Genomic DNA, 288,358 nt, shown 5'->3' with positions numbered 1-288,358 from the left:
AGAAGAGCCAATTGAAGATGTTATCTCAGATGAAGGAAGAGAATTAAAGGAAAAACATTCTTGCCTCTTGGAGCGACTGAGCACAGCCCATCAATAACATCAGAGTCCTCGGGTCCAATGTGGCACCTTCTATTTTTCCTCCAAATGTTCAGCACCATTTATCTTCCCTTCCCACGGAGCGTACATTTAATGGTTGTCACATTGCTCGGGAAACTTGATTCCAACACTGTCATTTCATGGGCATCAGTTAGAAGGTTTATACCAAAGTCCTTGTAGAAGACAGTTTTCAGATAAGATATGCACTTGTCATATCTGCAGTGAGCATCTGTCAGCCTCATCATAGGCTGCAAATAGAGAATTAGTTTCTAATCCTTAACACTCTAGCTTCCCCATGCTGCTTTTCCTGAGTGGATTGAGACATGCAAATTAAGCTTAGTTTATTTGATTCGCATTTGAGTAATCACCCCACTGTCCATAAAGTGACAGGTAAAACAAAACATATTTTCCAAATTGACCAGCCTGCCTAAAACCATTGAGAACAAGAGAAATAGTCAAGCTATAAAATATCTTTCCCCAATAAGGGGAGCCACGTTCATAAGACGTGTTGATTTCTTTCCCACTACAGAGCTATGTGCAATATAACCTGTAAAAAATAGATCAGAGATTCCTGTGATTTTCAAGGCACTGGTCCAGAAACCAACAAGCGAAACCTCAGCAAGATATCTTAAATCCTCTTTACCAGCTGAGGTGAGGCAGTTGGCTATAAAGGAAAAATTGAAGAGACAGGATCTTCAAGGTCACTGAAGAGGCAGCTCCACCCCTTACTCCCAGGGTTGTCAATAGAATATAGTGGTCTTAAGAGTATGGACTGGATTATTTAACTGCCAGGGTTTAAATCCCAGGCCTGCCATTTATTAGCTCTGTTGACCTTGAGCAAGTTATGTCAGCTGTCAGAACTTCAGTCTTACAAGATGGAGATAATCACAATACTTAGCTCATAGAGAGGACTAAATGGGTCAATGTCTTTAAGATACAAGACATTGTATCTCTGACACATAGCAAGTGTGTAATAGCTGGTATGCTTATAATTATTTCAATTTCTTTCCAACCATATGGAAAGTCATCAGTTTCATGGGCCGTAGCAGGCAACTCTAATTCTAATGCTTATAATTATTAAGAACTTCTATTTGTACCCAAACCCATTCATTTATACCTTTGTACTAAATGTAGCAGATGCTATCATGCCCATACGTCTTCACTCTTACCACTTCAGACCATGCTACCCCAACTTCCTACTGCCAGCATTTGCATTTCTTTTCTTGAGGACTTTCTCTGGATGCCAAAGCTTGTTTGGCCAAACTGTGTGGCAGATTGCACATGCCAAGGTCTTTCATGGCCCTAAACCAGACTAACAGGAGTTAGTGTCACCTCACCCCTCAGATGGGATAATCCTGACGCAAATAACTTACACTGCTTGTCAGACTTTCTCCTGAAGGCTTAGGCACCAGTCACTCTCCATGGTAGCTAGTCTAATAATGTTGCCTTTAATGCATGCTTTCTTCCCTCCCTTATTTTACTACCCCATTCTACCAGGCATTTCCTTCAACTTTCAGACAAACTACTTATACTTGAATCCTTGTCTTAGTTTGGGAAGCCCAAACAAAGATCTTCTCACAAACCTGTGAGATAGGTAAAGGTACACATTACGATTTTATAGTAATTAGAGTTATGGGTCATGTGAGTATTTAATGGAAGAGCTAGGCCCATAACCCAAGTCTCTTGACCACCTATATTCCTTTTCTGTTACCAAAGTATATATCATAGCTTTTTCCAGCTGTACACAAACCGATCAATAACATCAGTGATCCCCCATTATCCCCCTTCTCACTGTATCTCCCGGGCGTATGTCTGAACAAGGCAGGGAAGAGTCAACACTCCAATTGACTCATATCATTGAACTTTTCCATGTGTGACATCCATATTTATCATGCATATTGTTCTTTAAGTGTATAAACTTAACTAGTCATCTACCTAATGAAAACTAAATTATCTGTCAGAGTCTAGAAATGGGTTGTTCTAGTTCATCAAAGAGTCTAGCTAATAGAGAAGTTCTGAATTAGCTAAAACAAATTTTAAGTGACATTTAGAATGGTGATTACACTGAATACAAATTAAGGTTCTGTTAGTAATTTGGAAGGAAATTGGGGGCCCAGAGGGCCTCAGGGTCAAGTGTGTACATTATCAATTCTCATTACCTTGGGAGACATAAAAGAAAAAGCTGGGTGCTGATGGTTACCCACTAATGCACTACTGCATAATAAGGATTTATGTAGGTGATGCACCATCTTTTCTGGGATGTCTCTATATTCTGTATCTCCTTCCAAAAGGAAACTGCCCCATAACCCTGAGTACTATAACTAAAGCTAGTTAGACTGAGCATCTGTTAGATGTAGAGTACAAGAAGGTTCTGTACATTGGGGTCTCTTATTTGAAGAGCCTCCTTAATTAATGGCCATCTGGTTCCCCATGAAGGACTGTAATTAGAGAATCAGTGTATGAACAGATACATCAGTGAAAAACTTGCCTGTGTACAAACAGATATATCAGTGAAAAACTCGCCTGTGCTTGCCTTCCCTCTAAGACGTTCAGTACTCAGGTGAACGCCAAGGTCACATTGCGCTATTTTTATTTTTCATAAAAAATGATTTGGGCCTAGAGGTTGGGATAAAATAAATCATTGATTGAATTAAGTGACAAACACAGGACTTACTAACATCTGAATGCTCCTCACTGCACCTGATTCAGCACAGATCTGCTGTTTTCATTGTCTCCTTCTTTTCCAGTTGATTTTAGGCTCTGCATGACAGTAATAGAGGCTCCCTGCAGCTTCAGGATACATAAAAGAACCAAACAAGACACTTAGCTTTGTCAAAAGGATCTGCAAATGTCTTTTTCAGTACAAACATGAGTGAAAAACTCCTATCATGGTTATTCCTTAAGAGAATAATCAAAGAAGCCTTCTTCATTTAAGCCTCCAAAGAACATTTGCCCAGTTGTAAATTATCTCTGCTGTCATATGCAAACCGAGGAATGTGATCAAACCAGAAGCTTCTATTTTCATGCAGAAATAAAAAGGGGCTTCACCCTGACCCTTGCTATCTACCTATCTCCTCCATCTATAGGACCTATAGGCGAAACCCTTCAGAGCCTGAGCATTAGGTATAAGATGCTCATGGGGTCAGAAACTAAGGTTTCAGGAAAGAGGTGCAACCTACTGGTATACTTAAATGATGGCCCTCAGCTATGGCTTAATATATTTCTCTGAATGGTAAAGCAATAAAGGTGTCATTTTAGAACAGTGGAGTGCAACATGAAGCACACTGCCAACTACCTTCTGGATTTACAGTAACTTGAATGTTACTGTAAAAAAGTGACCCTTGGGGTGCCTGGGTGGCTCAGTCGGTTGGGCTTCCGACTTCAGCTCAGGTCATGATCTCACGGTCTGAGTTCAAGCCCCGCATCGGGCTCTGTGCTGACAGCTCAGAGCCTGGAACCTGCTTCAGATTCTATGTCTCCCTCTCTCCCTCTGCCCCTCCCCTGCTCCTGCTCTGTCTCTCTGTCTCTCTGTCTCTCAAAATGGATAAATGTTAAAAAAAACTTTTTTTTACAGTGACCCTCCATCTTTCCCACTGTCACTTTTTAAGCCCAGCATTATCACTTAACTATAATGTAGCTAAGAACCAAGAACAAAGCAAAGAGTGTACCTGAGCACCACACCCATGCATTTTAACACAGGTGCTTCCCTCAAGGTGAGCCCTGATAGGACTTGATTCAGGATACCTACACTTATATTTTATGCACAATTATAACCAAGTTTAGCTACTTTATTTTCAACCCTACCAAAGATTAGGAAGGAACATCATGACAGCGGATGTTAAAACAAAGATAAGAGAACACTTACAGCAAGGGGAGAGAGGGAAAAAAAAAACTAGGAAAAAGCTGACAAAATAACTCTCTGCAGTCTGGGAACATTTAGTGTTGGAACAAACATTCTTATAGCCTGTAATAGGCCCTGAGGGTATCACTGGATACAGCACACTGAAAAGCTAAAAATCACAGCATGGACCCTGAGTCATCAAGAAAAGATGAAATATGTTCAATATATTCTACTTAAGGAGGCAAGGAAGTGTGCAATACATGCTAGAAAATGTTCTAGCCAAAATGATTAAATTAAAAATCGTTGAAATGCAAAGAGGTAAATTTGAACTCCAGAAAACTCTGCTATCCAGAAAGATTCCTTTTTCAAGAGCTCCATGTGTTGTGGTTTCATTCTACATCATTCTGACTTCATATTGTACAGCCTTGGTCACCTCTTAGTGAAAGAAGATGATGATTTTGCATTTGATACTCTTTTTTTTGCAATGGAAAAATACATGTACCTGGTTTTGCCAAGTTTTTCAACTCTTGGAAGAAGGGGGGATCTTTATTTCTAATTGCGTGTTTTGAATGCCTCTAAGGGGTCACAAAATGTCCTGAATCTTATATTAGCAGTGAATTTCCAGTTAAAATCTAGTGCAAATATAGACAGCCCCCCAAAGTAGAAGAAAATTACCTACAATGCATCTTTGCAGTAGAATGTTGGTCCAATTAGGTTACAAGGCAATTAGTGTGATTTCTCATCTGTACACTCAGCATTTAGTTTCCATTTCACCTATAGCAACTGCAGCTTTGACAATTTGTCTGACAGGATCATAACCTACATTTTCTGAAAATGCCAAAGAAATGGAAGTATCTATGTTTGTAAGGTACAATTCAGAGATTTTGGAAAAGGGTAAGGATAAATGGACCCAGAGCAGAGAGAGTTCTAAGAGCTACTACAAAAGCTTAAAAAGTACCTATCATGGAGGGCAATGCTGCAGAAAAGATTTAGGGGGAGAAAAGATAACGTCAAGATGGCAAAAGAAAATTGGAATGAATTTCCCAATAAGTAAAATTGTTACATTCCAGAGGAGGCAGTGTAATCCAGATAGGGCAAATCTGATTATGTTTTTTTTTTTTTTTATGCCTGCCCTTTGGTGGCAGTGGTAGGAGGGGAATGAAAGAGAAATCAGGAGCAGCCTTTGAGTGGGTCTGAGCCTTCAATGTTAAGGATTCCAGGCCAGGAATGGTAGGTGAACTGTAAAAAGTGATAAATATGGGCTGAGAGAAGAGGACTAATCAGGTAAACCTGGATGCCAGAGAAATTACCTAGCATGGTGGGATGTAATAATATTTCAGAGCTGTGTTTAGCAAGCAAATGTGTCTTCACCGAACAAAGGATATTTACAATTGATGGAGAAAGGAGAAGTAACAAAGAACAACCCAAGGGGCAACTAAATGCATCAGTGAAAGCCATTTGTAGGGACGTATTTTGAGGGAAGACTGGAATCTGGTCACCTGGCTGAAATGTTATTTGACTTCTCTTCCCATTGCCTTAATAGTTAACAGAATCTTTTCCCATCATTCACCAACATTCATATGTCTGTGGGTATACTCTAAGCCTAATTCTAAGCATGCAGTCCTATGTGGGGAAGGCATGTGGAGAGCAGGGTTCCTTTTAAGGAACTGGAGAGAACTGTCTGTGGTGGGCAAAAGTATAGCTTTCTCAAGCCCAGCCTTCCAGGACAAGCCTTGGACTCAATCAATGGCCCAGTTAAAGCTTTGTTGGTGTGAGTGCTATCAGGAAAATGTCAGGGTAGGCAGATCCAAACTCCCATCCCTCCCTAGAAACATGGAAAAACAGCAGAAACTGGCAGAATCAATTTTGTCAGAACTCTGGAAAACAGTCAAAGATTTATAGAAACCAAGAAAATGTTGAATCAAGAAGAAAAACAACTTCCACACGGTAGGAAAGCTTTATAGCATTTTGGCCTTCCCCTTTACCTATCCTATCCCCAGCTCAGCAGCAGTCTTGAAGACAACAAATTCTATTGTTGAACCCTGGTTCCCAGTTCTAGAGGGAGCAGAGCAGATCTTATCTGATAATTAATTATGTTTATCTCTTCTAAACTGTTTGGGAACTCCCTGAAGAGCTCTGTTTCACTTAACTTAGAAATCACTCAGGGCAGAAAAATAGTGGACTTTGCTCAAAAACACTGTAAGGCAAATTAAAAACCTGCAGCCGCCTGGGGCAAAAGATTATGGTTGAGACAGATAATAGACTGCTTAAAGCCTGAAAGGATAGCTGGGAAGAGAGTTTTGGGGGAAAGTTGGGCATTCAAAAGCACCCATGTAGACTGGGGAATTTTAGAAAGCCACGCACATTCCCAGGACAGGAGACATGTTCAGAAAAGACCTAAGAAGATCCTAAGTTTTCACCTCTGGCTGATCTCTGGGCTCTGGAAATAGGCAGTGGAGCCTATGCTAGAGTTGTAAACAGTCTAGCTAAGTGTTGAAAGAGTGTGCCAGCACAGAACCAATCTGCAAAGACTGGGAGAAATAGGCCTTTTGGTTTTGTATTTTGATGTTGAAGGGTGTGTGTGTGTGTGTGTGTGTGTGTGTATTCTGGAGTTCACAGAAATCTCTGTCAAAATACTAGTTAAATCAGTCAGTCAGAGAAAGACAAATACCATATGATTTCACTCATATGTGGGATTTAAGAAACAAAACAAACAAGCATAGGGAAAAAAAGAGAGACAAACTAAGAAACAGACTCTTAACTCTAGAGAACAAACTGATGGTTACCAGAGGGGAGGTGGGGGGTGGGGGGGTGAAATAGGTGATGGGGATTAAGGAGTGCACTTGTCGTGATGAGCACTGGGTGTTGTATCTAAGTGTTGAATCACTAAATTGTACAACTGAAACTAGTATGACACTGTATGTTAACTAACTAGAATTCAAATAAAAACTTAAATAATAATAAAACCATAAAAGCAATAACAACAAAGAAACTACACTGGATTAAAAAAAATACTAGTTAAATACAGCTAAAGAAAAAGAGACTCCACTGAGTATACATGACAAAGAGTTCAGTCTGTAGAAAAATAGTCTGAATTTTATAGACTTTTACAATCAAAAATAGCAAATTCTGTACTGTAATTAAAATAAAATTTCAGAAAAGGAAAAAAAATAGCAAACTCTGGAGAACTTTGATTTCCAGAGCTACATAACATTATATTATTCAGTGCCCAGTTTTCAACAAAAGATCATAAGGCGTACAAAGAAACAGAAAAGCATGGCCCATTCACAGGAAAAAAAGAAAAGAAACAGACAGCAATTACCCCTGAGCAAGTCCATTGTTAAGAAGGAGGTTTATAGTTGTAAACTCCTACATTAAAAAAAGAAAAATATCAAATCAATAACATAACTTCACACCTTAAAAAACTAGAAATGAAGGAGCAAAGTAAATACAAAACTAGCAGAGAAAAGGAAATAATGATCAGCGTAGAGATGAACAAAATAGAGAATAGAAAACTAATACAGAGAATAAAAGAAACCAAAGGTTGGTTCTTTGAAAAGATGGACAATATTGGCAAACCTTTAGGTAGACTGACAAACAAAAAATGAGAGAAGATGCAAATAACTAAAATCAGAAATGAAAATGGGGACATGATTACCAACCTTATAGAAATAATAAGAATCATAAGAGAATACTATAAATAATTCTGTGACAGCAAATTAGATGACCTAGATAAAATGGGCAAATTCCTAAACACTTACCGATTACCAAAACTGACTGAAGAAGAAATAGAAATTCTGAGAGATTAAGTTAATAAAAAACAAACAAAACAAAACATAAAACCTTCTCAACAATGAAAAGTTCACTGGTGAATTCTACCATACATTTGAAGAATAATTAACACCAGTCCTTCTCAAATTCTTTAAAAACATAGGAGAGAAAACTTCCTATCTCATTGTATGAGACCAGCATAACCAGATAAAGACATCACAAGCAAATTACAGAAAGATATACCTTATGAATACAGAAGCCAAAATCCTCAACAAAATACTAGCACATTGAATGCAATACCATGTTAAAAAGATTATATACCATGACCAGATGGGATTTATCCCAGAAGTGCAAGGTGGTTCAACATAAGAAAATCCATCAATGTAAAACATTACATTAAAAGAAATAAGTAGAAAAACCACATCGTCATCTTAATTGATGCAGAAAAAAGCTAGTAAACAAATGCAGCAAAATTTAAGGATACAAAATCAACATACAAAAATCAGTTGTGTTTCTATACACCAGCAATGAATAAATCCAAAAGGGAAATTATAAAAATAGTTCCATTTACCATGGTAGTCAAAAGAATCAAATATCTAGGAATAAACTTATCCAAAGAGGTTAAAGATGCACACTGAAAAAAAAAATGCTGAAAGCAATTAAAGAAAACCGCAATAAATAGAAAGACATTTTATGTTCATAGACTGCAAGACCTATTAAGATGTCAGTACTGCCTAAAGGGCTATACAGATTCAATGCAATCCCTATCAAAATTCTAACAGCCATTTTTCAGAAATGGAAAAGCCAATCCCCGAATTCATATGGATTTTCAAGAGACCCCAAGTACCTAAACAATTCTGAAAAAGAACAAAGCTAGAGGAATCCTACTTCCTGATTTGAAAACTTACTACAAAGCTACAGTAATCAAAACGAGATGGTACTGGCATAAGGATCAACATATAAATCAATGGAAGAGAATTGAGAGTCCCAAATAAACCCATATGTCTATGGTCAATTGATTTTTGACAACATGCCAGTACCATTCAATGGGGAAATGGTCTCTTCAACAAATGTTGCTGGGACAATAAGATATCCACATGCAAAAGAATGAAGCTGGACCCTTATTTCATACCATATATAAAAATTAATTCAACACAGATAATGAAATAAGAGCTTAAACCATAACAACTGCAACAAAAAATAATAAGGGTAACCTTCATGACCCTGGCTTTCACAGTGGATTTTTATATATGACACCAAAAGTATAAGCAACAAAAGAAAAATAGATAAATTGGACTTTATCAAAATTAAAGACATATGCATCAAAGGACATTATCAAGAAATTGAAAAGATAAACTACAGAATCATAGGAAGTTTTTATAAATCAGATATATAATAAGGGCCTGGTATCCAGTATATATAAAGAACTTTTGCAGCTCAACCACAAAAAAGTAAAAGCTCAATTAAAAATGAGCAAAAGACTTAAATGTACACTTCTCCAAAGAAGATATACAAGTGGTCAACAAGCACATAAAAAGATCCCTAATATCATCAGTCATCAGGGAAATAAAAATCAAAACCACAATGAAGGACTTCACAGCCACTAGGATGGTTTATAATTAAAAGAAGAAGGACAACATCAAGCACTGACCAAGATGTGGAGAAATTGGAACTTTTGTATCTTGCTGATGAGAACGTAAAATGGTTCAGCCATTTTGAAAAGCAGTTTGGAGACTCCTCAAAAAGTTAAAGACTGGACTTGTAATATGCATGTGCATTCTACTCTTTGGTATATACCCCAAATGATTAAAAACAGGTTCTCAAGCAAGTATATGTACACACATGTTCATAACAGCACTATTCACCAGAGCCAAAAGTGGAAAGGGTCCAAATGTCCTTCAGTGGATTTATGGATAAAGAAATTGTGGTATATACATAGAATGGAATATTACTCAGCCATAAAAGCAATGAAGTCCCAATAAATGCTACAATGTGCGTGAACTTTGAAAACATTACACTAAGTGCAAGAAGCCAGACGAAATGTCATATATTATATGATTACATTTATATGAAATAACCAGAATAGGTAAATGCAGAGAGACAGAATGCAGATTGGTGGTTGCCAGGGGCTGGGATAGAGTTGGCAGTGGAGGTGCAAATGAGGAGAAACTGCCTCATGGGTTAGAGATATTAGTCATGATGGAAATGTTTTGGAACTAGATAGAGGTCATAGTTGCCCAACATTGTGAATCCATTGGTTGCCACTGAATTGTTCACTTTCAAATGGTCAGTTTTATGTTATGTGAATTTTACCTAAATAAATTACTGTTTTTAAGAAACTTTGTTGGTGTTCGGTACATGTTTTAAATGTTAATATTTTAAATAGTTTGCCCCTATTAACATAATTAAGAATACATAAGCTTCAGCAAAGTGAAAACAAAATTAGCCAATTAGCAGGTGCAGGAATTGGAAACAGGAGGTTGGAAGAAATTTGCAGTTAAAATGACAATAAAAACACTATCTGACTTTCATAGCCAAGAAGCCATTCCCAGATGCCTGTCTTTGGTTTGACTAGAGGCAGGAGAGGTACACTGAGACCCTTCATCCAGGCCGAGACAGGAGAAAACAGGAAATAAACTTTTAATTCCATGTCTCAAGGGGCTGTGCTTTCTGCCCTTTTTATTTCTGCGGAAGATGGTAGAATGTGTTCATTCTACTCTAATGGAACCCTCCAGAGGGAGGGAGGGCCCGAGTTTAAGGACAGTTAAGCAAGACTGAGATTTCTTGGCTTATCTAGACTCTTATAGAAAGCAGTAACCATGTTTTAAATGAAGGCTTAGTGGTACAGTGGAATAGACCTTGCATTTAAATTTTTTTTATTTTAACGTTTATTTATTTTTGAGACAGAGACACAGCATGAGCAGGGAGGCGCAGAGAGAGAGGGAGATACAGAATCTGAAACAGGCTCCAGGCTCTGAGCTGTCAGCGCAGAGCCGGACGCGGGGCTCAAACTCACGGACCGCGAGATCATGCCCTGAGCCGGAGTCAGACGCTTAACCGACTGAGCCACCCAGGCGCCCCAAATAGACCTTGCACTGTAGAGTAAAAATGACCTAGGTTAGAATCCTAACTCTGCCTTTTGAACTGACACTATTTACCTAGCCTTCTCAGACCTCAGTTTTTTTCTTCTCTTAAATGTAGATATATATATAACTCTAAAAGATTGTTGTGAGGATTGAGATAGATACAATATGCCCATCACAACACCTGTCACATAGTAAATACTAGGTGCTAGTTATTTTTCTTCCATCAAATTACAAATGCCTTCTCCCTCCCACTTCACCTCCCCTGCAGAAAAAGTTAGGATTCTAACCTAGGTCATTTTTACTCTAAAATGCAAGATCTATTCCACTATACTACTAAGCCTTCATTTAAAACATGGTTACTGCTTTCTATAAGAGTCTAGATAAGCAGATTCCTCCAGGAGAGAAAGATGAGGCTGATGGGCAATTTAATCCCAGAATCCTTATCTTTTCTCATGACCCTATAAGAAACCAAGGTATCCACATCCCATAAACCAAGAGAAATTCAGCTAATTAATGAATCACAATGAAATCATTCCCTCCCTCACATAAATTTCTACCCTATTTTATAGAAAGGGACTTTTTAAAGACCAGGCTGTCACGAAAATGAATCTTCTACACCTTTCTTTTCGTTCAAATGATCACTTAAGGGTCCTGAAATTAGGCTATATACATCCCTACTTGCTCAATTTAGTTGAGAGACAAGGGGCGCCTGGATGGCTCAGTCAGTTAAGCGTCCGATGTCGGCTCAGGTCATGATCTCGCGGTTCGTGAGTTCAAGCCCCGGGTCGGGCTCTGTGCTGACAGCTCAGAGCCTGGAGCCTGTTTCAGATTCTGTGTCTCCCTCTCTCTCTCTGACCCTCCCCCATTCATGCTCTGTCTCTCTCTGTCTCAAAAAGTAAATAAACATTAAAAAAGAAATTTAAAAGTTGAGAGACAAGAAGCTTTTGTCAGTAGGAAATACAACACACTACTGAGTGTAGTCCTAGCCTTTCTACTAACTAGGACACCATGTTTCTGGGCCTATGTTTACGTACAGTGAATGAGGAGCTTGGTCTCAAGTATCCCTTTTAGTTTTAAACTTACTTGAAACTGATCACTAAAGCTGACAGTGAAGTTTAAGTCACAACCTGCTAGCAAGAAGAAAAGAGTAATGGACCTATGGATGTTTGAGAGTTCTCAGGATGTCAACTAGTTTATTCAATGTAAGCGCAGCACCTAGGATGGAGATGACAAATACTTCCTTGTTGGTTTTTTCTAAGTTTTATTCTCTCTGAAAGTAAGCCTCTGTAATTTATATGCATAGAATAAAGAATATGCAAATAACATGGGAATATCATAGTCACTGTGTTAATATAGTGAATCAACCTATTTTCAGAGACATGATGATGAGTTCTTTGGTTTGAAATGGCTTTGTGAAAATCATAAAAGGGGACTTAGAGAAGAGAATTTTGTTATTTGGTCTAAAATATCAACATAGCCTACTTTCAGATCTGAGGGCATTTTCTCCTATTATCAAACTCACTTAGTTAAGCTTTGACGTCTGTACTTTGAAAGAAAAAACATAATAGTACTTACAAAACTTCACAAATGTGCACACACATGAGCATGCGCATGCGCACACACACATGTTCCTCTCCTCCGAAGAGATCAGGTCTATCTCTCAAATTATCCTAATTAGATGGAAGTCCAACGAGACTTAAATAATCTTCACCCAGCAAGTCAAGCAATCTCCCAATGCTACCAACAGTCGAGCTCCTAAGAAGCCAAAACTAAGGAAAGGTTACTAAAGGGCAAATTCAAAGTCTCAAGGTCAAGGTCAGAATGTGGTAACTGTTGCCTCCATCTCCTTAATCCAGGAAAGAAGCAAAAACTTCTTCAGACTATTGAACAGAAGACTAAATTTTATTCCAAGGGCGCTCACCCCTTTCCTTGTCCCACATACCTTAAGGTAGCACCTTCTCTCCACAGGCAATACTATCATCTAGTAATCCAATGTCATATACAATCACTGCCCTTCAGAAGCTTGCAATCCAGCGAAAACTCCAAACGTGCACACAAAAGTATAGATTATAGAGACTAGAAAGGGTCTTTAGAGATCACCTAGCTTGGTGGCTTTCACACTCTCTCATAGAGCTCTTAGGATTCCACAGAAGGACCTCAAACCAACATTAAGAAGGTTTTTTTTTATTGGTTTGGTTTTGTACCCAGAAGACTCTCAGTCCATAGCCTTGTTTTTTAAAAGAAACCCCCTTACTTGTCTCTGTATTGTATATTGGAGTTCTACAGATTTTGTTGCAGGAAGGGTTCCATGACCAAACAAAAATTGAAAACCATAGCTCTGATCCAAATTCTTCATTTCAAAGATGAAGAAATGGAGGTCCAGAAAAGTCCAGCAATCTGTCCAAGATTTCGCTGCAGGTGTTTGGCCAAGCCATGAAGTGTTGGAGAGGAGAATACATATTGCCTTGTGGTATCTCTCCTACTGCTAAGTGCCAGTAAGTGTTGGACACAAATCATGTCGATAGACAGAATGACAGGGGGGCTTTGGTGGACAGAGACTGCTTCCTAGGGGAGACTGGATTTAAACTGGGCTATAGCCTGTGAGAAGGGTTTCAAGAATTGGAAGGAGAGGGTATCCTGGAAGAGGTATAGTCTGAGTAGAGGTACAGGGGAACTGATGCATCCAGAATGGCCGTCTAGCCATTCTTTGTGGAAAAGGTGCCAGTTACCTATGTCTCCTGTTCACAAAACTCCTTTATTCCTATTTAGACAAAATATGTTTCTACTGATCCTTTTAGAATGGTGTCAGTAATCGAGGATTCTGTAAAATCAGCTTTAGTAGGAAACCTAATAAGTTGTAGTTTTGACAATTAGTATGTTCACCCACTTCTTGTTTTTACCTCAAACAACAAGCTTGGAAATAAAATATAAAATATTATCCCATATACTGAAATACCATAATTTACAGGGCTTTTTAACAATATGTGACTAGACTTTTTTCATAATATCTGGGTGCTGATTTCCTACAAATAATTTTGTTGAATTGTCACAACCACACACATGCAAAATTCTTGCTGGAAGACATTATATCTCTATTTCTATTTAAAAACACAAAAGAAAGCAAGGGATTCATGTTGCCCTTAGTATCAACAGCATCTGGGAAAATTATAACAAATTGTTCTTGGTTGAAAGGGAAAAAAAGATTGGGAATTGGTACTATTGCTCATTAACAATGATTGAGTTGCTTGAGTTTTTATAGCATACTTACAGCATAGGTATACGATGTACATTCATTAAAGTAGCTTCTCTCACTATAAAATGGAAGTAGTACAGGGGAGATGACTTATCAAATATCATGCCAAACACAAATAAATCGGGTCAGGATTACAATTTTGGTCTTTTGATTCTTAAAAGCATCCTTCCTCCAAATTCACCCCAATTTGAAATATTTCCTCAAGTATAATAAGACTGCTTGAAACTTTCCTCTATTTTTTCTCTTGCTCTTCATGGAGTAGCCAATGTGGAAGGGCAGGTATATTAGTAAGGGTTCTTCAGAGAAACAAAAGCGATAGCATAAGAGAGACAGACAGAGAGAGAAAGATTATAAGAAATTGGTTCATATGCCGTGGAGGCTGTCAAGTCCCAAGATCTGCAGGATAAGTCAGTGAGTTGGGAACCCAGGAGAGCCAATGATATAGTTCCAGCCCAAGTCCAAAGGCCTGAGAACCAGGAAGGCCAATAATATAAGTTCCGAGCCCAAACCTGGCAGGCTTGATACACAAGAAGAACTAATGTTTCAGTTTAAGTATGAAAACAAGAAAAGACAAATGTCTCCAGGCCAAGCACTTGGGCAGGAGGAGTTCCTTCTTACTCAGGGATCAGCCTTTTTATTCTATTAGGCCTTCAACTGGTTGAATGAGGGCCGCTGGCACTAGGGAGGAAAATCTGCTTTACTTAGTCTACTAATTCACATATTAATCTCATCAAAAATACCCTCACAGACAAGCTCAGAATAATGTTTAACCAGATATCTGGGCACAAATGGCCCAGTCAAGTTGACACATAAAATTAACCATCACAGCAGGGATGGAGGAAACTTTTATCTCCTTGTCAGAGGAAATAGGGCTTGGGTAATCATTACTCCTCTCCATTTCTGCGCGGAGATGGACCAGCATCTCTAAGAAGGTAGAGTTCATTTTTCAGACGACCTAGATTGAATGAAGCTTCCAAGGCCAGAATTGCTATGGAAAAGATTTCTAGCGATTGAGGACACAATGTCCCTACCTATATAAATAGGAGATGGGTGTAAAATCACTAGTTGAAACTGCCCTCACTCCTTTTGCAAATTTTCTTTGATTTGGACTGACCCCACCTTGCATTTCCCCTCTGTTGGGACTTAGGCAATGTTTGGAGCATCAGGAATATGAGGATATCAGGCAAAGGCACCATGAGCTACAGAAAAACATCGAGTTATAGCTGTAGATAAACGTAGATTGTAGAACCAGAATGTAGAAACACGTCAAGAAAATAGTCCAGTTCCAGGGAGTTCATGAAAATTGCAGGTCAGAATAAAATGACAGGTCAGAGTCAGACAAGTAATCAATAGAAGACTCCAGAATCTAGATGGCTAGGCAAATCGAAGGAAATCGTCACAATAGTAGAGGGTGACACAAGGATCCAGAGACAAGAAGCCTTGGAAACCAGATAACTCTGTCTCTGACAGGAAGCCTTTTAGATGTTTTCACAGGAGCCTAGGACCTGCTTGCCAGGTTCTGGCCAATCCAGGACCAACATGTCCACAAGTCACAGAATCAGGGTCTTTGTCAAAAGGATCTTCCAAGGACTTCGAGAAACTCGCCAGAGGTTGGAAGTTGGGAACAGATTTCAGTGGCAGGTGGGAAAATTGCCAAGAGAAAGCCAAGAAGGAAGAAGACAATAAAGAATTTTTAAGTAACTAAGCCCTATTTGTAACAAATTTTCCCCAATCCCTAAGGATGGGTTTAATAGAGGGCTTCACTGTGTTGGAATTGGACTACATAAATGCTAAACAATAACAAGGTAGAAAATGCTAGTCGTGCTGTCAGTAACTTCATAGCAGTTAATCTTGCTCCAGTAAAAATATATTTCCAGTAAATCCCATGACAATTAACATATTTTTTTCTCTTTCCCTAGACTTAAGCCAAAGTGGAAGGCCTTAACAACCCAATATTCTTTTTGTGATTGTAATTTTGGAACTACCATAAAATTCTTTCTCTCACAGCCATGCCTTTTCTACATTCCATACTCTCATTCCATGACAGTTATACTAAAAAGGAATATGTAGATATTGGTGACAAGGTTCTACCTGGAATGATGAATGAGCACTCATTCATCCATTCAACACATGTATTGTACCAGGCATTTTTCTAGTCACTAGAGATACAGCAGTAAAACACACACACACACACACACACACACACACACACACCCTCTCTCATAAAGTTTGTGTTCTTGTGAATTCCTAATATGCTGTTGTGGGGAGGGCTAGTAACTAGGAATTTTGACCTATCCTGAGACACACATGAAGAGTCCGTTTTTCACTGTAACCAGAGGCTCTTTCCTCCCTGCCTGTACTTTAAATTTTTTTTAACGTTTTTATTTATTTTTGAGACAGAGAGAGACAGAGCATGAACAGGGGAGGGTCAGAGAGAGGGAGACACAGAATCTGAAACAGGCTCCAGGCTCTGAGCTGTCAGCACAGAGCCCGACGCGGGGCTCGAACTCACGGACCGCGAGATCGTGACCTGAGCCGAAGTCGGCCGCTTAACGGACTGAGCCACCCAGGCGCTCCTCCCTACCTGTACTTTAAATGGTTTAAAGTCCTAGAAAAGAACTGAGTTCTAGAAAAGCATACCTATTTCCTATCAAATATGATGGAGGATTGGGATAAATGGAAATCTGAGAGTGGCTTAGAATATCCAATTCTTACAGTATAAAGACAGTAGTATCTCCCCCCACTAATTCCTTATTTACTTACCTACTCCAAAATGTACACCCGAGCTCTACTTATTGAGCTCCTTGGCCTCTTGAAGCCAGACCCCTTAGAGTCATCATTCAGAATCTACAAATATTTACTAAATACCCATTAAGTGCCAGGTGTTTTGCTAGACATGCTCACATAATTATTCCATTTATTCCTCACAACAACCTCGTGGGAGATGCAGAATAGGTATTCTTAAGCTTCCTAAACTTTGTGTTTCCCAGCAAGATGTATCAATAACTTACCCAAGATCAATAAGCTAGTAAGTAGTCCATTTGGAATATGAAAATCTTTCTTTTGACTCCATGGCCCTTGCTCCCTGGTGTCCTTAAGGGGAGACTCTATCGCTCCCCCTATGTGCATGAAACGTGGCCACAAACACAGACACACAATAGCCTTAGTCCTTGGAGCAAGTATATTCGATCATCTTGACTGTTTAGTAGCTATTGTTCTGTTTAGATTCTACATTTGCATGGGGACACCAAGAAGGGACAGGGAGATAGTGGTGGTAATGAAAGACTCATTCACTAGCATGTGACTGAGAGTCTGTACTTCTATTTCTATTCAGTTTGGGATTGGAAAATCAGAGGTCGGGGCAGTTTCACAATAGAGATTAATACAAAAACAGAAGAGAAGCCTCAGATATCTGTATAAATGGTGAAATTTATGGATATCCTCCTTCACCATTGGTGGGTGGAGAAAAACCTTCAGTTTGCTTTGACTTGGCTACAAGGAATTAATTAGATAGCTGCATCTATACTGATCACCTAGAGGCTTTTCTCTGTTGTTTTTGTTTGTTTGTTTGTGTTCTTCTTGGTTTTTTTTTTTACCTGTCTATCACATTTACTGTGTGGGTTGGCAAAGTGGACATCACTTAATATTGCAAACCCAGGGGGTTTCCTGAACCACTAAGTCCATCCTCAAATATATGTAAGGATGGGGCAGACCGGAAAACAAGAGAAAGGGATAGGTGACAGATAACTCCCCACAGCCCAGTAGAATCAATAGTGAGTTTCTACCCCAACTCCTTCCAGACCTTTCCTGAAAGCTTCAAACAAGAAAGTGAACTGATTTTTTCCAGTTCCTTCTATCCTCTTGTGACCCTGTGGTAGAGGTGGTAATAAGGAGAGTAAAAACCCCAAAGGCCAGAAGCAAATTGAAGTCATCAAGCAGGTTAGCCTGAAGCATCAGGCAACTAGATAAACATCCCCAGAAGAGTTAAGAATTGACTGCCGTTGTGAGTGGGAAAAGTCAGCTGCAGTCAGGCTATTGATTATTTTGCAGTAGAAAAATTATTCTCAGTGCCTGAACCCCGGGAAACGTGAACAATGAGAAGAAAACATTTTCAATGAATGATCTAAGTTGATCTGACAGGGATCTGAAAGAGGCCCCAGCCCAAATCCAAAGGTAAGGACACAGGAGGCAGCTGTCATTAAATTCAGTCATGCCAGGCAGGCCCCCGAGATGCCATTTTTTTTTCTGCCTCTGCAAAAATAATACTTGCTCATCTCGTCACATGGATAACGTACTGTCAGCACTGGAGGAACAAACTCTATGTGTACATTTTTAAAATTTGGGCCTCAGAATGTCACTCTGGTTAATGTTCTTTTGAGACCCCAAGGTGTTACATTCCCTTCTGAGTTCCTCATCAGATCCCTTCTGAGGAGTCAGGATAAGAGGACTTTGAGATGCAAAGGTTACTTCCATCCCAAAGTATCAAGACCCCTGACCCACACTTGCCAGGTCTTCTAAGTCCCTGCCCGTAAAAGCCTGTTCTCAAATAATTCCATCACTGCACTTTGTCCTGACTGAGAAATGGAGCCGCTTCTTTCTCCAAGTTCCCCATCTCTTGAACAATTGGTTGAAAGACAAATATGCTTCTGAAAAATGGGAAATTCAGCACAACTCATGATTTAACCTTCAGTACATTCAGGGTTAGACCTGAAGGATAGAATGTATTCAATGTTACCTGCAAAGTACATTTGTTTTCTGCAACTCAAAGAATAAACAGGTCTTTAGGCTGTAAATTGTTTCAAAATACAGGAGGTCATGGAAAGCGAGAAAGTTAGTTTGGATGAGAGATTTTAATCTCACCAGATTTCAAATTCTCCATCTGCCAATTCTTTCCAAAGGTCATTAGATTCTATAGAAGGAACATGAGGGGACTACAAGGAGCACTCCCAGAAGGCTTCCACTCCCTGGCCTCCATTTCCACATATGTAAAATGTGCATTAACATGCCTTCCAATGTTCACATTACCTTATTTCAGAGTTCCCTCCATGGGTCCTTTGGCCACTTCCAAAACAGGCTTTCTTGGGCTTGGAAAAAATTGGCTCCCCATGTAGACTCAAAGTTTCCACTCATAATTTCATTCTCACTGAAACAACTGAAGACTTTGTCCGAGGTCCTGTAGTAGGCAGAATTCTAAGATGCGCCCCCAAGATTCCCAGTCCCTGGTGTATACACAGATTCTCCCAGTTATTCAATAAAACATTAATCCAGGTACTGCTGTGAAGGTATGCAGATGTAATGAAGGTCCCAAATCAGGTGACTTTAGGTGATTATCTGGGCGGAACTGACCCAATGGCATGAGCCCTTTAAAAATCAGGGAGATTTCAAAAACAAAACAAAAACAAAAACAAAATAACTAAGGGGCACCTGGGTGACTCAGTCGGTTAAGCGGCTGACTTCAGCTCAGGTCATGATCTCGAGGTCTGTGAGTTTGAGCCCCAACTTGGGCTCTGTGTTGACAGCTCAGAGCCTGGAGCCTGGTTAGGATTCTGTGTCTCCCTCTCTCTCTGCCCCTACCCTGCTCATTCTCTCTCTCTCTCTCTCTCTCTCTCTCTCTCAAAAAATGTAAATAAATATTTTTTAAAAAGCAGGGAGATTTTGGGGTGCCTGAGTGTATTCAGTCAGTTGAGCCTCCAACTTCAGCTCAGGTCTTGATCTCACAGCTTGTGAGTTTGAGCCCCATGTCAGGCTCTGTGCTGACAGCTCAGAGCCTGGAGCCTGTGTCGAATTCTGTGGCTCCCTCTCTCTCAGCCTCTCCCCTCCTCGTGCTCTGTTTTTCTCTCAACAATAAATAAAACATTAAAAAAAAAAAGCCGGGAGATTTCTCTGGCTGATGAGGAAGAGGAAATCAGAGAGACAGACTCTAGCTGGCTTGAAAGAAAGTGAACATCCATCTTTGTGAGCTGCCTTTGCGGGCCACATGGCAAGGAACTGTGGGCAGCCTCCAGGAACTGAGAGGAGTCTCCAGCCAACAACAACTAGAAGAGAATCAAATTCTTCCAACAACCTTAGTAAAATTAGAAGATGCCCTAAGCCCCTGTGAGAAATGTAGCCCTGGCCAAACTCCTTGATTTCTGTTCAGTGAGACCCCGAGCTGAGAATTCAGGAATGCTGTGCCCAGACTTCTGACCCACAGAGACCGTGAAAGAATACATTTATGTTCTTTTAAGCCATTATGTTTGTAGTAATTTTTTACATAGCAATAGAACATTTTTACAGTCCCTTTTAGCCACAACATCCTGGCTCCTGTTGCCATCTCCCCTTTTTTCAGATTTTTTTTTAATTAAGTTTTTTTTTTTAATTTTAAGTCCAGTATAGTTAACATACAGTGTTATATTAGTTTCAGGTGTACAATATAGTGCTTCAACAGTTCTATATATTCCTCAGTGCTCATCCTGGTAAGGTTTTACATTAAATTTCCCTCATTTGGGGAATTCTTTCCTCTTCTTTACATCAATTCTCTGAACACACATGAGAAGGATTTACAGATTCTAAATCTGTAAGTGAAGCGGTGTAACATCACTTAGCCACAGCTACAACTTCCTGTAATTAGTGAAATTTAAAGACATGAAATCCACTCATATGAATTAAGTACATTGTCACCCAGAGGATGGAAAAATAAATCTAGGATGATCCCATGTACTTTCTACACAAAGTTCCAGGATTCGATGCAAGCCAAGATGTAAGATTAATTCCTTCATTTGGTTATTCAGAAATATTTAGGGAGTGGTACTCTCCCACAGGCAGCGGGGACACCATGGTAAACAAAGCAGGCAAGGTGTCTGCCTCATGGAGGCATTATTTCACCATGTAATCAATATGAAGAATCATTAATAAGGTATTTCACATTCTTTCTTTTTTTCATACTCAGTTTTCCAATTCTGGCGTGTATTTTACGTTCACAGCGTATCGTATTTCAGACAGCAAGGTGTACGTGATATTACAATGCACTGTGATAACTTGTTATGCCATGAGAATTACTGGGGCCTATGGGGACATTAAAGCAAGGCATGAAACTCGGTCCTGAGGAAAGGGGTGGGGGGAAGGAAGGCGTAATAAGTGCCAACCAGGTAAACGGTGAGTAAAAAAGTGTTCCAGGGTGAGCAAAGAACTGGCAATGTGAAAAAGGTGAGTCTACTCAAAAGCCATAGGAAGGAAAGCAGAGTATCCCCAGAGAGACTCAGGTATTTCAGACACAGCCAGAGTGTGGACGGAAAGGAAGAAGAAAGTTCCGAGACCCATCCCCCTCCCCTACCCACCGTGAATTTAGCCTCACTGACTGCTGATCCACTCTGTCAGCTCTGCCCCTTCCTACTTAGGGTTCTTTGTAAGCAAATCCCACCCAGTCCTTTCTCTGCTTGGAAACATTACTCCCTAAACCCCTCCTACCGAGAGTCTGTTAACTAGCTTAATTTGGCCATGATGTTAATGGCAATCACCCAAGGAAAAGGGTATCCCAAGGGCCCCAAATAGTGGTTTTACGATGACCCCAGTATTTAGGTTAATGTTGCCACTACTATCGGCTTCCCTGCCTTCTTCGGAAACTTCTCTCTTCCACCATGAAAGTAATGATAACAACAGCTCACATGTGTTAAGTCTTTACAATGTGCTAAGCTGAGTGCTTTACATGGATTATCTCTTTAACTCTGACAACCACTCTCTATATTAGGCTCTTTGGTTATCTCTTGTTTATTTCTTTTAATTCTTTTAATGTTTTTATTTATTTTAGAGAGAGAGAGAGAGACAGAGTGCAAGCAGGGGAGGGGAAGAGAGAGAGGGAGACACAGAATCTGAAGCAGCCTCCAGACTCTGAGCTGTCAGCACAGAGCCTGACACGGGACTCGAACTCACGAACCGTGAGATCACAACCTCAGCCAAAATCAGACGTTTAGCCAACTGAACCACCCAGGTGCCCCAATTTTTTTTTAATTTTTTTATGTTTATTTATTTTGAGAGAGAGAAAGAGAGAGTGAGAGAGTGGGGGAGGAGCAGAGAGAGAGGGAGAGAAAGAGAGCATTCCAAGCAGGCTCTGCACTGTCAGCATGAAGCCTGACATGGGCTCGAAATCACGAACCATGAGATCGTGACCTGAGCAGAAAACAGGAGTTGGACACTAAACCGACTGAGCCACCCGGGCGACCCTGGTGATCCCTTGTTGAAAGACAATAAAGGAGGCTTAGAATGGTGAAGTAATTCATTCAAGGTAATGCAGCTAATAGGTGGTACTGTTGGGATTAGACCCAAGGAGTCTGATTTTGCATAGTTAACATTGAGCTATAGTACATCTTCACCTCCTTCCACTCACATATGTACACACATGCACACACGCGTGCATGCACTTGAACACATAGCAAAAGCTTAGTCCTGAGAAATACGTGGTTAGGTTGGACCACACTCTCAAGACGGTGAGCTGGTGGTCATTCTGAGGGAAGGGACCCAAGAGGATGGAGAGCATCCCATTCCTCACGGTCTTAAGGTACTAGGATGTGAGGCCAGGAAGAAAAAAGGTATCAAGACTGACCTACCAATTCTGCTTTCTGAGTACCTCTAGCTAGGCCAGCATTTATGCCAGCTCATCCGTACAAAATTTAGTCAGAAAGACTCAATATCTAATAAAATAGGTGTTATTCACACACACACGCACACACACACACGCACACACACACACGCACACGCACACATGCATTCACTGTTATCTCCCAGAGGTGCTTCTTTTTAAGGTGTAACGTAATTCGTGCCTTGGGGCTGCTGGACACACTTACCATCTCTGTTCTTGTCTCTGATCAAGTAGAGCAGGGGGAATGGACAGCAAATGCACGAGCTACATTGTTAGTCATTCTGAGCCAATGGAAGGACTAACCAATCCCTTCCCAAACTCATCATCCCTGCCTAGCCACCCTTCCCACCACCACCATCTTTGGGGAGAATAATTAACCTTGAAAGCACTGGGCACCATTGGCTAAAGCATTCTTCCTTCTGCTCTGCTGCTCTGGATTAGGAATGGCTTTGATTTGTTTTGTCCTTTCTTGGTGCCTGCGATGTCTAATTTGCCCTTGCATTTCAACAATAAACCCGCTCCTTTTTAAATGGCAGGAGAAAGCTCTACCCATGGCAGGTGGAGACGGAGCCCAAGCCCTACAGAGACTGAATCAAGATAAACAACCTAATGATTTAACTCTTTCCTCAGTCTCTGGCTGCCTTCCATTACCCAGGAGAACGTTTGCTTCGTGCCCCTAATGCAGTCCATTTGTTTTTCACTTGTCTTTGCAAATGGACAGTTGGTAACTTTGAGACTGCCCTCCCCAACACAGCTGTGTAAACGTACACACTCTTACGGTGCTCAAAAATCGTCTTGGATTTTGAGAGCAAAAAAAAAGTCACTCATCACAACTGTCTCTTAAAGGGGTACTAGATGAAGAGAATTGTGTCCCTTTCCTTAACAATGGTAGTTTGCAAAGGGTGGTCCCTGAACCAGCAGCATCCACATACCACGTGGGAACTTGGTAGAAATCCAGATTCTTGGGCCCCACCCCAGTGCTACTAAATCAGAAACTCGGAGGGTGAAGTGAGACTTTCTGATGCGGGTGATTCTGATGCAGGCTAACATTTCAGAGCCACTGCTATACCAAATCCCTTCTAAAGTAACGCCCACAGTTAGAGAAACTCTGCTTAAAAAGGCAAGAAGACAGAGCAAAGGAAAAAGTGGCTTTGGTTTTGACAGTAGTTCTCAACCTTGGATGAGCATTAGAAACATCTGGAGAGCTCTAAAAACACTGATGCCTGGGCCCTCAGAGGTTCGGACTCAGATGATCTAATATGGGGCCTAGGCATTAGAATTTTTTATTTTTTTAATGTTTATTCATTTTTGAGAGAGAGAGAGAGAGACAGAGCGTGAGCGGGACAGGGGCAGAGAGCCAGAGAGGGAGACCCCCCATAAGAGAGCCTGACGCAGGACTCAAACCCATGAACCGTGAGAACATGACCTGAGCCAAAGTCAGTCCCTTAACCGTCTGAGCCACCCAGGCACCCCGTAGGCATTAGAACTTTCTAAAAGCTAACCTGGTGGCTCTAATGTGCAACCAAGTTTGAGAACCACCATTTTTAGAAATATAGGGTAGGGTGTCATCTGGAGGGCTTTCCCCTTCCAGTTATCATGTGGTAAATGAAGCAAGGGAATGCCAGTGTCTTATGTGTGACAGGGAGCTATTACCAGTTCGAGAAGGGGAAGGCAAGGGAGTTAATGCACATTGAGTGGGTGGGCAACTAGATTCTCTGGGAGCAATCACTGTGGAGCATCCAAGGGGAAGTATTAGGATAAGGATGATTAGTTCACAGGACTGAACAGGGAAGATGCTCATCATAATCATTCAAGGCATAAATAAACAAAAAAAGTGGAAGGAGCAACGCATATATTTGGAATGGGTTAGGTACACCCCAGCTTAGATGCAGAAAGCCAGATGAAATGACCTAATAATTCTTCCAAATTTCTTCTAGAATGCTATGGAAAAGCATAAGGACAGATATGATTTGGAAGCTGTTTCAGCACATTCAAAATGGAGAAAAGTGAGGTACTATGTCCAAAACCATTCTCATCTAAAAGTTTGAGATGACTCAGGCAACCTTGGGGGGCGGGGGAATGAGGCCAAATATCATGATACCCGTTTTGTAGACCAGAACAGCAGTTCTCAGTGTGTGGTCCCTGGAACTTGGTAGAAACGTACATTTTCAGGCCCCACCCCAGTGCTACTCAATAGGAAATTCTGGGGATGGGCCCCTGCCATCCGAGTTTTAAGGAGTCCTCCAGGTAACCCCGATGCGTACTGAATTTTAAGAACCACACCTCTAGTGAGTTCATTCAACAGATTCTCTAAGGAGTCTTTGATTTTTCCTTTTTTCACATTAGTGAGTATTCACCAAGGAGCCTGCCAGTGTAGCCCCCTGATCATAACTTCCTCAGAAGCGCTGGAAAACGCTGACAGAGGGACCATGTGAACCAAGGATAATAGTGCCGAGGGAGGCAGGGTATAGTGAAGGGAGCAGGAGTGATATTTATCTCAGTGTGGGCACTGGCTCTGCCTTTAAACCCTTTGTTTTTGACCTGGAGCCAGGCACCTCCTACATCAGCCTCAGTTTTCATAGCTATCAAATGGAAGAGAGATATGCTGATTATAAGACCTCCAAGCATTCTGTTGACTTCTAAATTGCTCTGTTTCAAGATCTGTGCCGTGATATGGCCAGAGTTTAGTGACCCAGACAGTTTTTCTAGAAATAGGGCCACATAAACACAAAATCTTCTTACGGCCTCAGAATATGTTCTACATACATGATCAATCTCCAGCACCCGGCAAATGACTATTCCTACTACTATAGGTGATGGTTTAATCATTAATGGGCGGCAAGCAACCACTTGCAACTACCTGATTAAACACTGCCCCAACCCATTTGATAATTAGAGTTTTCCATTGTCTGAGTAGCACACAGGAGTCCCTCTTCTTGGTAGAAAGCTGTTTGGAGTAACTGCGAAACATTTTGTACAAATGACGGCAAGCTGATATGCTCGTTAGGATTGTAGGATTGAGTGAACTCCTCAGTTGCCCTTAAACATTAGAACCTGCCCCACAGTGGCCGTGTGTGAACTTAGACTTGTCATATAACGGTCATAGGTATTTTCAGCTAAACACCTTTGCTGTAGGCATCTTTGCTGCAAGTATTTCACTGCAAATATTTGTGCCACATAACTAATCGGCCATAAGGCAATTTTGCCGTAAAAGATAAAGTAAACCGGTTATTCAGTTTGGTTTCATCTCTCCGTTGACAAAGTCCCAATCTTTATATCATATAAATCTTAGCTAGCCCTCATAATGGTCTATGTAAATCTTAGCTAATCCTATGCAGGAATGAGTAGACATGTTAGTCTTAATTTTTTAAGTTTATTTATTTATTTTGAGAGAGAGAGTACGCGTGCACACACGAGCGGGGGAGGGGCAGAGAGAGAGGGAGAGAGAGAGAATCCCAAGCAGGCTCCGCACTGTTGGCACAGAGCCCAACGCGGGGCTGGAACTCATGGACTGGGAGATCATAACCTGAGCCGAAATCAAGAGTCAGACGCTTAACCAGCTGAGCCACCCAGGAGCCCCCATGTTAGTCTTAAAACAGTGGATAACAACTATGTACACTGACTTGATAAAAAAAAATACGGTGATAAAACTTACTGGAAGTGTGAAATACGAGTGTAAAGTCAGATTACATACTGTACCATCCTAGAAAATGGTAACATACCAGTGACAATGATAAAGTTCAGTCACAAATGTATTACAGAACTAGAATTTCCTCTGCATTTTCCATAGAACCTTGGAATGGCAATCAGTGGACACGTGACAATCTGCCACGAGCAAACAGTGCAGAAGGCTTTCACAATACAGTACAAAGCTCAGGTACAAATATGCAGCCTACTATTTGGAAACCGATACCTCTCTTAATGAAGGAAGAGACTTGAGCAAAAAAATTCCAAGTGTGACGCCAAACAAGGAAATGATGAATCAGCAAGGAAAAGTATTGTACTATGAACAAAAGACTTTGAAGACAAGTGCTTCGGTACAATCCACAAAATAAAATCAGTTGTTTGCACAGTATTGGCATAAATGTACACACATTTTTAAAGTATTCAAATATTTGGTATTTTTCAATGATGTCTTTTAAATGTTGTTCCTTTTAGTGTTTCATTATATCCTTTATAATGAATGTCCCTCTTCAAGTTTTTGTGATTTTATCTTTTTACAGCAAAATTGCCTTCTGGCCAATTAGCTATGCAGTGAAAATGTTCGCAACAAAATGCTTGCAGCAAAAATGTCTACAGCAAAGATCCATATGGCAAAAATACCGGGCACAGCATTTACCATCTCTGAGCCACAGACTTATCTGTGGAAAGGAGATAATTACACCTGCTTCATAAGGTTTTTCTCAGGATTAAATAGGACAATGGACTCTGTAAAGGGCCCAGTATAGAACCCAGCAAAATCTTGAGTGCTCAATCAGTGAGAGAGGATGTTATTATCCTGAATTACCTTTGCATTTGAAAGCAAAGGAATTGTGAGATCCTGGTTGCCTGCAATTTAATCAAACAAAAATAGGTTCGACAAGTACCTGCTACATACTGAGCTCTGCTGTAAGGGGCTGAGAGGCAGAGCCAAGAAATTGGCAGGCATTATCACACAAGATTGCCACATTTGGCCGTTTTCCTGACAAACTCACCAGTGTTACGTGGTTTGACCTAATATATGAGTCTGTGCCTCATTTCACATAAAGTCTGATATAATGGAGAAATGATTGATGTGCAGGAAAACAAGATCGATCTTCAAATGTTTCACCAAGGGCTGAATTGGATACAGTGCAAAAATGTGCAGTGCATGTAAGCAGACTTAGTGGGTCTGGAGGCAGCCAATGAGCTCTCTTTTTGGGCTGAGTAACCTACTGATCCCCACACTTGCTGAATTTTTTTTTTTTTTCAAAATACCTTCCTCCCGGCCAGCCATCTAGCCCCACTCCCTTTCTTCCCATTGGCTCACTCAGCCTCCTCTGGCATGCCACAGGCTGGTTCGAGGAGCTTCCCCCACCTGTTCCATCCAGGCAAAGGAGCTCAGCACACCCAAAGTGAGTCTGAGATGGGAAACAGGCTTTGCTCCTTGAGAGTCTGCAAGCTTCCGGCCTCTACTAAGAAGAGGCAGCAGAAGCAATGACTCTTTCTAAGTCACCGTCATGATGATGCCTGTAACTTTTTCATTATAAAAATATATGCGTATCCCGCAGAGCCCTGCCGTTTCCACTTTCCTTGAGTGGCCGCTGGGTTTCACACCCACCAGATTAGGTACATTCTGACTTGTTCAGGCACTGCCAGTTTAGATCCCTTGGTCCTGGAAGCAATAAAAGCGGCCAAGGGGGTTGAGGCCCGCTAAATCTAAGGAGAGGTTTCTCAAAGGCAGCTGCGTCTCTCAGCTGATGATGGAATCAGACTCCTCCTTTTCCCCACACTGCTTCATTAGGCTTAGCCTGTCTTACTTTTGTCAAACTGGGGAGAGCCGCGCTTGCCTTGTGTAGAGGTCTAAGACCACTCTGTTTCCAGCCTGGACATTCCTCATGCCCTCTCCTGGGGGAGGGAGGGGCTGTGTGGATGGCTCTCCCCCGGGCAGGAAGTTTGGCCTGCTCCACATGTATTCCACATCTCTGGCTCCACATGTATTTCACAAACATTTATGTAACCCTTACCATGTGCCAGGCGCTGTTCTGGGCACTCTACGCGTGGTAACTCATCGATTATTCCCATGCCAACCCTGTGCAGTATGTACAGTTATGAAGCCCATTTCACAGATGAGGAGCCTGAGGCACAGAAAGATGAAGTCATCTGGCCAAGGTCACAGAGCTGAGAAGTGGGAGAGCTGGGATTTGATCAGGCAGTGTGGCTCCAGAGCCTACTCTCTGAACGACGAGAATGTCCCACTTCTTGAAGTAAAGCCTTTCTAAGGGATGAATGGGCCAGAGGAAAGGCCAGAGCTCTTACTCAGAGGTACATCCACTTGTACCACGGTTTGAACTGGAGGGCACTAAAGACATCTGCTCTAACGTGTCTCCTCCTTGCCGTGCTGAGTCAGAGTTCATACTCTGCTCCCTCTTCTGAGGCATCCAAGGCCCCTCCCTAATTGTGAATAAAATTTGGCAGGGGTGATACAGTCATCATGGGTCATTAACACTCAGGTCCAAAGCACGTTATCATATTCAAAGCCAAGCAGAATCCTGAGCGTTGGGGCCCCAAACAGGCAAATTGTAGACACAAGGAAGGGAGTTTAGGGAAGGTGTGTGACTGGAAGAGTTGCCTGGGAGAGAGAGGCCTGACAATGACCACAATGACCATTCCTGAGTAGTCAGGGATTTCGTGTGAAAATACCGGGTACCTGGGGCACAAGGCCCCATCAGGAGAAGACTACGCTGAAGACACTTGTCACCTCCTTCCTGGTTTGGCCCCCTGGTCTGGCTTCTCAAACTAGCCCCAAGTCAAACCTACAGGAGGAGAAGCTCCCAGATTAAAGAATGAGGCCCCTGGTGGTAGGTGGATGTCCGAACTCAAAGTTGCCCTCATCATGGCTGTGACACTCCCCAGTGAAGTCTGCTCCCAGCTCATCCACGCTGTGGCAGCATTTGAGAGAACAAGGTGACAGCAAAACATCCAGATCAGAAGGCACAAGGAAGCCCTGTAGTGGTCTGAAAAAGCCAGGGTTATTGACTGTGGCAGTGACACGCAGATCCCCTAGGACATCTTGCAACCTAGACTTCCAGCTTGTGGCGGCTGCACAGCCCACATGTCCAAACCACTCAGCTCCTATCATTATGATGAATCTTCCCTTTATCAAACATCTGATATTTGCCAGACACTGTCGTGTTTTACATGCATTAACTCATTTAATTTCACAGTAACTTTATTAAGTAGTTGCTGTTATGAAGAAGAAAACTGAGGCTCGCAGAAGTAATTGACAAAAGGTCACACAGCTAGTAAGTAGCAAATTGGGACTTTCTGTTTGTCCCCAAATCCAGCTTCTCTGTTTCTAAAATACAGTAGAGTCCATGCAAAAGAAGGTGACTTCTGCATGAGAGTCTATCAATCTTCTATTTCTCACATGGAAATACGAAGGATTCCGTGGCAGGCCAAGGACCCAGTAGGCTGGGGATCAGGGAAGAGGTGGGCTAATGCCACTCAAATCATCCACCAAGGCACCCATCTCCTCACTTGTATTCAAGCCAGGCCCTCCTCACCGGGATAACTAACATATGGGCATGTGTTTGGTGGTTTTCAACTTGGATGGAGGGCCTGCTTTCTTTGTAGGGTACCTTTGGAGTACAACTGGACACTTTATGAGACAGGAGATTAGCAGGGAATAAATCAGACACAGAGCTGCTCTTCGATGAAATTCCTCTCCCCATTTGTACCCCTACCACCCAAATGGTTAGGCCATGTTAAGGGGACTCCTTCACTTTGGTTCTTTGCTATGGCCTGCCCAAGCACTGGTTGACAAGCAGACCTTCCCTGCTGCACTTGGACTGAAACCACTCTGATTCCTGTAGCTCCAGACTATTCATTTGTCAGAGTGACCCAGTTGGAGAACCATAGAGCCATTCAAAGGCTTTCATCTCCGACCAGGATCACCCAGAGTGCCTCTGTGTCCTAATAAGCAGCTTAGGAGGAACAGGGCCAAGGACATGCTGAGAATATAGGGGAGGCTGTAAGTCAAGATAATGAATCTGTTACATACTTGACCAATTTGTACTTAGAAAGACCTTCAGGATCTGAAGATTCTTGGGCATGGAAGGAGGGAGGTGATTGCTGTGTACTCTCTAGCTCCAACTCGCGTAGGTACTCCATTTCTAGTCTAAAGTAGATTGGAGGAGAGTTTACTTTTCCCACCTCTATGCCCGGAAACAAACTTTAAGTAAATCTCTCTCAGGAAGGAAACAAAACATAGCTTCATGGCTAAGCCAGAGACCAAATCACATACGAGACAGCATCTGATATGAATTAATAGCATTCACAGTCATTTAAACACCAAGCACGCAGGTGAAACCGTGTAGGTTTCCAAGGCAAATTTGTCAATTTCTCTCTCAAATTAGCTCCACTTCCTGAGCCTTCCATTCTGTCATCTAGACTTGATCTCAGAGTTGTCACTGAATACGGGAGGTGAAAGAGACAGGAATGTTCATGAAATCTTGTGGAGTCTAATTTCCCACTGAGGCTGTCATCCATCCTTTTCTTTCTAGCCCTGGCCACCAACACCACCCCAGTCCTTAACTTTGTCCACACCCTGCCCCCTTCTGCCACTTAATGACTTCCAGGTTGTCTTCCTGTCTCCAGAGCTGGCTTCATGGGCATGCCCTCTCATGGGACTCACGCTTGGTTTAAGACTCTGCTCTCACTGGGGTGCCTGGGTGGCGCAGTCGGTTAAGCGTCCGACTTCAGCCAGGTCACGATCTCACGGTCCGTGAGTTCGAGCCCCACGTCAGGCTCTGGGCTGATGGCTCAGAGCCTGGAGCCTGTTTCTGATTCTGTGTCTCCCTCTCTCTCTGTCCCTCCCCCGTTCATGCTCTGTCTCTCTCTGTCCCAAAAATCAATAAACGTTGAAAAAAAAAAAATTAAAAAAAAAAAAAAAAGACTCTGCTCTCACTGTCTTGAAAGTTTTAACATTTTTTTAACAAAGGATCCTTCATTTTCATTTTGCAATGGGCCTCGCAAATTACGTAACCAGTCCTGCCTGTCTCACCCCATCTGGATCCATCGTACACATATTTGTTGCAAGAGTATTTTGCTAATGCCAATAATGATGACAGTAATGTCTCTAATAGTTCTCCAGTGCCCCTAGAATCAAACCCAAATTCCTCAGCCTGGCCTCTGTCTAATCTTCCATACATCCCCTATAAACTCCAGCTGGGCCAGAATGTGGGATGGTTCTATCATGAACTAACTGCAGCAGAAATGGTTAACAGCTCACATTTTGGAGTCAAGCCTGGCTTAGGGGCCTGGTAGTATACTTACTGCCTGTGTGACTTTGGGCCAATGCCTTAACGTCTCTGAACCTCAATTTCCTCATCTATAAGAAAGGGCTACCACCAGTGCCTATCTAGTAAGGTCAGTATAGGAATTAAATGAGATGATAGAAATAAATCTCTAAGCCCAGTGTCTGGCTCCTAGTAACTCTCAGTGAATACTAGCTACTAACACTGTTGTTTGTTCGTATAAGTGTTACAGAGCTGAGTGGTTCTACCGGTCACCATGCCTTTGCTCCCGTCTAATCAGCCGCATTCCTGGCTGGATTTCAGGTATCTCATGGTGACCTGCCATGTCCCTCTACTTCCCTCTCCTGTATACCCCACTACCCTCCTCTGGTTTTAGATCATCATAATTTGCATGCTGTTGAGCACTCTTCCTCCTTCTGCTAGTGTGAAATCAACCTGATGGGTCAGCATTTGCCAGTGAGGGCTTGTGAGGGAAGCAGCTTTGGGAACCAACGTTCAGGCTTCGAGCACCACTTTTTCTCCCGGTCAAGGCCTATCCATTTCCCTGGCCAATCCCATGGTGGACCCTTGGGGGATACATAGAGATTCTGGGTGAGCTTTGTCCAGGCATCTGTATGAAATGGCTCTGGGAAAGTCCCCTCAATCAGATCAACTCCGGTTTTGCAGCACAGATTTATCCGGAGCTCCTGAAGTCATTCGCAAAGTAGGGAAGTGGCTCGGCCCATATGAAGAGTTAGAGCCCGGCTTGGGCCTTATGCACGGGTCCTTATGCATGTGATGTGGTGAGCTGTGGTGAGCACGGTCTCCAGCAAGGTTACTCCCTGTTCCTTCCCATCCACTTACAGATGTGCTTTAACCTTCTCTTGGAACAGGGGTCCTCAACCCTGGCAGACTTGAGAATGATCTGCAGAACTTCTAAAACATACCAACGTTCGGCCACCCTCAAGACCAATTAAATCTGAAGGTCTGGGAGAGGGGCCGTGCTGTTGGTGATGTTGACACGCTTTCCATGTGAGTCTAATGTGTCACCAAGGCAAAGAACCACTGGACTAGACAAGATTAGCAGCGTCATTTTTTTTAAGTAAACTCCACCCCCAACGTGGGGCTCCAACTCACAACCCTGAGATCAAGAGTCACATACTTTACTGATGGAGCCAGCCAGGCCCTGCTCCGCCTCCCCCCTCCCCCCACCCCGTCCCTAGATTAACAGCCTGTCCATCAATCTCCTGGTTTCCATGTTTTTCTCCTCCTTGAACACCTCTATGTCACCTACTGCTTAAAATATAAAGTCTAAGATCCCCCCAATATGACCCTGCTTGCTTTCCTGTGACCTCTACCCATGGACTCTACCCTGTAGCCACGTCTGGTTCTTTACACTTCACAGAGACACCCCCTGGATTAATCCCATTAAAATTTTGTTCACATTGTTTCCTTGACTTAGAATGCCTCTCCTTCTTTGCTTAAAACAGTGGTTCTCAAAAATGAGGATTTGTTACAACACAGATTGCTGGGCTCCACCCAGGAATTTCTGATTCTGTTAGGTCCAAGGGGGACCTGAGATTTGAATCGCTAACAAATTCCCAAGTGACACTGATGCTACTGGTCAAAAGGCTACATTCTGAGAACCACTGATCTAAAAAAAAAAAATTACCCTTTAGGCCAGGCCGGCTCAAATGCTGCCTTCACTACAAAAACTTCTTTTACCACCCCCACCCCCACTTCCCAGGTGAAAGTAAGCATTTCTGCTCCGTCCTCCCATGGGATTTCATCTGTGCCTCCGTTGATTATATGTGGTTATATTTGTCTCCTCCGTTAGACCATGACGCCATTGAAGGTGGGTTTATGCGGTAGGCACGTTTGCTTCCCCTATAATGCTTAATGATGCATTCATTCTGAAAGAGCCCTGGAAATACGTCTTGAATGAAACCATACACTTTAACCTGTAGAGGAAGCCTGGGTGTATGGGCAGCCACTGCAAACCGAACTCAAGTCACATAGGATAACACCATTCTTCTCTGAATGCATGGTGTAAGCCCAAAAGGCTTCAGCTTTCCCTTATAACTCAGTCAAAACTTCTCTCCCCTTCCATAACTTCCAGAAGGCCCCTTTCAAATTGACATTGCAGTACCAGGGAAGACATGACTCTAGCAGGACTTGCCCTTGGCAAATGTTAGAGGAACAAATTTGTGTTCAGCATCTTTCCAACTCTCTGTAGTGTCTTCTTATCCCCACCCTTGTATCCCAAGCACCCAGGGTATTCATGCTGGTCACCAGCTCTTCTAAGTGCTCCATAGCAAAAGTTCTTGTGCTCCACGCAGACTTCAGCCCGGTTCACAGGCCCTTTGGTCTCTGTACTCTGCTACGACACTCTGTTGATAATACAACATCTAGATATAGCACTGTGGCTAAGAGCATGGGCTCTGGGGTCAAACAGTCCTTATGGACGCCTGGATCTACCACTTACCTGCTAACGCTGGGAAAGTCACTAAAGTCCAATGCTACATTTTCTCATCTGTAACATAGGGATATCATTAATACTTTGCACTGTTATCATAAGAACAAAATAAAATAATGTGTGCAGAGCACATACCACATACGTGGCATATATTAAGTACTCAATAGGCAGTTGCTATTGCAAATGCAGTAAAATGCTACCATTCATGTCTGGTGAGAGTTCGTCCAGTTATCCCCTCCACCACCCCTCTGATCCTCAGGCAGCCTTTGCATGCTAGCAACAACCTAATCAGAGAGGGTCTTTGGGGAAACCCTCCAGTTTTTACACTACAGGCAGAGTAATCTTTCTTTTAAGGGACTTTCTCCTCTTTAATTCCAGGAGGATATCTGAATCAGATCTTCATCCCCTACCTTCAGTATTTCCACAGTGATCCTGCTGGCATTCCTTTGCTTTTTATAAGACATTGACTTCGTTTTTTAGAGTGGTTTTAGGTTCACAGCAAAATTGAGTGGAAGGTACAGAGATTTCCCATTTATCCCCACTCATGCACAGCCTCCCCCATTATCAACATCCCTCACCAAAACGGTACATTTGTTATCATTGACAAACCTGCACGGACGCATCATAACAACCCAAAGTCCATAGTTTACATTAGGGTTCACTCTCAGTATTGTACGTTGTATAGGTTTGGACAAATATATAATGACACCTATCCACTATTACATTATCATACAGAGTAGTTTCGCTGCCCCCCCCCCAAATCCCCTGTGCTCCATCAGTTCATTCCTCCCTCCCTACTAACGTCTGGCAACCACTGATCTATTTATTGTCTCCGTAGCTTTGCCTTTCCCAGAGTGTCGTATAGTTGGAATTAAACAGTATGTAGCCTTTTCAGACTGGCTTCTTTCACTTAGTAATATACATTGACAAAATGATCTTTCCAGAATACAAATCGGGTCACGGTCTTCTTCTGCTTAAACTGTTCCTATTGTTTCCCCCTTGCTTGTAGGACAAGGCTTTACATCCAGTAGTTCTTAACTGGGGGCTGTTTAGAAATTTAGGGACTTCTTGGTTGTCATAAATACCAGGGGGATAATTTGACAGTTAGTGGGCAGAGACCAGAGAGGCTAAACTTCCTGGAACTTCGCAAATACGAACTAGCACTCCCCGCCCCCATGTACAATTGTGTTCCAAAGCCAGTGGTACACCCATCGAAAAACATCCCCACTGAATTCTCCAGCTTCGTCTCCCACAGCTCCCCTGCTGGGTAGACTTGCCGCCCTGACCTTGTTTCTAGTCCTCCACAGCACCTTGGACCTCCATTCTTCCTAATTGGAATACATTTTTTTTTTTGATCAGTCACTTAACTCCTGCTAACCCTTCAAATCTCAGTTTAAGCACTATTTCCTTGTGGAAGCCTTCATTAATTCCCTGCTATATTGTACACTTCCTTAGAACTGTTTCTTATTTCAGAATATTCATCTGAGTTTATAATGATATACTCATTCGTGTAATTATGTGGTTAATGTCTATCTCACCCATGAGATCAGAAGCTCCAAGAAAGCAGGCATCACATCTGTTTTTGCTCACCGTTGTATACCCAACACCTAGCCCAATGCTTGGCTGGTAGTAGGCACTCACTCTCTCTGAAATGAATGCCCACATAATTACGGCAGTCTTACTCAAGCCCTAAGAGAGAGGGGTGGCTACCTACATGCTGTGCTTTCAAGGGTCTTAGACCAGCTCACTCGCACTGAACTCTTTGAGTGGGAGGAGGAACTGGAAAGAGTAGAAAGAGTCTTCTCTTTAGTTATTCTGCTTGCATTCAAGCTTATTAGAATGGAGTCACGATGGTTATGTTTCCAATTTCTTCCTGATTCCAAAATGCTACACATAGACATTCTGATTGATTGCCTACTCCTAAACCTAATTATATTAAAACAAATGAAGGAGTGTTTAAAGCATGTTTGTTTATTCGCTCGTTTGATACTTTCAAGATGTGCAGGGTATCCCTCTCCAATTTTTGGAAAGTTTGTAAAACACTCCGTCAAGGGTCTAACGGCCTTGGAACACAGTACTATAAGTGGTGGAAACATTTAACACCTCCATTTAACACCCGTGAGCTCTGCATTGAAAATCAAGACAAGAGATTGCTTCAGCTCTACGTGGTTTGGAGTTGGAGGTGGTTTGTCTTTTCAATGTGATAGTCTAGGTAATCAGAAAGAAAAAGGGCAAGAGATATGTACAAGTGTGTGATGGGAGAGGGGCTGCTGAGAAGAGCAAAAACATACTCATAGGCACCGGAGCCAAGGAATGGTGGTGCTGGTCAGAGGAGAATGTGGTGTCATAGAGCACAGAAGGTCTCACCTTGACAGTCTTACTGGATGCAGGGGAGGCTTCGTCTGCATTATGATGTCCTTACTGGGTTGTCTGCTACTTGAGGACCTCTCCTGGACCTCTAAGAAGTAGTATGCAGCTGAGGTCAGGGTTAGAAAAGTCAGCTCCCACGTGCTGTCCCCATGCTTACCCCCAAGCCTGAGTTTTGGATGACGGCCATGTCCCTCCTTCCTAGTTCTTAGGTTACAATTTGGGCTAGAACCAAAGAAGCTGGAGGTTCTGTCCTGAATCATTCACTTGGACACCTTAGGGCTGCTTCCTGTCAGCCAGTGTGTGGAAAACATACAAAGTGGCTCAGAGAGTTCTGGTGGACATGTGCTTTGTAAAAGCAGAGAGCTTCCCCCCACCCACCCCCGCCCCAAGCTCATTGTGACTCATCTGATTATATGGATTTAACACAGATGGGAAAACCAGAGACTTCCTAATTTTTAAATCCCCTCCACTTCAGAGCATAAATTCACAGCCCCAAGCAAAGAACTGTGAATTAAACATCTTATACAGGGCTGCAAGTTCATAAACTTAAATACTCCAAAGCTTCGATAACCTTGTCTAGAGCTTTTATATTTTTTTTAATTTTCCTATACTTGCCTACTATAAAGGTTTTTTTTTTTAAGTTACAATGTTATCAATTTTTTAAAATAGGAAGAATTGTCATTGATTGATATTTTCCAAGGTTTTTCTCCCAAAAGAAAAAAAAATCAGAATAGAGAAGATATTTTTATTTTAAAAAGATTATTCTTGCTCCATGTTAAAAACTTAATAATACAGAAGTACATAAAAATAAAAGTCTACTTTTCCCTTCCCTTGTTCCCCCAGAAAAAAATAATAATAACACATTTCCCAGAAGACACTGTGAATAGTTTGAGTCTTTGGAAAGATGTTATTTTATGGAAATAAAAGAACAGACTTTTCAGGATGATTTTTAAATGCAGCCAGACGGAGACTGGTAACACTTTGACCAGACCCATAGAATGGAGGAGTGATATTACAATGTAATATCCAAATTTCCATCCCCAATGGCTTTTGTAAATATTTTCCCCCATGAGCCCAATGTTTTCCTATATGTTGCTTACCAAACTGATTTTGTGAAGGAAAAACTCATTTTCCTCACTCCAACGATCAAAGCTAAATGGAGCTGGCCCTCGAAGGAGGTTATCGTAGACTATAAGCTGCTCCTTAGAGTAAGAAGATGATAACAAGGGACATTATTTTTTAAAGACCATCTATTCATTCATTCATCAAATACTTACTGAGGAATCAAAATATTCCAGGTACTATTCTAGGCACTGGGGATACAACAGGGAACAATGAGGATACAGCAGCGAACAAAATCACCAAAGTCCCCTCCCTGGTGGAGATGACATTTTGGAGAGATGAGACAGACCATAAGTAACAAACAAATAAAGGATATGTCAGGTGGTGAAAAATGCTATGGAGAAAACTAAAGCGGAGTGAAGTGGTCAGGGAACAGTAGAGGTGGGGATGGTGTTTTACATAGGATGATTGGGAACAGCCTCTCTAATGGCCATATTTAGGTAGAGATCTGAAGAAAGCGAGAAAGTAAATTAAAAGTGCTCCTGGGAGGGGCGCTTGGGTGGCTCAGTTGGTTAGGCATCCAACTTCGGCTCAGGTCATGATCTCATGGTTCGTGGGTTCGAGCCCCGCGTCGGGCTCTGTGCTGACAGCTCAGAGCCTGGAGCCTGCTTCACATTCTGTGTCTCCCTCTCTCTTTGCCCTTCCCCGGCTCATACTCTGTTTCTTGCTGTCTCTCAAAAATAAATAAAGGAGGGGTGCCTGGGTGGCTCAGTCGGTTAGGCGGCCGGGTTAGGCGGCCGGCTTCGGCTCAGGTCATGATCTCGCGGTCTGTGAGTTCGAGCCCCGCGTCGGGCTCTGTGCTGACAGCTCAGAGCCTGGAGCCTGTTTCAGATTCTGTGTCTCCCTCTCTCTGACCCTCCCCGTTCATGCTCTGTCTCTCTCTGTCTCAGAAATAAATAAACATTAAAAAAAAAAAAAATTTAAAAAAATAAAATAAAAAAAATAAAATAAAATAAATAAAGGAGCACTGAGTGTTGTATGGAAGCCAATTTGACAAATAAATCGTATTAAATGAATAAATAAATAAATAAACATTAAATTTTTTTTAAATGAGTGCTCCTGGGAGAAGGTACAGGAAGTGCAAGGATCCTGAGGCAGGAGTGTGTACATGGTATATTAAAGAAATACTGTTCTACTCCAGTGTGACTGACATACAACAAGCAAAGGGGAAAGTAATACAAGATGAGATCAAAGAGGTAACTAAGAGCAGATCAGATAAAAATTTCGCCCTTTCCTGTGAATGAGCAGGGGGTCACGGGAGGATTTGAGCAGAGGAGCAGTGTGATATAAGGCTTAAAAAGGATCAGTCATTTGTATGGAAGTGTTAAATCACTATATTATACACGTGATACAAATATTACACTGTATGTGAACTAACGGGAACTTAAATAAAAACCTTTTTTAAAAAAGGATCAAGAAAAAAAGGATCAATCGCTTTGAGTGTGATTTGAAGAAATGATTCTGGGCAAGGAGAGGGAGGCAGGTTTGGAGCTGGGGAGGGCAGTGGTAGTAAAGGAATGAAAGACCAAGGTTAGTTAGGATGAAGTTGTAATCATTTCGCTGAAAGGAGATAGAGGCTATTGGCCACATGGCAGCAGAGAAAATAAGCAAAAGTGGTCAATTCTAGATATATTTTGAAAGTAGAACTGATGGATTGAATATGATGTGTGAAAGAGAGGAACTAAGGATTCATTCATTTCTTCAACAAATATTTACTGAGCATCTTCTATATGTACCAGGTACTGTTCTGGCCGCTTGAGACAGGCAAACAAAAATCCCTACCCTCATGGAGCTTGTTTTTTTAATGAATAATAATAGCTAACATTTATTAAGCACCTCCTATGTTCTAAACTCTTTGCTTTCTTAACTCGTTTAAACTTTACCACAACCCAGTTAGGGTATGTGTGTATATATGCATGGTATCTTCTCCACGAGGTAGACGATTGGCCTCACAGAGAGAGTGATTAAGGTTTTTGCAGTCTCACAGCTGGTAAGGAGTAAAGCTTTGTTTAGAAATCAGGAAGTTCTGCTCAAGAGTCCGAGTTCAAACTACTACATCCCACTGCCTCTTTACCAGGCTGGTATACCCACACCAAGAGTCAAAGCTGGACCACCTGGGTGCAAACCAGGACCCTGACTGCTAGATGACTCCAAGTTTTGGGGGCCCAAAAAATGCAAGAGTGCACTTGCCATTTACTTAATTATGAACAGAAATTAGTAGTCTATGGAATGAATTTTGTGCCCCCCCCAAATTCATATATTGGAACTCTAACCCCCAATGTGATGGTATTTGAAGATGGGGCCTTTGGAAGGTAATTAGGGTTGGATGAGCTTGTGATAGTGGAGGCTTCATGATGGGAATAGTGCCCTTATAAGAATAGACATCAGAGCACACTCTTTTTCCCTCCCTCTCACCTCTCACTCACTCCTCCTCCCCTTCTCCCTTTCCCTCCCCGCCTCTCTCTATCTCACTCATACTCTCACTCTTCCACTCTGTGTGTGTGTGTGTGTGTGTGTGTGTGTGTGTGTGTCTTTCTGTGTCTCTGTGTCTCTCTCCCCGCCCCCCACCCCACCATGTGAAGACACAGTAAGAAGGAGGATGTGGGCAAACCAGGAATGGAATCAGCAAGCAACTAGACTTCTAGTCTCCCTTAATATGAGAGATAAATCCCTGTTGTCTGTGGTATTTTTTATGGCAGTCTAAGCTGACGAATAATATACCTAGGCACAGAAAGATTTGGGGCTGTGTGTCCTCTTCCTAAAATGTCCCATATTGTTTGACACAAAATGTTGTGTCATAGGACCATGTAAGTGTTAGCTCTAATTATCCGCTGGAATGGCTAAGTGGAATTCAGAAGGGCAGAAGTCATCAGGCCTGCCGAGAACCTTACCTACTGCCAGGCAAATAGGAGGTTTTGGTCAGTGAAACTGCCCTGGGATTCCTCTGTGGAAATCTCCCATCAAAATAGTAGAAGGAAAGATGTGGGAACAAAAAAGTGGAAAAGAACCCTCAAGTTTGGAGATACAATTCTAGAAATTGTTCTCGTTTTTGTTGAATGCTTGCTGTGCTGTAGGCTCAGTGCTGGTGCTCAAACATGCCTCATCTAATCTTCACAAAAACCTTAGAAGGAAGATATGAGTATCTCTATGTACGAAACTAAGGTTCAGAAAGTCTCCGGGACTTACCCAGGCTCTCCCAGCTAATAAATGGTGGAGGGGGGACTCAAACCGTCATCTGTTTAACTATCAACCACCACTGTTCCCCAGTGAGCCCTGCCAGATCGTCCACTCACTATTGCTTGTATTGCTTCCCCTACTTAAATCAGGACTTCTCTGTATATTTCCATACATGCTTTGGTACAGTCTCCCTCATACATGTGTCCCATCTCTCCCATTCATTCAATCAGCTCACTGGGGTCAGGGGCTCTGATTTGCATATCTTTTTACTTTCCAGCAGTTTCCGTTATGGGGATCTATCCACAGGTGAGTATCTCATAAAGGTAGCTGATTGACTGCAATCAATAAACTGCTTTAGGAATCTGCTGGGGATTCTGCATGCATTCAGCCAAGACAAGGTTAATATCACATTTACAGGTCCAATAATAGCTTCCATTTCTTTAAGGCTTAATTAGTGCTCTGTACTGTGCTACGAACTTTCCGTACCTTCTCTCATTTAACCCTGAACGTGTGAACTAGTTGCTCTCATTACAATCTCTATTTTTCAGATGGGAAACTGAGACTCAGAGAGGTTAAATAAAAAAAAAAAAAAACCTCCCAAATTCACTAAGCTAGTAAATGACAGAGCCAACTCCAAAACACATTTTCTTAACCACTGGGGCTAAGGTGAAAATTATGAGCTTCAAGAATTTGTCTCAGGGAAGGAGTGTAAAACTTGAAAATGGATATCTTTAAATTATTTTTAAAAGCCTTATTGAGGTATAATTGAAATACAATAAGGTCCGCATATTTAAAGTGCACAACTTGATTAGTTTTGACATATGTGTACACATATGAAACCATCCCCACAATCAAGATAACGAACATACCCATCAACCCAAAAGTTTTCATGCTTTTTTGAAAACCCTCATTCCACCCCTCATTTCCCCCTCACGCTGTCTCCAAGCACAAATTATTTTTTGAATATGCAAGGCAGGAACTTGGCAGAGATTCTGCTTGCCAATGATCATATCAGCTTTGTCCCTAATAACTGGGCTCATTTGATTAGTGTCATAGTTTACTTAGAATTGTCAATGCTGAACTTCAGCTTTAGGCTGACATCCAAACTAACTACAGGAAGAAGAATGATGATAAATTCTCTCTGAGTTAGAAAGCTAATGTAAGAAGTTAGCCGAGCGGATTGATTTCTTCTTTTTAGAAACAAAAGATGCATATTATTTATCAGATAGACCGAAACCCTAGGGATCATTTTGGGCTTCTGTATATTAGGAAAAATGAGTTTGGCTTTTGAAAAAATCCCTAGTTTACCCAGTAGACAGTTTCTCAGGCTATGACAAAGGTAGCAGAGCCAGTCAGCAGCAAAATTCATTTTTTAATAAAACCTACTCAACCTATTTATTTGATGAATGGACCTAGAGGTGATAGATTGCTGCCTAGTTATTAGAAAATAATGCATAGGAGCCCTAAAGGCCTTTTCTTTATCAAATTGATGTATCTATCAACATCGCTCATTTGCTCAGGTGTATTCTCCACCCGCACATTAACCTACCATTTTCACTCTAAATGGGGAGAAATAAAAACCTGGGAATGAGAAAAAGGATCAAATGAACATTGGGGCCCTAAGAGACCACTGCCCTTGGCCACTGTCATCCTTCCATCCAATGCCCAGGCTTTATGAAATGGGATGACAGGGAAAGAAGACATCGTTTAAATGGTGAGAGAATTCAAAGCAGTATATTATACGGATTCATCTATATGGTACGGCTGATATGTCATAGGAGTACAGAGAAGAGAGGTCACTGTGCAATGAGGTGGTCAGGGAAGGCTTTGTGAATGGGAGCTGGACATAGGTCCAGAGGAGAAGGGGGAAGTATTCCAAATGCATCTAACCACTGTGATGACTACTGCATTAGAGGCAGGAATAAGTGTAGCAAATGCAGTGAGTATAGAGGGAAAGAAAGAACCCCCAAATGTTCAGGGCCGAAGGTATCTAACAGGCCTGCATTACTGTCCTAGAAGGGATAGAAACACAAGAAAGGAAAGCGGAAAGAGACAGACAACCGGTGGGGGTGAGAGAGTTGCCAATTAGTTCTTCCGTCTTTTTACCACAATAAGTAGCAATCAGATGTCTGGGTTTTTTAATTTCAGACAAGCCCTTGTCTACTCATCAAAGATAAAGCAATTGCTGCTTAGAGCAGCTTCTATTAGCAGCAGCAGTTAACGTAAAAGAAAAAGCAAGCAAGGGAAGGAAATTCTGTAGGGAAAACATTTTCCCTTGACATTCCGGACAAAGGATAGAAGTATTCCATGGTGGCAAATGTCCAAGATAATTCTACCTTTCTTTAGTAAGCCTTGTGGTAGCCAAGTCCTTCTGACCCTCAACTCCTACGCTGAAGTCAGGACATAGTTCGTGCAAGAGCCCAGAAAGGAATGAATCATATAAGGGAGCTGAGTCCATCTTCACTTGTTTTCATAGACACTCAGTGCTGGAACAGATCTTAAAGGTAGTCTGCTCTGATCTCCCAGGGGAGAATTTAGCCAAAGTGAGCTAAGTGAGACTGTTGCAACCTTCCACTACTGAAGTCTTCCTTTCCTTTTAGAGCTCTAGAATATTACAGCTCAAAGGGACCTGAGGGATTACCTAATCTGACACTTTCCATTTTTTAAAATGGAATATTTAGAAATTTATTTTAAACATATTTTAGAAATGTTATTTTGGAATATTTTAGAAATTTATTTTAAAATAGAGAAAGTTAGAAAAAGTTACTTTTAGTTTAGGACAGAACATTAAAGATAAAGCTGATGACCTCCTCCCAATCTAGGACACCTCCTTGTGCCCTTCCATTCCCCTCAGGTGCAAGAACTATTATTAGTTTCCTGCTTTTCTTTTCAGACCATATTTGATACTTCTACGTACATATAAAAGTGTAGTATTGTTTTTGTGTTTTGTTTAAAAGTTATCATACAATATGTATCTGGTTTACTTCGCTCAGCATTGCTTTGAGATCTAGACCATTCCTTTTAACTGCAGTTCAATATTCCATTGTATGAAAGCACCACATTTTCTTTATCCTCTTCTGCCTTGATGGAACTTTACAAATCTTCTTTGTGGAGAGAGAATTGAGTCTCAGAGAAGTTACAGGATTGGCCCAAGGTACGCTTTAGCATAGCTGGAACTAGAATCTACATCTTAGATAAGAGGTAGATGAGTCTCTCAAAAGTTGGCTGTCTAGGCTCATTTATGGAAGTCTTCGTTGGTCTAATATGGGGTTGGAGTATTGAATTGAAGAGTATGAAAAGTCTGAGCATTCATACTTCCCAGAGCTGGTAAGCTCAAGACCCCCAAACCACAGCCTTGCATGCTAAAGAGCTTCAGAGCTCTACCTTTGCTCATAGTGGTCTGAAACACCTTCCTTTCAGACTTTACAGCTTTAGATCTTGAAGGGTTTTCCGTCCATAAAAGTTCCCTGAACCCACCCTGAGAGTTAAATTAGGGTAATGTTGGCCAACAACAGACAGTTGGTAATTTGGTTTTTCAGTTCACGTATTAGAACAAGGTCATTAAGGAAAATGGATTCAGGACAAGCATCCAGGTAGGTGGTCAGGATGAAGCAAAGAGAAGGAGAAAGGGCAAAACATGGACATTTATTGATTGTCTGCTGTGTGCCAAGCAATGTGCTAAATACTTTACATATATATTATCACAATAATATTATTAGTGCTACTTTCCATATTAGGAACCAAGACCTCAGAAAGATTAATAACCTTCCCAAAGCCCATTTGTGTATTCATTCATTCATCCACTCAACAAAATTTTGCCAAGCTACTATTGCTATGTCACAGATGCTATGCTAGGTGATAGAATATGGAATAAGGGGAAACAGGTAAAAAAATGACAGAGTATCAACTACCACCACCATGAAACTGCAGTGCTATGTAAAATGCTTGAATCAACAAAACTAGAGACAACAAACCAGTTTTTGTCACCAACTAACTGACAGGGTTAGGGTTAGGGTATGGGTATGGGTACGGGTACGGGTTAGGGGTTAGAGTTTAGGGTTAGGGTTAAGGTTTATTTATACAAAGATTATCAAGTTCTTATTCTCTGGCTAGAAGCAAAATGGCAAAGGAGTTTCCACTACGTCTGGGTGTGGGCTCGTTTTGTTTTTCTAAGATCCACAGCAGAGAAGTATCTGTCTTAGAGGTAGACATTCCGCCATATAAAAAAGTTACAATAGTATACCCCCATTTTTTCCAATCCCAGAATTTCTGCTATTGCTGCCAAAGGCTTGACTTTTATTTTTTATCAGCTCCACAATACATTGCCTAAAATTATTGCTAAAATAGTCTGTTATAATCAAGAAGACTTAAGTAAGAAAAAGTAGCTTGTATATTTACCCATGAAGCTTCCAATTTTAGTGCTTATCATTCCTTTGTAGAGATCTATATTTCTATCTTACATTATTTTCTTTTTGTCTGAATATGCCTTTAATATGTCTCATGGTGTGGGTCTGCTTGTAGTGAATTATTTCCGGTTTTTTGGTCTGAAAAAACTGTTTATTTCATTTTTCTTGTCTTAAGATTTTTTCTGGGTGTAGGATTTGGTTTTTTTTTTCCTTCACCATTTTGAATTCCTTTTCCCTCTTCCCTCTAGCTTGTGATGTTTTGGAGGAGAAATCACTGTTATTCTTTTCTTTGTTCCTCCGAACTTAAAGTGTTTGTATCCACTGAGAACTTTTTTTTTTTTAATTTTTTTTTAACGTTCATTTATTTTTGAGACAGAGAGAGACAGAGCATGAACAGGGGAGGGTCAGAGAGAGGGAGACACAGAATCTGAAACAGGCTCCAGGCTCTGAGCTGTCAGCACAGAGCCCGACGCGGGGCTTGAACTCACAAACCGTGAGATCATGACCTGAGCCGAAGTCGGCCGCTTAACCGACTGAGCCACCCAGGCGCCCCCACTGAGAACTTTTAAGATTTTTCTTTTATCAATAATTTTGAGCAATTTGATTAAGAAGATTCTTGGAATAGTTCCCTTCATGTTTCTTGTACTTGACGTTCATGGATCTATAAGTATGTATATTTCATCAAATTTGAAAAATACTTTACACTGAGATACCACCTCACGACAGTCAGAGTGGCTAAAATGAACAAATCAGGAGACTATAGATACTGGCAAGGATATGGAGAAATGGGAACCCTCTTGCATTGTTGGTGGGAATGCAAACTGGTGCAGCCACTCTGGAAAACAGTGTGGAGGTTCCTCAAAAAATTAAAAATAGATCTACCCTATGACCCAGCAATAGCATACTAGGAATTTACCCAAGGAATCCAAGAGTGCTGATGTACAGGGACACATGTACCCCAATGTTTATAGCAGCACTCTCAACAATAGCCAAATTATGGAAAGAGCCTAAATGTCCATCAAATGATGAATGAATAAAGAAGATGTGGTTTATATATACAATGGAGTACTACTTGGCAATGAGAAAGAATGAAATTTGGGCATTTGCAGCAACATGGATGGAACTGGCGGGTATTATGCTAAGTGAAATAAGTCCGTCAGAGAAAGACAGATACCATGTTTTCACTCATATGTGGATTTTGAGAAACTTAACAGAAGACCATGGGGGAGGGAAAGGGGGAAAAAGTTACAGAGAGGGAGGGAGGCAAACCATAAGAGACTCTTAAATACTGAGGACAAACTGAGGGTTGATGGGGGCTGGAGGAGAGAGGAAAGTGGATGATGGGCATGGAGGACGGCACTTGTGAGGATGAGAACTGGCTGTTGTATGGGAACCAATTTGACAATAAGTTATATTTTTAAAGAATAACATAGAGGCTGGAAGAAGAATGAAATCTTACCATTTGCAACGATGTGGATGGAGCTAGAGAGTATTACGCTAAATGAAATAAGTCAATCAGGAAAGACAAATACCATTGGATTTCACTCATATGTGGATTTTGAGAAACTTAACAGAAGACCATGGGGGAGGGAAAGGGGGAAAAAGTTACAGAGAGGGAGGGAGGCAAACCATAAGAGACTCAATGGTAGAGAACAAACTGAGGGTTGTTGGAGGGGAGGTGGGTGGGGGGATGGGCTAAATGGGTGATGGATATTAAGGAGGGCACTTATCGTATTGAGCACTGGGTGTCATATGTGAGTGACGAATCACTAAATTCTACTCCTAAAATGAATATTACACTGTATGTTAACTAGCTAGAATTTAAATAAAAATTTGGGGGAAAAAAAGTGGTTTGTCCTAATGGAGTATTCCTCATTGTAGTCTGGGAATCTACTGGTTTCCCGGTTATAGTCACATTTCAAATGTCAAAATACCCAGATTTTTTACTCTGGCATCAAATTATACGTAGTATGATATTAAATTTTAAAAATATGTTCTCTAAAATTTTTTTGAAAAATATTTTGGTTATTATGTTTCAAATACTTTATTTGCCAACTCCTTTCTCTTCTCCTGTGGAACTCCAATTACACATATGAAGTTGTCCTGTAGCTCACCAATACCCTGTTTTGTTTTCTTTTATGTCTCTGTGCCTCACTTTACGTGGTTTTATTGCTGTGTATTAAAGTTAGCTAATGTTTTCTTCCTCATCATCTAATCTCTTTTTCTTTACCATCAATCCCATGCAATGTTCTTACCTCGGATATTGTACTTCTCAAATCTAGAAGTTCAGATATTGTACTTTTCAAATCTAGAAGTTCAATTTGTTTTTTATATCTTCAATGTCTCTGTTTAATTTATATCTTAAAACAGCGTTATTGATTGATAATTCATATATGGTGTGCATATAAATAACCCACTTAACGTATACAATTCAAAAAAAGCATCATCATTGTTTTTTAGTATATTCACGCATATGTGCAACCATCACTATAGTAAATTTTAGAACATTTTCTTCACCTTAAAAAGCATTCACAAACCCTTTTGCCAAGTTCCCCATCTCTCAGCAACCACTAATTTACTTTCTGGCTCTATAGATTTGCCTATTCTCCACATTTCATAAAAATGGAATCATATATTATGAGGCCTTTTTTGACTGAGTTCTTTCAATTAGCATGATGTTTTCAAGGTTCATCAATGTTGCTGCCTGGATCAGACTTCATTCATTTTATGGCTGAATATTTTATAGTATGGATATAACCATATTTTGTTTATCCACTCATCAGTTGATGGACATGTAGGTGGTTTCCACCTTTTATCTATGACGAATAATGTTGCTATAAACATTTATGCATAAGTTTTGTGAGAACATATGTTTTCATTTCTCTTGGATATATACCTAGAAGTGGAATTGCTGGATCATATGGTAACTCCATATTCCCAGCAGCAGTGCATGAAGGTTCTGATTTTTCCACATCCTCATCAACACTTGTTATTATCTGACTTTTTTTATTACAGTCATCATAGTGAATGCGAAGTGATATCTCATTGTTTGGATTTACATTTTCCTGACAACTAATAATGAGCATCTATTCATATGCTTATTGGCCATTTGTATATTTTCTTTGTAGAAATGCCTATTTCAGTCCTTTACATATCTTTAATTGGGTTAGTTGTCTTTTTATTATTGAGTTACAAGAGTTCTACATCTGCTAGATATAAACCCCTTATCAGATATGATTTGCAAAAATTTTCTCCCATTCTGTAGGTTATCTTTTCCTTTTCCTAGTAGCATCTTTTGAAGCATAGAAAAATTTTCAACTTTGACAAGGTCTAATCTATCTACTTCTCCTGCTGTTGCCTGCACAACAATCTTTTGCCAAATCCAAGACTTGTGAGACTGTATGAACCATCTACAGCACACTACTGCCTCTGTCTCTGGAGATTAGAATCACTGTAGAAGCATCACTATAATCTGTATGCAAGGAGCAGAATTCTTCTACCTAGGGACACGTGTGTGTGCTCCCTGCTCACTAAGGGTGTTAGGCCACCCGAACAAATACATAATGTAAGCATTTGACCACCTTTTTCTCCCCAGAACAAAAATAGCTATTTTCAAAATTATACCATTAAAAATTCATTACTATGGATCTTGAAGTCTTTTTCATTTCTAAGAATTTTAAATGGCAAGGTATTTCCTGTAAGCAGTAATACTTTAAATCTTTTAATCACCTAACACCTATGTGGATATTAGACAGCTAAGTGAGAAAAAGGCCCCGTGTCATTGCCCCGTAGGCTCTGTGCTTGTGTAGGCAGTAGAAATAGATGTTGAAAGGAAATGAAAAGGAAAAATAGAAATATGCCCAGGAAATTGCCTTTTCTATAGTCTTTCAGAAGGTCAGCTCTATTGTACTCACATATGGGACTGAGTTTTTAAATTTTAAGAGAATTGTTGGTGTCCTTCTTCTATCTTGACCTTGCTATCCACTAACAGGGAAAGCTGCTGGCTGTTCTGTTCTGTCTTACCCATCCCCTCAAGAACATTCTTACACTGGGGAAATGGACAGAAGACAGGAATAGATACTTTTCCAAAGAAGATATCCAGATAGCCAATAGTCACGTGACAAGATGCTCAACATCGCTCATCATCAGAGAAATACAAATCAAAACAACATTGAAATACCACCTCACACCGGTCATAGTGGCAAAGGTTAACAACTCAGGAAACAACAGATGTTGGCAAGCACGTGGAGAAATGGGAACCCTCTTGTACTGTTGGTGGGAATGCAAACTGGTGCAGCCACTCTGGAAAACAGTGTGGAGGTTCCTCAAAAACTTAAAAATAGAACTACCTTATGACACAGCAATAGCACTACTAGGAATTTACCCAAAGGATATAAGAGTGCTGATTCATAGGAGCACATGTGCCCCAATGTTTATAGCAGTGCTGTCAACAATAGCCAAATTATGGAAAGAGCCTAAATGTCTATCAACAGATGAATAAAAAAGATGTAAAGATGTGGTATATATATATATATATATATATATATATATATATATATATATATATGATACTGTATACACACACACACACACACACACACACACAATGGAATACTACTTAGCAATGAGAAAGAATGAAATCTTGCCATTTACAACAACATGAATGGAACTGGAGGGTATTATGCCAAGTGAAATAAGTCAGAGAAAGACAGATATCGTATGTTTTCACTCATATGTGGGATTTGAGAAACTTAACAGAAAACCATGGGGGAAGGGAAGTGTAAAAAAATAGTTTCAAACAGAGAGGGAGGCAAACCACAAGAGACTCTTAAATACAGAGAACAAACTGAGGGTTGATGGGGGCACAGGGGAGAGGGGAAAAATGGGTGATGGGCATTGAGGAGGGCACTTGTTGGGATGAGCTCTGGGTGTTGTATGTAAGTGATGAATCATGGGAATCTACTCCTGAAGCCAAGAGCACACTGTATACACTGTATGTTAGCTAACTTGACAATAAATTATATTAAAAATATATAAATAAATATTAAAAAAAGAAAAAGGGCAAAAAATATAAAGAAACATTTCCCAGAAGAGGATCTATGGATAGCAAATGAGCACATGAAAAAATTTTCTACATCACTAGCCATCAGGGAAATGCAATATGAGATATGACTACAATGGTAGATACAACCCATCAAAACAACTAAAATAAAAAATAGTGACAATACCAAATGCTGGCAAGGATTCTGAGAAACTGAGTTTCCCCTATATGGCTTGTGGGGATGTAAAATGGAAAATAGGAAGTTTCTTTAAAACAAAAACAAAAACAAAAATGAAACATGCACATATAACACAGCAATCTTACCCCGGAAATTTATCCCAGACAAATGAAAGCATAAAACCCATCTATGATTGTTCATCCCAACTTTACTTGCAATAGCCAAAAACCAGAATATCCAAAATGTCCTTCAATGGGTGAATGGTTAAAACAAACAGGGACACAGCCGTACCATGGGATAGAAAGAGGAACCAAGTACATGCACTGAATTTAAAAAGTGAACCTCAAAAGGTCACTTCTTGCACGATTCTATTTGAATAACATTCTTAAAATGATAAAATTATGCCATGGAGAACAAATTAGTGGGTGTAGATGTTAGGGATGGTTAGGGGAAGGTGGAGAGGTGCGGAAGGAGGATGAGCATAATGGGGTAAAACACAGAAGACCTTTGTGGTGTGAGAATAGTTCTCTGTCTTGATTGCAGTGGTGGTTACACCCATCTGCACATCTGATAAAATGGTTTGGAATGAAAGACACGGAATTTACGAATGTCAGTTTCCTGGTTTTGATACTGTACTCTGGTTATGTAAGAAGTAGCCATTGGAGGTAATTGAGTAAAGGGTGCAGAGGACCCCTCTGTACTATCTGTGCAAATTCTTTGGAATCTGTAATTATTTCAAAATAAAAACTTTTGTGAAAATAAAAAAAAAGAACATTCTTACACTGGGGAAAAGAAAGAAAGAAGAAAAAAAACCAAGACTATCCATATACTTCAAAGGTTTAAAACACCCTTACAAAATAAAATAAAATACATTTACAACAATAGCCATGCCAAAATAGAAAACATCTAGGAATTTTCAGCAGTTCATGTAAGTAGAGAAAAGGAATACAGTAATGAGCAACCAGAGAAAAATGAGGAAAGAGAAGTTGCTATGTAAAACAACATTTGTGATGAAATTGTTATTTTTGACTTAAGTTCAAAATAATACTTTTGCTCAGGATTAAAAACCAAAATTACAGGGCGCCTGGGTGGCTCAGTCGGTTAAGTTGCCGACTTCAGCTCAGGTCGTGATCTCGTTGTTTGTGGATTCAAGCCCCACATTGGGCTCTGTGCTGACAGCTCAGAGCCTGGAGCCTGCTTCGGATTCTGTGTCTCCCTCTCTCTCTGTCCATCCCCCATTCTGTCTCTCTCTCTCTCTCTCTCTCTCTTTCTCTCTCTCTCCCTCTCTCTCTCAAAAATGAAAGTTTTAAATTAAAAAAAATTAAAAAAAAAAAACTAAAATTACAGGGGCATCTGGGTGGCTCAGTCAGTTGAGTGTCTGACTTCAGCTCAGGTCATGATCTCATGGTTCATGGGTTGGAGCCTGGAGCCTGCTTGGGATTGTGTCTCCTTCTGTCTCTGCCCCTCCCCCACTCGTGCATTGTCTCACTCTGTCTCTCAAAAATAAATAAATGTAAAAAAACACCAAAATTACAAATGGGTGATGTATAATAATATATAATAAATACATAGAATGTATATAACATTTTTAACACCTTTGAATAAAAAGCGTATTAAAAGCCAGATCAAGATGCCTGGGTGGCCCAGTGAGTTAAGCGTCTGATTCTTGGTGTCGGCTCAGGTCAGGATCTCATGGTCCATGGGATAAAGCCCTGTATCAGGCTCTGCACTGACAGTGTGGAGCCTGCTTGGGACTCTCTCCCTCTCTGTCTCTGCCCCTCCCCCACTCCCATGCACATGCACGCTCTCGCTCTCTCTCTCTCTCAAAAATAAATAAATAAACATTAAAAATTTTGCAATTCGTATACTAAGCTGTAGGCCAACCCACCAAGCAGTCAGTGCAAATTACTGGTCCCCTAAACTGAGTTTCAAGAGTTTAAGTAGAATGCTACTGACTCCCTCCCCTAGTAAAAAAAAAGGAAAAAGAAAAGAAAAGAAAGTTACTACCCCACACCAAGTCATTTAATAAAGCCACTCAATTCCTTCTGACTCCAAATCCAGGGCAACCTCTCAATGCCTACTATGAGTGGATTCTATTAATTTAAATGTATCACCTCAGAAAGAAATAATTATAATCGACCTGTCCCATGTATGCAACTGTTGGACTGTCAAATCCAAAAAGTCCAAAAGACTTTTTAATTTTTTCCAAGGTAAGAAGAAACCTAAATTGGATGTCTTAGTCTGTGCAGGCTGCCATAACATCTACAGACTCGGTGGCTTTAAACAACAGAAATGTATGTCTCAAAGATCCGGAGGCTGGGAAGTCCAAGATCAAGGTTCTGGCTGATTTGGTTTCTTCTTGGTTGTAGGCAGTATGTCTTGACATGGTGCAGAGAATGACTGAGCTCCTTGATGTCTCTTCTTATATGGGCACTAATCCTATCAGGGCCCCACCCTCCTGACCTCATTTAACCTGAATTACTTTCCTACTCTAAATACAATCCAAACTGGAAGTTAGGGCTTCAGTGTGTGAATTTGGGGGAATATAATTTAGTCCATATCGGTGAAGAAGGTTGCTGACACTTAAAAGGATTATAAGCATAGTTCAACTTGGTAAAGTGTCCAAGGGCAGAATCCTCTCCGGAGCTCAGCTGAAACGTGGTGACTCTGTCTCCCAATACAATGTGCAGTGCAGCTCTGGGATCACTTTAATCACTGTATTTCAGAGTATTCCTCACTTTTCCATTTTACACTGAATGGACCAGGTGGAAAAAGCCCAGAACATGGAATTAGAAGACTTGGGTTATAATTCTGACTCTGCCACTTACTAGTCCCTGGATGGTATAGCAAACTCTTCAGTTCTGTGATGCTGAAAATATTCATCTATAGTTGACTCTTGAACAACGTGGGCTTCAACTGCACGGGTCCATTTATATGTGGCTTTTTTTTCCAATATTGTACCGTACTGTAAATATATTTTCTCTTCCTTAGGATTTTCATAGCATTTTCTTTTTCCTTTTTTATTAAAAAGTGAGTTTATTATTATAATAAAGATTAATTTTTGATTTACAAAATATGTCATGTGATAGCGAATCAAATCCTAGAAAGATAACCTGATAAGGAGAACTGTCCACGTTTGTAAACAATCTCAATCATATTAAAACAATTTTAGAACAAAACAGTTTTTTTAATTTACTCTTACTTTTTAATTTTTATTTTGTTTCAAATTTTTATTTAAATTCAAGTTAGTTAACATATAGTGTAATATTGGTTTCAGGAGTAGAATTTAGTGATTCATCACTTACATACAACACCCAGGGCTCATCCCAGCAAGTGCCCTCCTTTTCTTTTTTTTTTTTTTTTTTTTTTTTTTTTTTGGGACAGAGAGAGACAGAGCATGAACAGGGGAGGGGCAGAGAGAGAGGGAGACACAGAATCGGAAACAGGCTCCAGGCTCCGAGCCATCAGCCCAGAGCCTGACGCGGGGCTCGAACTCACGGACCGCGAGATCGTGACCTGGCTGAAGTCGGACGCTTAACCGACTGCGCCACCCAGGCGCCCCTCCTTTTCTTTTTAATAATAATTGTTTAATGTTTATTTATTTGTGAGAGAGAGAGAGAGTGACAGAGAGAGACAGAGTGCAAGGGGCAGTGGGCAGAGAGAGAGAGGGAGACACAGAATCCGAAGCAGGTTCCAGTTTCCGAGCTGTCAGCATAGAGCCCGATGCGGGGCTCGAACTCAAGAACTGTGAGATCATGACCTGAGCGGAAGTTGGACACTTAACCGACTGAGCCACTCAGGCGCCCCACCAACAAGTGCCCATCACCCATTTAGCCCATCCCCCCACCTCCTCTCCATCAACCTTCAGTTTGTTCTCTATAGTTAAGAGTCTCTTCTGGCTTACTTCCCTCTCTTCTCTTTTCTCTTCCCCTATGTTCATCTGTTTTGTTTCTTTGAGTGAAATCACATGGTAGTTGTCTTTCTCTGACTAACTTATTTCACTTAGCATAATTACATTCTAGCTGCGTCCACATCATTGCAAATGGCAAGATTTCATTCTTTTTGATGGCTGAGTAATATTCCATTTACACACACACATGCACACACACACACACACACACACACACACACACACCAACTCTCTTTATCCATTCGTTAGTCGAGGGACATTTGGGCTCTTTCCATAATTTGGCTGTTGTTGAAAATGATGCTGTAAACATCAGGGTGCATGTGCCCCTTGAATCAGTATTTTGTATCCTTTGGGTAAATACCTAGTAGTGCAATTGCTGAATCATAGGGCAGTTGTACTTTTCACTTTTTGAGAAACCTCCATACTGTTTTCCAGTGTGGCCTGATAGTGTTTTCCTAAGCTGACTTTATTGTGAGAACACAGTATATAATACATATAACATACAAAATATGTGTTAATTGACTGTTTATGTTATTGGTAAGGTTTCTGGTCAACAGTAGGCTAATAGTAGTTAAGTTCTGGGAGAGCCAAAAATTATACATGGATTTTTGAATGCACAGGGGGTCAGCACCCCTAACCCTTGCATTCTTCCAGGGTTAACTTATATTTTAAGAAGTAAATGATAGCAACTCAGTGAGGTAGGCAAGGATAAGTAAAATAATTTAATGAGATGATGTATCTAAAAAAGACTCTGTAATCAAATAAATATTAGGGACCACTAAACCATAGAGAGAGCTTAAAAGCCTCCTGACTCAAGGCATATTTCATCTGGGAGAGACAATGGCCAAGAGGAACATTTTTAATAAGCTACTAGTATCCTAAGATGCTAGTATTTGAGGAAATTTGAGGATAAACAAAAGTCCCACATTGTACAGTAAGTTAACATAACCTACAGAACTGCTTACTGTAAGTAGTAGTACAGGATGACTAATTATATTAAATAACACTTAAGATGTTCTGTTCAATGGTATTCATCAAATTACAGTTCCACACATCACTGGTGTTCTTCAGGTTGAATCAAGGGATTCTGCCACCAAAAGCAATCCGTGGCAGGCATTTCTTAATTTGCAAACACAATTTTAGTTCATGGGGAAAATTTTCTCCATTTCAGGTTTTCACTCCCAGATTCCTCTTAAATCATTTAGTGACTGCAGCAGACAGCAAAACAAATGAACCTGTGGCCAAAGAACACCTAGGACAAGCACATCAGGTGTCACCAATGGCTGGCTTTTATTCATCTGTGGTCACGTACTTGGGTCTGTATTTTAAACTGCTAGTAAAAATACCCTGTAGTCATACGATGGTCTGAAACATACTGTCTCAATCCCGCTTGTAAGAATCAGTTGCCCACAAAAGAAAGTAGTGGGGATGCAGGACAAGGCAATTGCAACTTGAGGCAGTCTTGGAGGCAGGAAAATATGAACAGAAGCCAAAGTTTGAAGCCAAGAAGAACACAGTTCACGTCAGCATTTAATCCAGAGAGCAAGGTGTGGATAGGATAGGTAGCAAGGAGAATAGACCACATGAGAGAACAGGGTTGGATTGAGTTGAGAGATGAAAAATTGGCTGAACAGAGCTTTTGTATGTGTTAGTATGCCCCTCTATTTACATGGTGCCCAGTGCATATTGAGTAATAGATGCAAAAGCTTAAAGAAGTCGGAATATACTTATAGGAATATTTTATAGGATCCACAGAGAGCATTCTGACTTCCAGGTGATCTGCTATCCAGATTTCAGAAGCACCAATGTTAACTGGTGAATAACAGATTCATAGGGGATCATTAGCAGGCAATAGAGATACTCTGGCAATAGTCTTAAGTCTTAGACGGGGCACGATGAAGTAAGAGCCTCTTTTCTAACAACCTACTCCTTGGAATCTCTATAAGAGGAAAGATCTTGGGCTGGTCTCCTCCCTTATGATAAAATTACTAGGATTCTTTAAGATGGCTCTGTGCAGTATGACTGCTATTTCTGGGAATCAGCACTCCAGAGGCTGTAGACAGGCCTCAGAAAATCAGAGCAATCCCCTCTTTGTGTCCTGTTCTATTCTACCTTAGGAGAACAGGCATATAATGTTGGACTGATTCCAATGTGAAAGGGAATGGTGATCCAGTCTGAATGATATAGTTTATTTTATGCATAAAAACGATCCAAACCAGTAACTGAGTCTCAAACTTCATTTCTCTCAACCTGAATCATCCTGTTTTGCTTGTCTTTAGGGAGTAAACACATTGGCTAACCAATAAATGTGGCCCTCACTTGGTGCTCTATCTAACCCCATGGTCTCTGAGTATCATGAATGTTACTAGTACTGTGCAAACTTTGTTTTAATAAATAGCCAGTTTTAGGGCGGGCGTTGATCTTACAATCATCATTTCTATCTTTCTCATTTCACAGAAAAGGAAACAGACATGGAGAAGAGCTAAATGTGACTAGTTCAAGTTCATACTTCAATTAGCAGAAGAGCTGACACTAGAATCCAAGTCTCCTAATTCCCAGGACACTATTCTTCAACCTGCACCATTTTACACATACAGGTATGTACCATTGTTTCCAGGTAAGTCCCCAGACAAATTTTTAACTTTTGTTCTGGAAGTGTACAATTGTAACATTGCAAGTCCTAATCTTGTGTGTTATTGAGTAAGGAAGGGAGGTGAACTAACCAACTTTGCAGGAAATATATCCTTGTTACAAAAGTACCAATAGTACCAACAAAGGTGACCTGGTTTTGAGGATCCCAATTTGCAAAATGAGAAAGTTACAAAACAGTCACATTGAAGGAGATTGCATTATAAGGGAATACTCAGCAGAACTTCTTGAGTTCATTTAAGCATTTACGATTATTACTTGGCAGAATCCTCTGGGACAGAGAAAGAAAGTTAAAATGTTAAGAGCCACTGCCAGATGAAGACCAAGAAGAAGGCAAAATAAGCATCTTTGAAGTAAAACTGAAGTGATGAAGAAATAGAATCTGTTGGACAGAAACTCAGTTTCCCCTGAAAGTATCAGGGCCCCAGTAGCCAGCCTAGTGAAGAGTCTTTCTCAATTACATGGATAGCACCATTACCTGTGTTTTAGTCACTCAGGCTTAAACTTGAATATCATCTTGAGGTTCTTTCTCTACCTCATCCCCTATAATGTATAGATTACCAAGCCCTGTATTTCTCTTTCTTTGAAATAACTCTAACATTCTTCCCTTCTCCCATCTGGCGGCATTCCAGATGGGACTCCAATATCTGATGGGAAAAGTCCTATTCTCTTCTACTCTAATTCACCACTGGCACAGCCATAGAAGTCATCTTATAAATTGCAGATTTCTTGATCACATCCTGTTTAAGAACCTAGAGTGATTCCCCAGTGCCTCCAAGATCAAGATGTAGCTAGTTTCTCAACCGAATGTTCTATATCCTCCAACAAATGGGCCCAGCTTAGCTACGTCTACATACTTCCCTCTCTTCCCAAATACTGCCATACCCAGGGCATTGCCAAGTCCCACCTTTAGCTTCCATCTCCACCCCACGTATAACAGAGGTGCTTTCACAACTCTCCCCTCTGCCTATCTAAATACCACCCAGTTTTTCAGATCCAGCCCGGGTTTACCCCTCTACATTCCTTTCCTAACCACCTCCCTAAAACTCCAGCTAATCTTGATCTTTACTATTTTAATTAGTGCCAGCTATGCTCAAGGCACTGATCTTCTTCCTCCTTTAGAAATGAGAAAAACTAACAGGTAAAATTTGGGTCCCATTTTTATAAAGTCCTGTTCTGAAGCAGAGGATTGGAACAATGTGCATGTTAGCCCTTAGTGTCTGTTACTATAGAGAGTTCCAGGGCATCAGTTGAAGGATTCCCCAATCTTTCTCCCTCCCAAGATGAAGGTAAGATCTGTTGGAACATCCAAAATGTACTTCATTCATGACACATTACCCATTTGTTGCAGAATCACAGAATCTTAGAATACATAAGAGAAAGGGGGCTTTGGATCATTAACTATACATTATACATGAGAAAACTGGGGTCCATTTCTGTTCTGTCCATTTCTGGGAATTGTGATGTTTTCTTTTACTTTAAAAAGCTACTACTGGGAAATAGCACCATTTTAAAAGAAATTCAGCAGTACATATCTTTAAAAATGCTCCTGGTTTTTGACCCAGTAATTTGACTCCTAGAAACTACACTGAGAAAATTATCTTGAATATTTTTTAAAAATTATGTACAAAAATATCACAGCTTCATTTTTAACAATGGAGATAAATTGAAGACACCCTAAATATCCCCAAATTGGAGACCAGTTAAGTACATTGGTATACCTGATCTGATCTAATAAAATATTATATAGCCATTTAACATGATATTTTAACATAAGATGGCAGAAACCATACACCCTCAATCTCACCTAGCAGAGTCATTTCTACATAAGGGAAATTGGTGGCAGAAAAGGCAGAAGATTTAAAGAGTGTGTGGGATAATAATAACGTGTGGGAAATTCTTTTTAAAAAATATTAAGCGAAGAAAACTGGATAGAAAATGTATATGTAGGATGAACTCATTTAAAATGCATGGGGGGAAGACTGGAAAATTTTATTTTAAGCCAATTGTTTGATTTTTTAATGAAAATTTATGATTTGCTGGTTTAAGTAACTTTTTATTTTAAAATAATTTCAGACACATAAAAAGGTACAAGAACAGTACAAAGAACTTCTGTGTACCCCTCACTCATATTCCCTAAATATTAGCATAAATAAACTTTCATTTATTTATTTCCTTATTATAGTTTTGAGGTCTTTTGTTTATTTTAACATTTATTTATTTTTGAGAGAGAGAGACAGAGCACGAGCAGGGGAGGGACAGAGAGAGAGGGAGACACAGAATCCAAAGCAGGCTCCAGGCTCTGAACTGTCAGCACAGAGCCCGACGGGGGACTCGAACTCACAAACCACGAGATCATGACCTGAGCTGAAGTCGGACGCCTTACCGACTGAGCCACCCAGGCGCCCCAGTCTTTTATTTTTTTACACTTATCATGCCATGAATTCATAGGGAATGGGTTCCAGCAGCTCAGGCCATTTCCATTGGTTCTCACAAAATGTGCTTCTCTGGGTGGGGCAGGCTGGCACTTCAGTTGAATCCAAGTACCTTTCTCTTTGGCTTTCTTTTTTCCTGATCCCTTCACATGCTTCAGAAAACTCTCTCGGCTCTTTGAGTCCTTAATATGCTCAATACGTACATTAATTCTCGAGCAAGAATCTTGCCCTTAACTTGTTTGTTTACAACAATGCCAACGGTATGCTGGGTAACGTTGTAGACTCTCCAGTTTGGTCATGGTAACATTTGTGGGGCATTCCGTTTTGAAAAGCACCCTTTCCTCTGATGTCAACAACCTCACCTTTCTTGTAGATTTGCATGTATGGGGCCAAAGGAACAACTCTATGTTTTCTAAAAGGCATAGAGAACAAATAGTGGGTACCTCTCCTCTTTCCCTTTGTGGTAGTCATTTTGGTGAATTCCTGGAAGATGGCAGTTCTGGCCAAAAGGGATAAATAAACTTAAAGAAATCCTTCTGCCCCATTTAAGGATTGTTTGGCCAGTAAGCTCCTATGTGAACAATGTCATGTTAGATTCCAAAGTGAACAGGTAACAGTAAGGAGACAGACACTCATTTCTGACGGCCTGTGGGATCTAGGATGAAAGCCAGTCCCAAGACTAATAATCAGATGCAACACTTTTAACCAATTACACTGCCTATTATTTGCTGTAGTCAGTGCCATCCATTCTGCCTTTCCCTTGACTACTTCAAGGAATATCATGCAGACAAAGTGATAATGAGTGTTGAGCAACAGAGTTAAACTTCCCGATTCAGCTGAGTGACTTGAGGGAGACAAATATATATTTTCTGTTCATGTCTTCACTTCAGTGAAAGTGAAAAGCATCGATTTAATTCAGCTGCCAGCAGTTCCACATAACTCTGCTGGACATCAAAGAGAAGTTTAATAAAGATTTGGAGACCTTACAAAAATAAAAACGCCACATGGCCATAGCCATGAAAATGATTATGCAAACTAGAGTACCTACATTTTAGCATAGATACTATGTTGTTCTACCCTGAATTTGAAAAAGTCCTCTGTATTGTAGACATTGTGGAGGTAGAAGAGGCATTTGGGTGATCCAGCACTGTCCAAGAGAACTTTCGGTAATGATGAAAGTGTTCTGTATCTGTGCTGTTCAGCGTGGTAGTCATGAGTCACCTGGGACTAGTGTAACTGCAGCACTGAATTTTTTTATTTCATTTCTTTTTAATTCATTTAAATTTACATAACTGCATGTGGCTAGCGGCTACTACACTGGACAGTGGATATCTACACCTTTCTCCACACTAAGTAGAAATTTCCTCTCCAGTCCCCCTGATCTCTGCACTCTCACTGAAAATCATATCCATTCCCAACAGTTCCAGTTACCTTATAATGATGGTACTCAATCTTGGCCGCATATTACATTCACCCAGGGAGTTGTCCTTAAGTGTCAGTGTTGGGGATGGGGGTACTATGACCCAAGCATGGATATTTTCTAAAAGCTTATCAGCTCATTCTAAGGTACAGCGAGATTTGAGAACCTTTGATCAATATTCTGATGACTCCCAATTCTACATCACCAGATTTCAATGCCGTGCTCCACATGCTGACTGGATCTTTCCTTCCTGATTCCTCTCCACCTCAGCCCCCCCAAAACCCTCAAACACCAGTGTAGCCAAATGGAACATCATTATCTTGCATTGCTTCCACCTAAACCCTTCAAACTATAATTACTGGACTTACTTCTGCCATTTTGCTATTTGTTTCTTTATGTCTTATATAGTTTTATTTATCAATTCCTTCATTTCAGCCTTGTGTTTGATTTACTTCTCATTTCCTATTCTATATATATATATTTTAAGTAAACTCTACCACCCAATGTGGGGCTCGAATTCATGACTCCAAGATCAAAGCCTCATGCTCTACTGACTGAGCCAATGAGGCACCCCAAGAGGGGTCTATTCTATATATGTTTTTAATTATTTCCTTGGTGGTTACCCTGGGGATTAAAATCAACATCTTCAATGTATAGGAAGCTAGTTGCAGTTAATAGTAACTTAGCTTCAGGGTGCCTGGATAGCTCAGTCGGTTAAGTGTCTGACTTCGGCTCAGGTCATGGTCTTGCTGTTCATGAGTTCGAGTCCCACGTCAGGCTCTGTGCTGACTTCTCAGACCCTGGAGCCTACTTCAGATCCTCTCTCTCTCTTTCTCTCTCTCTCTCTCTCTCTCTCTCTCTCTCTCTCTCTCTCTTTGTGTGCCCCTCCCCCACTCATTTCCTCTCTCTCAAAACTAAATAAAAACACTTTAAAAAATAATAACTTAGCTTCAATAGTATAAACACTCTCTTCCTATGCAGCTCCATTCCTCCCCTTCTATGTTGTTTTTGTCACAACTTACATCTTTATTTAGTATGTCAGTTAACATAGATTTCTAATTTTTGTTCTATGCATTTGTCTTTTAAGTCATGTATACAAAAAAGAAGACTTATAAACCAAAACTAGGATACTGGCTTTTATATTTAGCTATGTACTTCTCTTCACCAGTGTTTCTTTATTTCTTCATATGGTTTTGAATTGTTGTCTAGCCTGAAGGACTCCCTTTAGCATTTCTTATAGGGCAGGTTTACTGGCAATCAACTCCTTCAGCTTTTGTTTTTCTGGGAATGTCTTGATTTCAACTTTATTTTTGAAAGATAGTTTTTCAGGATATAGAATTTAGGTTGAGAAGGTCTTTTTTCTTTCAACATTTTAAACATATTACCCACTGCCTTCTGGCTTCTATGGTTTCTGAAGAGAAATTGGCTATTAATTTTATTGAAGATTGTTTGTCTACGACAAGTCATTTCTCTTGCTACGTTCAAGATTCCTTCTTTGTCTTTGTCTTTTGATAGTTTGATTTTAATGTGTCCCACTGTGGAATTCCTTGGAGTTTAGCCTTCTTAGAGTTTATTAACCTTCTTGGATATATAGATTCATGTGCATCATCAAATTTTGGATCTTTTTGGCCATTATTTACTCAAATATACTTTCTGCCACTTTTTCTCTCTCTTCTCCTTCTAGAGCTCCCGTTATGCATCTGTTGGTACACTTGGTAGTGTCTCACATACATCCAAGGTGCTCTTCATTTCTTTTTACTTTCTGTCCCACAGACTGGATAATGTTAATTGAGATATTTTCAGTTTCACTGATTCTTCTACTTGCTCAAACCTGCTGTTCAGCATTTGGCAAATACTATTGGGGAGGGTGCTCTAACTCAGAAAATTCCAAGGGGGGAGGGCGTGTAAAAACAGGCAATCTTCTCAGCTGATCCCTTTTTTTCATGCAGCAATTCAGTACCTATGTATTAACCAGTCAAAATATAAGACCACAATTCTTTGAGAACAAAATCCATATTGGCCTGCCTGACACCAGCAAGCCACAACTAGGAATGGGAGCCACTGTCTCCATAGCTTTATCCAAGCTGAGGAGCAGGAGATGGTAGGCAGTTCATTAGAAATGCTACAAAATTCTCTCGCCAAAATTTAGTAGCTTCTTTCTTCATTAAGCACTAATCTTATTGTTTTAAGTTTTTTATTCAATACCAGAGTTCAGAAAAGTTGATTCTGATGGTCTTTGTTATGATGGTTAATTACTGCATTAGTGGAGACATGGGTTTTTAGAGTTCCCTACTTTGCCGTTTTATACAATGTCCTTTTTCCTTAATAAAAAATTTTGTGGAAACATTACACATTTATCCCTTTATTTAAACTTTAATTTTTTTGTCCAGCTCCATATAAAACCTGAATGACATACTTTTTGTAATTTATATCTTAATTTAATTAAGAAATTATATTTTTCTTAGTCTGAGTCTTTCTGTTCAGCAACATAATGTGCTTCCCTATTCTCTTTGGTCCTGTTTTATCCCCTTTAATAACTTCTTTTACATAGACCCTGTTCCCTGCTAAATAAATTAATTCCTGGATATCTTAAGATGTCACTATTGTGCCCTGGGTTTCTTCCATTTTAATTTCTGAGTGATGGTGATGATTATGGCTACATTTTTTTAAGCTATTGATATTTGTACATTTTTCTTACATTCTGTCACCTTACCAAATCCCTTGTTAGCTCTAACAGATTTTTGTAAAGTTTCTTGGGTATTTTATTACAAAATTACATTATGTAAATGTAAAGGTAATGATTATGGTTAAATTTTTTAAGGCTATTGATATTTATATATTTTTCTTATATTCTCTCACCTTACCAAAGTACTCTGTTAGTTCTAACAGATTTTTGTAAAGTTTCTTGGGCGCTTTATTATACAATTACATTATGTAAATATAAAGGTAATTTTGTCTCCTCTGTTAAATATTTATCATATTTTCATGTCTTCTTACTACAAAAGTCAGAACCTTAAAATTGAATAATAGTGCTAATAGTGGCAAACCTACCTTGTTCTTTTTTTTTTAATTTATTGTGAAATTGGTTTCCATACAACACCCAGTGCTCATCCCAAAAGGTGCCCTCCTCAATACCCATCACCCACCCTCCCCTCCCTCCCACCCCCATCAGCCCCCAGTTTGTTCTCAGTTTTTAAGAGTCTCTTATGCTTTGGCTCTCTCCCACTCTAACCTCCTTTTTTTTCCCTTCCCCTCCCCCATGGGTTTCTGTTAAGTTTCTCAGGATCCACATAAGAGTGAAAACATATGGTATCTGTCTTTCTCTGTATGGCTTATTTCACTTAGCATCACACTCTCCAGTTCCATCCACGTTGCTACAAAGGGCCATATTTCATTCTTTCTCATTGCCACGTAGTACTCCATTGTGTATATAAGCCACAATTTCTTTATCCGTTCATCAGTTGATGGACATTTAGGCTCTTTCCATAATTTGGCTATTGTTGAAAGTGCTGCTATAAACATTGGGGTACAAGTGCCCCTATGCATCAGTACTCCTGTATCCCTTGGGTAAATTCCTAGCAGTGCTACTGCTGGGTCATAGGGTAAAACCTACCTTGTTCTTGATTTTAATGACAATGGTTCCAGTATTTCACAATTTATTATATTTACTCTTGTTGTAAGGTAAATAGTCTCTTTTTTGGATAAGTAGTTTATTTCTGTTCCAATGTTACTTTAGTTTTTTTAAAAAATAGGTGCTGAGTTAAAGCAAATTATTTTTTTCATGTATTGATATAATCATGTTTTAAGTTATTGACTTATTTACCAAATTGTATTGACAATTTCCTCCTATTGACCCATGCTTGCATTCTTAGGATAAATTCCTTTTGGTCATAAGGTATTATTCTCCAAATTCGCTACTGTGTTATAATTTGCTAATATTTTATTTAGAATTTTCAGTATTATTTTCATGATTAAAATAGTCTATAGTTTTCAACTTAGGTTATCTTGATTAAATTTTGACCTTAACATTATGCTAGCTCTGTATAATTAATTCTTTTTCCATAATCCAAACTATTTTTAATAACAAGATGATCATCTGTATGTTTTTTTTTTTAACGTTTATTTATTTTTGAGACAGAGAGAGACAGAGCATGAACAGGGGAGGGTCAGAGAGGGAGACACAGAATCTGAAAGAGGCTCCAGGCTCTGAGCTGTCAGCACAGAGCCCGACGCGGGGCTCGAACTCACGGACCGCGAGATCATGACCTGAGCCGAAGTTGGCCGCTTAACCGACTGAGCCACCCAGGCGCCCCTCATCTGTATGTTTTTAAAGCTCTATATATGCAGCTGTGAAACCACTTGAGTAGAAAGACTTTTAATTGGTAGATATCTCAAACTATTTTAATTTCTTCTATAATTATTAATCTGTTCAGTTTTTCCATTTATTTATGGTTTAATTTTGGTAATTTTTCAGAAAATGCAGTCACTTAGGATGTCTTCACCTTCTTATAACAGAAAAGCATGCTTAAAAGTGGGTTAATAAAAAGGGAGTTTTTATCTCATACAACTAAAAGACTAGAGATTGAGCAACTCCCAGATTGGTTAATTAAATGGCTCAAAGACCTCATAAAGGAAGCAATTTATGCCATCCTCAGCATGTAGGCTGAATCTTTTAGGTTGACTGTCCTCATAGTTCCAAGGTGGCTACCAAAGTCCTTGGTGTCACAAGCAAATGACAACATTCAGAGGCAAAAAGGGAAATACTTCTCTTTTTACATCTCTTTTGCAGAACAAAGAAACCTTTCTCAGAAGTCCCCTAGGACATCGCATTGGCCAGAGTTGCAACAAATACTCAAACCTAGATCAATCACTTGCCAAAGAAATATTGGAATTACCAATATTGACTTAGTCTTAGACCAGTTAAGACTCTTTCCTTGAGGTGAAGGAGGGGCTTCTTGCCTGAGCACATGGCTGTATGGAGGAGAGGAAGTTAAACATACAAACAAAAGCAGAGCTCTAGTGACAGAACATTACCCCATCTCTATCCTCATCATTATTTCATGTAATAACTCAATACAAATTTATTGAGAGCCTACTATGTGCCAGGCTCTGTGTATAGAGTAGTAAATATTATAGGTAAGGCTCTTGCTATTATGAAGTTTATATTTTGGTTGGGAGAGCTAGTTGTTAAAATAATAAATATAGATATGATCATTTCAAATAGTGATAAGTTCTTGAAGAAAAACAAGTCAGGGTAATGAGATGGAGAGGAACATGTGAGAGGTTCCATTAGAAAAAGTGGTCTAGGAAGGCTTATTGAGGAGATGACATTTGATCTGAAACCTACATGTTAAGAAAGAAATTATGGGATTATGGGGTTGCCTGGGTGACTCAGTCAGTTAAGCGTCCAGCTCTTGATTTCAGCTCAGGTCATGATCTCACAGTTCATGGGATGGAGACCCACGTTGGGCTGCATGCTGACAGCATGGAGCCTGCTTGAGGTTCCCTCTCTCCCTCTCTCTCTGCCCCTCCCCTGTGCTCTCTCTCCCTTTCCCTCTCTCTCTCAAAATAAATAAGTAAACTTTAAAAAGAAAGAAAGAAAGAAAGAAAGAAAGAAAGAAAGAAAGAAAGAAAGAAGGAAGGAAGGAAGGAAGGAAGGAAGGAAGAAAGAAAGAAAGAAAGAAAGAAAGAAAGAAAGAAAGAAAGAAAGAAATTGTGAAGATGTAGTGGAAGAGGGTTATAGGCAGTGAACCACATGTGCAAAGGTCCCCAGGTGGCACATGCTTGAGAGGTATGAAGAATAGAAAGTTAACATTCTCTTAAAATACCGTTGTGCTTAATACATCTATATCTGAGCACGTGCTGTGTCTATTGCCTCGGATGACCATCCCGACATTGCTATGTAGTGAACTCCTATCCACTTTACAAGACATGGCTCAAATGTTACTTTCTCTTCAATCACCTCCCCAGGTAGAGTTGAACGCTTCATCCTTTGTGCCCCTACTATATGTTAGAATCCTTATCATACCATAGTACATTTGACTTATTTTCATTTGTTTCTCCCTCTGGATTTGGCGGTTGCTTAAAAACAAGGTCTATATAATTTATATGTATAGAACATTATATATATATACATATATATATATACACACACATATATATACATATATATACACACATATATACACACATATGTATATACATATATATGTATATATATATATTTGTATTCCCCACTACCAAGTACTCTGGGTCTGACAAATAGTAGGTGCATAACAAGTATTTGTTGAACTGAAACAATGAATATCTACTGTTCCTGGTACTATTATAGGGATTATGGAGCATATAAAAGAGTCTACCTTCACTGAAGTAGTTAAAAATGTAGACTCTGGAGTCAGAAGCTTGGCTCTAATCCCAAACCACCACTTACTAGCTGTGTGAACTAAAACAATTTACTTAACCTCTCTGTGTCTCAGGTTCCCTATCTGTGAGATGGGAGATTATAATAGGAACTGTCTAAAAGTGAGGAATAATGAAATAATGTAAGTGAAGCATTTAGGGCCGTAGTATCTGGCATCTGATAAGTGCTTAATGTTAATTTATTATTATGTATAAATTAATAAAATTCTTGAATTGATAAATTTTATACACATGAGAAGCAATACTGCAATACACCACTATGCAGGCTGATTTAAAAAAAAAATTTTTTTAACGTTTATTTATTTTTGAGACAGAGAGAGACAAAGCATGAACAGGGGAGGGGCAGAGAGAGAGGGAGACACAGAATCCCAAGCAGGCTCCAGGCTCTGAGCCGTCAGCACAGAGCCCGACGCAGGGCTCGAACTCACGGACGGCGAGATCACGACCTGAGCCGAAGTCGGCCGCTTAACCGACCGAGCCACCCAGGCGCCCCTGCAGGCTGGTTTAAAGTGCCTCCTGGAACAAGATGCTATGGTACCTTGACCTCAACTAAGCACTGCTGAATGTATGAATGAAGAAAAAAATAGGTGCACTGTAATCTGTGCCAGCCTGACCATTCTAGAGCACTCCGTGCATTTCTGAGAACGATATTTCAAGAGAAACAAAATATAGTGTAACTAGAAGCAGACCACTAAAATGATCATAACTCCTGAGAAGGGGAGACTCAGTGCAGAGAGAGACACGAGAGCTGAAATTAAACATTTGAAGGGTTTTGCTGCTCTAGACAAAACAACTAGGGCAATGAGATAGGAGTCACAGGCAGAGGATTTCAGGTGAACATAGAAAAGCATTTCCTGAAAGTCCGTGTCCACCACACAGGTAAGAAAGTGCTGAGTTTCCCATCAGTGAAAGGGCTCATTAACTGAATAGTCACTTAACAAGGATATCGTCAAGGGAACCTTTTCATTGGGCAGGAGAGTATTCTAGATGACCTTTGAGGTCCCCTGCAGGAGGTTCACGATCTGGTTCACCTTTCTGGGAAAGATTAGAATTACTACATTAAAATTAGGACGTTCTCAAAGTGGTATTCTGAAAGGAGCCAAAATGCTCTCAAAATCAACACTCCACCAAACACACGGGTGCACACACACACACACACACACACACACACAGTCTTCCTCTCACCAGCCCACTCCTGTGCCTTTGTACGTAAAATTTCCATTTTAGTCACTTTTTGGATTGGGCATTAAAGATTCCTTTTTAAATGTAATTTTTTCCTGGAAGACGTATGGCCTTAAGCCCCTCGGCCATTACCATCATCTTCTACCACAGTGCCTGGTACATATTCACTAAATGTGCTTATTATCCACCATTTATACTTGAGATTGTACAAGTTTATCAGATTAAATCTACCTGTCTTAAAGGGCTCTGAGGAGATGCAGAAATGGATAGATAGGCTTGGATAAGGGTGAGAGGTCACAAGGGTTTTGCTATTCAAGCTCAATCCTCACGGCACAGAGTGAAAACCACACACAGATACCACGTCCCTCTAAAGGCATAATTTTTTTTTAGTTGGGTGGGAAGCCATGCTCTCCTCCTCACAAACAAAGTCCTGAGTTGGGCAGTGATCTGGGCTGGGATTTGTGCCCTGGCCTTCTGCCCAGCCCATTGATTGAGCTCCTTAAATCACATCATTTAAGCCTACAAATGTCACAGATCCCATTAGACAATCTCCTCTGGCTAGCAGCACAGAAAAGAGAGAACATGAGAAGCCCTCAGGGGCAGCCTGTTAGACCATTCCTAATGTTCCATACTTGGGGGACTACACTGGGAGTGAGGTTCACTTGCAGAATGGCATAAAGTGCTGGCTGGTTTTGTTTCGTTCAGTTCAGCATATACCTCAAGGCCAGTGCGTAATGATGGGAAAGCCAACCTCATCTCTTGGCTTAGGTTAATGGCAAATGAGTACAACCTGCCAAGTATAAAGGTGACGGGAAGGAACCTTCCCAATAATACATCCTCAAGAGATGCCAGAAACTCTATCATTAGCTATTTGTTCCCAGAATAATGGCAGAGTAGGACTAACAGCAAGCATATGAAGAAAGGATTGGTCCCAGAGCCTGGAGCAAAGCTGAAGCTAAAGCTGTAAGCAAGGGTAAAATGGCACCGGCTAAAGGGTTGGAAGAGAGCAGGGCACTAGGCAAGTCATTAGATGTTTACGTAGCCTACGTATAGTCAGACAATGCAGGGAACCCATTTTACAGCATTGTCAATGTGTAGTATAGAAGTGGGCATGAAAGAGATTTCCAAGGGTGGATACCAGGCCTCTCTTTTCCCCTTCATCACACCTTTCCTGCCCTAGACACATGTCTCTGTACTTCGAAGGCCACAGCAACTTCCCTAATCAAAGAATACACATTAAGGTGTTAATAGCTGTTGGGGCGCCTGGGTGGCTCAGTCGGCTAAGCATCCGACTTCGGCTCAGGTCATGATCTCACGGTTTGTGAGTTTGAGCGCCGCGTCGGGCTCTGTGCTGACAGCTCGGAGCCTGGAGCCTGCTTCGGATCCTGTCTCCTTCTCACTCTGCCCTCCCCACTTGTGCTCTGTCTCTCAAAAATAAATAAATGTAAAAATAAGTTTTAAAGGTGTTAATAGCTGTTAGCCACGTGATCTTTTATTCCTTCTGGGAGTAGTTTTAGAGATGCAGTGCCTTAATGCAAAAGAGTGACTCTCTAATAGTCTGGAGGAGAGATTTTTCTCTAAGGGGAATACCGTGAGGCTTCTCATAGCCCACTGGAAATGCAATAGACCAGATCCGTTTCAAATGCAAGAGATGAAAAGTAAATCTAGACTCTGAATTGACTATATATAATCCAATTATCCTTACTTCAAGTCTCAAATTACCATGATTTTACTGCCCCCCCCCATTCACTCCTATAACCCACACATCTGGCACACAGTGAAAGTTCAATGAATGGCCCTGCGCGGTGCCTCCATTATTATTACTATTAGCACCGGAAGCAGTAGTAGCAATAGTTCTGCCCTGGCACAGTGCCTGGGGCATATTAAGTATTCAAAGCTATACTAATTATTTTGTTGCACCAGCTCCTGGCATAGTGCCTGGCACATAATAGGGCACCGATTTAGTTAGCTCCCTTCCTTCTCATCTTGCCGTAGGATACGTTTGTCTTCAGTTTACCCCACAGCTTTGCCTTACTCAAGTGGGCACAGATCTTCCTTCGGCAACAGTGCTTAGCACAGCATCACTCGTGATCCCATCTGAAAATACATCTAGCCTTTTCTCCCATGGTTACCTCTTAAGTGGCAAGTGGGCAGCGAGCATTTAAGATCATTTTGCAGATGGGACAACTGAGGTTGTGAGCGCTTGCCTTTTAGCTCACCTCCCATCTTTGTATCTTATCATAGCCTGAAAACTGTGCTCCTATCAATTTCTCCCAACTAGGCCATGATCCATCTCACTACTACTGTTCTTATGTTCTGTAGGGCCTGGACCACCCTCACATTTTCACATTGCCTTTTTTTTTTATTTTTTAAGATTTTATTTTTAAGCAATCTCTATGCCCAACATGGCACTCAAACTCAACCCCAAGATCAAGAGTCACAGGCTCTACCCACTGAGCCAGCTAGGTGCCCCCACATTTGTACTTTTAATTCATCCTTCAAGAACTCACTAAAGAGCTACATCCTCCATGAAACATTCTCTGAGTTCTCCAGCCTTCACTGAGCCCTTCCTGAAATCCCAAAGTATCAAATCACTACCACATAATTTAACCCTTCATTCCATGACCATGCCAACCTTTCTCAGCTAGATTGTATTTGTTCATTAAACATTCATCTGTTGAGCACCCATCATGTTCTAGACCCCATTGCAAGTGCTGGGAAGACAGGAATCAAGGTACTCAAACCCTAGTGGCATAAAGACAAACATGCTATTAGGTGACATTGGAGAAATGTCATCCAAGTACCAGTGGAGAACTCAGAGAGAGATTGGCTAACCTTCTGAAGGTGTTGGGAGTGGGGTGGGGGAACTTCACAGAGGAGGAGAACTATGAGCAAGGTGCTGAAGCCGAGAAGGAATTTGTTAAGTGGAGAGAGTAGGATGAAGCTATGTGCAAAGACATGGTCATTAAAGGGCCACTCAGAGAGCATGGCTCAGTATGGCTAGAACTTAGGTTGGGATGGAGAAAGATGAGAGAATATCATGGAAGGTTTACTCATTCATTCATCAAATATATATCAAGTATCCAGGGTGTGCCAGGAACTTGGCTAGGTGCAGGTGCTATAAAAACAGGACAGATGCAGTCCCTGAACCTGAGATTTAAAGCAAATTGGACAGAAGAGATGATTATCCAGTAAGACAAAGAAATATGTCACTACAGGAGCACCTGGGTGGCATCCGACTTTGGCTCGGGTCATGATTTCATGGTTTGTGGGTTCGAGTTCCGCATCGGGCTCTGTGCTGACAGCTCAGAGCCTGGAGACTGCTTCCAATTCTGTGTCTCATTCTCTCTCTGCCCCTCCCCCACTTGTGCTCTCTCAAAAATAAACAAATGTAAAAATGTAAAAACAATTCAAAAAAGAAATATGTCACTACAAATTGTGATAAGCATTAAGAAGGAAAAGAATACAAAGGAGAGAAGACCATGAAGGCACCACTTTAGAAAGAGTGGTGAGTGAGGGCTGCTCTGAGGAGGTGACATTTGGTTGAGACCTGAAGGATTAAAAGAGCTGGAGAAGAGTGTTCCCGGAGGTAATCAAAGGTCTTGAGGTGGCCAAAAGCTTGGCATGTGGGGGGACTCAAAGGCAGCTCCACAAGGCTAAAGAATAGTGGATGAGGGTGAGAAGTTGGAGAGGTAAACACATGAACCAAAACCAAGTAGACCTCAGAAAGGAATGTTGAGTTCATCACAACTAATCAAGGAAGAGCGAAATGGAACCAGATTTGTGTTTTACGGGGTAACTTGGCGATGGTGCGGGAGACTCCGTGGAGGGGGAAAGAATGGAGTCAGGATGATCAATTGTAAGGTTGTGGAATGGTTTAGGCGAGAGACGAAGGCACGCACCTATTCTTTCATACCCTCCCCAAGTGACTAGCACAGCACTAGGCCTACTGATGGCTTCCGGCGTGTTCATATAATGTAAATAAATACACAGATATATATAAATAAATAAATACAGATAAATAAAATAAATATAAATAAATATAAACTGAATCCAGTTGTTGAGTCTCTCTTCAGGAGATCACACTGTCTCTTCTTCCTCCCCTCTTTTTGTTTATAATGGAGATGGGGAGGCGGGGAGGCAGTCTACAATTAGGATTATTAAAGTCATTAGCTGTTTAGTGACAAATGCTTACTCTAAGTGCCACTTTCCTCAGCCACTGCTGAGTTACTTGAAAGTAGCACAGAATATCAGTGCGTATCAAGACAGCCAAACAGAGATGTGGATGCAGAGAGAAATTTGTCCTTTGGGCCTGTTCAGGGTATGAGGTGACACTCACCTTCAAATACTAACTTCCCAGACGACCACAGGCACATGAATTGCAAATGCCACTTGGTATAATATATGCTTCTCCCTTTGCCAAAGCAGGGATGTAATCACCTGGAAGACTGAGGCATATGTCATGTCTTCATCTTCTCTTCCACCCAGCAGATGACACAAGTGGCCCTTTATCACATTTCCATTTCCTTTTGCTGGCAAAATACTTCGGTAATGAGACACTTCAGTGGGTCCAGCCAAACTCAGCCTCCAGAGGGTCCTGGAAGTCCCCGGGGTGGGAGGGAAAGGGGAGCCAATCACCTTATGGATCTGAGCCTCATCTTCTCCCCTGGGGAGAATAAGCATTCCTATCTCACAAGGCTAGTAGGAGGAGGTCAGTGAGGAATGTGCATGAATTTGATCTGAAACAGTATAGAGGCAAGAACTCTATACTGCCGTTCATTCTATGCAACTGAAGGCCAAGACTGTCTTTTTTTCTTGGTTTCCCGGAGAAAGTTAAACACATGGTAGGAATTCAGTAATAGGTTTTACTTTAAAATCACTTCCATTGAAATCGGGCTTTAGATGTGGTGCATGTAAAACAGACCATTCACTTCTCAGAACCAAATAGAACAGATTATTGGATCCATAAGCTCCTTGGTTTCGAGCGGTAGAGGAAAAATCATGAATCGGCCGAGGGGGTATGTGACTTTGGCCTATCAGAGCCAATACCCATTCCCCACTGAGAAGCAGCAAAAAGCAGGGCTTCAGGTAGCATGAAAACTGGATTTTAATACAGGGTCTACATCTTGGGAAGCTGCAATGTGACACTGAAAATTAGCACCGGCCCATAGGCCCAGGGTCTAAAGAAAATTGGCCAATGGTCGCTCTGACAATCAGCAGTATTATCATGAGTATCTTCAGACAGCAGAAGGGAAGGGAGGAATTAATTTGCGCCATGTCTTGGGAGGTTTACACACTGCCAGTTGCTCTGATAGTATATTATCTCATTTGACTCTCACAATAGCTTTATGAGGAAGGAATTCTTTAGCACAGAGCCTGGTTCACAGTGAGCTGTAACTAAATGATAACTGCCACTAATGCTATTAATATATTGATAACATTAATAATAATAGACCGAAGCACAATGGGCTTGAGCAACTTATCCAAGGTCACAGTGCTGGAAAAGGCAGGATTTGAACCCAGGATTTGAACCCAAATGTCTGGGCTTCTTTTGCTATACCACTTTGCAAGAAGAGAAAGATTGTGGGGGGAAAACAGTTGAGGATTTTCCAACCGCTTAGCCATGCTGCCTCCATAAACTGACCAGTTGAAATCTTCAGGCACCTAAGAATCTCTTTGGTCTCCCTCTCTCTCACTCAGGTTGCTAAGTTGCTATGAACCATGGCCCAACTGTACTACAAAAAAGTCAACTACTCACCTTACAGAGACCGTATCCCCCTGCAAATCGTGAGGGCTGAGACAGAGCTCTCTGCAGAAGAGAAGGCGTTCCTCAATGCTGTGGAGAAGGGGGACTATGCCACCGTGAAGCAGGCCCTACAGGAGGCTGAGATCTACTACAACGTCAACATCAACTGCATGGATCCTCTGGGCCGGAGCGCCCTGCTCATTGCCATTGAGAATGAGAATTTGGAGATCATGGAGCTACTGCTGAACCACAGCGTGTATGTAGGCGATGCATTGCTCTACGCCATCCGCAAGGAGGTGGTGGGCGCTGTAGAGCTTCTGCTCAGCTACAGGCGGCCCAGTGGAGAGAAGCAGGTAAGAGAAATCCCTACAGGCTGGGAAATAGCCGGGAACAATAAGGCCCCGGGATCAGAAGCCTTGAAAATAGGGAAGGTTAGGTAGGCTGGCATTAAGTAGCCCTAGCATGGCAACCCTCTGCTCTCAGAAATCGCATCAGTGATCTCAGGTGGCATCCTAGAGTGACCCTGCGTGGCCCACACTAGGTTTTCCTCATTTGCCTTTTCTTTGTGAGCATTTGCCCGTATACATTCAATACGTGGCAACCCAGAAGTGTGCTCTCCATTTCCAGAACATCCAAGCTCCTTCTACCCTCCCTGGCCTCTGCTCTCTAGCCTCATTTTCTTTCCTCTACTCAAAGGTTACAATGTAGAAAAGAAGAGGCCAACCACAGACCTGGGAGTTTTCCTTCTCACCGGTCTCTCTCCCGGACAATGACAGACCTTTAAATGTGAATACCGTGGTGCACGTGCAAATGGATATAGGGGTTCATGTATTTTCCCAGTACCTGTGATATGACTACATTCCACCCCTAAATGTTTGGGGGTTGCCTCTGTGACTCTCCTATCCTCCAAAGCACTTAGGTTTAATACTCTGGAGTCATCTTTGAGTTCTTCCCCTTCCCTGCCTCTATGTCCAATCCCCAAGCCCTGTGGTTTCTTTCGCTCCAATCTCTTACATACTTTCTTTCCTCCCACCACTCTCCCTGTGTTCCTCATCATCTCCCTCCTAGCTGAGGGATTCTCAAAGTGTGGTTCTTGGACCAGCAGCATTAGCATCACCAGGGGAACTTGTTAGAAATGCAAATGCAAATTCTGAATCAGAATCTCTGGGGGTGAGGCCTACCAAGCTGTGTGTTGACCACCCCTCCAGGGGATCCTGATGCACACTCAGCTTTCAGAACGACTGCCCCAGACTGACATGAAAATCTTCTAACTGGATTCTCTGCCGATAGCCCCTTTCTTTCTCACAAGCCTTCCTGGACAACGATGCCGGTTTATTCTTCACAGCACAGCATAACAATCCTGCCATTGTTACCCACCCTTTCAGTGACTACAAGCTCTCATTAGAAGAGAAACCAGTGCATGAAGCCTAGTGCTCAATACCCTTCCGTAATGGTCTTTTCATGTCCTGTCTCTTGCAGGTTTCTCCTAAACCCCTCAAGTCAGACAGGTCTCTCTACTCTCTTCCTTTGGAGCATAGTAGGGACGAAGTAGGGAGAAAGATATAGTAGGGACAAAGAAAATACAGTACCATCAAACATGGAATACGACAATGCATTAAAAAGCAAAAACGAAAAACAAAACAAACAAAAAAAAAAACAAATAGTGGTGCCTGGGTGGCTCAGTTGGCCGAACGTCCGATTTCGGCTCAGGTCATGATCTCACGGCTCGTGAGCTCGAGCCCCGCGTCGGGCTCTGTGCTGACAGCTCAGAGCCTGGAGCCTGCTTCGGATTCTGGGTCTTCCTCTTTCTCTGTGCCCCTCCCCCGTTCAGGCTATCTCTCTCTGTCTCTCAAAAATAAATAAACATTTTTAAAAATTTTAATAATTAAAAAAGCAATAAAATAGTAAAAATCAAGCCCCAAACTGCAAAGTGCTCAGATAATGAAAACACTTCAGATCAAACCTTATGGGTCATGGCCAAAGCTCGGCTTAAAGGGAAGTGGAGCTTTACTGTTTGCCTGCCTGGTTAAACAAAAAGAATGAAAGTACTTAAGTGATAACTCTCAGACTAAGAATTGGAATGGATAGAACAGAAAGAAAGACAGTAGATGAAAAGTTCCTTGAATAAAGGGCCTGAATGCCTCCGTTCTCCACCAGCATTTACTTTTTTTTTTATTTAAAAAAAAAATTTTTTTTAACGTTTATTTATTTTTGAGACAGAGAGAGACAGAGCATGAACGGGGGAGGGTCAGAGAGAGGGAGACACAGAATCTGAAACAGGCTCCAGGCTCTGAGCTGTCAGCACAGAGCCCGACGCGGGGCTCGAACCCACGAACCGTGAGATCGTGACCTGAGCTGAAGTCGGACGCTTAGCCGACTGAGCCACCCAGGCGCCCCTCCACCAGCATTTAATACAGCACAGCTGTAACCCCACACTACGAAAGTGCCTGCAATATCACGGGCATTCAATAAACACTTATTTCATGAACAAATAGTATGCAGCCAGCACCATGCTAAGTAACTTACACCACTTGGCTCATTTAATCCCCCCAGCACCTCGGTTAGGTAGACACTATTATTACTGCCCCCATTCTACCCATGAGAAGAATTGAGTCACAGTTAAATCAGTTGTCCAAGATCACAGTTAAGTGTCAGAGCCAGGATTCAAACCCAGGCCACCTAACCCCTAAACCTACCCTCTTCACCACTTGGCTATACTGCTTCTGTGGCAATCGAAGTCTTGGGATTCGCAGAACAGAGTTCTGAGACAGGGTAGACCCGTGAAGGATCAAGAGCTCTCTGGAAAGGACAGGCCAGAATTTGGATGAAGAGCAAAGCAGAGAGGTATGAATATGTTCCCTACTCAGTCCACATCACCATTCCTATCAAAACTGATTTGTTCTCTGCCCCATTTCACCACAGCCCTGCTAAGGGTCGGAGTGATTTAACTGCGTTACTCTGGGGGCGCCTGGGGGGCTCAGTCGGTTAAGCATCCAGTTTCGGCTCAGGTCATGACCTCACAGTTTGTGGGTTCAAACCCCACATCGGGCTCTGTGCTCACAGCTCGGAGCCTGGCGCCTGCTTCCGATTCTGTCTCCATCTCTCCCTGCCCCTCCCCCGCTCGTGCACTGTCATTCTCTCTCTCTCTCTCAAATATAAACATTAAAAAAATGTTTTAAAAACTGCATTCCTCTGAATTAAGGCTTACCCAGACACCCTACCCTGTGATGATCTTGCCCACCCCTGAGATTACGCAGTCATTAGCTCTATCCTTCCATTGACACCACTCACACCCAACTGTGTACTATTGGTCAGCCTCACTTGTGTAAATGTCTGGTCTCTGTAACTAGATTGTTTCTTAAATGTCAGGCATAATCTAATGCCCAACTGCTTCCATGTTTCCCCCAGTAGTACCTAACCCAATGCCTAGTATATAATGGGTGATAGATAAATATTTGCTGATGAATAAGGAAGAGCTATGTGTATCTCTCAGACATCCTGCACGTTCAGCTTCATAACTGTTGCGAAAGAGAGCAGAGCACAGGGGAGTTTCCAAAGAGGGGATTAGCAATACTTTCGGAGTTTTGAAAACAGGCCATGTCTTTATTTGATGACCCCCATTTCTCCCATCTTTCCCCAGTGCCCTGGCAAACTCTGGGGAAGAAAGGCACCAGGAAAACTCACTCCAGGGTACAATCTAAGGCGTGACCTCCCCTGGAGAAAGGCAGAGCTTAACTCACACGAATGAACCACTAATGGTGAAATGTCAGGCGTATGGAACAGGAGTGAAGCTGTTTGGGACAGGCTGTCTTTTCCCAAGATCCTTTCAGACACCGCCAGTGTAAGACCTCCTTTGTCCATACTTGAATATCATACCATATGTACAAAGGAACACAGCCATCGGCCCCAGCTCCAAGTCTTTTCGGCAGATTTCCCTTCCTCCTCTCTCTCTCCCAACCCCCACCACCAGCCTCTGCTAAATTTTATTTTCTCCCATTGCTCTGACAATCACTGTGGCAAGTCATATGTCAGTAACTATAACAACAGGCCACCACCATGCTGAAGTTCTGCCTTTCTGGGAAATAGAATCAGGATTTGTTTACCTGGGAGCAAATCAGGGATGTGAGCAAACACAGGCCTCCTGAAGGACCGCAGGTCCCGCTGGGTAGGCCACTCCCAGGAAGGTGCCCCTCCCACACCCAGAAGCCAAACACCTGGCCTTTTTCACTGGCCCTCCCCCATGTCGCCAAGAGATTGGGCACAGCTGACCTCCATCAATCTTGGATGGATAAACTGGGGCCCTCTTTGGCTTTACTTGGCAAAGGGCTTGGCCTCAGGCTGGCAACGAGACCCCCCTCTGCTCAGCCCATCCTGCTCTTCTCCCTCTTCTAGCCTATCAAAAGTGCTCTCAGGTAAAGATCAAAGGCCAGGCATAAATGTCTGACACTGGCTTCAAGTATCAGCACTCACATGGAAAACTGCATTTTTAATAGGGACCAAATCTTAAAGTCAAGATGGTGATGCTTTATCAGAATTCTCTGCACCAGACAAGTATAAGACGGCGTGTGTGCGTGTGCATGTGCGTGTGTGTGTATGTGTGTGTGTGTGTTGTTCGGGGGTCTTCTGGCTGCTCCAAAAGTCTGACTCTCTTGGCAGATTTTGTGACTCCTTAGGGCAAACACTCTTAAATAATTCTCAGAATTCAAAATTTTTGCACTACAGAAGGCTTAATACCAGCCTATTTCTTGTACATCAAGCCTTTTTCCTTTGGCGCACTGACTCTGGGAGCAGAGTCTTGTACCTGTGTATGGTCAAGACCAGCTCAAAGATTAATCATTGTGCATATGGCGAACTTGTCAAAATACAGACTCTTGAGCCCCTACAGGTTCAGAGCCTTGGGGTTGGAGCCCGGAACCAGCATTTTAATAAGCCCGCCCTCACCCATTTCTAGGTAAAAGGTCTATGGACTTCTCTGTATCTGTTTCCTAGGCTGCCATAACAAATTCCCACTAACTGGAAAGCTTAAAATAAAAGAAATGCATTCTCTCATGGTTCAGGAAGCCAGAAGTCTGAAATAAAGGTATTGACAGGGCTGGTTCCTCCTGGAGGCCCTAAAAGAGAATCTGTTCCATGCCTTCGCTTGTAACCGCATCACTCCAATCTCTGCCTCCATCGTCGCACAGAGTTCTCCGTGTCTTTTCCTTGTGTCTCTGGGTCCTGATCCCCCTCTCCTTTCTAAGACACCAGTCATTGATTTAGGGCCCACCCTAATGCACGATGACCTCATTTTAACTTGACATCTGCAAAGACCCTTTTTCTAAATAGGGTCACATTCATAGGTACTGGGGGTTAAGAGGTGAGTATATCTTTTGAGGGGACTCCATTCAACCCACTAAACTCTCCATGAGAAATACTACTAGGCAAGTGGTTTTCAGACATTTTCAGAAGCAGAGCCTTTCATTAAATGAAATCCTTCCCAGAAGTAAAATAGGCAAACAGACCCAAGCAGAGCTGGCCTAGTTTAAGTGCAGATCAGGGCCCAAAGCCCCACTTGTTCACACACACACACACACACACACACACACACTCCTATCCCTCCGTGGTCCCTGAGGAGCAAGCATAGCTGGACAGCCACTCGTCTAGAAGACAGGATGACATAGTCTAATTCAGAGTTTGAGGTGCTAACCAGCTTGCAGCTAACAGGATGACCTTGGGCAAGACCCAAGGTGTTTTACACCTGTCCAGTTACAGAATCACTCTACGACTAAATTTCCTCATGTATAAAATGAAGGGAACAATACCTAATCTAGGGGCTTGTCATTAGGATGAAATAAGGTACATTAAAGTCTTTCGAAAATAAATTTAAATGCTAGACAGAGGTCAATGACTATTATTTTCAGCCTCACTCTATCAATTGGACTTAGCCGGTCATATTGTGTGGAGAGACCAGCTGGCAAGTGGCACTCATCACAAGGAACGACTAATACAATGAGAGAGAGGCTGGTGAGCGGGCTGGCTCAGTTCGCAGATTACCTCCTTCTGCCTGGCCTTAATGACAATGGTCTCCCTTCTGCTGTTAGGCAAGCTGTATGACCTCAAAGTCATCCCTCCTTGTTCAGTGGCGTCTAAGGATTTAAGCAACAGGGAAGTAGAACTGCTGGCCTTTGCATCAACAGCCCACCCAAAGAATTTTCTTTCTTGGTCACTTGCGTCAGTGCAGGCAGGCGGAAAGAGGCTAAGCCAACCTTCTCCCCAAGGCCCACCCCTCTGGGCTCTGCCATAATTACTCATTTGTCTGTGGCAGATGGCTCCAAATTAAAATTGGTCTCACAGATGAGCTAGTGAGATTAAGTTTCAACAACACTGATAAGTGTTTGTGTTAAGATTGTAGAAAATCAGCAATGAGACACTACATTTACTCCCTTCTCCTGCCTGCCTCTTGGTCTCAGGGAGAGATTGCACAGTGTGGAGGGGCACCCTGAGGGCCTGGGCAAAGGTGACTGAGGCACAGAGAGAGGACCTAAAGAGTCTAACCTCTACATCTCAAACACTCAATATGAGAGCAGAAAGTAAAGGAGAGAATTGCCGTTTATGGGATAGGTTTCCTTAATCTCTCCAGACCTCAGTTTTTTCGTCTGTAAAGGAGAACAATAATGGAGTCCACTTCGTAGAGTGATAGCTGGAATTAAGTGGACTAATGCACATATATTACTTAGAACAGTGCCTGACACAGAGTAAACACTCGATGAGTAAGTAGCTAATACTGCTCCTACTTCTACTAGCTGAAGCCATGCTGATATCACATGCTAGCTAATCTTATTTACTCTTATTTATGCTTTACTCTTATGCTAGCTAATCTTATTGTTTTTTAAATGTATTAAGCACCCCCTAACACATCATAGCTGAGAGTTCAGACTGAGTGACCTTGAAAAAGTTGTCCACTGTGACTCAGCATCAGTTTTCTTACCTGTATAACGGGGATAATGATATTGCCCGTGTCACAGATTGTTGCAAGATTTACGTGAGAACTATTTTTGAACATTTGGCATAATTTGTGATCCATAGCATTTGCTATATAATACCCATATCATTAGCATTAATACAGAATAGTAGTAACGTTATTAAGTCTTTGTTACCTGACTTGCCCAACAGTAGGTATCTACCTTTATAGTAATCTGAGTAACAGCTTTCATTCTCTGATTTTCATTCCAAAGTCAAAGTTCTAGATCAAAAACATGGGGTGTGTCAATCAACTCAAGAAAATAAATCAGCCAAGGCATCTGGGTGGCTCAGTTGGTTGAATGTCCAACTCCTGATTTCAGCTCGGGTCATGATCTCACAGTTCATGAGTTCGAGCCCCACTTCGGGCTCTGCGCTGACAGCTTGGAGCCTGCTTGGGACTCTCTCTCTCTCCCTCTTTCTCTCTCTCTAAATATATGAATAAACTTTAAAAAAAAGAAATCAACGACTTCTTTGGAAGAAAATTTCAAAATGACTGCATCACATCATAGTGGCCAAGCTGACAAACTGAGTTACTTCCTCTCGTGTATCTTTGTTGATTTTCAGTAGACAAGGCCTACTGCACTCACAGAGCAGAACTATAGAGAGTTTGAAAATCATGTGGTCTGAAATTAACATGTCCAAGGTCACTTAGCTGAGTCCAAACTGGCACAAATGCTTCCTGTCTCCCAAGCCACTCTTTCTACCACTCCGCTCTGCCTCTGAGGGATCATCAGAAGTGGTGACAATTACAACAAAGCTGAAAATAAACAAAGCAGCTCCGAGTCGTGTCTCTCTGGAACAACTCATTGATGACAGAGTTTCAGCAAATGATTAACTCTCTTCAGTTCAATTCAATTGTCTAAGTATTTTTGACTGCTAATTATATGCCTCACAGTAAAACTGAAAGATACAGTTAGTGCCCTCAAGAAATTTATAGATTCGTGTGGAGAACAGACGTGCACATGGTGTCCAACCAGCCCCTGCCCCTCTTAGTGAGCATGGCCTTCTGTGTTCCAAGGGACACAAAAGATATGATAGTGATAGTCACCTCTCAGAAAGAAAAAAAACAACATAATTACTTAAACCTGGCTGCATAACAGCTCACAAAGAAGAATCCCTAAAGCAGTGTAAAAAGTAAATCACTAAATAAAAACACATGCGACTTTTTAGCCATGCTCCCTCCCTCCCTCCCTACAGGGTTACCACCAACTCAGGGCTTCCTTTCTACAGCTTTACGCTCATGGTCGACATACGTATGTCCAGTTAGGAAGTTTCTTATTCTCTTCTGTCCTAGGGCAGGTATATCTCATCTGCGTGTGATATTCTCCCCCCCTCCTTCACCTAATATGTTCAGTTGTCTAAAAGGCAGCCAATGTTTGTCTCCTTTTCACCCCAGGCTCCTCTCCTCACTGCTATTGGTTTTTCCAGCTTATACCTCTTGTTGCAAATTAGTTCAAGTGTGAAATATCGGTGCAAAACTCAGAGCTCTCCTTCCATCTCCCTTCCCAGCTGTCCTATCCCAGTGCACCAAACACTACCTTGTTACTGTGCCTTTCCATATGCCAACAAAAGCCACGGGACAGAAACAGAGCAGTGCAAGCAAATGTATGCTACATCATCTAAAATGTGTGATGTGGACAATACAGGAAGACACTCCAGACACAAGTAGACACAGAGGTTTTAAGGGAGGAACATTTTTAAGAAATAGGCTTTGAGCTGGAAAGGAAGAAAGGGATGGCACGCTTGTCAGGGGGAAGTGAATGAGTAATGTCGGGGGAGTTGGAATGATGGTGGCCTGTTCACAGTGGCTGCTGGAGTGAAGGGTTGGTGATGAAAGCAGTGCTTGGGACGCCATTACCCTCATGATGGAAGGTGCCAAATACCTCACTCAGAGTCAGGGCACTGGGCCAGGTATGCCCTGAGTCTTATCATAAACAGCAGTTGTTGGGTTCCTGTGCTCATGTATCTGCCCTCCTTCTTTTTTTCTCTGATCCTAGTTGGAGTAGAGGGGAATTAGTCTGTGGTCACTGGTTGAACCACTCCTTAGTTGGGACCTTAGTGAATAGTCACCATCATCCCAGCTCATTGTCACTGGTCCTCTGACTGGAAGCTGGGGCAGAGGGGACTGAAATGGGATGAAGCCAGAGGGGTGCCTGGGTGGCTCAGTCAGTTAAGTGTCCAACTCTTGATTTTGGCTTAGGTCATGATCTCACAGTTCATGAGATGGAGTCCCCCGTCAGGCTCTGCACTGAGTGTGGAGCCTGCTTGGATTCTCTCTCCTTCTCTCTCTGCCCCTCCCCACTCATACTCTGTCTCTCGAAATCAATAAGTAAGTAAACAAACAAACAACAAAAGAAGCTGAACCCACCGATAACCCAGGGGACTGGTTGAACAGTGCTACCCCTCAGCAAATATTTGTGAGGAGCTGGCCATACGGATCTTTGACTCTTTCCCCTTTCATCTATCTACTTCCCCAAATGACATTCTCTCCCTCCTCTCTTCCAGTCCCTCTCCATACACACAGTTCCAATGTTGGTGTCCCACTTTAATCTCATTGGCTGACGACTTTCGTAGATTCCATGATATCATGCCTACATGGTTCCTCCTCCTTCTCTGCCCACTGCCTTTTAGTCTCTTTTTCAGAATCCCTATTTTTTTCTTCCTTCAATACTGGTGCTGCCTGGAGTTCTATCACTTCTCCCTTTGTAGCTCAGTATCTATCATGTGATCTATAATTTATTTCCCAAGTTTCAGCTAGACATGCCTGCCTAGATGTACCCCAAACATTTAAAATTCACTATGTCTAGGGGCACCTGGGTGGCTCAGCCGGTTAAGCATCTGACTCTTGGTTTCAGCTCAGGTCATGGTCTTGTGGTTTGGGGGTTCGAGCCCCACATCGGGCTCCGTGCCGATGGTGTGGATCCAGCTTGGGTTCTCTCTCTCCCTCTCTCTTTCCCCCACTCACTCTCTCTGTCTCTCAAAAATAATCTTTTTAAAATTTTTTTTAAAAATATAAAATAAAATTCACTACGTCTAATAATAAAAATAGTAAGCACCAATTTGCACTTACTGTGTGCCAGGCACCATTCTAAGTACATAAGCTACATTAACTTGTCTGATACTCACAGCCATCCTGCGAGATTATTCTATTACTCATTTTTACAAATGGGTGCATTAAGGCACAAAGAGGCTAAATAGCTTTCCCAAGCTTATGCAACTAGTAAGTAGACCGACTGGGATTCAAACTGAGGCAGCATGGCTGCAGATTCTGTGTTCTTAATGCCAGCGCTAGCCTCACTTTGCCCTCTAGGTCCTCCTCGGCATCCAGTGTATCCTCTCTCAGGTGATGGCACCCATATCCCTCCCGTCATCCTTCCAGTGTTCTAGATTCAAAACTGTGCCGTTGTCTTCATCTTAACCCTCTTTCAGCCACCACACCAAGTTGAGTACTAAGTCCCTTTCAATAACTTAATTGAAGAGAGGAGGCAAACCTATCGACAATTAGTCAAAATATAAGTGCTGTTAGAGGTAAGAAAGTACTGTATGTACCCAAGCATTAGTATCTGATCATGTCACTCAAATGGTCAACGTTCCTCCTTATTTCCTATAGAATAAAGTTCAAAATGTGGGTGCAGGGTTGAAGGTTTGAGGAAAGAGGGTTGGCAATTCATGCTGAATTGTCACTGATAAATCCAGCCCTAAGCTTGGAGGCAGAATGAGTCCAACAGACAAGACATGTTAATGAAAGTGGTTTCTTCTACCAGAAGAAACTCTCCAGAGTCAGAAGGACAGCCACTTTAGTGAGGGCCTGGATTTCAGGCACCTGCTGGTAAACGTACACTTGGTTGCCATTGGCAGGATTAAATGACCCTAATCTGGCAGCTATTCTCTATTTTAAAAAAGTATGTCAGCCCTCTGAAGTCCTCCCTACAGGGAAGGTAATCAGGATCACGAATAAAGGAAAGCTTGTTTCACCATACTATCAGTGGATTATTATTGCCAGTCCGTTCGTTTAAAAAAAAAAAAGTGGGGGCGCGAGGGATGGTGCTGTGAGCCAGGTAAGAAAAAGGCACTGAAAGAACTGTCCAGAGAAATACAAGTCAGAGAAGGGAGAGGAACATGGTACCATTGACAAATCTCCTGTGAGTCTACCTCCTTTAACTCTCCTCCAGAAAAGGGGGGGTGATAACCCAGAGTAAACACTTCTGCAGCTGGAGAGTGGAATTTGTGAATCCTCCTCTGCTCTTCTGCTCTTCAAGGGCAACCAGGAGTGATTTGATGTTGGGCAACATCAGCTCCATTATCTATATGAGAATTGTGGATAGAACTGTGGAGCTAAAAATGGCCTGGAGATCCTCCAATCCATCCCCTTGTCATCGAACAGCCTGATAGTCTCTTCTCACCTGCCAATGGGCCTAAATGGGGAAGGCGTCAAGCCCTACTAGGCAGCCAGAATTTAGAGCAGTTTGGGCTCCGTCTACCCAAGCAAAATGAATATGTGCCCTATTTACTCAAGCAGTTTTCTCCCTTTCCCCCTCCATTATTTCTCAACTCTCAAACTGAGGTTATTCAAGCATCCGGGCCCCAGACCACCACCACCCTTCTCCACAGCCATGTTCATTTTAAAGTTTTTGTTGTAAAAATAATACATGTTGTTACTCTCAAAACTCACTCCCTAGAAGTCATCGTTATGAACAATATAGGTGTGTCCTCCTAGGTATTCTCTATGCATATTCAAACAGAAACATATACACAAGCACACACACACACACACACAGACTTCTTTTCACGAATGCTCTGCAACTTGCTTCTTTTTCTTTAACGACACACGGTGGACATCTTTCCCTCTGAAGGTATTTATCTTTACCATAATCTTTTTAATGGCGATATTGCATTATATCATACAAATGTGCCATATTTCTTTAACCGGTCCTCTATTAATGAACTCTTAAATTGTTCAAGGATATTTAGGTTTTTGATTTTTGATTTAGGTTTTTGAATTTTGCTTTTTTCTAAACACTACTGTGATGAATACCCGTGTGTGTGTATGTGTGTGCATGCATGTGTGTCTTTGAACACTTGTGTGATTATATCTGTAAGGGAAATTTTTGGTAATGAAGATTATGGAATCATAGAGTATGCGCATTATTTAATTTTTATTTCTATTGCCAAATTGCTCCCCTACCAACAGTGTGTGAGAATGCCTGTTTCTCACATCCTTGGAATCAGAGACTGCAAAAAAGTCAAAGATTTGGGGAAATCTTTGTCAATCGGACACTTAAATATGCTACCTCATTATTGTTTTACGTTTGAATTTTTATTATAAGTGGGATTTCACATGCTCTCATATTGTAAGCAATGTGTTCTATTCTGTGAATCAGCTGTTCATTTTTGAACCCATTTTCCTACTAGTGTCTTCATCTTTTTCTTACTGATTTGTCTAAACTCTGCATATTAAGGTCATTAGCACTTTATTCATCCTTTAAAATTAACACCGATGTATTAGAGAATAGTGGTTTACTCAGTTTTACAGCAAGTCTGAAGCAAAGGGCAAAGCTAATTGTATTCTAGATCTTTTAACTTTTTTGCATAAAAGTATACAATTGTTTAAGTGATGCTTAAAATGTCTTAATGTTTCTCTGGTATAAGAAAGCCTGAATGAAAGAGTATTTATGCTTAATCATTCCTTTATTTTTAAGTGTCCAGTTTAGTGCTTAAGTACCTTTGTTCAAAGGGAAGAAACTCTTTATGGCTCTTATAGCTAGGATTCACCAAGTTGTAGGCATAAAAGGGACCAGACAGGCTTATACCTCAAGCACAAAGGTAGAAATGAAACAGAAACAGGAAGAAGGGTTGGTCTTTAGCAGAGGAATGAGTTCTTATACCCAAGCAATGACAAAAATCCATTTAATCCATTCTTTGCCCTGACTCATTGGCAGCATAATAGCTACTTCAGAAAAAAAGGGAAGTATCAAATTATACGGGAAAACATTTTCCCGAATTTCCTTAGTAGGGAGGAAACATATGAGAGAGGAAATGTAACATGACAAGCCTATACTATTTCTGGTCTAAACTCTTCAAATTGTCTACATTGATTAGACAAATAGGATAGTTTCCAAATTCTTTACTCGATGCCATGCTGACGCAATCATCTAGATTAAGAATGTTTTGGGGACACTGAGAGAGTACACAGTACCTGTGTCAAAATAAGATGGTCAGACAACCCTGACGGATAATGCCAGCAGAGATTCTTGATAATGTAGAAGCTTTTAGTGTCATCTTGCCCTGCAGTCAATAAAATGGCATTTAGCCCTAGAATAGAACAACCTTACCAAGTTCAAAGAGGAGAAGCCCTCACTAGACTGATGGTACCAACGACCTCCATTGTTACTCAGAATATTTTTTTTTCCACTTTGATTTCAGAAGAGCTAGGAATTTGGGGAATTCGCAAAGGGGATAAACAAAAATTTCTTGTGACTGAAGTACGTAAACTGCAATTATGGACTCATAATATCTGGAAGGGGCTCAAAGAAAGAATAGAGGAAATCATGAGATTTCCACGACAAGAGCTTTTAAACCTTGAATCACTCCAGACCACCCTAGAATCTGACCATTTCTCATGACCCCTACCTCCTCACCCTAGTCCAAGCAACCATTACCTCTTACTTGGATGATTATCATAGCTCCCTAACTGGTCTCCCTGCTTTCCCTCTCAGCCCCACACAATCTAGTCTTTTCCCAGTGGCAGTCACCTTTTGAAAATCTAAGTCAGACCATGTCATTCTGGTCAAACCCTCCAAAGCCCTTCCCAATGCCTCCAAGGCCCTGCATTATCTGACCCCTGCTCTTTTCTCTCATCTCCTACCACTCTCCCTCACTCGATCTGCTTCAGCGATAGTCGCCTCTCATAGGAATGGTCTAGCATTAGTGCCTTTGCCTGAAATGTTCCGTATTACCCAAGTAGCTACATGGCTGGCTCCCTTCTTTCCTTTAGATATTTGCTGCAATGCTACCTTATCAGGCAGACCTTCCTTGATCTCTCTACGTAAAAATAACACCTTCCCCATTGCTCCCTACCCCCTTTCCCTGCTTCAAGATTATTAGTAGCACTTATCACCAGCTAACAGATATGTTTGTTGCCTGTATCAGCCTCTCTAGAGAAGTGGCTTTTTGTATTTTGTTCATTTTTGAATCCCCAGGGCCTAGAATAGCTTTTGGAACATGTCATGTACTCCATAAATGTTTTTTTATTGAGATATAATTGACATAAAACAGCACATTAGTTTCAGGTATACAACATAATGATTTTATGTTTGTATATGTTGCAAAACGATCATCAACAAAAATAAGTCTAGTTAACATCCATCACCACACATAGTTCGCACTTTTTTCCTGTGATAAAAACTTGTAAGCTCTACTCTCTTAGCAACTTTTAAATATACAATCCAGTATTAAATTATATTAATCCAATATGATTAACTATAGTCACCACGCTGTGCATTATATCCCTAGGACTGATTTATTTTATAACTGGAAGTTTGTACCTTTTGACCAACCTCATCCATTTCCCCTACCTCCTACCCTCTGCCTCTGGCAACCGTCAATCTATTCTCTGTGTTGACGAGTTTGCTGGGTTTTTTTTCTAAGTTTCCACACATAAGTGAGATTATACAGTATTTGTCTTTCTCTGTCTGAGGTATTTCACTTGGTATAATGCTTCAAGTCAATTCATATTGTCACAATAAGTGGTTTTACGAATGAGCGAGATGAACAGAATGTCCGACCTGGAAAGATTGTCTAGTCCACCTCCTCCCCATTTTATAGATGGGGACAGTGAGATTCACAGAGGGAAGTGATTTATCCAGGCTCAACAGACTGACTTATATAGCAGAACCAAGATGCATAACTAGACTTTCAATCGAGCGTTGTTTTCACTACATTAAAATTACTCTGTCTTTAGGGGCACTTGGGTGGCTCAGTCAATTGACTATCTGACTCTTGATTTTGGCTCAGGTCATGATCCCAGGGTCGTGGGATCAAGCCCTGCATCAGGCTCTGTGCTGAGCATGAGTCTGCTTGGGATTATGTCTCTCTCCCACTGCCTGCCTCTCTGTCTCTCTGTCTCTCTGTCTCTCTCCCTCTTTCTCTCTCTCAAATAAAATTAAAAAAATCATTCTGTCTTTAAAGCCACCCAGAGTAAATTTTATGGCATTCTATAGTCACACATTCTGGAGTCTGTCTTCCTTGCATCTAACCTAAATCCTTCATCTTATAGGCTAAACAAATTTCAGCTCTTGGTGAAGAGGAAAGACATTCCAAAGATATACAAACCTTCTTGAAATCAAATATTTGTTATTTTAAGGAGCTGGTATTTGCTGTGAACAAAATTCAAGGCAAGGTTTCCAATCTCCATGGTGCCCCCAAAAGACTTACACCAATCCCATGAAGCAAACCTCTCTTGTTAGATGACAGGATCTACAGACCCAAGGAAATAAGGCCACAAAAATGTCGCAGTGACAATATCTTTGACTCCAGGTTAGTACATTTAGTGCAGGAGAGCATTAAAATATATTCTCTAAAACTTAAATACATTTGTGTCTAAAAACCAAGCCTAACAACCCCTAATACTGAATCTGAAATATTCATCCATTATATAGATGTAGTCATAATTCAGAGCTTTTAGCAACCAAATAACCTTCCCTTGGACTACTAAGGGGGTACACAGTGGTGAGCCCTGGCTTGTCTTTTGTGCAGTTATTTTTCTGCCTTCCCTCCTGAGAGCTTGATTTCTTTCTGCCAGTGTTAGAATCTCCATCATTTTAATCAGAGACTGCCATGGTTTCTAAATTAGCTGGTTCCCATTTGTAAACCGGAAACAGAACAAGATGAACTCATATATTCTGCCGTCAGTGCTAAGCTTCTATGGGCAATAGCTTGTCTGATCAGAATGGAAACTGTTCTCTGGATCCTAGGACTGACTTCGGAGAAAATGCTATAGATCTCATTTAGGGGAAGTAGCTCAAATAAGCTAGGCTGTCTTTACCTGAAAATCATTCTTTGGCGATTCCCACTACTTTGTTTCATTTAAAGCACCGAGGAAGAATCCTGAATTTATAATTTTAACTAAATGATTCAACTGGTAGCATCAATTCCATCCTTCTTGGTCTTCAGGACTGGAGAACACAACCCAGTAGGCAGACAGAACAGTGTGGCCTAATAAAAATACCAAGTTGGCATTCTCAATCCTGAGCTCCTTCTTTGGGAACTGGGCTGAAATATTTCCTTGGGCCAGCATCCATAAATTGATCCGATGAGCGAGAAGCCACCTTGAACCAAAAGGGAATGAAATAGAAGATAGGAAAGGATGCTTTTTTTTTTTTTTAAGCAAGGCAGACTGAACCAAATGGCCTCATTCACAGAAATCAGTATCACAAAGCACTTCAGAGTTAATACTGGTGAGGGCGCCTGGGTGGCTCAGTTGGTTGAGCGTCTGACTTTGGCTCAGGTCATGACCTCATGGTTTGTGGATTCGAGCTTCACATGGGGGCTCTGTGCTGACAGCACGTAGCCTGCTTGTGATTCTCTCTCTCTCCCTCTCTCTCTTTCCCTCCCTGACTTGTGCTTTCTTTCTCTCAAAGTAAATTTAAAAACTTACAAAACAAGAGTTAACATTGGTGAACTTCTTCCCAATGGTGGGTATAACATGGATGAAGCAACACTGCTACATCCATTGCTGATACAGCCCATTATCATCTCCTCCTCTCATTACTTTTCCTTTTCCTCCTTTTTGGTTACTCTGGGAGTCTGGCTTCTCACTTTCTCAGCACAGGCCAGGGTACCATGGACTTCACCTCCACGCATGTGGTCAGCCACTTCTGGAGGTCCTGGCCTCTACCCCACACTGACCAAGGGTAGCCTCCTCCTCCAGAGGTATGCCTGCAAGAAGTACCACTTGATCTTCCAGAGTGATGCCCTCCAGTGGGGCTCCATAAGCCTTGATCTGGTCAACTGTCTCCTAGCCAGTCACCTTGAGGATGGTAGCTCTTCAGTATTGACAAAGAACTACAGGTCAGCTACTGAACCAACCACAGCCATAGCTGCCACTCCCTTGAAGATGAAGTCAGGAAATAGGAAGGAGTACATCCTCACTGCCTGCTGCATGTTGTGTCACTACTCAAGAAAACATTCTTAATAAACATCCATACTAGAATGGGCAGCCCATGGGTGCTGAGTCGCGTTTGATGGGGAGGAAGGAAATGTTGCCACCCAATTTCAAAACCATAATATCAGTAGTGGAGAGAAATGAAATGGCATATCACCCCAGGACATATGTGAGCAGAGGCAGAATGGCCGTTGGGCAGGAGTGTTAGCAAAAGGATTAAACATCTATTACGAGGCTGGGCTATGTCATCTCCAGCATGTCTTCCAACCCTGCAATTCTGCAATGTGTATACAGGCTGTGGCACATGATATGTTGAACAAAATCTTAGAGTGGAGTTCACATGACGATTCCATTCCTCAACTATTTATGTAGCCTTAGGCAAATTACTTAACCTTTTTATACTTTAACCTCTTACCACTGTAAAGCAAAGGGATAATACTAAATAATATCACAGGGATGCTGTGAGGAAATGAACAATATTTTGAAACTATTCTAAAACTACTTTATAAAGCCACATTAAATAGGTACTGTACCTGACATACAATTGGTATAGTACATAGGCAATAATACACAGTCCCAATAGATATGTAAACCATAGGGGAGTTCACTAATAACTCTACAGGCAGTGATGTCATTGATACATTTCTAGAATAAAACTTTTGAAGTTCTGGTGGATATCTGTTTGGGTGGAGTGCACTTAATCATAGAATCATCAAGATTAAATGAAACATAGTAGCAATCTAGACCATTTCTCTGTCACTGCAATCGATCCAAGGTGCAGTAACCTCTAGCCTCAGAAAGAGTTAAGCACCCCAATGTTAATTTGATGGAGCAGAACCTTTGGCAGGGTATGAAAGAAACACCAAGGCAATTCCGTGCAAGTGTCAATTGCCCCAGACTCTTCAAATGTATGTCGGGGGCCCCCAGGGAGTCTGAAATTTATGAATGAATGATATTTATGAGACCACAGATGAAGAAGAGTTTCCTGGGGGCTAAACCTCCTCCTATCATACCTGATCACCTTTGCTGCTTTTATCTGACAATACGCAAATCCCCCATATCTATGGAGCTGAGAGCTGGGTCTTATCTCCTCTCCAATTACACATTGGGGAGTAGAACAATCAAACATCTGGGAGGCTCAATCACTGCCTCTTGCAACATTTCAGCACTCTTTGGGATTCTTGTCCCCTATTAACTGAATATGAAGGAGAAATTTAAGCAGTAGTGAATTTAATCGAGAGCCCCAGTGCCTTGTAAGTTCCTTTCATTAGCCCTGGCCTGCATTCCTGAAAAGGTGCCGCAGAATGAAAGACTTCATTGAAGCTCTAAGATATCTGGTTACATGGATCTTTCAGAGAGAGGGGAATGCTTTGCAAGAGACTGAAAGGTCATCCTTACATTTGAAATGTCTGTGCCTTTCCACATTTCAGATTTCAGGCATGTTTGACTTCAGGGAAAGAAGGACAAGGCAGTTGATGTCCTCCTAATTCAGTAGTGATCAGCACCAACTTAGCTGTCTCTAGAGATACCACAACTTACACCTTTAGCCTAGGAGTGTACTGGGAGAAAGACAGACAAGAGACAGAAGAGACAGTAGCCATGTGGCAAAAGCCCAAAGTAGCTCTCCCTTCTCCCATCTCCAACCAGAGGCAGCCAAGCTCCTGCCCCTTTCCTTTAACATTTGGTCTGTTCTGACAAGAATAAAAGGCATTCTGCCTGAGAATGCACTATTGGAAATGCAGCTGCAAGCTCAAAGCAATAAAATTAAAAGTAATGTCAGAGAGAGGAAGAAATTATGGTGGGGGGGGTGACATTTTTCTTGAGTTTTTCCTCTCAAAATTCAACAAAGGGAAAATATATGAGTAAATGCAGTACATTACATGGATATTAGTAAACCTCCGCTTGTCAAAGACTGTGTTTGGAAAGAACTTGCTTGCGATTGATGGTGTCAGCATGATGGGCATAGGTTCAATCATACAATGATTTAAAGCTGCTTTTCCTATCAACCAAAAGTTACATCTTTTTTTAAACATGACCCATTTCTTATTATGACCCCATAATTTAATCTTGGCCATTGCATACTGCATAATCACCCATTCCTCGTGATGCATGCTGCCACAGCCACCCCAGACTTTTGAATCCTGTGTTTCTGCTAAAGAAAAAAAAGAAATATTCTTGAAATGAGTTTTGCCGAGATGCCTGTCGTAGGTGGACCCAAGCTTCTTGCCATTATGCGGGCTCAAGCTTCTTTTCTCAAAGGCTTCCCAACTTTAGCCAAGTCCTGCTACAGAGGGAGGGGCTCCTTGTTGCACGGGTGCTTCTGAGAGAAGCCACTTGGAAATCCCAGGTGGGGAGTTCAAGAAACAGGGGCCTAAATACAAAATTCCCCAGGGTGCCTCCAGCAACACCAACCATAAAACATGTTTCCTGCCATGAACGGCAGTCATTGTAGGTTTGTCTCATGTTTGCCTGGCACATCCATAACTCATGGACTTTCCATTTGGATGATAACCAAAGGCCCTGACGGTGCTGATGCCATGAGATGCGTGTGCTAAAGATAATAGAATAATAGTGTCGTGCCGTGGGAAGGTGATCTCCATAATGAGCTGCCTAGTTCCCTGCCACCGTAGCCCTTCAGTACCACCACCCCTAAAGATACTTCATTCCCATGGGGAGACTCTTCTAGTACAGGCTCTGGGACTCATCCTGTTCCTATTCATGGAGACTCTTAGACCTGGGGTCCAACAGCTCTGCAGCTCATTGTCCGGTCAGCCAAGCTGCTGGTCCCCTCTGAATCTTGTATTTTGGTAGCTATACCGAAGCCCTTGCCTTACTGTCGTGTAACCAAGACTATGCTTTTACACTCTACTTTTCTAAACTTTAGGCAGTTTTGTGCCTTGGTGGATATTTGGCAAGGTCTAGAGATGTTTTTGGCTGTCGCACTTGGGGAGGAGTTGCTACTGGCATCAAAGGGGTAGAGGCCAGGAATGCAACTAAACATCCTACGATGAACAGGATAACCCCCACAACAACAACAACAACAACAACAACAACAACAACAACAACAAAAATCATCTGAGCCAAAATGTCAAGAGTGCCAAGATTGAGATATGTTGGATGAATTCCAGGAAGTGAGTCCCAGTACCCTCTTATATATATACATATCCTATATATCTTATATCCTGCCCAGTACCCCCATTCATGTTTCCAAACCTGTACAATACCAGCCACCTGCCTCCTAGGCCTCTGTGTCCATCCACACCCTCCAGATACACTGTTCCACCCACATATTAAGAAAACTCTCTTGTCCACAACTAGCATGTCTTGGCTGCTTCTGATGCCAGACAGCGGTCATTCTACCACCTTGAGTCCATATCGCGCGCTTGTTAGCAACCCAAGCTCTGGATTGAAACCACTTGGATTAAGGTCCTGGCTCCTCCATTTGATAGCTGTATAGCCTTAGACAAGTCGCTTCACCTTTCTGAGCCTCAGTTGTCTTCTCGATAAAATACAAATAATGGCAGTGCTTACCTCATAAGCGAGATAATACACGTCAAGGGCTTAGCAAAGTTTCTAGCACGTTTTTAAGAATTTAAGTATTTTTAAGAATCGGGTGATTATCAACCTCCTAGAGCAGTGCTGTCCAATAGAACTTTCTACCATGATAGAAATGGTTGTTTGTTTTTGTATCTACTCTGTACCAAAGGGTGGCCAACGTATGGCTATCGAGTAGTTGAAATGCAGATAGCGTGACTGAGGAACTAAATTTTTAAAATATTACTTGAAAAATAAAATATTATTTAATTTTAATTAATTTAAGTAGCCAAACGTGGCTAGTGTTCATCATAATGCACAACACGCCTCTAGAGTTTTTCAAACTTAATATTCTCCTGAAAATAAAATTCTAGTAACCTCTCCTGGGGAAAGGAGTGGCATTCTCACTCCCTGTCCTTCCAGGCATTGAGGGTTCTTGCCCCCGTGAGCTAGTGTACCGATGGGAGTGTGTTGCAATCCTCAGGTGGATTGGGATAAAAGAGCCTAAGACTGGTGTGGCGAATTCTAGCTAGTTCTGCCTCTCCCTGTTCCAGTCAGCCCACTGCCAAAGAAGCCTCGTAGCCTAGAGCAGTGATTCTTAACCAGGGTGATTTTGCCTCCCAGAGGACACTTGGCAATGCCGAGAGATATTTCTGGTTGTGAAATCTAGGGGAAGGGAGAGCTGATACTGGCGTCTAAGGGGTAGAGACCAGGGACTCTGCTAAATATCCTACAATGCACAGGACAGCCCCCGCAACAAAGAATTGTCTGGCCCCAAATGTTGAGAAACTCTGCTCTGGGGGCATTCTGAAACAATCTCAGACAGGGAAGCATCTATTCTGCTCTTGAGGGTCTTCTGCAATGTTTACACTAACTCTACTGCCTCCGAATTACCTGGAAGGAAATTGTTCCTTTCCATGGTAGGGACAGAATTTCAAAAACAATTTTTTAATTTTAATTTTTTTAATGTTTATTTATATTTGAAAGAGAGAGAGAGAGAGAGAGCCTGTGTGCAAGCGGGGGAGGGGCAGAGAGAGAGGGAGGCACAGAATCCAAAGCAGGCTCCGGGCTCTGAGCTGTCAGCACAGAGCCCGACGCGGGGCTCGAACTCGCAAACCGTGAGAGCATGACTTGAGCCGAAGTCAGACGCTTAACCAAATGAGACACCCAGGCGCCCCCATGCAGTAAGTCTTAAGCGTCCGACTTCGGCTCAGGTCATGCTCTCACGGTTTGCGAGTTCGAGCCCCGCGTCGGGCTCTGTGCTGACAGCTCGGAGCCTGGAGCCTGCTATGGATTCTGTGCCTCCCTCTCTCTCTGCCCCTCCCCCACTTGTGTTCTGTCTCTCTCTCTCAAAAATAAATAAATGTAAAAACAATTTTAAAAAAACAATTTTTCCATCTGAATTGCAAAGAACAGAAATCTCTAAGTGATCGAGGCTATAGAGAAGGAAAACTGGGAACCAAGTCCAGTTCACTAATTAATAGGATATTGGAAGGAAGAGAGCCTTTGAACCTGCCAAAGTTTTCAGATGAATGACAGATTGTGATTTCAACAGTATGTAATAAAATGACCACATTAACCCAAAAGACGATACAGTATAAAAGGGTAAAGACATTCTCAAAAGGCCTTGGATTGAGCTATGTTTACAGCTTCTAAAATCATAAGGGACTATTTGGAGGAGCCTGTAATATCAGGGCCACCCTTCTTTGAAATTGAGAGCATGCAAGGAATTCATGCTCTCCTCCCACACCTCTTGTGCCTCCAAGACTGAAATCTTGGCTATAAGGCCCATGGGCCTGAGACAGTCATTGGACTAGATCTTATATGTCAGGACTTCTGAATTTCTCCATGCTGCAGTTTACATACATTTTCTCATATGATGTCTTCAGGGAAAAGTTGAAAAGCTTCTATGTTCATTCTAGAAAACGAAACTAGATAATTCAGATTTTAAACCCATTTTTCTTCTGCTAACTCTGAATTTGGGGAAACTCGAAACTATACTACATAATGGCGGCCCTTCACTCTTCTCTGCACTTTGTCTAACTATACACTAAATGCCTCTAGGTAACAGCAAGCCGCAGGGCCAGATATGCAAAATTCAACCCTGCAGATGTTTTACCACTAGACAAAAGGGAGTTGATGACCTTATAATGTTTGCTTTGCTGAAAAGATCGAAGATAGTCATGTAAAGGAAAACTTCCCCACCTCTTCAGGGACTATGCCGGCATTTAAAGTAGCTGTTGTGGGGTACCTGGGTGGCTCAGGCAGTTAAGCATCCTGCTCTTGGTTTTGGCTCAGGTCATGATCTCACAGTTTGTGGGTTCGAGCCCCATGTTGGGCTCCGCGCTGACAGTGCAGCGCCTGCTTAGGATTTTTTCTTCCTCTCTCTCTCTCTGCCCTTCCTCTGCTCCTTCTCTCTCTCTCTCTCTCTCTCTCCCTCTCTCTCTCAAAATAAATAAATAAATAAACTTAAAATAAAGTAGCTGTTGAGCGGTAGTATTCTACCTCTGGAGGCTAGGGCTAGCTACCTGGCTTGCCTCAGGTGTGGATAACTAAGAGAAGCAGGAAAGTGGGGTCAATAATTGCTTCATGAATGTGACAACATCTCTCTCAAGCCTTGTCCTTCAATTATATAACCCTTCAGTCCAATGCCTGAGCATGAACTGAGCAACCTTAAAACAAAACATCATTGGGGCCCCTGAGTGACTCGGTCGGTTGAGCATCTGACTTCGGCTCAGGTCACGATCTCACGGTTTGTGGGTTAGAACCCCACGTCGGGCTCTGTGCTGACAACTCAGAGCCTGGAGCCTGCTTCGGATTCTGTGTCTCCCTCTCTCTCTGCCCCTCCCCTGCTTGCACTCTCTCAAAAATAAATAAACGTTAAAAAAACTAAAACAAATTACATTCAAAAAAATGAACCAAGAACAACGGCGTTCCTAAAGAGATATTTGCATCAAGCTCCAACATAGGGCTCTCTGAAAAGCTAACTACACTCACATTGGCAGATCCAGGCTCCATTTCTCTGTGCCATCATAGAGACCCAACGACCACCCTTCACTTCTGACATGTTTTCCATCTCCATAATAACGGACATCTTCTGATTTACTTATTTTTGACTCACTGCATCATTTTCACTATTTTCCTGAGAAATGTCATATCTCAACGGTACATAGAATGCCTTCACAGAGGGCTGGCTTCTCAAAAGCCACCCACAGTGTATGCACTTACCATCTTGGCTTCTTTTACCTCCTCCTTCATTTGTAATATCTATCCAAAGGTGCACCGTTTGGAGTCAATGGCTCCCATCATTCATTACAGCTCAAATTTTGCAAAGAAAAGTGTATGAAATGATTCATTTACACTTTGCGACAATCTAGATTTGAGAAAAACCTTTCTAGGTTTCCTCTAACTAGAAAACTAAAATCCCAAACACTCACAACCTATGGAATTAGCTATATATATTTTCTCACAGACTTAGCTCTTATCTTTTCGAAAAATTAAGAGCCCCCATCTGATGAGAAGTCAAGAATGATTTTGTAGGCTTCCAAACATTGAGCGGTGCTACATAATGTTTATCTATCTGGGTTTAGAGTAGAATACTACTAGTCGATTAAGTTAATTAATGCCCAATAAAACCCATAATATATACTTACGCTATATCTGAATATTCAGCGTTAGGATTGTAGATTTGTTTATTGATGTAATAAAATCAAACAGTTGGCATTTTGCTTGCTGGGGGTGAAGTGGTATATTGGTTAATGGTACAGACTTCGGAGCCAAACTGCCTGGGTTCAAGTTCTGGCCACTCTACTTCCTAGCTTTATGACCTTGGACGAGGCACTTATCTTCTCTAAGACTGAGTTTCCTCAGGTGTGAATGGGGATAATTACTATGTGTATAGCATAGAACCATGGTGAGGACCAAATGAGATATTCCAGCATGGTGCCTGGTATATGGGAAGTGTTTGATAACCGGTAACCATTAGTATCATATTTATCCCTGCTAATCAGGCTAATGCTGGCCATGGTTATATATATTATTTATTTTTACATATTAATATTAACTTTTTAAAAATACCACCTGAGGTCTGTAACATTGTCCCCAAATAAGGTTTTTTTTTTTCATTTTAGCCTTCCAATCTAGATTATATATAGTTTAGCCTTGAAATCAGCTGAGATGATCCAGCAAATCTTAATTCTTACGGTTCTGCTTTTATCAGCCTCTGGGAAACAGATTATTTCCCATCTGATGCCAATGGCTGCTGCAAAGTAGCTCGCATATCACCACTACTAGCTAACTGACCTCACAGGTAAGGCAGAGTCATGTTGGGGGCAGGGAAGAGGGGATCCAGCAGGTGGAAAAAGAAGTATTGCAGTTTCACCAAATCCAGGCATAAGATGGGAGGTTCATTTCCAACATGATGCTATCAGGCCAGCTGCATGAGGAAGTGCCAATTATGGAGAGGTTTGGCCTATGACCAGACGGCATTGTGGGTATGAATGAGGTGGCTCCTGATAAGGGGTCTGCCCATTAATTACAAATGAGGGGTTTAATTTCAGAAGCTTGTGATAAACTCCAGCAAGGGCGCCTGCCTTAGGCTGGTAACAATAGGGTTCAGAAAAATTCCAATTAGCAGATTGTGTCCAGTGATGAGGTTAATGGAAATGAATGTATCATTTGTGCCCCTTCAGTATAATAACCTTGTAAAAGCTCTGGCCAGTCCTGAGAGTGGGCTAGGTGGAGCATTTTCTATCCCTCTGTATCCTCTGGCAATGGAATTTAGGTGAAAATAAGAAAGAAGCTGACTTTAGCTCACTCTGTTCACTGTACTGCATTTTATGTGATGAGGGCTGAGCCTAGCACAGCTCTGTTCTGAGCTCATTAATCCAAAAGGATCCTCGAATACAATGCTAGCTTTTCGACAGGGAGACCTCGGGCAGATCCAGGAGCAAACTCATTAGGGCCTGAATGCAAAGCCCCAGGGAAAGGCAGGCAAGGTAGCTTCTTTAGGGGCCATGGCCTGAGCCCACATCATTGCAAATTTTAAAACTCAAGTCGGTTCATGCACCAGGTTTCCTTAGAAATACAGTTGTAGGTAATATAAACAAAATCTAATTTCTTCGTGTGTTGATTTCCTTCCCCTCCTTCCCTTTTCCTTTTAAAAATAATAATTTTTAATGGGAAGCCCAAGATCAATCAGTATAATTTTGGAGTTCAAAGAGAAGGCAAAACTTGATAAGAAAAGAATAAAATTGAATTTGCTACCTGACCTCAATCTGAACACAAAATGGCTGTTAAAGGATTACTTAAAAAAAAAAAAAAAAAAAAGTTAAATCATGATCCTTATACAGATTTAAACACGTGTCAAAGATTTTATTTAATTCATTAATTAGTGAGGGATCCAGGACGCCAGGGATCTTCATTCTCTGGCCTGCAAGCCAAATTCAGCCTGTCACCTGTCTTTGTAAAGAAAATGTTAAGAGTACAGCCACACCCGTTCATTTCACATCGCCTATGGCTGTTTTCCTGCTCCAAAGGCAGAGTTGCATGGCCCATAAAGTCTAACCTATTTACCGGCTGGCCTTTTACGGAAAATGTTTGCTGACCCCTGATATAGTCTATCAGAAATGCTGAAAAAAATTACAAATAGATGCAGAGAAATTTACAAATAGATGCTGCATAAGGCACTGATCAATTCCATTTCATTAAACAAGAAATATTTGTATTACAATTTACAGACTTGTATAGCTCAAAGACGAAGCATGGATAATCCAGAAAATACACTAGATCTGGACTATTAGGCCAGTTACATGAACAGAAACTCAGATTATGATCCAGGTAGAAATCTTGTTGAACAATGGAGGGCACATGTGGGGAAGAGGCTGGGATTTAGAAACTAACAGAACAAAGAGCGTCCTAATGCAGGGCCCCAGTGATTGCAATTTGGAATGGAGGAGACAGAGACTGGCCACTTGAGCACATCCTACCTCAAGCTTCACTTGCTCTGGAAACGGGCTGGGCCCAGTCCTTGGAGTAGATCAGCAGACAGAGCTGTGCAGGAGCTGGGGCAAGCTGAGGCTGATCCTACTTATTCCCTTGGTTTCAACTACTTTTTTTTTCATTTTATTTGTTTTTGGTAGACAGAGAGAGACAGAGCACAAGTGGGGGAGGGGCAGAGAGAGAAGGAGACACAGAATCTGAAGCAGGCTCCGGGCTCCGGGCTGTCAGCACAGAGCCCGACACAGGGCTCGAACTCACAAACCGCGAGATCATGACCCGGGCCGAAGTCGGACGGTCAACCGACTGAGCCACTCAGGTGCCCCAATGACATCTTTCAACTAGTCTCATCTTTCTGATACTCATCCAGTGATATGCTGGAGCTGGCTTACACAGGCTGGTAAGAGCTGGTTGTACGCATCTCATACCAACTCTGTGCTCTCTGGTTGTATTGGTAGCGTGAAATTGGCTGCAATGGGAGTACTCACTCACACCACAGAAACAGGCAAACACTACAAATCAAGATTTTTTCATGGAAAGCTGCTTATTAAACATTTACCAGCACATTTAATACTGCTCATTCCCCCTACTTGTAACACTGCTCATTCCCCATACTTGGGCCATACTGACCTTTGTAAGACACCTGTTCAACTATGCCACTCTCCTTGATTAAAACTCTTCAGTAGCTCCCCATCGCCAACAGACAACATTAAGTTCCTTAACATAACATATGAGGCCTTTCATCATCTGGCCCCTGACTAAATGTCCAGCTTCCTCTCCTGCCCCTCCATCTCACAATTTCTACGTTAGCTCGAAGGTCACAAACTGATTTACTCCAGCCTAGATCGCCTCATATATGTATTTTGTTTGGACTGCACACTATCTGTAGCTTTTTTGAGCCAACATTTACAACTTTAAGAAATTCTACCCTGAAGGGGATTAAGAGGTATAGACTTCCAGTTAGAAAATAAGTCATAGTGGGGCGCCTGGGTGGCTCAGTCGGTTAAGCATCCAACTTCAGCTCAAGTCATGATCTCGCCGTTTGTGAGTTCGAGCCCTGCGTTGCGCTCTGTGCTGACAGCTCAGAGCCTGGAGCCTGCTTCAGATTCTGTGTCTCCCCCTCTCTCTGCCCCTCCCCTGCTCATGCTCTGTCTCTATCTCTCAATTATGAATAAACATTAAAAAAAATTTTTTAAAGAATGTACAAAAAAAAAGAAAGCATAGGAATGTAATGTATAGCATCAGGAATATAGTCAATAATATTGTAAGTTTTTTAAAATGTTTATTTATGTTGAGAGAGAGCCCGCGCAGGAGGGGCAGAGAGAGAGAGGGGCGGGGAGACAAAGAATCCCAAGCAGGCTCTGCACTGTGAGCACAGAGTTCAACGCAGGGCTCAATATCATGACCTGGACCAAAATCAAGAGTTGGACACTTCACCAACCGACTGAGCCACACCCAGGTGCCCCCGTAATAACTTTCATTGGTGACAGATGGTAACTAGACTTATTGTGGGGGTCATTTTTTAACACTTCAAAATATCAAATCACTATGATGTACACCAGAAACTAATAGGATTTGTATGCCAATTATACTTCAATTTTTTTAAAAAAAGAAGTTAGCCAACAACAAAATAAGAAATTCTACTACAAAATCCATACTTCTGACTTCTCTTGAGAACCCACAACATCGGGCCTTTATGCGTACTTATAACAACAATTTTATAACAACAAGGAATGGAGCAGCAGATACTCCCTTTGAGAGGATATGTGGTCTACAGTTCACTAGTTTCTATCATTCATTCATCCAAATTATGCATATGGACCCACACATAGCCATCATTTCTATTACCTATTACCTGTTTGGCCCCTGTTGTAGACCATATCACAAAGTCTTGAGTATTATCAGAAATCTCTGACCTTCATTATTGAATCTCTCTTTCCTTACCATGGCTATCCTGATGTTTAGCCCATAGTCCCTACAGCTGGGGAAGGGAAAAGCAGCAGGATGAGAAAAGAAGAAGCAGAGAGGGGAAGAGTAGTATAGATCTGTGGTCTTTGGGTCAGAGTCTCCACTTTGAAACAATAGAATTGTGAAAATGGCAGGTACAGACTGTCCTATGATGGGGGGAACTCAAATATTCCCTATAAAGCCCATTTGCTATCCCTCCTTAGTCTTGGAATGTCTACCTTCTCAGCTGGACATTACAAGGAAAGACCCAAGGAAATTGGCTCACATTGACTCAGATTATGGGAGCTAGGTCTGTAAATGAGTCAATTTCTTAAGCTGAGACTAGAAAAAAATTTTTTTGGGCTGGTGCCTGTTGTGGTGTCTCCCACTGTGCTATAGATGCTATAGGGAAAACAAAAGCAGTCTAAGACAGCTCTGTGTTAGACTCACACAACCTCATCGATGAGGCAAGAAATGCGTATGTGAAATAATTAGAGAACAATATAAGACAGCATCAGAAAAGTGAGATCTTTGATGTAACCTAGTGTCCACAACATCTGGGTGGTCACTAAGGGGTAGGATCAAGTTAAGAGGAGGAGTTATTGAAGAAGCCAGGGCTCACAGTGGCCCTTCACTTGCAGAGAAATGAGGAGAGGCCATTACATACAGAGGATCCCACAAGGACATACAGACAGAGAGCAATGAATGAGATGAGTGTGGCCACCTGTGAATAGTATTGACGGGAGAGTAGGAAGACACGGTTGGTCACCGTAGACCAGTTTTCCTTTAAAATTATTTCCTCTCTTGTGTCATTTACTCAGAAAGCCAAAGAGAGAATCAGAGGCTCCTTGTGGAGCACTACGTCAAAGACAATGGAATCAGATGGCTCCAGAAAGCATTTCACATTCTAAGCATAGACAACAACCTTTCAGTTCCATGACACAAGTGGGGCTAAGCAATATTCACATGTACCATCATCTGTCTTGGACAGGCCTGTCAGCACTGGAATAGAGGGAAAGAAAGAAAAAGGGTAAGAAAAGGAGAAAGAGCAAGGAAGTGAGGAGAGAGAGAGAGAGGACAGGAAGAGCAGCATGGTAGGGAGGACACATTCCTCCAACACGACCCAGGGAATCCTGTGCTATAGGCTACCTTCCCTCCACTCACCACATATCCTGCCTCTAGATCATAGCAGAGACTGAGAAATGCTTCTGCCCAGTAGGAAGGGGCAGATTTCCAGAACTGAGTTGCTTTCTTCCTGGGCAGAACATTACTCATCTACCATCTCCCCCAACTCGAGGCTTTGTGTTGGTTGTTGTGTTTATGTTTGTTCCTGGGTCCACTCAGAACTACTTCTTCCTTAGCCAGGAGGCTTATGTTAATTTCTGAGATGATTCTTTCCTGTGTCCAATTTACTTTATGAGCCAGTTGCTCACTTCCTGCTGTCTTGTTTGTAGCTGCTTCCTCTAAATGTTTAACAATGCTTTCTCACTGCTCTATCCAAGTAATTGATGATCAATGTGCAGCCAGTTCTCAACTATTTAGAGACCGATGCAACCACTCCATGAAAGAACTAGATTTCTTGCACACTCTTCCCCTCCTTCTCCTCTACCTCTCTCACACTTCCTGTTTTCTGGTCGCTTTCCTGTTTGTGAATCTTTCATCCAAAGCGAGAAGGAGGCGAAGATGATGAAAAACTGCTACACATCGTTTTGTCAGTTCATCAGCAACTGCAATTTTCTAAAAAACATTTTTAAGAATAAAAAGAAACTTCTGAGGGGTGCCTGGGTGGCTGGGTCAGTTAAACACCGGCTCTTGGTCTCAGCTCAGGTCATGACCTCACGGTTTATGAGATTGAGCCCTGCACCGGGCTCTGTGTGGACAGCGCGGAGCCTGCTTGGGATTCTCTCTCTCCCTCTCTCTCTCTCTCTCTCTCTGCCCCTCCCCTGCTTGATTGCTCTCTCTTTCTCTCTCTCTCTCTCAAAATAAACATTTTTTTAAAAAAGAAACTTTTGAGTAAAACAATATTTGTCTATTCCATGAGAATCTCAATCATCCATGTTTTGTTCTCCCCAATCCAAATGAGTATTTGGAACTATTCTTTTCTAAGTGTATGAAGATCAGTATTTCACAGTTTCCTGGAATCCTATCCATGCTTTGAATGCTCAGCTCCACGCGTCCATGAAGCCTCCTCTGACTATTTCAGTCCTCCTCATTCCTTAGCTCTAGATCCTGCCACACTGAGACTCTTCTGTGGGTATAGAGCTGTCTCCATTTCCCTATTACGCTGAGAACAGACTGGGTCCCAAAACACACATTTTATTTTTTTTTCTTTCTTTTAAAGATTTTTTATTTAAATTCAAGTTAGTTAATGTATAGTGTATTATTGGTTTCAGGAGTAGAACCCAGTGAATCATTGCTTACATATAACACCCAGTGCTCACCCCCAAAAATGCCCTCCTTAATACCCATCACCCATTTAGCCCATCCCCCACCCACCTCCTTCCATCAACCCTCAGTTTGTTCTCTTATTCAAGAGTCTCTTATGGTTTGCCTCCCTCTCTGTTTTTCTTATTTTTCCTTCCTTTCTCATATGTTCATCTGTTGTGTTCCTTAAATTCAACATGAGTGAAATATGATATTTGTCTCTCTATGATTTATTTTGCTTAGCACAATACACTCTAGTTCCATCCATGTCATTGCAAATGGCAAGATTTCATTTTTTTTCATTGCTGAGTAGTATTCCAGTGTGTGTGTGTGTGTGTGTGTGTGTGTGTGTGTGTGTGTGTGTGTATCACATCTTTATCCATTTATCAGTTGATGGAAATCTGGGCTCTTTCCATAATTTGGCTCTTTTTTTCACTATTTATTTAATAATTTGTTGTCAAGTTAGGTAATATATAGTGTGGTCTTGGCTTCAGGAGTAGATTCCTGTGATTCATCACTTACATACAACACCCAGTGCTCATCCCAACAAGTGCCCTCCTCAATGTCCATCACGCATTTTCCCTGCCCACCCAACCCCTCACCCCCCTCAACCCTCAGTTTGTTCTCTGTACTTAAGAGTCTCTTATAGTTTGCCTCCCTCTGTGTTTGTAACTCAGTTTTCCTTCCCTTCCCCTTTGGTCTTCTGTTACGTTTCTCAAATTCCACATATGACCAAAACACACATTTTAAAGCCAAAATATTTTTTTTATTCATTGAGCAATGATCATTGATCATTGCACATTCTGCAAACTCACCCCAAAATGCTCATGAATACCCAAAGAACACCATGCCTTCCACCAACAACTGCTGTTTACACCAAGCATTGCATCATGGACGTAACAGTGTTATCAAAGGTCCCTTTAGCTATTGGTAACCCCTCACCCAAGCCAAGAGGTCTTCATTGACAGAGTACTTCTTTCTGACAATAAGAGATTCTCTCTACCTTGCTGAGACCTACAGGAAGTTGGAAGAACTCTATCTGGCCTTGGTCTTTGGTCTCCGGAAGTCCTATATACATACAAAGTCAATGTAACCACTTGAGATTATCTTTTCCTTAGCCTCCAGGGCTTGATTTAGTGGCATGGTCTTTACGATTCATTTGGAACCGAACACATGCTACGGTGTACTCCTACTTACCAATTTTATATAAGTCTGATCCACTCAACTAAACTCCAGAAGGTTAGGAAAAAACGTCCCTCTCTTCTCTATATCCCCCATTGTGCCTCAGATGGAATGGGGCATATTGTGGTTGCATAAATGTAAGAACCAAGCTTTAGAGTCCTATTGCTTGGGCTTGGATCTTGGCTCAGTTACTAAAAGCTATGTAAGCTTGGGTATGTTATTTAACTTTTGTGTGCCTCAGCTTCTTCATTTGGAGAGAATATTTGCCTCACAAGGTTATGGGGATTAAATGCGTAAATACATGTAAAGTGCTGTATGCCTGGCATATAGTTAGTATTCCACAAATAGCTACGATGATGAAGGTCATTGGCCAAAGAAAAGTGACTCCAATTCCTGAATCACTAACATTTAATGCCCTGTGCTCCTTCTCTCTCCTAGCCTTAATCCTGGCCTTTATGCCTTTATTTTATTGCACCTAGGTTCCCACTCTGATGATGGATACCCAGTTCTCTGAGTTCACACCGGACATCACTCCCATCATGCTGGCCGCCCACACCAACAACTATGAAATCATCAAACTGCTTGTTCAAAAACGGGTCACTATCCCACGGCCCCACCAGATCCGCTGTAACTGTGTCGAGTGTGTGTCCAGTTCAGAGGTAGACAGTCTGCGCCACTCCCGCTCCCGTCTGAACATCTATAAAGCGCTAGCAAGCCCCTCACTCATTGCCTTATCAAGCGAGGACCCCATCCTAACTGCCTTCCGTCTGGGCTGGGAGCTCAAAGAGCTCAGCAAGGTGGAGAATGAGTTCAAGGCGGAGTATGAGGAACTCTCCCAGCAGTGCAAGCTCTTTGCCAAAGACCTGCTGGACCAAGCTCGGAGCTCCCGGGAACTGGAGATCATCCTCAACCATCGAGATGACCACAGTGAAGAGCTTGACCCTCAGAAGTACCATGACCTGGCCAAGCTGAAGGTGGCAATCAAATACCACCAGAAAGAGGTAAGCTGAGCTCTTCTCTGCTTTAAGGAAACCTTACACCCTCCAGAGTCCAGCACAGCAGAGTGAGAGTTGGCATTTTTCTACTACTTACCCCTCCACAAACAAATGGTTCAACAGGCCTCAAAAACAAAACAAAACAAAACAAAAACAGGTTCATTTATCCAAGGTACACACAGCCTCTGCATATTTTCTTTATGGACAGATAAGTAGGGGAAAAGACTGACCATCTGATTTGTTGATGAAATAGTACTCATTCTTTCACAAAATGCTTATTAAGCACTGTTCTAGGTGTTTGGGATACAGAAAATGGGCACTGACCCTACCTTCATGAAACTTACAAGCTAGTTGTGGACATTAAGTAAATGATCACATCAGTGAATATATAATTACATGCAACGTAAGTGATCTGAAGGAGAACTTCTATGAGAACACATAACAAATGACTCCACCCTTCATCCTGGGGCCATGGTGGTCAATAATCATGGAGGGCTCATGGTCTGGATACTTTTTGAAATGAATTATTTTCGTTAATAGCATCTTTGATTAAAGGCATCTGAAACACTAAAGTTGTGTTTCATAACTGCAGCTCCCTAGTCCACTTTACATGAATACTTATGTCAAACTAAAAAATACTTCTTGAAACGTTTTCAATATTTTACTAAGGTCTTTAGGATGAAATTGTGACAAGGGGTAGAGAGTTCAGTTGTTTTCCTTACCTTGCTAAAATGCATTAACCTCCTTCAGAGGTATAATGGAGATCACCTTCAAAGATTCTTTATGACCCTGAAGACATTTGAGACTGATAGGTAGCTGTGTCTGTCAATACAAATAACTGTCAAAGAACTAAAGGAACTAAGGGTTATTTTTTTCTTCTTCTTTATGTTTCTTTTTTTTTTTTTTTTTGGTTGGTTGGTTGATTGGCTTCTGAGCTAAGGGTTATATAGGCAGAACAAAAACAAGTTTTAAATATGGACTGGGGAAATAGGGTCTTTGAAAAGATAAGTATACCCAAGAGGAAGAGGAAATGGCTAAATACCTCTAATCTATTAAGATAAGGCTATTGATATAAGAACACAATAGTCAACTTCGATTTAAAAAATCATTATAAAAATCTAGTTGGGTAATAATGGGGTAATAAATGTTCAGAGTTACATAACCCCGTCAGCAACAAAATCTTAGCCTTGAATGAAATATAATTTACTGTTTCCTAGAAGGCTTTTTCATTGTTGGTTTTTCCTCATTGTTATTCCTACTAGAACTTAAGTGGACCCCCAGAAAGAATTTAATTTTATGGTTTAAAAAAAAAGAGCTCAGAAGAATGAAACATAAACCAATTCCAAACTATAACTTTGACATGGAGCAAAATAAGAAAGCTCTAATCTCTTAGAAAACAGGTGTAAAACTATTGGATAATCTTTACATGTCACATAAACTCTCGGGTATTGTCCTATAGACATTTTTCGGATACTTCTAAAAAGTGCTGATTTCATGTATTGTCCCATTGTCAGATATTCATACAAAAGTCCTTGAAAACTTTATCACTTTAGTTATTCCTTATTACCATTGAAGGTAGGCAGAAAAGTAATTATAACTCATTTTACAGACAAGAACGGACCATATTTCAGAGATTTGTTCAGGATAATCTGACAAAGCCAGGACTAGAATTTCAGGGACACCTGGGTGGCTCAGTTGGTTAAGTGCTGGCCTCTTGATTTTGCCTCAGGTCATGATCTCGTGGTTCATGAGATCAAACCCCACAATGGGCTCTGTGCTGACAGCATGGAGCCTGCTTGGGATTCTCTGTCCCTCTCTCTCTTCCCCTCTCCCCCACTCACTCTCTCTAAATAAATAAATAAACAAACTTAAGAAAAAAAGGAACTAGAATTTCAGACTCCCGGTACAATATTTTCTCTGTGTATACTCCATCTTCTGTTGAGTGGGGTTCCTTTATGCTGGTTTGGTAGCCTCCAAATCCACCACCAGGTAATTTAAGAGGAACACATTATTTGACTTATGAATGAAATTTTATTAGTTAAAATCTGTTAAAACACATAGCAATAAAATGATGTGCATCAATAGCAAATAAGGATTATACAAACTGTAAAACTGGCGTTAATCATCACATAAAGATATAACTATGTCATCACAACTGCTCATTGCACATTAGCCAAAACACACAAGGATAGACTTGTGCTTTCTAATTGCTATCTATCAACCTAACTCCCTTGGTTTTCACAGCTTTAAGTTTGTCTCAAATGATGAGCCTGTCTCTCTATCCGTCCATGCCATACAAGAATTGCCTTTGGTGTTAGTCTCAAGAAGATCCAGAGAAGGGCTAGTTTAAATAAAGGGCCAGCCACTCTTTCCAGTCTCCTGGAGGAGAAATCCAAGATTCCAATCAGAAGTCCAATCAGGGGCACCTGGGTGGCTCACCAACTTCGGCTCAGGTCATGATCTCACGGTCTGTGAGTTCGAGCCCCGCGTCGGGCTCTGTGCTGACGGCTCAGAGCCTGAAGCCTGATTTGGATCCTGTGTCTCCCTCTCTCTCTGCCCTTCCCCTGCTCTCTCTCTCTCTCTCTCTCTAAAATAAAATAAACATCAAAAAAATATTTAAAAAAAAAAGAAGTATCCAATCAGTGGACTGCCGAGTTAATGTATTTCCCTCTAATTGTCTTTTAAGTGCATGACCTGTGTCAGTTGCCAACCAGCTATTTCTATCAATATCACCAACTTAGGGTTGGCTAATTTGCATATGACAAAAACAGGGACTTGTTCATAAACCTTCTTAGGAACTAACTATACCATGGCTTTCCACCCTAAACAGTTGCATGACTATTCACAACTCTATTGCTTTTCTTCTCTCTCCTTGAAAATACTTCCTTACTGGCTCTTATTCCTAAGTATTTTATTATTTCCTACACTTATTTCTTATCACTATCAACTCTATTTCTAATCCTAACGTCTAATTCTGTTCCCTAGAACAAACATATTTAATACAACTACTCATTGTTTGGAACAGGGTTGCATGTTAACGATTTCTAAACACATATAATCACGCAATCAGAGCAAACGATGGGATATATTTTATCTAATCCTAAGGTGCCATTATAGTACAGTATTTCCACATCTAGTCAGGAGGCGAGCCAGCTTCACATGTTATGAGGTTGTAGCATCTTCCAGCTTTGACACGTAAGGACCATGTTGACCATTAGTTGTTTTATAGGCTGGTTCAAGCTTCATCTTGTTTCAAGGCCTGGAGTAGTCCCACAGATTTCTCATGATGTATTTGAATAACCTGCTTGAGTTGGTATGGTTGCTGGTGTTTTCTCATTAATATTCACGTTTTTGAGAAGCTCACACTAATCCGTCGTGGTGTTGTTCTGAAGTCTATATTCCAGAGTTCTCCTTGGGGGACTAGCTACCCTTCAGCATCTATCAAATTTGAGGAGCACCGGATCTGTCCATTTACAGTTAAATCACTTGCTAAATAGAATTTGTAGCAGAATGGTGGTCTTTCCTTGGATGTTTCCGGATCTTGTCGAAGTACTCCTGCTTTGCGTTTTATTTTGACACAAAATTATAGCCCAATTTCCTAAAGTCCAAATTCCTAGTGGGAGAGTATATAGCTTCCCTGGCTGTTTCTAAACCTTTAATTAAAGCATAGATTCTATCTTTTCACTTTTATCCAATTTCTCTGTTATTCTTCTTGGTTGCTACATGTATAGATTTCCTTGTTTAACTGTTACCACTAATCTTCCTTTAGAAAAGTGCTCCTAATGGAATGATGGGATGAACCATTTCTTCTTGTTTTCCCAGTGCTATATTTTAGTTAATTTGGCACAGTCCCTTTGCACTGCATCTCTTATTTTCCATTTTGGACATACTGCATAGTTAGAGTCCCCTACCCAAGGAAAGTAATGCTCAATTTGTCCAATTAGTACAACAGCAAAGTCCCTCAATCTGTTGTCTGGTATGGCTTGTCATTATCCACAGTAGTTGCTTGATGATAAAACTTGGATTTCTCCTCTTTGTCTTTGTTCATCCGTCCAAGTGTCCTGGATCCTCCTCTACTCTTTCAGTCTTTCAACATAGCAGTCTTCTGTGGAACTTTCTCATGCTAACATGTTTGAGTCGCTCCGTAAGTTCTTCTGATTTTCAAAAGGGTCTTTGGTAGCTTTTTTTTTTTTTTTTTTGATACAGCAGTCTTTTTCTTCAATTTGTTACATGTACTTATCCTGAAATTCTGTGGCAAACTGATTTATGTCCCTCCTGCTACTGCTCATCCAAACAAGACCTGGCTGTGTAGTCTATAATTTCCACCCTCCATTTGCCTTTAAAAGCAGCTAATTGTCTATGTATGTAGACCTCGCTTAGGATTAGATGCAGCATCTGTATTTCAATCTTTTTGACAATAATATGCTTTACTACTCTATATGAATTGGTATAGTCTGGTTTCCATCCACATGGATGAGCTTCTATATGTCATTTCTTCACAATTTGCATATGTCAATTTGTCCTAGCGACACTTTTATGTCTTTGCCGAGTTGTTGGCCGTGTTAAGAGATGCAAAGGCCATTCCCTAGGAAGGAGGACCACAGTGTCCATGCGCTTGTATGAAGGGTAGCTGTTTTTCCAAATGGAAATGAGACTACTGAATGGCATGGGAATTAGTATGACCAATGAATTCCCCATAAATTTATTGGGTCTCTTTCTGTTTTGATATGGGGGGGCAGTCCTCCAACTACTCCATTTTACCCTTCTGGTATTTCTAGAATTATTGTGGCTAAATACCAGTCCATATTTTATTTAAGTTAATTATTGCTCCCATATCGTAATAGTTAAGATTTCTGTGTCAAGGGTGCAGCAGGTTAACTATAATAAGCCTATCAACTATTCTTTATAAATCTAACTATACTAAAGAAGATATACTTTATCCCCTTCCATTTGTGGACCATCATCTCTGAGCCTATGCCATAAAGCATTTGACTCTCCATTGGTGAACAGCCCTTGTAGGGCTTTGTTTAGGCCTTCCAGTGATAGTACTACTCTCTTTGTTATCTGGTATAATTTGTCCTTTCCATTTGGGAAACCATATGGAAGACTCATTGTAGTGTGCATTTGAGGGAACAGTCGTGCATCGGAACCTCTTGGCCTCAGCTTTTTCAAAGGTTTCTCCCTGACAAAAGTTATCCGAAAACTTTTCTACAGTTTATCAGCTTTTTCAAAATTGCACCCTTTAGTTGACACATCCTCTCCTCAAGGCCTAGTAAGTAGTTATATCTTTTCCAGTAAAAGTGTCCCAATGTCGTTCTGTCTGTGTGATGTATACACTATAATACCATCATGGGGGATATTCCTTTTTTGGTTTCCGTTCATAGCACAGTGAAATTGGGTTCCAAAATGTGATCTATCCATGAGGTCTTCACTCCATTGTTAAGTGAGAAATTTCTTGTTATGCTATTGTTTGCTTCTGTTATTAGGAATTCTAACAGGTGAACAAGTGCAAGCAGGGAAGGAATCATAAGGCTCAAGTCAGAGCTTTTAAAAGGAATATAAAGAGGAAAAGAGACCAGCTTCTACTGGCAGTAAATCTAATATTACTTGTTCTATAAGGTATTAATAATGAAAATGTACGGAACTAGGAGAAAACTCATTGCTAACACTCAGAAAAATCAAAATATCTTTAAAACAGAAAAACTATCTGTTCTCACGTGCCGGTGGGGGCATGTGATCTTATCCACTTCTTAAGTCATCGTTTAGGCCAGAGAGAACATCTTCATATAAGTCTTCTATGTCTAACATTGCTTGATCTATGCCAAGGATTAGGTCTTCATCATCTCTTGGTGTAAGTATTGATTCTAAATCTGAGAGCTCAGCGAGCTCTGGCAGCGTATCTTCTTCTTGAGGAGAAGACGCAGCTTCTCCCATCACTTGTGCTGCACCATTTTGCTCTGCACAAGGCATTTGCTCTCGTGCAATCAGCTGTAAAAGCTCTTCAGCGATCCTTATTAGCTGGGCAATACAATCAACAAGCCCATCAATCAGCACAGGGATTGATACGGACTCCATACCTCAATGACCTCCTCAGTAGATAAATATTATTAAAAGCTGTAGCTCTTGGTGACAATGGATCCTGTGGGACTGGCAATGGTACTATGGTTGGAAAACAAAGCAGATCTAATAATAGAAAAGAGAAACATAAAGATTAGTATCCTTGAGGCTTTATCTATCCCACAGTTTCTGGCTATAGGATGAAGTTAAAAGAGCATCCCTAGTTACTGATCCTCCTTTTTGTTGGCCTTATGAGGATCTACTACTCCACTCTCTTTCCTTTATACTTCTCGTTCTCTCTTCATAGAGGAATTGAGGGCAAAGAGAGTATAGGTTACTTGTCCGTCTTTCACGAACATCTCTATAGAGGAAGTTATATTCACTCAGAGTCTTTCAATTAATTCTGTCTTTATTAGCACTTTACCCCATTGCCACTTGTATCTGGTGCTGCTAATTCTTTCTGTGTTTTTAGCATCCCATTCATTAAGGTTTCCAGCTGCCCCTCCAGCCTGGGGAATTTGTGAAATGAAAGTCCCACAGCCGTTGTCTTTTGTCAAATTTTGGACAACTTCTGTTATAACGTTAGTTCCTTGGTCATTTCCTATTACTGCCAATATTTCACATCTAGCAGCTAGTTCCTTCAATTTTGTCTAAAGCCGTGGACATACGATTCTCATCTGCATGTCTGGCGTGCTCTGCAAAACCTCTTCCTCAGTTTATACTTGCATGAGGCAATATTCGTTGTTTCAAAAAAATCTAAAGATTGGCCCAGTATAATCTACTTCACATATGTGTCTGGTTTAACATGACCTCTTAAAAATGAGTTTGTTGCAGATGCAAATTTTTCATAATTTGACATGTCTCGTCGTATTGCTAATTCGTTTGTTTGATTCATACTTTTCTCCCCACTCTTCCTCATCTAGGACATTCATGTCCATAAGCCCTGAGGCTTCACGTGCTCATTTTGCAACCTTAAATTGAACTGACAAAGGAGCTGAGTTGGGACTTGGAGTCCCCAAGACTGTAGAGTCTACATTAGTTTGGGGGGTCAGATTATCTCCTCTTCTAATATTCTGTCTTTCCATTCTGATGAGTTGGTATATATCCTACATAAATTGCTAAATTTCTTTCGTTGATTTATTTTCATATCTCCCTTCACCAGATTGTTTTTCCTGCAATAGTCCAGTCTGTAATTTTCCATTTATTATGGCATACATCTCCAGTCCATGGCTGACCAGTTTAGCTATATACCTTTGACCAATTATTTTTGTTGGTATATATACACATTGAATTTCTAGCCACCAGTCCTACAAATTGGGCTGGTTTTATTTCTCCAGCCTCAGTCAAGCGTTTCCTAGTAGAAAGTATTAGGGAGCAGCTATCTGTCTCACTCCTTTAGGATATTGCCAGATCTATCAATACCCTTTTCTAACAATTCTGACCAGAGTGGGGCCCAAAAACCACAGGCATTACCTCCAGCTAACTGTACTCCTTAGACCTTTATCAGAGTACAATAAACCACTGGCCAGAGGATCTGTGATTTTCACATGGAGCTTGCTGGTCTCCACGGGACCTGCTTTGACCCACTCACTTATATACTATCTCCATTTAGCATAAGTTTTTTCGGAACCACACATTTTTCTTTGTCCAAAAATCCTGACAGTACACATAAAGTTTGCCCCGGTAAGGATCACAGCCATGATGACCAGAAGGCACAATTATGGTTGGAGGTAACTTCCCCTCTGAAATTTGGGAGAATGGATATTAGAGGTTATTTTATTAACTTAAAGAATCTCTGCTTTTTGATTAGAGAAAAAGCAGTTTGGTGGAAGGAAATAATGGAAAGAAATCATGCAAGGAATTTGGCATTACTGTAGAGCATATATCAGCTCTTCGGAAGGGAAACACAAAAGAAAGGTGTGTGTTAAATATTACTAGGGAGTACCATCACATTTTTCAAAGGAAGCAATAACCTATTATGACACCTTTAGCCCAAGGGCACAAGACAAATATACTCGCACAAAACTTATTTGACTTCTGGCTTCTCTTTTACTCATTTTGTTTCTCAGCTTCTCTACCTCCCACTAGAACTCTTTTTATTTCTCCTCTTGCTCAATATACCTCCATTTATTCACCTCTGTGTTTCATTCTACTTGACTCTCTCTGTATCTCCATCTTCCACTATCCCTTCCCATCATCTTTTCTTCCATCTCTCCCGAAACTGGGCAAAACTGCCAAAATAGATTGTATTCCACTTAATGAATTGATATTGATTTGACAAACTTTTATGTTCTACAATCTAAATGTAAAATGCAGAGAGGTAGCACACTTCATATTTTGCTGTTTTATAAAGATAAATGTAGCTACTTATTACATACGCAAACCTTGATTTATTTCTTCTATCACTTGGTCACCTTTAAGGGGGAAAAAATTCCTGACCTAGCCTTAACCCTGTTGACCATCGTGTTAACTAATCCACAATTCCTATCTTCAGAGCATCTTGAAACCTAGGACCTGGGGGTTTAGGGAAGGCAAGGAGGATGTTGAGAAACTACTAAGTACTGTAGTACTAAGAAAGAGGAAGAGTATAGCATCAGGGTATTCCAGTTGTGGTAATTTTTAAAGCAACCAACTTCTGACACCTTAGTTTGCTTAAAGGGGTATTTTGGATAGTTTGTGCCTAGCCTCAACTTACATTAAGGGCCCTTTTTTTTATATAACTCTTACGTATTTCGTTTTTTATTTTTATTTGTGTTTTATTGAGGTCAAATTGGCATATAACATGAAATTCGTTTCAGGTGTACAACATAATAATTCGATATTTGCATATATTACAAAGCGATCCCCACAATAAATCTAGTTACCACCCCAACCCCCTTCTGCTCTGGTAACCACTGATCTGTTCTCTGTATTTATGACTTTTGCTTTGTTTTGTTTATTCATTTGTTTTGTTTTTTAGATTTCACATATATAAGTGAAATCATATAGGATTTGTCTTTCTCTGCCTGACTTATTTCACTGAGCATAATACCCTCAAGGTCCTTCCCTGTTGTTGCAAATGGCAAGGCCTCTTTCTTTTTATGGCTGAGTAGTATTCTATCGTGTATATATACCACATCTTCTTTATCCATTCATCCATTGATAGACATGTATGATGCTTCCAGGTCTTAGCTATTATATAATGCTGCAGTGAATGAATCTCTTCCGATTCGTGTTTTTCTTTTCTTCAGATAAATACCCAGAAGTGGAATCACTGTTCTCATAGGGTAGTTCTATTTTTAATTTTTTGAAGAACCTCCGTATGTTTTCCACAGTGGTTGCACCAATTTATATTTCCACCAACGGTGTTATGAAGGTTCCTTAAAGGCCTTTTTATTAGCTATTCCCTCTACCTGGGATCCCTTTTCCCCAGGGAAAAAAAAATGGATGGCTTCCTGTCATTCTGGTCTCAGTTTAAAGATAATCTCCTCAGATTTCTGACCCTCAAGCCTAAAAAACTCCCCTGACCATCCCTTTCTCAAGCATACGGTGCATTTTTGCATTATTGTACCGATAGGTTGGAGGGAGAGACAACTACTACTAGCTCTTTCATTCAGTAAATATTATTAAGTTGCAGCCGGGGTAGCAAGGGGTAACAAAGATAAACCGATTCATCAAAACACACCAGAAACAAGATGAGCAGCAGTCCACAGTCTGAGAAAATAGTCACAAAGCAGATATCTGACAAAGAACTTATAACCAGAATATACAAAGAGCCCCTACTGGGGGATGGGCTGTGGGGGAAATGGGTGAATGGAGCCAAAAGGTACCAACTTTCAGTTGTAAAATAAATACGTCATGGGGATGTAATGTACAACATGAGGACTAAAGTGAATAATATTGGACTGCATATTTGAAAGTTAGTAAGAGAGTAGGTCTCAAAAATTATCATAACAAAAAAAAGTGTTTTGTAACTATGTACGGTAACCAGATGTTAATGACATTTATTGTGGTGAATATTTTACAATATATACAAAGATCAAATCATTCTCTTGTGCAGCTGAAATTAATCTAATGTTGTATGTCAGTTATACCTCAATAAAAAAAAAACAGTGCCCCTACAACTCAATAATAAAAAGATATAAACCAATTAAAAACTGGGAAGATATGGACAAACATTTCACAAAGGAAGAAAAATAAATAGCTAATAAGCACATGAAGGCATATTCAACATCATTAGTCATCAAAGATACACGAGTTAACTTCACAATAATACTCTAAACTGGCTAACATTAACGACTGACAACACCTGATGTTGACCAAAGATGTAAAGTAACCAGAATTCTCACACATTGCCGGCGGGAGTGTAAAAGGGTACAACCTCTTTGAAAATGTCTTGCAGTTTCTTATAAAACTAAGCAAGCACACACTTGATCCCAGCAATTCCACTCCAAGGTATTTACCCCAGCGAAATGAAATTCACAAAAAGACTTTCAGAAGAATGGTTATAGCAGCTTTATGCATAATAGTGCATAATAGCACAAAAAAAACAGCTGTCAATCAAAAAGAGAACGGATGAACAAAATGTGGTATATTCGTACAATGTAATACCAATCAGCAAGAAAAAGAAAGCCAATACTGATAGGGACCACAGCATGAATGCATATCAAAAACATTATACTTAATGAAAGAAGTCAGACATGAAAGAATGCACGCTGTATGATTCCATTCATGTGCCATCCTAGAGAATGCAAAATGATCTATGATGAAAAAAAAAACAGAATAGAGGTTGCATCTAGGGGAGCAGGAGCAAAATTTGCCTCACTCGGGCCAGACCTGACATCTCATTCTAAGCAGGGATAGAATTGAGAATTCTAAACAGGGATAGAATTGAGAATGTTAATCTCATTTGCCATCCCTGGAAACTGGCTGAAATCCAAGTTGACTGTGAGTCCTAAGGCAGAGGGATGGAGACATCCTGAGCAGTGCCCTCAGGGATCCTCATGATCTGTGAAAAAAAGGTTGCGTCCCATTTAATCTGCCCTTCCACTGACCTACTGAACTGGCCCAAACACTCATGAACTACTCACCTGTGATAGAGCCGAGATGGATGAGAAAGTCAAGGTTCTATGGAATGTTCTCTGGACGTTCACGTGGGATGCGAATGGTCCTGTCCGAACTAAGAAAGAAAACAAAACAAAAAGAAACTGCAAAATCAACAAGTAAAGATATCCCTGATCTGTGGAAACAAGAACAAGATGAACTAAAATTTCAAAGAGCACAGAACCCTTCCTAAATGACCTGGTATTCGAGAGTTTTTTGCTTCACTGAGACGTCTGCTAATTCTGGGCACAAGTTGAAGATGAGTTTTGTCCACAAGGCAGAGGGACTCAACAGTGGAAAAGGAAAATTCTGCATAACATTTGAGGTTAGTGTAATGGTTTGGAAATTAGAGAAGCCTGAAATGCAGGGCTAGTTTTCTTCACCTGGAAGTCAGCTGAATTAGGCTCCTTTCTGAGCAGGGAAAAGCTGGGTGGAATTTCCCACAGTCTCATGGTACTTCAGAGACAAATTCTCACTCGAGGGAAGGGGACTGCCACAAAGCACACTACCAGTGCCTCCTTCAAAATGTTGCCTAGATTTTGAAACTGTGAGGGCGTGGGGTGGCTAATGAGTCAAGAAGCTCAAAACCGTCCCCAAAGAGCACTCTGGATAAAGAGATTCTAAAATATTCAAGGAGGGGCGCCTGGGTGGCTCAGTCGGTTGAGCATCTGACTCTTGATTTCAGCTCAGGTCATGATCCCAGGATCGTGGGATTGAGCCCCGCGTCAGGTTCCACCCTGAGCATGGAGCCTGCTTACGTTTCTCTCTCTCTCTCTGCCCCCCTTCCCTGCCCGCTCTCTCCCTCTCTAAAATAAAATAAAATTAGAATAGAAAAAATAAAATAAATAAAATAAAATAAAACATACAAGGGTATACAAAGGGCTTAGTAGAGCCAAAACATCTTGAAGAAGAACAAAGTTGGAAGACATATACTATCAGATATCAAAGCTAGTTTTACAGCTACATAATTTTAACAGCTTGGTACTAGCACAGGGACAAAAAAATCAACAGAAGCATGACCCTTACCTCACATCACATACCAAAATTGAAAATAATTGTAGATGGATCCTAGACCTAAATATGAACGATAAAACAATAAATCTTCAAGATCAAACTGTAAGCAAATATCTTCATGACCGTGGTAAGCAAAGATTTCTTATCTGACACAAGAAAACATGAACTAGGAAAGAAGACTGATAAATTGGATTTCATAAAAATGAAGCACTTCCACTTATTACAAGACACCTTAAGAGGGTGAAAAGGCCAATCACAGACCGGGAAAAAATATTCACAATAAGTACACATAATGAAAGGCTCGTATCCAGTATATACCTATATTTTTATACTCTTTCAAATCAGTAAGAAAAAAAGAGAATCCGTGTTTTAAAGAGAATCCGTGTTTTAATGTTATAAGAATTAAATGGCACCTGAGAGAAGAGAACATCTGAATGACCCACAAGCATGTGAGTAGGTTTTCATTACTGCTCATCAGAAAAATGCAAATTAAAACCACAATAGGACACACAGAAGCCTACCAGAATATTTAGCTTTGAAAAAAAAAACTTAACAATACCAAGCATTGAGAAGAACATGCGTTGGAACCCTCATACATTGTTGGTAAAAGTATTAACTGGTACAACTACTTTAGAAAACTACTAAAACCGGGGCACCTGGGTGGCTCAGTCGTCTGAGTTCCGCTCAGAGGTCATGATCTCGCGGCTCGTGGGTTCGAGCCCCTCATCAGGCTCTGTGCTGACAGCTCGGAGCCTGGAGGCTGCTTCAGATTCTGTGTCTCCCCCTCTCTCTGTCCTTCCCCTGCTCACACTCTGTCTGTCTTCCAAAAATAAACATGAAAAAAAATGAAAAAAAAACTACTAAAACCAAACATACCTCTATTGCATGACCTTGCAATTCTATTCCTAAGTATACAGCCAAAAGAAAAGTGTACAAATGCCCACAAAAATGCACGGACAAGAATGTGGAAAGGCACCAGATGTATAAAAGTGCATACTGTATAAGTCCATTTACATGAAATTTTAAAACAGGCAAACAAATCTATGGAATGGAAGTAAACGAAGTAGTTACCTTTGGGTGGGAGGATACTGACTAGCAAGGGATATGAAAATGCTTTCTAAGGTTCTGGAAAGGTTCTGTGTCATGATATGATTATATATGTTTAATTTTTTTTAGTGTTTATTTTTGAGAGAGAGAGAGCATGAGGAGGGGCAGAGAGAGGGAGACACAGAATCCGAAGCAGACTCCAGGCTCTGAGCTGTCAGCACAGAGCCCAATGCGGGGCTTGAACTCACAAACCCGTGAGATCATGACCTGAGCTGAAGTCGGATGTTTAACCAACTGAACCACCCAAGCGCCCCTGATTATATATGTTTAAAAAAAACATTCAGCTGGGGACGCCTGGCTGGCTCAGTCAGAGGAGCATGAGACTCTTGATCTCAGGGTCATAAGTTCAAGCCCCACGTTGGGTGGAGAGATTACTTAAATAAGTATTTAAAAAAAAAAATCAGCTGCACCCTTAAAATTTGTGTACTTCACCATATGTATGTTATATCTCAAAAAATTGTTTTACTTTTAATTTCAGGTCTCTTTCCTATAACACCAGTAAGGACAGCAAGACAGTGATGAGGGTCTCGCCAGGGTTTAGCAAGCCAGTCATCACAGCCAATGAAAATGGAGTGAAGTCCGAAGGTACAGAGAAGGGTCCTCATGTCAGTGCTTAGTAAACCAAGAGAGCTTTATAGCGAGATGGAGTTATAAATTGACACAAGATGACATAACCCACATCTTACAGAAAGACAGCTAAGGGCAGAGGCCATGCTAGCCATCTGATAGCTAGGGTCTTTAACCCCACAGGTTTTTATTCATCTCACTCTTATGACATTTTTGTCAGCCTAACGAATCAACAGCCATCATTTTTCTTTTAGCTGATAGTCCTACCCTGCTATTTTGTGATGCTCATAACTAGCAAACCGGCAATAAGTGTCTAACAGCAGGATGGAAAAGGAGCAAAGGAATCCAAGTCCTCTGGGTCTATGTTTATAGTTGATAAGCTTCTCTGCATCAGGCAAGGTAAATTAGTTCATAGCCAAGAGGAACAGAGGCAGCTATGTGGGAGAGATTAAAATGTGCCTTTGGTGAGTGTAGGTGCCAGGTTCCTATCTACGAACAGTAAACTTTTATTATTTTAAATTTTTTTAATGTTTATTTATTTTTGAGAGAGAAAGACAGAGCACGGGCGGGGGAGGGGCAGAGAGTGGGGAGACACAGAATCCAAAGCAGGCTCCAGGCTCCAAGCTGTCAGCACAGAGCCTGATGCGGGGCTCAAACCCACAAACTGTGAGATCATGACCTGAGGCGAAGTCTGATGCTTAACTGACTGAGCCACCCAGGGGCCCCTGAACAGTATATTTTTTCATAATGTTTTCTTCTCTGGTGCTGCAGCACCATTTGGATACATGCATTCAATATAGATTTAAAAAAAAAAGCACCCCCTCAGACATTACTTCTCATTGCTTTCCTCCACACTCCTGAGGAAACATCAAGAGGTCCTTGTCCCCAAAAGTCAAATTTTATAATTTTGACATAGCTGGTGCTTTCTGGGGGCGACAATGAACAGCGCGACAGTATTTACCCTTTAAACTCCTTTTTTAAAAAGCAACAAACCTTTGCCTTTAAAAAAAAAAAAACTGTGTGCAATAAGGCATTTGCCTGTTATAGGATCTGACATTTAAAATCCCCATGAACCATCTTTAATTTATCAAGAGAGAAAGGAAAGGATTGTGCAGCTGAGGAGCTAAACATGGTCCCTTCTTGAAAATATATGAAAAATTCAAAACAGAAACTGGAAAAAGGAGGGAGTAGGAAATGTCCTTATGGTCAATTTAAACTGAAGTCTACTGAATTTCTTTCCTCCTCCTCCAAATTTGCTCACTGCTGCAGAGAGAATCACAAATTCTTGCTTACCCTTCAGAAAGACGACTTAGTCACCGGAGAAAAACAACCACTTTTGAAACTTATCTCTTCGTTATTTTCCTAGACAGACAAATAGCTTCCTCAAAACACTATTCAAACGTGAAAACAGGCCCCCCCCATCTTGACTTGGTGGGACCCTGCAGAGGCTTGTCCCTGAATCTTGGCTGTTGTGAGAAGCCCCCAGGCCCCCCAGAGAGCCTGAAAGGAGCTGTAATACTTCTAAAAAGATTCTTGGCTTTCAAATATTATCAGTGCAGAGGACAGGGTCTAAAGTAAGGAAAACAAAAACAAAATTTGGGAGTAACAGGAAAAGGGATTCTATTTCCACATCTTTCCCCAGATTTGTGAGAAGGAAAACGGCAAATTGTTTTTGTTTGTTTACTTGTGTATTTTCTTTGGGAGAGACAGTAATATGATGCCAGTGGTTGTAAGGGTAGGATCTGTGTCAAACAGGTCTATGTTTGAATCTCAACTTTTCTACTTACTAACTGGAAGGCTGCTCAACTCCTCTGCCTTAGTTTCCTCAAAATGAAGGTAATAACAGTTGTGAGAAAGAGGAGTTCATATATGCAATGAGTTTAGAATGGTGCCTGGTATATAGTAAGCTCTCAATAAATGCTAGCTAATGTAATTGTTCTGGAGAAACTCCAGGATCCAGGAAACAGTGTGTGGTGCATCCTGAGTACTGTCTAGTGACCCCTGGAAGGTAGGAGGGGAGATAGCTGCAGGTATTACAAAAACTAGAAGGAGGGCACCCGGGTGGCTCAGTCAGTTGAGCATCTGACTCTTGATTTCCGCTCAGGTCACGATCCCAGGGTCGTGGGATCGAGACTCATGTCCGGCTCTATGCCGACTGTGAAATCTGCTTGGGATTCTCTCTCACCCACTCTCTCTGCTCCTCTCCTCCACTTATGCACTCTCTCTTTTTCTTTCTAAAATAAAAAAATAATAATAAAAATAAAAACTGGAAGGAAGTACCAGATTTATCTCATAGATAGAACTGACATGACTTTGAACTTGGGTAAAGATATGAGAAAACAGGACTGTCTTGTAACTCTTGCTCCCACCTAACCCTTTCAGGAGACCTGAGACCAATCAGGTAGGGAATCCTTGAGGATTAGTGGATCTTCCTCGCCTAACTCCTTCTTGCCTTTGAAGCACATGCTTACTCTGGCTTCTAGCTCTGGCTGGTAAAAGCTGGCTACACATCAGACTGCTCACTGGCTATTATTCCTCCAGTGTATTTGCCAGCTGTGTGGAGAAGTCCCTCCACTTGACCTTATGGCAATGAATCTTTCAAAACATTAACTAGCGATTCCTTGGAAACACTTGGAAAGTGATTGGCAAAGTCTAAGGCAAGATAATGACGGCCATTACCCCGTGTCTGGCATGACTTCACCTGAACCAGCCCAGACTTCCAGATCTTCTCATGTGAATCATTTGGGTGAGAAAGGGGGCATGATATATATATATATATATCATATCATATATATGAATATATTTGTATACTTTTTATCCTCTACCATACTAGCTTGGATTTAGCCCTGAGTTCCAAGAATACTTCTCAGAAGTTTGACACAAGCAAAACTAAGCACCAGTCAGGGCCTCCTCTCTGTTTCTGTGGCAAATGCCAGCTTGCCAGAAGAGACCCGATTCATTTCTTTTTCCACCTGGAAAAAAGATCAGAGGTCATATAGTTCTTCCTGCTGCCTGCAAATGTGCTTACTGCTTATCCATCAAAGGAAGAGTGTTTCTGTTTTTAAGGATCTCAAGATAAGAATCCATAACCTCCCTTGGCAGTTCATTCCAGTGTTTCATGGTTTCCTTCTACTGCTAATTACATCCCCAGTACCTTCACATACATTAAGTTACTTAATCCTGATAACATCCTGTGCAATAAGGATTATTTCTTTTCTTACGACTGAGGAAGTGAAAGACCCAAAGATGATAAGTGAGTTGCCGGGATTACCCAGCTGGTTAGTAGCAGAGCAAGAGTAAGAATCTGATTCTTTGCTCTCTCAACCCTCTGTGCTGTCCCTTACACTGGGGTCTACCTAGTAATGCTCTGGGAGGAGCTCCCAATCACCAGCAGAATAAGAAGCAGTGTTAAGAAGGCAACAAGAACACAAGATGGCCGTGGTGGGTGGCTGACCAAGTGGCTCAGAGGACACAAGTCCCCTTGAGGGGAACCATTTCATTGTCCTCATCCTCACATACAATTGTTCCCAGGGTGCACCTACAGTTAGAACGCTCTAGTGAAAAGGAAAGATGCCAAAAACCTAAAGGAACAGTAAAATCACCCAAAGACCATATACTGATCCATGGAAATAAAAAAATAACACTTCTCCATTTTTGACCTCTGAGACAGATATAATCAGAATAAATTGGAGGAAGGGAGGCAGAGAAGATGCTTGTTAATATCCTATAAAGAAAAATGCTTTGCCCTCGGGCATGAATTTCTTATTTCCTTTGCCTCTGAAGATTTCAAACCTCCACCACTCGAGGTTCCCGAAGGGGCCAAAGGTTAGCATTTTAAACATGGGTGAATAGTTCATCCCATTATCTATATGCTTGGCACTCAGGAAAGCACATCAGGGCCACAGCTCTTTGGTCTGGCAAGAGCCCTCCCAATATGAGACCAGCCTGCTGCTCAAGTGAAAGCAAAAGGCTGGATGAAGTTGTCCTTTCAGAATCACTTGCGGAATTCCCTTTTTAATATTAGCTAGAGACGGGAATCTCAAGGCACGCTTGCTCGATATTACCAGGTTAAATATTTCTGTTCTAAAACACACACTTTTCATTAAATATAATGGCTACTCCACTTAAGTACCCTTGTCCAGGTCCCCAGTGGCTTCCACACTTGACATGGCTGATCACTCCCCAAGTCGTCCTCTTCTCCACTGATAGCTACTTCCTTGATGATCTCCCACAGGCTGTAAATAACGCCTATATGCAGATGACTCCCAAGTTTATTTAGCTACTTCAGACTCTTCTCCAGAATTTCATCCTTGTATATCTAATTGCCTTCACATGTGGTATCTAAAACTCAGTATCCCCAAAACTGGATCCTTGGTCTTCCCTCCAAAACCTACTCTACCTATAGCCTTCTCCAGCTCAGTAGATGGCAAGTCTATCCTTCTTACTACTCAGGCTAAAAAATCTTGAGTTTATCTTTGACTCCATTTTTTCCCCCACAGTCCACAGCCAACATCCTTTTGGCCCTACCTTCAAAATATTTTATTTTAAATAATTTTATTTTAAATAAAATCTAGGGGTGCCTGGGTGGCTCAGTCGGTTAAGGGTCTGACTTCGGCTCAGGTCATGATCTCACGCTTCGTGGGTTGTGCTGGGCCGCGTCGGGTTCTGTGCTGACAGCTGGGAGCCCGGAGCCTGCTTCGGACTCTGTGTCTCCCTCCCTCTGCCCCTCCCCTCCTTGTGCTCTGTCTCTCAAAAATACACATTAAAAAAAATTAAATATATATATTCAAAATCTAATAACTTGTCATTGTCAACCACCACCATATACCTCTCACCTTGCTTATTTCGACAGCCTCCTGAGAGGATGTCCTGCGCCTCTCTCCAGTCTCTTCTCAACACGACAGCCAGAGTGATCTCTTTAAAATACAAGTCACACCATATCTCTCCTCCTCTAATGGCTCTGCATTTCCTTCAGACTAAAGAGAGCCCAGATCCTTATAATGGCCTGCGTGGCCCTCCCAGATGTAACCTGCAACTTCATTTCTACTTCTCTCCCCCTCCCTCTGTTCCAGCCCCTCTGGCCACTTTGCCATTCCCCAAACTCTCCCAGCCCACTTCCTCCGTAGGCACTTTGCACTGGCTGTTCCTTCTGCCTGAAATGTTCTCAGCTCAGGTATCTGAATGACCAAATTCCTCACCCCCTTCAAACCCTTTGCTTACGTCTCACCTTCTCAGTGAGCACTACACATGCCACCCTTTTAAAAATTTAACTTCCCCTTCCCCACCTGGCATGCCTGGGTCTTCCTTATTCCTTATTCTGTTCTATTTTTTCACGGTTCTTATAACGTATCACTTTCTATACATATCGTACAGCTTACTTATTTATCATGATTATTATTTTTTTAATGGCGCCCCTCTCTAGAAGGTAAACCCCAACAGGACAGTGATCTCTGTTTTGTTTAAGGGTGCCTAGTGGGTACTTAATAAATAGTTGTTGAGTGAATAACGGGACTAATAATCCTTTAACGTTTTTATAGGACTTTATACTTTTTCTATGTTTTCACATTATTATTTCATCATCTGATCTTCACAGTTACCATATGGCATAGACAAGGGCAACACAGAGTTTATTGCCTCCATTTTCCATTTAGGAAAATTGACATCCAGAGAGTGAAGACGATGTCACATAGCTAGAATGTGATAGAATCAGAAACCTAGTTCTCTGCTCTTTTTCCATAGCCTCCAACGTTACATTGCAGAGCCCCCAGTCCTCAAGGAAAGGCCTTCCAGATCTTTTGTTAGGAGAGAGATATGCCCTGCCTATGCCACAATGCCTTGAAGCTAAATGTGTTTCACCAGCTCATGGAGATACAAACACATGAAGTCATCTAAAGACCTGAGTTCATGTGGGGAAGCACCATGTGAATGTCAGAGAAAATAATGCCATTCCCAAATGGCGCTCTCTTCGAGAAAGAAAGCAACGTTTGAATCTACCAGCTGCTCAGCCGAATAAATCATTTGTTTCTTGCTAACCAGCTCTGTCTTCCTCTCGCACGAGACAGTAAACCAAATCGTTCTCCAAAGCAACTTAACAGCAGAAAGCAGGAAATCCCAGTCCAAGAAAGCATCTCTACCAAAAGTGCATCCGAGTGGCCTCGTCCACAGTGCCACCATCCAAGCCACCGATCAACCACGTTGAAAGCTCTCACCCTCTATCACTGCCACACAAGAAGAATGGAGGCTGTCTCTTTAAATGTACCACTGAAGAGGAAGCTGGTGTTGCCTTGGCAGAGGTGGGGGGAACAGGATACTTCATGCTTGGCACATTGCTACCATTGGCATCCAATCCAGAAGCTGCTACATTCTGCGGGGGTGGCAACTATTTTGTCCTCAGGATAACATAGTGGAAGATACAGCTATATTTACATACAGGCTTTTTCACAGAGACACCTGTCACCCCTGGTAGGCTTACAGGAGGCAACAGAAATGGCACAGCCGGGAAAAGGCAAGCCAAGTTCTCAGTGCCTTCTGGCAGCTGAATCCACAGTAATGGAGAGGGAGGCCTGATCTCTTTCCCTAGTCCCCAAAATGTCATTATGACATGGATGCATCAAGTCGCCCTCCCAAGAATTACCGAGCAGACCAAGTTTACCTTCAGTGTCTCCATCCTTTGATCACAGCAGGTCAAGTACTTGAGGCTTGACTCTACTACCAAAGTCAGCTCTGCTGCCAGACTCAACAAACACCCCCCTGATGAGACGACAAGCATCAGTTCAATAAATAAACCTCAGGCTGAAACCGGAAGTGTCACTGCGAGTACAGCCTACCAAATGCCTGAGGGACTTCAGATAATAGACGTAGGTAAGCACCTCTGACACCTGACAGACACCTACTGAAGTGTTTGACACTGAGGAAGGAGGGAGGATGGAGGAAAAAGAGAGGTTATTTTTAAAGGGGAAAGAAAAAAGAGATTCGGAGGCAGAAGAAACTGAGTTCAAGTTTAAAAGGTTTCTTACCTTGGGCAGGCCACTTCAGCTCACAATAGATAACTCACTTTCCTGATCTGAAAAATAAGGATGATGATAACACGTTGAGCAAGTATTACTTTTGTAACTTAGACAACTGTTAATTATGGGGAGATGCCCCTTTGCTGTAGCTTAAAAAAAAGAACAACCTGACTTTTGAATTCAAACATTTTGAATTTTGATTTCAACTCTGCCTTTGACACTGACCGGACAGCATCAAGGAAGGCACTTCCCTGTAAACTGGAATTTATTCATCTGTGTATTAGGGATGATGATAACAACCATCTCAAACAGATGCGCTAATAATCAAATGAAATAATGTTGAAAATCTGTTTTGTAAACTATAAACTAAAACTATACACTACAAATATGTTTTGTAAATTCCAAGGCAAAGAAAAGTTGTTTTTAAAGACCCTGACTAGAGCGACCAATCAGTCTGGTTTACCAGAGGCTAAGGGATTTTCTAGGACCCAGAACTTTGCTAAATATGGAAAGTCTTGGGCAAACTGGTATAAATTGGTTATGCTAGTCTTGACTAGCCTTGAACAAAGTGAAGGCCTAAATAGGCCTTAACTGGGATGACTAGGCCTTAACTAGACGTAGGCCCTGGCTTCCCCATAACTAAACTCTAACTAGGCATTAACTAGGCCTAGGCCCCGGCTTAGACTTAACTACACTCTGATTAGGACAAAGCTAAGTTTAGCCCCTTCTGGGCTTTAACTGGGTTAAATAGACCTTAAACAGACTCAGGCCCTTGTTATGCCTTAAATGAGACTCTGGCTATCTATGTCTTCTCTAGACTTAGGTCCTGGCTGCGCCCTAACTACACTCTGACTATATGTTAATGAGGCTTGGTCCGTGGCTAGGCTAAATGGGCTCTGACTAGGCTGATTAAGTCTTAGCTGGGCTTAGGAACTTGATATCCCTTAACTAGACTCTGACTATGGCTTCCCTAGGCCTTAATTAGACTCCAACTACACCTTGACTATACTTTGACCCTGGCTAGGATTTAAATAGGTTCTAGCTAGGCCTAAACTATGTTTATGTGGGCTGGCTAATCTTTAACCAGTCTTAGGCTCTGATTGGGCCTGAACTGAATGAACCCTAAGCCTCAAATGAGCCCTGACTAGGCCTTAACTGAGCTGATGAAGCCTCAACTGGGCTTTGGCCCTAGCTGGGCCTTAAATAAACTCACTAGGCCTTAACTTGACAAACTATCCCTTAACTAGTCTCAGGCTCTTGCTATACATTTACTAGACTCTTCGGTTCTGAATAAACCTTCACTGGGCTCTGACTAGGCCTGAACTAGGCTTTACCCCTAGTTAGGCCTCAGCTGGGCTGGCTAGCTTTTAACTAGGTTTGGGTTCTCTGAATACCTTAACAAGACTGACTAGGCCTTACTAGGTTCTGACTAGGTTTGAATAACCTTAGGCCCTGGATCTGTCTCAAGTAGTTTCTGACTGAAACTTAAATAGAATTTGGCCCTAACTGGTCTCTGACTAAACACAAACTAGGTTTAATCCACAGCTAGTCCTTTTCATACTCTGAGGAGATCTTACACCATGTTGGCTAGCTTTTAACTAGGCTTAGGCCCTGCCTATATCTTAACAGACCTCTGGGTAGGCCTTGACTAAGCTTAGGCCCTGGCTATACCTTAACTTGTTTCTGACTAATATTTAACTAAGGTTAGGCTTTATCTGGGCTCTGGACAGACCTTAAATAGGCTTAAACACTGACAAGGCTTTAACTAGAGTTTAACAAAATCTAAACTAGGCTTACATCCTGGCTGGGCATTCACTGGGCTCTAACACTCAACTAGGCTGAAGCCCTGACTAGAACTTAACTAGCTCGGATTATAGTTTAACTAGGTTTCGACCCTAGCTAAGTCTTAACTAAGCTCTGACTAGAACTAAACTTTTTTTTATCCCCTTACTAGGACCTAAATAGACTAGGACTAGGACTTAACTAGGCTTGGGTCCTAGCTAGGCCTTAACTGGTGTTTGCCTGGACCTAAACTAGGCTAGGGCACTGATTGTGCTTTGACAACAATCTGATGAGGCCTTAACCAAGCTAGCTAGCTTTTAACTAGGCTTAGGACTTGGCTAAACTTTAATAAGACCCTAATAGGCCTTAACCATGCTCTGACTAAACCTAACTATACTCTGATTAGTAATTAACTACATTTAAGCCCTGGCTGTGCCTTAACTAGACTCTGACTAGACCTTAACTATGTTTAGGCCCTGGCAGGGCCTTAACTGTGTTATCCAGACTGTAACTGGGCAACTAGGCCATAAGTAGGCTTAGGCTCTAGTTTTATCTTATCTGGGCTGACTAGCCCTCAGGCTGACTAGGCCTTAACTAGGCTTTGAACCTGGCTGCGCCCTGGTTAGGCCTAACTATGCCAAGGCCATGGCTTAATTAGGTTTGAGCCCCAACTAGGCCTTATCTAGGCCTTATCTAGACTGTGCTCCTGGATAAGCCCTGACTTTGCCTTAATTAACCATTGGTTAGACCTTGACTAAATTGCAGTTAATAGGACTGTACATGCCTAAGGCCTCTTTACTAAAAGTAACTTCAATTAAAAACTCCCTTCAGCTCGAGGCACCTGGGTGACTCAGTTGGCTAAGCGTCCAACTTCAGCTCAGGTCACAATCTCACAGTTTGTGGGTTTGAGCCCCACGTCAGGATCTGTACAAACAGCTTAGAGCCTGCAGCCTGCTTCGGATTCTGTGTCTCCCTCGCTCTCTGCCCCTCCCCCGCTCACGCTATGTCTCTCTCAGAAATAAATTAAAATGTTGAAAAAAGTTTTTTAAAAAACCTCCCTTCAGCTCTCACCCCCACCCTCACTAGTTTGCCTCTGCCGTTACCTCAATTATCCTGCAGTTTCAGGCTGCACTCTTGGACATAAAAAAGAACGGACATAATCCTACCTTATCCAACTGCAACAGGAAATAAACTCCTTCTAGCCTCACTGCAGCCAGATGTATTTATACTGTAACACAGGAAGCAACCCCTGAATTGATAACCCCCCAAGAAACCAGGGGACCCTCTTTTAGGTAACACACGACCCGGAACCTTTTTGCTTAGTCAAGGTGGTCTTGCAACTCCTTCTAGGACACTTACATTTTGTAACAAGTTTGTAACAGATATAGAAGAAAGGGTTCTCCAGTACAGGAGGTACTAGGCATTCCCACAGCTTTTGCACGCAACCAAGTCCAGGAGGTACGTCATCAACTTTGCACGTACCTCAAGTCCGGGAGGTACATACATCAACAGCTTTTGCAGCAAGTGCAAGAGATACACCTGCAGCTTTTGCATGTAACTCAAGTGCAGGAGATACCCCTACAGTTTTTGCAGTAACTCAAGTGCAGGAGATACCCCTACAGCTTTTGCCCTTTCGTGCAATTGGCAGTTAAGAAGAAAGATGTCAAACACACCACAACTGCACTAAAGGGAGTATAAATAAGCTTCACAAGGCTGAAGCTTTTGTTCACTTTGTTCACTTTGGCTCAGCTAATCATTTTTGCCATCCTTCTCAACTTAAAGAGGCCTGTATAGTCCTATTAACCCTGCAAGTACAGGATGACTCAGTATCAGCCCTGAATGAGCTAACTGAGATCTGTGGGTACTATCCATGGCAAGATTCACAGGCTAGTGCCTGAACAGGGCCTGATCTTGTAGAATATAACCACTCCTTATATCAGGCTGCATACCACAGTAGGTCAAAGGGACTGATCTGGGCACTGGGATCTGGAAATTCATTCATTCATTTATTCATTCATTAATCCCATAAAAGTGGATTGATCACCTGCTATGTGCCTGATATGGTGCTGGGTTCTGGGAATATGATGGTAAGCACAAATAACCACAGCCCTAGCCCTCGTGGGGTTTTCATTCTAGAAACAAAACCAAGGGCAGGTCTGCACAGCAATGAGTTGAAGTGTAGATAAGAACAATCTGTAGCCTACAAAATCACAGGGCGGAGTCAAAAGTGATGGGAAAAGCTCAAAATGAAAGAATAGCTGAAGGAATTGGGGGGAAAGAGCTAGGCAAATGGCCGGGTGGTCAGAAAAACAGCAGCAACAAATGAATACCATCCTCACTTTACAAAGATGGAAACAGATTGTTGCTGAAGATCACATGGCTGTAACTGGCCGAGATAGGATTCCAGCCCAGAACTGATGGACTCCAGAGCCCAAGTGCTTTCCAGGGTCACCACACTACAGGACTGATGTCTGGCCTTAGAAACCTCAGAGAATGAAGGAAAGAGCTTTAAGGATCTTCAGATTCCTTTACTAAAGCCACTCATCACCAGCTCAGTCTTTATTATTCAGTTCTGCCCACTTCATGAGGATGGGAAAGAGATGATTTTGATGGGAAAGAAAGTGTGAAAATTTGGTGACAGACCTCCAGGCGTGTGGCATGGACAATGGCTGGAAAGGAAAAGATGGTTACAATTGTATAAAACCTCTGAGCTATGACCACTTTTGTGGGAAAAGAAGCAAAAAAGGACACTTCGTGAAGATTCTTTCCTGGTAAATTACTGAGAAAGGGTAAGAATAACCAGGTTTATGACTGTTGAATGTAACAAAATTCTCTGAGGATTTACAGTAATCCCTGGGGTTGTGAGAAATGATAATGCTTAATAATCCACATTCTGCAACAGAACAGTGAATTCTTGCATGTAAATATGCTATCTATAACAAACAAAAATAAAACTAAGTCTCGGGGAAACAAAAGCCTAGCCCCATCCCTTTAATTTATTCACCTTGACCCAATGATGGGAGGGAGTTCATTGCATAAGGGCGTAAAGGGGAATTCCAAGGTTATTCCAGGTACCCAACCATCACTCAGTTAAGTCTTGGGAGATGCCAGTTGGTTCTGCATTTCTCCTCCCTCTCTCTCCTCAAAGTGACTCAGAAGCAACTTAGTAATGTTATAGAGAACCTCTCCTTTGGTGGCAGCTAAATTCTCTAGCCCCGCTCTCTGGTCAAAGTGTATAGTATATTCTTTCAATATTCTCCCTTCTTATTTATATTCTATATATTCAGTATAGTCTTTAATCCTCCTGGAAGATCCTGAAGGGACGCAATGTACTCTCCCCTCAAAGCCTGCTGGTAGGCTAACTCCAATATCCATTATCCAATGGGAAAGAAGTATCTCCAATATCCATTGGGAAAGAAAATGGCTCCATCACCTGATTTGTCAGTGCCACAGAATTCAGAAATTCAATATCACACAATCAATGGCAGGCTTCCCTTTCTAGTTCTTTGATTGTTTCCTAGAATGAGAGGTATCTTGTCTTCTAAACCAGAAATAATGTGATAAGGAGAAAAAGCACACGCAGTATAAGAAACAAAATGTGTTTTTCTAGCTTCTTCCACTCCTACCCCCACCATCACCACCACCACCACCACCATGTCATCCCGGGCAAGTCATTTATACTTTCTGGTCCACAGTTCTTCCTTCTATAAAATGGAATCGCTTACCCATTTGAAAAACAAAATGGAGAGAAAGTGGACCAGATAAATGAATCACATTAGCATAGTGTATAGGAGCACAGACTTTGGAGTTAGATCGAATGGGTTTGGATCGCAGCTCTGTAACTTTGTAGCTATATGCCCTTGGCATGTGATTTAACATCACTGAGCCTCATATTTTCTGTCCTGTAAAAAAGAGGCCAGATACTGATAATATCTATTCCATAAGGCTGTCGTGGAGCCAAAATCCAAGAATATATGGAAAATTCTTAGTTCAATAAATTAACATGCTCCAGTAAGAACCAGGAAGAATGAGCTATGCCTTGCTCAACCTTACTCCTTTTATTCATAACACTTTTTGGTGTCTTAAGAGTATTTATCATGTACTCGATAAAAATGTACTGACTGGTTTATTGCACTTTCCCAGAAAGCAGCAGTAGGAAGATTCATAGGGCACTACCAAGGAACCTTCTGAGGTTCTGGAAAATGGTGATAGAACAGGACAAGATATCATTTTTTTTCCTTATCCTCACCCCCAGTCGAGCTCAACCCACATGAAATGTCTTTGGGGAACCATGGGCCCCACTGGGATGATACATAAAAATGTCAGGAAGACACTTCAGGTTTAACCTAAAGAATGAGAGCCCAGGACTCCTGGGTTCTCCACTCTGCTCAGGCAGTGAAAACTCCTGTACCTTTATTTTATACATCTTCTCTTTCTCCGAGTCCCCCAACCTCTGACCATTCTCTGAGGAGGCTACAGACAGAGTTATAATATAAATATTTGAAAAACACTTTGAAAAGAATGAGTATTAGTAACTACTAGTTACACGTTGTGAACAAATTAATAAATGCTTCGCTTACAGTTGTAGAAACATTACAAACCACTACTGTAATTAGATGTCTCTGGCTTTGCTTTGATATTCAGGATCATAAGGGAAGTGTGTTGACATCATTTCAGTACTTTGTGTTTAAGTGCGAGCACTGAGCCATTAACTCACTCCAGGGAGAGGCAGAGAAAGAAATGAGTTTAAGGGTTTCAGAACTGAAAGTGAGTAACCAGGGAAAGTTATACATCCCCTTTGGAGGCTGTGAACTGGACACCAATGTTTTTCGATGGGAAACGGCTTTGGATTGCCCCTGCTGAAGGACAAGGGGGTAACTAAGCTAGGCTCAGGTCACCTAGATTAGTGGATCTCAACTGAGTCAATTCCCACACCCTCCCTGGGAGACATTTGGCAACCTCTGGAAATATTTTCGGTTGTCACAACTGTAGGGTGGTGATAAGAAAGTGCCACTAGCAACTAGTGGGTAAGGGTCAGGGATACAACTAAACACCCTAACAGTGCTCAGGACAGTATCCCAGAACAAAGACTTATCCTGCCCAAAATGCAAATACCGTGGAGGTCGAGAAGATGTGAACTAGAGAATCTTTCCACCCTTCCCAACTTAACAACTAGCAAATATTCTTGAAGGCCTTTCTTGTGGGCACTATGGGAGATCTAAGCCATGGTCTCTGCCCTAGGGAAGCTCAGAGTTTCGGAGCGAGACTAAACACGCACACTGAAGCTACTAGAAAATAAAGAAGTATATCACACATAGTTATATTTTTTCCTACATAGTGTGGTATAGCCCCTGGTGCTGTGGGGACTTTGAGAAGGAGGAGAACAGCAGGCATGGCAATAATTCCGAAAAACTTAAGAAGAGCTGGATCTTGGGGTGCCTGGGTGGTTCAGTCGGTTAAACGTCCAACTCTTGGTTTTGGCTCAGGTCATGATCTCATGGCTCGTGAGTTCCAGCCCCACGTCAGGCTCTGTGCTGACAGAGTGGAGTCTGTTTGCTATTCTCTCCCACTCTCTCTCTCTCTCTGCCCCTCCCCAGCTTATGCTCTCTCTGTCTCTCTCTCTCTCTCTCTCTCTCAGAAAATATACATAAAAAAAGAGTTGGATCTTGAGCTGGTATTTAAAGGAGAAAACTATTCTTTCTCTTCCCCTCATTGGTGGGAGAAAGACGAATCTATGCTACTCATACTTCCTTTCTTCTCTTTCTCTGATCAGCATCTTATAATCTGATTTCAGAACGCCACAGACTCTAGGACTCCACAGAAACTGTTCTCTTGTAGGTGATCAGTGATACATGAATTACCAGAACCAATCTCCTGTCCTCAATATTAATCTTCCTAACCTCCACCCTTTTGAAATTCCCTTCCTCCCTGACATTTTTTCACATCATCATCCCTTCTGGTTCTCTTTTGCCCTCTTGTGGCTCAGCCTCAGATTTCTTTCCACAGCCAACCTGTACACGTACAGGTGCCTCAAAGGGCAGCCTGCTGTCTTATTCACTCACCTCTTACTCTTAGTCAATTATGTTATTCATTCATTTATGTTCACAAGGATCTAGAATTGCACAGGGGATTTGAGAGAGGTATAATCTCATGCTGTGTATTCTCCCTTAGTTATTATCCCCAGTCCTGTAGTGTCACCCATCTTTTGTCATAGGCAACCCCCCAAACTATGCCTCTTGACTCTGATGTCCTTTGTACACACTGCTTCTACATGCCCAAACACCTCCCGGACACTGTCTGCATACACCTCCAATCCAACATATCTTTTTTTTAATCTTTTTTTTTTTTTGAAAGAGAAAGCAAGCAGGGGAAGAACAAAGGGAGAGGTAGAGAGAAACTTAAGCAGGCTCCGTGCCTAGCGCAGAGGCTCGATCTCACAGGGCTCGATCTCACAACCCTGAGATCATGACCTGAACCAAAATCAAGAGTTAGATGCTTAACCGACTGAGCTACCAGGATCCTGCCCCCAACCCCCCACAACAGATCCTAAACTTAGTGTGACCAACTCATCTCAGTTTGCCCAGGACTTTCCAGGTTTGAGCACTGGAAATCCCATGTCCTGGGAATTCCTTCGATATCAGACAAATCTGGACCATAAGTCAACCATACCTAAAACGAACTTCTCAGTATCTGTCCCAAACCCAGTCCTCCACCTGTTCCCTTATATGACATAATGGCAGAGATACCCTCAACTTTCCTTTACCTTACACCCCTTCGTGCAGTTGAGTGCCAAATATTGTCATATCCACCTCCAAAATATCTCCATAATCATTGTCTCCTTTCAACTCCCACCACTCTAATTCAGGCCCTGTTACCTCTCACTTGGAAAGTTACAACAGACTCCTAATCAGCCCCCCACCATCTCCAACCGCTCTGCCACCACATCGCCATCCCTTTTGCCAGTTAATCTTCCATATGGCCAAGATTGGGAGAGCATTCTGCAACACAAATCTGAGCACGCATAGGTCATTGTCTCAGCAATATGAGGTCTTGCAAACTGAATCCTAAGAATAGTGTTAAACCAAAGCTCCCCGGTATTTGGGCATGGTGACTACACAGTGTGATACCTAAGAAATGTGGCTGTGAGTGACTAAAACGCCCCCAGTAATATTAAGAACTGTAAGAAAAAAGGAAAAGCAAAGCAAAGCAAAACCAACCACCATATTCTTCAGAAGCCCAGCATTTCTGAGTCTGTTGGTTACAATTTTGTACCTCATTTCTTCAGAGAAGCATACGACAACCACAGTTAAGGCAAGTAAGCATTGCTAGGGAAGTCTGGGTAGTGTAGATCAGTTATGACCTTGATCCTCATCGGAAACAGAATCATCTGGAAGTTACATTACGCAGAAACTAAGATAGTTTGAGAGAGAATCCACTTGTTCCCTTAGGCTATTAGGTCTTAACTTGTCTGTGGTCCTCCTCCAAATTGTGGTTGCAAGAGCCATAGGCTTTCCACCCCTGGCTGGCAAGAAACAAAGAGAATTGGCTTAAATGGTATTTCTGTCAGTGACAGGAAATATGTATCCCATTTGAATAATGGACACAGGGCTCCAAATATAGATTATAAGAAGTGAAAACTGACATCTGAAAGAGAAGGGCAAGTGCTTTCCCCAAAGGGGAAAGAGAGCTCATCCCTTCCTCCCTTAGCAAAACATATCTATGCTCAGTGTCCTCTCCAACACTTGCAAGTGGTGAATTGTTTATGAAGGAACTCATCTTGGGAGTGAAGGGTTGCCCTTCACAGAGTCATTAGAAAAAGATGGCCCTCAGAAATAGAAGTGCCATATCCCAATGGCTTACCTGTCAACTGTAGGAGCTTCTATCACATTGCAAGTAACTTCCTCTTTCGTCTGGGTAATTAAGAGATGGTGGCCACCCAGTAGAAGGTCCCCTGGCTAAATCTCTGCCTTTCTCTTCCCAAGTTCTCTTCTATAGTCCTTCTGTTGTTTAGGAGGACATTGAAACATTGAAGCATTTCATTTATCTCCCAAAGACCTTACTTCTGATATTCATTATCCCTTCACACACACACACACACACACACACACACACACACACACACACATCCCTTCTTTGTTTAATAGTAACAAGACCTTCTTTCTCCCTAAACCTGGGAGATGTAGGTCATGGTCTCTGCCCTACAGGAGTTGAGAGTCTAATCAGGGAGACCAACCAAGCACAACTGAGAACAAAATGTATCCCAAGTCTTCTTTTTGATTTTTCTATACCTGCTACAGGAACTTGGAGAGTGGGGAGGTTAGCACACACTGAAATCTTGAAGAAAATTTCAAAATTTTCAAAAAAAAATGGAATCTGAGTCCATTTGAGGGTAACACTGGGAAAGAACTTTGAGGATTAAAGAAAAAAAACCCACAGAATGGGGGCGCACATTCTCTCTTGCTCTCTCTTTCACATACACACACACACACACACACACACACACACACACACACACACCCCTCACTTTGGTCACATATTATGGTTCAAGCTTATTCAAGATTAAAGCATTAAACAGCTTATCCCAGAGTAAATCCTCTGCTGACAACCATCCTCTAGGCCAAAACCACTATGTTCACTGCCCTGCCCTACTGATGCCCCACCTCTCCCTCCAGCCTCAAACTTCAGTCTTTTATTCAGCAAACCCAAGGCCCTAGAAAAGTCAGCAAGAATAGGAACAAAACAAATTCAAGTATTTGGTATTTAAGTGACACTCACTATGTGCCAGGCACAGAGTTCTGTCTGTCTACCCACTGTCATTACTACTCCAAATAATTCAACTATCATTTTTTAAGAGTTTACAATGGGGCGCCTGGGTGGCTCAGTTGGTTAAGCGGCCGACTTCGGCTCAGGTCATGATTTCATGGTCCGTGAGTTCGAGCCCCGCGTCGGGCTCTGGTGCTGACCGCTCAGAGCCTGGAGCCTGTTTCAGATTCTGTGTCTCCCTCTCTCTCTGCCCCTCCCGTGTTCATGCTCTGTCTCTCTCTGTCTCAAAAATAAATAAGTGTTAAAAAATTAAAAAAAAAAAAAGAGTTTACCATGTGCCAGGCATCCAGTCACTGTGCTAAATACCTTCCACGCATCGTATCTCATTTAGCCCTCTCAGCAATCCTAGGAGATAGGTAATATTACTGTTCCCATTTTACGGATGAGGAAACTGAGGCACACAGACGTAAAAGGACTTGTCAAAGGGCATGCTGTTAATGAATGGCCAAGCCAAAGTTTGACCTCAGCTCCAACTTCAAAGTCTACATACCAGAGACCGTGTAGTATGGTGGGTAGAATGAGGGGTCAGCAAGTTTTTCTGTAGTAAAGGGCCAGAGAACAAATACTTTAGGCATTGTAGTCCATATGGTCTCTGTTGTAATTACTCAACTCTGTCACTGTAGCACAGAAAGAGCCATACATAATATGTAAACAAATGAGTAGGCTGTATTCCAACAAAACTTTATTTACACAAATAGGTAACACCCTGGATTTGGTCCCCAGGTTGTAGTTCGATGACCCCTGGGTCAGAGCATCCGCGGTATACTCTGATAGGCCTGGGCTCAAGACCTGGTTCTCACCACTTACTAGACAAGTTCTTTAGTCTCTCTGTGTCTCCATTTCTTCATCTGTAAAATGGAGCTCATACCTCCCTCAATGAGTCATTCTGAGAATTCAGGATGAAAAGAATGAATAAATACAAAGCTCTTGGCATATAGGAAAGCACTCAATAAGTCATTAATAAAAGCCCACCATAAGGCTGGTCCCTAGAGGGAAGGAAGAAGGACAGGGGTTAGGATACATGCTGCTGTCTTTAAAATCAAGCCACCAAGGCTCCAATGGTCTTGGTACTCAGCAGTAATAAGGAACCCCCTTAGGATACCAGCTAATTCTGCTCCCCTCCAGCTACATTAACCTTGTTCCTTTATGAGTTTTTACATTCCTGTTTTAGTCATTAGTGAGAAAGTCTCCTGGTTTCATTATAGCTCTTGTCAGGCCCTGGGAACCACGTCATGGTGGGCGGGAGAGGGAGGCAGGAATATAGTTTTGTCTTTATTTGTTAGGTGTTTCCTTCAGGGATGAGGTTCTGGCTGCTTGTGTCCCAAGTACCCAGCACAGGGCCTGGCACGGAGTAAGGTGGTAAGGAAATGCCGCTGGTTTCATTGAACTGGCTTTGGAGCAATCCTGCCTGGAAGCAGAAGGGAAGTGACTTGGTAAAAGCCCTCACAGCACTGAGGATCCCTGTTTTCTCCACAAAAGGGAGAGAGAACATGTGCATGTGGCGGGGGAGGGCATGGGAGAGTGAGGGTTGGTTGAGAGAACAGAGAAGTGCAGAACATCCTGTCCCTGGGTTACATCAAGTACACAGGAGCCATGTTGCAATCGTCTCTCCAGGCCATCCTCCTCAATAATCACCCAGGGCAAGCCACCTGGAACAAGTTTTTTTTTTTTTTTTTAATTTTTAATGTTTATTTATTTTTGAGATAGAGATAGACAGAGGACAAGCAGGGAAGGGGAAGACAAAGAGGGAGACACAGAATCTGAAGCAGGCTCCAAGCTGTGAGCTGTCAGCACAGAGCCCGATGTGGGGCTCGAACCCACAAACCGTGAGATCACGACCTGAGCTGAAGTCGGACGCCTAACCGACTGAACCACCAGGCGCCCCTGCCTGGAGCAAGTTTTGTGCTTTGACCCCAAACCATACTTAAAGAATCTTCCATCTCAGCTTTAGAGAGTCCCCTGAGATACCTCAGCTTGGCAGTCAGCCCTCCAAAAGCCACCCTTCCTGCAATCCTGACTTGCCAATCTTTCTCAGTCAGTAATTCTCTCCTTCAGGGTGCCGGGGCGGCTCAGTTGGTTAAGCATCTGACTTCAGCTCAGGCCATGATCTCGTGGTTCGTGGGTTCGAGTCCTGCGTCGGGCTGTGTGCTGACGGCTCAGAGCCTGGAGCCTGCTTCGGATTCTGTGTCTCCCTCTCTCTCTGCCCCTCCCCTGCTAGCACTCTGTCTCTCACTCTCAAAAATGAATTAAAAAAAAAAAAAGAAATTCCCTCCTTCATCTACCGAGTTGTCCAGCTTCCTCTAAAATATGTCTTGCATAATAATCCAGTTTTTCACCCTGGAATTTGTTAGAGTTATTTATGGGCTCTGACTATATGGCGAGGTCTGTACTGACTCCAGTTGGATGTACTGTCTAGGGAGGCCTCTGTCAAGTCACATAGACAGTCACTTCAAGACTATCCAAGAAGCAATGATTCTCCATCTCATAATAATGAGAGCCATAATGATGAAAATAGCTAACACTGAATGCCTCTTTGTCTAATTCTCAGAATAATCCATGATGAAAATGCTATAATAATGTTTCTTTCCTCGTTGCCAGGCACTGAGTTAGCTCTCTTCATCTTTAGAACAACCCTATGACATGGGTTAATAGCATAATCCTCATTTTTCAGATAGGGAAACTGAAGGCCAGAAAGATTAAGCAACTTGCCCAAGGTCATCCAGCCAGAAAGTTGTGGAACTGGAATTTGCACCTCGGGTCTGTCTGTCTGACTACAGAGACCATGCTGTCATTTCACCTTATTAGAAATATCTTCATGTATGAGGCCTATATTGCACCGATAAGCTACCAAAGATGTATGAGGAATGCTATCTTCCTTTTGTTTAGTGTGGAGAATGTTCCCAAGCACTTTCCCACCCATGATCCATTTGATTGTCAGGCGAGCCCTGTGAGGAAGGCAGGGTGGGTGGCGACCACCTATTGCATAGATAAAAACCCAAACACAAAGACTTGCCCCAAGACCCATCACACATGCCAAACCAGAGGCAGAGTTCAAGATATATGTTTCCAGGGGCTCCTGGGTGGCTCAGTCCCTTGAGTATCTGACTCTTGATTTTGGCTCAGGTCACGATCCCAGGGTCGTGGGATCAAGCTCCACATCGGGCTGCACACTCAGCATGGAGCCTGCTTGGGATTTTCTCTCTCTCTCTCTCTCTCTCTCTCTCTCTCCCCCCCCCCCCGCCCTTCCCCTGCTCTCTCTTTCTCAAATAAAAAAAAAGATATATGTTTCTGAAATGTGTTCTTTCTTATAGCTAGGGGTTAAGTTTCCTCCACCACCTTTATTCTGATGTCATGCTGAAGATTTCCAAGTGGGCAGCTCACAGCAGGTCATGAAACCTCTAGCCAAGCCTTCTTATAAATGTGAAAACGACTTGGGTGTTACCTGACTTAGTCTCCTTTTTTGCCCCAGTTCTTCAGGATCTGCAGTGCCTGAACATATCTTGTGACCTGATGAAAAAGGAGGGACCTCGGCCCTTAAGAACGAGATACACTGAAGGCATGAATACATCTCACCATAGATCTCTCCACTGTTTTATGTAGTGAACAATTACAAGTCCACAGTTCCGATATTGACCAAGTCCTGAACCAAAAAACAATTTTTTAATAAATTTCCTATCAAAATGCATGTGGTGGCAAAACATGAGACGAACTGATGCAAGGCGATTTATTGTCTTTGTTTATCCCGATGAGTCTAAGCATTCACAGGTTTCACTGCTGACATTTTTTGAGATGTTTTCTAGAAAGAGAGAGTGCCTGCACACATGTGTGGGTGAGGGGCAGAGTGAGAGGCAGAGAGAGAATCTTAGGCAGGTTCCATGCTCAGCAAGGAAGCTGATGGAGGGCTCGATCTCACGACCCTGAGATCATGACCTGAGCTGAAATCAAGAGTCAGACACTTAACCGACTGAGCCACCCAAGCGTCCCCCACTGCTGCAATATTAATGTGTTTGACTACAGTAGGATTTCCAGATAAAATACAGGCCACCTGGTTACATTTGAATTGCTGATAAACGGTGAATCATATTTTAGTACAAGTTTGTCCCCTTACAATATTTGGGACATACTTACACTAAAACATGTTTCACTGTTTATCGGCAATTCAAATATAACTAGATATCTTGTATTTTTATTTGCTAAATTTGGCAACCCTAATTATGAGTGCTGCCTTAAATCCCACTGGGGGTGTTACCTAATATATGGTACAAACAGCATATTATTGTTCTAAAATCTGGCAAATTTAGAATTGCAAAACACATCTGTCCTCAAGGATTTTGGAATAAGTACTGTGGATCTGTGGACCTGTAGCATCCTCCCAGCACTGGGCTTCGAACTGCCAGGGCACCCAGCTCTCAAAGACTCATGCCATCAGAATTGGTTGCCTCTTTGGCTCTCATTATATTTTGCCCCCATCTTGGCTCTAGTGAGTTTCCAGGCTCTCCTCTTCAATTGCCCTGCCATGCAGGTGCACTTGCTCCCTCCCAGGTGAGAAGTTTGCCAATACAGCCTCCTCTTTCCTTCTAAAATAAAAAAAAATTAATGTTTATCTATTTTTGACACACACACACACACACACACACACACACACAGTGTGAGCGGGGCAGGGGCAGAGAAAGGGAGAAACAGAATCTGAAGCAGGTTCCAGGCTCCAAGCCGTCAGCACAGAGCCCGACAGGGGGCTTGAACTCACAAACCTCAAGATCATGACCTGAGCCCAAGTCCGACGCAACCGACTGAAGCACCCAGACATCCCTCCTCTTTCCTTCTAGAACTCCGCCCCCACCCCCCCCACCCCCCCCCACCCCCGCCACCGCCACCCTTGGAAGTGGAAGTGAGCTCCCACCGCTCTCTGCTGCCATCTCATGGCTAGAATAAGCCATTGTGATCGGACTTAATTCCGCAGCACTACATGCTTTCAAGAGCCTATCACCTCTAACACAGGAGAATTATGGCACCTGCCAGGAAACCCCATTTAGCAAATCCCAGCTGCTGTGTATATGTGCAAATGGAAAACTATATTTTTTTAAATATGTATTCTAAAACCAAGTTTTCAGCATCTAGTTTCACCTTCCTCCAGTTAGTTCAAATTAGTAAGCCTTAGCTCAAACTTGAAATTAGAGGAATGACTGCCAGTTGACTTATTTTGTGAGACTGAACTTGTGTTGCCTTTGATATCGGTATCCTTGTTCAAGAACCATGTCCGCTAGGTAATTGCAGCAACAGCCAACCGAGTACAAAATGTCTCAGTAATCCCTGGGGCAGCACCACATCTCCCTCTTAAAAAAAAAAAATTCACCACGGATTAGTGATCTGAGTGAGTAAATATCAAATTGTTATAGACAGAGACTACATACAAAATGTAGGGGCCACTTTTGAATTGTAACCTGGGCCTAATCTACTTGCCAAAACCTATTTCTTCGCCTCTGGTAAAAAGCTGAACCACTTGATAACACTACGGCTCAGCGAGCTCACTGCAATGGTAGGTGTTTTGAACATTTTTCCCTCTTTGGAAAATTTTGTATTGCCATCGATTTCCTTTTTGGGCGTTTTTGTCATCAAAGCCCAGCTTGATTGGCAACTATAAAACAAACCAACAAAACCTGTTCTATCTCAGATCATTTTTGCAGGCTGGCTTTTTAAATACACCGTTATACACAATCGGACTCTCTTTTGAAGAACTGACATCTGATGCAGTGAAAGTTGGGCCTATTCCAATGTGCAGCCCCTCACTGAGGGAGAAGAAGGTTCTTGAAAGATCGGTAGACTTCTTCAAACCACCAAGAAAGGCCCTTCACTCCGATCCTGCCATAGTTGGGACCTCAATTTTTCTTGCAGATCCTTCTACTCTGGAAAGGGATGAAGGGGTGGGGGGAGATTCACTCTCACATTTCAGATTTTCTCATCCTTTGAATGTACTAAAGGAAGAAGTGTTTATAGCGGTAAATCCCCCAACTTGAAGTCGGCTGATCTCTTTTAGGAAGCAAAGATAACTCATTGCCAATCACTTCAAGGAACAACAGGCCTGTACTGTTTAACAAACCTCTGAATGCTAAACATATGTCAAGGTGACCTTTCTTCCAGTCTCATCTATTGCACTTTTATACACACCCAGCAGTTGACAATCATGTGAAAATCACCAGTGAGGTGACTCAGTGTGGGACTGGCTTGGTCTATCCTGATCTAATGTTTCTCTTGCTGACAGCCTCCATGGCATGGAACAGAGTGGATTGTGGGAATTAAGAAAGATTTTTCTCCTTTGATCATTGCCTGTTCCTAGTAGAGCCACTGGAAACTCACTGCTACTGTCTTGTTTTTTCTCTGCCTCATGGTCTGGCTTACTTGTCAAGAGCCCACACCCCCCACCCCTAGATCCTCTGTTCCTACCAAGGGACTTCTTTTCACTTTCCATTGTATCCTCAGAGACTGGGGACTCAATCAATAACCAGGGAAGTGTATCCCTAGTTCACTACTCTTTTTTTTTTTTTTAAGACATATGGACTTTATTTTTTTAAGTTTATTTACTTATTTTGAGAGAGAGAAAGGGAGCGTGAATGCAAGCAGGGGAGGGGCAGAAAGAGGGAGAGAATACCAAGCAGGTTCTGCGCTGTCAGCACAGAGCCCGATGCAGGGCTCAATCCCATGAACCATGAGCTCATGACCTGAGCCAAAACCAAGAGTTGGACGCTTCAATGACTGAGCCACCCAGGCGCCCCCCTCGCTCATTACTCTTAAATGAGCACTTACTACAGTGCTTGACACATAGTAAGTACTCAAATGGCAATTTTTGTCTCATTAGTGTCTAACCTCTCTGAGCCTCAGTTTTTCTCATCTGTAAAATGGGTGTAAAGGTAGTAGCAACTTCTTGGGTTTGTTAATATATATATAGTGCTTTTAAATGTATCCAAAACATAGGAAGTTCTGTGTACATTTAATCTGTGACTATTATGCCCAGTATTAGAGAAATACCTTGAGGGCACACAGAATATGAGGTGAAAAGAGAAGTGTGTGTTTGTGTGTGTGTGTGTGTGTGTGTGTGTGTTTTGGAAGATTTGGGGGACAGAAAGTTCCATTTGGGTTATGAATCTGAAATGCCCACTGGGGATTGAACATTCAGGTCTGAAGTTTAGCAGGAAAGCAAAGAGGAGAACTTTCTCACTTTAACAAGTACAGTAAATATCTGCAAAGCCTTTTGAGCTATGAAATGTCACACAACAGACAAAATTGCTCCCCGCCCCTGCTGCTTCAGAAGCTTACCATGGGAGAGGGGCACCTAGGTAGCTCAATGGGTTAAGCATCTGACTCTTAATCTTGGCTCAGGTAACAATCTCATGGTTCATGAGATCGAGCCCCATGTCGGTGTGGAGCCTGCTTGGGATTGTCTCTCTCCCTCTCTTTGCCCCTCTCCCACATGCGCTCTCTCTCTTTCTCAAAATAAATAAATAAACATTTTTTTTTAAAAAAAGAAGCTTACCATGTAAGAAAGCCAAGTCACATGTTCTACATAAAAGTAAGTGTAACACAGGTCAGGCTCTAAGAGGTACCATAAGAAAGGAGCAAAGCAGCCTGTGCTTAAGGAGGAGGGATCGCCTCTGGCGGGGGCAATCAGGGAAGGCTTCCAGGAGGAAGTGAGATTCTCTGATTTGAATGCTTCTCTACAGCTTATCCTTCTGACTCTAGTGCCTGCTGATTTGTCCCTTCTCTGAATGCCCTGAGTTCCTAAGTTGCTGTGCCTCACAACAATGTAGTCAGCTTTTCCTAATGCTAAATGGATCCAGTTTGAATGACTATACTTTATTCCAGCCTTTCTCTTTTTAATGTTTATTTATTTATTTTGAGAGAGTGAGTATAAACGGGGTGGGGGCAGGGAGAGAGGGAGACAGAGGATCAGAAGCGGGCTCTGCGCTGCCAGCGCAGAGCCCGACGCGGGGCTCGAACCCACGAACCATGAGATCATGACCTGAGCTGAAGTTGGAGACTTAACCAACCGAGCCACCCAGACGTCCCTCTGACCCTTTTTTTTTTTTATGAAGCAGTGTTAACAGAAAATCAAAGGGGGCATAGCTTTTATAATCATGTCTTTACTTGGCAAAATCTCCCGGTTTGGAAGGGAGTGGCTTTCACCAGTCTGTGGCCCCCAACCATCTGAGAACATGACACTCTTACCACCTGCCCTGCTCTTGCAGGCATCTGAACACAAACATTGCTGTCGTGTTACTTGTTTCATGTGAGTTTGGCTGGTCAGTCAATGAGATCCTGCAGGCCAGAATCACCATGGGTCCCTCTTGTTGTGACCCTCTTCCCACCCACCACACAGAACTGGACACAGAGCAGGTGTACAGAAATACCTGTTGAAACGCCTAAGTTGAATCGTGTTGATCTTGTATTCCCTTAGCAATGAGCAAGTCAAATTGTCTTCTGCTTTGTGTTCAGTATGCGAATCAAACATGAAAGTTACATGATTATTTAGACCGCTGTAGGAACAGGGGCAGCTGGGTGGTTCAGTGGGTTAAGTGTCCGACTCTTGGTTTCAGCTCAGGTCACGATCTCATGGTTTGTGAAATCGAGCCCCACGTCAGGCTCTGCACTGACGGGCCAGAGCCTGCTTGGGATTCTCTCTCTCTCCCTCTCTGTCTGCCCCTCCCCTGCTTGAGCTCGCCCTCTCTCTCTCTCTCTCAAAAAAATAAACATGTTTTTCAAAAAATAAACAGATGTAGGAACAAAAGTCGCATACAATAGACTGGTGAGGAGCTAGGGAAACAATTCTCCTCACTGAATGAATGAAGTCAGAGGTCTGTTGAGGTGAAATCAAAACGGGTTTGCTAGTTGCCTGGGGGAGGGTCAGGCTCCTTCCAGTAGAAGCTGACATTATTCCTATCAAGAATTACTCATTTGGGGCGCCTGGGTGGCTCAGTCGGTTAAACATTCGACTTCGGCTCAGGTCGTGATCTCACGGTTTGTGAGTTCAAGCCCCATGTCAGGCTCTGTGCTGACAGCTCAGAGCCTGGAGCCTGCTTCAGATTCTGTATCTGCCTCTCTCTCTGCCCCTCACCCACTCACACACTGCCCCCCCCCTCAAAAAAAATAAACATTTAAAATTTTTTTAAAAAAGAATTACTCATTTGAGGGGCAAAGAGCTATTGAGCCCCTCCATTTAAAATGCAGCTTTATGTCAAAGGAAATAAGGCAAGGCTTTTCCAAAAGTCCCATACAGTAAGGAAAAAATTAATTTTCAGCCCTTTCCCAAGAGCATTGGAGACACAAAGCATTGCAGAACTTCGGTGAGGTGAGAACCCTAGCAGGTTGGTGAAGACAGGATTTGGACAGGTTGAAAAGGTGGGTCCCATACAGACCTGGCCTGGGACTAAACCAGGAAGGTAAGATCTTCAGAGCCTCCCCCATGTCCTTCGCTATGCCCCACCGACCCTGCCTTTCCCAGCTGCCACTCAAGAGCCCAGACCTGGGCTTCTGACCATTTGCTGGTATGCAGGTCCCTTGTAGCTCGTTAACCGGCTAATATGATACACACACTTAAAGCCATTAAGGTTAGTTAATAGTTTCATATGTTACCCCTTCCTAAAAACACGAATACAATTTCAATAATTTCAATACCTTGACCCAAAGCAATAAGTGATGTGAGCATTTCAATCCCTGTGACAAGGCCAATGGGGAAGATACTGGGGAATTCAGCTTTCTGCAGGCCTCAGCTCACACCATCCACGGATTGCCAGAATGCAATATTTAAGGGCTTGGTCTATGGAGTCAATCAAGCCAGGGCTCCCATCCTGGCCCTACCACATACCATGAATGTGATCTTGGGCTTAGTTTCATCACCTGTGAAAGGAGTATAATGCCAGTATCTGCCTTTAGGGTTGCTATGAGGTGATGCATGTGAAAATCCAATATAATGTTTGGTACATTGTACGAGCTCAGTATATGGTAGTTAATCTATGCTAAGAGTAGTTCCTAATTTCAACTCCCAGGAGACTTGTCTTAGCTACCATACTTCACCCCCTCTATACATTAAGGAAAGAAAGCTTTAGAAAGAGAGCATTCCACCAAGGTTCCTCCATCGCAGACCTATTTATTCAATCACTCATTTAACAGATATTTATCCAGTGTTTACCTTGTGCCAGCCGGGCATTTAGCAAAATATTGGGAATATAATGGAAACTAAGACATGCTCCCAGTCCTTGACCAACACCCAGTCTTCTGGCTTTTAGGAAGCTCCCATACTGCTCAAACTTTGTTTTCTTGAAGCCCCCCGAGGAGGAAATTGGGAAAGGACTCTATCCTTTGGACTAACCCACAACCCACAACCCAACAACCCAAATACAACATCATGAAAAATTAAAAAGTTACAAAGGGAAACACTTCCAGAATGGTGAATAAGGACATCGGGAAATCCACTCCTTCAAAAAACGAACAAGGCATAAGAAAAATATTCCAAATAAACATTTTCACAACTCTGAAAATTAACCAAAGGCTCGCAACAACCAGAGGAGCATGTATTCAAGAAAAACAGCTGAATCTTGGTAAGAAGAGCAATTTTTGTGATATTTTAACCTGCCTATTCCAATACCCCTTTACCCAGGCCCGCCGTAGTCTTGAAAACCAACAGCCTTGGAACCACAGCAACTGTGAAAAGATTGGGTTTGCATCTCCCCCAAAAGACCCATCCCCAGAAAATTGTCATTATATGACCTGACAACTTCCTAGAAAAGCTCCATTTACAGAGCTGGTGTTTGTTTATGTGATATGACTCAGCACCAACAGCCCTTTTCCTAAGGGTGTTCGTTGAAAACTTGAGCAGCAATTGTTTAACACCATGGCTGCCTGAAACAGGGGATAGCAGTTGAGGCAAACAATAGGCTTAACGAAAAGCAATCCGCATCCAGAAATACATAAAAAGGATTATACACCATGACCCAGTGGAATTCATCTCAGTAGTGGAGTGATTCACATAACAAAATCAATCGATGTATTTACAGTATATTCGTAGAAGGAAGGGAGAAAAACACACATAATCATTTCAATTGACACAGGAAAAGTATTTGACAAAATCATTTTATGATAAAAAAAAAACACTCAGAAAACAGATGAGAACTTCCTTAACCTGATGAAAACCATCTATGATAAAACCATAGCTAATATCACACTTCATGGAGACCAACTGAAAGGTTGTCCCCTAAAATCAGGAACAAGACAAGGACAGACTCATTGATACAAGGAATAGATTTACGAGTCTAAAATAACCCCTTACATTTATGGTTAGTTGATTTTCAAAAAGAATGCCAAAACAACTTAATAAGGAAAGAGTAGCCTTTTCAAAAAATAGTGCTGGGACAAATGAATGAAGTTGGGCCCTTTTCTCATACAATATGAAAAAGTTAATTCAAAATGGATCAAAGACCTGACTATAAGAGCTAACGCTATCAAACTTGGAGAAGAAAACGGTACAAATCTTTGTGACCTTGGATAGGGTGATGGTTTCTTAGATAGGGCAGCAGCAGCACAAGCAACAATAAAACACAAATTGGACTTCATCAAAATTAAAAACTACCACTCTAGGCTCTGTACAGCTTGGCTCTTCGTGCAATGAAAGCAGACAACACTTACACACTCCACTGTTTTTCCTGCAATCTCTCCTTCTGAGGCATTCTTGAAATCAAGTAGAGATTGATTAAATAACCTGTCAAATTTGAACTTCAGTATGCAAACAGGAATCAGGATTGTGCAGTCAAAGCTCACAGATGTTTTGAGCTTCAATACTACGTGGTGGCTTAATAAAAACTTCCTTCACAAATATTCTAATTGCAGTTTGTTCTACTCCTGTAAGATGTAAAAACAGAAAACAAAACCCTGTCCAAACTTTAAAATTACCAACTTCAGCCCAATCAAAAATCGGAGCAGCAGCACTGAAGATAAAGGTTGGGCGATAATATCCATTATTAAAAGAAGCTTCACCTCTGCACTTTTTGCCTAAGGGAAAGTGATTTCTGGGGTCAGAGTTCTTAGGGATACACGAGGGCAAGTCCCAAGAGGTCATAAAGACCATTGCAGAAGTGGTCCAAATATTTGTTTGGTTCTGGCAGCAGCAGGGAGCAATATCATGGTACAGGGATTGGCAAACTACAACCAAAGTTTAATTGGTGCACACACAGCCACACCCATTCATTTACGTATTTACGCATTGTCTATGGCTGAGTTTGCACTAAAACAGTTGAGTGGTTTCTACAGGAACTATATGGGTTGCAAAGCCCCAAATATTTACTTTCTGGCCTTTTACAGAAAAAGTTTGTCAATCCCTGCAATAGCACATCAGTACATCAATCCAAATATCTCCATTCAGTGTCGCACAGACAAATCTAACTCAACAGGTCTACAAGTGCACGCATCTCCATAAACCTGTTCCAGTTTCAGTGTTCCCACTCTCAGCTGACGACACTGATGTCTACCAATTCCCCGAAAAGAGATGCCCCCCCTCCCTTTACACTCAATCTCCATCTATTACTTCACTCCCCATTTATCGCCATATCCTGCCACTTCCCACCTCCTCCCTGTATTTTGCATCTGAGGACATCTCTCCATTTCCACAGTCATTACCTTAGTCTAAGTCACAATCATAGTATACCAGATTCCTAACCGGTCGTCTTCCTGCCTCGAGTTTTGCCCACTTTCTGCCCCCAGGTCATCTCCCATTCAATACCCAGAAGGATCTTTCTCACGTCTAAGTCTGATCCTATGACATGCATAATAATATATGCAGCTAAGATTGAAATGAGCCCTTACTATGTGTTAGGCCTAGTTCTAAGTGCTTCGGAGGTACTAAGTGATCTTACTTCTCACACCAACCGTAGCTGGTAGATGCTGTTGTTATCTCTGTTTAGATGAAAACGTTGAAGAACAAAGAGAACCAATGCAATCTAGCTCCAGAGTCTACTGTGGAGAGTCTTTTTAGTCTACTATACTGTTTATAAACACACACACACACACACACACACACACACACACACACACTCACACACACTCATACACATAAACCTATTGCTTATGGCTCCCCATCGCTCTTAAAATGAGTCATACTATTTACAATAGCCAAAGGTTATCATTGTAATCCTCTGTAACACCCTGTCTACTTCTCTAGTCCCATCTCTTGCCATTCATGGCTTTGCATTTCAAGCCACAGCCACCCCAGACTGCTCTAGTTCCTCATACAAGTCATGTTCTTTTTTAACCTCTATGCCTTTAGTCATGTTATCCCCTCTGCCTTGGCTGTCCACTTCTTTCCCCTCTCCTCCCCTATGCTTAACCACCTTCTACACATCATTTAATGCTCCACTCAGGTATCACCTCCCCCAGGGATCCTTGCCTGTCCAGATTTGCTCTCCTTTGTGTTCCCATTATGCTTTGTTTGTATCCATTTAAAAAGTTTTTTTAAAGATGTTTTAATGTTTATTTATCTTTGAAAAAGAGAGCACGAGCAGAGGAAGGGCAGAGAGACAGAGAGACAGAGAATCCAAAGCAGGCTCCACACTGTCAGTGCAAAGCCCGACATGGGGCTCAAACTCACAAACCATGAGGTCATGACCTGGGCCTAAGTCAGACACTCAACTGACTGAGCCACCCACGTGCCCCTAAATTTTTGTTTAATGTTTATTTATTTTTGAGAGAGAGAGACAGATTGGGAGCAGGGGAAGGGCAGAGAGAGAGGGAGACACAGAGTCCGAAGAAGGCTCCAGGCTCCACGCTGTTAGCACAGAGGCCAACACCGGGCTCGAACCCACGGACAGTGAGATCATGACCTAAGCCAAAGTCAGACGCTTAACAGACTGAGCCACCCAGGTGCCCCTGTTCGTATCCATTTTAAATTTAAGCCCTTACTATACTGTCTTATAACCATCTTTTTTTACATCTATCCCCCCTCACTAGACTGTGTACTCCCAGTGCTTTTCCCATGCATCCAAACATCTCGCTTTACCCTTCTACTTTTCTGTACTTTATTTGTTAGGACTTTTTCACCCCAGCCTCAGGCATGGGCGATAAGGCCAGGAAGAGTAGAAAGGGACTATAGGATTGTGTCTTTCTGTGTGACACAGGACGTGTTGGGGACCAGAAGCATCTTTGAAGAAAATGAGATCACAGGATAAAAAGATCTTAGAGCTTATTTTTGGTAGTTTCATAATAGTTAACTGCTTGAGGGTAGTCTAGACCCCCAAATATATAATGGCTCAAACATGCTGGAATCCTCTCAGTCAGGTAACAGTCCAAGACAGGTATCAGCCTGATAGTTCTCCTCTATATGGTCACTGAGGGACACGAGCTGACAGAAACTCCTAGGTCATCCTGGGTTGACCTTCCAGTCAACCCAGTTGACAGTCAACCTGGGTTGACATTCCAGTCAGCCGGAAGCGGGAGAGAACAAGGAGGATAGCACAGAGGAGACCTCTATAGGCCAGGCCTGGAAGTACCACTCATCATTTCTCTGCACCTCCCATTATTAAGAACTTAGTCACGTGGCCACATCTCACTGCAAAGGGAGACTGGAAGTAATGTAGCCCAGCTGTGTGCTCAAGGAAGAGCAGAACGGTTTTGGCGGGAAGCTAGTGATCTTCCCAGATACACTAACAGTAAGGTTGGGCTACGTTACCTGGGGTGTTAGGTAAAAGATGGAAGAATTTTATTTCCTTTGCGTTAGTAAGCTATACGGTACAGCTCTAGTTAACCATTTTTTCCCATGGGAAGCTGGAACAGTCAGATACAGGCAGTATTTAAAATCATGGCTGACAGTTGAGCTCCCTACTGAGTTGGGTACCAGGAAGTAGCAGCTTAAGGATTATTTGCAATGATGACTCCTTAACTATTACTCACTCACACTTGGTAGATTGCCTTTAAGTCTAAAGTAGATTGCCTTTAATCCCAGCTGGGTTAGTATACAATGCTGTGATTTGGGCCCCCAAATATTCTTTCTTCCTCTGCACGTCTAGACTTGAGAGGGTGTTAATAGATGGCAAAGCAGCAAGCTGATTCACTGCAAGCCAGCCAGGATGTGCTCAAAACCAAAGGGGAAGAAAGAGAAAATCAAAAAGGGAACTCATTTCCATTCCAAGCCATAGCCACAGGCATGAGCTTACTCCCGGCCAGTTTGTGTTTGCCCAAGCACAGTGCACATTTGTTGACGACCTCACGTAAGCTAGAGGAATGAGTAAAAGTGAACCAATTTGAAATAAAATATCCCCATGATTCTCTGCTAACCGACATGTAAACTCTGCCAAAGAACCTTGTAAAACAGCTGCCCAGGCTATCCTCCTCGGAGATGTTCATTTAGCCAGTCTTTGGTGTGACCTGGGAATCTGAATGTTTTTAATACTTATTTATTTTTGAGAAAGAGAGCACAAGTGGGGGAGGGGCAGAGAGAGAGGGAGACGCAGAATCCGAAGCAGGCTCCAGGCTCCGAGCTGTCAGCACAGAGTCCCACATGGGGCTCGAATTCACAAACAGTGAGAGAGATCATGACCTAAGCTGACGTTGGACGCTTAACTGACTGAGCCACCCAGGCACCCCTGGCATCTGAATCTTGTAATGTTCGCTGGATGATTCTGATCCAGAGGCAAGGTTTGGGAACCATTTCTCTAAGATGATGGGAGGAAGAATAGGGAAGCATGTGAAAACACAGACAAAAATGTATTTAATATATGAAATAAATAACCCTAAGGAAAATCTAGTCTCATAGCTTGACATGTAGAGCTGTCTCCAGGGTTAGATCCATTCATGGAAACCTGGAAAACAGGCCTCTTCTGGGGATTGGTCACGTAGCTGTATTATGAATGTAGACTTCCCCCTGGACACCCAAGATGCCTAACTTGTTCTCCTTTTTTTTCCCCCAGTTTGTTGCTCAGCCTAATTGCCAACAGTTACTTGCCACTCTGTGGTATGACGGCTTCCCTGGATGGCGACGGAAACACTGGGTAGTCAAGCTTCTTACCTGCATGACCATTGGATTCCTCTTTCCCATGCTGTCTATAGCTTATCTGATCTCACCCAGGAGCAACCTTGGGCTGTTCATCAAGAAACCCTTTATCAAGTTTATCTGCCACACAGCATCATATCTGACCTTCCTCTTCATGCTTCTCCTGGCTTCTCAGCACATTGTCAGGACAGACCTTCATGTACAGGGGCCTCCCCCAACAGTCGTGGAATGGATGATATTGCCTTGGGTTCTCGGTGAGTCAAAGAAACCAAGAGCTATGGGCAGAGTGCCTGTTTCTCCTGTTTAAATAAAGTATTGGAATAGGCAGTTGGGCTGGCCCTGAATTAGGACATCTTTTTGTGCAGTGGGGAAGCTTTGTGGGGAGTTTCAGAAATCTGGTGCCTTCCTCCCCAGGCTCTGATCACTTAGTATTGCATGGTCCACAGTGAGATTGGCAGTGACCCCACGGCCTAATTCTGTTAACCTAACATCTTAAAATACAAGACACTGCCTGTCAGTTGGTTTAGAAGGAAAGCCAAGTATCAATCAGAATGGGTTTCAGGTAAGCTAGTCAGGCAAGTGCTGATCAGTCTATTCAAAGCCCTTCCTAAAACTCAAGGGCACTTGTATCTGCTGCTTTCTGTGGCTACTCCACACAACCCCAGTATTATTCAGGGTCTACATCCTATATAGATACAGATTCCACAGTCAGGAGAGGAACCTAGGAAATTCACACCATCCATGATAAAAGTAACTTTACCCGTAGTCTCTAAGCATAGGTAGATTGCACTGGATCCTCCAATGCATCACTATCCCCCCGGTTGTTACTACTCAAACTCTAATATGCAAATCAGCAATATTAGCATCATCACCTGGGAACTTGTTAGACATACAGAATCTCAAGTCGCACCCTGGATCTATGGAATGAGAATCTGCATTTCAACATGATCCCCGGCTGACTGACATGCACCTTAAAGTCTGAGAAGCACTGCCACAGCCACACCTTTTACTGGTTTCCCAGTTCTAAGGTTCAGGAGACATCTATGTCACCAGACAGAATTCCACAAAACCCACACACACACACACACACACACACACACACGCAGTGAAAGGAGAAAGGAGAAAAAAGGATTCTAAATTATTTTGGGTCCCTGCCCGGGTGGCTCAGTCGGTTGAGCAGCTGACTCTTGATTTCAGCTCAGGTCATGATCCCAGGGTCATGAGATTGAGCCCCATGTCAGGCTTGGGATCCTGCTTGGAATTCTCTCCCTCCCTCCCTCTGTCCCTCACCCCCGATCATTTGCTATCTCTCTCTCTCTCTCTCTCTCTCTCTCGCACTCTAAAATAAATAAATAAATAAATAAATAAATAAATAAATAAATAAATAAATTTGGGCCCCATTGCCTAGCTTCAGGCTCAAAATCCAGTAATTTGGTCGACGGTCAGCTGGCTCACCTCAAAACTTACCGAGTTTTCCCTCTAGCACATGGTAAAAACTAAGGACTACAGGGTAATCTTGACCTAATTGATCTGTTAATGAAATTAATAAATTTCCTACGTCAAAATGGGAAGAGGGTAGAATCAGGCACCCCAAAATTGCAACAACATCCCAGTAACTATAACAACAGCACTAAAAGTGAATAGCATCCAGAAAAGTATAATGTACAGGCATCTTCAGGTAAAGCCTATTAGGTCTGGCAAGTTCACAACTGAGAGATGAAGTAGGAAAGAAAAAGAGCTATGTTATCATTACCATCTCTATGGGCTTCACTCCAGTGATCCCAATTCATTCACTGTTTCCATCTGCCTTTACTTGGGAGAATTGTACTGTGATGTCTATTCTGACCCTGTCTAGAAATAAACCTCTTGCCTCCACTCTTCAGGTTTCATTTGGGGGGAGATTAAGGAAATGTGGGATGGTGGATTTACCGAATACATCCATGACTGGTGGAACCTGATGGATTTTGCAATGAACTCACTCTACCTGGCAACCATTTCCTTGAAGATTGTGGCCTATGTAAAGGTAACTTGGAATGTCTGCCATTTTTCTCAAGCAATGATTTGGGTTACGTTCAGCTTCAGCACTGGGAGCATACAGAGCTTAGGGGAAAAGTGCTGATGACAGTCCGACCCATGCGGGAAAGTACCATAGAAACAGACATTCTTTCAAAAGTTTGTAAGCAGTGTCCACCTAAGCAAAGAAAGTGGAGACTAGAGCAATTTACAAATGAATCTTTAGCTTCTTAAACTCTGACAGTAGAAGGGTCTTCAACCACCCACCCATCCAGTCAGTGTTTAAATCCTCTCTACAGTATCCTTACCAACAAGATGGGGCACCGACCCTTCCATAGGTCAGGGACAGGAAACTCACTGAATTCCCAATCTCCAAAAGCCTCTCTCCACCTTTGTCACTTCATTAAAAAGTGCTACTTTATGTTTTTCTAATATTATTCTCCCTGTGACACATCCATTAATAATCCTTCTTCCCTGGGGGGTCAAACAGAACAAAGCTGCTCTTTTTCTGTAATAGTGCTTCCGGTGTGAAGTCATCTCTCCCTAACCTGCTGAGTTGTCTCTTCTCAAAGCTAAGTATTCACACTTCCCTCAAGTGCTCTTTATATGACAGGTAGCAGAACCCTAGAAACTTCACTGCAGGAGACAGAGATCTTTAATCATCTCTGCCTCCCTCATACTTTCAGCACGAGGATGATCATTCAAGCTGTTATAAATCCAGCTTTTTGAGTACCACACTCAACCTATGCCTTCCTACCAATTCAGATAATGTACACACACACACACACACACACACACACAACCTTTATGCTCTTCCCACACAATGTACAGCCTACATTATCCTGAAAAATAGCTTCATGTCCAACATCTCACACTGGGTAGTCACAGGCTCTGAGTTCAGATTTGGTGCTCATTAGATAATAGAATGGCTGTGCTCCTACCCTGAGTTGAACTTCTCCAGCATGGGGAAAAGCTGACAATTCAGTCTCCGAGATTGTCTAGTCAGTCATGCTTTTTGGCACTAAATCCCACATTAAGGAGTTTTAGAATGGGAATATGGCTGTCCCCCAAATCTCCAACAACTTATTTTTATATCCCTAATATGCATATTGCATAAATTTTAAGACCTTGGGAGTTAGTTACGTGGAGCATGAATATTGAATGCAGTCATGAAACATTTTTGAAAGAATCCTAAGAGTATGCCTTATACTTGTGGTGATCGCTTAACACAGACTTACAACTTCCTTACAAGAAAAAGCTGGTGAGGAAAATGTTTGAATCTCTGGTTAATGTGCCTGGATGAAATCCATGTCATTCTGGCACTCTGCTGACTAAGTAACACTGTTTGCTTCAAAAAAAAGTCTCTTCCTTTGGAAGTGGTATTTATACACTGGAGGGACAATAGATTATCAATCTAGAAATTGGTTGGTTTTGTTTGAACAGGAAAGTTTAGAATAAACGATCAAGAAAAGGATTTCTCTTAGGGATGTAAAAATGTGTCTGTAGATGCCCGACATTAGATCATTTTATAACCTGTCCAGTTTCACTGGCAAAGATTCCCAGGAGTGAGAACCTCCCCAGCACAGAGTGTAAAGATAAATCAGCTATACTCAGCTGACTAAATGCCCCTCAACTGACAAACACTTAACCCAAGGGAGACATTTACCAAGAAGTTGGATTTCTTCCCAAGAAAAAAGAGAATTGACAAAGCATGACATGCCACATGCAGATTTGGATTTGCAATGAGAAATTACAAATAGTCTGGTCCACTCACCCACAGAGGCACACTAGTCTGAGATGAACTTCTCCAAGTAGGCTGAGACAACCTCTACGAGGTAAAGCCTCAAAAACTGGTCTCAAGGCTACTTGAAACACTTCAGATCACTATGGTACTAAGGCAGTACAGAAATGCCATGGGATAAGCTGACCTCAGAGAAGATCCTTTATTAGAGCAAAAACAATGGTCAATGATACATGTACTCCACCACACGTGGTCTGCAACAACAGAAATGAAAAGACACATATGAAAGCACTCAAAAGGAATAAATACACATAAGATTGGCCCTCATTGCCCCCAGATAACCCTACAAATGGAAAATAATTGTCCTTTTGTCTTCTAAGATGGTTCCACCTGCATTTCTCCCACCACTACCTTACTACCATATGTTCAAACTAAATTGAAACTTTGACAGCCATTGAGTTGTGGTCCTGTCTTCAACCAGTACTTGGCTGAAGACAATCCCCGACTCCATCCTTATTATTGTTAAATGCCCACATTAGGCTGGCTTCCTTCATATTTTGCTTTTGAATTGACAGAGTGTGATGTACACCGATCTGAAAGACATGGAGGTCAATTTTCAATCTGCATTCTATCTCAAAGAATATAAGAAAAATCACTTGCCTCCTAGTCACTAACCCAAGAAGCAGGAAGCCTGAATGTAATCCCTGCTCTGACACAAGCTGGGTTACCATAGGCCATCCTTACACCTCTCTGAACCTGAGATTCTGCCTCTGAAAAATAAGCAGATTGGACTAGATCAGTGGCTATCAGCCTTTTAATTTTTTCCATTAAATCACATCTTGAAGCTAAAACTTATTCAGAACTTCAATGTACTGAAGAGCTCAAAGACTGAATTCCAATTGAGGACTCAATCTTCCAGGCCCCCTCTATGGCTCCCACAGTGGCTACCAGTTGCCTCTACTGAACCTTCAGGCTTCAAGGAACACAATTTGAAAACCATTTGTGTTAGTCCAGGGGCCATCAAACTATGGTCTGCAGAACAGATTTGGCCTGCTGCCATATCCACTTATTCACTTACTCCCTATGAGTTCTCCAGGGAAGAGTTGAGTAGTTGTGACAGGGACCATAGAGCCCACCAAGCCAAAAATGGCTAGTATCTCACCCTTGACAGAAAAAGTTTGCTGACCTTTATGCTAAATGAGCTCAACCTTTACGCTAAATGAGCTCCAAGTTTGGTCCCTGCTATCACATTCTATAATATCTGCCTCCAAAGATATATATGCAAAACATAGATTTGCCATCAGGATCACTTTTCTCATTTCTGAATGTGCTGCAAATCCAGACGCACTGTCCCATGGGCAGCAGACTTCCCTGTGCTTACAGTTGTGATTGTGGAGGGAGAAAGTCCTGAATTATGAGCTGTGCGTGCTCCAGTTGATAATTTCCAGTTTTACAACATAGGTCTGTTTCGTTATCAGCAGTCTCCATCTCTCATGTATAGCTCAAAACTTTTAAAGGCCTATCTAGCATATGTGCTGTGATATCAACCAACATTTGAGGGAACATTTAGTAGAGACAACGTCCCTCTGCCTATCTGGACCTCAGCTCCTCCACTTGTAAAACAGACATGGCAATGCCCACCCCTCACGACGACGCAGCCAATGGGGGGTGTTTTTGTTTGTCTTTGGAAGGGAAAATGCAGAGATACAAGATTTGGCCAAGAGTGTATGAAACGGATTAGCCACCTAAAGTTCATCTGAAACAGAAGCACAAGTGTGGCAGGGTTTCTCCAAACTCCTCTGACAGTGAAGAGTATTGGAAGCACGCAAACGATGCTAACGACACCGGTTTTGTCAGTTGTTGGAACTGAAGCACATTTTAGAAATGCTAACAATATAATTTGGCCCCCAAATGCAACATTTTCTCAGAGAAGTTGTTTACATCTAGTCCTAAGAAATTGTGATATTTAGATGAGAGCTCAAGGCAATATGCTTCAGATTGAATTCCAGGCAAAATCTACTTCTGTCTTGGGGAAGTTAATAAGCAAATTCTTATATTTCCATAACATCTCTCCTTATGGAATACACACACTCTCACATATGGATACATAACCACAAACATGTGCGGTGATTAAGAGTAGATATTATCCTCATTCTATGGTGAAGTTGAGAGATACAGGCAGTTTTAAGTTGACAAAGCCCCATTTGGACCTCGGGTCTCACAACCAAGCCATCTTTCTATAAAACTATTTCCAATGTTCCGGGAGCTAGAAGTCCAGGATAGGGCTGAAAAACGGGCAACCAATGCCAGAAACACTGGCTTTTTCCCCTCCTTCAGCCCCCGGGTTCTTCATTTGCCCTAGAACTTGAACAAGCTTGTAGGGCTGTCAAAGGAACAAATACATGCATACATCACCATGTGGAGCGGTACTAAATTCACTACCTGGAAGGTTGACATGCTATTGGTGATAGTATGAAATACATTACAGACTGCTAAAGTTCCACAGGAAACTGAATAATGACCCTCTAAGATTGCTCTAGCAGTCCCAGACTACAAGTCGGCAAAAACTCAGGAAGAACATTGCACACTGAGGAGGCTGAACCTGTCCCTTGCCCTTCAGTGACTACAGGTTGTCCGTGGTGCTCAGAAGAAAATGGGGGATTGGGGAGGCAAATCTGATTTGAAATCTCATTAAGAAGCAGAATAATTTGTCCCCACTACCTTGGGCATGCCAATCAATGGCTCTGTTCCAGTGACACTCCTCAACAATCTGGTAAACTTTTAGTTAGAAAATGTCTGTTGATAAACCACAGGTGGTTACTCCAGATGATGGCTCCAAACTTCATTTTTCTCTGTGTATATTCAGGGAATATATTTGGAGAGTGGGAGGAAAAGAGTTATTAGCATCATATATTGATTGGGGGGGGGGAGGAGACAAATAGTGCCATGCATGGGGTCTGTTGTATAAATGAATGATGCTTACCTTGGTGGCTTTATTTAGGTGCAAACAGGAGAAAAGAGGGAAAAGTTGAAAATGCTCACTGTACCTCTCATCTTGTGCACTTGTTTCTTTCAGTATAATGGTTCTCGTCCAAGGGAAGAATGGGAAATGTGGCACCCGACTCTGATTGCGGAAGCACTGTTTGCAATATCCAACATTTTAAGTTCGTTGCGTCTCATATCCCTGTTCACAGCCAACTCCCACTTGGGGCCTCTGCAGATCTCTTTGGGGCGCATGCTGCTTGATATCCTCAAATTCCTCTTTATCTACTGCCTGGTACTGCTGGCTTTTGCCAACGGACTGAACCAGCTTTACTTTTACTATGAGACCAGAGCGATCGATGAACCAAACAACTGCAAGGGAATCCGATGTGAGAAACAGAATAATGCCTTCTCCACGTAAGACCCCCCCTCTCTTTTTCCTTTTTCTGCTTTCTCCTTCTTTGCTCCATTTTCAGTCCACAGCTTTGTCACTACCTTTTGACAGTGCACACAAAGCTCACTCAGGGATCAACCCAAAGGGTCTGAGGTAGAGAGAGGGCCTTCTCTGGATATAGAGGCCTCGGAGAGGAAGCAGTTAGGTAAGGGAGGAAAGCGACACACACACACACGGGTTCCCAGGAACTCATCTAAAGAGTTAGTTTTGAATTATTTTGGTAGTATCTCATATTTTTAAAGGAATTGATGGGAAGGGGATAAATAATTCCTCATTCAAAAAAGCATCGCTAACCAAGGAAATGAAAGAGCAAGGCTATTCCTCTAAACACGTGATTACCAAAGCTAACTTAATTATTCTGAATCAAGAACAAAGGAAAAGGAAAGATCAGAAATATCTTAATGCATCCTGGGATATGGTGATTCATAATAAGAAATAAGAAATATTGGGGATTGTATATGAATAAGAAATATTCATAATAAGAAATCAGAAATACATATTTCTGGCACAGAGCTCCCAAAAGCCTTGGAATTTCCTAAGGGCTGAGAGCGAGAACAAGGGTGTCTTTTCTTATGTTAAGGAAGTGACTTTTGACCTCTACCTAAGGATGGAAGCTGGTTGCCAGGGGAATCAACCTTGCAACTAGAGGGTTCAAACATTGGGTCCAACCCCTCAACCACCGGGGAAAGGAGAAGAGCTGAAGATTGAGTTCAGTCACCAGTGGCCAATGAGTTTAATCAATCATGGCTGGGTAATGAAGCCTCCCCCCAAAACCCAAAAGGACAGGTTTTGGAGAGCTGCCAGGTTGGTGACCACATGGAGATTCGGGGACAATGGTGCACCTGGAGAGGACATGGAAGCTCTGCACCCTGTCCCCCTACTTTGTTCTATATGCAGCTCTTCTATCCGCCTGCTCCTGGGTTGTATCCTTTTATAATAAGCCAATAATCTAGTAATTGAAATGTTTGAGTTCTGTAGCCACTCTAGCAAATTAATTGAACCCAAAAAAGAAGGTTGTGGGAGTACCTAGTCTATAACCGGTCAGTCAGAAGCACAGGTAACAACCCGAACTTGCGACTGACATTTAACGTGGGGGATAAAGGGGCAGTCTTGTGGGACTGAGACCTTAATTCGTAGAATTTGAGATTATCTCCCAGTAGTGTCAGAATTGGGTTGGATTATAGGACACCCAGCTGTTGATTGGAGAATTTGTGATGTGCGGGGAAATTCTCCCCACACCCATACATTGGGTTCAGAAGCTCTTAGTTGGCATAAGAGAAATGGGATTTGCTAAAAGAGCCCTGAATCATGGAAACACGTTATTAGGGAAAAGAAAAGATAAAAGTCACGGGTCATGAAATTGGTTTGTGATGTCAGCTAGGGAGAGAGCATGTAGAGGAAAAGACAAAGAGACATCTAAAAATGTGACTGTGGGATCACAGGGGATTTCTGCATACTTAGTTTTGCTTAACTATTTTCTAAATTTCTCCATATTGTGGGATTTTTAACAATGAATCATGATGAAAGCTTTTGTTTTAAGAGAAAAGTGTCAAAAGCCCATTGCTTGCTTCCATTTGCAGAAGACCCTATACAGAAGACCCTATAAATCTAGGGGTGCTGGGTGGCTCAGTCTGTTAGGCGTCTGACTCTTGATTTCAGCTCAGGTCATGATCTCATGGTTCATGGGATTGAGCCCCGTGTCAAGCTCTGCACTGACAGTGTGGAGCTTGCTTGGGATTCTCTCTCTCCCTCTCTCTCTCTGCCCCTTCCCCATTCACTCTGTCTCTCAAAATAAATAAATAAACTTAAAAAAAGAAAAGAAAAGATAAAAGGGCAGGAGATGATGAGCCTCTGATCCCTGGATAGCTACCTAGTCACCCACAGTGTGAAACTTCAGCTGTGCTGCGGTCAGTTACTCAAGGTAAAAGTCAGCAATGGAATTTAGAAATGATAGTGTTCGAGATGAAGTTTTTTTTTCTACCCTCCAAAGGTTCTTCTGGCTGGTCTAAAATTAAATTGACATGAGACAGATTAATAGGAGAAAATCAAATTTAATTTCGTATGTACAGAAACCCCACATACATGAGAAGTTCAAAGACAGAAAGGAAAAAGGAAGTATATATGGCATCCCAAGCTAAGGAATGGGATAGAGGCCTGGGGTTTCAAAGGGTGATTGACAGGACAGTAAGAAGAGTAGATGTTTGGCAGTTGTTTGCCCTCCCATACAGAAGGATCACTCAGATAAAATTTATCTCTGGTAAAATTCCAATTTAAATTCTTCTAGGTAGTTAAAAGAGGGGCAAAAGTTTCTCTTGAGCCTTCCGGGTCTTGATTGCCTTCCGCTCAAAATAGCTCAGATGCCAAAATGGCATACTTTGGGGAGACTTGTTCTAAACCGCTTCAGTAATAAACCCAACTCTTAAGAAGGAGTTAGCTCATTGGATATATAAGGGAATGCAAAATAAGAAGAACTATGCTAAACATACAATCCCTCGGTTATTATCCATAATAGCTACAATGAAAGTAAAAGAAAAGTGCTGGGTTGGGCCTTGATGCTAAACCAAGCTCAGATTTAGGTCAATCCGAGTTTGGGTCACTAGCCTCAAAGCCAGCCCTGAAGGTAAAAATTGTACAGGGACAACAGAAGGCCCCTATAAGACCTCTGGTCACCAAAAAGGTAGTCAGTGTGGGGGAGGGCAAAATCAAGAAACTATTGAAACCAGAGACTATAAAGAATTTTTTTCATTTCGTAGATCAGTATCATCAATTTCCTGAAGAACCTTTGCTAAAATAGATTATGAGAGTAACTAATTTAGGGGCTGTGTCTTTGGTTTTCAAATCTGTGGAGTGAGTGGAAGGGCATGTTTGGGTTGATATAGGACCCACAGTTCACGACTGAACAATCACAGATGGCTATATGTGATCCAGATACACAGGAGGTTATTCCTAAAGGGAACGACCAGCCTGGTTAACTGGATAAAAGTCACTGTAGGGTCTGTTTACCCCGAGAAGGGGGACTTCTCAACTCCCCCTATGAATGTCAAGTGGAATACCCCAGATGAAGCCACTAACATGCCTCATACACAAGCTACGTGGAACTGAGCTTAAGATGACTGTGATATTTGCCTACTGAATATATATGCCCATTACCTGGGTCATGGTAAATGCTGTGGTTAAGGGGTCTCTTTCACATGGGCCCCACATATAACCTTACTGCTGCAAAACCAAAACACAGTCTGGGAAGCCTTTGCCAATTTACGGTCTCAGCTTTCCCTCATGGGTCTTAATAAAAACATTAGGTTAATTAACAAGAGAATAGGAAGAGGCCACAAAGGTGGAAGCTTTTAAACAGTTTTTAAGGAATGAGGTGAATAAAGCAAATATTGGTAGGAACAAAAGAAAGAGGAAACAGAGGAGTCCCAGGGCTCATCCCACAGGATGGAAACCTTTAGATGGTTATTAAGAAATGAGATGAATAAGACAGACATTGATAGGGTTAAAGATTTTAATACAGCACTATCAAAGGCCAGGAGGGCCAAAGGAACTCTGTGATGGTCCCCCCAAATTAAAGGGCCCCAAATAAGTCTACTCTATTTATCCCAGTTTGGAGAATTTTAAAAAGCCGGAGGGCAAAAATTACAATGAGAAACCTGACCACCAATCATTTGGGGAAGTGTTTGGGCAGATTAGTCAAGCTAAAGATTGACAAAAGGCCCAGGGTCCCTTGGCTCAAGAGTGGGTAAAATGGTCAGAGGGTGGAAAAGAGACGTTTCCAGGCCCCATTAATACAGAAATCCTCCTAATGCTGGTACCAAAACCCATTGGTGAAGCCTTGACTCAGGCTGCAATGGATTGAGACAATATAAATATGTAAGGGTAGGGCAGCTGGCTGGCTCAGTCAGTGGAGCTCATAACTCTCGATCACAGAGTCATGAGTTCAAGCCCTACGTGAGGCATAGAGCTTACTTAAAAAGAAGTAAAAAAAAAATGTAAGGGTTGATAGGATCATAAAAGATGGAATGTTTGAGCAGGCTTTATGTAAAAACATTGTGTCTCCTTTACCTAGATGTTTTTATGGGAATGGACCTTATGTCTGGCTGGGGAAAACTTCCACTACCTAGTATTATGAAACCAAAGCCTGTCAATGAAATCCTAATAGAGACTAGAGGTAGGAACACAAGAGTGGATGGAATTAAGGTAAAAGTTTGTAGAATGGGTATGTTTGAACAGGCTCTATGCAAAGTGGTTGCATCCCTTTTATCTGATTGTATTGTGGGAATGGACATTATATCTGGGGAGTGTTTCTCCTACCTAGTATTGTAAGACAGAAGGCAAGTAAACCCACCCTTCAAGCAATATTAATTGGGAATGCTTCATAAGAACCAACAAGATTGCCTGAGTCCACACAGTGTGGAATAAAAGCTGAAATGCTGGCAGGGACAAGTTCTCTGTGCCGTAACCCAAGAAAAGCATAGACTGGGCTTATGGTAAAAGCCTGTGTGCACCTCCCAGTGACAACTGCACCCCTTTCACAGGAGCAGGCTAGAAAGGTAACAGGCTGAGGGCAAGATTCGAATCAATTCGCCTTCTGAGATTAATTTAAGGTTTCAGGTGGGCCAAAGGGCCCACTGATCAGAAATGTCTCCCTTTCCCACTTGGGATGCAAGAGACAGCTCAGGATCCTGTCCATGTCCACTGCCTCCAGACGCATGGAATTCCTATACCTTTTATTTATAAACTCAACATCTATTTCTTTAGGACCTTCAAGCCTCCAGAATGGCTTTTATTTTTCTGACAGATCATTGTTAGGAGAAACAGACGAGAAGAAAATAGGCACGTGACAGGAAATTTGTTAGGTTCCAGGAGAGGTCTTGGGCTTACCCAAGACTCAGTGTCCTCTAACTTGTCCACCTCAAACCCCAGTTCTGGAAAGTGCCACTCATTACCACTGGTGTTCACAGTGATGACTCCAAGGTCATGAGAGGGTTTTAGTCATTAAAGTATGATACATTTTTCTCTTTAACCCTATAAACTAAGGCAGTTCAGTGAACTCAGACATTCTAGAAATGTGCTCAATAACAAAGGCCAGGGGAAAAAAAAAAAAGAGTTTCTTTGCGCCCAAGTTTGCACCAATAGAGAGGGGAAAAAACAATGCTATGTAGATTACCCCTATTATTTGTTTCTAGCAGCATTTCCTAAAATCGGTTACAAAACACCATAGTTCACAGGGATGTTAACAGACCAGACATAATAGAAAAGGATATATGATCCAATGAGCTTGGAAATGCTAGGACAAACTTTCAAAGGTTTCTTCACTGCAGGTCTTCACAGAGACATTTCATTTTGGATACACGATGTAGGGAAAGATTTCCCCAAATGCATTGGCCAGGACGATGTACCAATGAACAGAGTTTGAAAAATGTTGGCTCACTCCAATGCCCCTTTTGCAGCACCCACCAATCCCCCTCCATTAGGCTACACCTCCTGCCTCTCTCCTCAGAAGGGGAAAAATCTCGGATAGGGAAATCAGACTCATGTGAAAGGGAAAAGAGGCCAAAATGGGTTGACAAGAAGATGGTGCTGTTTTGGTTAAGCCAACCAGGAGTGTATAATGACAACTGGTCACCTTGCTAGTGCCTCTTGACTAGGACCTGCTTCCTCTCCTGCATTACTCTAGAGGCAGAACTCGCATCAACCTGTTTTCAATATAAAGAGCAATTCTGTAGTAGCTTGAGCACCAGGAGACTGCATGTGTTCACATCAAAGGGTTTAACAGGATTGAACATCTGAATGCAAGGTGCCTTCCAGGAGGCCAGGTCCCCTGCCAATTACCCTTTCAATGTGAACTCTGCTGAAGAAGTTTATGAAATGCCTTCTTGCAAGTTTGTAGTCATTATTAACACCCCGGTTGCCAACTGACATTTTGTTCCCATCGCTTGCCCAGCAGGGACAATTGACAAGAATGGGCACCTGGTATACACAAAAATTATACCTTGGGGCATTAGGTATGAAGAAGCATTGTCATACTAGGGCCAAATCAGCAGTAATGTTACCTCAACTTTTCCTCTAGGTATCAATTTGTTTCCTCCATAAGGGTCTGACTCAGCGTTGTTTTCTTTTAAATACCTCAACTCGGGCATTTATAATACCTGCTAAAATACATACTACTTGGTCAGCGTAGGGAAAAACTCAACTTTTAGAGAAAGAGAAAGCGAACTCATTTATATACCTGGCATAAATTATGCCATAAGCTTACTGTCATCCTTTTCCTTCTGATTCTCCAGAGATGCCTTTACTATTCTTTGGCTTAAAAAGAAAAAGAACAGATATTTTCCCCAGGGAACACGGTTCAAGAGGACCTCATTGTTCTTGCTGATAAATACATGACAAGACTATTGGCAGTTAAAGCCTAGTATTCCATCCTGGGAACCCCTGGCCTTCATTTACTGTTGAGAGTAGTGATTGGGAAGGCATCATCATTCTGAGGGCATGGGACTTGTGAGAGAAAAAGGGTAGAAGTGGCAGGAGCTAACTTGCAGGTCCTATGTCTCCTTCTGAGGTTCCAGCCCTCAATTCCAGATGCCTTCTGCACACACATGGCTGTGTTACGGGCCTCACAAAACACAAAATGTCCCAAACTGAATTCCATTATCTCCATATCCTCACCCCACACCTATTTCCCCTTCAATCCCCCATCTTATTAAATGACACCAGTCCGAATCCTAGGAATCATCTATGACTTAACATCTTCCTCACACGACACATCTAGGCTCTCACTCAGCCCTATCTGTTGTACTTCCTAAGTATCTCTTGAATTCATCCTTTATATATATACAAATATATACACAGAGATACACACACAGCACTGGTCTCCTTGCCTCCAGTCTTCTTTTTCCTCCAAACAATTTCACACCTGTCTCACAGAAGTTTTTTTTCTAAATACCAGTCTCATCTTGTCACCACCCAGCTTCGTGCCTGCCCCGTAGTGGAATCTTCTCAAGTGTAAAACCCACCTCTTTACCACATCTCGCAGGGCCTTGGTACTCTGGACCCCAACTCTCCAGCCTCTCACTCGTCTTCCCCAGAGTCAACATCCTGTTCTCCCCAACTATAGGAGGACGTCTTGGCCCTATGGGTCTTTGCACGTCCCACACCATTCCACCTGCCTGGAATGCCCATCCCTACCTGGCCAGCCTGGAAAACTCTTACCCATCTTTCAAGCCTCTGCTGAAAAATTACCTGCTCTTTTATGTCTCTTCTTACCCATCCCAACCCCACTCTCAGTTACAGGCTCCTTCTGTGTTTGTTCCCCATGGCATTCTAAGCACATTTCCATGACAATATAACCTGTTGTGTGTGAGTCATTTGTTGTCTCTTTCACCCACCAGACCCTCCACTTTAGTAAGCCTTGCACCTACCACAGAGGCCTAAGATATAACGACGTTCAACATGCCTACCCTATCCTCGATTCTAGAAGATTGACTTTGTCACTTCCCCCCTCATATGGCTGAAGTATCTGGCCATACTGAAGTATCTGAGAATCAAGTATTACAATACATGCAAAGCACTTAGCACAGTGTCACTCTGCTGATCCATTTTTAGCTTGCTGTCAGAAAGAAAATCCTTGGCATTTCTCCTACATCCCTCATCCTGAATTTGGGCACTTGGCCTAAGAGCAAAGCTCTATATTGATCCCTATTAAATTTCATCTTGTTAGTTCCAGCCCATTGCTCCACGCTGTTGAAACCTTTCTGAATCTTGATCCAGTCATCCCATCTATTAGCTATCCTTCCCAGTCTTCTGTCATCTGAGGATCTTAGAAACTTGCCATCTCTTCTTATCCAAAGCATGGATTAAAATGTCAGACAGGCTTGATATTCACTGGGTGGAATATGGGCAGCTATTAAAACGATACATGCAAAGACTCTGGATATACACCAAAAGTGCCGTACCCCAAATGTGTAGTTTTTAAAAACACAAAAATTTTACACACTATGACTACATCCATGTACAACCACGTATGGAAATGAATGACAATCTATAAAGACAAGAACGAAGTGTAAAGGTTAACAATAGTCATAAAAATATGTAATATATACTGAGCGCTAGGTCGACGCACTAGTACAAAATGAGCTTTACATGGATTAACTCATTTAATTCTCACAACCATGCTATGAGGTAGGCACTATCATTATTGCCCGTTCTACAGACAGAGAAATGAGGGTGCAAAGCAGTTAGACAGGCTGCCTGCAGTCATATAGATGGTAAGTGGCAGAGTCAGGATTTCAATCCAGGCATGCAAGCTGTAGTCTGTGCTTGTATCCAGGGGCACAGTAGAAGACTGGTTTTGTAAAGTTACATAAAATTTGTTGCGTCAAGTTGGCAATAATCATGAATACAAGCAAAGCGATAAGACAGAGCCACGACCCGGAAGGTCACTTGGGACCTCCTTGTAGACCCACTCCATTTATTTGTGGCTATTACTACTTAATCAGTGATGATTTCTCTACCTACCATTCAGCCCTTATTATCCCATCTTATTTGCATGGATATGAACTCAGCCCCCATCAAAGGCTCTTCTTTATGTTCTGGCCAGATTTTAAAGGTTGTTATTGACTGTGTCCTCTTTTCCCCCCTATTTTAAGTTCATAGCCTTCCTGCTACTCTTATCACAGGATGATACCAATTATCTGTACTTTCCTTAGTTGTGTGCTTCTCCTGTCATCTCTATCAGATTTATTCAACAAACGTGTTTTCAGCAACTGCTACGCGCCAGCCAATGAGGATACTAAGAAGGCACCTCTATCCTTAAGAAGCTCATAGTCTAATGGAGAACATGAGCAAATAATTCGAATAGCTGCCATTTTTAATGCTTCTGCCAAACACCGTGCAGGGTGCATTACATGCAGCATCTTATGTAATAGAGAATGGTGGTTACGCATGTGGGCTCCAGAGTCAGAAGAGCCTGGTCAAAATCCTACCTTTGCCACTTCCTACCAGTGTGACCACTCTGTGCCTTAGTTTCCCATCTGAAAAAGATAAAAGAATAGTACCTACTTCTCAGGGTTATTTTGAGAATCAAACAACACAAGACCCGCAAAGCACTTAGCACATTGCCTGGCACGTAATGAGAGCACAGTAAATGTTAGCAATTAGTATTTATCCTGACAATAAACTATTCTAGAGGTGAGGAAACTCGAAGTTCAAAGAGGTGATTTAAGGGGTGCCTGGGTGGCTCAGTTGTTTGAGTGCCCGACTTCGGCTCAAGTCATGATTTCAAGGGTTCCTGAGTCTCCCTCTCTCTCTGCCCTCCCCCCTGGCCCCCGCACTCTGTCTCTCTCTGTCTCAGAAATAAATAAACATTAAAAATTAAAAAAAAAGAGGTTATTTAACTTTGACAAAGTCAAATAGTTAATAAGGGGAGGAGTCTAAAGTTTGCTCTTAACCACTCCCCTCTACTGGGTCTATAATGTGATATATGTCTTTGTAGAATCAGGCTAAGGTGCTATGGAAGAACAAAAGAGGGGCATCTAACCCAACCTTGTGGGGAAGGAGTCAGGGCAGGACAAACAAGACTTGGGTAGAGAAGAAGACAGGATGAAAGTGGAGGCTAGAAGTTGGGAGCATGGCAGGAACGTGCCATCCAGAGTTAGAAGCGTGTTAAACCCATGATGGACTAAGAAGTTGCGAGTCTAGGAAACTGCAGAAGAAACTCCAGTCCTTCACTGGTATGAATTAAGTCCAGAGGGGTAAACCCTCTCCGTCGTCCTTGTACCTTTTGAAAGATGAACTCCCCGTCTCAAAAATGAGACTTTGAGAAAGTGCCCGGAAGACTGCAGTTCCCATCTCTATTCTACTGTGCCCCTCTTAGCTTTGTGATCTATTTGTGGATGGTCTCAACATGCTCAAGTTCCCCCTTAACCAGCTGGGATGGATTTGTCTTCCATACATTTAATATCAACTCTCCTTGAATCTTTGTATCCTCAATTTGTGCCCCTCCTTGAACTAACAAATTCCATATGTCTGTTTACTCTTTGCTTTATTTAGAATTTTTATTTAAATGGATTATCTTCTTTAAAATCATATCCTTTAAAATCAAAAAGACGTTCCTTTGGTATTAGGATTCTAGGGTTTAGTCAACAAGTCTTCCCATCCCTGTGATGATTTTATTATGGGCCTGGGCACCAAATAATGCCCACCCCCCCCCAGGTAGTGGCTCTTGCCCTGTGGATTCAATTGTGTCTAGAAGCCACAGGGCTTTCTACAAATGTATCACTAGAATGCTCTTATCTACCCCATACGTCAGTCATCCATTTTACCTGGGCATGCCCTTCAACAAGCCACCTTCTCCTAGTGGCCAGGCCATAATGTGACATTTTGTGCCCCGTGTGGAAGGCATTCTCAATATAAAGTACCAAAACTGAGGAATGACCTTTTTGCCTTTTTTTCCCTCTCTTGTACAATTGTACATATAGACTCTCCCTGACTAGAATATCACCATAGTTGCGGGAAGATCTTAAATGCTTGAACTTCCACTTTTAGGGAACCTTTATATCAGTCATTGGAACAGCTAGTAGTAAGCTCTACACTCAAACGTTAACCATTGCAATTTTAATTGTTAATGGCGGTACAGGAGTATAATGCCATCCATTCTGGGGAAACAACCAATGACCTAAGACCCTGCCAACATATCAATGATATACTTGCCTCAGCCTCTGTTATTGGCTACTTGCTTGGGCCATTGCTGGCCTCCCACCTGCCCTAATTTCAAATGGACCCTGCCATGTCCAGGTGGTGCCCTCTTGGTACAACCAGACTCCTGAGCCCATATCTTTCCTTTCTTTGACCCTCTGCCTGGCTCTATAATGAACTGCATTGCCTGGCCCTGACTTTTAGACTCTCCTGGAAATTCAGATCCTGCGAGAAGTCTGACTTGCCATATTCTGGTTCTTGTGCCCTGGCCCCTGAACTCCAAGCTCTCGGCTTACTTTTGATTCTCAAATGCTTCACCAACTGGCCCTTTGTTTCTTCAAACAAAAAGCAAATTTCTTCCTTCTAGGCTAGCTCACAAGCAGCGTGCTACTGGAAGAATCATGGAAGTGACCTGTGATGATAAGAGAAGAGCCATTTAACAGGTTGAAAAGAACCATGTGCATGTTTCCCAGGCATGGGCTCCATGAAGGAGGCTGCGTGAGAGTCAGGCCAGTGCAGACAGAGCACAGCCTTCATCAGAATGACTAACCCCATTGTGCAGCCTACTGACCGTGCAATTGTCAATGGGCCTAGAGACTCCTAGACTCTAATCCCTCGATAAGAGTAATAGTAATAGTTAATAAGTGTTCATTCATTTATCCACCAAGTATTAGTGAGTGCTTGTCCTATGCCAGGTACATTGTAGCTGTACGTCTCTGCCCTCACAGAGCTGACATTCTAGTGGGGATGGACAGAAAGTAAACATTTTAACAAAAAAAATATTTCATATAATTTTAGGGAGTTTGAAATGCTACAGAGAAAATAAAACGAGACAGTATGATAGAAAAAAAAAAACTCATGGAGCTACTTTTGGTAGAGTGACCAATGAAAGCTCCTCTGAAGAAGTGGCATTTGATCTGAGACTCCAATGATGATGAGACAGTCCTGCAAAGATCTGGGGGAAGATCAGTCCCAGATAGAAGGAATCCTTAAAACATTTCCCACATTCCCCCCCACCGATGAACCCAAGAACAAATCCCTAAGTCTTTCAAAATACACTGCACTCTAAAAACAACATATTTTGAGCGATTGAAACAGGACACCTAATCTTAAAGTAGCATTTCTTATGTTCTGCACCTCAACCATGTGCTTCAGAAATGGCTGATTTGTGCCACCCAGAGCTGGCTGCCTTTCATTGCTACATTCACAGATTTCTGAATATGAGGCCAGAGAAACCCTAGACACCAAAAACATATCATTGCAGAGTTAGATATTTGGAGGTGGATACTACAAGAGGAAACGATAATTTGTGAAGCCATCTAAAATAATGCTGCAGTGGTTTGGGGAGGTGAGATGGAATTGGATTTGAATTCTGGCTCAGCACTTGAGTGACCTCTGAATCTCGGTTTCTTCAGCAGGAACAATAAAGATTTCACAAGGATTATAATGATCAGTTATGGAAAAGTGCTTAACATGTTTATATATAGTAAATTCTCAGTAATTGTCAGGTAACATATCATTTAAAACAATCTACACAGGGGCACCTGGGTGGCTCCATCGGTTAAGCATCCGACTTCAGCTCAGGTCATGATTTCTCACGGTTGGTGGGTTCGAGCCCCGTGTTGGGCTCTGTGCTCACAGCTCAGAGCTTGGAGCCTGCTTCGGATTCTGTGTCTACCCTCGTTCTCTGCCCTCCCTGGCTCGCACTCTGTCTCTCTCTCCAAAAAATAAACAAACATTAAAAAAATTAAAACAATCTACATGAAGCCTTAATTCAGGGGTCTTTGAGCTCCTCCACTGAGCTTAGCACCATGTGGGGCCCTGTCGGAACCACAAAAGAAGTATTGGAAATGGTAACTGATTCACATCCACTCAGCTAGCAAATGACAGAGCTGAGATTTTTAACCTAGAACAATTTAACGCAAGCACTATATTCTCAACTACTCATCTACTGTCTTTGTGTAATTAGAAAGGTGATAAGTCATGTGGTCCCAAGATGAAAGAGAAAGTTTGGCAAAGGAAGTAGCCCTTGCAATAAGTCTTAGGAAAGTATAGGCTCTGTGTAGACTGAGAAAAGAGAAATGGTATTCTAGGTGCAAGAGGAAAGCGTAAGACATAGAAGTGGTAACAGACAAATAAACCCACCTGATTGGTTTGTGTGGGGAAAGAGACCAAAAGGAGTGAGATCATCAGTCTGCCTGATGGGACAGAAGTCTGGCAAGTCCCTTATTAAGCAGATCCCGTTTTCTGTCTCTTTTTCTTGCTCTTCCTAGAGAATTAACTAACCTGCTCTTTGACCTCTTTTAGGCTGTTTGAAACCCTTCAGTCGCTCTTCTGGTCTGTATTTGGCCTTCTAAATCTCTATGTTACCAACGTGAAAGCCAGACATGAGTTCACAGAGTTTGTGGGAGCTACCATGTTTGGGACATACAACGTCATCTCCCTGGTGGTGCTGCTGAACATGCTGATTGCCATGATGAACAACTCTTACCAGCTTATTGCCGTGAGTAGTTTGCTTTACAAGGGTGATTGCTTGATTTCAAGGAGTGATCACGTTGGCATGGAGCCCACTGGAAGCTCAATGAAGCAGTCTGTCTGTATCAAGTATTTTACATTAGCCTTCTCAGTTGTTAAAGTATTTCTTTCTAAAGCAACTCAGTTTGGACTCTTAGTCCATTGACTGTCAGTAATTTAGAAGAGGATATTCTAGTTAATAAGACTTTCTGGTAGCCTGTTAAAAAAATGTGTTTAAAATTTTGAATCGATTTTCTTGCCTTACAAAGGAGAGCTCGGGAGCTATGAGCACACTTTGGCTATCATTTGTCGCCCCACGAATTTTTAGGGTTGATTGAGCTAATTGGTTCTCTAGGCAGGAGGGTCCTATCTCCCTCTTCACTGCAAGCATGTCCTTCACAAAACTGAACATTTCATTGCCAAAGACAACATTCTCAGAGAGTGACTAATTTTCGATCAAGGATATATGAGTAATTGCTCTCCATCGTGAGACATGGCCTAAGTACAGTCAATCACTGAATCCTTTTTGACCATCATGTTACCATTTGGATCAGCAATATTACTCTAATCTAGAAATGGTGAAGGTATAGGATATGGGATCAGTCCAGGCCCTGACCTGATTTTTGATGTCATAGAAAATATCTAAACTTAGCTTATTTTCTTATAATCTGCCTATCATATTTAGAAATATGGTATTATCAGAGGAGTTCTGGCTATCTGAGGTGTAGTTGGGTATCAGTGGATTTGGATATTTAGGTCATATTAAGATGCTAGATCAAGCCCATGGGTCTATCTGTTGCTGAAAGTTTTTGCTGTAGCACAGAAGACAAATGGAAAGGCCCAACTCTTATCTTCCTTCATACATGCTATTTCTCAGATTTGGTCTGCTACTGAGGAATCTTTTAGCCTACAGAAAAGAAGCTTAAATTATCGGTTATATAAATATAAGTACACATATAAATATATGTACGTATATACACACATTTTACACACTTACATACGCACACACATATTGTCCATATTCCATAAATATTACTGGTAATAGTGACCATCCTGATCCATTTTGATTAGGGATAGACCAAAGAGGAATGAGTTTATGAGTCAAAAGCAGGAGGCTTTTGAGTTATCTATTTGGAAAAATTTCCTAACCATAAATAACAGTGAGATACAATCTCCTCGGTGGGTTTTTAGAATTTCTTTCACTGGAAAGAACTTCTTTCACTGGGTGGTTTAAAAAACCAGAATATACACGTATCCACCAGGATGGCTTAGATCTTAAGTGCTTAGGTGGGGGCGTATGGTGGAAACATATTTTAAAAGTTAGAAGACCGGGGACTCTAATCCTAGTCCTGTTGTTTATAAGTATGACCTTGTGTAACTTATTTCCCTTTTTGGGCGTCAGTTTCTTCATCCAAAAAGTGAAAGGGTTGAAGTGGATGGCCTTTATTAAGATATAATTGGCATATAGTATTGTGTAAGCTTAAGGTGTACAACGTGATGATTTGATACACATACATATTGCAAAATGTTTGTCATCATAAAGTTAGTTAACACATCCATCACCTCACATAAATTATCTTTTTCTTTTGGTGAGAACATTTAAGATAGCAAGCAACTTTCAAGTATATAATATTGTTAACTATAGCCACCATGCTGTGCATTACATCCCCAGAACTTATGCAACTTCTACCTATAAATTTGTACCCTTTGAAAAACATTCCGCATTTCCCCCAACCCTCAACCCCTGGCAATCACAATTCTACTGTCTCTATGAGTTTGACTTCTTCTAGATTCCACATATAACTGAGATCAGACAATATTGGTCTTTTTCTGTCTGACTTACTGTCTTGGCATAACTCCCTCCAGTTTCATCCATTCCTTCTTTCTCATGGCTGAATAATAATATTATTTTACATATATAATATTCATAATTATGTATACACCATATTTTCTTTATCCATTTGTCTGTCAATGCACAGACAGGTCGTTTCCATGTCTTGTCTATTGTGAACAATGTCACAGTGAACACAGGAGTACAGATCTCTCTTTGAGAGAGTGGTTGCATCTTCTTTGGATATATACCCAGAAGTGGGATTGCTGGAGCATATGGTACTTCTATTTTTAACTATTTCGAGAGCCCTCCCGTGCTGTTTCCCATTGTGGATGCACCACAATGCACCAGGGTTCCCTTTTCTGCACATTTGCACCACACTTGTTACCTTATTATCTTTTTAATAATAGCCATTCTAACAGGTGTGATGTGATGGCTGCGTGTGGTTTTGACTTACATTTGCCTGATGATTAGTGATGCGGAGGACCTTTCATGCACCTGTTGGCCATCCGTATGTCTGATCCAGTGGTCTTTAATATTCCTGCCAGCTCTGACATCCCGTGAGTCTGCATGTCTAGATGAACAGGCTAAGCTTGCAAGGTCCCTTAGCTCTGAAATTCTGCCCATCTGCTACTTTTGACATGAAATATACTTCAATTTTACACTTTTCTCTCTCCATGATTCAAACCCAGCCAGATCAAGAACTCTGGAATGATCTATACTCACTCCAAATCTGTCTATATAAGGGAGACAGGCATAAAATCTCAGGGGGATATCTTTCTGCTCCTATGCCTAGCATCCCCTTACCCCGCCAACGATGGCAATATTCATGCTGAGGCATTTGTAATTTTCTCCCTGGTTATCTTGTAGCTGATTGCTCCTAATGGCAGTGGAAAACGAAGACATTTTCTCGTCACTTAATGCAGGGCTTTGGTATCTCCCACTGAGCTCAGTGACATTTTGCTAGGAAGGGTGGAAATAATCAACTCTGGCTTTCTTGTCACCACCTGCCGGTAGCAAGTTGCGTTTTAATGCCACCTACTGTTGTACCTGAAGAAAATATCTTAGCTTGGGAGAGGGCTGGGGGCAGAGGGGTGAGGGTTTGCTAGAAGGTGACCTGCATGGAGTCTATACCATCTCACACATATGGAGTCAGGCCAACCATTCTGAATCCTACTTGCTACTTCGGGATCCTCTGGTAATGTGTCTTTATCATTTGGATCTAGTGGGATCCTGATGTTGGGCAACCTGATTCCCAAAACTATCTGGATCTGGTTGATTGGTAAAGACCAGGAGGAAATGTTACAGGAAGGGAAGCCACTGAAGACAAGTCTCTCCTACTACGAAAGTTTCAACAGGCTGACTCGGTCTAAGGAGAGACTCAGTTGTTGACATGCCTTACTGGGAATATGTTTAGTGTACATTCTAAGACAGGGCTCAGTGATGTCAGCTAACAGCAATCCCTTGAAGGGTCGAGCTCTTTCTCGATGCTCTGTGTAGGATGCAGAGCTGCCGGAGGAGTAGATATATGGCTCTTTAGAAATTCATATTTCTATGCCAGAGGGGGCTACACTGTAGTAATAGTCAGCTTCAAGATATGGGGAAGCCAGGATCACTCCAGGTCTGTGCTCTGTGGTCCCAGCCAGCATCATCATTATGTGAGGCTGGCCATATTTCACATTATGGTTGTTTATGATGCACAGTGATTTACTCTCCTCGCTTTATCCTTTTATCTCCCTCAAGTTGCTTATTTCTCTCTGTGACACTTCTTTCAACACACCCACCTGGTCACTGCCGTTCCTTGTGCGTGTATGTTCCAAGTTCCACCATGCGAAGCTGCCCTTGATACCATTTAAATGAAATTCACCCTTATGAAAATATTAGGTGGGAGGGACAGGGCAGTCCCACAAAATTCATCCACCCTAAGCCCATTTCTACCTCCAACTCACCCATAAGGGGCATCTCTTTTGCCAGAGACTGGTCCTCACAAAACATGAGGCTGATAATGATGTGTTGTGGTATGGCCTCATTCGGCAAGTTAATAAGCACCCTCGGTTTCACTGGCTACTGAGGAGTGTTCACTCCAAAGCTGAGAGTAAGTAAATAGGACTTGCCTCACTGAGCCACATCTGCTCCAAGGCTTGGGGAGAGCCCAAATACATAGAATCGATTGTCTCCCTTGGGGAGGCAGCATCTGGAGGCGCAGATAATGGATGAACTCTCCCACCGCCAAAGACAGCTTTGCCCATGGAAACATTCATCAGAAACAATGCCAGCGCTGCAAAGACAGTCAGCAAGGCTGGAGGGGGCCCACTGCACACCCGGAAGTGCCAAGTGGTGGGGAGGGGGCAGGTGGTCTTCCCGCCCACCCGCAGTCACCCGGGACCAACCTCAGACTTTCAAAGCACAGAGAAGACGACGACAATTTGCACACTACGCCGTGATTTGTAACCCACTAACCAGGCAGGTAACCGACTCCTATGCGCTGATACAGCACCCAGTTGTTAAAACATTAAAATATTTCCATACCAGTTGGTAAAAGCTGCCACTCCAGCTGTTCCCTCTGGGATGCCCCCCCACCCCAGCTCTCCTCACAATCCAGCAAGTAAAAGGTGATGCCCGAAACATCAAGTATTTTCCATGCCTCTGTTCCAGTGCTCATGCTGGCATACATTCTGATTGGTCAGTTTCTTAAACAGTATGAATATCCTCATGGCAGGCTCAATCCTAAGATGCTCCCCTAAGATTTCCCGCCCTAATCGTCAGGACAGCGAATATGATGAGATAGCACGTGTGTGATTATGTTGCACCACGTGGCAAGGGAAATTTTTATGGATGTAATTAAGGTTACTAATCAGGGAGATTATCCAGATGGGCCTAATCTAATCATGTAAGTCCTTCAAAAGCAGAGTTTTCACCAGCTGGTAGCAAAAGAAGATGTCAGAGATTCGAAGCATAGGGAGGATTTCATGTGCCGTGGCTGGCTTGACAATGGAAGGACACGTGTTAAGAAATGCAGGTGGCCTCTAGGAAATGAGTGTAGCCCCCGGCTGACTGCCTGCAAGGACGTGGGGACCTCAGTCCTGCAACCACAAGGAAATGAATTCTGACAACATAAACGAACGTGGAAGCAGATTCTTCTCCAGGGTCTCTAGATAAGAGCTCAACCACACTGACGCTCGGATTGCAGCCTTGGGAAGGCCTCTGTGACTGGAATGGAGGACACACATCAGAGAGAAGTAGGAGATGATGTCAGAGAGGTAATGAGGATAAACAACAGGTCGCATAGCGCCCGAAAGACCTTTGTAAAGACTTTGGCTTCTACTCTGCCCCTCCTCTGCTCTCGCTCTCTCTCTCATTCAAAATTATCTTAAATAATTTTTTTTTAAAAAAGAATATGTTGATTAAGAAAAGACAGAAGTGGGGCAGCAGCAAAGACAGAGGGACTAATTGTGAGATGATTGCATTAACCATAAGAAAAGCTGACGGTGGTTTTGAATAGGGTGGTCATGATGGATATGATGAGCAGCGGTCAGATTCTAGGTATATTTCAAAGCTAGACCCAATTCTGATGGATCAGAGGTGGGGTATGAGCAGAAGGGAGGAGTCCAGCATGACACCAAGATTTGGGGCCTGAGTACCTGGAAGGGTGGCATTTTCCCTTACTGAGTTGGGGAAGAGTAGTAAAGGAGCAGGCATAAGAGCAAGGCAGAGATCCAGAATTCGGTTTTAGATATGTGGACTTGGAAATGCCCGTTGGACATTTGAGTGGAGATGTCTGGTAGGCAGTGGTCTACGGGTCTAGCAGAGAGGTCCAGGCTGGAGAGAGAGATGTGGGAGTCACTAGCATGTGCACAGTATTTAAAGCCATGGGACTCGGTGAGGTGAGTGTGGGTACAAAAGAGAAGAGGTCCAAAAGTGAGGCACTCCAATGTGTAGAGGTTGGAAAGAGAGGACAGATTGCCCAAGGAGACTGAGAAAGAACAACCAGGGAGAAAAATGAGGATAATGCACTATATTATAGTACTATACCATCCCCAGGATACTGATACCATCACATGCTAAAGAGTGGTGAGAGCCTGGATTTGAACTGAGGGAGTCTGACCCCAACACTCATGCACAGAACTGCTACCCTATCCCATAGACCTCAAGGCCAGGAAGCACAACTCCGAACCACCAGTCTCCTTGTCCTACCACTTCCAGTGGCTAAAGATTTCATTGGGATAGGAATCACACACACTTCGTCTAACATACCTGTATCCCTCCCTTAGCTCTCAAGAACTGCTTCCTAAGAAAACAGAACAAACCATAAACCCTGGCAGCTTTCAGTCCCGTAGAACAGTCCAAACTACAGAAACTATAGTAAGTCTAAGGGATAGGACAGCCTCTTTCCTGGTGAAGGAGCTGCTCGATTCAACCTGTAGAAATTTCTTGACGTCGGCGCGGAGCCATTTCAAATTTTAATAACTGTCTCTTTCCTTTGGGAGACCCTCAGGCAATCTAGATATTGATTTCTCTCATCGCAGCTTGTGTTTTTCCCTGTTGCCAGACCATTCTCTGGAATCTGATCTGGGATTTCTACATCTCACTAACAAGAAAGCAAATATTTAGAACCACAGAGGACATTTTAATAGTGCCCCCACTTTGGGTAATGTGGAACCCAGGAAAACCTGCTAATAATCCCATATCAATGAACAATCTACATTTTCTGGGCTTGGTGCTATAAATGATATCAAGGTAAAGACACAGTTGATGCCTTTGGGGAACTTAAAGTCTAGTTCAGAGGGAGAAGTCTGACATGAGTAAAATAACAATAGCATTATTACTATGAGTATATAATAGCAATGATGACAAGAGCGCCTGGGTGGCTCAGTCGGTTAAACATCCAACTTTGGCTCAGGTCATGATCTCACGGTTGGTGGGTTCAAGCCCCGCATCGGGCTCCGCGCTGGCAGCCCGGAGCCTGGAGCCTGCTTCGGATTCTGTGTCTCCCCCTCTCTCTTCCCCTCCCCCGCTCGTGCTCTGTCTCCATCTCTCAAAAATGAATAAACGTTAAAAAAAAATTTTTTTTAAATAGAGTGATTACAGAGAGCATGGGCACAGGAGTAGTCAGATGCCTGGATTTGAAACCTGGACTGCCATTTAGTGTGGTTTGGGGCAATCTGAACTGTTTCTGCCTCAGAGGACCTCTTCTGCAAAATAAGGATGATAATTAGGCTTTTTATCTGCTTCTGACTCTCAGATCCATTCTCTGTCCATTTCCTGCTCTGCTCTGTATCAAGGGAACTACATTCTCCATGGTCCATTGCCCTTTGGCTTCTGGGTAGGTTTGGCCAACCCAAAGGTAAGAAGAAGGGACTAGTGAGGATATTTCACTTTGGGGGTACCTGTAGCAGCAGCAGCTGTATTTCCTATGGGGCTCACCTTCCACCACCACCAGGCATCCCCTCCCTCGTTGGCCCCAGCTTCTGCAAGGCATCCCCACCTTGGCTCTAGCTCCCACCAGATAGCCCCAGTCCTTGAACTCTGGTAACACCACTCACCACCTCTTCCAGTTGTCCCTGTAAGTCTAGGGATAAGAGGGGCTTCCTGTGGCTGCTAATCTCTGAGTTGCCTCACTGTCCCCTGTCTGGCTTCTCATCTCGTCCATCATCGGCATACTAATCCCTGCGTTAAATTTTCTATGTCTGAAAGACCTAGCAGGATTTCTGTTTCTCTGGCTGTACCCCAATCTATCAGTACCTATCTGATTCGGTGGTTCTGAGGTTGATTTGGGAAGGACAAATGGGGCTGAGATTTGAAGGTCAAATTTGGAAAGACAGAAAAGTGGGGATAGCTTTCAGATCTCATTTCTGGTGGGGAAATGGTTTGTACACCAGCAAGGATCGGCCTGGAGTTTATTGAAGGCAATAAGGGTGTAGGAGCTGGCCTTGTTCTTTTCTGCCTCCTATTCTTTGATTTCCTATGAAAATATCTTCAAGTGAAAATGATGTTCTCCCTGTGCCAATAGGGAATATGCCCCAGCAATGAAAAGAAACATATAGAAGAATCATACCTCTAGGAACTAGATGAAAAAGTTCAGAGTCTGCCTTTAGAAAAATAATTTTAAAAGATGAGATCTGCTCTTGTGGCTTCTCACATCCCCATTCTGAGCCTTCATACTGCTGTCTACCTGGCTTAGCACAGCACCCTGGGCTAACTGCCTTGCCTTACGTGGACCTTACCTTTGACAAGCCCTTTCCCTCTATCTCTGGGCCCAAGCTGAGCTCTTTCTCAGTCCCCTAAGGCTTAGAGAAGTCGGTAATAAGAATGCAATGACTATCTAGCATATAAACAGCCTTTATTAAATCTTACAGGCACTCAACTGTTTCCAATCTATTATCATTATAACTACCATCAATAATAACTACCAGGACACTTGGGTACCTGGGTCTGTTAAGCATCCGACTTTGGCTCAGGTCATGATCTTGTGGTTTGTGAGTTTGAGCCCCGAATCGGGCTCTCTGCTGTCAGTGCAGAGCCTGCTTTGTATCCTCTGTCCCCCTTTCTCTCTGCCCGTCCCTTGCTTGCACTCTCTCTCTCTCAAAAATAAATAAACATTAAAAAAAATATTAACTACATATGGAACACTACTTGGCAATGAGAAGGAATGAAATCTGGCCATTTGTAGCAACGTGGATGGAACTGGAGGGTAGTATGCTGAGTGAAATAAGTTAGAGAAAGACAGACACCATGTTTTCACTCATATGTGGATCCTGAGAAACTTAACGGAAGACCATGGGGGAGGGGAAGTGGAAAAAAAAGTTACAGCGAGGGAGGGAGGCAAACCATAAGAGACTCTTAAATACTGAGAACAAACTGACGGTTGATGGGGGGTGAGGGAGAGGGGAAAGTGGGTGATGGGCACCCGTTGGGATGAGCACTGGGTGTTGTAGGGAAACTAATCTGACAATAAATTATATTTAATATAAAAAATAAAATAAAATAAATAAAATAAAAAATAAAAAAATATTAACTCCCATTTAGTGAGCACTTACTATGTGCAAGACACCACACGAAGCACTTTTCATACATATTTCCTCGTTAAATGTTTACAACAACCATATGAAGCAGCGACTATTATTAATTCCATTTTATAGGTGAGGAAACTGAGGCACAGAGATCAAAGTAACTTACCCCAGGGCACACTGTCAGTAAGGGCACTGGCAGGTGTGTCTAACCCCAAACAATCACAGTACTGTACCTACTTCTTTCCTACCTGCGTTCCAATCTCCCAGACCCTGACACATGGCCCCCACCCCACCCCACCCCACCCCCAACCTCCGTCTCCCTCAGCTTTATCCTCCCACTCGGTTCACTGACTCCGTCTTTTGAGTTCTAACCAGACTGTAAGGAGTCTTTCCCTTAGTTCTAGAGACTAAGTGCCCTCCATTTCCCTGAGCTGAGATTCCTTGCCCCCACCCCCAACGCACACACACACACGCGCTCGCGCGGGCGCGCGCCCAGTAGCTCTCTTTTCCCTCTTCTTCTGCTTTAGTGTGCCCGTGAGCACTTCAAACTTCCAGTTTCTTCTTAGCTCTGCCTTTTAATACTCCCAACCTCCTCACTGAACAAGCACACAGCCCACCTGAGGTATCACACCCACAGAGGGTAAAAAAGTTCGGCTCTACCCGGCTCATTTTCACGACAAGAATTCCTCATTCAACTTACACATCCAGCCTTGGGACTTTTCAGGGGTCTTCCTTCCCAGTCAGCTCTTGCATGCGGAGAGCCTCCCTTGAAAAGTGTATCCACACAAGCAAGCGGACTATCCACCCTCCAGCTTCAGCTTCAGGGGAGGAGAGAGGGGCCTTGGCTCCACTAGCGCTGCAGGGGGCACCAGAGGCTGACGTTTCATATCCTCTGCGTCTAGCCCGGGCTGGCGCCCCCTACCCTCCGTGGTCTAACCCGGAAATGCATTCCTCGGTCATTCTGCATCAAGGCCCGCTCATGGTTTGGTCCGCAAGCTGTCCGAGAGCCCGCACCTGCTGAGGACGAGGTCCCTGCTGAGCTGCAGCTCTGCTTCCAACAGCCCCCCGCAGCCTTTGATGCCTGCTGCTACCTGGCGATGATTTCCCTCACCCACAAAGATGCCAGGGGGAATAGGAAGAAGTCAGTGAAGGGAAGTGGGTTTCACTCCCCTGTGCGAAAAGACCACCAAACAGGGCAGATGTCTGCATCCCAGATTCTCCTGTCCTGGGTGTTCATCAGGAACATCAGTAACTGTCATGGATACTTCATCTCGGGTGACTCAAATGGAAACAAGACCAAGGATGCAAGTGACAAGAAGGGCTTCACGCCCGAAGAATACCTCTATCCACCTGCTGGCTGGTGTCCTCTACTCTTTCACCCATTCACCTAACAATAAATACCTCTTTTTAAAAAAATTTAATGTTTACTTCTTTTGAGAGAGAGAAAGAGTGAGCCTGAGCGGGGAGGGGCAGAGAGAGAGGGAGACACTGAATCCAAAGCAGGCTCCAGGCTCTGAGCTGTCAGCACAGAGCCCAAAGGAGGGCTCAAACTCACGAACTGCGAGATCATGACCTGAGCTAAAGTCGGACGCTTAACCAACTGAGCCACTCAGGTGCCCCAACAGTAAATATCTCTTAGATGGATAAATAAGTAAATTTAACAAATATTTATTGAGACACTACAACAGACTACACTACATTCTTGCCACCGGGGATACGACAGGGTGACAGATGAAGACAGATACAGTCCCTGTTCTTATGGGGTCTACAGTCATTGACCCACGGTTTCAAATTTCACTATTTGAAATTCATGTCTTTACCTTGAGACTGCCCTTAACCTTTTTTGGGGTCATGGATTGCTTTGATAATCTGTCAAACATGGACAAGAAAAAAGTTCATGTGAGCAGACATGGTAAATTTTAGCATAAAATCTCAGAGGATTCACAGACATCCTCCCAGGGGCACCCAGAAACCCGTCACCTTAAGACCTGTCCCCAGTTATCATGCAAATATGTTTTAAGCTGTTAGCACATCACTTGTGACTCAGTGTAAATGAGTCCAATCCCTTACTGAGATCAGGTTTTCATATGGGGCCAAGCAAGTAAGAGAGACCATGAGGGAAATGTAACTGATGAAGACTGGGCAAGGGACACCAACAAAAACAAAAAAGAGAGAGAGAGGGAGATTGGAGGCACAGAAGGAAAATGTCACCATCATCACAGCTTGGCAAAGGATCGGCTCTGGGCAACAGTCCCCAAGCCAAAGGTGCCTTCAGTTGCTCTGTGAAATAATAGCTATCAGTGGACGATCTGTGTCCATAAAAATGACTGTGTTTGCATTTCAAAAGATTTCTGAGCTGAGACTCAGGAGGCATTGTTCCTTGTGGAAGACCTGGCTTTCCTATGGACTGGTCTCTGAATGTTCTCTGCACAGGCTACAAATAATCTTTGTGGACAAGTCAAATGCCCTTGGCCCAGAGTTCCTCACTGGGTAGTGGGATTCTTCTTGGATTCTGCCTATTCCCATTATTAGTGTTCTGGACACCAGGACTCCGTTGACTGGAAAGCTAAATGATACAAATGTTCTTTAATTTCTGAGCAGCTTGAGGTCCAGAAACGAAATGTGAGCTCTGAGTTAATATTAATAAGGCCTTGCTCTTCCTGTGGTCAGCAGAGCCCTGTGTTGTAGCCTGGCTCCATGTGAGACGGCATGGGCGAGGACGTGTCCTTTGGATACAACACAGAAGTCAAAATTCCCAGAAGGAGCATCAGAGGTAACGCCCCACCGCATTACTCTGCGTTTGACTTGAGGCCCGACAGCAAAATGACATTACATCAGCTGTCAAAGCAAATCTGTGTTTGTTTGAAAGAGAAAAATAGAGTAAAAAAGAAGAAAAAGGGTAATTGTATTTCCTTCTTAACCTCCTTTCTTCTGTCACAGGATTTTGCTTTTTCCTCTGTTCTCTTTCCCAATTTTCCCTGGGTGTTTGGACTTATATACAAGTACCTGCGCCTATAAATTTGTGAGCTAATCACAAAAGGTTTATGACAAATATATTCGTCTCAAAGCTGCTCCTTTTTTTTTTTTTGAGGGGGGTGCGCAGAGGTAGAAGGAGAGAGAGAATCTCAAGCAGGTTCAGCACAGAGCCTGACAGGGGCTCAATCTCACGACCGTGAGATCATGACCTGAGCTGAAATCAAGAGTCTGACACTTGGGGGGCACCTGGGTGGCTCAGTTAGTTAAGCATGCAATTCTTGGTTTTGGCTCAGGTCCTGTTTTCAGTTTGTGGGATCAAGTCCCGCATCTGACAATGCAGAGCCTGCTCGGGATTTTCTCTCTCTCCCTCTCTCTCTGCCCCTCCTTCATTCGTGTGCTCTTTCTTCATGTGTCAAAATGAATAAACTTTAAAAATTAAAAGAAAGAGTCTGACGCTTAAATGAGTCATTCAGGCACCCCTCAAAGCTGCTCTTAAGGGGCCCCTGGGTGGCTTAGTCAGTTGAGTGTCTGACTTCAGCTCTGGTCATGATCTCGGAGTCCATGAGTTCAAGCCCCACATAGGGCTCTGTGCTGACAGCTCAGAGCCTGGAGCCTGCTTTGGATTCTGTGTCTCCCTCATACAGGAAAACTATACTTTCTGCTAGAGTCCCTCTGTCCTTAACCAGGATACGGTGTCTGACACATAGTAGGTTCTCACTTCATATCTACTGACAAAATGAGCAAATTCAGGAATTCCTAACGCATATTCCAAAATATTTCAAAGCGTGAAGAAGTGCAACTGACAAAGCTGACGAAAGCTAAGTTTCTTGTCCTCTAGTACAGAGGTTGGCTTATTTTTTTTCTATAAAGGGGCAAATAGTGAATATTTTAGGTTTTGTAGAAACCTAAGATCTAAGATCTTTGTCACAACTATCCCATTCTACTATTATAACACAAAAGAAGGGGTTCCTTGGCGGCTCAGTCGGTTAAGTGTCCGACTCTGGATTTCGGCTCAGATCATGATCCCAGGGTCAATGGGATCGAGCCCACAGCCCTGCGTTGGGCGCTGTGCAGAGTATAGAGACTGCTTCACTTTATCTCTCTCCTTCTGCCCCTCTGGTTCCTGTGCTCTCCCTAAAATTAAAAAAAAAAAAAACTTTAACACAAAAGAAGCCATAGAAATACATAAACAAATGGGCATGACTGTGCGCCAATAAAACTTTATTTATGGGTGCTGAAATTTGAAATTCATGTAATTTTTGTGTAAAAAATATTATTCTACTTTTGATGGGTTTTTTTTTCAATCACTTAGAAATGTAACAACCATTCTTAGATCTCAGGCTGTTCAAAATCAAGTGGCAAGTCAGATTAAGGCTGCAGGACGTCTTTTGCCCACTCATCTAATTGTATCAATATATATCTCTTTTCTACCTTTGTGGACTGAGGCTCTGTGAAGACAGGGGCTCTGCTCTAGGTTTTCTTTATATTCCCCTGGTGCTTAGTCACATGTGGGACACATAGTAGGTACTCAATACATACTTTTTCACTGATTGATAGGGAGAAGCTTGAGGAAGTCTCTGATCTATAGTGTGTCAACCATGCTTTTAAAAATGCATAATGTGGATTTATATCCATTGCAAGTGCTTGGCGTTTGGAGATGAATAAATTTCTATGGCAATGGGTAGGAGCATTATCTAACTGAAAAGAAATCTGCCTACATGATGGATTTCATAATTATAGTCACACAGTGTTTTATAATTCCCAAAGCACATTTGCATATATTGTCTTATTTGATCCTCACAAGGATTCTGTGAGCGTCGGCAATATCATCCGCATGTTACAGGTGAGGAAACAGGCTTCCAAAGGTCAAGATTTGACCGAGGATACGTGGCAAGTTTGCTCGTGCATTAATTCATTCTTTCTACGAGGACTCGAGAGGCCGCCCTATGCAAGCAATTCGGTCAGGGTGAACCCAAGCCCAGTGACTCCTCGAGTGATGTTAAGAAGCAATCCGGAAAATAGAAACGTGGCCTGGAAAGTTAAAAGTAGACTCCTGACAAGGGAGGCAGATGGAGACAGACAAGTAGATTTTCCCATGCCCACGACGCAAGAAGACACCCCTCTCTCTTCCGCCCTCCAACTTCAGCTCAGGTCGCAATCTCGCAGTTCATGAGTTCAGGCCCTGCATCGGGCTCTGCCCTGACAGCTAAGAGCCTGGAGCCTGCTTCGGATTCTGTGTCTCCCTCTCTCTCTCTCTCTCTGCCTCTCCCCCACTTTCTCTCTCCTGCTCTCTCTCTCTCTCAAAAATAAATGAAGGAAAATTTAACAAAAAAGGTGATATACTTGAAAAATATATATTACTGATGGTGGGGAGCCTAAGAACAAGTAAATAGGGACAAGCCCATTAAAGTGGTTTGTGAGGATCAGTATGAGAGGACACAGCAAGGTGCTGTGAGGTGGAGGACCAGAGAAGTTCACTCTACATTGGTTGTTGAGGGCACGTCTCTTTTTAAATTTTTTTTAATGTTTTAATTTTATTTTTGAGAGAGAAAGAGAGAGCACAAGCAGGGGAGGGGCAGGGCGGCAGAGAGAGACAGAATCCGAAGCAGGCTCCAGGCTCCACGCTGTCAGCGCAGAGCTGGATGAGGGACTCGAACTCACAAACTGAGATCGTGACCTGAGCCGAAGCCAGATGCTCAACCGACTGAGCCACCCAGGCGCCCCTAGGGCACATCTCTTTGAGGAGGTAATAGTTGAGCTGAGAACTGACAGGTGAGAATAAGCCAGCTCTATTTCCTGACTAGGAAAAAAAAAAAAACCCACACAAACAGAAAAAAAAAAAATTTCCCAAACCCCTTTCCATTTACCCCAGTCGTTACATCTTCAGTCATTCTACAGAGACTCTTGGAGAAGTGAAGCCTTGAGTTGCAACTTAATTTGGGGGTGTGAGAGAGGGCCCAAGGAGTGTTTGCTCACTGGGTATTGGTGAGCCCACATCCACGGCCCAGAAGAGCCAACAGGAGACTGAGAAGCAGGAAATGAGGACACAGTAGGGTCAGGCTACCCGGAGCTTCTGATGGTGATGGGGTACAGCAGGATGCTAAAGGTGGTTCTAGGGGCGCCTGGGCGGCTCAGTTGGCTAAGCGTCCAACTCTTGGTTTCGGCTCAGGTCATGATCTCACGGTTCATGGAATCGAGCCCCGAGTCAGGCTCTGCGATAAAAGCAATAAAAGCCTGCTTGGGGTTCTCTCTCTCTCTCTGTCTCTCTCTCTGTCTCTCTGCCTCTCCCCTGCTCACACTTTCTTCCAGTAAATAAGTAAATATTTTTAAAATAGTAAAAAAAAAAAAAAAAAGATGTTTCCAGACATCATCCCACTGAATCCTTGTCTAAGCATTATCCCCACAGAGACTAAGCGAACCAAGTAAGTGGCACGTGTGGGCGGAAGCAAGGGGCAGAAGACTGAGACTCTAGATCTGCTTTACCACCAACTAGATGTGTGACCCTCTGGAAGTTTCTCTCTGCAGACCTCACTGGCCCTCTCTGCATTTCTCTCTGCAGACCTCACTGGCCACGTACAAAATGACAAGCAGCGTACTGACAATGTCAGGGTGGGTGGGGGGGGTGGTGAGGGTCCAGTGAGAAAATGGGAAAGTGCTTGGAAAAGCATTAAGCCCTAGACAAATGTGAAGTTCTGTCTGTCGGAAGTCCCTTTGCCAGGGGTGAACTAAAAGTGAAACACTGGGCATTTTATTTTCTGGCCCATTGTGTTTGACACTAGCCACAAAGCACTTATGTAGAGAAGACAGGAGCTCCAGAAAGCACGAAGGGAGTCCCCCTCCCATGACGGCCAGGAGCCCTTGTTAGGCTGTAGGGAGGACAATTCTCCCGTCACTTGAGCTCAGTAGGACCTGAGAGGCCAGTTCGAGCTGATTTTGTTTGAGGACGACCTGAGATAACACAAGAATAGTTTTTTTGCAGTGATAAACTGGAGGCCTAGAGAGAGTAACATGGCTTACTTCCAAGTCTCAACTATGATATACATATGCTACACATATGACATACATATGTGACATACATATCCATGTCATATACATGCCCACAGGCTTGTATGTTGCTGTCCCTCAATCAGAACTTTCCTATGCTGTGTGCTACTCCACTGAGGCCCCACCTTCCTCACCTAACAACGGATAGTGGTAGGTGTCTACTGGGAAAGAACCACATTTTTAAATTTCCAGCACCCAGTCACCCTGAGCCCCCCTTTCGTTTCTTTTCCCCACACCCCCACCTCACCTTGTGGTAGGACAAGGAGGACAAGAACGAAAATAATCAGGGCGCTTGGGTGGCTCAGTCGGTTGAGCTTCCAACTTTGGCTCTGGTCAAGATCTCGCAGTTCATGAGTTCGAGCCCCGAGCCGGGCTCTGCGCTGGCATCCTGTCAGCACAGAGCCTGCTTCAGATCCTCCGTCCCTTTCTCGCTGCCCTTCCCCCCGCTTGCACTCTCCCGAAAATAAATAGATAAACAAATAAACAAACAAAAAGAAGAGGAAAATAATCGAAACTGGCAAGATGACAACAGAAAAGGTAGTAAAGGACTGCAATCCCACTGGTTGGTTTCTGCAAGAACTTAAATGGCTTAAAATCGCCCAAATGTCATTCTGAACCTCAGAAAGTAGACGGTTTCTTTGAAGGCAGCGGAGTGGGTCAGAGGTGGACCACAGAGTAGGGATTTCTCCTCCAATTTGTTGGCCACTTTTCCTGCCATGATCCTTGGAATCAGAGAGAGAACCATAACGACACTTCGTCGTTTGTGACCTGCATTGTTTTTATGACTGCACTTGTGTTCCATATACTAAATGGTCTCTAAATAAAACCCAGCAATGTTTGTGAGGACCTTGCAGGAAGGACCCTTTTAGAAGATGGAAAGTAGACCCTTCTGGAGTCTCAGGGACCTAATGCACCAGGTCAGTTTGCGACTGTTTTTCTGCCACTTTTATTTATTTATTCATTTTTATTTTTTTAAGTGTTTTTTTAAAGTTTATTTATTTTTGGGAGACAGAGAGAGATAGAGCATGAATGGGGGAGGGACAGAGAGAGACGGAGACACAGAATCGGAAGCAGGCTCCAGGCTCTGAGATGTCAGCACAGAGCCCGACATGGGGCTCGAAGTCATGAACCATGAGAGCATGACCTGAGCCAAGATCAAGAGTCAGACGCTTAACTGACTGAGCCACCCAGGCGCCCCTCTCCATCTATTATCATCCTCAGTACAGGCAGCCTGCTGCCTTCTCATTAGATAGGCAACATGCATGGACCTTGAAAGCATTACTCAAAGTGAAATAAGTCAGGAAGAGAAAGACAAATATCATATGATCTCATTTCTATATGGAACCTTAAAAATTAAACTAAAAAAAGGACTCATAGAAAAAGAGATCAGATTTGTGGTCACAGGAAAGGAAATTGGAAGAAGGTGGTCAAAAGGCACACACTTCCAGTTCTAAGATAATAAGTACTGGGGATGTAACATACAACACGAGGACTATAGTTAACACTACTGGATGGTTTATACTGAAAATTGCTAAGACAGTAGACCCTACAGGTTCTTATCACAAGGAAAAAAACGTTTTTTTTCTTTTTTTGTATCTTTATAAGGATATCAATTAAATGTATTGTGATAAGTATATGTAAGTCAAGTCATTCTGTTGTACACCTTAATCTTGTACGGTGCTAGGGGCACCTGGGTGGCTCAGTCAATTGAGTGTCTGACTCTTGATTTTGGCTCAGGTCATGATCTCACAGAAGTGAGATCGAGCCCCACTGGTGGGGTGCTGGGCTGTGGAGCCTGCTTGAAAGTGTCTCTGCTCTTCTCCCCACCCCCGTGCACGCTCTCTCTCTCAAAAAAAAAAAAAAGAAAAGAAAAGAAAAAAGATCTTATACAGTGCTACATGCCAATTATATCTCAATAAAACCAGAAGAAAAATAAGAAGTTTTGCAATGTTTAAATAGGGGCGCCTGGGTGGCTCAGTCAGTTAAGCATCTGACTTCAGCTCAGGTCATGATCTCATGGTTTGTGAGTTCGAGCCCCATGTCGGGCTCTGTGCTGACAGTGAGGGGCCTGCTTGGGATTCTTCTTCTCTCTTCCTCTCTCTCAAAATAAATAAATAAGCTTAAAATTTTTTTAATAAAGATAATAAAAAATTTAAAAAATAAATAACAATTTCTTCAGTGTTAAATAAACACTATCAGCTTCCCCCACCCCGCCTCCCCATAAAAGAAAAACCAGAGAGTACCAAGCCTCAGTGACCACCAAATATCTTCCCCGCCACCATTTATCTCTTTGGCTGTGTAATGCACACATTAAGAAAGGTGGAGACTGTCAGTTATTAATTCTGCCTCTGTCCCTCCTTCCCCCACCCTGTGATTCTCTCCATAGTAGCCTGATAAGCCAGCTTTGTGCATAATGCTGGGTGACCTAATGACATTATCTTTGGGGGTGTACAAACTATACCTACTTCCTACCGTCCCGTCAACATGGGGATGGAAGGGAGGGGTGGCCATGGGAAGATAGGGACAGATAGGGACGAGGCAGAGATGCTGGTCTGCTACTTTGGACTGCTGAATACATCTGAGCTAGCAGGTTGAATCCAAGAATTAGTGTTTCTAAAAGTGTGGTCGACAACCACCCGCATCAAGATCATCCACAGAAACTTATTACACAACGTAGATTCTCAGTCTCCCATCCCCACAGCATCGGTTTTTTGTAGGTCTGAAGTGGGGCCCAGGAATCGGCATGTTGGCAATTTTGGCAATTTTGGCAATTCCCTACTAGACAACTACATATGTTCACGAGGGAGAAGGACCTGCTTGCAACACCCCGTCCTGCAGTTCGAGAAGGTTAATTGGGCTATTGAGGGGGCATCACTGCTAGGGTGCGAGGGATGTTGGGGACAACGGATGGGCAGTGAGTTGGCACTGGACGAAGGGCTCTCTTTTTATGCCCTGTTCTGCAGCTGAGTTTGTTCACTTGACCTGAGGTTCTACAAGGGCTCTAGAGTAGATAAACCAATATCAAAGTCAGTCCCAGCAGGCCCCAGAATGATTCGAACAGTATATGCTACCCATCTAGCAACCTTGCGGAAGAGAGGAGGACCACTGTCTTTAGTGACGGGGACCTGACTCCCCTCTAGACCACTACACATGTGTAATAAGCTGGAGGTGAGGGCATGGGAAGGAATGGTGATACTCACTGAGGGGACGGACTGTCTCTATTTCAGGGCTTCCAAGAGACCCGGACTTCCTCCACATTCTGAAGATTCCAGTATATATTTTTTAAATGTTTATTTATTTTTGAGAAGAGGTGCAGAGAGAGAGAGGGAGACAGAGAACCCCAAGCAAGCTCTGTGCTATCAGCGTGGAGCTCAACAAGGGGCTTGAGCCCACGAACCGTGAGATCATGACCTGAGCCGAAGTCGGACATTCAACCGACTGAGCCACCCAGGCACCCCTATTTTTTAAATGAATCAAAACAAAAATGGAGTTGCAAAAACTACGATATATTTTAAATGCTTACATCTTTTTTAAAATTGCATTTTTAGCCCCGAGGCAAAACCACAATACAATGTATAACATTGGGTGAGGTCCAGAAATCTGCATTTTTAACAAATGCCCCATATGCATACCAACATTTGAGAAGCATGCCCTGAATTTTACCAGGAGGAGAAAGTGCTCCAAGTGAGGTAGACTTCCCTTGAAATGCCAGGAAAGTGAATTCTCTCGCCTCGATTTGGGGTGTGTATGCCACAGCAATTTGTGTTGCTTTCCCATCATAGGGAATCAGAGCTGGTCTTATGCCCAAATGAAGTAAGCAGCTACGAGTTAATGTGAAAAATGCCAAAATATCCCCTTACCCAAAATAACCCTCTGACAAGCCTGCCATTGGGCCCAAGATTCCCGGGAGTAGCTTTTCTCCTTAAAGGTTATTATTAGCTCCGCTCTGCTGTGTCGATGCCTGCCACTCTCCCTTTGCATTATGTTATAAAGCTTTCCAATTTGCTAAGGCAAGATGGTTGCTGGCAGGAGATCTACGGGAGTGCATAAGAATTTGTCAAAAGCTGGTAAGAAATTGGCCTTGTAGCTTGATTGCAAGGAAAAGAACCTTGAGCTTGGATTTGTTGAGAAACGTGAAATTGAACAGATATGTTCATTTGACCTAGCTGTGGCCGTGTGTTCAGAATCTGAGCTAGTCAACAACATTTGAGGGTATACTCTTCAGTCCCAGTACCTTACACTGGGACAGTGAAAGGAGATAAAATATACAGAAGCCTTGGTCTGCTCCACAGGACCTGACAATCTCAAAGGCAATGCAGGGCACACACATGAACTAGAACACATATGTAAATCTATGTGTCATTAAGAGCACATTGAAAGCACATCGTAGTAGCACAAAAGTCCTGAAAATTTTGGAAAGCATGGAAGAGGAAGGACCGCTGCCTATGGTTGTGTAGGTATATCTTACACAAGGAACCCCGCCAGGGGCGGATCTTGGAAAATGTTTAATAGTAACAGTTGAGTGGAAAGGATAGGGCAGAATAGGAGAACGCATCACCACCAAACACTGAAAATAGGCAAAGAAAAAGCCAATGTGTGATATGTCCATCACATAAGGTGAAAGGCTAGCCCCATGCAGATGTATAAAAATCTTTGAGGCATTGGGGCCCCCGGGGGGCTCAGTCGGTTAAGCATCCGACTTCAGCTCAGGTCATGATCTTGCAGTTCGTGGGTTCGAGCCCCGCATCGGGCTCTGGGCTGACAGCTCAGAGCCTGCTTTGGATTCTGTGTCTCCCTCTCTTTCTGCCCCTCCCCTGCTCCTGTTCTGTCTCTGTCTCTCAAAAATAAGTAAATGTTAAAAAATTTTTGTAAAAACCTTTGAGGCATTTAGGGATGTTTAGACAAATACAACCACAAGAACCAATCTATAATCTTGCAATTCACATTAGATCAAGGATTGAAAATAAAACAGATTTCTACATGCCAAATCATCTTTTTGTCCATATTGTTCACTGCTGCAATCGTAACACCTAGCATCTATATATATTTGATGAATGAATGAATGAACGTATGTATGAATGCATAGTTACTAATCACTTTGCAACTCACGCTGTTTAATCCTTCCAGGTGGTCTGTTATTTCCAGAGCTTCAGGATCCGGGTGTTAATTCTGTACACTAATTACATTCTGTGTGATGTTCCCATCACCACTACTGGACAGCCATCACTCTATACCCAGAGCCTAGCAGAGTGCCTGAGATATAGTAGTTAGTTGCTCAACATAGGAATCAAAGAATGGAGGTTAGGTGGGCCATGAATTGATACATGATAAGTGAATGGAAAAGGACCATTGAGACAATAATTTGCAGTAACTTCTGTGCTAAGTTACATGGTAATTCCCAACCTAAGCCCACCTGAGCACAAGGGGAATGGAATGGTAGCAATTGGGGTCTTAAATGGAGTAGGGACAATGAGGGACACCAGAAAGCCTCCGAAGCTCAAAAAGATGCCTATGGTGTATAAGTTCACCCACCATATGACTCTATTACTTTGTTGAGATCGAATGCCTTTTTTCCCTTAGAATTTTAGACAGCTATTTTCTTTTAAAAAGGACATTACTTCTTAGTGTTTAAAACACAAACAAAAAGCTTACCTCACCCAGGGGTTTAAAAAAAAAAAGAGCATTTCCAGATAGCAGGATCTCTAGGCAAGTTTGAAAATGTGACTCAGTTCATCTTAAGAAATATTTATTGAATAGCTACTTCATTTCCAGAACTATGGAAACATTCCATGAATGAGAGACTGGCTATTTTGGGCCATCAAAGGGTAAAATGAAAATTCAAGGTTTGTTTCTGGTGTTGTTGGCTCAGAAATGTAGTGGAAAGAACCAACAATTATATAGGTCTTACTACATAGCAGGTCTTGACATTTTACATTGATTTCTCTTTTTGTTGTTGTTTATGTATTTTTGAGAGGAGAGTGTGAGCGGGGGAGGGGCAGAGAGAGAGACGGTGACACAGAATCCGAAACAGGCTCCAGGCTCTGAGCTGTCAGCACAGAGCCCACTGTGGGGCTCGAATTCACAAACCGTGAGATCATGACCTGAGCCAAAGTCGGACACTTAACCGACTGAGCCACCCACGCAACCCTTTATTTCTGAAATTCCACAGCAATTCAGGTTGGTAGATATTTTCCTCGACTTCAACATTTGAGAAAACCATCAGAGATTGGGATTGACGGGTCTGAAGTCACACAACTAATAGCAGAACAGTATTTGAAACCCTGGTCTGCCGAACTCCAAAACCTCTGCTCTTTCCACAATGGCAGGCTACCCCTCATGATTTCATGCTGCCCTTACCCCCTTCTTCCTCTGCATGCCAGCTTGCCTACAGCACCATTATCTCGCAATGCAGGATTCCAGGGCCATGATAGTTACTATAGCGATAATTGTGTGTGTGTGTGTGTGTGTGTGCGTGCGCGCGCGCGTGCATGTGTGTGTGTGCAATTTACATATTGAAGCTCTCATCAAGGGCCTTCAAGGGTTTGTCCAGCATACTTTCTAATGAGTTTGAAGGGAAAAAATCTATGTATCCTTTTATATTTTGGGGGTTGACATCTAGAAATGTCATCATAAGTTTAAACAATTGCAAATGATATAATTTCAGGAATATGATAAATATAGATATTTAAAATAAAATTATCCTGGGGGAACTGGGTGGTTCAGTCAGTTGGTTAGGTATGCAAATCTTGATCTCAGATCAGGTTTTGATCTCAGGGGCTTGATCTCAGGGTTGTGAGTTTGGACCCCGAGTTGGGCTCCACACTGCGCATAAAGCCTACTCAAATAAAACAAAATAAAATAAAATAAAATAAAACTATCTAGTCACTCATTTAAATTTATCCAATGGAATCTGAATGCCACAGCGATTTGCTACTCATAGGCATGTATTTAAAAATTAAACGGCTATAATCTTTAAGGGCAGAAAGTTTACATCATTCCCTTTCTCTTTGAATTCTTCTTTCCATTCACATCCCCACAGGATTTTATCCTAATGTCATAAAATTTTTGTTTTAAGTATTTTATGACTATTGATCATGACAATATTTCTTCAGAACAAAAATATAAATTAAATTTTAATGTTTTATTTCCTGCAGCCAGAAGGTAATAAATGTTAAAACATTTCTTTTTTTTTAAGTTTATTTTTTTTTTGAAAGAGATAGCAAGCGGGAGAGGGGCAGAGAGAGAGAGAGGGAGACGGAGAGTCCCAAGTGGGCTCCGTGCTATCAATGCAGAGCCCAATGCAGGGCTCAAACTCACAAACTGTGAGATCATGACCTGAGCTGAAACCAAGAGTTGGATGCTTAACTGACTGAGCCACCCAGGCACCCCTAAAACATTTCTTTTGAGTTTAGTTATGATTCAATGATTAGCAGTCCAAAACAGTTCAAGGAACACAAATACAATACAAATTTTGGTAAATAACTTTAAGACATAAACATACATTTTTATTGGAAATGCATTTTTTCAATATGTGGTTAGGGTTTTTCATCCAACTAGTTATTATATCCATAGAATATTACGTAATATTTAGGAACAAAATTCAGCTTCAACTATGTTTTTATATTTTTATGACAGTAAGTGCTAAGAAACCTTTTCATATCAATAAGTATATGTGAATGGACAGTTTTATTATGCCATTGTCATTCAATTTTCTTGAACTCTCAGTTACATGCCAAAAGATCATATAATCATTTTTTGAAAAATAATATTTTAACAATCTATCATCTGACAACTTGATTAGGTTCCCCTTATATTTTACATAAAGCAAAGATCTGTAAACTGTATTACTTAGAAAAAGATTTGTTACTCAAGATTACCGCCATTCAGTTTCTCCATTTCTGGGAAGTAATACTGTGGTAAGAAACCTCTACAATGGCCCTCCACTGATCCCCACTTCCTGGAATTTGACCCCTTATACAATCTGTTCTCCTTGAGCATGGGCTAGACGTAGGGACTCAATTCTAACAAACAGAATATGACAAAAGTGATGTCACTTCAGAGATTAGGTTACATGAAGATCTTGGCTTTTCTCATTGACTCCCTCTGAGTGAAGCCTGCTGCCATGTTATGAGCTGTCTTTTTTTTTTAATTGTTTTAATGTTTACTTATTCTTGAGACAGAGAGAGAGAAAGAGAGAGAGAGAGTGCACGCGTGCGCGCATGAGCGGGGAGGGGCAGAGAGGGAGACACAGAATCCAAAGGAGGCTCCAGGCTCCCAGCTGTCAGCACAGAGCCCAACGAGGGGCTCGAACTCACAAGCTGTGAGATCATGACCTGAGCCGAAGTCGGATGCTTAACCGACTGAGCCACCCAGGCGCCCCAATGTTATGAGCTGTCTTTTTTTTTTTAAACATTTTTTAAATGTTTTTATTTATTTTTGAGACAGAGGGAGACAGAATGTGAGAAGGGAGGAACAGAGAGGGAGACACAGAATCTGAAGCAGGCTCCAGGCTCTGGGCTGACAAGCTGTCAGCCCAGAGCCTGGTGCGGGGCTCGAACTCACAGACTGTGAGATCATGACCTGAGGTGAAGTCGACCGCTTAACCGACTAAGCCACCCAGGCGCCCCACCCAATGTTATGAGCTGTCTTAGAAGCCCGTATGGCAAGGAGCTGAGAAAGGTCTTCAGCCAATAGCTAGCAAGGGACTAAGATCCTCAGTCCAACAGTGATAAATTTCATTTCATTGAAAGTAATACAGTTTGCTCTATGAAAACACCAGTAAGAAAGCACTATGAAAAGATGCAGACTGGGAGAAAACATTTGCAAGTCACATTCCTGACAAAGAGCTTGTATCCAAGAATACAGGCATACCTCGTTTTATTGTGCTTCGAAGATACTGCTTTTTACAAATGTAAGGTTTATGGCAACCCTGCATCGAGCAAGTCCATCGGCACCACTTTTCCAACAGCATTTGCTCACTTTTTGTCTCTGTATCACATTTTGGTAATTCTTGCAATATTTCAAACATAGTCATTGTTATTATATTTGTTATGGTGATCTGTGATCAGTGATCTCATTTTTTTGAGAGAGAGAGAGAACACACATAAGCGGGGGAGGGGCAGATAGAGAGAGAGAGAGAGAGAGGGAGAGAGAGAGAATCCCAAGCAGTCTCCATGATAACAGGGTGAAGATCAGAACTGCGAGATCAGACCTCAGCCGAAACCAAGAGTCGGAGGCTCAGCTGACTGAGTCACCCAGGTACCCCGATGGTTACCATTTTTTAGCAATAAAGTACTTTCTAACTAAATTATGTACATTGTTTTTTGAACATAATACTATTGCACACTTAAAAGATGACAGTATAGGGGTGCCTGGGTGGCTCAGTCGATTAAGCATACAACTTCAGCTCAGGTCATGATCTCGTGGTTTGTGGGTTCACCCCCCGCACTGGGCTCTGTGCTGACAGCTTAGAGCCTGGAGCCTGCTTCGGATTCTGTGTCTCCCTCTCTCTCTGCCTCTCCCCCGCCCATGCTTTGTCTCTCTCTCAAAAATAAATAAACACTAAAAAAATTTTTTTAAGGTGACAGTATAGTGTAAACATAACTTTTATATGCACTACCAATCCAAAAAATTCATTTGACTCACTTCAGTGCAGTATTAGCTTTATTGTGATGGTCTGGGACCAAAACCACAACATCTCCAAGGGATGCCTATGTATAAAAAAAACTATCAAAATTCACCTGTAAGAAAAAAATGCAATACAAATGGACAAAGGGTCTGCACAGACACTTCACCACAGACGGTATATAAATATCAAAGAAGCATATGAAAAGATGCTTGACATCATTCGCTATTTGGGAAGTGAGTCTTAAAACCATAATGGGATCCAACTACTTATCTGTTAGAATGGAGCAACTTTCAAAACCTGACACGTGGTTTGTCAGGATGAGCACAGGGTGACATTTGGAAGTGTTGAATCACTATATTGTACACCTGAAACTAATATAACACTGTATGTTCACGAGCTGGAGTTAAAACAGAAACTTGATAAAGAGAATAAACACCTGACAAGTGCTAAGGAAGTCACGGAGCAAGTGGTGGGAGTGAAAAGTGGCACAGCCACTCAGGAAGACAGTTTGGCAGTTGATTATAAAGTTAAATGCACACTTGGGGCGCCTGGGTGGCTCAGTCGGTTGAGCGTCCGACTTCGGCTCAAGTCATGATCTCACGGTTCATGATTTTGAGCCCCACGTCAGGCTCTGTGCTGACAGCTCAGAGCCTGGAGCCTGCTTCGGATTCTGTGTCTCCCTCTCTCTCTGCCCCTCCCCTGCTCATACGCTGTCTCTCTCTGTCTCAAAAATAAATAAAAACATTTAAAAACCTAAAAGAAAATAAAGTTAAATGCACACTTACCACGTGACTCGGCAATACCACCCTAGCTTGTCAAGCAAGAGAGGTTAAACTTATGTTCAGCAATAACCTGTGCGTGAATGTTCCAAGCAGCTTTATTCATAATTGCTAACACTGAAAACAACCAAATGTTCTTCAAGAAGCGAATGAAGAAACCGTGGTACATCCATATAATGGAAAACCACTCAGCACTAAAATGGAACACAGATGAAGCTCAAAGCCAGTCTCAAAAGATTATCTACCATATGATTGCATCTATCTGGTATTTTGGGGTTTTTTTTTAAGTTTATTTTTTTTAAGAGAGAGAGAGAGTGAGAGCAGGGGAGGGGCAGAGACAGAGGGAGAGAAAGAATCCCAAGCAGGCTCCATGGTGTCAGCACAGAGCCTGATGCAGGGCTTGATCCCACGAACCGAACTGTGAGATCATGACCTGAGCTGAAATCAAGAGTTGGATGCTCAAGACTTAGCCACCCAGGTGCTCCTAAAGTTTATTTATTTTGAGACAGAGAGAGAGGGAGGGAGGAAGGGAGGGAGAGAGAGAGACAGAGAGACAGAGAGAGAGAGAATGAGCAGGGCAGGGGCAGATAAGGAGAGAAAAAATCCCAAGCAGGCTCTGCACTGTCAGCATGGAGCCCAATGCAGGGCACAAACTCACGAACTGTGAGATCATGACCTGAGCTGAAACCAAGAGTCGGTCGCTCAACCAACTGAGCCACAGGCGCCCTCCCGCTGTTGGATATTTAGGCTGTTGCCAGTTAGTTTGCTAAGATAAGCTACAGCGCTACAGGGAACGACCCGGCGCATACATCTTTTTGCAAGTATAATGATAAGTTAAATCTCTAAAAGTAGGATTACCAGGTCCTAGGGTATGTGTAATTTGAGTTTTTATACCTACTGACAGATTGCCCTCTATCGAAGCAAGTAGAACTTTTAGAATGAGTCATGTGTGCATTCTGCAGTGCCCCATCCCAAACTCTTGAATTCTCTCTTTCATAGGATCATGCCGATATTGAGTGGAAATTTGCAAGGACAAAGCTCTGGATGAGTTACTTTGATGAAGGCGGCACCTTGCCACCTCCTTTCAATATCATCCCCAGTCCCAAGTCATTTCTCTACCTTGGTAACTGGTTCAACAACACCTTCTGCCCCAAAAGAGACCCTGATGGGAGACGGAGGAGGCACAACTTGAGAAGCTTCACAGTAAGGCTTTTAAAAATTATGTTTTGTTTTTTTTTTTTAAACAGAACTGTTTTCTATCTCCCCCCACCCCCAACACCCTTGGTGACAGTCCGTATATTAAACATCAAAAAATCACTTCAACCCCCCGATGCTTGGGGGCTTGTCAGGCAGGAGCTCCTCCGTTATTCTCCAGCCCTAATATTTAGAAATATATTCGAGTGGATGGGTTGCTGGGAGACCACTGATCTAAGCTCTCTGTCCATTTTCAATTACAGGAACGCCATGCTGACAGCCTGATACAGAATCAACATTACCAGGTAAAGCTCGTCCCAGGGACTAAGCACAATAGTTCTTGGTCAGTTGTGTGACCTTGGACAAGGCATTTAACCTCAGCGAGCCTCAGTTTCCGCATCTGTGAAATGGGGGGGGGATATTTAAGTCACAGTATTGTCGCGAGAATTGAGTGGTGAGCATGTATGTACGATGAAGTGTGCGTGTGCACGCGTGCCTGTGTGTACGTGTGGCCTGCCTGGCACAATGCCTGCCACGTCTCATCACCACTAGTAATACAAAGCGGAGCACATCCCCAGGAGGCTAAGTGAAAAGAGACCATCCCTGTGAAGGACAGGTGATATTTAAGAAAAATATCTGGACTGGGGCGGCTGGCCGGCTCAGTCTGTAGAGCACATGACTCTTAATCTCAGGGTGGTGAGTTCGAGCCCCACGTTGGGCATGGAGCCTACTAAATAACTAAATGAATATCTGGATTATGTAATTAGTGGACATTGAGATCAGTAGACTTTGTGACACCGAAGAATGACTTTCTCAATTTTCTAAAAGGAAGAACTCTCATCTTACTGGGAGGGTTAAAGTTTCATCCAGCTTGAAGGAGGAAGGGTATTGACCATGTCCCTTCAAGGATTATTCCATTCTCATCATTGTATAGATGGGAATCTGTGTTTGCTTTGTGTGTGGGCAGAAATTTTTCCCTTCGGGTAAAGCTGCTCTTATGAGCCCACTCTGCCACCAAATTTGGACACTTGCAGAAAATGACTGGATCCTGGGAGAATGTGCTATTGCAAAGACAGTCTAAGCATATTTTATTTCTTGGATGTGTTTCTTATTTTACTGAGAGCCTGAGAAGAAAACTGAATGCTTCTTTATGTGTGTTTTTTTTTGTTGTTGTTGTTGTTGTTAATTTCCAGGAAGTTATCAGGAATTTAGTCAAAAGATACGTGGCCGCTATGATAAGAAATTCCAAAACGAACGAGGGACTGACAGAAGAAAATTTTAAGGTGATTTAATCACAAAGTGGTTGAATTTCTCATTTCACATTTCTTAAGCATCTTTTGATCTTCACCAAGTTTGAGGTTTCTGGTGATAATTTCAACCTCCTATAACCCACCAACACCAGCTAGAATATTTCCTTTCTCTCCGAGTGGTCTGTCCCCCAGAAAGTGGAGAGATTTCGCCAATGTCTCTTGCCACAATCAGCTTTATGAACGAAAGACATTTGCCTTATTCTTTTAATATTCTGGGTGTCTCACGGTGTGGGAATTGAAATTGAATGATATGGCAAGGACGTATCGTGAGGGGCAAGATAGCAAAAGGAAATATAAAGGCCTTCTTTAAAGATACAAGATGAAGACCAACCAATCCATTATTAAATCTTTCTTTTCATTTTTCTAATGCTTATTTATCTTAGAGAGAGAGAGAGAGAGAGAGAGAGAGCGCAAGCAGTGGAGGAGCAGAGAAAGACAGACTCTGAAGCCGGCTCCAGGCTCCGAGCTGTCAGCACAGAGCCCGACACAGGACTCGAACCCGCGAACTGCGAGATCATGACCTGAGCCGAAGTCGGACGCTTAACCAACTGAGCCACCCAGGCACCCCTTCCATCTAAGATTTAACAAACCCTATCATGACACATTAAAACTCTCCTAATACTGGCATGAGCCCAAAGCAGTGGTTCTCAGTCAGAGGCAATTTTGTTCTTTAGGGCACATTTGGCGATGTCTGGAGGCAATTTTGGTGGTCACACCAGACGTTGTGTGCCAGTGGCATCTAGTGAGTGGAGACCGAGATTGCTACTAAACATCCTACAACGCCCAGGACAGCCCCCCACGACCCAGACTCTCAACATGGCAAGTGACTGAAGAGCCCTACCTTAGAACACAGGTATATTTTCTAAGGAACATAAAAAGGCCGTTATCCTAACCCACAGATGGAAGTCATCTCGTGAGGGCCTGCTACGTGCCAAGCACTCCCCTGGGTGCTGGGGTACAGTGATGAGCAAGACCTAACCAGCCCCCACTCTTGTGGTGTGGCACGCACTAATGATCGAAGGTGACAAATGACTGGATCTTCTGACAGGATCGACACAGGGCGCTGTGGAGACAGAGAGGAGAGACACTCAAGTGGGATTTGGGATGTCAGAGCAGCTTTTCAGAAGAAGCCGTGTTTAAGCTGAGGAGCCAGATAAAGGAGAGTTGCGGAGGAGAGTGTCGTAGGCAGACAGACCAGCACAGGCAAAGGCCCAGAGGCAAGAGACGGTATGTCTACGCAGGTGGACAGCAGGAGAGCGAAATGTTCCCACTTAAGCTTTGAGAAGGTGGTCTTTAAAGGAAAACTCTAGGGGCGCCTGCGTGGCTCAGTCGGTTAAGCGTCCGATTTCGGCTCAGGTCATGATCTCACGGTTCTGGGTTCGAGACCCGCATCAGGCTGCTCATTGTCAGCACGGAGCCCGGGGCCCGCTTGGGACCCTCTAGCCCCCCGTCCTCGCTGCCCCTCCTGCGCTTGCGTGCGCTCTCTCAAAAATAAGCAAACACTAAAGGAGCAATCTAGCATCCAGGCAGTCAGAGATAGAAGAATTTCCTGGGGACCTGTGTAGACAGGGACCCCTGTCCTCAAACAGCAGTCTCTAACCTGACATGTTCCACTTCCCTAGTTTTATTCCGTGGGGTCCTAAAAGCTTTTTCCTCTGCCGCAGTCTTTCTATATGCAGATACGCCTATGAGAGCTAGTGCCCTAATCGAATACCTTAATCACTAGTTAACGTTGTAATAGGGACAGGTCTGCTGCTGTCCTCTTGATAAGGACCATCTGAAATCAGCGTTACTAATTGCACGATGTTGCCAATGGCCACCCCTGCCCGCAGAATTATTAATATATTTTTCTTGTACTGGAATAATGTGAGATTTTGCCGGTAGTTTGTGTACTTTGTGATTTGCCACTAGGCAAAGCCTGGAACGTTCCGAAGGACACCCAGTGAGCCTATCTTGAACAAAAGGCCACGCTTCTTAACATAACGTATCTTCTCTCTTGCCCCAGGAATTAAAGCAGGACATCTCCAGCTTTCGATATGAAGTACTCGACCTCTTAGGAAATAGGAAACACTCAAGGAGAAGCTTTTCCGCAAGCAGCACCGAACTGTCCCAGAGGGATGATACCAATGATGGCAGTGGTGGGGCTCGGGCCAAATCCAAGAGTGTCTCTTTCAATTTAGGCTGCAAGAAAAAGGCCTGCCACGGGCCACCTCTCATCAGAACCATGCCAAGAGCCGGCGGTGCCCAAGGGAAGTCAAAAGCCGAGTCATCAAGCAAACGCTCCTTCATGGGTCCTTCTCTCAAGAAACTCGGTCTCCTATTCTCCAAGTTTAACGGTCATATGTCTGAACCCAGTTCAGAGCCAATGTACACCATTTCGGATGGCATCGCTCAGCAGCACTATATGTGGCAGGACATCAGATATTCTCAGATGGAGACCGGGAAAGCAGAGGCCTGCTCTCAAAGTGAAATTAACCTCAGTGAGGTAGAATTAGGGGAAGCCCGGGGCGCTGCTCAGAGCCGTGAATGCCCTCTAGCCTGTTCCAGCTCTCTCCACTGTGCATCCAGCATCTGTTCCTCGAATTCTAAACTTTTAGACTCCTCAGAGGACGTCTTTGAAACTTGGGGAGAGGCTTGCGACCTGCTCATGCACAAATGGGGTGACGGACAGGAAGAACAAGTTACAACTCGGCTCTAAGTCAGACCCCTACCACCTGTTCTGGAACTCAAGAGAAACTTTGTAATTTCCTTGCCCTCAAAGGTGACACGGCGTACGACTCCCTCATTGCCCTGAGCCACCCCAGCCCCACCCCTCCCCCACCCCTCCCCCACCGCCCCCCCAGAAAGGGGAGTGAAACTCCTATTATTTTCACTGTCTTTTATAGCCACATTTTCCATGTTCCGTTCTTGTGATTATGATTCTCGTTACTGCTATTATTTGCCTTTTTATACCCATTAACACTAAGTCCATTTCACAACCAACTGAAGGGGTGTTTGCCCCTGGTCAGCAGAGGTGCAGTGGGTGCTTAACCCCTTGGCTTTGCTTTTCTTACCCTTGCTTCCTTGAAGCTCCAGGTGCCACTTTGCTACTGTTGCTGCCGCTCAGATTCCTGACCTTCCTCAGGGTCTCACCGCATTTCCCCACGAGACTGAGGGAGGTGCTCAGCAGTCCCCACCAGCTATCAAATAAGGCAAAGCAACCTGCCTGTCTCCGTCGCCCTTCAGTGCTCCACGCTGCCCATTCTGGTCCAATGAACAGCATCAAAGGGAGACTGAACAGACTCCAAAGAATTGTCAGCTTGTGGTTTCTAGGTATAACTGGCCTTCTTGTTGTTTTTGTTTTTAAACACGACAACTTCTGTGCTCGCTTCGGCTGCACACACACTTAAACACGACAACTTCTCCTGATCGTGGGGGCGGTTGGCTTCTTTGGTTTCTTAAAGATGTGCTAGTTGCCCTAATATTTACCACGTAGTATGTGTCATATCTAATAAGTTAGTGAATTCCTTTCTTGTGTTTGTGTGTTTCCGTTCCTTACGGCATTTTAAAATGCGACAGTATTGAGATTAGTATTTAGGATGTGTCCTGTTTTTAAAAAACTTCTGCAGTCTAACCAGTAGTCACTACATCTCAGAGGTTGGCAAGAAAAATAATTAGCTGGTACATTCATAGGGTCCTATCTACTGTGGATAGTTTTAATCATTGCTATCGAAAGCATTTCTAAGGTAAAAGTCTGGGTTTGAAAATGTTTTTTAATCAGAAAGATAACCTCTTGTTAAGGCGTTGAAATCTGAAAAGAGCATCTTCGTGAAAAAACAATTCACAATTCAATTGGGTCTAGATAACCTGATTCAGGTTGCAGTTTGAATATTCATGGGGGACAGTGAAATTTCATGTGTAAACTTATGTTAGACATATAACGTGACCTTAGTGAATTCATGGAACTATAAATGTGATCCGAATTCTACTGTCTTCAAAGAAAGCAGCATTTATACATACAAATTATTTGCCACAGCTTGAGAGTACCTCATCAGATTCCAAAGGTTAAAAATGAAGGTTAAAAAATGAAGTCCATAATACATATGGTTATCATGTTGATCCAATAACCCCTGAGAGATAATCTGCTGACCAACGGTGGGTTTGGGGGGGGTGTATTTTTTTTTTAACCAACATTAGCACAAAGTTATCCCCAACTTACACTCTAACATATGATCCAAACAGCCCTAGGTCTGGGTACTAGAGAGTAAATTAACAGTGCGTAGCTCAGAAAACTCAGAAGGTTAGGATGTTCTGTTCCTGTAAATTGCAACAGTAACAGAAATCCATCTAAAACCATGTGTGTACTTTCTGGTAAAAGTAAGTATAATGAAGCATTTTCAAATAATGCCTATATGCCTCCAAGAGAGCTTGTGACAGTGTAGTTTCTGTTATTTGAACAGATTCCCATTTCCAGCCCTAGCTTTGGTGACTGATGGTCAAAATATTTCACATGAACATGAGGTTCACATGAACAAGAAGTGAGGAGGGGGAGAACAGGAGGAAGTGTTGAAGAATAAAGCTCAGATCCAAGGAAAAACCATGAAGAGAACGAGATGCATCAAGACCCATATGGCAACAGACTGTCCCCAAGTAATTCTCTGATCATATCTCAAGTGATTGTTTACTCAAATTCAACTTCTCTCCTGCTTCACCAAGTGGGACTATCATAAATGGCCTTAACGTCAATAACAGGCTATTTTCCAGAAGGAAAGTTCCTAAATTTACAGATTCGACTTTTGCAATTGTCAGATTCACTTTCAATAATAAATAGAACCTGGGCTGCATCCCTAATTCATATTAACAGCACCCAATCCCAATACATGGCCCTACTTCATCAAAAGAAAAAGGTATCTCTTTCTCACAAATGCATGTACTTAGGATAACCTAGGTATAATTGTTCTGGCAGTTACTCTATTGATTTGTCAGAAAACGAGGGTAGCCATACAGCCATGCTCCAAAACAGTCTTCTCTCGGTTAGGTTCTAAAGAGGGAATATGTATAAATTATAGCAGCCAATCTGTACTACTAAGAGAAACCAGTGTCATATTTCATGGGCAGTACATTTCTTTCCAGATCTCCTTAGGGTTATCGTCTTTATGACTTGGCTTACAACTTCACTAGCTACCTTGAGCCCTGGTTATGATGGGGATTGAGGACAGCTATTAAAGCTGAAGGGCAATTGCCGTAACATTCATCCTGGTGACATCAACATTTTTATTAACTCCAACTCAGAAAAATAGGAACTCTTAATACAGAAAAGAAGGAAAAGAGATCTGTGTTCACCTCTGGACCTCTGTAGACGCTCTGGACCGGCTACTATCAACAAAGGCATTTCAAATACAGTGCTTAAATATGTCATCTGACCCTAGAGAAGGTCTAAGCTGATGTGAGAGTCAATTTATAAACAAAGAAAATGAGAGCTAAGAAAGAACCTCAAAGAGAACCTACTCTATCGCAACCTCTTGTTTTACAAATAGAAAAAAAAAGGTCCGGAGAAGAATAATGACTTGTTCAAGGTCACAGAGACAGTCAATAAACCCAAACCTTCTAAATCACAGAAACAAGACATTTGTTATTAAGCATATATATTATATATTATACATACGAGATGTGAAAATGGAATAGCTGCTATATGTATGTTTTTGTCCATTTGCCTACAAACTTCAGAGTGACATATTTTTTAAAGTTTATTTATTTATTTTGAGAGAGAGAGACAGAGAGAGTCGGGGGGGGGGGCAGAGAGAGACGAGGAGAGAGAATCTCAAGCGGGCTCCACATCACCAGCACAGAGCCTGATGCGGGGCTCGATCCCATGAACTGTGAGGTCACGACGTGAGCCAAAAAAAAAAAAGAGTTGGGCACTTAACCCACTGAGCCACCTCGGCGCCCCGAGGCTGACATATTTTAAATGTAAAGCTAAAAATGTGCCCCAAGGTCAAATATAATAATACATGGTATAAGAGTCATTTACTACTTGTCTAAATACCTAATACCACGGTTCATCTCCATTATAGTTGGCCTTCTTCTCACTTCTAGACACCTGTACTTATTTGGTTGATTCCCATCATAAGTGTCCCTGATCGTTAGCAAGGGTAAAAATCTTGCAATGAAAATGACCATTGTTGAAGTATCTCTACCACGTCTAACTTTAAGTCCAGGGGAGTACAAATTCAGAAGAAAGATTTTAGCTTTAAGTCCAGGGGAGTACAAAGACAGAGGAAAGACTTCAAATTCAATTTTCACTCTTCTCTGGCCTAATTTAGGCTATTTAAGCTAAGTCCAAAACATCTAAACATCTGTCTGCAATTTGATTAAAGAACTTAAAGAAAAAAACCTAGGGCCTCTACCTTTTGCGAATGACTTCAATAGTAATCAAATACTTTTTCAGTAAGAACTTCACAGTTCTTAGGGCAGTGCAAACCTCTCCTGTAAATTTCATTGAATTTCAGTGAAAGACATGAGTTGACACCTTAGCCAGAAAATAGCAGTGGCCATTTGATATTCCAATTGCCTTGTGAGTGAGACTCAAGTGGTATTTTGACTGAACAGTTTAGGTGGCCCAGACCTTGCTTTATTAAATCATCAGGTAAAAAGTACCTGAAGTTATTAGGCAGACATTCTTCCCTGTTTAAAAGTACATAAGAAAAACTGACTATATTATTTTGGTAATCAAGTTTTCAAAACTGCTAACAAACAGATTGTTTGTATGGACATAGCCAATGGAAATTGATGGGATCGTTCAGATCCTTTAAACAGTTTCTTCACATCTACTTGTCAGCTCCCTCTAACTCCTGTGGCTTTGCCTCAAATCTATGGGCATTTTAGAATGTTTCTCTGGCTGACTTTATCTAGATAATTGTTCCATATATCCACTTTGCTGGTGTACAACTAACCACTGGAACAGAGTACCACAGTTCAATGCGAGCACACTTTACTACAGAGAAGTGCTATTTCTACTGTATCTCCAAATCACATTTTATCCAACAGAAGTGGGTTTTGGCTTGCATTGCTTTTAGGCAGAGGTTTGTAACAGTGAGAACCTTATTTGTGTTATACACACGCACACGCATACACACACGCGCATGCACACAATGAAACTTAACAGCATTTGTTTGTTCTGTCCTTGGCCCTTCCTCTTTTTGGGTAATTATTTGATCATTTTTAAGGAAGGAGGAGAAGTAACTTCAATGGAAAGAAACTTCCTGAGATATGGTGAGGAATTTCTCAAATAAGTTGCCACGACAGTATCTCCTGTAGCACAATTATTAATACTGAAAGCCCTCAGAATTTCAGGTTTCTGGTTTGAAGAAAAATAAAGCATTTAGGTTAGAAAAGAACATACCTGTAAAAATAAAAATACACATTTTTAGTGAATTAAACCTGCATACTTTGGATTTATTGCATACTTGAGCTATTACTATTCATATGCTAGTACGTGGTTTTAGGATTTCCATCTGTAGGCTACATGGTGGTCCAGAGAAGAAGATACTGGTAGGTGGTTTTGAGAGCTTTACTCTTAGAAAATGAAACAAAGGAATTAGTTGCTTGGAATGATACGGGCTGCAGGCTAGGGTGCTCTGGCATGTTTAAGCTCAGTATTTGTTTTATCCCTACTCTTGAGTGGACTTGTACCTGATACTTGTTAGTTTATTTGGTCTGAGTTGTAGTCATTCATTTTTTAAAGATCTACCATCAATGTTTGTGGTACTTGAGACTCATGTACATATTAAGGATTATAATGTTTTAATATAAAATTAAGTGGAATGCCCTTATGCCAGAAGCTGGCTTTCTCCTCTGGTGTGAAAAGCTAGGAAAGCTTTGTAGAAACTTCCGGTTACTACACAAATAAAAGACAAGTTTTGTAGGAACGGGAAGAGCCCACCGCCCTTGACCGCTGTAATCAATCAACTTTCCTCAGTCCATAAGTGTAACACACACTACCCTCATTCTGGACCCTCAAAAAGAAAAGGCCTTTTCAGAACTCTCCAAATGACTTGATAGAACCAAAAAGACCAAATGAAGAAGTAGCTAAGAATGGCCTTCAGCGTAAAGGTCATTTTCACCAATTTGCAGTATATTTTGCCCTCTGACGTCATCTATGAGCAGGTTTCAGGGAATCTAACCTCCCAGGAGCTGCACCTCAGCACACGCACACACACGTAGCAAGGCCATACCCTTGGTGGCACTTGAACGAGTAGGCGGCAGTGTACCTTTTATTTTACCCTAGGGTGGCCAACCACAGTTGAGCTGGGCTTGGCCACTTTATGCCTTTCCCGCAAAGCACTCATTCCCCAAAATACTCATTGCCACCAACTGCCTTCCAATTTAGAAACCTTCTTGACAGTTCTCCGGTCTTATACAACCCTTAAAACTGACCCTTGGAAGACAAGACAAACAAGAGGCTTTGAGGTACTTGGATGGTGAGGGTGTAGTAAGAGACAGATGCAAAAGCTTGTAAAGAATGAGTATGGACAAACACTTTAGAACATAGGGGGCTAAACCACCAAATTGTCAAACTCTTTAGATGACCAAACTGAGATGGGGTTCCCCAATAATTAAAAAAAAATGTAGTTCCTGAAATAAAACACTAACATCACCATTTTTTCACTCAAAAAAATCCAGAAATGCCACAGTGTATGAAAACTAGCTCTGAACAAACTGTAATCCTTTTGCAAAGTTCGGGTCAAATTCCGTTTGAGTTTCAGATCACAGCAATTTCTCACCTTGTGATCACTGTGTTGATAAGCTCAACAGAGTGAGACTCAAAGGCTACATTTTAAATCGTGCACTATCACTGATTGACTTTTATAAATATGCCCTTCTGATCAGTTACCGGCCTTGATCTCTCCAAATTTTATCTAAGGAAGAAAATGACTTTGTTCAAACTCTACATCAAAGAGAAAGAAGAGGTCAAGTTGGGGGAGGGGAGTATAGAAGAAAGCTAGATTCTATACCTGGTATCATGTTTTAGCCTCAAAAATGTGGAATAAACGTATCAACTGAGATTATTAAAGGAGACTGATCATTTTCACACGCATGCTGGAACGTATGTGCCCAAATGAATGCGGTTCTTCAAACTAATCATCTTAAGCCACACCCATGTGTGAAGGCTGCCGTTACTCAAACCATTGTGGACTTCTGCTTTTGGGAAGCCTTTAAAAATCCGTAATATTCTCAATGGTAGAAAGATCCTCAATGGTAGAAAACTGTGATCCTGTAAGACAAAATTTTTAGAAAGCAACAGTCAAAAGTAATTTTTAGGTCCATATTTGGTCAAAAATTGGGGTGATCCAGTGGAGTTCTAATTTTTCTGGTTCAAGCGCTAATACATAATAAGCACTTCATTAGGTACAAGTATAAAATGAGACAGTTTCTTGTGTGATTTGTAAAGCGACCTGACACTCTTTGGAAACCAGTTAATTTTTTTTCTTACCAACTTTATTATAGAGTAATAACTGGTGTACACTTGCCTGCATCCTTACTTTAATGTGTGCAATTCAGTGAGTTTTCACAGTTGTATCTATCCCTGGAACCATCACCAACGTTAAGATGCAAAACTTTCTGGGGCACCCGGGTGGCTCAGTCGGTTAAGCGTCTGACTCGTAATTTTGGCTCAGGCCATGATCTCACAGTTCATGGGGTTGAGCCCCACATTGGGCTCTGCGCTGACAGCATGGAACATGCTTGAGATTCTCTCTCTCTCTCTCTCTCTCTCTCTCTCTCAAAATAAACATTAAAACATTCCAACATCCCCAAAGAGTCCTTGTCCCTCTCAGCAGGCTGAAATCTAGTTTTAGACATGCTTGGGACAGCGAGTGGCAGTCTTACTGAAATATGTGCATCTAAAGCCTCCCGAGGAGGAAACATTAAAGAACACCACATTTAGGTATACAACCTCCACGGATTTGGGAACAACCATAATGACTGAACCCTTGAAACATTTGTGTTTAATAGTGAAACACATTCCGAGTTCCAACAGCTTGTTATAAATAAACCCAGCATTGGCTTCCAAAACCTTATTTGATGCATTAGAAATGTACTTCATGATCAGAGGTTCTGACAACTAGGCTGTTAGCAGGAAGAAGGGGCAGTAAAGAAAAGCCCCAGCCTTTGGAGAAATAGAGGGGGTGGGTGTTCGTTGAACTTAGGAGGAACTCTGGCAGCAGAAGTAGGAGGTGGCTCTAGAGGGAGGATGGCGGCAGCTAGCTGAATGTTCGAGTCATTTGAAAATCACATGTATTTCCTGTGTAGGGTCTAGTTATATTAAGGTAAAGCTTTATCACTTCATGGTCACACCGTGCAGGACTTCCTTTTACAACATATATTAAGTGATCAGTTTCAACAACCAAAGCAATGGAGCCTGTAGTCCAACAAGCACAGCGAAAAATGTACTTAGTATACTTGAACAGGAGAAGCAGAACTCTAAAGTGTCTAACAGGAGCATTGGAACCAATGACACTAGAACGAATGTCGTGGGAGTTCATCAGGAAATCTCTAAACCCAAAGGGTTGAACACATTAGTCTCTGGCTTTCTTAATGCTAAAGGCAATCCGATTTGATAAATTATTAGCTATGAAATTTTTAACTGTTCAAACTGTTACTTTAACATAGTAAAAGTAAACCCAAATGTTTTCTTATGTCAACTGTAAAGGTAAAGACTTTCTCAAGGACATTTAAGTATGAATAAACACATCCTTCTCAAGCGAAAACATTTTCTTTTTGTTTCTTATAACATGGGAATGCACACCAGTGGTAGTATTCAAGAAAGTATCAATATTTAAACCTTTCACAGAATTGTTTCCAGATTTCTCAAAAACGAGGTTGAAACTGCGACTGAAGAGCTTCTGCCTATTCAAAACAATGAATGTAGTTTGGAACTAACATTTGACGCAAGACAAAGAATTGTAAAGAACACAGGTGGTGTTTAATTCACTTTCTTAACCTAGTTGACAGCCCCAATCACACATTGCCATACAGAAAATGTTTGCATCGAACTCAAGATGAAAATTGTATCTCTTGGGCTTAATCATGAAAAGGGAAAATTCCAAATGTGTTTGTGTAAATGTCATTTTGGCTTTGCAGACAACAATTTTAAAAGCTAAAACCTCCTTGAGTAACCTTACTTTTATTTAAGTACTTTCTGTAAGAAGTGCAAAGTTAGTGTCATCTTTAAATGTGTTAAAAATACTGTACAAAATGGTTTTGTGTATTTTTAGCTTCAGTATAAACAAAAATAAAGCATTGACTTTTTCCCCTGAAATGAATGGCTGCTCAGAATTAAGGTGTTTTGTTTCTCCGTTTTCCAGTTGTTTATAGCCGCCTATTATTAACAAACATTTGTGAACAATGGATTTTACACTATAATTTAACCAACAGACACTTCAGGGAGACCTCTGCAGTCCAATATATTTTGAAAAGTAGATGATTGAGAATAAACATTATTAGTGTCCTGTTATACTTACCATTAGAGCTATTAAATATTTAAAAATTGAATAAGCACTCATAAAGAACTTTGAGATAATGACACGAAGAGACCAATAGTTATAAAGCTATAGCTCGCACATTGAGAAACCTTACAGGCCTTATCCTCAAAATTTTTTATTCTTTATTGAGTACCCAAAGTACAAGTTGTGCAGAACAGTTTGGATCCGTGGGCCAGTAGAAAGAGACACAAAGTGGGGTTAGGCTGGTCATTATTAAACTGGTATAATCTGAGTACATTTGGGTAATATTTCCTCAAGTATCAGTTGATGCTTTTTTTTTGTAGTAAGACCTTTCAGCAATTAGCTTTCCCCTAATTAATTCAGATCCCTGAAGTTTGTTTGTATTTTTTTTATTTTTTATTTTTTTTCAATATATGAAATTTATTGTCAAATTGGTTTCCATACAACACCCAGTGCTCATCCCAAAAGGTGCCCTCCTCAATACCCATCACCCACCCTCCCCTCCCTTCGCCCTCCCCCCCCCATCAACCCTCAGTTTGTTCTCAGTTTTTAACAGTCTCTTATGCTTTGGCTCTCTCCCACTCTAACCTCTTTTTTTTTTTTCCTTCCCCTCCCCCATGGGTTTCTGTTAAGTTTCTCAGGATCCACATAAGAGTGAAACCATATGGTATCTGTCTTTCTCTGTATGACTTATTTCACTTAGCATCACACTCTCCAGTTCCATCCACGTTGCTACCAAAGGCCATATTTCATTCTTTCTCATTGCCACGTAGTATTCCATTGTGTATATAAACCACAATTTCTTTATCCATTCATCAGTTGATGGACATTTAGGCTCTTTCCATAATTTGGCTATTGTTGAGAGTGCTGCTGTAAACATTGGAGTACACGTGCTCCTATGCATCAGCACTCCTGTATCCCTGGGATAAATTCCTAGCAGTGCTACTGCTGGGTCATAGGGTAGGTCTATTTTTAATTTTTTGAGGAACCTCCACACTGTTTTCCAGAGTGGCTGCACCAGTTTGCATTCCCACCAACAGTGCAAGAGGGTTCCCGTTTCTCAGTTTTTCCCCATTGAGGATGATGTTAGCTGTGGGCTTTTCATAAATGGCTTTTATGATGTGTAAGTATGTTCCTTCTATCCCGACTTTCTCAAGGGTTTTTATTAAGAAAGGGTGCTGGATTTTGTCAAAGGCCTTTTCTGCATCTATTGACAGGATCATATGGTTCTTCTCTTTTTTTTTATTAATGTGATGTATCACGTTGATTGATTTGCGAATGTTGAACCAGCCCTGCATCCCAGGAATGAATCCCACTTGATCATGGTGAATAATTCTTTTTATATGCTGTTGAATTCGATTTGCTAGTATCTTACTGAGAATTTTTGCATCCATATTCATCAGGGATATTGGCCTGTAGTTCTCTTTTTTTACTGGGTCTCTGTCTGGTTTAGGAATCAAAGTAATACTGGCTTCATAGAATGAGTCTGGAAGTTTTCCTTCCCTTTCTATTTCTTGGAATAGCTTGAGAAGGATAGGTATTATCTCTGCTTTAAACGTCTGGTAGAACTCCCCTGGGAAGCCATCTGGTCCTGGACTCTTATTTGTTGGGAGATTTTTGATAACTGATTCAATTTCTTCGCTGGTTATGGGTCTGTTCAAGCTTTCTATTTCCTCCTGATTGAGTTTTGGAAGAGTGTGGGTGTTTAGGAATTTGTCCATTTCTTCCAGGTTGTCCAATTTGTTGGCATACAATTTTTCATAGTATTCCCTGATAATTGTTTGTATCTCTGAGGGATTGGTTGTAATCATTCCATTTTCATTCATGATTTTATCTATTTGGGTCATCTCCCTTTTCTTTTTGAGAAGGCTGGCTAGAGGTTTGTCAATTTTGTTTATTTTTTCAAAAAACCAACTCTTGGTTTCGTTGATCTGCTCTACCGTTTTTTTAGACTCTATATTGTTTATTTCTGCTCTGATCTTTATTATTTCTCTTCTTCTGCTGGGTTTAGGCTGTCTTTGCTGTTCTGCTTCTATTTCCTTTAGGTGTGCTGTTAGATTTTGTATTTGGGATTTTTCTTGTTTCTTGAGATAGGCCTGGATTGCGATGTATTTTCCTCTCAGGACTGCCTTCGCTGCATCCCAAAGCATTTGGATTGTTGTATTTTCATTTTCGTTTGTTTCCATATATTTTTAAATTTCTTCTCTAATTGCCTGGTTGACCCACTCATTCTTTAGTAGGGTGTTCTTTAACCTCCATGCTTTTGGAGGTTTTCCAGGCTTTTTCCTGTGGTTGATTTCAAGCTTCATAGCATTGTGGTCTGAAAGTATGCATGGTATAATTTCAATTCTTGTAAACTTATGAAGGGCTGTTTTGTGACCCAGTATATGATCTATCTTGGAGAATGTTCCATGTGCACTCGAGAAGAAAGTATATTCTGTTGCTTTGGGATGCAGAGTTCTAAATGTATCTGTCAAGTCCATCTGATCCAATGTATCATTCAGGGCCCTTGTTTCTTTATTGACCGTGTGTCTAGATGATCTATCCATTTCTGTAAGTGGAGTGTTAAAGTCCCCTGCAATGACCACATTCTTATCAATAAGGTTGCTTATGTTTATGAGTAATTGTTTTATATATTTGGGGGCTCCGGTATTTGGCGCATAGACATTTATAATTGTTAGCTCTTCCTGATGGATAGACCCTGTAATTATTATATAATGCCCTTGTTCATCTCTTGTTCCAGCCTTTAATTTAAAGTCTAGTTTGTCTGATATAAGTATGGCTACTCCAGCTTTCTTTTGGCTTCCAGTAGCATGATAAATAGTTCTCCATCCCCTCACTCTCAATCTAAAGGTGTCCTCAGATCTCAAATGAGTCTCTTGTAGACAGCAAATAGATGGGTCTTGTTTTTTTATCCATTCTGATAGCCTATGTCTTTTAGTTGGCGCATTTAATCCATTTACATTCAGTGTTATTATAGAAAGATATGGGTTTAGAGTCATTGTGATGTCTGTATGTTTTATGCTTGTAGTGATGTCTCTGGTACTTTGTCTCACAGGATCCCCCTTAGGATCTCTTGTAGGGCTGGTTTAATGGTGACAAATTCCTTCAGTTTTTGTTTGTTTGGGAAGACCTTTATCTCTCCTTCTATTCTAAATGACAGACTTGCTGGATAAAGGATTCTCGGCTGCATATTTTTTCTGTTTAGCACACTGAAGATCTCGTGCCAATCCTTTCTGGCCTGCCAAGTTTCAAAAGAGAGATCAGTCACGAGTCTTATCGGTCTCCCTTTATATGTGAGGGCACGTTTATCCCTTGCTGCTTTCAGAATTTTCTCTTTATCCTTGTATTTTGCCAGTTTCACTATGATATGTCGTGCAGAAGATCGATTCAAGTGACGTCTGAAGGGAGTTCTCTGTGCCTCTTGGATTTCAATGCCTTTTTCCTTCCCCAGTTCAGGGAAGTTCTCAGCTATTATTTCTTCAAGTACCCCTTCAGCACCTTTCCCTCTCTCTTCCTCCTCTGGGATACCAATTATGCGTATATTATTTCTTTTTTAGTGTATCACTTAGTTCTCTAATTTTCCCCTCATACTCCTGGATTTTTTTATCTCTTTCTCTCAGCTTCCTCTTTTTCCATAACTTTATCTTCTAGTTCAACTATTCTCTCCTCTGCCTCTTCAATCCGAGCCGTCATCGTTTCCATTTTGTTTTGCATTTCGTTTAAAGCGTTTTTCAGCTCCTCGTGACTGTACCTTAGTCCCTTGATCTCTGTAGCAAGAGATTCTCTGCTGCCCTCTATACTGTTTTCAAGCCCAGCGATTAATTTTATGACTATTATTCTAAATTCACTTTCTGTTATATTATTTAAATCCTTTTTGATCAGTTCATTAGCTGTTGTTGTTTCCTGGAGATTCTTCTGAGGGGAATTCTTCCGTTTGGTCATTTTGGATAGTCCCTGGAGTGGTGAGGACCTGCAGGGCACTTCCCCTGTGCTGTGGTGTATAACTGGAGTTGGTGGGCGGGCCGCAGTCCGACCTGATGTCTGCCCCCAGCCCACCGCTGGGGCCACAGTCAGACTGGTGTGTGCCTTCTCTTCCCCTCTCCTAGGGGTGGGATTCACTGTGGGGTGGCGTGGCCCGTCTGGGCTACTTGCACACTGCCAGGCTTGTGGTGCTGGGGATCTGGCGTATTAGCTGCGGTGGGTAGGCAAGGTGCACGGGGGCAGGAGGGGCAGGCTTAGCTCGCTTCTCCTTAGGTGATCCACTTCAGGAGGGGCCCTGTGGCAGCGGGAGGGAGTCAGACCCGCTGCCGGAGGGGTGGTTCTGCAGAAGCACAGCGTTGGGTGTTTTCGAGGAGTGAGCAAGTTCCCTGGCAGGAACTGGTTCCCTTTGGGATTTTGGCTGGGGGATGGGCGAGGGAGATGGCGCTGGCGAGCGCCTTTGTTCTCCACCAAACTGAGCTCTGTCGTTCCGGGGCTCAGCAACTCTCCCTCCCTTTGTGCTCCAGCCTTCCCGCTTTCTGAGCAGAGCTGTTAACTTATGACCTCCCAGACGCTAAGTCGCGCTTGCTGTCGGAACACAGTCTGTCCGGCCCCTCCGCTTTTGCCAGCCAGACTCGGGGGCTCTGCTTGGCCGGCGAGCCGCCCCTCCGCCCCGGCTCCCTCCCGCCAGTCCGTGGAGCGCGCACCGCCTCGCCGCCCTTCCTACCCTCTTCTGTGGGCCTCTCGTCTGCGCTTGGCTCCGGAGACTCCGTTCTGCTAATCCTCTGGCGGTTTTCTGGGTTATTTAGGCAGGTGTAGGTGGAATCTAAGTGATCAGCAGGACGCGCGGTGAGCCCAGCGCCCTCCTACGCCGCCATCTTCCAACCTCTCCAGTTTGTTTGTATTTTAATAACTAACATTAACTTTTAGGCCACCAGAGAACTGGTTAGCATACCAGAACAGCTTAACTTTCAGCCAAATAACTCGCTTGCAAGTCCTGGACTAATTATTTAAACTATGATTGGGTGTATAACATATAATACACATTAGTTAGGTAAGGACACCTAAATAGGCAGTAATATAGCTGAAAAAGATCTGCAACTGGCATACGGAATAAACCCCTATAACTCAATAATAAAAATACAACAAATTTGAACACACTTCAATAAGGAATGTATACAACTGGCAAATAAGCACATGAAAAACTACTCAACATGATCTTGGGAAATGCAAATTAAAACCGCAATGAGAGGGGCGCCTGGGTGGTTCGGTCAGTTTAAGTGTCTGAACTGATACTCTGATTCATTTATAAACACTTTGAAAAATAAACTAAACCGTGAAGGGGGGGGGAATCAGAAGGAACAGTGGTTGCCTAGGGTACACCCCAGCTGGGGTGACAGAGATTGACTGGGAAGGAGCACGAGGGAGTTTCCTGGGCCGATGGAAATGTTATCTTGACAAAGGCTGGAGATTCACAGATGCAGGATTTGTCAAAATTCATTGCATCAAAAACTTCAAGATTTGTGTATTTCATCGCATGTAAATTTTACCTTAAAATAAAAAAAGTGAACCTTTAATAAATGCTAAATTCTAGCTAACAATATGCATGCTGAAATGTTTAGAAGTGAAATGTACTTGAGTCTGCAATTTTCTTTGTACTGCATCAAACACCAAGGCTTTATAGATGGATATGTGAAAAGCTGAGTAAAGTGTTAATTGTAAAATCTAGGTGGTGGGTACACAGATGTTCACTGCACCATTACTTCAGTTTTCCTGTATGTTTAAACTTTTTTCATATTAGGGGAGCCTGGGTGGCTCAGTTGGTTAAGCATCTGCCTGTGGTTCAGGAGTTTGAGCCCCGTGTCAGGCCCTGTGCTGACAGCTCAGAGCTTGGAGCCTGCTTCTGATTCTGTGTCTCCCTGTCTCTCTGCCCCTCTTCCCTGCTCGCACTCTGTTGGCCTCTCTCTCAAAAGTAAATAAATGTTAAAAAAAAAATTAGGGGCGCCTGGGTGGCTCAGTCGGTTGAGTGTCTGACTTTGGCTCAGGTCATGATCTCGTGGTTTGTGAGTTCGAGCCCCGCGTCGGGCTCTGTGCTGACGGCTCAGAGCCTGGAGCCTGCTTCAGATTCCGTGTCTCCCTCCCTCTCTCGCTGCTCCTCCACCACTCACACTCTCTCAAAAATAAATAAACATTAAAAAATTTTTTTAAATTTTTTTCATAATAAAATGTTGAAAATAAAATGTAAGCAGTGAGTAAAGAACTAGGTTAACTAAAGGCAAATCTATATACCGTGTTTCAAAACTAGCAGGGTAAACTTCTTGGGTGGTTGAAGCTATTTTAGCAGAGTGAGAGGAATGAAAGAAAATTAAAATCAAAATTCAACAGCTGAAGCAGGCAAAACAACAGAGTATAAAATGGTGGAGTTTTCGGTTTTGGGGGATTGTTTTTGTAGGGATATCCATGCAGAACTTTAGTTTCTATTTTACTGTGGTAAGAACACTTACCATGAGAGCTACCCTCTTAACAGATTTTAAGTGTACAATACAGAATTGTTATCTAGAGCCACAATGTTGTACAGATCTCTAGAACCTCATCTTGCATAAATGAAATCTATCAAGATAAAAACTCAGATCTAATATACCAGTAAGTAAATAAAAGTTTTTTTTAAGTACAGAACTACAGTACTCTAATACTTCGAATTTTTTATGTTTATTTATTTTGAGAGAGCACGTGCAAGAGTTGAGGAGGGGCAGAGAGAAAATTCTCAAGCAGGCTCTGCACTGTCAGCGTAGAGCCTGATGCAGGGCTCAATTCCACAAACCCTGAGATCGTGACCTGAGCAGAAATCAATAGTCAGACACTTAACCGACTGAGCCATCCACCAGCCCCTAGAATTTTTTTTTTCTATAATTCTACAAATGATTTGAGAAACCTGCCTTGTATAGTTTGGAAAAAGCTGTAAGGTCTGCAAGAAAAGATGTTAGCTGTGTAGGTGAAGGGACTGACCGCCCAGAGAACACCAATAAATCAATACTATTAATCCGTAATGTTCGCTAAGATAGACCTTAACATTTTTATTCATTGCCCTGAATACTCCCAAGAGCTGATTCACTTTAATATCATTATTGTTGAATCACTTCCCCCAGCCCCCTTTCACAAGAGATACAGCCATTCGCAAGTACCTCTTACCAGGAAATAAACCCAAAAAACAAACAGCTGTTCAACAGCAAAGGATTTCCTGATTTCCGTGCTCCCCTCTGGCAGCCAAAAGAAGTGAACTCAAAAGTGTTGTATTATTAGGGAAATAATGAAGCAGTACCTGAAACGGCTCAATTAGTTTTAACTACAGATGTGTATCATGGCTTAACAAAATCTAGTTTTACAGGTAGCTAGTGAATATTCTTGAGAATTACAGAATTTGAAGAATCAGTTGCCTGTACTTACAGGCTTCTCCCAACCCCCAGGTATCCTGACAAGGTACCAATGTAGGGACCTTAGGTGACAGCCACTCTTAAATTGTTTTTCAGCAATCAAGGCAAAATGTTTTTAAACCTCAATTCTAACTTCATAAATATTTACTCTCCATATTGTCAAGGTTGTCAAGGTAGTTTTTAAAAAACGATTATGAAAGGTTTCAAACACTAAAGTAGAGGGACTTGCATTAATGAACCTAGGCTTTGACAATTATTCACCAATTAACAGGCAGCAAATCTTTCATCTATAAACCCTGCCACCCAGGTTTTGATGGGGTACCCAGATGTATCACTTTGGAGTGGTTTTAGTCCCACCCTAGTTACTAAACTCTGGTCCATCCTTTCCTGAAGCTACTTTTCCCCTAACACAGGGACCCCACACATCCCTGAAACTGCCTTTGATACCTGAAGAAGACAAGTGTTCCAATCAAGCTGCTCCGATGGAAACTTAACGTTCTAGGTGAAATGGAGGGAAACAAGAAGTTGTCTTTTGCTGTATAAATTCTCCTGAGTTTAGTTTTTATTACAAGTGGAAATATAAATGGCTCCAAATAGGTTTCGTACAAAATGGACATTAAAAAAAAGTCATTTGTTCACGTACCACCCTCTGTCAATGGACTGTATCATTATTCAAGGAGATTTATGTCTGAATTAAGTTCTGCATGTCTGGTGTCCACATAAGAAATGATTTTGTACTTTTATCTATCTCCAAAGCTAATTAAAAGGTTATGCCTTGATTACAGGCTCCAAGGAAATCAAAGATGTTTGAAAACTTCACACGTCTTGAATTTCGATAGTAAAACAGATTCAGTATTTTCATGTGCTCTTTACCAAGGCAGAAAGCTGCAATTAATTTTGAAGAAAAATATACACAGCATAAAAAAGAACTCTAATTGTTTTCCTCCCTATGGATGATTTAGCTTTCCACCTTTGCTTTGGTGTGATCACATCTATCTCAGGAAGGGGTGAAAGTAAAGGGTCAAGAACAAACCACTGTGCCTTTGTATCTCTTTCACTGTTTAACAATTCTAAATGGATGAAATTTGGTTGTAACAGCAGAGGAAAGAGGAGAAGGGCCCTACAGAGATAATATGTAAATATGCTTTTTGTTACATCAAGGGCCCTAAAGAGATAATATGTAAAATGAAGTCTACCACTATGTTTATACTATGAGGTTGATTAGACATATTAAGTCAGGGTTTTTTAATTACCAAAAAACAAACCACTTCCTTTTTATCTGGAAGCTACTTTCAAAAACCACTGCAGACTTCTGCAGCAGTACAGATTACCTTCACCCCCTCTCAACCCCAAAACAACAGGAGGGTCAGGGTACACCCCTTGATTACGTGAGAAGATGGGTGTAATACATAAACGAGTGGACTACACTTGTATGTTTTAACAGACCATAAATGCTGTTGATTTCCACACTGGTAATATTTAACAATTAGGCTGACCTAGTGTACGCCACTGAGCTTCAGTTTTCTGGTTAAGTTACTAACTACCATCTCATTCAATCACATTAATTAGTAATGGAACTCAAGGCAAAGCAACAACCTACAAGTTTAAAATAAAAACAAATCAACTGGAAGCCTAAGGCAAACATGCTGGTCTCAGACTGATTTCCAGACCCACATTCTCAAGATAGACTAGAACCTTCTCAAACACCCTTAGAAGCTAATTAGTAAACCACTGGATACAGGACAGTCACTTGCTGAGAGTTCTGTATATTTCAGAAACATTAGTGTCTTTGAAAAATGTTGGAGAGGGGTTGCTGCATGTTTTAAGCTCGACTGAAACCTCTACTTAAAACAATTTGTAGGCTGCACAAATGGAGGACCCAGGAGGTTAGGAGAGAAGAAGCTAAAACAAACACAGGTTGTTATAAAGATCCGTGCACTGGGTCCCATCTCTCCTTAGTAAAGCCTGATGCCAACTTGCACAGCAGGACTTAAGTGAAGGAGGTAAAAACAAAATACAACCAGTTCCAGATCTATTATGAAAGAGGAACCTTAACTAGTACATGATTTGGAACTCCTTACTATCTGTTATCTTGAGAACAGTACACTGAAGACTGCACATCTTCTTTAGAACGGCTTCCATTCCAGTTCTGACTGCTCAGGCACCACAAAACCTGGAGGTTTCAATGCTTCTTTGTGCCCAGGGTGTAGCGTAAGGTGGGAAAAAATGGATGGATTCACAAGCATAAAGAACCTTTAAAGATGGCATTATAAATAGGTTTTGTGGCAACCAAAGAACACTTTTTAAATAGCTGTTTGTCAGGTGAGATACAGCAAAGCATTCATTACAAATAACCCCAGAGGAGAACTGGCAGGTTCAGAAGATTCTGTGGTCTTTGGGTAGATGAAAGGGAAAAGACAGAAGGGCTGACAAAACGGGTCTCAGAGAAGTCTGAGACAAGGCAGGCCTACAGATATAAAAGGTAAGTCCGAAAACAAAAACGGTAAGATAGAACTACTGGACATACAGCACAATGAGAAAGTAAGTCCAGATTAAAGTTCCATATGGGAATCAAGATTTAAAAAAAAAATAAAACAAACACCACCACAAATACAACTTAAAAAGGGACATACTCAAGGGAAAAGAACTAGACCTGGTCGTTTGCACTGCCACGGTCTGAGATTTACATTTCAACTGGCCCCACCCGTTCATGTCATAAATTCACATTCTTTTGCCACCAAGACAGCAGGGGAAAAACGTATACAACGATCGAATGTATGGTACTCTTCACTGCCATGAAAAAGAAAACAAGGAAGAAAATCCCACTCATTTTAGCAATTTTAAATGCTAATTTTATTTACTGCTAAATGTGCAAACACCAATTCAATACTGTGCAGTAAAAGTTACATAAATCCAATATTAAACAATAGCATATGAAATAAGTAAAGCAGAGCACCATGTGCCTTCAAAACTGATTAATATCACAGAACACAATTCAGACAATTCTTAAAAAATCTGAAGAGGTCGCTCATTTAATATTTAGTTATCCAGAAGCCAATGCTCTTTTGTTTTTTACTTTCTAGAAACAAGTGAAAGTTATTCCAATTTTGCACGGTTTAACATGTTTGACATCTGAGCCAAGGAAACAGACCCTACGATTTATTCCTTTTATCAACTGGAACCATCAGCTAATACAAAGTTGACAAGCTGGCTGACAGGAGAACAGCTGAATACAATGAAATATGCTCAATATGGGGCTAGCTGTACAGCCATCTCCATTTCCTTATCCACAACCCAAAGTAATGTTCCTTTATTTAAAGTAGTATTTTAAATCAAAAGATAAAATAATCTTAAAGACAGATACCATAGTAACCACCCTAACCACCTAAATCACTTAAACACTAACATAAAACACTTTTTAAAAAAACCAAAATGGCAAAAAATGGCAGTGCAAGAATACTTCATACTGCTGAAGCTTACATGTTCTGAGGTATGTAATGAGAAGCTGAGGGAGGTGAAGCAACATAGCCAACTGGCCCAGGATTCATAGCACCATGAATTTGAGAAGAGCCACCACATGCTGCACCAACTGAATGCCAGGGGGCAACATAGGGATAATCGGGCACAACAGGAAGACAGGAATCAAAACCTGGCAATGGTGGAGGCCCATAGGGATCTGACATCACTGGATAATAGACTGCTCCAGGAGGGACAGATGCAGGGTCAGCATTTGGAACAGTACCTGAAACAAAGAATGCATATAGTACACACTTTAGGTACGAAGATTCACTAGAACATCAACACACATTAGAGGTCTTTACAGGTAGAAGTGAAATTTAGCATGAACTATGGGAAAGATCACAGCAAATGTGATAAAAGGACTTTAGATAAGAACACTAGTGACTAAAGCAGGCTACCAAAAGCTTATATGAAAATTTCCCAACTAAAGAAATGTGTGTGTGTGCGCACGCCCAAGCACACGTGTCATGTGTCAAATGTATTCGACCTAGAGACAGTTATCTTTCTGGGATGATCTAGGTACCCACAGACTAAATACATACAGAAAACATTCTCTAGAGTCCTTCTAGTCAATGAAATTCTCATAAAGGGTAGGTCACGAGTAAGTTACCCAATAGTTTCCCACTGTAGCACATATCATCCAAATAACCATTTTGTATTACTTTAGCAATGAAAAACTCAAGTGCCTATACTTGAAGGTATAGTTCTGAAAAGCATCCTAAAGACCAAAAATTTGTCCTCACTTGACCGGCATTAAGATCTTATCCTAGCATTATTTTAATGTTCCACCACTTAACTACCACAAGGGACTTTTAGTGGAAATAGATGCTGTTCTGACTTTGCTATAATGACCATGTAAATATTAAAAAGGAGTCATTCATTATCTGGGATAACTTAGAAGACTGACACTGCACTGTCTCATGGTGTACCACAGTTAAAAACAGCTCTATAAAAGGTACACGGTACAAAAATGCAATGAGGGGGACACTAACTTTTATTACTATGGGCCATATCACATCACCATACTAGGGATCATATTCTATAGTGCTAATATTCCCAAACCATTAATATGCTTTAAAAGGGAGGAGGAACAAAAGGAAAGTCACATTCTTCACCTATTCTAAATCCTTTAAAATGGGTCTCCATCTATACTGTACTGCGAACTAGAGCAACCATCTTTATGGTCTGGCACACTGGTCTCCAATGTTTTGGTCTCAGGACCCCGTTACACTCTTAAAAATTGAGGATCTCAGATAGCTTTGGTCTATGTTAATTAGATCTATCAATGTGTACTGTATTAGGAATTAAACTGAGAAAGTTAAAAGTATTTAATTCTGGTAAAAAAAAAAAGCCCATTAATGTTCAAAGTTTTTTTTATAAAAAAAAAGTTTACATTTCAAAACAAAAATATGAGACAAGTGCTATCATTTTACACACTTGTGCAAATCTTGAATGTATGATTTATTAGAGACAACTGGATTCTCACATCTGCTTCTGTATTTAATATAATATGCTGTTCTGAAGTATATGAAGAAAATCTGGCCTCCTACGGATACGTAGTTGGAAGAGAGAACCCTTTTAACAACCAGCCTTTTCAGATACATTCAGATATATTCTTTGATGCTACACCAAAACCAGGTAAGTGGTAGTTTCCAAAGGTTAGCAGCAATGTGGACTTTTTCATACTCAGTCAACATTAAAATCCACCGTTTTATCTTGCACTTTGAAATAGACCTTTTACAAAAACGTTACACAGGTAACACCATTCACTGGTAACCGGAGAAGTATTATTTCATGGAGTTATATAAATCTCCCCAAATGTTGACACATTTCATTATACAATGTGAAAAAACACATTCCTTAATAGCCCCATCTATCTTTTTTTTTTTTAAGATTTTATTTTTTTAGTAATCTCTACATCCAACATGGGGCTCAAACTCAACCTCGAGATGAAGAGTCTCATGCTCTACAGAGTCAGCCAGGTGCCCCAATAGCCCCACCTATCTTATTAGAAAAGTTAAGCATTGAGAAGCTGTCAAGTTCATGGTGGCAGATACAAGTTTTCCAAAATTCTAATTTTTATTTGAAAGCTGGAATTTTTATCTTTGACAACAAATTCTATCAGTTCTTTTTTTCCTGAAGTGACAGGCTCACGTTGAGAAAATGTCTGCCAGATCTCCAAGTCTAAATAACCATAGTTTGTCTATCATGTAAGTAAAAATAGTGTTGCATAAAAAGAGCTGGTTTAGCTCATTAGTCAATCTCACAAATCCTTAAGTTAATCATCCTTCAGTATGCACAGTAATTTATGAATACTTTCCATGTTGTCACATAGAATATTCAGTACAATTATTCAAAAACAAAGATTTAATAAAAATATTTTGATTTAATATATATATATAGAGAGAGAGAGGGACAGGGAGAGAGGGGGGAAGAGGGGGAGAGAAGAGGGGGAGAGAAGAGGGGGAGAGAAGAAGGGGAGAGAAGAAGGGGAGAGAAGAAGGGGAGAGAAGAAGGGGAGAGAAGGGGAGGGAGGGGGAGGGAGGGGGAGGGAGGGGGAGGGAGGGGGAGGGAGGGGGAGGGAGGGGGAGGGGAGGGAGGGGGAGGGAGGGGGAGGGAGGGAGGGAGGGGGAGGGAGGGAGGGAGGGAGGGGGAGGGAGGGAGAGAGGGAGGGAGGGGAAGAGGGAGGGAGGGGGGAGAGGGGGAAAGAGAGAGGGGGAGAGGGGGAGAGGGAGAGGGGGAGAGGGAGAGAGGAGGGAGGGAGGGAGAGGGGGAAAGAGAGAGAGAGGGAGGGAGGGAGAGAAGGAAGGAGGGAGGGAGGGAGAGAGAGGGGGAGAGAGAGGGGGAGAGAGAGGGGGAGAGAGAGGGGGAGAGAGAGGGGGAGAGAGAGGGGGAGAGAGAGGGGGAGAGAGGGGGAGAGAGAGGGGGAGAGAGGGGGAGAGAGGGGGAGAGAGAGGGGGAGGAGAGAGGGGGAGAGAGAGAGGGGGGGAGAGAGAGGGGGAGAGAGAGGGGGAGAGAGAAGGGGGGAGAGAGAAGGGGGGAGAGAGAAGGGGGGAGAGAGAAGGGGGAGAGAGAAGGGGGAGAGAGAAGGGGGAGAGAGAGGGAGGGAGGAAGGGAGAGGGAGGGAGGGGAAGAGAGAAGGGGAGAGGGAGGGAGAGGGAGGGAGAGAGAGGGAGAAGGGGAGAAGGGGAGAGGAAGAGGGGGAGAGGGGGAGGGGGGGAGAGGGGAGGGGGGGAGAGAGAGAGAGAGAGAGAGAGAGAGAGAGAGAGAGAGAGAGAGAGAGAGATAACAGGCATTGCTGTTATCATGAGTGTGTATGTCAGGGAATACAACAATCACTAGCACAGTTTGGTGCCCCCTCTTGATTTGTGCTTAGGTGGCAGCAGTTTACCCACTACTGATCTTTGCATTCTCAATGCAAAATCTAACAGTAAAAGGGACATATAAAATCTTTAAGATCTACGTATTCTGATGAATACTTTTGGCTTTATGGATCCCCCAAGAGGGAATCTCAAGGGTCCACAAATCATTCTTTAAAAACACAGTTCTAGAATACGGACCAAACAAAATATCTGAGCGTTATTGTTAAATTACACACGATAGGGGCGCCTGGGTGGCTTAGTCGGTTAAGCGTCGGCCTTTGGCCAGGGTCATAATCTCAGTTTGTGAGTTTGAGCCCCACATCGGGCTCTCTGCTGTCCGCACAGAGCCCACTTCCAATCCTCTCCCTCTCTTTCTGTCCCTCCCCTGCTTGCATGCTCTCTCCCTCTTTAAATCAAACATTAAAAAAAATTTTTAAATACATTACACACAATCAAATCCAATTGTCCTTCTTGCAGGCAATCTCATTACATACTCACCATTTCCTGATGCTTCCACCTGTGTACCATCTTGTCTCCCCACCTCACTATACCACTGAGGAATACTTTGATCTACCAGAGGGGGTGGCTCAGCATAGACTGGATAATTCTCTACATGAAGCTGCTGTTGCTGCTGCTGCATCTGTGGCACATAGACCATGGAATGCCAGTAGTTGTGGTGATAGCACTTGGGCAAGAAAGAAAAAAAACAAACACTTTACTATCCTTTTACTTAAAGTAGTACAGTTTTTCACTAAAAAAAAAAAAAAAAAAAAAAAGTTTGGCTATGATTTTCAAGAAGGGTAGCTATAACTTTTTTTCTCTGAAAAAAAAAAAACAGAACATGAGGAAATCTATTCTTCTACTACAACTTTAAGATCTTTAGCAGCAGCTGTGTCTCATTTTTGAGCATAGGAATTCTTTTAAGAAAGCATCCGAAAGAAATTACAGACATACACAATGACCTGTATATAAAGATATCTTTCATAGCAATATTTTTAAAAGCAAAAGAGTGGAAGGGTGCCTGGGTGGCTCAGTTGGTTAAGCGTCCAACTTCAGCTCAGGTCAGGACCTTACACACGGTTTGTGGGTTTGGGCTCTGCACTGACAGCTCAGAGCCTGGAGCCTGCTTCAGATTCTGTGTCTCCTTCCTCTCTCTCTGCTGCTCCCCCACTTGCACTCTGTCTCTCTCAAAACTAAATTAAAAATGTTAAAAAAAATTTTAAAAAAAAGCAAAAGAGTGGAATAAATCACAAGGATGAAAGGTACAGCATGGGGAATATATAGTCCGTGGTATTGTAATAGTGTCGTATGGCAACAGATGGGAACTACATTTGTGAGTGGCCTCATAGCAGAATATCAAATTGCTACCTTATACACCTGAAACCAACGTTAACATTGTGAATCAACTATACATCATTTTTTAAAAAAGCAAAATACAGTGAACAACCTATGAAATCTTAAACAATAGGGAACTAGATGAATTATATATCCGTGATGGTATACAATACAGGCAATAAAAAAACTTATGCTGTCAAATATTTAAGAAAAACTGCTAGCATTAACTTCAAAGTTTACAAAATCACACAGCAGTCAATATGTGGTAAAAGAAATAAAGAAGCTGTTAAGGAAGTATGTTACAGTGTACAGTGGTTATGCACAAGATTTCAGAGTCCTTTATATTTTAGTATTTTTCAGATGTACTACAACGAAGGCTATTACTTTGAATATAAAGAAGTTTATTAAAATAACTATTCTGCATTTCCTTGTATTCCCATGATGTACAATGCAGGAAAAGGTTTTAAAATACCTCAGCCATCTGAAATGAATTAAGTTTCCACACATAAATATAGTAAACTAACATAACGGAAGGTGCAAGTAGTTTATATTTTCAATTCTTGAAACTGAACTTAGCAAACAGTCTCAAAGAACAAAAAATCACTCCACTACTCTTAATTTATAAATGTGTGCCATTTGGAGAAGATAGTTTTCTGGAAATGATAATACCCAAAGGTTTAGTGAAATTAGTGTCTGGGAATATGAACTAATCTGAACATTATTCAGGAGACTGTCTGAAGTTTACTATCATCTACCCAATCTTAAAATGCATCATTCCTTTTTAGGAAATATGCCATCTTGTTATAACATCAGAAGTCAGGTGTATTTCAGGGGGAAAATGATTCCTGAATGAAAAAATAAAAGCTCTTACCTAAAATCAAAAACACCTTTCAGTGATAGGAAGATATCTGTCAGAATCCCCACCCTTCTACAACTCCAGCGAGTGATGAAAATCAGTGTTTGGTAAATATCTATGAACACATACGGGCTTTAGAAATAATACAGCCCTTCAAATGTCTTTAAATTTGTCCAATTACTTTTAGGATTAACATGCAGAAATAACCATAAAAATGTTTCAATTAAGCAGGACAAATAATTCACTTATTACTGAGTCAGAAAAACATAGTGAAGGGTTGGCATACATAGGATGCTAAACATGGAGGCCAATATATGCTAATAAAGTTGTGCTGCTTTAATGTAGCAACTATTTCATAAGAGGAACTGAAGCACTGAGAGGCTAAAAGAGAAAACTGACCTATTATCTTCAGAGATCTTACAAAGACAAATTTTAGGCTCCTCACAGTGTTCTTGGCTTTTAAAGTTCAAGAGTGTGATTATGAACCCAGTTTACATTTTTAATCTAGAGCTTATCAAAACAATTTCATCATGACTTACCTGCAATCCCAGATTGAAATAGTACTGCAAAACTTTTGTATCTAAAATTTAAAAAAATAGTAATAATACAAAATAAATAAATAGAGCTAACTTTAAAAATGTAACTTCACAGAACTTAAAATGTTTCACAAATAAAAACTAGATATACAGGAGAAGAGGGTAGTCTTACTGTTCTAATTATATCTAAATGTATTTTTATTGACTGACCCGGGATACATATATATTCTTACAAATATAAGAACTTGAGTCCCACAAACAAATGAACTCTAAGGAAACTCCCCTTAAGTTGGAGACTTCCGATACATACAAATATATTCACTACCACTCTAAATGCCATCAGTTTGTATTTTGACTATTATGTGGGAGTGGAGTATAAAGACTAATGGTTAAGCTAAAGAATATGAAAAGGTAATAGCAAGAAGTAAATTCACAAATGGCATGGGATTCCATCCCTTGGTGTGTGTGTGTGTGTGTGTGTGTGTGTGTGTGTGTGTGTGTGTGTGTATGTATATATATATATATTTTCACACAAAATTTGTATACAGATATCCATAGTAGTATTATTCATAACAGCAAAAAAGTGAAAACCCAAATGTTCCATCAAGTAATAGACAATAAAAGGAGGCATACCCGTACAACGGAATATTATTCAGCTATAAGAAAGAGTGAAATATGGACACATGCTATGACATGGATGAAGTTTGAAAACATAACGCTAAGTGAAAGAAGCCAGTCACAAAAGATGACATAGTGCATGATTCATATATGTCAAATGTCCAGAGGAGGCAAATCGATAGAGACACAAAGTAGAACAGTGGTTGCCAGGGCCAGGGGGGAAAGACAAAATGACTTCTAATGGGTACAGGGTTTCTTTTTGGAGTAATGAAAATGTTCTGGAATTAGACAGTGGTGAAGGTTGCACACATTTGTGAATATACCAAAAACCAATGAATTGTACAATTTACATGGGTGGCTTGTATACTATGTAAATTAGACCTCAAGCTGTTAAAAAAAATCAGGTGCAGAGTTCTGCCAAAAGTAGAAAAAGAGAAGATACAACTTTGGAAAAATGACCAGCAGTTTCTTATAAACCTAAATACACATCTATCTATGACCCATCAAATTCTACTCCTGGGTATTTGCCCAAAGGGAATGAAAACGTTATGTTCATAAAGACTTTTTATAATACGCATAGCCTTGGGGCACCTGGGAGGCTCAATCAGTTGGGCGTGGGACTCTTGATTTTGGCTCAGACCACGATCTCACAGTTGAGGAGTTGGAGCCCCAGGCCAGGCTCTGCGCTGATAAAAAAAAAAGGAGCCTGCTTGGGATTCTCTCTCTCTCCCTCTCTCCCTGTCCCTCCCCTGCACCCTCCCTCCCTCTCTCTCAAAATAAATAAATATTAAAAAATAAACATGAATAAAAAGCCCCAAAATGGAAGTAACCCAGATGTCCATCAACAGAAGAATGAACAGAAATAGACTCTTAAATACAGAGAACAAACTGACGGCTGATGGAGGGGACAGGGGAGGGGGAAATGCGTGATGGGCACTGAGGAGGGCACTTGTTGGGAGGAAAAGAACCGTCGCCCAAGTCTCAAAATCTCCTTACCTTGAGGCAGATCACTGCCACTTGGATCACAGGAATAAGGTGGAGGTGGAAGTGGTGGTGGTGGGAAGTTTGAAGCCTCTCCCACCTCAAGAGGAGGTGGAGGTGGTAAAGGAGCAGCAGTGGCAGCAGCAGCAGCAGGAATAGGAGGAGAAAGATATGGATAGGATGGCGAAGCAATCACTAAAAAAGAAAAAGTAGGAATGCACACCTGTAACACTTTATCAGCAGTAGTTCATCTACTTCTTTTGTGTCTCCAGTATGGTCAAAAGATTCCAATTCTTATGGTTTGACTTAAAAACAAAAACTTGGAAGATAAATCGCCCACCTTCTTAGACATGCCAGTTGAAAACTGGGAGTTCATTACAGGTTATTTTGAGTTCAGGTAATTACTTGAAATTAAAAGAAAAACAATCTGGAAATTGCAGAGTTTTCACCAGCAAGGCTTTTTAAAAAAACATCAGCTAACAGGTACAAAAATGAAATACCATTAAAGCAAAATTTTTACTTAGCTTAATACAAAGTTAAGGATGTTTTCAGCCATCTGCCATCCTTAGTCAAATCACAAGATGTAGAAGCTAATAAGAGACTAAATTACACAGATTACAGATTTAAGTAATCCTTGAAGGTTTCTACTTGGTAGCATCATTGGAACATAGGGCATTCTAAATCATGCCAGTTCCATTTGTAAGCACAGAATCTAAAACAGGCTAGATGAAATATCATATTGCTTTAAGTTTCTATACCTATTGTTATAGTTTAAAAACAGTATTCATGGGGCGCCTGGGTGGCTCAGTCGGTTAAGGGTTCAACTTCGGCTTAGGTCATGATCTCACAGCTGTGAGTTCGAGCCCGCATTGGGCTGTCTGCTATCAGTGCGGAGGCTGCTTCCAATCCTGTCTCCATCTCTCTCTGTCCCTCCCCTGCTTGTGCTCTTGCTCTCTATCTCAAAAATAAACAAACATTTAAAAAAAAGTTGGATAAACAACTCTTTGGGGGTGATGAAACTGTTCTCTCTTGATTGTAGTGGTGGTTATACAACTCTATACATTGTCAAAACTCAGAGCTGGGCACCAAAAAAGAATTCTTACCGGATCTAAATTAAACAGTAAAATTTTAAAACTTGCTCAACTGTTTTTAGTTTTATCATGTATGTAGAAATCTCCACTTTCACAGTTTTGGAAGACACATTTAATTTTTAGAGTAACTCCAAATATTCTAAAGGCTTTACGAATTTGTTTTCTATAAAACAATGGCTTCTTCAACAAAGCTCTGCTTATATTCCTTTTAAACTAGCACTCAAATCACACCATTTCTTAAAAAGTAAATTAGCAATTAGCTAAAGATACCAGAATGTGATTATGATCACTAGGTAAAAACCAACTACCAGACATAGAGATAGCTAAGTTCATTCTCACAGACCTGAAACAATCCAATGCAGAAGAAATCTGGAGGTTACTTTATCTGAACTCACCTTCCCTGGAACTGCATTGTGTAATATGCCCCCTAAGAAAAAGCTTTTAGAATTTCCAATTGCTCTGGAGATACATGAGCATCTCATTTGCAGACTTGAAAGGGCTTTATAGGTTTAACAGGTAAAATTTAAGGGATAGCTCCAAAACAATGCAAACAAACCTCCCTAAAATATTAGTGGAGGGGTGCCTGGGTGGCTCAGTCAGCTAAGTGTCTGACTCCTAGTTTCAGCTCAGGTCATGATCTCCCAGTTCATGGGATCCAGTCCCGTATCACGCTCCACACTGACAGCACAGAGCCTGGTTGGGATTCTCTCTCTTCCTCTCTCTCTCTCTGACCGCCCCACCCTGCATGCATGTACACTCTCTAAAAATAAACTTAAAACACATTAATGGAAACAAATGTAGTGCATTCAAAATGCTTATTTCCCCTGTCCATGAATCTACAGTCTGTTTCAGGACATCTCAGAATATGAATACACACAGTAAGACTCAACTTCTCTATACGTCAAAGGGCAGGGACTTGGGTGTAGTGAGGTGCAAAATTTCAGGGGCCACCAAATTAATGCCAAAAATATTCATAATTAGTAAAATATCAAAATTCTAAATAAATATAGGATCTAAGCCTGCATTTGCATGATCCCAAGAATGACTGCCTTACTCAATTCATCCTCTGAGCTGACAGCTCAGAGCCTGGAGCCTGCTTCAGATTGTGTCTCCCTCTCACTCTCTGCCCCTCCCCTGCTCACACTGTCTCTCCTTATCTCAAAAATAAACATTAAAAAAATACATTTAAGTATTATTTACCTTGATTACTGTGATTTTTTGGCATTCCCTTAAATTGTGCACCCAGGGAAAATGAGTCAATAGTCCTGGCCCTGACAAAAACCTTGGGGACAGTAACAAAACATAGTAGTATTTAATGCCTATGAGGAGATTCATACTAAAGGCAATCATGGCATCTAACTGGTTGGCAGATAAGTGACTTCACAATGGAGGATGGGGTGGGGCTGCCACGGAGACACATGAATAACACAATGGGAAACATGAGTTGATTCATCTAGAGGAGTGAACGGAATGTTAAAGAGCAATTAAAAAGCAGCCATGACCTAGTAGAGTTATAACTGGGGTTGAGAAGTGACTCAAAGAACAAAAAGAAAATAAATGAAGGTAGCACACATTTTTAGGAACGTCAACAAAGAACACAAATCTGGCATTTTAAAAATGGTAAGCTTTGAATAAACTGTGCATACATGAGGCATTCCAATGCTTGATTCATCAGTCACTTGATTTTCTTTTAAGTTCAGCACCCAATGTTTTTCCTTGCAATTGGCACACGGTAAAACTGGGGTCTACATTTAACATTTTCAGTGAAAAATTTCTCTGGTCATCAGTATCATATATTGAAGGTTTTTGTTGTAGGCACTGTGCTAGTAAGTACTTAATTTTTAAACTATCAGATACAGAAAACAAATCAAAACGAAGTATTTAAGGTGGATACTATCTAGATCAAGAAATAAGACTTTGCCAGCCACTCCAGAAAACTTGTGTGCCCCACCCCAATCACAAACCTCTCTCCCCACCATATTTTAACCATTTACCTTTTCACAGTAATCATTCCTTCATGGTTCTAGGAATTTTGTCACCCAAATGTGTATTCCTGGTTTTTTAAAGCTGATATCCTGAATCTCTTTAAATTGAATCTATTGATCCTTTCTCCATCCCTGTCATTTCCTTTCAGTTTTTCTTTTGAAGAATCTGGGACCTGTGACCTGTTGAGTTTCCCAGAGTCTGGATTTTCCCGATTATATAGTGATGGTATGTTTCAACATGTTCTTCTGTATTTCCTGCAAACCGGCAGCTAGATCCAGGAGACTGGATCAGACTCAGGATTGATTCCTTTGGCACATCTATAGGTAATATTTCTGCAACCTTCATAGCTACTGCTGTTTAACACTCATTCAGTAAGGAATGCAAAATGATTATCTTCACTGATTAGTTAGAATACTAATACGTAAGAACAATTCTCCTCATCTACTATTTGGTTACCCGGTGGTACAGTTCATAGAAGGTAGGCATGATAAACACTTGATTCTTTCACTTTATTTTCCAGTTTTTAAGAAAATGAACTGGTTTCTCATCACCCTCCTAAGGTGACCAATTTTTAAAATATCATTAAGAACTTTTAAATTTAACATATTTGGTCTGTTCCAGTCTGCTTCGATTATCACTGTTGAGGCCCAAATTGTTATGTCTTTGGTCAGTTGAGAACCTCTTTAAGATGGCTTCTGAGTGCTTTCTGACATGGCCCCAATACTCTGGTAGCTTCTTTGCTATCAGGCATGATGAAACGATAAAGGCTCATCTTGAACATTTCCCACCCAGACCTGGAATCAGCAGCCATTTCTCCACAAAACTGTTTTTGTTTTTTTTTTTAAGTGAGAAATGACATTTCAAGACCACAAAATCAGTGCTAAAAATATTGTTTCTGGGCCCTTTCAATGGACAGAGCTGGTAAATATATACACATATATCTAAAGATAAAATACCTGAAGTTATGTCGATACTTCCAATTCAAATTGGACACCATAAAAGCTTTTCTTTAGCCTTATTATATCCATATTACCTTCCTTCCATACTGAGCCTCCTGGTTTGCAAGGACACAAGGGGTAAAATTAAAATATCCCACACTTACTCATTTTAGTTGACATTACAGCCTCAGAATAAGAATCTGATTATCTAAATAAAAGAACCTGATGTAATTATTGAGTATTAAAAATGCTTGGCAGATGGTCTGTCAATTCTCCTATTCTTAAAAACAGCTATAGGGATGCTGGGTGGCTCAGTCGGTAAGCATCCGACTTTGGCTCAGGTCATGATCTCACGGTTCAGGAGTTGGGAGTCCCGGGAGTTGGGAGTCCCGTGTGGGGCCCTGTGCTGACAGCTCGGAGCATGGAGCCTGCTTCGGATTCTGTGTCTCTCTCTGCCCCTCCCACGGTCACATATTTTTTTTCTCTCAGAAATAAATTATTAAAAAAAATTTTTTAAATAAAAATGATATAAGCAGTGCCTGGGTGGCTCAGTCGGTTAAGGAGTTAAGTCGGACTTCGTTTAGGTCATGATCTTGCTGTTCTTGAGTTCAAGCCCTGTGTCAGGCTCTGTGCTGACAGCTCAGAGCCTGGAGCCTGCTTTGGATTCTGTGTCTCCCTCTCTCCTCTGCTCCTACCTACCTCTTGCGCGCACACACTCTCCTTCTCTTTCAAAAATAAACACTAACAAAAAACTTTAAAAAGTAGCTATACAATATCTGCCTTGTCCAAACATAAGGTTATCACTATTCCATAGTCGACTGTCTACCTCTTAGCCCTCATTTTGTCTTCATTCTTTAGGTAATTATACGTTTAATACTTCCCATCAGGTCTTATTGTTGATATCCTTAACTTGTTTTGGTAGTCTAAAAGTCAACTCCTCTGGCACACTGAAGTCCATCTAATACAACTTTCAGTGATGGTAGAAATATTCTGGATCTCTGCTGTCCAATATGCTAGCCACTGGCCACATGTGGCTTTGAGCACTTGGCATGTGGTTGGTGCAAGTGAGGAACTGAAGATTTATTTAATTGCAATTAACTAAAACTTAAATTTTTACATGTGGCCAGTAATTACCCTGGTTGACAGCATAGCTTTAGTAGATTGTTCAGGAAGGGCTCATGCAAATAATATCCTCTGAATTCTTACTCTCTTCTAAATTAAGTTTGGTTGCACATAAAATCTTTGGTTTATACGTTGCTTATTTTAAATGTTACTCCATTTTCTTCTAGCATGAAGCACTTCTGTGAAAGTTTGATGCTTATATTTTACTTCTTTTATATTCCATAGACTCTTTTATCTGGACAAAGGACTTTCTCTTTAAAGACCACTCATTTTACTAGAATACCTTGGTAGGCTGTTTTGAGTCATTATTCTCAAATATACAGAGTGTTGCTTCAGTATATAGTTTTAAAGATTTTTAATTTCAGGAAAAGTTTTCTGAATTATAGTTTTCAGTATTTGTTCTTTTCCCTTACTTTGGTTTTCTTCTTCAGAGACTTCTATCACTGATCTCCTTTGCCTAATGTTTAACATGTCACTTTTGAATCTTCATCTTCCTTTTCTTCATTTTCAATTCCCCCTCCCCTTCTTCCATCTTTCTTTTAAAGTGTCATCGGGGGGCGCCTGGGCGGCTCAGTTGGTTAAGCATCCAATTTTGGCTCAGGTCATGATCTCACAGCCCGTGATGAGCCCCACGTCGGGCTCTGTGCTGACAGCTGAGTCTGGAGCCTGCTTTGGATTCTGTCTCTCCCTCTCTGCCCCTCCCCTGTTCATGCTCTGTCCCTCTCTCTCGCTCTCTCTCTCTCAAAAATAAAAACATTGAAAAAAATTACAAAAAAATAAAGCATCATCTTTGTATATACCTGATCATGTCCTTTATAGTTCAGTCTTCAGTACTGAAATGACTTTCTGCCATTTCTAATGCTTTCCTGTGTTGTCACCTAATTTGAGTTTTTTAAATTCTGATTTGTTATTTTTTTAAGTTTTTATTCGAATTCCAGTTACTTATACTCTAATGTTTTAGATTATCTGATCTTTAGCTCATTCTGAAATAGGTGTTTGTTTAGTTGCATTAGTGAGCACATTTCTTGACATGTTTTTACTGCCTATACACAGGTTATTCTTTTTTGTTCTTAAAACATCTTAGTATAGGATTTGACCTTACTGCTTCTTTGTTACGTGAAATTATTTTTCACCAACTTTAGAATGAGGTGGATACAGGATTGTTCTGGTTTTTGGTAGTGTTCAAACCCAAGACTGCTTTCTAGGATTCCTTGGCTCTGTTCTCAGCTTCAGTCTGGATAGGCTCTTTTCCCTGTCCTGATCAATTCTGATTCCACTCCCAGCAGTTTCTCCCCAGTGAGGAGTACTATCTTAAACGGGAGCCCTGGCAGGTCAGTTTTGAGAGTTCTTAGGGGCCAGATTGCTCCAAGCCCTTCATTCCCTTTACCATGTGCCCAAAGCACTCACCTAGTACTGGAGAGGTCAAATCCCTTCCCAGTCTTAGGTGCTCCTTCCGAATTGGCTGCCCCAGTTTCCAGTGAATTCTTTTTAGCTCTTTTGGGGTTCTCCTGTTCCCAGGTCCATCAGACAACATCCCCGATGCTTCCTTCCATCTTCTTGCTCCCACATAGAAACTGATAGCATGCAGTCCTGGGACTGGTGGTTTGTTCTACCTGCTTAAGTTTTGGGCGTGTGGGGATACCCTGTCACCTAATTTTATTATAAATGTTGTCCACGGGTTTTGGTTTTGCTATTTCCATTTTTATTTGAAGCCTCAGATTAAATAGCTATCCTGTTTTTGCCACCACCTTCTCAGAATTCTGAGAGCATTAAATTGTATTAACTCATTAGAATTTCACAACCACTTCATAAATTGGTACTATCAGTACCCCCAAGCTACGAAAAGGCTTGATAACTTGTCCAAAATTACATAGCTAGTGAGTTGCAAAACAAAGAATCTAACCTAAATTTCTTAAATTCTAGAGCCTATATTCTTTCATGAGAAAATGATTATATAAAAATATATTTCACAGCAAACTTTTCAGGAATTCTGTGAAGTATGAAACACCTCTACTTTCATTCCTGTATAATAAAACTGAAAGTTTAAGAAATTAGTAAAGTCCTCGAAGTTTCCAGCTACAAAATAGTATCAAAGCCAAGATAAATATTGAAATCCTGGCTCTCAAATTTCAAGGATTCCTCAACTACAGAACATACGTTATTAAGTAGGTTAAACTAATTTAATACTAGAAATTAAAGTAGCCCTATCTAATCACTGTAATTGTCGTTCTATGCGTGTTCACGAATAGGAAAGGAGGCTTCCCCAAGTCAGCAACCACTAACAACCTACCCGGCCTGCCTTGCATAGATGGAGACACGAGTAGAGGCGGTATAGCATTCTGTGAGGAGGCTGAAGCGGTACTACTAGCTTCATTAGCTGCTGCACAGCTAGGTAAGACTGGAGCCGGAACATTATTGGCACAGGAAGCTGCACCTGCTGCAGAATTTGCCATCACCTGTAAGTGTAGAAAAAAGTTTTAAAGTTTAGGGATTTCTCAAACACCAGGAGGCTCTTTTCTGATCCTCTATTTCAGGATACAGTGTATTTTGATAACGACAACACTGAGAAATTAATCTTTATGTAAACCCTATATAAATAAGAAGATTATTTCTTTTAGGAGACCACAATTACCTTTAAGATTTGTAAATATTTAATTTATTATTTTTCTGAAAAGGTGATACATTAATAAGATTCAAAAATCAAGTATGAAATTATATACAATGGAATGTTTCCTTCCAACCCCTATCCTCCATCTGCCTAGTTCCCCTCTCCCCAAACAGGTAACCTCTGCATTTCCTACGTGTTATCCAGATACTGTTACATTTATTTTTACATGTGTGTCCATTTCCCCCATGCTAATGCACTTTGTTTTTAATTTTAATAGAAAAGGTACTTTGCTTTTTTGCGTGTAAGCTTCATGTGACTGCAATTGATTTGTCTGAGTAGGCCACAACACTCAATACAGTGCTGTGCACAGAGATATGCTCAACAAATAACAACAGACCCTTCTTGAACACACTGTTCTCAATGCAGTCTCCATTTTCTTACCACCCATCGCTGTGTGGCTGCTACCCGTTCTGGTCCTCAGAAACCAAATTCAAAGTCACCAGTGGTCTTCATCGCAACATATCCTAGTAGAATCTTGCTAGTCCTTATGTTGCCTGACCTTTTGGCAGCAACTGACACTTGACTGCTCCTTGAAACATTCTCTTACTAGGGCTTCCAGAATAATACACTCTCCTCTCCCCACCCCCTCCTTGGCTATTCCTTCTCTACCTATCTGCTAAAATTTGGTGATCTACAGGCTCTGTTCTGGATGCTCTTCTCAATCTCTTCCTTTTCCCAGGATGATCTTATTCACTCCTATGGTTTCAGCTACCTTTTTGATGCCAAGTCTGTATTCTTCACATTTAAGTTTCAGCAAATGACCGAATTGACAGCGAATTCATATTAATTTGCTTATAAGAGGTTCGGAATAAAGAGACTATGAGTAGTCAAACGTCAACACACAGAATGTGTCTAGAACACAGGAGATTATCAATTTGTTGAATGAATTTACTAAGCACGGTGCCAGGCACCACAAAGTACAGTAATAGTTAAGATAAGGATATATATATAAACAACTTCTTTTAGGGGAGCCTGGGTGGCTCAGTGGGTTAAGTATCCAACCTCGGTTCAGGTCATGACCTCATGGTTCGTGGGTTCTAACCCCGCACTGGGCTCTGTGCTGACAGCTCAGAGCCTGGAGCCTGCTTCGGATTCTGTCTCTCTCTGCCCCTCTCCCCTACTCACACTCACTCTCTCTCTCTCAAAAATAAACAAACATTAAAAAAGGTTTTTTAAATAAGATGAAGGGCAAGGAGAACAAAAAGGAAAAAAGTCATTTCCCCCCAACTGATTGTTTGAGAACACTATGAAGATTACCTTCTGGGGATAGTTGTATGAGGTAACTGTGTCCTGAGGAGACATAGAACATGGTCTTCTGTCCTGAAGAGACTTTAATGAATACAGAAGTATAGTTAAATAAGGTGAATCAAGAAACCAAATAGCACATCGATAAAAGATCTGCTTTATTTCAATATCTTCTTAAATTAGGTGAAAAGTGCTCTGTCCTGAAAGTATTCAGATTTGGAAGCAACTACTAACAGAACATTCCAAAAGGTATCACTGTAGTGCCTGATTCAGGTGATTGTGCTATTTCCTATCTACAGAGATCGTGATCATATCCAATTCTAGTCCAATGTAGGTACTAAAATGTAATAGAGGACTGTAATTTAAACATTTCTCAGTGGCCTTTGTTGCCTTAAAAGGCTTCGAAATCGGTAGGACCAAGAACAGTTTTGCTAAAAGAAAGTATTCCAAATAAAGATGCAGCTTGGTACAAGGGTGGATATCTGGTTATTCAGCTGTATCCTATCTAAGCAGGATGGAGTATACTCCAAGTAACCACTCCCCTCTGGTCCAAGACCCTCTTTGTGAAAGTAAAAAAGATTTTAAAAGGCTCAGAGCTAAGCAGGACAAATAGTCATCACAACAAAAACAAAAAACCTAGCAGCAGAAATTGGCTTAATAATGAAAGTAACATAGAGGGAATCAAGGGAAGTAATCGCAGAAAACAAGAGGAACCACACTGTGACAAAGGTGAGCCCAAGTTAACGTGGATCTAAGACTGCACTTTTCTAAAGTTTGTGCTCAAGTACACCCAACGCACCTGCCAAAAAGCAAACTTTGGCTTTGGCTCAGAAAGCCCAGGGTGAATGTTAAACAATTCTACAGAAGGATTCAGTTGAGAGTTGGGCACAGAAATAAGAAGTTTCAATAAATGTTCACAGTTTTGTTACAAGGCTCTGAAGCCTGGACATCTTTAAGTCCTGCGTTGAACCTCTCCCCACAGCATGCTGTGATAAAAATTACTTAAAAACTTGCTACAGCGTTGGTGACTGGGGTGTGGGAGTGGAGCACATCCTGAAGGGACTGAAAGTTACCCGGGATGTATGATAATGGAAATTCAGAACAAAAAGGAACATGTGACAAATGATAAAGGGACAGAAAGAAATTAAGTATCTACTCTTGTCAAACTGGATGGTGAGATTTTTGCTTGCTTTTTCACTAGAGTGAAATCACTAGGGTGGCTATTTAAAGAAATGGCATAAAAAGCCGACGAGGAGAATAATAATGGCAGAGTGGGGGGAAAAACTATTCCTCTAGAAGGGACAAGGAAAGGGAAGGAGAAATAAGGGGAAGAGAATCACATATCATAGTTCTCTTCATTCCTAAAATGTATCACCTGAACAGTGAAAACAAAAATTCAGTTATGTGAAATTAAGATTTGCCATAGTTCGAGAACAAAGTTCTCTGTTCTAGAGAACAAGTTCTTAAAAATATCCCAGTTCTCCTTCGGGGTACATGGTCAGCTGTTCTTCCTGGCCCCATCTTAAGTTAGGTGTGGCCATGTGATACATCTGGTCAATGAAATACGAGCAGAAGTATTAAAAGCCAGTGTTCAATTACCTTATTTAGTTCTCCAAAGTACCTGTGAAAGCCCATGTCCATTAGTCTGGGTCCCCTAAGTGACTATGACAAACAAAAGCCTGCTACCAACCTACACTAGACACAGGATTAGCAAGAACAACTGTCCTGTGTTAAACCACTAAGATTTGGGGTGTGGGGGGGAGTGTTACTGTAGCATAACTTAGCTGTACTGAAATGGTATTCTGGTAATTAGAAGTAGGGTGCTACTGTAACAAAAATGTCACTTAAAAAGGAGATTATGAGCTTGTAGCTCCTAGGGGAGGTCTGGAAAACAATGTTCGTTTTGTGTTTTGATTACTGTTGGCAGAGTTCAGCAACCTATTTTAAGACAGGTGTGTATAGAAAAAGTAGTTTGTAGGCAGGAATGAAACGGAATAGAGAATCCTTGAATACAGAGACTTACAGGGTTGAAGAGGTAACTGCTTCAACCCCAAACTGTAAAATATAAAATTGATTAAGTGCTTTGGACAACGAAGAGCAGTTAAAACTTGGCTTTGAAGCAGAACTCAAGTCACTGTTAAAATCTGACTACATTAAGATATCTCAAAGCATGTGTCCAACTAAGGATGCAATATCCATTGAATCCTTGCTCTTGGACAAAATGGCTCACGGAAAAGCCCCTAAAAGTATGGTTCCTCCATCCCTGAGAAGCCCAGGTACTTGCAATCAAGTAGAGACAGAGAGAGAGAGGAATAAGAAAGCAAATTATAGCAAATCTAAGTAGTATATCTATAGAACAAGAAATGTCAGTATGGCTACCGGCATATAAAACTAATAGGAATCAAACAGAGAAGCAGCATAATAAATTAATCACGCAGCCAAAGACACTATGAGAACTAAAACCATCCAACTGAGATAAAATAAGCCTTGGGCTCCAATTTTCTTTGAATGAGAAGCAGGCTGAGAAAGCTCCTCAGCTGCCAAGAAGGACTATTCTCCAATGCCTACTTCAAATATGGCCAAGGAAAGAAGGGCCTTGGAGCAACCAAGAGCCCCAGAAAGCAATGAATCAGAGAGCCTCTCCAGGGAAGAGTCCCCATGTCTAGGTTGTCTGTCGAGGATGTCACCTACAGGCCATGAACTGTGTTTCTCCCATTTTCCCCTCTTTTTGAATCGGAATTTTTACTGCCATTCTTCAGTCGGCTCCACCACTGTAAATTGGGTGCATAGGGATGAAATAACTTTGTATCTGGGTGCATAGGGATGAAATAACTTTGTATCTTTGGTTTTAGGCCTCCAAATGAAGATGAGCCACATCTGGACCCAATTCAGAGAACACTACACATTTCCCAGAAACCTTGGGCTCTGAGTTTAATTACACTGAATAAGATTTCTAGATTGCCTCCCTTGAGGTGGAAGCAAGTAATCTGCCTGTGGGAGGGAGTTTGAGTTGAATGTTGTGGTCCTTAGTGCTGTTAAATATTTCAAACTTTTTGACTTTCAGGCACATAGAAATTAGACTCTTCAGTGGAGCATGCTCTGGCAGATGAAAAAGTAAGTGACATGTGTCATCTCCAGGTGGAGGCTGTTATGAGCCAGTGCATCATTCACTACCCTTTTAATGGAGCTTCTATCAGCCCAAGTCCCTGAGCAGAGCCCTCCTGTAGACCTCCAGTGGACATGAAGCAGAACCAAGAAACAAACTTGTTATGTGAAGTTACTAAGACTTGTGGCCCACTCTTACTGAAAAATCATAATAAAATCCCCTAAAAAAAAATCATCACTGCCAGTGTCCGAATTTCCTCTTATATCAACACATTAGGACGATCTCTAAATACATTAACACCAGGGTCTTAATTTCTTCATCTACAAAATGGGAGTGAAACCCTACCTCATAGGGTTGTTCTGATTTAAATATATTTCTATATATAGCTCTGAGAACAGTGCCCTAGTACACAGGAGACAGAAGTGCTTGCCATTATTATGAAATACCTACCAAGTTTGCTGTAGATTCAGTTGTGCTATAAACACCTGAAGTTTCATAGTCTGGTTCTAGAGAATATAGCCAAAGTAAAGTAAAACATGAGCATTATTTTACAATTTAAAATTGTATAAACAATGAAGAATGTCAGAGTATATCTAGATCTCACTGACCTGAAGGATAAATATAATCTTCATGATATCTCCCTATAAAAAAAGACAGAAGAAGTGTTTATGTAGGGCTTTTCAGCTCAGCAGAGCCAGATGGCCAGCACTTGCTTTTTCTCAAGTTTTATGGATATATATTCAAAACTAAAATGTCTATGTCCTTGAAACAGGTGATTTGATCTTTCATACCAGTTAACAGATATAGAAGCCAGGGACTGACAGTAAACAGGACAAATTCCTCCTCTGAAAATTTCCTTAGTTCTTAAGAGTTCAGGCAGAGGTGAAAAACCCAGAGCTGTATCCAATCTTTCCAGTCAAGCAGTAGAGTACGATGATTAAATTCACTGGCTCTGGAGTTAGGGCTGTCTAGATTTGAATCCTGACTAACTTATAGAACTTAACATCACTTTAAGTGGGTTATAGTGCATCAATTTCTGCACTATAAAACAGGGGTAACAGTACCCAGCTCATAGGGGGTGAAAAGAACAGAACATGGTGCTTAATATATATAGTAAATGGTGTCTGTAAAGTACTAAGTATGACCCATAGTTTGCTTAAGTAGACATTAAAGGGGTGTATCATGCCTCATCTGTTTCTCAGGCTGTTTTAAGTAAATAATACTTTTAAAGTTGGTTTGTTCTCAGAGGATGGCTCAGTGAACTAAAGTATTTTGCTTTAAGACTACAATACCATTGAAATGCAGAGAAAATTAATCATCAATTGGACAGTTTTCCACCAAATAAAACCCCACAGGTCAAAACTGGATTTGATTCTTAAACATGTCACTTATCAAACACATACATGCAACCACTCCAGACAGCAAGATTTACAGTGGGAACAAAGATTTGATTACTCTGAATATGCCACTACAGGTGAGCAGTATATCTGAAGGTACCCACCAAGCTAAAGGGAAAAGACAAAAGGGTCATGCTGAGTAGAAGAGCAGAGAACATACACCCTTAAGCACATGCATGCACATGCATGGGGACAAAGTCTTCACAGATCATTCTTGTGCTACATGTTTTGTCCTCATTAAATTCCCAGAAATACCTTTTTTCTTCTACATCAGTAGTAGAAAGAAGAACATACAAGAAAATAAAGAACTTGACTGCTAAGTCAAGTCACTGAGACTGCCTGACACTGCCTTAATCCACCCAATTCCTCCAGAATTGTTTGAGTAGAATTGTCGCTTACGGATCATTTTATGATAAAATGGTAAAAATAAGCACACCCCATAGTGAGAGACACCCTAACAACTGTTAAGAACATACATATAGGCTTTAGTGTCAGACAAACCCAAATTCAAAAGTGATCTCTGCCAATCTCAAAAGACTATATATTGCATGATTACACTTGTATGAAATGTCCAGAATAGGCAAATCCATTGAGACAGAAAACAGATTCGTGGTTGCCTAGGGCTGGGGGGGAAGGGAGGTTGGTGCAGAAAATGGGGAGCGGCTAATTAGTACAGGATTTCTTTTTTGGGGTGACAAAATGTTCTAAAGTTGATTGTGGTGATGGTCATTCACCGCTGTGACTATACTAAAATCACTGAACTGCACACTTTTTAAACAGGTGAATTATATGCTATGTAGATTATATCTAAATAAAGCAGTTATAAAAAAGTTAAATCTCTGTCACTTACTAAAGGTATGACTCTGGCCAGGTCATTTACCCTCTGAACCTCAATTTCCTCATATAACAAACAAGGGTACCAAATTCCTTTGAGGGATACAGTTAAATAGATTAAATTATAAATATACTTAGTACAGTAGATGACCAAGAGGATACAATGAATAGTAAAGTTCTAAGTCAAGTAGACTTCTTCAGGCAAAGGCTGTTTTATAGCAGTTTTGTACAATAGAAGCTAGTCACAGAAAAGCCTAAAATATACAAACAAATGGTCTTCACCGTAACAGAAGTGCCTTGCTCATAAAGAACAGATGTTTCCTATACCAAAATCCCACCAAATCAAAACTCACTAAAAGACCTATGCAGAGAGCTGAAAATAAGTTATAACAATGTGGTGGCCTATAGAAATAGATGTCTGGCCTTCTGAGAAAGACCAAGACATCTTTAAAATCCTAGCAAAGCTCTGAGACAAGAACTGAGAACTCATTCAAAATGAGCTACTCGTACAGTGTGAGACCCCAAAACCAAAACCTGTTAAATCTACTTCACAGCCCTGATGACTAATGCCACAAGAATCCTCTTTTAAAGAGACATTTAACTGTAAATGACTCACCATTGTGACTCTGGCCACTGGCCCCTTCTGAGTTCAAGGTCTGTTTGCCTGAGCTATGTCCTCGCCTTGCAACACAGTATCGCGAAGCAGCAGGAACCAGTGTGGAGGGCCCTCCATGACTCTGTACCAAAGACACACAGTTCATCAAAAAAAGCTGTATTTTAATGTACTTTAGAATCAAAATATGTGAGAAAATTATCAAGAAAACAGAAAATATTAGCCCATAAGGCAAGTGTATTTGTCCACCTCTACTCCTTTTCTCTAAAAATAGCTTTAAAAGTTCTCCTCTCCCATCTTTAAAAGCTCTAAGATAAAAGCTCAAGGTTTCCATAAGTGTTTTATTTGCAGTTTGTTCAAAGAGCTAAAACATATCCACACTGCCTTTACTTAAAAAAAAAATAAGAGAAAAAGTAAACAGCTTTTTGATTAAAGCTTTGACCTACTTACAGGTAAAGTTGGATAAGCAGTCTCATCCCCTTCCTCAACTTCATAAAAGGTAATGGTTTCTTCTACGCCCCTGGGCATCTGTCCATTCTCTGGGGCAAAGCTATACTGGCACTCCTTGTTCATGCAATGCATCTGGCGGTGACTACGTCTAAAGGAACTTAAGTATTAAGTAGTTCAGAGAAAAGGGGAAAAAAGTTAAAATATGGTATGGTAACTTGTTCCAAATTTCTAAATAACTATTCAAACATCTCAATGCTGACACTAAAAAAAATTTAATCCATGTATTTGTCACTCAGCAATGAAGCCCAACTTGCCCATCTTCTGATTTTCAACATTTAAAATTCACTTACCGAGATCTATAGGAGAAGTTATCATAGCCCTGGCAACACCTTTTACCTGGGCCAGGGTAAAAACCAACTTTAGGGGCTTCCATGTTATGCCTGTTGATAAAGCGAGATGAATCCCTAAGAAAGAAGGGAAAGGAAAACAAAACTGTTTATCTAGTAATTGGCACTTAAATAGAATTATTTATCACGTTATCGGCACTTAAATAGAATTAACACATTTTTCTAAAAATATCCCAATAGAAAGAGCTGTTCTGCCCTCACTACTTGTATTAGGCCTATCCATTATTAGTGGATACAGTGCCATATCCACAACACTCATCTTGATAGCTCTAGCTTATCTCTTCAACCATTCCGTATTTGTTCAGTGAGAATACAATAAATTCACTTGAAAAAAATTTAAGTACACATCAGTTCCATCCACTAAGCAAAGATTATAAAAGAAAGCTAAACTATTAAGATATTTCTAAATTTTACTTTAATTCTGTCTAGGAATTGTTCACAATACCTAAACAGAGATGTACACTACCTTGGAAGTCAATTAAGCCTTACCTGGGCATCCCATATCCCCGACCCTGTCTCTGAGGTGGATGTTGAGGATGGAAATGCTCATTAGACAGGACATTGGCAGCTGTCTGTGCGTAGTGCACTGAAGGGTCGTGCCCATAATGCATGCTGTGCTGAAGCCTGGGCGGGAGGAAGGCGTCTCCCCTGCCGTAAGCCATAGTCACATAAACCTCTTTTCCTCTAACTTTTTTGAACATCTTCTTCCGTTGCTTCATGTCCATCTCTGACATAGCTTTCAGGCAAACAAAGTAGGAAATAAGCTTCATAACCAAACCAAGAGATCCAATCCCCCCCCCCACCCAAATGCCTAGAATTTTTAAGGGAACAAACCAAATAAATACAGGAAGGTAATGACTGTATTTTTTAAGGATATACTAGGTCTTCCATTTGGAAGGGCAAAACCAGCAGGCAATTTCCCCTATCAATGGACATCTCCACACTATCTTTAGTTCAGGTGGCTTTGCTCATCAAAACAGTCATTCGGTCACCTACATTACTTATTTTCCCAGAAATTATGGTTACTAATAGAATGTCTGCTTCTGTGAGGCGTTTTCCTAGTTCTCTGAGAAATCTTTTCAAGTTTTAGAGTCTAAAATCTACTCCAGCTTGTTAACACAAAGTCCCCTGAACAGTGGTTCTCTACCAGACAATTTTGCTCCTCCCCACCCTGAGACCCATGTGGCAATGTCTGGAGACATTTTTGGTTGTTGCAACTGTGGGAAAGATGCTACTGGCATCTAGCAGACAGTCAAAAGATGCTAAGCAACCTACAAGGCATAGGACAACTGCACACAGCAAAGTTTTCCATACCAAAATGTCAGTAATGCTGAACTCTACCTGAGAACAAGACTTCCGTTAGATCTTAAGAAGGGGTAAAGAATAAAAACCTTCAGTATACAAACCCATTTCTGGGACATAGCCTCCGGAAATTTTCTGGTAACCTCTTCCTTTCCGACTGGGCATACCACTCCAGGCAGGAACAGGTGTGACTTGGGTAACTGGTTTTAAGTTAGCCAGTGGAACAACATGCCTTAAAATTAAAGATACCACCATAAAGCCCCTGCAACACAGACTTAATTTTCACTGGATATACATACCCTCACCCATCCACTTCATTTCAAGCATTTTCTACTTAAACTTGTTGACACACTTGCTACCCTGGTGAGGTTTTCTTTTTAGGTTAGAAAACCTAAGAGTAATTTGTACAATTTCACAGCTATTTGTAGCATATATCACGTTCCAGAGGAAAGACTGTGACAGACTAGTCTACAAATATTTGTTGCCTTTCCTTGGAAGAGGATGATAGTTTCCCATCCCATTGACTTCAGGCTCAGCTATGTAATCCACTTTGGCCAATAAAACACAAGGAGATGCTTTAAGAACCACCACGTGGTTTGTCATGTTCGCCTCTTTTCCCTATGATCATGGAAATGGGTCTAGACAGAGCCTTTGATGGCCTGGATCCCCTTTTCTGACACACTATGAAATGCTAAATGAACACAAGAAATGAACTTGTTTTAAGCTACTGAGTTTTTGGTTAGAAGGGCAGCTTAATCAAGTTAAATGGTTCTCAAAGTGGACCAACACCATTAGTTATCACCTGGAAATTACTGAGAAGTTCAAATTCTTGGGCCCCATCAGATATACTGAAACCAGAAACCCTGGGAATGGAGTTCATCAATCTGTTTTAACAAGCTCTCTAGGTAATTCTGGGGCATGTTAAAGTCTGAGAATTACCAGACTAGCTTATCTTGGTACAGGCAGAAGCTTGTTTAGCAAACCAGCTTTCCAATTAGTATGAATGGTTTTATACCAGAATTCTGTTGTATTTAGTATTTCTGGTAAGTTGACTAGAGCCTAGGGATTTGGAAAATTTTATATACAAGTATACTGAGATTTCATATTTCAGCATATGCTTTTACAATCTGAGATAAGTCATCTTAAGCTGGTACCAGATGTAACTCTGGATCTCTTACTAGCATCCTGGCAATTCTCAATTTACTACTACAAAAAGGCATCAAGAGCCAAAGATTTTAGTAATACAACAAACTATTGTATTCTTACTTTTCTGCCAATTCTTCAATGAAGACTGTTACGGAATTATTCTCATTTCCAACTTCTTGAATATGAGCATTATAGTATCTTCCACCTGATTCCAAGCGAACCTGAAAGAGAATAGGAGACAGTAAACATACATCTAATCTCAAGTCTTTTGCCAGATCTGGCTTCTGACAAACAAAAATACAACTCCTCCCCCAGAGTACAGTGTCTACTTATCAAAGCAGTTGCTAATAAACACTGCCAGCCAGTCTGGCTCAACAGATGTGGCACATGATAAAAAAGATCCTTACATCATCTCACAGAAGCTTGTAATTAAAATTTAATACAACCATTAAAAAATTTTTTTCTAGCATTTTGTAAATGAGCTTTGTTGAACTAAAACTGCAACCTTGGAAAAACTAATTTTTTAATGCTTATTTATTTAGAGAGAGAGAGTGAGTGAGCACGAGCAGGGAGAGGGAAGAGAAGGAGAGAGAGAATCCCAACCAGGTTCTGTGCTGTCAGTGCAGAGGACGACGTGAACCTCCATCTCATGAACCATGAGATCATGACTTGAGCTGAAATCAAGACCTGAACACTTAACCAACTGAGCCACCCAGGCGCCCCCAAATTACTGAGTTTTTAAAGGACGAACTAACCTGACACTTGTCTCCCAAATAGTACTGTCTCCCAGCATACTCCATGTAATCAGTTTTTTGAAGTTCTATTAAAAGAAAATGAAGATTCAAGCTCAACTGAACTGGTTCCTTTCCCATTTTACACCATTTAATTTTCTACTTTACGTTTACCAGTGTTTTTGACAATGCTACTACTATAAGCTGAAACCTGGGGGCAGGACTGGTGGGGGAAGAGTCCGAAAGGGTCATTCCATTACTCTTGACAGGTTATTTCTGTGGTTAATTTAAGGAGACCTGCCAAAATAGTTTGGTGCTATAAAACACAGGTGGAAATGGGGAGGCTGTAATCTTAGTTATACCAATGGAAACAACTTGGTAGTATCACACCTCAATGAAAAACAAACACTACATAGTTTCTTCAAAGCATCTTATTATTTTTAACAACTTATTGTGTCTTCACCTCATTCTAGATCATTAGACTGCTAATTATACCTAGGTTCACCAAGGTTCAAGAAGTTGAATATGAAACATTAAAAGGCTACCTTGAAGGCAGAACTTTAAGGGCAAATTTGAATAACTTAGTTCTCTTATAGGGAGTCATAAACAATTACCTATTACAACAGTTGGCAAACTTTCTCTGTAAAGAGTAAGTATTTCAAGCTTTGTGGGTCATACAGACCCTGTCACAACCACTCAATTCTGTCATAAAACTACTTATAGACAATTGAATTTCAAATAATTTTCATGTGTCAAAATACACTGTTCTTTTACAATTTTTTCTGCCATTTAAAAATATAAAGACCATTCTTAGCTCACAGACCACACAAGATACAGGTGGCAGGGAAGATTTGTTCTAAAGGCCAGTTTGTGGACACCTGACCTATTCATTTATCAGTGAGTAGTTTTAACACTTTAAATCTAAGATAAGCTTATTTACAGTTACATATTTTGGGTACTCAAAGTAATCTAAAGGGTATCTCCACAGTCTTTGCAAAACTAAAAGTCCCAGATAAACATCGGATCCTAAAAGATCCTTCCCCACTTCTGTTTCCTCTTCTCGATTTAAAATCATGTATTAAGTAAGCTAAAAAGTAGAAGGCTGTCCTTTATAACAGTACATTAAAAACATCTCATTAGAAATAATTTGCAAATTTTTTTCCCCTGGAGGTCAGGATTCAAAAGCATGCTGTCAATATTTCATTACCTTTTCTGCTGTCCAACCAAACATCAAATTCTACATTACGATAGATTTCTGGATCCAGGGCTTTAAGCACCTTATACGGGAAGAGCATCTTTGATGGACTCTCTGGAGACTAAAACAAAAATAATCATGCTACAAAATCATCATCCTTAGCTTCAAAGTTCCTTCTATGAAGAAAGAAAGTTGTTTTTTTTTTTAACTATGTACATATGCCTCCCTTTCCTTCTTTATTAAAAAAAGAATTAAATGCCACAGTAAGTTTTGTTGCGTATTTTAAAAATCAGGAGATTAAAGAAGCAATATGCAAATAATCTAAAAGGTTTTAGATGGCAGAAGGGAAATATTGAAAGCAGCCAACAATTTAGGATATATCTCACATAAATCAATGCAACACAAAGATTAAAGATTCAGTCAGGCTATTCAATAAATCTCATCTTGATATACACAGAGAGGTGCAAGTGTTCTTGTACCCTAAAATCACCTGAAAATTCTATTTCATTTTGGTCAAAATCTGTTGCAACTTTCAAAGGAATTTCCTTTTTCTTCTGCTTTCCTAGAATTTCACCATATCCAGTAGTTACTGTTCCCAAATTCCCAGAACTTGGGGCATAAATAAACATTATTTTAATAGTATTTGCCCTATTGAGCTAGCCTCAAACTAAAGGTCTGTCTGCTTGATTTTAGGACTATAAAGACGGTAAAAATTTCTCCTGTTTCTTCAAACAGGATTATTACCTATTTCCTTTGAACAGAATAGGGCAAGCATCACATACTTTAATGACAGAGAAAAACCTTAGCATCCATAAGATTCATCACAAAGTGTCTATTACTGGATTTGTAATATTTAATTTGAAAACAACAGCTTCTGAAAATTCTGAAGTGTTCAGAGATTGCTTTGAAAACAATCTATACAATTCCATTAAGAATAAATACTCAGACAACATTAAGCACCCATTTTACATTTTAAGATTAAAACTTCCACAAAGGAAAACACGAACTCCTCCCCCACCGCATATAACTAGAATGTAGACTGCTTGACCTTAACTTAAGGCCTTTTAAGTTATGATGCTACAAGCCAAGATTATGAAAATTCTTTGCCTAGAAAATTTCAAACCTTTGCTTCTTCTGTTCCTTGATTGCACCCCTCTGGTATATTTTCAACATTGCAGCAGGCACCCAACTCTTCACTCCTAATTGAAAAGATTTAGAACAAAGAGCTTTATATAAAGGCAGTAGCTGAGTTTTAAGTCTAATGACTATACCACCACCTAGTGGTAAACTAGCTCAAGGTCTAAAAATGAGGCAAATAGTTTTTCACCCCAACATTTACATTCATGCTTCCTTTTTATTAGGATGTACTACAATGTACTTAAGCAGACTATCTCCTATATTTCATACCTCCATCTCTTAAGATGGTCCCTATGATCTTTGCCTCCTGGTGTTCACATCCATGTAGGATTCCCCTACCTCAAGTTTGCTTCTTAATAGATAAGATGTATATTATTATTTTGCATAAAAACGTAGTGCCTGTATTGCTGGTCCCTTGCTGACTATAAGGAAGCAAGCAGTCATGTTCACCAACCATATGTGACAAATAGGTGAGGGTTCCCTCAGGCTGACAGCCAGCAAAACAACAACAACAACAACAAAAAACACATTTCTCAGTCCTACAGCTTCAAGAACTAAATGCTGCCAAGAACGATGTGAGTGTCAAAGTGGATCCTTCGTCGGTCAAAACTCCAGGTAAGAACTCAATCCTGGCCAACTACCTCACTGCAGTCTTGTGAGACCCGAAGCAGAAGACCCAGCTAAGCTGTGCCCAGATTCCTAGTCCACATAAACTGTGAGATAAGTGTGTTAAATTGCAAAATCTGTAGTAATACTGTCATGAAGCAATAGGTAACTAGTACATCTAGCTTTTTTTTACTACTATAATTGCCCAAAGCCGGACATCTTTTTTACTACTATAATTGCCCAAAGCCGGACATCCTTAGGACAAATCATCAGTGAAGAATGAAGCAACTTTTACCCTGATGCACGAGTTCCACTCCCTGCATTCCCAAGTAAGTTTAAAAACCTCTCTTCTACAAAAAAAAAAAATTGCAATCAAGACAAAAAGACAAGGTTGACACCTGACTGGCACCAAGCCTATATCAATTTCCTTCACATAAGTAGGAATCAAGAAGAAATAGAAGACAACACCTACTTTATTATCTCTGACACACCAGCTGTTTCCTCAGAGGCCACAATCTATATTTCCAGCAAGTACCAAAGGCAGACACTCAAAAGCTCTTAAAACTCCCCTTAGTCTGAGAAATTCTTTTCTACTAGCTGGATGTGTGTGTGCTACTTCAAGTAACCACTGTGAATCTCAGTTACCAACTAACAAAATGATAGTGCTGGTTTACAATCAGCTTTTTCTCATAATATGGTCCACAGCTTACCTACATCAGAATATTTGGAATATACTTGTTAAAAAAAAGAAGATTCCTGGCCCCACTCTCACCTCCAATTTTGTGAAACTAGGCCCAAGAATCTGCCTTCCTAACAAGCACCATTTGAGAATCATGGGGTTAGATAGTTCTAAAGTCACTTCTAGCAATTAAAAAAAAAAAAGGATTCTGACTTGGATCAAACCTCCGAAGCCTGAACATCTCAAAATACAACATACCTTTTTGGTAAAATTTCTCTTCCCCCAATAGAAAATGGATCTCCACATACATATGTGTGGGTATGTCAAGCCCCTTCCACTTTCAAATGATGATGTTGATCTTGAGGTTGACACCCCCTTTCCCTTTATTACCTATTACAAGCTGAACTCTTGCAGTCAACATGGACATCCTCGCTGCCAGTCAGAGCATGGTTTCTGTTCTTTTTGGAACCACTTCGAAACAATTCAACTGCAGTCTTCAACTCTTCTTCATCCACAAAAAACACATCTTTATAGAGAATTTCATACAGTACAGCTAAAGGAAAAAAAGCCAAAACTCCAACTGTCAAAGTAAGATCTCTTTAGGACAATGTGAAAACAGCCATAAGCCAGTATACAATTTCAATAGGTGCCAACAAAACAGCTTAGAAGAGTTACTTACGGCGGGTCCCTCAATTTAAAGATGGGAAAACAAAATCATCTGAAACACACCTAACCATTTGTAAAGCTTTCACATACCCTGGCAAACAGCTGCACTTGACTGAAATTGTTTTGAGTACACTGAATCATAATGGCCATTACTTGAATAGCAGAGTAGAATCTGAAGAAAAACACACAGAACAATTAAGTGAATGTTACATAGCTTACAACCATGAAATACTTGAAATTAAATTGCTAACCAGAAATTGAGAATGAATTTGTTTTTTAAAATGTGATTTTTTTTTAGATCCCACATATTAAGTAATATCACACAATACTTGTCTCTGACTCATTTCACTTAACACGCCAATTATATATCAATAAAGCTGAGGAAAAGTGATTTTTGAAATTTGAATAAAGATAAATGCTAGCTATAACTTTCAAAAGAGATGTTCTCAAAAGTGACTTTTATTTTTTTTTATTTTTTTTTTTAACGTTTATTTATTTTTTTTTTGAGACAGAGAGAGACAGAGCATGAACAGGGGAGGGGCAGAGAGAGAGGGAGACACAGAATCTGAAACAGGCTCCAGGCTCTGAGCTGTCAGCACAGAGCCTGACGCGGGGCTCAAACTCACGGACCGTGAGATCATGACCTGAACTGAAGTCGGACGCTTAACCAACCGAGCCACCCAGGCGCCCCTCAAAAGTGACTTTTAAATGTCAAGATTAAAATCACTAATAAGGCTACACTGAATCTAAATCACATTCCCATTAATGCAGCCAACAAGTTCTGATTTGTGAATTTGCAAAAATATGGAACTTTTACAAATTGAGTAAATCTAGTAGAAATCCTAACAGAAGTCAAGAGACCCAGCTTAACTTTGAAAAAGGACTGCAGAAATTATGTCAAATATCCAAATACTCCAAACTCAGATCATGAGGGCAGGGGGAGACTTAATTTACTCAAAAGGTTATCCATTCTACCGAGTAGTAATATATGAATACATTATATAGGAACAATACTGCTAAAGAGACTTTCTTAATGAATTAAGGCACTGAGATAGCTACAAAAGGAGTTAATTTCTTAGCTGATCTTTAGTCTCTAGTTTTCCCAAACAATTCAAAGCCATGCTTACTAACCAAAATATTTTAGTAAAAATGCTTGCAGGCTCTATATGATGAATACTGTCTGAATAACAGCTCCAAAACCTTTTTAAATTTTGGTTCAAAAATCTGTCTTGAGTAAGGGATATATCTAACCATAAGTCTATGTTATTTCTTTTATTTGAGAGACAAAGAGTGTGAGCGGGGGAGGGGGGGAAAGGGGGAACAGGAGGAGAGAGGGAATGAATCTTAAGCAGGCTCCAGGCTCAGCACGGAGCCTGACATGGGGCTTGATCCCACAACCCTGGGATCATGACCTGAGCCAAAATCAAGAGTTGGACACTCAAATGACTAGAGCCACCCGGGCACCCCAAGTCTATCTGATTCTGAAGCCACGTCTCGTATTAGCAACCTGAGGGACCAAAGAGGATTCTCTTGTGTTCTATGGGAGGATGTTGCCACTGAGCTTCTTTGGCAGAAAATTCCAAGTCCCCTGTTTGCTGCCTTCCTGCCTAATCTGGGCTAACTTCTTCCAATAATAAAGTTCTCTACTTCAGGTCTATTATTCTTCCCTAGCCTTTTTTTGAAATCACAATTCCAACTCCACCAGTATAAACCATTTCAGAGTATTGAGGGCAAGTGTCAAGCTAAAGTAACTCACGGTAAAGTTTAAGTTATGAAGTTTCACACCACTCTGAGCACTCTGAGGGGTTATTTCCGTTTAAGAGTTTATTAATCCAAAAGAAAGTGAACAGATTTTGAGCAGAGAAGCCCTTTGTAATTTGGACTAGAAGAACTTGGAACTCCAACTAACAAAGGTCAATAACTGGAGGCAGTTGTTAAGGAGTAGTTAAAGGAATCCGGCTAACCAGAACTAAATAAATAAGCAAGAAAAAACTCCAGAGATAACAGTATAGTTTCTTTATTCGAGTGGCAAGAAGTTCCATTTTGATTGGAAGAGGTGTCCCTGGTGGTATTGGTATCCCAACATAAAATAATAGTTCTGATACATACTTGTGGGTAGGCAAGTACGATATAATGGCATTAAACTAGTAAAAAAAAAAAAATGAGGTAGATCTAGATTACTGATGAGGATAGGTGAAAACAAATAATATGTTTAGTATGAGCCCATCTACATTAAAAACATTATATAAATGGTGCCTGGGCGGCTCCGTGAAGCATCCGACTGGCTCAGATCATGATCCCCTGGTTCCTGAGTTCAAGCCCCACATTGGGCTCTGTGCAAAAAGCTCGGAACCTGGAGCCTACTTCGGATTCTGTGTCTCCCTCTCTCGCTGCCCTTGTCCTGTTGGCACGGTCTCTGTCTCTCTCAAATAAGCAAACATTAAGAAGTTTTAAAAAATGTTGCCTGTTGGGGCGCCTGGGTGGCGCAGTCGGTTAAGCGTCCGACTTCAGCCAGGTCACGATCTCGCGGTCCGTGAGTTCGAGCCCCGCGTCAGGCTCTGGGCTGATGGCTCGGAGCCTGGAGCCTGTTTCCGATTCTGTGTCTCCCTCTCTCTCTGCCCCTCCCCCGTTCATGCTCTGTCTCTCTCTGTCCCCAAAATAAATAAAAAACGTTGAAAAAAAAAAAAATGTTGCCTGAAATATATTCCATGGTGTGACACAAGCCTTAAAAAGTCAATTACTGTATAGTCTATACTAACTAATCAAATAATTGGGATAAAAGCTTTTTTCCTTAAAAACTTTTTGGGTGGCTCAGTTAAGCATCTAACTCTTGGTTTCAGCTCAGGTCATGATCTCAGCTTTGTGGGATCCAGTGCCCTGTGGGGCTCCACCCTGAGGGCAGAGCTGGCATAAGATTCTCTCTCTCTCTGCCCCTTCACCCCCCTCACTCTCTCAAATAGATAAACAAAAACAGAAACAAAAAACCCAGATTTTTTGGAAGAAACACTGTATACTGAAAAACAATCTGTTTAACAGCTAAGAGTTCTCAACCAACAAAACCGCTTCCTACTATTTTCCAAGCATCTTACTGGGCAGTAGTAGCACACTGGCCTGCTCTCAAGAAACTGAAGATTTAGGAGAGAAATAAGCATGAAAACAAATACAATGTGATTAGAATTACTTGGGTGATGCTAGAGGAAGGAACACAAAGGGAGGAAAGAACTCCAGGGGAGTTGGGAGTTTCAAAGGAGTTAACATTGGAGATACAAAGGAAAAGAAAAAAAGTGTAAGTTGGAGTATCTGGAATCAAAATATACTAAGGTTGTTAAGACAGTGAAGATGAAAAGGGGACTAAATGCCTAGCTTCCAGGTTTGAACCTTATCTCCTAGCCAACAAGGAGCCAATTGAGGTTTGGTTTTTGTGGGTTTTTTTTTTTTAACCTATTACAGGACTGGTAAGGTAAGGTCTGTTCAGGAGGGTGGCTAACAACACTCAGGATGACTAAATGGAGAGGTAAAGGCTGGTGGCGGAGAAGCTTGGCATTTAGACTATGCTTCCCCCCCTCCCATTAATTAGGTAACAAAGAATGATTTCTTATTATCTTGTTAAGCCAGCAGCATCATTCAATTTCTTTTATTTTAGTAAACATTCACTCATCTTCTTACCTTGTCTTCATAGCCATTATCTGTGACACAAGTTGGAGGCTTTCCGGGACAGCGATAAAGAATGAAATCCCGACTACACAGGTAGAAAACAAAGGTGGTTGAAAAGAGATAATTTAGTATATCCAAGAAGATAGTTTATAAGAACAAGTATTTGGGCTTTCACACTGCCCACCTTATTCATATAAAATAATCTGAATGTTTAAAGAGGCTAAATAATGTTAATTCAAAGTAGATAGCCAACTTCTCTAAAGTCCTATGGATTTCTTAAACATATCTTAATTTGGGAAAAGGAGAAGTAAAGAAGATAGGTTCCCAACTGTATGTGTGCTTCTGAGTTTTGGGGGCTCCGCACTTATTTAAAGCATAGGCTGGCAAATTTTACTTGGTAAAAGACCAGATGATAAGCATTTCAGCTTTTGCAGGCCGTATGGTTTGCTCAACTTTGACTTTGTAGCATGAAAGCAGTCAGACCCTGATAAACAAGCACAAATGACTGTGTTCCAATAAAACTTAATTTACAGACACTGAAATCTGAACTTCATAGAATTTTCACATGCCATGTAACAGTACTCTACTTTTCATTTAACCATTTATAAACTTTGAAGAAAGCATTCTTAGCTCGAGGGCTATACACAAAAAGAAAGCCAATTTAAAAGCTGGCCCTTGACTTAAAAGCAACAACTGATTAGTCACCTGCCCAATGCCTCTTCTATACAACTTCTTGATGGATTTAGTGAGAAATGAGCAGACTGCAAAACACTAACTTGAATGAGTACCCATAACCAGAAGATTCAGACTATACCAAGGTATATGCCATCTCACCATCCTAAAAACTGTGAAGGAAATCTTATGTACAGATCAACTTCCTCAAATGAACAAGATTTCCACTAGCCTCTACCCCACACTAGAGAAGTATTTTTCAATAGTTCTGTGCAACCCCACAGCTTCCAGAAATGCCACTTTTGCTATTTTGGGGACCAAAGTGATAGAGCAGTGTTTCTCAAAATGTTCATTATCATGTGCCTAAAGAGCCTTTTTATTTTTAATTTTCCTATGAAATTTTAATACCAGAGATATACCATATATCTGCTTATGTACTGTAACCCTCTGAAGGACTACAAACCACTATAGTATCTAACATCTTTTTGTCTTCAAGAACCAATTTCTACCCTCTTGGAAGCTACATTGCCCCACTAAAGATGCATTGAAGGGGCACAAAGTTAAACAGACAAGAATTCTAAGAGAGACATTCTGATTTTCTACAGGAATACCAGCTTTCCTTAAAGTCCTTTATTTCATTCAAATGGACACAAACTCTAGAGGCTCTCCACCCAAAAGTTAATACAAATTAACTTTACTTAGACATCTTCATTCTACAGATCATTCCCAAATCCCAAAGAGCCTTTAATATAAACTTTACACACAATGACACATATGCACTCAGTCTTTAAAAAAAAAGATTTAACTTACTTATAAATTAGAGAAAGAGCTCTTATTTCCAGCTGGCCAGCACTTTCCTAAACATAAATAGTACATAGACTTTTAAAAAACATTCTGTAGCTATCAGGTAAAAGTTTTGCAAGTTCAACAAGTTATTTTGGATGCTTAGCGATGTTTTAAATGAAGAATTTGTAGAACACACTATAACTTGTTTTAAGATATTGTGTTACTCATTTACATAAACTTATTCTGAAACTAATAGTCCTAAAGACCTTCTCAGTTAACTATGAAGTAACAAGGACAGTTAATAGGAGAGATTTAAAAGGCACAATAAAAATGGAATTAGTGTTAAGATTATGAAGTTAGCAAGGTATTTAGTAAATGCTAAGTCCAGAACTATGGAATTAATCACATAAATTATTTTTAATTAAATATGTGTTTATGAAGCTTACTCCCACATAAAGGATAACTACAAATCAGGGGAACTGTTGAATAAAAAATGTAACAAATGACCTCTTGTAACATTCATTGCCATCCCTCCTCCCCCATTAAAGTGAAAGGACTTAGGCTTGTCCTGTTTGCAGTCTATGGATGATAAAATTGTTGACATAGAATTCTCAACATTCAACACAAAATAGGTCAACTGCCAGCTTCGAAACTTTTGCAAGAACTATTTCATTCAACACAGCTGGCTACTTAAGAAAATAGGTTGCGTCTAACTAAAGCTAAGGCGACACAGCTGAATGAATACTTCGGTTTACTATTCCAAATACTCTGAAAAGATTAAACCCCCGTATTTGATCTTACCTTGGGATCTCCCAACCGTTCCAGGTATTTCTCAAAAGATCCCTCCACATACTTCAAAAATAAAACAAACTTGACTTAACCAAATACATAGCATTACTAAAATCTGATTATATTCTGCAATATTACCCTCCAATGGGTGTTTGTTCAGCTCAACAATTATGGTATTCAAGGACTATTTTGCACAGCACCTCAAGAAGATTTGCACATACACAAAAGTTATTAGTGGAGAAAAGCTGGACTTTAAAACTGTCCTAGGAATTGGTCCTGGCTTATCCACATACCAGTGCATTTCATCAAATGGTAATGCTTTTGAGTTTCTTTTGAAATGCCAATTTAAGTAACTTGACAATTTTCATAAATCATGCAAACCCAATAATCACAAGGACTTTAAATTTTGACAGGAGACATGCATTTACAAAGTTAAACTGAGGAACTTAAAGGGAATTTCATTAGATTCAGAAAAGCCTAGGGCACAAGGGAACTTCTTGGGGTAATAGAAATGTTCCATATCTTGACTGCAATGGCAGTTGCAGGACTATGTATTATTGCCCAAACTGAAAATGCCAAACTTAAAATGGTAAATGTTATTTGTGTATAAAATACACCTCAATAAAAGTAAAAGTCAACTCAGGGAATAGAATATATGTCTAGTTTCATGTATATATTATCACTGGACTTGAAGATCAAATTTCAATTTTGCTCAATCCCTTTTTAAACAGCTTGCGGTATAACTGACAGACAACAAACTGTACATATTTAAATGGCACAAATACATTTTGACACATGTATGCACCCACGAAACCATCATGATGATTCTGATAGTGAATATATCCATCACCCCCACAAGTTTCCTTGTGTCCCTCTGTAACTCACACCAACCTCCAACCACTGATCTGCTTTCTATCACTACAGACTGGTTTGCATTTTCTTAAGTTTTATATAAAGAAAATCATATTCTGTATGCACTTTGGGGGAGGGTCTGGCTTCTTTCTCTTGGCATGATTATTCTGAGATTTATCCATTTAAGTTTTAAAATTTTACACAAGTCTTTGTTACTCAAAACATGATTACTGTATCAGGAACAAGAGCAAGCATCACTTGGGAGTTTTGTTAATGCAGAAATCTTGGGCCCCAGCTCAGACCTACTGAATCAGAATCTGCACTTTAACAAGATCCCCAGGTGATTTGTATGCACAAAAATACTTGAGATGCACTGTTTTACACCATGGTCTTGCATTTGAAGTAATTCATGGATAATCTTTTCCCCAGGTGTTGTAAAGACTGTAATTAACTTTAACCTGGGTAATAAGCTTTAAAGTCAAGAAGGCTTGACAGTTTTAAGATTCACTGAAACCTGTTGAGAAAATTAAGAGTAAACCTCGAACAGCAGGCTAATGCCCATAATATACAGTGAGAAGAAAACAAACAGTACTGGAAGGGCTGAAAAAAATTTAAAGCCTCACAAGAGGGCACACTTCAAACCAGACCTTGATAAAACCTCATTCCATTAATAAGAATTCAAATACTTCAAAGTATGCAAAATGTCTTCTAAAAGTTGTTTTAAAGCCAATTGTTAGTGGCAGAGTACCTATTACCAGTTTGTCACATGAAAAGGTAAATGTTTAGAACTAATCTGTTTCCTTACAATTAGGTTTTGTAAGACTATTCATATTGGCTCAAGAGCATTGTGCACAGAATTAAGAGAACAGAGGGGTTTTCCCATTTGTACATATTTGAAAATATACATTAAAATATCAACATAGCCAAACTCCTTGTGAACTATGATTACTTGTTCGAGGAACAGTGGTATGGATGTAGAATACAGGACACTAGTCAAAATGTAACGTTTTAGGGTTTGGGAGGTTTGGGGAGGTCTACGGGGAGCAGAAAGTAGTGGGAAGGATGCAGACGAACTGTCTTAATTCTCAATTAGAGTACAAAATAGTCTAATTCTGGAGGTCTAGAGGTATGCTAAAGGGAAGGCAGCTGAAAATTAAGTATTTGCTATTGAGAGGAAATTGCATGACATAATTTTCATCATGTACACAGCTCAAAATTCATTTCCCATTTACTACACACTCTACCGACATCTCTACCTTACTTATGTGTTCTACTTACAGACTCAAAAGTTTGTTGATTTTCTCTCATATAGGAGACACAAGCCTTCCTGATTTCCAAATGATGGACCTGGCTGCAAAACAACTAAAAAGAGAAAGACCAGCTCACTCTCAAGTCATTTGAAATAGCTATCAAATTAAAATGATGAACTGGACACTTAAGTCCATCTTATTCAAAACATATGTAGGACATGGGAAAATTAGGTCCTGACCTTAATAAAATGTTTTTGCCACCCTTAATGAGATTGGAGAGAGATGGTTTGGTCTTACCACCCCCACCCCTTTTCTACTCATGGGCACAGCCTATGAGGTTTCCTTAGGCATAAAATTTAGAGAAAGTAGGGCTGCTTATAAAGGATCAAGATTCATTTCAAAGTTTCTGTAATCCCATCCTTATTTCTCTTACATTCCAAACTAGCATTTAGAAAACAGAAAAGACAGCAAAGGCACAGCAATATATTTGGACTGATCAGCAAAGGCCTACACCAAGCTAGTAAGTGCCAAGTAGACCCGGAAGTTTTTACTAGGAAGAGAAAGGGGATTTTTTTTTTTTGGTGGGCTACAGGTCTTCTAGCTACAGTACCGTGCCATGTTTCAAACCCTGAAAACTCAGTATAGGGAAGATACATATTTTCCTTTTACCTGCTCCGAAATAGCCCGAAAGAGGCAAGAGGCATCCTTGGCAGTCAGCTTTCGAAACAGCCCTAAGCTGCCTAAATATTCATCCATTGATGTCTCATTCAGAGACTTCTGGCCGCAGTACTTTTTCCATCCTTTATGCATTTTGCCAGGGGTGGGGGTGAGGATGGGGAGAAAGGAACACAAATGCGGCAAGAAGGAAAAAGCAAGGTGCAGGTAGGAATGGGTAGCAGTGACAAGGGCTTGCTTATGCAGGTATCCGGAAAGCAGCCCAGAGTCTAGGGATGAGAAGGCAGTTGTCAGCGCTGTAGAATCCTGGCACTTCTCAGGAGCAGGAGAAGCAAAGGGCTGGCTCGCCCGGTACAAGTCGGGACCCTGTGAAAAGAAGAGGAAGAGCCGATGCTCCTAGGAATAGAGAACTGGACTTGAGAAGACATGGGAGAAGGCACCTGCGGAGCTACCTTGTTGGGGAAGGATGGGATTTACGCAACGAGCCCAAGGTTGAGAGAAGTATGCACAAGCAGCTGAGCTTTGGGACCAAAAGGAAGTCAAGTCTGCAGCTTAACTCAGGGCAACTGTGGCACGAGGCTGCAAAGGGACTGCAACAAGGCTCAGGTGTGTACGATGTAGCTTGGCCCACACTGTATCGCTTTAAGGTCTCTCGCCCAAGTTCCCTGCTCCTTTCATAATTTCATGGAGATGAGAGAAAAATATTCTAAACCTAAATAACTAGTAAGCTTCTGTATTAAGAACACCTTTAAAGACTACATAGGCTGGTGGGGGGGGGGGGCGCAGGGGTCTCCCTTGATCTATAGGGGCAGAAATCACAGTTCAAGCAAGTAAAATGCCAAAGCAGATTTCTGGATACTTCCAGTATGGGAGTTAAGTAATTTTCTCATTTGGTTCTCCTATATAATAATAACCCTCTGCTAGGATCACAGAAACTAAATCCATTAGCTATGCTAGGAAACACTGATACAATTCTTGACTAATGTCCTCAAATTATTGTAGAGCATTAACAAAAAGAGATGATGCAAAAATTGTTTCTTAAAAAATGAAAACAATGGAAGTTTAAATTAAACAGCAGGAAAGGAATGTCTTACCAACAACATTTCAGTGTATTAGAGCACTTTTCTGGGAAAACTACTCTAGAGTCTAAGAAAACCAATGTAAACAGGACCGTATTTGTGAGGTTCAAAAACAGAACTGATCACTTGCATTAGTTGATTCCACTGTCAAGTGTCTCCTTTTTATTAAATGCCAAAATCAAATTCCTTAATTAAGCTGCTTTGAAAATTGTTTTTCTTATATCTGTGGATTCAGTAGTAATCATGACCACCGTGCCTATAGGAAAAGCATCAATAATCAATCTTCTAATTTAAGAATGAAATAAAAGCATGGTTATAAAACAAGTAAAATCCTGACTTCTTTTAGCATATCAATTTGAATTACCTTAATTTCTTTTTTAAAGAAACAATAACACTAGGGAAATTATGCCTTTTGAAAAACCATGAAACATGGTTTGGACAGAGGGATCACCATCTTTTTCTAAGGCCACAAATTCATTGAGAAAAATTAAGAGGTATAAATGAAAAAGTTAACTCATTTTGGGAAGTTTTTACCTGTAGAAAAGAATACAAATTCTTCATATTTATCGCTATTTACACTAAAAATAAATACATAAAAGTTCAATTAGTACAAATCCACATACTTCATCTTGAGGAAGGAAATCAAAGGGAAAACTGGGAGAAGAAAAAGAGAACCAGAAAAGCAACAGAAGAGCAGGAAATAAAATAAAAATTAGAGACAAGGAAACAAAAAGAAACAGGAAGAAAACAGAAAAGGTGGATACAGAAATAAAAAAGAAAGAAAAAAAGAGAGGAACATACAGAGAGGGCACACAGAAAAGACCCACACAAATACAGTTAACGGATTTTTGACAAAGGTACAAGAGCAGTTCAACAGAGAAAAGACACTATTTTCAAATGGTGCCGCACAATCCCATCCATATATAAAATAGAAAAAAATGGTCTTTATACCTCATCTTTATACAATTAATCTTCTATAACTTAATTAAAATGGACCAAAGGCCTAAATGTAGAACAAAATTTCAAAACTTTCAGAAGAAAGCATAAGGGAAAATCTTCAAGACCTTGAGTTAGGCAATGAATTCTTAGATATAATAAAAATTGGACTTTATCAATATTAAAAACTTGTGCTCTACAAAGGACACTGTTAGGAAAATGAAAATGGCAAGCCGTAGACTGGAAGAAAGTTTTATCAGTATATTATCACACATCTGACTAAAAAGCTTTGTATCAAAAATATAAAAAAAAATTCTCAAGTCAACAATAGGAAAACGATGATACAACTAAAAAATGCCCAAATGATTTGGGGTGCCTGAGTGGCTCAGTCGGTTAAGTGTCCAACTTGGGCTCAGGCCATGATCTTGATGTCTGTGGGTTCAAACCCCGTGTCAGGCCCTGTGCTGACAGCTCAGAGCCTGTAGCATGCTTTGGATTCTGTGTCTCCCTCTCTCTGTCCCTCCCTGTCCACACTCTGTCTCTCAAAATATATGTTGAAAAAATTTTTTAAAAAAATGCCCAAGTAATTTGACTACACATTTTACCAAAGATATAGGAATGGCTACTAAGCTAAAAAGATGCTCAACATCATTCGTCATTAGGAAAACGCAAATTAAAACCATTAAGAGGTATCAATTCACACCTACGAGAATGGCTATAATAAATACACAGAACAAGTATCAGCAAGGATGTGGAGAAACTGAAACCTAAGTGAAAGAAGCTAGATGCAAAAGGGGGTTGATTCGAAAAGAGATAGGATTATACTTATATGAAATATACCAAAAAAGCACATCTACAGAAAGCAGATCAGGGCTGCCTGTGGTTGGGATACGAATAGGTATTAACTGCAAACAAGCACAAAGGATCTTTTTTGATGTGATAAAAAAATGTTCCAAATCTGTTTCTGCACATTTCTGTATATTCACTAAAAATTAGTGAATTGTACACTTAAAACTGATCATTTTAACAGCTTTTTAGTTTATATACCCTGTAATTCAAAGTATAATTTCAATAATTTTTAGTACATTGAGAGTTGTGCATCCATTGGCACCATTTTAGAACATTCTCATTACACCCAAATGTAACCACATTCCGTACCAACCGCTAACCCCCTATGCCCACAAACTCCAGGTAACCACCAATCCACTTTCTGTCTCTCTATATTTACCTATTCTAGACATTTTACATAAATGGGATCGTACAATATATGGTCCTGTGTAACTGGCTTCTTTCACTTAGGTTTTAAAGGTTCACCCATGGGCAGCTCTTTCTGCCCATGGATCCTGTCCCCATGCTTTAATAAAACCTTTTATGCACCAAAAAAAAAAATAAACAAAAGGTTCACCCATGTTGTAGCATGTATCAGTATTTCAATCCTATAGTTAAACTATACTGTATTTTATTTATCCATTCATCCATTAGTACTAATGTGGGTTGTTCCCACTCTAGCTTTTTATGACTAATGCTGTCAAACATTCATGTGCAAGTTTTTGTTTGGACATGTTTCTATCCTCTTGGGTAACACCTAGGAATGGAGTTGCTTGCTGGATCAATGTTTACCGTTTGAACAACTGTCAGGCTGTCCTCCACAGCAACTGCACCATTTTACGTTCTCATGGTGTATGAGGGCTCCCATTTTTCCACAACCTATCCATAATTACAGTCCATCTCTTTACTATAGCCATCCTAGTGGGTGTCAGTGGTACCTCATTGTGGTTCTGTTTTCCATTTCCCTGATGGCTAACAATGCTGAAAGTCTTTCATGTGCCTCTTGGCCATTTGTAGATCTTTAAATGAGATACCATCACATACATCTTAAAATGACTAAAATTTTTTAAAAACTGACAATACCAAGTGTTGACAAGGATGCAGAGCGACTGGAACTCTCATATGTTGCTGGTGTGATATAAAATAGTACAACCACTCTAAAAAATGGTTTAGCAGTTTCTAGAAGGTTAAACAGAGTTGCTACATGACCCAACAATTCCACTTCTAGTTATCTACCCAAGAGAAATGAAAACTTCAGCTCACAAAAAACCTGTATATAAATGTTTATAGCAGCTTTATTCATAATCATGATTCCCCCCAAACTGGAAACAATCCAAATATCCTTCAATTGGTAAATGGGCAAACTAGCACATCCATACAACAGAATACTTCTCAGTATTAAAAACAATAATGAAGTATGCATAACTAAAAGACTGCATTTATGACATAATGGAAAAGACCAAACTACTGAAAGGGAAACCAGATCAGTTGCTGACAATAGTTACGGCTATAGGAAAAGGCTGACTACAAAGGGATGGCAGAAAGGGATAAATGGGGATGATGTAAGTATTCTATACCTTTTTAAAATTTTTTAATGTTTACTCATTTTTCAGAGAGAGAGAGAGAGAGAGAGAGCGAGCGAGCTAGAGCAGGGAAGGGGCAGAGAGAGAGGGGGACAGAGGATCTGAAATAGGCTCTGTGCTGACAGTAGACAGGCCGAGGCAGGGCTCAAACTCAACAAACCGTGGGATCATGACCTGAGCCGACGTGAAGACACTTAACCAACTGAGCCGCCCAAGCGCCCTAGTATTCTGGATCTTGGGTGTGGTAGTGGCTATACAATTGCACATTTGTCAAAATTTATACAACTATACAAGAAAAATGCTAATTTTGCTGTATTTCAACTGAAAAATAAAAAGCAGAAAAACAGAATTAAGTTGAGGAGCTCACAGAATGGACGAGAATGAAGACAAAAACCAAGAAAATTAGAGGGTCACTATAGGATGGCCAACATCTAACCAAAAGGAGGCCCCCCCCCAAAAGATAAAAAGTATAAGGGGAAGAAATGATGGTGAGGATGATGATAATGATGAAAGGAGAACTGTAGCATTGCAGGATAGGAGTACCTGTATTTAGAATGAAAGGGTCCATGAAGTAGCTCGAACAATAAAAGCAAAAAAGATGATCAGCAATGCACAGGCCATTTCTGAAGTCAGGGGATCAAGAGGAAAAACAGGTCACATACAAATGATCACACATAGGAGTAGCAATAAACTTCTCAATAGAATAACTATAAGCTAGCAAACAATGAGGTTCAGTATGTGAGGGAAAATTATTTCCAACCTTGAACTCTATACCAAGCTATCAATCAGATGGGAGAGTAGAAGCATTTTCAAACATGAAAGATTAAAACAATTTACCTCCTTTCTACAAAGTTATGGAGGATATTTGAAACCAAAATAAAGAAGTTAAACCACAAAATGGGGGATGGGGGCAGAGTCCTAGAAACAGAAGATTCATTGCAAGAGAGAAGCAAAATGATTTCTAAGATAAGGGTGAAAGGGAAATCCCAGGAGGACACACATTCAGCAGGACTAGAGAATAACCAGTTCACATAAAAGGACACAGAACTCCAGCGCGCGCGTGCGCGCGCGCGCACACACACACACACACACACACACACACACACGAAAAAAAGAACTCCAGCACAGACATTTCAGAAATAAATAATGAAAGTTACGGATAAAAGATATTTAACCTCTGGAGAGTGGGAATATTTTTATGGAAAAAATGGAAAAATAAGCAAATGAAAATACTAAAACTGAGGTTAGTTTTATAGAAAAGGGAATGTAATCAATGAATGTGGACTACAGGACTCAGATGTGAATACTGTATTTAAGTAATCCTGTCAAAACTGCAAAGAGATCTCACAAGAACTGAGAAAACTAAATTTTTTTTTAAGTATTATCTACAGACTTCCTACTATGGAAGAAAAGGAAGAGGAAGATAAATCCTCCTCCTCCATGTTAGCAAGTCTATAGGTGATACTTAACAAATGAAAACAAGTTTGAACATATTCACTTATAAAACATAAAATCATGCAATATGGTCAACTACTGAAAGCAGAGTCAGAGATGGGGAGAAGTGGACCGCAGAACTGCTGTTTGTTATACACCTTGTGGAACTAGTTAATCTTTTATACTACTTACATTTATTATTTTAAATAAAAAACTTTTAAAATATTTGGTAAATGAGCAAGAAACAATAGCATAATAAACTGGGAAAGTAAATGGGAAATAGAATTTTATAGCTACAAGGGACCCCTTATTTTGCAGAAGCAGCACGTTTCAAATAATTCTAAAACCTCCAGGTTTTCACTTCCTGTCATTAACAATACTAGGACTAGAATTATGCACTGATTGTTACACAACTATAAAGAGGAATCGAATATCAAAAAAAGAAAAAATGAACAAAGGCTCTGAGGTGGTTAAGTACAGGTTACATTCCCCCAAATTAGTACAACAGAAGTTTTTTAAAAAGACCTGTGGGACAATAGTAGATTCCATCTTGTATATAACGGCCACTTGATATTATTTAATACTGCCCTTTCAACGTATGTATTGCACTTGAAATCTCAAGTGGCTTACTATTTTTGGGGGGGGCTTGCTATTTTAAGTAGGCTCCACACCCCATGCAGAGCCCAACTTGGGGCTTGAACTCCAGACCCTGAGGACCAAGACCTAGCTGTGATCCAGAGTCAGACGCTCCACCAACTGAGCTACCCAGGCAGCACCCTGGCTTACTATTCTTCTACAGCAAACTACTCCAATCCTGTAAACCTCTAGAACAGTAGTTTTCAAGTCAAGGGCTCCATAAACTAGATTACCCCATGCCTAGAGTTCTGACTCAGCAGGTCTGGCGTGGGTCCCAAGAACGTGCATTTCTAACAAGTTCTCCAGTGAAGCCGATGCTGCTGGTCCAGGACCACACTTTGGTGCTCTCAATGTTGTTTCACAAGTTATAAGCATTCCTAAAGAATTTCAAGGTGAAAATTTCTGGAAACCCTGCACACTATAATCCAATCTTTGAGGTTCACAATGCCCATTAGCAGTATCAAAGGCTCTAAGGAATGCTAAAATCATCTGCTTAATTTTGACCTGGCCTTTTCCATAGGGAAAAGTACTTTGTAGAAGTACAAAGATTCTCCAAAAATCTTCCCAAAGATTTGGGAAAAGCCAGATCCAAAGTGAATGGCAGGGAACTTTACCATTCAAGTTGCCAACAGTTTTTAATGCACAATAACTACTGCTATTAAATTGTTGCAGAGATTGAAAAATGTTGCTGTACAAATTTGTGATCTAAACTTAAGGTTCCTGTAATAACCACAGAAGATACTGAATGTTCAGGGGTGCTTGGGTAGCTCAATCAGTTCAACGCCTACTTCAGCTGAGGTCATGATCTCAAGGTTTGTGAGTCTGAGCCCTACCTCAGGCTCTGTGCTGACAGTTCAGAGCCTGAAGCCTACTTCAGATTCTGTGTCTTTCTCACTCTCTGCCCTCCCCCACTTGTGCTCTTTCTCTCTCAAGAATAAACAAACATTTTAAAAAAAATTAAAAAGATACTGAATGTTCAGTGCTTAGCACAAAGTACTTAAGTATTGAATGCTGTCAGCTGCAACCTGACAAAACAATTCACTAAGAAATTCTTTGGTCAAAAAAAAAAACAAAAAAAAAAAACAAAAAAAACCCAGAAGAACCAGAACAGTTTCACCTAGATTCTACTGGAAATCAAGCCAAAGTTCAAATATAACTCCCCAGAGGTGCTTTCCCCAACACTGATAAAGTTTCTTTCAATTCTGAAAATAATGGAACAAAAAATAATTGCCTTAAAAACTATTAGGTACTATATACTCTGGTTACAGATTAAAATAAATTGAAGTAAATCAAAATAACTTGTAATAATTAACATTACTTGACTTGTCAAGAAACTGATGTGCCTTAACTTTATAATTACTGCTTTTTATATTGTAATTTAACTTGAAAATGTGACTTATAAGTGCTAGAACTGTTTCTTCACTGATCAAATAAGGAAATTCTTTGTAGTACAACATACAAATACTAGTAGTTTCAGTTCTAAGGTAACACTCCTTTCCTGTTTCAACCAGTTAAATGAGGTACATGCCTGAAAAATTTTTAAAGCATACGTTATCTGTGACATACATGGTTCACTTGTGAACGTATGTATGTCATGATGCTTCAGAGTTTCTGTTTTAGTTACTGAGAGGCAACATGGTTCCATGAACGGAGTATTACGAACTTGGTTATGCCACTTTCTGAGTCAGTTTCCTCATCTATAAAATGAAGATGGGTTGCGTGATGTCTAAGCTCTTTTTCAGGTCTAAGAAACTGTGACTATAGGTGACTCAATGGTGGATAACGGATTTGCCCTCCCTTTAAATGGTCAACTTTGTGATCAACATTAACCATAAAAACAGCCTATACGGGGATTAACCTATTATCCTGGCAAATTATGTGGTTGGCCCACATAAAAATGAATAAATCTTACCTCACCAAATGAAATAAACTGACCTAGATTTTTAAAGGCAACAAAATTTATAACTATACGTGATGATGGCTTCAGCTAAACTTACTGTGGTAATCATTTTGCAATATATGCATGTATTCAATCATTATGTCGTACACCTTAAACTTCTACGATGTTCTGTCAATTATCTAAAACTGGAAAAAATAAAAATGACAATCACATGTATGTAACTTGGGAAAGAAGCTGCTGAGAGGCAATAAGTATTAAAAAAAACACTTAGTACTAAATCATTTCACATTTTTAGTACCACGATAACACAGGACCAATTAAGGGAAATAGCTCAACTCTACAGAACCTCTGAGGTTTTTCATTACTGAAAAATATTAACAGTAAGCATTTTTAACAGCACACTGAAACTAGAACCTGTCACTTCTTTCCATAGTGGACATTTAAACAAATTAGCAAAGCAGGATTTAGGAGAAAAGGGAACACAATGGTTCCAAAACAAAATGTGGCCACATGACCTTATACTCAACCTCTTCTTCAAACGTCAAGAAAAGAGACCATAAAGAATTGATTTCCCAGAGCAGTGATCCTTGTTCAGGTATGCAAAACAGAAGAAACATTACCGAGAGCCACTTGCTTTTTCGGTCTCTTCCCCACTTGCATCTAAAGTACTCTAATAACGGATTAGAAAAAAAAGGAAAGTAATACTTTGCTTAAAAAATGTGTCATATTGGCACAGAAATACTAAGGGTTTTTTTTTTACTTTAAGTTCCTTACAGTGTCTTAACAGTCTACCAACATGGAGAATAAAGACCAGAACACACTTGTTTTGATGCACTTACTTAAATCTCTAAATAATCTTTTATTCTCTAACTAGAACTCCATCTAGAGACTGACTAGAATCCAAAGATGAAATTCAGTGAGGACTTTGCTTTCTGTATCACTTACAAGTATATACTGTGAATTTCAAGGAAATCTAAGTCCATTCCTACTTCTTAAAACAAAAACTCTAACCGAGAAAATGTATTATTTCAATGACATTTTTTATTTTCAAACATGCCACACAATTGGTTTTAGGTCTTATAAATCACCTATGAAGGAAGTTAGTTTTACGAATTCACAAATGGGAAAATTGAGATCCAGAAAATTACTTAGGCCCAGGACTTAAGAATGTTTTTCACTCCTAAATTTGGGGAGTGTATTATCCACCCACTTCACACTGGAAATAGAGAAACAACCAATAGGTTCTGTAAGAAGGAGAAATGAACAGTAAAATGATGCAGTATAGGGTCTCACACACACATCATTCCAACAGTGACTATCAGAGTTCAACAAACAAATGTTAAAAGCACACGTAACAGTAAATAAGGTACAATACTGTATTGCTTCACCAAATAGCCTAATCTAGCAGATCCTAAAATAATTACTACAAATGAAAAAATCCATTTAGTTCCTTTTACCAATTAGAAACAGTGCTACACAAGACATTATGGGTTATGTACAGAGTTAACAGAATATTAAAAGTAGTTTCGAAATGTGTTTGGTAGGTGTTAAACTTGATAAGTTTATAACTGAGATGTCATAAAACTGGGAATTATTAAGCTTACTGTATTTAATCAGAGGGCTCCATTAAAAAGGAGTCTGGTAGTTATCACCAGAACACTAATGAACAAATGAAAATACAGAAGTTGGCCTCAGTCTGGGGATTCTTAACCTGGAACCTTCAAGGTACCTGTAAGAACTCCCTGAAATTCATGGCAAGATGTGTCTAAGTGTCAGTAGAAAAAAATGCAATAGTTGTAAATGATCACGTCAATCAAAACAATTTTGGCTAGGATGTAGTAAAAATTCATAAACACAATAAAGAGCTAGGAGAGAAATACCAAAATAGGTGGTATTTAATGGTCTAAAAGACCCAGAAATATTTTTCAAGACTCAAGATCAAAGTCAATAAGCATATATTCTTCATTTCTATTTGAAGCAAGCTAGGTTTGCTCACCTGCTGTCTGGCCACCTACAAAAATTGTGAGAATTTAAAGAACTATTCAATATAAAGACTGTACTACAATAATCATGTAAAGAGTTACCCATTTAACAAGGAATTAAATGTTTGGTAGTTGTCCTAAATCTCAAAGTAATCTTTTACTGGAACACACCATAGCTACTTCTTTTAATAAACCTCTTGATTTTTAACATCACCCTTTACCAAAAATTCCCAATTGGTACCATTATTTGACAGATCCTTAAATACCATTAGAATATTACACACATCAGCACTACTGTTTTAGATGCCATTCCTGTAAATACCTGATCCTACAAACTTCATACAATGTGATGACCACATCTTTCTTATGAACCAGACATCCTAGATAGACTGTACGAAATGAATGTGTGCAAGATTACAGTGTTTCCTAATCAAGACCATGAGAGAAAGTGCATTTATCATTCATGGAAAGCCTGTGCTTCAGGCATGGATTTGAGAATAAGTAAGACACTTCCTCCTCAACTAGACTGTTGAAGAGTTCCTCCAGAGCAGGAGTCACATCTTGAGTGCAAAAAGTAGATTCTTATCATGCATTTATGTTAAAAGACTAAATGAACAAATAAATAAATGGGCTCGAGCTATTTAGGAAGTAAAGCTAAGAGAACCTGGTGATCAATCAGATATAAAGGGTTGGAGATAATAAGCCTGGAGTACTAAATGGTAACACCATCAATATGGGCAAGGATCTCAGAAGGATGAAAAATAGAATTTTAGTTTGGGACACATGAATCTTACTGTGCTTAGAGAATTAACAGACCTACAGGCAACTGGAAGTACCATTCAGGAGCCCAAATCAGAGTTGGGGGGATATAAATAGGAACATCAATAGTAGCTCTGGGAGTGATGAAAATACCAAAAACATACAAAGAGAAAAGGACCAAAAATAGAACCTAAAACAAATATTTAGAGAAAACAAATATTTAGAGAAAACAAGAGCCAGTAACTTGCAATCACCTGGGAGAATTTCTCCACATCAGTATGCTTTTAAATAATGATGTAAAAACTAAAAAAGGTTATATACCTGTGGTTATCATACAATCAAAATTCCTTAGAACAATCCTGTGACTTCAAATATTCTACCCTCTCACCATAAATGATGGAAATACAATGGAAATCACCTTTCTAATTAAAATTCCCAGTCCATCAGACACTTCAGTGGCATAAAACTTCCTTTCTGCATTATCCTGAGCTCAGTTCCTCATTCCCAAAATGGGAGAGTAACTATTTCAGAGTCATTGTAAAGATTAAGTGACCTCGTATCTGTAAACAGCTTAAAATAGTACCTGATACATACTAATCACGCAACAGGGGTTAACTATTATTATTTCTTTCCCCACGCCCCCACAAAAATATAGTATTAATTATACAGCAGAAAACAGATTACCACACAACTATCTGGACCACCCATTCCAAATGTTTCTGCCAAATCAGTTTCAAAAGGCCTGCCCATACATCTCATTTCTTAAGACTGTATGCAGATTTTGGGTCATCTCCGAAAATTTTATACTTCGAACAAATGAGATTAGTTCTTATACCATAAAGAAGGGCCACGAAAAATACCTACAAGTCATTCCTGACTTTCTTTAGTCTTGGAAAACTCTTCCTCAAACTATCAAAGTGGTAGTACACATTTTTATACTATGCTTTTTATCTACATGATTTACCTTTGAAAGCAAAGTAGTGTTCCAAAGTGTCTAAAATCACACACTTGATAGTATTTTCAGATAATGACTAGCTGACCCTGGAACAACATGGATTTGAACTGTGCAGGTCTACCTATACTCAGATTTCTCCAATACAGTACAGTATGGTAAATGTAGTTTCCTTAATTTTCTTTACATTTTATCTCTAGCTTACTTCACGTTAATAATATAGTATGTAATACACATAATATACAAAACATGGGTTAATCGATGATTTATGTTATCAGTAAGGCATCCAGTCAACAGTAGGCTATTAGTCAAGTCTTTTGGGACTCAAAATTACTTACATGTAAATTTCCAACTGCACAAGGGTCTTGCACTAACGCCCACATTGTTCTAGAGTCAACTATACCTTTAAATGTTCCAGAATCTCAGATCAAGTTCATCAGTTGTGCTGTCTTACCCACCACCAAATCCTTCCAGCTGTCTTTCCTCCCAAATCATAATAAGCAGCCATCAATACTCCTTACTTCCCAGGGTCGTCCTATAACCTCACATCACTTTTCATCTAACAACAGCAACTTTCTACCATTACTTATCTACTTCTGAACCTATCCATGATACGAGTTTCTCAAAATACTGAACTTTCTTTTGCTTCCCCATCCCTAGAAATCTAAATACCTCTAACGGAAAACTGTTACTCTAGAAATCTAAATACCACTAACAGAAAACTATTAAATATAAAACGACATTCCACTTTTCCACTGATTTCAAGAACCTGAAGCCCGCCAGGTAATGAAACGAAACGAATTTCAAAGCAAACATTCCAAATAGAATCTTGATTACCATTAATTTTTTCATAAGGACCAATAATAGGTAAACGGGCAATTAATTTATCTGAAGCCTCTTCCCTCATCTATAAAAAGTTTGTAGTACGTATGCTTAATATTCTATTCCAACTCCAAGAACCTACAATTCTTTGTCTTAAAGTCTTCATTCATTCAATCTGGTATCAATCCTACCCATGGTAGTTTGCTACATTCCAAACTCAGAAATCACAGTTTTCTAAGTCCAAGGTAAGATTATACCCCAAAGAGAAACGCAATTAAGTGTGAAATTCCTACTAAAATAAACTTCTAATAAATGAACAAAACTCTCCTTGGAAGGGATTAAAGTAACTAAACACTAGGCAAACAACTATAAAGAATCAAACAGCTTACAACATATATTCTGGTATGGCAGAGCACAAGACCAGGAGTCAAAGAGCTGCTTCTAGCGGCAGCTCTGTCAAAGGCTGTTATTTTAGACAAGTTGTAACCTCTGGCCTTCCTCATCTGAGAAATGATGGGATTGGACTAGATGACTTCAAGAATTCCTGTCAAATCAAAATGACTCTGAGATACCTTTTGATTTTTAAGCCGAACAATGGGTATTAAATTTCACAAAGGTATACAGTCCAGGGAGATCACTACACACAAATAACACCATAGGGTTAAGCCTCTGCTAAATGAAATAATGGAATCTGAGTTATATATTCTTGTGGGAAAGAAAACAGAGGCTTTGGAGTGCCATATTACTTTACAGTTGTCTGATGTTTGAGTAGACCCTTTGTTTAGAATTCTCTATGGTTCATGACATAAAATAGCCACTCATTGATCAAAATACATTTTAAGCCATAATTTTTCTCAAATTAGAGAAGCACATTTATAAAAGAGCCCAGAAAAGTCAAATCCTCACCATGTATTTGAAAAGGGCCTCTCCTGTGATATTAGTATTAGATCAATATATAATTATTATTCCTGTAATATCAGTATATCAATATATAACTATTATGGTGCTGTGAATTCTCAACTATGCAGATGTAGATTACTCACTTTTTAGATTATTCTCAGCAAAATTTTAATCCAAGTTGGCTTCCTCCTGCTACCCAGAGTATTTCTCAGCCACCACCTTCTACTATTAGTAAGAATTTATTTTAATATTAGCCTAAGTAAAACAATCAGGAAAATAAATCTACAAAAACATTAAGTAGAGCATCCCAAGTAAAATGTTTAGAACAGTCAATATATTGTAATAACGTTATAGAAAGTACGTCTTTATAGCGTATGCTGTTTTTATGAAGTAGATCTAAAACTTCTCCCAGAAAACTATGAACACTTACAGATAATCCAGTTTATTTTACAGGACTCAAGACTACTTACTCCCATCAGAATTTCATAAGGTATCGATCTTGAGCTACATGAACCTAAAAGCCATGTATTTAGCCCATTATACACATCAGATCATATATTTGCTTGTAAAACTTGTAAGTACACTGAGTTATAAATTGCTCTATGTTGTTACAGTAAATGCTTCAATACCACTGTGAGAAGGGCCCTTAGAAAATAACAGCAAGTCCTATTGGCCTAAGTCCTTTGATTTACTCTTTTCAAACCAATAAAGCTTTGATACTGAACAAGGTTATTTTGTCATTTCCTATTTAGATTTTAGAAGGGACTACATCCACTCCACTGAAAGTAGTTTCTCTAAGTACCATAGATCAACTGACTTGATATTTAATCTTGATCACCTTTTTAAGATAATTATTAAACTGTATATTTCACAGAAGAGAACTCGTTTTTGTTTTTCTTTTTTTTTAAAGTTTTCTTCCTTAAATTATAAAGGTAAAGACGCTAACTCTCAAATGTCTTTACAAATTGGTTACTGCTTCATTTTTTATTCTAGGACCACCAAACCAATAACTACGTTTGAAGTTCTTGTCAAAGTTTTCAGATTTAACTCATTTTTTTCATGATTCTAAATCAACTGGGAATTTTAAGATAAAACCTGTAAATGCTCACTAAATACTTTACTAAAATAAAAAGATTAAGTAAAAATCTACTGAATTTACTAAATTGCGATGAGGATTTGGACCCAAATGCTAACATTCACACCATAAAATTTTCTATACATTCTATAGATGTAGAAGTTTATTAATTTATATTATTCTGCAAATTTGTATTTAATTTGATTTAACCACATTCCATAGGTTGAATTTGGGGGGTGTTTTTAAAGTGTTCAGAGTTTAGTGTTTATTTTTGTAATCCAACAACTTTATCCAAAAATGCAGAAAATTTTTCTGGCTGGCCAGGAGGAAAACATTTCAGTGTTGATAAGTCCATTGACTGTAACAGCCCAGGAAGCGTGCTAAAACAAAAGAAGAAAAATATTAGGTAACAAGAGAGAAAATGCCATAATTCATCTGCTGCCCACTTGATGACTGATTCTAACTTCCAAGAATACTGTGATGCTTCTCAAACTGTGTATGTGAATTTTAATGTAAAATTTTCCTATAGGTATCTAGTGGACCCTTGAACAACATGGAGTTAGAGGAAGAAACCCACCTCCTGCACCGTTCAAAATCCACGTACAACTTGAGACTCCCCCAAACCTTCACTACTAATAGCCTACTGTTGAGCAGAAGCCTTAGTGGTAACACAGTCAATTAACACATTTTGTACATATTACATTCTGTATTAACAATTACATAAACCAGAGCAAATGTTATTATGACAATCGTAAGGAAGAGAAAATGCATTTACAGTTCTGACTGCAAAAAATCCACGTATTAAGTGGACCCATGTCGTTCAAAGCTGTGTTGTTCAAGGGTCAACTCTACATGCAAAGATAAAAGCAATACCAGGAACACTACGCTACCTGTCAATACCAATTCAACAGATACGTTTCTCGTGTCAACTGAAATATTACAAAAATGTTATTTCATAAAAGATGTGGTCACATGGCTTTTGAATAATTCTCAGGACTGGCCAGATATAAACTGAAGCAAAATTAATTTATGAAAACAGAATAAACGGAAAAAAAAGTAACAGCTGCCAGACAAGAATAAGCTGGGGAAACTACTAAACCATGCATGAAGATTGCAAAATAAAATTTTTTCCCAGTAATTTACTATCATAAATCCACATATAATCAAGCAATGTACAATCACCATGCATGTTGGAAATAGATTCCAAACTATGACATAAAAGTACTACTTCAGAAATTTAATTAAAGCAGCCACTTAAATTAGAACAGACATACAACCACCCAGCCTAGATTCGGGGGACTAAATAATACACCTAAAATGAAAATACAACCAATTATTGATTTTTACAGTATTCATGTCTGTGACTTCCTGGAAATATAGAAAAAAGACTTACAAAACTGTAAGAAATTACCAAATTGGAGACCTGTACAGCTTTCTTTTCAGCTTAAGGAACACAGATAGATAGGTTTCTGAAATCAATGCTTTCTCATTTTAAATGTACAGACATAAAAATCAGGGATGCCTCGGTGGCTCAATCGGTTTTCAGCCTCCGACTTCGGCTCAGGTCATGATCTCACTGTCCGTCAGTTCGAGCCCCACATAAGGCTCTATGCTGTCGGCTCAGAGCCTGGAGCCTGCTTCAGATTCTGTCTCCCTCTCTCTCTGCCCCTCCCCTACTCATGCTCTGTCTCTCTCAAAAATAAGATTTAAAAACTAAAAAAATATATAAATGTATGGACATAAAAATCAAAGCTGATTTGGGGCACCTAGGTGGCTCAGTCGGTTAAGCATCCAACTTCGGCTCAGGTCATGATATTGCAGTTTGTGAGTTCGAGCACCGCATCAGGCTCTGTGCTGACAGCTCGGAGCCTGGAGCCTGGAGCCTGGAGCCTGGAGCCTGGAGCCTGGAGCCTGGAGCCTGGAGCCTGCTTTGGATTCTGTGTCTCCCTCTCTCTCTGCCCAACCCCCCTCCCACTCTCAAAAATAAATAAACATTAAAAATTTTTTTAAAAAAATCAAAGCTGATTTAACATCTAGAATAAAAATACTTATCAAAAGTGTTTGGAAAAATTGACTTGCATAAACCAGTTAGGAAGAATTTATTCTCTAAAAAATGAGGTCAACCCCTAACAATCTCAACTACCCAAGGAAAGCCATGCCCATTATCTGAAACCTACATGATTTTTATTATCTAGCTTCTCCCAACTCTGAATACTTTTAATAAGGACTTCTAGGTTACACAGCCACCCTGATGTTCCCTCTCCTCCATCATGTATGGATTAGGACACCAATAACTATTCCTGAAACAATCAATGAAACTGTCTCCTTTCAATGAGAACAAGAATCATCTGTTTTGTTCACCAGTGTATGCCAAGTACCTAGAATAATGCCTGGAACACAGTAGGTGCTCAATAAATATTTAATGAACGAACAAGAATTTACTGAGTGCGTAAAAGACAGACGCAGTGAAGTCAAAAGAAATGCTTATGTTCTAGCCAGTTTCTTCTAAGGTTTTTCACTTTAAACTTCAACTTATTATAACAAAAAATACATTATTTTGTAATACTTCTATAAAGTCTTTACTTCTCAAAACATCAAAAAACTTCAAATTAGAATAGCTTTTAAAGTCAAATAATTGGGTATTACTGACCTGACCCTTTGGCAAGCTTCTAGTGTCTCAAGAAGAATTACTAGAAAACAAATCAGCAATTTTCTTCATCCTTCTACTGTGATGTTGATCATTTCTTGTTGAATTTTAATATACTTCTAGAAAATAATACTCCTTACCATAGTAATTCCTCTGGCTTAAAATACCTCAATGGCTTCTCACTACACATAGAATAAAATCAGTACTCTTACATGAGCTCTCCCCACCCAGTCTCATACTATCTTCTTCCTTGCTCACCATACTCCTGCTACATTTAATAACCTTCCCCTCTATTCCTCAAACACAACAAACGCCCTGCTCATTCCTAACTTAGGGCCTTTGGAATTGCTGCTGTTCTTTCTTCCTCTAGAGCTTCATACTACCTCTTGTTATTCAGGTCTTGGCTCAAATGTCAGATACCCATCCATGCCTTCCCTGACTATTCTAATTAATCTTCACTCCAGTTATCGTATCAGCTTGCCTAATTCTCTTCATAACACATTTCACCATGTGAAATTATCTTGATCACTTATTTATGAACTGTTTACTATCTCCTGGTACTAGAACATAAGTACCATGAGAGCAGGGGCTTCATCTCCCGTTTACCACTGTATCCACAGCACTTAAAAGTAATGCCTGTGACATATTAGGTATAATTTTATTAACGGATGAATCAATTTCACTTAGGGATTCCAGTGGATTTACTAAAGGCAAAACCTTAATTATAAAATATGCAAACGCCTTCCTTGAATGATGAAAATCTAACAAACTCAAAAATTATATTCCCAGAGACCTGTGCACCCAGATGAACTTACATACGTGCACACACACACACATTCACATGCAATGGAACAGGCACAGATACGGAAAGAAATAGAACACAGAGATCACGCTCACAGTGGAAGACAAACAAATAAGGGTTTTACAGGTGAGAGAAATCAAAGCATGCTTGGTAAGTGGGAAAAGGTAAGAGGTTGAAAAGACAGGTTAGGTAGGTGGGTAAGAGTAGTAGGGGAGGATTTAAGGCAAGAGGTCAAATTATCAGTCTCTGGTATACCTGCAAGTACAGTAGAAGAGATGCCCGTCTTTGTGTAGCTGCTTTGCCAATTCCAGCTGATGATTGTTCATCAACTTTTCGTTTATAACCACCACAAGGGGCTTTCTGTTTTCCAGAGTCTCCAAACAGCTTCCTGCACCTACAAAAATTAATCAAAATTGTTAGTTTTTTTTTTAAAAAAGTTAAGTAAGGTGCTCCACACCAGGCGTTAGTTAGAACTGAAGATGAAAACTTAGCTGGCAGAACTACAAACCACGCCGTTCAATCACACGCTCAAAATAACAAAATGTAATTATCAGTTGCTTTGTAGTATGTTATAACCTGGACTTGAAAAATACATCTTTTATCACTGCCAACAATATCACGATCCACGATTCAGCATTTTGCCACTTGCCCTCTATTAGTATCTCCTGGGCATGTCTCGAATCCAAGTAAGATTCAGGTTCAACACACTGTTCATGAAACTGTACCACACTTCTACTCACTTCTACTCAAACACAAGTGGAAAAAGCAAGTCTTCAACAGTGAAAGGCACCAAAAAGAAAAACTTTGACCACCCTTAGGAGACTGCCTGTGAGATACCATCCCCGACACATCAAGAATAAATCTCCATGCATGTGCATATGTACAATATTTGGGTCAATTCCACTCTGATACCTAAAATAGTTTAGAGGTTTTCAACGGGAGCGAAGAGACTGTTAGCTAGACAAAACTTTTCTGGGTAACTACTTTAGGGTAGAAGATAGACTAGACTAACACCAGACTTACTTATGGACTAGACAAGTTACAGTTAATCTCTGTGCCTCTACTTCTTCATCTGTAAAATGGGAATAGTACTTAGTTTGTATGTTTGGGAGAATTCTACAGCTTATATAAACAAAGCACAGAGACCAGCACCAAGAGCGGTTTACTATTATCCTATACCACCCATGTGTTAGTAAGGCCTGTTTCTAAGAAGTCTCTCTTCACATTAGGCCTCGTAAGAGCCAAAAAACTTCCTCACTTATCCTGCAATCGAAATTGCAATGCTCCCCAAAAGCCGTTCTTCTGAAGGTACCGGTAGTCTAACTAGATCAGGTTCTTTGAAGAGCAGGCCATGATTTACACAGTATGTGGGTTAAAGAAGATCGACTACATTCGTTTCACGCTCACACTTAAAATGTTAAAAAAAAAAAAAATCTTTCAAAGCCAATTTCTCCAGAGCCAAGCCAACCAATAAGCTGGCTGAACATTCCTGCAGATCTAAGCCCAAATACTGATCTCAAGTTTGACCGCTCGCTCGTTACACAGGACGTTGGGGGTAAATCATTTGGCTTGTGTTTAGGGTTTCTTACGGTAAAGTTGCGCTACGGGCTTCGTTTCCTATCCTTCTATCACCCGGACGCAATAAATTCTTTCCGAGAATGTCAATAGGTACATTCGAAGAAATAATCTACCCACCACGACTACAGTGAGGTACTGCAGTGATTTGGGTTTACCTCACAAAAAGTCAACTCTCTGTTCTCACTACCAAAACCCAAATCGCGGGATTCTAAGGCACTTTACCTGCGTGACTAATAACAAGATCTGCTTTCTCAAGATCTTCTTTCAATGAATCCTTGTACCTGTAAACATCCAGAGCAAAGGACTCAGTACGGAATGGTTCGGGTACCACCTTCCCTCTACCTATCTGGAGAACGAGTCGGTCGTAGCCAAGGCTCTTGATTATCTGAAAAAAAGGGGGGGGGGAAGGCGGGATTTTTAAAGAGGCTAATGCTAAGGAGGAAAAAAAACAAAACACCACCACCCCCTGAAAGTCGGTGTTCAGACCGGGACGCGCGGACCGCAAAATATTCTACCCCGCGGCCGGTTTCGCTTTCCCAAAACGACGCTTCGCCCCTCACCGGACCCCGGGAAGGTTCCTCACAAGCCCTAGCGGGAAAATCTAAGCGACCCAGCTCACCGAGCCTTGAGAGGACCGGCCACGCCACGAGCAAAAGAGCAGGCAGAGACCCCGAGAAAGGCGCCCAGAACTAGCGGGGAGGCAAAGAAACGCCTGCGATCCGCCTCGCGGCCGAAGCTGCGCGAACCCCCAGGCCGGGGGAGCCGCCGCAACGCCGCCGGAGGACGCCGGCCGCGAGGAAGCCCGCGGAGAAGGCAAGACGCGGGCTCACCCGAGAGCGGCGGGGGCAGGGCGGGAACGGCGCGCCGAGCGGGTCCAGCCGGATCGAGCCGGACCGGACCCGGCAGCGCTCGCGAGGCGCGCGGTGCCGACCACGCGACCCGGCGTGGGCCAGAGGAGCAACAGCAGGCTAGCTAGTCCAAGCCCAAGGAACACCAACTCAGAGAGGCGGAGCAGCGGGAAGGAGGGGCGAAGCCGGAGGAAAGAGAGGCGGAGGCGGAGAGTCGGCAGGCTAAAGCCAGGGAAAGGAGGAGCCGGAGAACCGACGGGGAGGAGCAGCCGAGAAGCCGGCGGGGAAGGAGAAAGAGGAGGTGGAGGACGCTGAGGAGAGGGGGAGCCGGAGGAGGGGCCAGGCGTGCGCGGGGCGGGGCCAGGCATGCGCTGGGGCGGGGTCAGGCATGCGCGGGGCGGGGCCAGCAAAGGGGCGGTGGCACCTGAGGTCGAGCCATAGACGGGGGGGTTCCTTCCGAGCGCTGCGGTTCCGGCAAGGTTACCGAGGCTAGCGGTAAGCCTAGGGGCGGCGAGCTGCAAGCGAAACCGCGGCGCGCCGGCCCACCCACCTCCCCCACTCACTTGCAGAGTGTCGTGCGCCGAGACACACGCAATGAGGTCGTCAAAGCTCGTGGTCCCAACAGTAACAAATACGCACTTCATCGCGCGGGTTCCCAGGCCCGAATCGCAAGGGCCGGATGTGACGTGGCGGAGGCCACGTGGGCCTCAGCGGCTGCGCTCGGTGGGGGAGGTGGAAGTCGGCCCTGGCCGCCAGAGGGCTGTGGGAACCGGGGGTGTGGTCCGGCGGGCGGGCGGGGGTGGGGCGAAGGGTAACGAACGCCTTACGCGCCAGAAACTTAAGGTGTGTGTGAACTCACCAGGCCCTCGCGATAGGAAGGTGGGCGGTTGACAGATTTACTTTTTTTCAAAATGGTAGTTGAAATGATGAAACCTCATACCCCGGCGCTATGTTTGCGTCATTGCTTGGGTGCTACAAATCTTTTCAATAATAAAAGGAGTTTGGGACTCTTTATTTGCTACCCTGTTTTGCCAGTAGACGTTTGAGCGATGGTTTATTTTATTTAAAGGCTGTTGAGAGCATGTGAAAAAAAAAAAAAAGGTGCCTTTTCAAGATCACTCATCATTAGCATAGGCTCTTCAAACTGGTTCTCAGGAAGCCAGAGCCCTACAGGGTCTCTGGGAAGTGGCGAAGAAGTTGCCTTCATTAGCAAGCATTGTGTGTAAAATAGAGGCACTAGGGCCTGGAGCCTACATCTATAATTCATTGAACTCCTCCATTGAGCCCTTTAAAATGTAAAATTATGATAAATTTAAATTATGATGAAATGTAAAGTTATACAGGAGCATGAATAAATACCACAGATCTATTACACTGAAGTAGTCAAACACCCTAGAGCTGATTTCTCAAGACTCCTTATTCCTACCACCAGTATTAAAATCGTTCTCCGCTTTAT

At 41.3% G+C, this 288,358-nt stretch overlaps 3 protein-coding genes and 1 long non-coding RNA gene across 6 annotated transcripts; 2 read left to right on the top strand and 2 right to left on the bottom strand.

The window, feature by feature from the left end:
• The first annotated feature begins 74,143 nt into the window (after positions 1 to 74,143).
• Positions 74,144 to 206,833, top strand: TRPC5 (transient receptor potential cation channel subfamily C member 5). Its single transcript, XM_007078434.3, has 10 exons — positions 74,144 to 74,521; positions 106,896 to 107,417; positions 154,792 to 155,128; positions 156,758 to 156,897; positions 161,705 to 162,027; positions 175,064 to 175,259; positions 202,538 to 202,741; positions 202,996 to 203,037; positions 203,926 to 204,015; positions 206,048 to 206,833. Exons 1-10 carry the CDS (start codon positions 74,144 to 74,146, stop codon positions 206,738 to 206,740), a joined length of 2,925 nt encoding a protein of 974 aa, XP_007078496.2. The 3' UTR covers positions 206,741 to 206,833.
• TRPC5OS (TRPC5 opposite strand) lies at positions 111,570 to 184,911 on the bottom strand. Of its 3 annotated transcripts, none has more exons than XM_042975013.1 (4): positions 184,812 to 184,911; positions 128,255 to 128,301; positions 118,538 to 118,626; positions 111,570 to 113,594 (listed from the first exon to the last, which is right to left on the bottom strand). In XM_042975013.1, exon 4 carries the CDS (start codon positions 113,484 to 113,486, stop codon positions 113,151 to 113,153), a length of 336 nt encoding a protein of 111 aa, XP_042830947.1. In that variant the 5' UTR covers positions 113,487 to 113,594; positions 118,538 to 118,626; positions 128,255 to 128,301; positions 184,812 to 184,911; the 3' UTR covers positions 111,570 to 113,150. The 3 variants fall into 3 exon arrangements, with proteins under 3 accessions (XP_042830947.1, XP_007078495.1, XP_042830946.1); XM_007078433.2 differs by lacking the exon at positions 184,812 to 184,911 and adding an exon at positions 137,888 to 137,995; XM_042975012.1 differs by lacking the exon at positions 184,812 to 184,911 and adding an exon at positions 131,194 to 131,250.
• Positions 206,834 to 225,776: 18,943 nt separating the features above from the next.
• ALG13 (ALG13 UDP-N-acetylglucosaminyltransferase subunit) lies at positions 225,777 to 287,006 on the bottom strand. Its single transcript, XM_042973804.1, is given in 30 exon segments — positions 225,777 to 226,679; positions 230,317 to 230,503; positions 232,549 to 232,589; positions 234,160 to 234,339; positions 241,572 to 241,737; positions 243,207 to 243,278; positions 246,751 to 246,806; positions 246,909 to 246,941; positions 249,148 to 249,268; positions 249,595 to 249,751; positions 249,945 to 250,058; positions 250,491 to 250,737; positions 251,408 to 251,535; positions 252,570 to 252,670; positions 253,205 to 253,269; positions 254,388 to 254,496; positions 255,499 to 255,574; positions 257,188 to 257,350; positions 257,554 to 257,635; positions 261,130 to 261,202; positions 262,600 to 262,646; positions 263,377 to 263,427; positions 265,495 to 265,578; positions 266,136 to 266,318; positions 266,321 to 266,353; positions 266,355 to 266,471; positions 266,474 to 266,507; positions 284,732 to 284,870; positions 286,277 to 286,439; positions 286,885 to 287,006. Coding segments are annotated over 28 exon segments (3,057 nt in total). The 5' UTR covers positions 284,803 to 284,870; positions 286,277 to 286,439; positions 286,885 to 287,006; the 3' UTR covers positions 225,777 to 226,413.
• Positions 236,720 to 246,710, top strand: LOC122235246. Its single transcript, XR_006213355.1, has 4 exons — positions 236,720 to 236,855; positions 237,370 to 237,544; positions 241,531 to 241,673; positions 246,259 to 246,710. It is a non-coding gene; the product is annotated as an uncharacterized LOC122235246 (long non-coding RNA).
• Positions 287,007 to 288,358: the final 1,352 nt, after the last annotated feature.

This window comes from Panthera tigris, chromosome X (assembly GCF_018350195.1).
Source record: "Panthera tigris isolate Pti1 chromosome X, P.tigris_Pti1_mat1.1, whole genome shotgun sequence".
Classification (NCBI taxonomy): domain Eukaryota; kingdom Metazoa; phylum Chordata; class Mammalia; order Carnivora; family Felidae; genus Panthera; species Panthera tigris.
The sequence above is the reverse complement of the archived record's forward strand: the minus strand, read 5'-3'. Positions and strand labels throughout refer to the sequence as shown.

Bases quoted from the DNA above. Each gene is read 5' to 3' on its own strand.
- TRPC5 (XM_007078434.3), top strand. From the start codon at position 74,144: ATGGCCCAACTGTACTACAAAAAAGTCAACTACTCACCTTACAGAGAC. The intron at 156,898-161,704 runs GTAACTTGGAAT...TGTTTCTTTCAG, and splicing joins AGATTGTGGCCTATGTAAAG to TATAATGGTTCTCGTCCAAG. The intron at 162,028-175,063 runs GTAAGACCCCCC...GACCTCTTTTAG, and splicing joins CAGAATAATGCCTTCTCCAC to GCTGTTTGAAACCCTTCAGT.
- TRPC5OS (XM_042975013.1), bottom strand. From the start codon at position 113,486: ATGGAGTCCGTATCAATCCCTGTGCTGATTGATGGGCTTGTTGATTGT.